Source organism: Phyllobates terribilis, unplaced genomic scaffold (genome assembly GCF_046119375.1).
Source record: "Phyllobates terribilis strain yellow unplaced genomic scaffold, ASM4611937v1 Scaffold_8__6_contigs__length_399053987, whole genome shotgun sequence".
NCBI classification, from domain to species: Eukaryota; Metazoa; Chordata; class Amphibia; order Anura; family Dendrobatidae; genus Phyllobates; species Phyllobates terribilis.
Window position 1 is genome coordinate 295,846,839 of NW_027362768.1, and position 243,793 is coordinate 296,090,631.

At 45.9% G+C, this 243,793-nt stretch overlaps 1 protein-coding gene across 10 annotated transcripts; it reads left to right on the forward strand.

Moving 5' to 3' along the window:
- The first annotated feature begins 85,804 nt into the window (after positions 1-85,804).
- LOC141157339 (inter-alpha-trypsin inhibitor heavy chain H3-like) lies at positions 85,805-234,552 on the forward strand. 10 transcript variants are annotated; one of them, XM_073644449.1, is made up of 25 exons: positions 85,805-85,949; positions 87,095-87,112; positions 87,831-87,997; positions 88,677-88,781; positions 90,266-90,428; positions 97,615-97,725; positions 98,060-98,185; positions 108,786-108,902; positions 124,287-124,455; positions 127,031-127,156; positions 153,567-153,748; positions 167,307-167,492; positions 168,220-168,359; positions 178,601-178,761; positions 179,340-179,378; positions 188,717-188,749; positions 192,402-192,431; positions 197,487-197,519; positions 199,038-199,064; positions 204,898-204,933; positions 209,364-209,477; positions 210,546-210,750; positions 211,655-211,827; positions 232,371-232,482; positions 234,084-234,552. In XM_073644449.1, exons 1-25 carry the CDS (start codon positions 85,857-85,859, stop codon positions 234,223-234,225), a joined length of 2,808 nt encoding a protein of 935 aa, XP_073500550.1. In that variant the 5' UTR covers positions 85,805-85,856; the 3' UTR covers positions 234,226-234,552. The 10 variants fall into 10 exon arrangements, with proteins under 10 accessions (XP_073500550.1, XP_073500551.1, XP_073500552.1 ...); XM_073644450.1 differs by lacking the exon at positions 87,095-87,112; XM_073644451.1 differs by lacking the exon at positions 197,487-197,519 and having other exon boundaries at positions 234,084-234,551.
- The last annotated feature ends 9,241 nt before the right edge of the window (positions 234,553-243,793 follow it).

Sequence of the window (243,793 nt, forward strand, 5' to 3'; positions counted from 1 at the left end):
ATCAAGGCCAAACATTTAGTTCAAGAAGGGGTTGTCCTAGTAGTGGACAACCCCTTTAACTGTGTGCATTTTGTCACTTGTCTATCTCCTTACATCATCACCTTATGTCTCTGGTATGTTCATCAGTTGATCAACCAGGAATCTCTTAAGCTATGTGAACACAGAGTTTTTTTAGACAATCAAAAATGACAAGTTTTCTAGTGGAGACCACTTCAGGAAACTTTCTGCTATGTGCACACCTATCCAAGATTGTTCAAATGAATGAACATTTGCATGTCTATGGAAAACCAACACTGCTGTGCACATGTTCAGTCTTTTGCTACTTCTTTTAACCACTTCAGGGTTGGAAAACTGTGAAATGATAAAAAGTTGTAACATGTTCCCTCTTCATGAGGGATATAGAAGATATAGTAAAAACATGGCATGAAAACGCATAAAAAAAGTGTATTTCATACAACATTTTTCCTTCCAACATACTGGGTTTTTGTGCAGAATAATCTTCTGCAAATATATTAAACATGTGCACATAGCCAAATAGGGTTCCTAGCTCATGGGGAGCAGGTGTAGAAATCACTCTGAGGCCATGGGTGCAACGTAAAAACACAAAGGTGTTAAAAATGGCACATGTTAATTGGGGGATTTTTACAGATTTTGCATTCAGGACCCATATCCCTGCAACTACATGTTTCTCGTAAAGAAAAAAAACACCATTTTTACTTTGACCAGAAATCTCAGTGTATTTAAATATTTGTGAAAGAGATACAGGCTGTTTGCACTCCATGTACAGGACTCAGACCTGTGTGCTTTTGTTCAGAAAGTGTTTCACAAGGTCAGGAAAATATTGTCAGGTTCAATGTAGCATGTAGTGTAGGGGTCAGATGAAGCACCCCTGCTGTTGCAAAACTACAATTCCCAGCATGTCGTGACAATCTACAGCTGGGAACTGCAGTTTCACAATTTGGGCCGTACCTGATATAGACAGATGGCCCATGGTCCATCAAAGGATTATATTTTCTGTTGTTAGGGTATGCTTAATACACCATGTGCACAATTATTAGGAAATTTGTATTTTTGATGATTCATTTGATTACTGAACAACTGCAGTGCTGTCGGTCAATCCAATAGATTAATAAACCTGAAACCTGAATATTTATGAAAGGAAAAGTGAGGTTTTGTCTTTCTTAGGGCTCATACCCATATGTGAGAAAAAAAACATTCGCTATCGGGACCAAAAAAATGGACGAGTGTCATGCGCTTTGCATGTGAGAGCCATGCGATTTTTTTCACCTAGCATCCGATTCACATCCGCTTGTCATGCGTATGTGATCTGATTGCAATGCGATTTTAACATGGGCTTTTACATAGGGGAATTGTCTAGGTCATTTACACAGTTTTCAAAGAAAATATTCTTCACTACATATATAAATATATATATATATGTAGCACCCCGAGGGCTCGGCTGCTACAGGGGTATTGCACCTCAAACCAGAGGTGTGGTATTCCACTCCCGGGTAAGGATGGAGTGTGGACTAGGGCTCGGTAGGCTGCATGCACCACACACACCCCATTTCCGAGGGACAGCTCAACGGTGCTCGCACTAGACAGAAGTGCAGGCACGACAGCATCTGTTCCTGGCTGGAGTGGGGAGGGGGAGGAAAACCCAGTGGTGTAGGAGCAGATAGGGGTGGGTCTCTGGGCATAGGTAGGAGCCCATTGGTTGCTAGTCACCTGGGCTCGGGTGTGAGAAGGAGGTATATAAGGTGGGCACCATCTTAGATCAGTGTGCAGTGCAGAGAAGAAGTCAAGAGTGAGAGGAGAAGACAGGAAGCAGAGCCCCTGCATGGGCTCTGCTCCGCAGGCAGGCCTTGTCAGGAGGCTGGAGCCTGAGAGAGAGAGAAAGGAGAATGAACAGAAAGGACAGTAAGAAAGGAAGCAAGGAACAGGAACACAGAGAAAGGCCCAGAGACACGAGTGAAGAAGGAACCCTAAGAACCCACGAGATAACGGGTGAAGGGTTGGCAGAGCAGGGTACCGGAACCCAAATTGGTGGAGGCGACTAATCCTCAGCCAAAACCGGAGGTTGTGACCACATCTTGGTGCGACCCCTCACTACATCCACCAGGAAAGCATACCACATAGGGTCAGGGAAACCGGAGAGAGGTTTCGCCGACAGAAGGCCCGAGGAAGCTGGACAAAGGTGGGTCACTGGTGGGGACGGCCAGAGCAAGGAAAGGAAGGGAGCCCTGTGCCACGCTCTGGAATTGCCTGGGAGTTGGTCGAGCCCCTTGCCTGGTGGACGCAGCACGGCTTGGGCAGTCACCGCCGGTACCGAGGTGACTAGGACCAGTAAAGAACTGTGAGTAAAGCATTGGAAACTGCAACCACAAAACTCTGTGTTTCATCGCCGCACCAGCACCATTAGTACTGGGACGCTCACACCATCACTACCATCATCTACTCTAGCTGCCCTGAGGCAATACTTCTCCCGTGGGGAGTTATCCCATTCTTGGCTGCGCATATAACATCAGCCTCAGCGGTCTGCAGCGCAGCGGCGGTCCCCACTGACCGCAATCCACGGGTGGCGTAGTCGGACACTTATTATAACACCAATAGACTGCCACTGGTTTGACCACCCTGGGCACGGACCGGGTCACCGCCACACGGAGACTACAACCCCCATCATCCTACAACAGGCCCGGTTCCGGGTTCCCCAGCACAGGCCCAGGGGGCGCGTCAACTTTGGCGTAGTCGGCAGGATCTTTACCAACCCGCCACAAGCGGGTATTGCGTGCCTGAAGAAGATTGTACATGTACCTTGAAAAGAAGTCTCCCGCCATTTCCAGAAGTTTCCCGCCGTCCGGAGTCGTTTCCCGCCATCCGGAGCCGATTCCCGCCATCGGACGCCATCTTGGGTCGTTTCCCGCCGTCTTCCCGCCATCCGCAGTCGTTTTCCCGCCATCGGGTGCCATCTTCGGGACGCCGCGCGGGAAGAAGAGGGGTGTGGACGCCGAAAGCGCGCGAGATCTGAAGCTCCGCCCCACGCACTGACGCTGCGTAAGGTACTGCAAGGGAGAGGGAGCGACGCTGATGTCACAGGAGCGTGACGCAAGGTCCTCAACCCCGACGATCGACTGCGGAGCCGCGGCCTACAGAGGAAGATCAACGCAAGGTAGGCCACGGTCCACCAGGGGGGAGGAGGACACCAGGAACGGAGAGCAAGATGGCGGACCGGCAGCAGACTAAGCTGCCCAGCATCGGCAGTGCCCCAGCCGTCGCGGGCCCCGACCAGCGCCAGGAGAAGACGCGTGATGCAGGAGCGGTCGCGGGAGCAGGTAAGAGGAGTCTCCCTGTCCCGGACGCTGCCAGCGTTAGCCAGCTCCCGGGCCCCCTGGTGGAGCCGCCAATCCTGGGCACTGCAGACACCGACCTGCTCCAGACCCCGCAACAAGCCCCACAGCCGAGCCCTCCAGCCCTGGGCACTGCCACCACCAGCCCGCGCCCAGGCCCAAAGTCGCACCCTCTGACCCCGGGCGTCATCAACAGCGGCCTTCTCCAGGCCCCGCCGCAAGGCCTGCTGCACAAGGGCGCAAAGGGACTGTATGCCCTCCATGCCCACCGTCTAACAGAGGAGGAGCTGCGATACCGCCCAGACATGGACTACCTTGAGGACCCGGACGGGTCTGAAGAGTACGAGGAAGGAGCATCAGGAGGACACCGTTACCAGTGAACGGTAAATGGAACTGTATATAGTTACCCGTAAGGGTATAGAAACTGTTACTGAGTGGAGTGTGGTCCCCGTTGGGACTGATATAGAACTTTGTAGAAGTTACCCCCTATATCCCTTATCTGGCTGGGGACTGAGAACAGCCATCCCTTTTTCCTAATCTGGCTGGGGACTGAGAGCAGCCATTCCCCTAAGAAGAAAGAACACCTGGTCGCAAGTTGCACGGCGGCCAGAACTCAAGAATGTGTTTTTAAAAAATAAAAAAAAAATGTTTTACTTAAGAATGTCTTATACTGAAAAAGTTTAATTTGCTGCTAAAAGAGCCTATAGTATTTTCCGTGTATGAAGAAAGTCTTATAATGTTTTATGAAAATGTTTTATACCAGTAACGTTAAAAAGAAAAGAGTACCTCCCATAAAGGGATGAGTTTTTGGTTAATGTCTTATATGCGAATGCATTCTAAAATTTTGTATGTTTTAAATTGTTTTGCTCTTCTCCAGCCCGAGGATGTGCTGTGATTTACCAGGGGGGAATGTAGCACCCCGAGGGCTCGGCTGCTACAGGGGTATTGCACCTCAAACCAGAGGTGTGGTATTCCACTCCCGGGTAAGGATGGAGTGTGGACTAGGGCTCGGTAGGCTGCATGCACCACACACACCCCATTTCCGAGGGACAGCTCAACGGTGCTCCCACTAGACAGAAGTGCAGGCACGACAGCATCTGTTCCTGGCTGGAGTGGGGAGGGGGAGGAAAACCCAGTGGTGTAGGAGCAGATAGGGGTGGGTCTCTGGGCATAGGTAGGAGCCCATTGGTTGCTAGTCACCTGGGCTCGGGTGTGAGAAGGAGGTATATAAGGTGGGCACCATCTTAGATCAGTGTGCAGTGCAGAGAAGAAGTCAAGAGTGAGAGGAGAAGACAGGAAGCAGAGCCCCTGCATGGGCTCTGCTCCGCAGGCAGGCCTTGTCAGGAGGCTGGAGCCTGAGAGAGAGAGAAAGGAGAATGAACAGAAAGGAGAGTAAGAAAGGAAGCAAGGAACAGGAACACAGAGAAAGTCCCAGAGACACGAGTGAAGAAGGAACCCTAAGAACCCACGAGATAACGGGTGAAGGGTTGGCAGAGCAGGGTACCGGAACCCAAATTGGTGGAGGCAACTAATCCTCAGCCAAAACCGGAGGTTGTGACCACATCTTGGTGCGACCCCTCACTACATCCACCAGGAAAGCATACCACATAGGGTCAGGGAAACCGGAGAGAGGTTTCGCCGACAGAAGGCCCGAGGAAGCTGGACAAAGGTGGGTCAATAGTGGGGACGGCCAGAGCAAGGAAAGGAAGGGAGCCCTGTGCCACGCTCTGGAATTGCCTGGGAGTTGGTCGAGCCCCTTGCCTGGTGGACGCAGCACGGCTTGGGCAGTCACCGCCGGTACCGAGGTGACTAGGACCAGTAAAGAACTGTGAGTAAAGCATTGGAAACTGCAACCACACAACTCTGTGTTTCATCGCCGCACCAGCACCATTAGTACTGGGACGCTCACACCATCACTACCATCATCTACTCTAGCTGCCCTGAGGCAATACTTCTCCCGTGGGGAGTTATCCCATTCTTGGCTGCGCATATAACATCAGCCTCAGCGGTCTGCAGCGCAGCGGCGGTCCCCACTGACCGCAATCCACGGGTGGCGTAGTCGGACACTTATTATAACACCAATAGACTGCCACTGGTTTGACCACCCTGGGCACGGACCGGGTCACCGCCACACGGAGACTACAACCCCCATCATCCTACAACAGGCCCGGTTCCGGGTTCCCCAGCACAGGCCCAGGGGGCGCGTCATATATATCTATATATACTGTATATGATACCTATATACATACACAAATTCAGAAATATATATACATAGATATAAATATGAGAGTGAGATATATATTCAGTGTTTTGCTTGTGTTGCTTACTATACATATAATTCATTGTTAAATAACCAGTAAAGGCTAAGTATACAGCTGAGAGCTGATATTAATAGCCTGGGAAGATCCATGGGTATTGCCCCCCATCCCAGGCTACAAACCTCTGCCCACAGCTGTCCGCTTACCCTCTGCTGGTGAATAAAACTACGGCAGGGCACCCCACACCATATTGAAAAAACAAACAAACTGTAATTTAACAATAAATTACATGTACAGTAAGCATCACAAACACTGTACTAATTATATATGTCACTGACATCTTTCTATCTATCTATTCTATGTATGTATAGCTATTCTCTTTATTCCACTCTATAATGTCGGGTACTGCGGTGATTTTACAGTACGCGGCTGATGTATTGTCGGGTTTTCAAGAAGACCGGTCGTGAAAATCAGACCGCACTTGCATGGTCCGAGTGCCGAGCTATTTTTTTCACACACCCATTGACTTGCATTGGCGAGTCACGTCCGAGATACGTGGCAATACGCAGTATGCTGTAATTTTTTTCTCAGCCCGATTTCGGTTGAGAAAAAATACCCATAGGAGATGTGCATCATAGAATAACATTGGTCAGAGTGCTATCAGATTTTTTATCAGATTACACTTTTCCGTTTTTCTTGCAGATGAGTATGAGCCCTTAGGAGACTACCTCTGTGTGCAGAATTACTGTTCAACTAAATAAATGTGTCATCTCAGTTATTCGTTTTCATCTGTTAAAGTGAGAATAATAACCAAACTGTCAGTTTCTTAATCTGCACCAATCACCTTTTTGGGCAGCACCAACCAGGGCCTCTCAGACACTGTTCAGAGAGGTGACTATTTTCCTTTACCGCAAATCTCCGGTGTAAGAAGGGCCCACAATTCCTCAATAGGGTTTAGGTCCAGTGAGGAAGGAGGAATTCTTTCTTCTTTGGGGAAAATCTTCACAGAAAAGTCAGCGTACCCACAAGAGAAATTGACATGTTGTGGATGTGAAACACGCACCGCAGGTCAGTTTACCCTCGTTACAAAGATGCTCAGTGGGCAGGAGATTTCTATAAATCCCATCCACTTAGCTGAAACTGTAAGACAATGTTTTTGACACACAGCTTCAAAAACTCACCAAAAACTCATTGTGGGAACACAGCCTTAAGGCCTTTACTGGCAAGTGAGCAGTGGAGACGTCGATGCTGCCCAGGAATATTGTCCTGCATAACAATCATGGTTTTCTTGAAAAATACAGACTTCTTCCTGTACCACTGCTTGAGGAAAGTGTCTTCTAAAAACTGGCAGCAAGTTTGGGAGTTGATTTTGTGTCCATCTTTAATCCAAAAGGTCCAACTATTTATTTATTTATTTTACTCGCTTATATAGCGCCATTAATTCCACTGCGCTTTACAGACATTATGGGCACTATCCCCATTGGGGCTCACAATCTAAATTCCGTATCAGTATGTCTTTGGAGCTAGCTAATCTTTAATAAACCCAGTGTAGCGTTGGCGTCTCTGCCTCCTGCCGGGCAGAGACGCCGATCCCCTCACCGCCGAGGTCCCAGTCTGGCATCCTCCGGCTCCCCTCCTGCGTCTGCCTGGGGTGCGCGCACCGTGCGCTGTTCCCCGGGCACTGTGCTTAGGGCGCGCGCGCTCCCTCTTAAAGGGGCCGCGCGCGCCGTTCTAAAGAATCCCCGGCCAATGGCCGGAGGACTTCCCCTATATAAGGCACCTCCTCCAAGTGCCCGCCAGCCTGTCTATCTGCCGTGCCCGCCATCCTTCCTATCAGTCGTGCCCGCCAGCCTGTCTATCAGCTGTGCCCACCTGCCTGTCTACCTGCCGTGCTCGCCTGCTTGCCTACCCGCATCACCTGTCTGTCTACCGGCCGTGCTCATCTGCTGTACCTGTCAGCTTCTGCCATCAGTCCCGTGGGAGTCGCCTGCTCTCACAAGGTCGGTCCCAGAGTGGCACCTGATTCTAAGCCACCGTGTGACCAGGGTCAGTCCGGGTGCGCACTTAGTTACGCCCCTCTGGTCCCTCCTTGTATCACAGCACAGAGGTTCCACTACCCAGATCCGTAACAGTTTACACAGGTCGTGGCTTCCAGGCTCCTTCGCTCTCGGACCTGTACCAAGAGGTCTCTCGCCAGAGATCCCAACAGGATACTATCCTGTCCTATCTGTGGACAGTCAATTCTCGCTTGGACGCGCTGTCCACCCCGACTGTGTCCGCCTCTAATCAAGCGGCACCCGATCCGGCGGCACCTCAACCCAGTGGCGCTGTGACATCCGGCTTAGGATCCTGGCTTTCTGCGCCTCCACGTTTTGGTGGTGACCCTGCCCTATGTCGGGGCTTCATAAATCAGTGCACGCTGCACTTTGAGCTCCTGGCACACCAGTTCATCTCCGACCGGGCCATGGTGGCATTCATCATGTCTCACCTCACCAGAGAGGCGTTGGCGTGGCTTAACCCTCTGTGGGAGAGAGGGGATCCTCTGGTGTCCGATCTCCAGGCATTCCTCACGGCTTTCTGGAAGGTTTTCGATGAGCCTGGACGAAAATCTTCTACTGCCTCCTCTCTTCTCCGACTCCTCCAAGGGAGTCTCTCTGTGGGACAGTATGCCGTGCGTTTCGGCACCGTCGCATCAGAACTGGCCTGGAACAATGAGGCTCTGGTGTCCACCTTTTGGGAGGGCCTTTCTGGACGGATCAAGAATGAGCTAGCCGATCGTGACATACTCCCCTCTCTGGACGACCTGGTGTCATTAGCTACCTGAATTGACATCCGTTTTCAGGAGCGGTCTAAGGAGATGACCCGGGAGAGAAGACCCCTGCGTCTCGCACCAACCTTCCAAATGCCAGTCTCGCAACCAGCATTCCCCCCGGTGTCTTCTCCAGAGTCTATGCAAATAGACCAAGTTAAGATGGTCAAGTCTCGCCAGAGATCCGCCGCGCCGAGGGGAGTTGCTTCTCTCTGAGACCATCTTGTTTGTCACTGAGCCTGTAACTCTTCAGGTGGGAATGCTACATTCGGAGAAGATCTCCTTTCACGTGCTGTCCGGTCTCTCTCATCCCCTCTTGCTTGGCCTGCCTTGGTTACAGAGACATGAGCCCGTCCTGAATTGGAGCTCGGGTGAGGTGCTCCGTTGGGGTCAGGAATGTCATAAGTCCTGTCTGGTTCCAGTTCGTCCTGCTCGACCTCCGTCTACTCCAGCTAACCTACCTGGCCTACCAGCACCCTACTGGTCATATGCGGATGACGCGCCCCCTGGGCCGTGGGGTACTCAGTAGCCGGGCCGGTCAATGCTGGGGGATGTCACAGTGGCGGTGACCCGGTCCATGACCCAGGGCGGTCAATAAAAGGGGTTTTAAAGAAAAGTGAATAGAGTTTCTATATATAATGTTCATGACGCCACCTGTGGTATGCGGCTATATGGGGCCGCCACTGCGGTGCAGATCCTCTGGAGCTGATGATGATGCAGCAGAGTTGGTTCAGCTCTCCACAGGCAGAGTTAAGCTCGAGGGCAGGAAATGGTGATGTTATAGATGTTGCTGTGCAGTGTAGTGCAGGTGATGGCGCAGATAATAATTCTAGGACACAACTTAATGGTGGTTTTCTCTTATCTTTACTAGTGTTGAGCCACCCCCGTAGTGTTCGAGTTCGGTTCGGTTCGTCGAACACCCGTGTGTTCGCCGAACTGTTCGTCGAACTGTTCGTCGAACACCTTCGAACACCGTTAAAACCAATGGCAGGCAAACAAAAACACATAGAAACACATAGAAAACACCTTCAAAGGTGTCCAAAAGCTGACAAACTGCTCAGAAGACACAACTAACACATGGAAAAGTGACAAGTACATATAGTCATGCGAAAAGAAAAGAGGTGGAGGAGTAAAAGGAGGGGGAGACACAGATATAGGCATGTCATGCCCTTCTAAAATCCAAAAAGTGAGAAGCCGACACGTTCAGTCCGCTCCTGCCCGTGCCACCTCCGTGTCGCCGGGTTTGTGCCAGAGCCGCGGTGAACCCTGACGGCCAGCCCCCCTCTCCCAATACTGGTGCCTGTCCGCTGGTGGGTCGAGCGAGCCCCCCTGTGGTGGAGGCAGCTCTAAGCTTTTTAATTTAAATTGTCTCTCTAATTTGAATGAATACACTTTAAATCCATTTACAAGGATCTATTGGAGGGCAAGTCTCATGCCAGCAGCCGCGTAATTCCAGCTCCAGTAGCGTCCACTAAAGCTGCTGCAGTTAAAAAGCTTTTATAAGGATCAAGCTCGGCTGTCCACCGCAAGGCATCCTACTGCCAGTCCCAGCCCCTATGCCTTGAGGTGCCTCCTGATGCTCTTCACTGAGTATCCCGTGGTCCCGAAGCATTTCCTTTGAAAAAATTAAGTGTCCAAACTACAGGTGGTGTAGCTTGCTTAACAGCCGGGATAATCCGCTGACTAGCAGACACTGCTACTAGGCACAAAGTATTTCCTGGGCTAGATGCAGTTAAAAATTTGTAATTAGATACTCTCGTTGGATGCTGAGAAAGCATTCCATAGAGTCTCCTGGCACGCCATATATTATTCTCTTAAAAAGCTTGGGGTAGGGGTCTAGGGGTCCCTTTTATAGCCAAAATCACGGACCTGTATCTCAATACGTCACCTAGGCTGAAGATAAATGGAACTGTAGCACCCTGAGGGCTCGGTTGCTATAGAGGTATTGCACCTCACCCAGAGGTGTGATATCTCACTCTCAGGTAAGGATGGAGTGTGGATCAGGACCCGACTCCTGCATGCATTACACCACATTGCCGTGGGGCAGGGCGACCAATATGCCCCTGAGATGGGCACGACAGTCCCTGTCTCTGGCTGGAGTGGGGGGAGGGAACACTGAGGAAAGGGAACCCTGTAGTGCAGGAGCAGGGAGGAAGCAGTTCCTGGGTGCATTGAGAAGGGAGTATAAAAGGTGGGCACCATCTTAGTTCAGTGCAGAGAAGTCTGAGCAGAAGTGGCAGGGAGCAGGAGCTCTGCATGAGCTCTGCTCCGGAGGCGGGCCTAGTAACAGAGGCCCAGGCCTGGAAGAGGGAGAAGGAAGGAAGAGGAGCGGAGAAGGCTCCAGGAACGAGGAACGAAGGGATCCCAGGGGTGCGGACGGGCGAGTCGCCATCGCACGCCCGAATCCACCTGCGTGGAGGGGTCAGGCCAAAGGGGGAGACCGGTCCCCGAAACTAGTGGAGGCAGGAAACGACCCTCAGCTAGAAACTGGAGGCTGTGACATTTTATGTGGCGCAGCCCCTCGCTACACCCGCTAGGAAGGCACCACATAGGGTCAGGGAAACTGGCGCCAAGTTTACCAAGAGGAGGCCTGAGGCAGTCGGACAGAAGGGTTGGTAAGAAAGGCAAGACAAAGGACACACAAAGGGGGTCCTGTGAAGCGCTCCAAAGTTATCTGGGAGTTGTCTGAGCCCCTCACCTGGTGAGCACAGTACGACGTGGGCAGCCGTTACCTGCAGACGTGGTCTGGATAATAAGAACTGTGAGTAAAGGCCCTGGACTGCATCACTGACTCCGTGTCGTTACTGCTGCTGCCCTGCACCATCACCCCCATCCTCCGCATACACTGCCCTGAGGCTATACTCCTCCCGTGGGGAGTTATGCTACGCTCTGCTGCACCCACAACACCAGCCTCAGCGGTCTGCCCTGCAGCGGCGGTTCACTCTGACCGCAATCCACGGGTGGCGTAGTCGGACATTTAAACATCAAAACCACATAAATAGTTCCGCCACTGTTTTGACCACCCTGAGCCACGGAACCGGGTCGCCGCCATGGAGACTACAACCACCAGCATCCACCAAAAAGGGTCCGGCTCCGGGTGTTCCAAGGCCCAGCGGGTGCATCAGAACATTTTCATCACCTTTCACAATCACCAATGGGACAAGGCAGGGATGTCCTCTGTCCCCTCTCTTATACATCCTAGTGACGGAGCACCTGCTCTCATCAATTCGCCATAACCCCAATATTAGGTGGATTGAGGTGGGAGGCACCGAGTACAAGTGCTCTCTATTTGCTGATGATGTCCTAGTATATATCACTCAATCACATATATCCATCCATGCTGTTATGGCTGAAATAGATCACTTTGTTACATGGTCAAATTTTAAAATCAATGCAGCGAAGTCTGAGGCCCTAGATGTCTCCCTCCCCAAATTCATACAGGATTCCATCCAGTCCAACTTTCCCTTTGTCTGGCCCTCACAGGGTATCAAATACTTAGGAATTCCTATTCATAGAGACCTCTCCCATCTATGTTATCTTAATTTTGGACCCTTTATTGAACAACTCCATACAGACCACGGATGGCAAGTTAGAACTGTAAGATTCACTTCGTGAACCACTGGTGTTTTGTGGAAAAGCACATGTACACTGTGTTCCAAATTATTATGCAAAACGTGTTTAGGAGTGATAAGGGAAGAATTTGTTTGTTTGTCAGTTAAACTCATTGATGGTGATGTGTGCCAGGGCTCTTTATATCACTGTAAGCAATTGCAGACACCTGTGCTAATTAGTTTGGCAGGTGTGTCCAATGAAAGGCAAGAGTACTTAAGAAGGCTGTCTCACATTATTAAGCAGCCTACATTTTCTGCCAAAATGGGAAAGAAAAAGGATGTGTCGGCTGCTGAGAAGCAACAAATTGTGGAGTGTTTAGGTCAAGGCATGACTACAATCAACATTGTGCGATGATCAGGATGAAGTGTCTTGGCAATCAAGAAGTATGTAGCTGATTCACAGTACACACATGTGCGTGCTGATAAGGGCAAATTGAGGACTCTTTCCTACAGACAATTACGTCAGGTTAAAAGAGCAGTGGCAAAAAAGCCTTGTCATAGCAGCAGACAAGTTTTTGAAGCTGCTGGTGCCTCCAACGTCCCCCGAACAACAAGATGCAGGGTCCTTCAGAGGTTTGCAGCTGTGCATACGCCATCCTATCGACCTCCTCTATCCACTTCACACAAGCAGAAACGGCTCCAGTGGGCCAAACATTACATGAAGACTGATTTCAAAACTGTTTTGTTCACGGATAAGTGCCGTGCAGCGCTCAATGGTCCAGATGGATGGAGTGGAGGATGGCTGGTTGATGGACACCCCACGCAAACACGGCTACAGCGCCAACAAGGAGGAGGTGGAGTAATGTTTTGGGCTAGAATCATGGGGAGAGAGATTGTCGGCCCCTTTAGGATCCCTGAAGGGGTAAAGATGAACTCCATAATGTATGTGGATTTTCTCAAACAGCACTTCCTGCTATGGTTCAAGAAGAAGAACCGTGTATTCCACAGCAAGATCATTTTTATGCATGACAATGCACCATCTCATGCTGCACATAACACATCTTCATCTCTGGCTGATATGGGCATAAAAGGGGACAAACTTATGGTGTGACCCCCATGCTCCCCTGACCTCTACCCCATTCAGAACCTCTGGAGCATCATCAAAAGGAGTGTCTATGATGGCGGGAGGCAGTTCACATCTAAGCAACAGCTCTGGGAGGGTATTCTGTCCTCATGCAAAACAATTGAAGCAGAAACCATCCAAAACCTGACAAATTCAATGGACGAGAGAGTTCATAAGCTCCTTTCGAACAAGTGGTCCTATGTGAAAATGTAACATCACCTAGAATAAAGTTTTGAGTTGAAAACTGTTTGATTTCAGTTTCTAATAACCTGCTAATGCTTATAATTTCAAAAATGACCATTTTTTTGGTCTTTATTAAAATGAAAAGGTTGATCGAAAAGTTTGGGGGATCTAAGAGTGTGGCAACCCAGTAGTCATGATTACTTCGAATTCTGACAATATGAGGGTCATGTTGCAGGTAGTGCAGCAAGAAGGCACTTATGTGTCTTGCGCATCTCGGAGCCCCAAAATTATTTTCCGGGCTAGATGCAGCTAAAAATTATTATTAATTTTAAATCTGGTGGAGCTTAGTATAGATGGCCTAAGAGGATCAGTGCTGCACACTGCTACAAAGCCCAAATTATTTTCCAGCCAAGATACAGATAAACATGATTAGTAATTTTAAATCTGGTGGAGCTTATTATAGATGGCCTAATAGAATCAGTGCTGCACACTGCTACAAAGCCCAAATTATTTTCCAGCCAAGATACAGATAAACATGATTAGTAATTTGAAAGCTTAAAACGGTTGGTGAGGTGATTTTAACCAATCATCAAGCTTTTACTCTCCCCAGGATGACACAGGGGTAGAAAAGTCGTTTCGGATCCATGATTTGTTCATCTTTATGAACGTGAGTCTGTCTACATTATCAGTGGAGAGCCGCGTGCGCTTATCTGTCAGCACACCACCAGCAGCGCTGAACACACGTTCAGACAGAACGCTGGCTGCGGGGCATGACAAGATCTCCAAGGCGTAAGTGGCTAGCTCCGGCCATTTATCCAGATTGGAAGCCCAAAAAGAGCAAGGGTCCAGTGACACAGTCATGGCTTCAATGTTTACTTGGAGATACTCCTGTACCATCGTCTCTAGGCGTTGACTATGTGTCAGACTTCTTGTCTCCTGTGGCCTTGCAAAGGATGGGCTAAAAAAGTGGTGAAATGATTCCGCAAAATTGATGTTACCAGCAGATACTGTGGTTCTGTTACGGTTTGAGCGCTGAACACTTGACGGTCCCACGGTTGGCAAGTTGGAACTGTGAGATTCACTACGTGCACCACTGGTGTTTTGTGGAAAAGCACATATAAGATTCTGCAACAGTCTCTGCTGATACTCCTGCATGCGTGCATCCCTTTCTATGGCAGGAATAATTTCTGCAAATTTACTTTTGTACCGGGGATCTAACAGTGTGGCAACCCAGTAGTCAGGATTATTTCTAATTCTCACAATTCGAGGGTCATGTTGCAGGTAGTGCAGCATGAAGGCACTCATGTGTGTTGCGCATCCAGGAGCACCAAGTCCCTGTTGTGTTGGTGGCGAGGTAACAATCATGCTTCCTTCCTCTGTCCTCTCCCCCTAACCTAGCACAACAGAAATGTGATCAAGGTCTCCCTCATCTGATGAGTCTTCCATCAGTCGTCCTCCACTTCTTCCTGGGCTCCTGCACCTTCCTCACTAGTTTGGCTGCTACCATGCGCCCTGGTAAAACCATCTCCCCCACCCTCACATGCCTGCCGCCTTGGTGCTGCCGACCGTCTGGACCTTGCAGATGTTAGCCCTTCCGCATACAACTCCTCCTCCTCTACTTCCTCCACCTCCTCTTGTGCCACCACCTGACTCTGAATTCTGTTTAACATGTGCTCCAGCATGTAAATCACCGGAATAGTCATGCTGATAATGGCATCGTCAGCACTAAACATCTTCGTCGCCATTTCAAAACTGTGCAGAAGGGTGCATAGGTCCCTGATCTGAGACCACTCCTCCAGCGTGATTTGCCCCACCTCTGGATCTCGTTGGCCCAGGCTATACGTCAGAACGTATTGCACCAGGGCTTGTCGGTGCTGCCACAGTCGCTGCAACATGTGCAGAGTTGAATTCCACCGGGTAGGCACATCGCATTTTAGCCGGTGAAGTGGCAGGCCCAACGACTTCTGTAGAGATGTAAGTCGCTGAGCTGCGGGATGCGAACGGCGGAAGTGAGCACACAGCGACCGTACCCTCTGCAGAAGGCCATCTAGTCTGGGATAGTGGGCTAAAAATTGCTGGACAACCAGGTTCAACACGTGAGCCATACAAGGCACGTGTGTGACATTGCCCCGGCGAAGGGCCGCACCCAGGTTTGCAGCATTGTCGCACACGGCCTTCCCTGGTTTCAGGTCCAGTGGAGACAACCATTCATGAAATTGGTTCTCCAGAGCTGACCACAACTCCTCAGCTGTGTGACTCACATTTCCCAGACATTTCAAAGTAAAAACCGCCTGATGACGTTGAGCCCTACTGCCAGCATAGTAAGGAGGTGTGCAGGATCCCTTCTGCGCAGTTACAAAGCTTGTGGCATGACCAGACAGGCTTTGGGTGCAGGTGGAAGACCGAGAGGAGGTTGAGGAGGCAGAAGCAGTGGAGGAACTTTGACATAAAGAGGATTGACGCACAACTCGTGGGGACGGCAAGACTTGGACAGCAGCCCCTTGTCCTGCTGTCACCATAGTTACCCAGTGCCCAGTCAGCGACATGTAACGCCCCTGTCCATGCCTACTCGTCCAAGTGTCTGTGGTGAAATGCACCCTGTCACACACAGAGTTTCTCAAAGAAGCGGTGATGTTGTGTGCGACATGCTGGTGGAGCGCAGGCACACCTTTCTTTGAGAAGTAGTGCCGACTGGGCATCTGGTACTGGGGCACTGCGACGGACATAAGGTCTCGAAAATCCTCTGTGTCCACCAGGCGGAAAGGCAGCATTTCTGTAGCCAAGAGCTTGCAGATGGTGAAATTCAACCTCTTAGCTTTCTCATGGCTAGGAGGAAATGGTCTTTTACTTGTCCACATCTGAGGGACCGAGGGCTGGCTATTGTGCTTAGACGGGGTTGATAAGGGTGTCCCCGGCAAACTGCCGGTCTGTGAGGAAGATGCAGGCGGACATGTTAGGTTGCCTTGATCCAAAGGTGGTGCTATCGATGTCGGACAGCGCTCAACACCAGCTGGTTTTACCACCTCCAAAGAAAATGATGACCTGCCAATCACGCTGGCTGTTGCGGGTAAAGTGGTGGCAGGTCTGCGCCCCAAAACAGGTGTGACTGCTGTCCCCCCAGTCACAGAGGATGAAGAGGCCGCGGATGCACAAGATATGGCAGAAGGTGGTTGGCCCGGCCGGCTAGGCCGCATTGTAGCACACTGAGCTTCCCACTGCAACTTATGCTTCATGTCCATGTGCCGGTTCATGCATGAAGTACTCAAACTATGTATTTTTTGGCCTCTACTTAGCTTTTGCTGACAAATGTTACAGATAACACGAGTTGGGTCATCTTTATCGATCTGAAAAAATGCCCAGGCTATGCTAGGCTTAGCACCCATGCGACCTGAAGAGCCACCACGACTTGTGGTGAGAGGCAGAGTTGTATTTGAGGATGCAGTTGTTGACGTGCTTCCAGTACTACGTCTCTGTCCAGGAAGGCGCAACCTGACCTCGTCGTCACTAGCATCTTCCTCCACCTCCTCTGCTGACCTCATCTCTTGGCTGACTGTGGGTTGACAGTAAGTGGGATCTCCAACCTCATCATCATCACCCTGTGCGTTATCACACCCGTCGTCCTCAGAGCCAACCTGTTCCTGCCCTGACAAAAAACTAAAGTTGTCGCTCCAATCAGGTATTTGAGTCTCATCATCGTCTTCCTCATTGTCTCCACCAACAGGAGTTACAGTTTGGGAATGAGGGTCTACATTATGGTCAGAACCTTCTGCGTCTGGTCCTGGATCCGACTCATAAAGATTCTGGGCATCAGTGCAGATCATTTCCTCGTCTGGATTCACAGAAGCGCTGGAGTCGACCTCTAATTCCCAGGCTATAGTATGAGTAAACAGCTCTGCAGACTCAACCACCTGTTCTACCTCATACTCAGACGGGCAGCTGGAGATTTGGGAGCTGTGAGGAAGCAAGTGCGATTGGGGTGACACCTTTGAGGACTGGAGTATTTGTGATGTTGAAGTTGATGTGGAGGAGAGCCCACTTAAAGGAGCACTTGATATCCGTTGAAGCACCTGCTGTTTTTGTGCCTCATCTGGAATTTGTAGCGATTGGCGTGGCCGTAAGAAAGGGATCTTATCACATTGTCCGCTAAAAGAAGTAGACATTTTAGTTTGGCTGGAAGACGGTCTTTCTTCTGCAGATGTTACTGTTGCTTTAACACCTACCCCACGGACACAACCTTTTTTCCCCTTCCCAACACGCCTATTCCCCTTTCCACCAGCAGCAGGCCTTTTTCCACTCATTTTGGTGGTTAACTAATTCACAACTCTGGAGTTGTTTGCACAAAAAAACAATGGATGGGAACCGAGCAGAGCTGAGTGGCCAAACTGTGGTATTAGGCCAAAACTATTGGCTGGGTTAGATGCAGAAAAATATTATATTCAATTTGCAACCTGATGGAGGTCAGTATAGATGGACTAATAGAACAAGTCCCACACACAGCTAGAAGGCCAAATATTTTTTCAGAGGTAGATGCAGATAAAAATTATTTTTAATTTGCAGCCTGATGGAGGTCAGTATAGATGGACTAATAGAGAAAGTCCCACACACTGCTAGAAGGCCAAATATTTTTTCAGAGCTAGATGCAGACAAAAAATTATTTTGAATTTGCAACCTGATGGAGGTCAGTATAGATGGACTAATAGAGAAAGTCCCACACACTGCTAGAAGGCCAAATATTTTTTCAGAGCTAGATGCAGACAAAAAATTATTTTTAATTTGCAACCTGATGGAGGTCAGTATAGATGGACTAATAGAGAAAGTCCCACACACTGCTAGAAGGCCAAATATTTTTTCAGAGCTAGATGCAGATAAAAATTATTTTTAATTTGCAACCTGATGGAGGTCAGTATAGATGGACTAATAGAGAAAGTCCCACACACTGCTAGAAGGCCAAATATTTTTTCAGAGCTAGATGCAGAAAAAAATTATATTCAGTTTGCAACCTGATGGAGGTCAGTATAGATGGACTAATAGAACAAGTCCCACACACAGCTAGAAGCCCAAATATTTTTTCAGAGGTAGATGAAGAAAAAAATTATATTCAGTTTGCAACCTGATGGAGGTCTGTATAGATGGATTAATAGAACAAGTCCCACACACAGCTAGAAGCCCAATAGTTTTTCAGAGGTAGATGCAGAAAAAAAATATATTCAGTTTGCAACCTGATGGAGGTCAGTATAGATGGACTAATAGAGAAAGTCCCACACACTGCTAGAAGGCCAAATATTTTTTCAGAGCTAGATGCAGACAAAAAATTATTTTGAATTTGCAACCTGATGGAGGTCAGTATAGATGGACTAATAGAGAAAGTCCCACACACTGCTAGAAGGCCAAATATTTTTTCAGAGCTAGATGCAGACAAAAAATTATTTTTAATTTGCAACCTGATGGAGGTCAGTATAGATGGACTAATAGAGAAAGTCCCACACACTGCTAGAAGGCCAAATATTTTTTCAGAGCTAGATGCAGATATAAATTATTTTTAATTTGCAACCTGATGGAGATCAGTATAGATCAGGGGTCTCAAACACGCGGCCCGCGGGCCGCATGCGGCCCCTGAGGTTGCTTTATGCGGCCCGCAGGCACAGACCCCTTGACGATCCCGACCTGGTCCAGGAGGAGCCGCCGACAGCAGCGCTGAATTGCCACACAGAGACTGTCTCCCAGCACTGCATTTCCAATGTCAGCCGCCGGCCAATCAGAGGCCAGCAGCTGATATCTGCGTGTCGGCGCAGCGAGTATGACGTCATTGCCATATGCAGATGTCAGCTGCTGGCCTCTGATTGGCCAGCGGCTGGCATTGGAAATGCAGTGCTGGGAGACAGTCTCTGTGTGGCAATTCAGCGCTGCTGTCGGCAGCTACTCCTGGACCAGGTCGGGATCGTCAAGGGGTCTGACTCTGTGGTGCCTGCGGGCCACATCTGCAGGAAGGCCGCCGAGGGAACGGAGGACAGGTGAGAATCATCTTTTTTTTTTTCTATTTTATGTGTGTGAAGAACAGCACAGGGGGCACATAGCCCCAAGAGGGGACCTGGATGGGGCACATAGCCACAGGATGGGGACCTGGATGGGGCACATAGCCACAAGAGGGGACCTGGATGGGGCACATAGCCACAAGATGGGGACCTGGATGGGGCACATAGCCACAAGATGGGGACCTGGATGGGGCACATAGCCACAAGATGGGGACCTGGATGGGGCACATAGCCACAGGATGGGGACCTGGATGGGGCACAGAGCCTCAAGATGTGGACCTAGATGGGGCACATAGCCACAGGATGGGGACCTGGATGGGGCACAGAGCCTCAAGATGTGGACCTGGATGGGGCACATAGCCTCAAGATGGGGACCTGGATGGGGCACAGAGCCACGAGATGGGGACCTGGATGGGGCACAGAGCCACAAGATGGGGACCAGGATGGGGCACAGAGCCACAAGATGGGGACCTGGATGGGGCACAGAGCCACAAGATGGGGACCTGGATGGGGCACAGAGCCACAAGATGAGGACCAGAGCCACAAGATGGGGACCTGGATGGGGAACATTGCCACAGGATGGGGACCTGGATGGGGCACATAGCCACAAGATGGGGACCTGGATGGGGCACATAGCCACAAGATGGGGACCTGGATGGGGCAGATAGCCACAGGATGGGGACCTGGATGGGGCACAGAGCCTCAAGATGTGGACCTGGATGGGGCACATAGCCACAGGATGGGGACCTGGATGGGGCACAGAGCCTCAAGATGTGGACCTGGATGGGGCACATAGCCTCAAGATGGGGACCTGGATGGGGCACATAGCCACAAGATGGGGACCTGGATGGGGCACAGAGCCACAAGATGGGGACCTGGATGGGGCACAGAGCCACAAGATGGGGACCTGGATGGGGCACAGAGCCACAAGATGGGGACCTGGATGGGGCACAGAGCCACAAGATGGGGACCTGGATGGGGCACAGAGCCACAAGATGGGGACCAGAGCCACAAGATGGGGACCTGGATGGGGAACATTGCCACAGGATGGGGACCTGGATGGGGCACATAGCCCCAAGATGGGGACCTGGATGAGGCACATTAGTACAAGATGGGCGCCAGGATGGGGAACGTTGCCACAGGATGGGGACCTGGATGGGGCACATAGCCACAGGATGGGGACCTGGATGGGGCACATTAGTACAAGATGGGGACTTGGATGGGGAACATTACTACAAGATGTTTTCCATTATTACTATATGATGCTAATTGTAAGACAATATTACTGTATGTGGCCAATTGGGGGAAATAAAATTGTAAAAAAAATAAAAAATAAAATAAAGCATGAAAAAATATTGGGCACTAAAAATGCTGCTTTATATGTAAACTAAAGTAAACACAAAAAAGTGCACGTTTATTATAGCCACATTCATAACGACCAAAGCCATAAAAAAATAAACACGGAAAAAATGTTCAAAAGGTGTATACAAAAAAAATGGTATCACTAAAAATGTCACATTGAACAAAGAATGCGGCCCCCCAAATTCAAATTTTTTCCATGTGCGGCCCATATACCCAGCCGAGTTTGAGACCCCTGGTATAGATGGACTAATAGAGAAAGTCCCACACACTGCTAGAAGGCCAAATATTTTTTCAGAGCTAGATGCAGAAAAAAATTATATTCAGTTTGCAACCTGATGGAGGTCAGTATAGATGGACTAATAGAACAAGTCCCACACACAGCTAGAAGGCCAAATATTTTTTCAGAGGTAGATGCAGATAAAAATTATTTTTAATTTGCAGCCTGATGGAGGTCAGTATAGATGGACTAATAGAGAAAGTCCCACACACTGCTAGAAGGCCAAATATTTTTTCAGAGCTAGATGCAGACAAAAAATTATTTTGAATTTGCAACCTGATGGAGGTCAGTATAGATGGACTAATAGAGAAAGTCCCACACACTGCTAGAAGGCCAAATATTTTTTCAGAGCTAGATGCAGACAAAAAATTATTTTTAATTTGCAACCTGATGGAGGTCAGTATAGATGGACTAATAGAGAAAGTCCCACACACTGCTAGAAGGCCAAATATTTTTTCAGAGCTAGATGCAGATATAAATTATTTTTAATTTGCAACCTGATGGAGGTCAGTATAGATGGACTAATAGAGAAAGTCCCACACACTGCTAGAAGGCCAAATATTTTTTCAGAGCTAGATGCAGAAAAAATTATATTCAGTTTGCAACCTGATGGAGGTCAGTATAGATGGACTAATAGAAAAAGTCCCACACACAGCTAGAAGGCCAAATATTTTTTCAGAGCTAGATGCAGGCAAAAAATTATTTTGAATTTGCAACCTGATGGAGGTCAGTATAGATGGACTAATAGAACAAGTCCCACACACAGCTAGAAGGCCAAATATTTTTTCAGAGGTAGATGCAGATAAAAATTATTTTTAATTTGCAACCTGATGGAGGTCAGTATAGATGGACTAATAGAGAAAGTCCCACACACTGCTAGAAGGCCAAATATTTTTTCAGAGCTAGATGCAGACAAAAAATTATTTTGAATTTGCAACCTGATGGAGGTCAGTATAGATGGACTAATAGAGAAAGTCCCACACACTGCTAGAAGGCCAAATATTTTTTCAGAGCTAGATGCAGACAAAAAATTATTTTGAATTTGCAACCTGATGGAGGTCAGTATAGATGGACTAATAGAGAAAGTCCCACACACTGCTAGAAGGCCAAATATTTTTTCAGAGCTAGATGCAGAAAAAAATTATATTCAGTTTGCAACCTGATGGAGGTCAGTATAGATGGACTAATAGAACAAGTCCCACACACAGCTAGAAGGCCAAATATTTTTTCAGAGGTAGATGCAGATAAAAATTATTTTTAATTTGCAGCCTGATGGAGGTCAGTATAGATGGACTAATAGAGAAAGTCCCACACACTGCTAGAAGGCCAAATATTTTTTCAGAGCTAGATGCAGACAAAAAATTATTTTGAATTTGCAACCTGATGGAGGTCAGTATAGATGGACTAATAGAGAAAGTCCCACACACTGCTAGAAGGCCAAATATTTTTTCAGAGCTAGATGCAGACAAAAAATTATTTTTAATTTGCAACCTGATGGAGGTCAGTATAGATGGACTAATAGAGAAAGTCCCACACACTGCTAGAAGGCCAAATATTTTTTCAGAGCTAGATGCAGATAAAAATTATTTTTAATTTGCAACCTGATGGAGGTCAGTATAGATGGACTAATAGAGAAAGTCCCACACACTGCTAGAAGGCCAAATATTTTTTCAGAGCTAGATGCAGAAAAAAATTATATTCAGTTTGCAACCTGATGGAGGTCAGTATAGATGGACTAATAGAACAAGTCCCACACACAGCTAGAAGGCCAAATATTTTTTCAGAGGTAGATGCAGATAAAAATTATTTTTAATTTGCAGCCTGATGGAGGTCAGTATAGATGGACTAATAGAGAAAGTCCCACACACTGCTATAAGGCCAAATATTTTTTCAGAGCTAGATGCAGACAAAAAATTATTTTGAATTTGCAACCTGATGGAGGTCAGTATAGATGGACTAATAGAGAAAGTCCCACACACTGCTAGAAGGCCAAATATTTTTTCAGAGCTAGATGCAGACAAAAAATTATTTTTAATTTGCAACCTGATGGAGGTCAGTATAGATGGACTAATAGAGAAAGTCCCACACACTGCTAGAAGGCCAAATATTATTTCAGAGATAGATGCAGATAAAAATTATTTTTAATTTGCAACCTGATGGAGGTCAGTATAGATGGACTAATAGAGAAAGTCCCACACACTGCTAGAAGGCCAAATATTTTTTCAGAGCTAGATGCAGAAAAAAATTATATTCAGTTTGCAACCTGATGGAGGTCAGTATAGATGGACTAATAGAACAAGTCCCACACACAGCTAGAAGGCCAAATATTTTTTCAGAGGTAGATGCAGATAAAAATTATTTTTAATTTGCAGCCTGATGGAGGTCAGTATAGATGGACTAATAGAGAAAGTCCCACACACTGCTAGAAGGCCAAATATTTTTTCAGAGCTAGATGCAGACAAAAAATTATTTTGAATTTGCAACCTGATGGAGGTCAGTATAGATGGACTAATAGAGAAAGTCCCACACACTGCTAGAAGGCCAAATATTTTTTCAGAGCTAGATGCAGATATAAATTATTTTTAATTTGCAACCTGATGGAGGTCAGTATAGATGGACTAATAGAGAAAGTCCCACACACTGCTAGAAGGCCAAATATTTTTTCAGAGCTAGATGCAGAAAAAAATTATATTCAGTTTGCAACCTGATGGAGGTCAGTATAGATGGACTAATAGAACAAGTCCCACACACAGCTAGAAGGCCAAATATTTTTTCAGAGGTAGATGCAGATAAAAATTATTTTTAATTTGCAGCCTGATGGAGGTCAGTATAGATGGACTAATAGAGAAAGTCCCACACACTGCTAGAAGGCCAAATATTTTTTCAGAGCTAGATGCAGACAAAAAATTATTTTTAATTTGCAACCTGATGGAGGTCAGTATAGATGGACTAATAGAGAAAGTCCCACACACTGCTAGAAGGCCAAATATTTTTTCAGAGCTAGATGCAGATATAAATTATTTTTAATTTGCAACCTGATGGAGGTCAGTATAGATGGACTAATAGAGAAAGTCCCACACACTGCTAGAAGGCCAAATATTTTTTCAGAGCTAGATGCAGAAAAAAATTATATTCAGTTTGCAACCTGATGGAGGTCAGTATAGATGGACTAATAGAACAAGTCCCACACACAGCTAGAAGGCCAAATATTTTTTCAGAGGTAGATGCAGATAAAAATTATTTTTAATTTGCAACCTGATGGAGGTCAGTATAGATGGACTAATAGAGAAAGTCCCACACACTGCTAGAAGGCCAAATATTTTTTCAGAGCTAGATGCAGACAAAAAATTATTTTGAATTTGCAACCTGATGGAGGTCAGTATAGATGGACTAATAGAGAAAGTCCCACACACTGCTAGAAGGCCAAATATTTTTTCAGAGCTAGATGCAGACAAAAAATTATTTTTAATTTGCAACCTGATGGAGGTCAGTATAGATGGACTAATAGAGAAAGTCCCACACACTGCTAGAAGGCCAAATATTTTTTCAGAGCTAGATGCAGAAAAAAATTATATTCAGTTTGCAACTTGATGGAGGTCAGTATAGATGGACTAATAGAACAAGTCCCACACACAGCTAGAAGGCCAAATATTTTTTCAGAGGTAGATGCAGATAAAAATTATTTTTAATTTGCAGCCTGATGGAGGTCAGTATAGATGGACTAATAGAGAAAGTCCCACACACTGCTAGAAGGCCAAATATTTTTTCAGAGCTAGATGCAGACAAAAAATTATTTTGAATTTGCAACCTGATGGAGGTCAGTATAGATGGACTAATAGAGAAAGTCCCACACACTGCTAGAAGGCCAAATATTTTTTCAGAGCTAGATGCAGACAAAAAATTATTTTTAATTTGCAACCTGATGGAGGTCAGTATAGATGGACTAATAGAGAAAGTCCCACACACTGCTAGAAGGCCAAATATTTTTTCAGAGCTAGATGCAGATAAAAATTATTTTTAATTTGCAACCTGATGGAGGTCAGTATAGATGGACTAATAGAGAAAGTCCCACACACTGCTAGAAGGCCAAATATTTTTTCAGAGCTAGATGCAGAAAAAAATTATATTCAGTTTGCAACCTGATGGAGGTCAGTATAGATGGACTAATAGAACAAGTCCCACACACAGCTAGAAGGCCAAATATTTTTTCAGAGGTAGATGTAGATAAAAATTATTTTAATTTGCAGCCTGATGGAGGTCAGTATAGATGGACTAATAGAGAAAGTCCCACACACTGCTAGAAGGCCAAATATTTTTTCAGAGCTAGATGCAGACAAAAAATTATTTTGAATTTGCAACCTGATGGAGGTCAGTATAGATGGACTAATAGAGAAAGTCCCACACACTGCTAGAAGGCCAAATATTTTTTCAGAGCTAGATGCAGACAAAAAATTATTTTTAATTTGCAACCTGATGGAGGTCAGTATAGATGGACTAATAGAGAAAGTCCCACACACTGCTAGAAGGCCAAATATTTTTTCAGAGCTAGATGCAGATAAAAATTATTTTTAATTTGCAACCTGATGGAGGTCAGTATAGATGGACTAATAGAGAAAGTCCCACACACTGCTAGAAGGACAAATATTTTTTCAGAGCTAGATGCAGAAAAAAATTATATTCAGTTTGCAACCTGATGGAGGTCAGTATAGATGGACTAATAGAACAAGTCCCACACACAGCTAGAAGGCCAAATATTTTTTCAGAGGTAGATGCAGATAAAAATTATTTTTAATTTGCAGCCTGATGGAGGTTAGCATAGATGGACTAATAGAGAAAGTCCCACACACTGCTATAAGGCCAAATATTTTTTCAGAGCTAGATGCAGACAAAAAATTATTTTGAATTTGCAACCTGATGGAGGTCAGTATAGATGGACTAATAGAGAAAGTCCCACACACTGCTAGAAGGCCAAATATTTTTTCAGAGCTAGATGCAGACAAAAAATTATTTTTAATTTGCAACCTGATGGAGGTCAGTATAGATGGACTAATAGAGAAAGTCCCACACACTGCTAGAAGGCCAAATATTTTTTCAGAGCTAGATGCAGATAAAAATTATTTTTAATTTGCAACCTGATGGAGGTCAGTATAGATGGACTAATAGAGAAAGTCCCACACACTGCTAGAAGGCCAAATATTTTTTCAGAGCTAGATGCAGAAAAAAATTATATTCAGTTTGCAACCTGATGGAGGTCAGTATAGATGGACTAATAGAACAAGTCCCACACACAGCTAGAAGCCCAAATATTTTTTCAGAGGTAGATGCAGATAAAAATTATTTTTAATTTGCAACCTGATGGAGGTCAGTATAGATGGACTAATAGAGAAAGTCCCACACACTGCTAGAAGGCCAAATATTTTTTCAGAGCTAGATGCAGACAAAAATTATTTTTAATTTGCAGCGTGATGGAGGTCAGTATAGATGGACTAATAGAACAAGTCCCGCACACTGCTAGAAAGCCAAATATTTTTTCAGAGCTAGATGCAGAAAAAAATTATATTCAGTTTGCAACCTGATGGAGGTCAGTATAGATGGACTAATAGAACAAGTCCCACACACTGCTAGAAGCCCAAATATTTTTTCTGAGCTAGATGCAGAAAAAAATTATATTCAATTTGCAACCTGATGGAGGTCAGTATAGATGGACTAATAGAGAAAGTCCCACACACTGCTAGAAGGCCAAATATTTTTTTAGAGCTAGATGCAGACAAAAAATTATTTTTAATTTGCAACCTGATGGAGGTCAGTATAGATGGACTAATAGAAAAAGTCCCACACACTGCTAGAAGGCCAAATATTTTTTCAGAGCTAGATGCAGATAAAAATTATTTTTAATTTGCAACCTGATGGAGGTCAGTATAGATGGACTAATAGAGAAAGTCCCACACACTGCTAGAAGGCCAAATATTTTTTCAGAGCTAGATGCAGAAAAAAATTATATTCAGTTTGCAACCTGATGGAGGTCAGTATAGATGGACTAATAGAACAAGTCCCACACACAGCTAGAAGCCCAAATATTTTTTCAGAGGTAGATGCAGATAAAAATTATTTTTAATTTGCAACCTGATGGAGGTCAGTATAGATGGACTAATAGAGAAAGTCCCACACACTGCTAGAAGGCCAAATATTTTTTCAGAGCTAGATGCAGACAAAAATTATTTTGAATTTGCAGCGTGATGGAGGTCAGTATAGATGGACTAATAGAACAAGTCCCGCACACTGCTAGAAGGCCAAATATTTTTTCAGAGCTAGATGCAGAAAAAAATTATATTCAGTTTGCAACCTGATGGAGGTCAGTATAGATGGACTAATAGAACAAGTCCCACACACTGCTAGAAGCCCTAATATTTTTTCAGAGCTAGATGCAGAAAAAAATTATATTCAATTTGCAACCTGATGGAGGTCAGTATAGATGGACTAATAGAATGATGCTATGCCCAAAAGATTTTACTTCACTAGGTGCAGTAAAAAAATTGGTATTCTATACACAGGTGGTATATCTTGCAACACAGATAGGCTACTCCACTGACTAACACACTCTGCAATAGGCCAAAAAGGATTAGCTTTGCTAGATTCAGCCAAATGCTGTGAAAAAAACTTGCACAGCACTGGCACAGACCTGCCTGGCAAAAACTGATAGGAACTGATGTAACCTAGTCCTGAAAAGGACTGCAATTACAATTAGTCTTTACTCCCACAATCTATCTATTTAAGAGCACAGACCTGCCTGATAAATGTCGTAGGAAATGCTGTAACCTAGTCCTTAAAAGGACTGCAATCACAACTATTCCCTACTCCCAAGCTATCTGTAGATTTGTGCGAAAATTGGCTTGAAATTAACAAGGTATAGCGCACACAGCAACAGCGGTGCCGTCTAACACGCAGCTGCAGCAGTGAGAAAATGGTGGCGACGGGGAAAATGGCTTGGTCTTATAGGGCAAGGACATGTGACATACACTGCCAATGACACTTGCCCTTGCTTGTGTGAAAAAAAGCACTTCGCTCCGTGTGTGCGCTGCTGATAGGCTGACAGATTGCACCTCCCCACTGTAAATGCGGGAAAGAGAAAAAAAAATGGAGATCTTCATTGTTCCTGCAGAGATCCATCCCCTGCCCCTCCCCCCACCCCGCTGTACACTCAAACTGCGTATTAACATTAATTTTCATCATTACTGAGAAAAAATCCGGTTATGATTTTGGTGCACGAACAGTTATCGAACATAACCTCGAACAGCCGAATTTTTCTCAAATCGTTCGTGTTCGCCGAACGGCTCGAACACCGCCCAAAACAGCTCGAATTTGAGATTGGCGAACAGTTCGAGTAGAACAACGCTCATCTCCAATCTTTACTTGCGGTGGTTAGGCAGACCGGGGCACGGGTACTAGCTGGTAGTAGAGTTCCGGGCGGCCTGGAAGCAAGTTGGGAATCCACCTCGCCAGGTGAAGTTGGAGGCTTTCCCTTTGCACTAATCTCTTTGGCCCTGCTGCTTATAGCTGTGCTGTGGCCCTCGTCCCTGAGTAAAACATCTTTGTGCTCACCCTTATGACAGACAGCTCGGGCCTTCCTGGAGTGTCGCTCCCACGTGACGGTGCTGGGCCCTATGTGCTGCTGAGCCTCCGGGCGTCTGATGGGGCCAGGAGACCTGCAGTCTCCTTCCCTCCGGTTTCTGCTGCTGGGCCTTCAGTGCCCCACAACCTCGGACTCCGGTGGTTTTTGGCCACGCCTGCGGTTTATTTTCAAGGCCACTTACTATTTTCAATATTGTCTTGACCACACCTAGTCCTGTGATCCGATTGTCCATAAATTTAACAACTATATATATCCAAGATTATTTAACGGTTACAACTATATATAATATACACTTTAGTTCCTTCAGCGGGCAGGGAGCTGACCTTTAGTACTCCGGGTCAATCTACGTAGTACATTTGTTATCACTGACCTACCCTGGTCTCTAGTGTCTACCGCTGGTGTGGTGGGCTCAGTGTGGACTACTCTACAGTTAGTCTGAGGTAACACTGGTAGACTTGGTAGTCTTCTACGAACTCTTTGACTCACCATGGGTATGACAGATTCACCGCTAGCAGAGGGTAGATTCTCCTGATCTGCTGCTGATGAAGCATCTGTTTCTGGGACCGATTGGTCATCCAGATGTTCTGGAGCCTCTGCAGCTTCCGTTGAGGCCGCTTGGAGAAAGATCAGGACAGGTACCATGATTGCTTGGTTCACCTGCGTCCAAGACCAGGGAAATTCTCCAAGGATTGTTTGGACCGTTTCTTCCACCTTTCCTGTTTGCTGGGGGTTGTCTTGGTCTTCTTCTTTGTGTTTCAACTGATCAGGGCATATCTTCAAGTGATCTATTGAGACTGCCGCTGAAGTTTCCCCTCCATCTTTACTGATGAGGCACACCTTGGTGTTATCGAATTTGAAGGTAAGACGGTGTATGGCTCAACCTCCCACTGGTCATCTAATTTGTGGACTCTTCCTTTTGAGTACTTGTTCTTGACAAGGGAACTGCAGGTGCATGCTGATTGTAAGTTTTCTCCTGCTTCTGTCTCGTCTGGGACAAACTTCTCTCCACACATTCTTGCACCTTGCGGTATTGTTGCTGCCGCTCTGTATCCCAATCTGCATCTGGTGATGTCGTCTCTGGTGTTAAAACTCCCATATCTAAGTCAATGGGATGTGGTTATATAGGTCCACCAAATCTTGTAACTCCTCTGGCCACAGGCTACGTTCTTCAAGGGGCAACGTCTTCAACAGGTCTATTACCACCTGGTTCATTTCCTCGCACAACCCGTTGGTCTGGGGATGATACGGCGTCGTCCTTATTTTCTTGCAGCCGTACAAGTTACAGAATTCCTGGAACACTTCTGCTTCGAAGGCTGGACCTTGGTCGGTAAGCACTCGTTCAGGGTAACCGTGCAGGCGACAAAAGTGTTTTTGAAATGCTTTGGCTGCCGTCTGAGCCATCTGATCTTTCACTGGCACTACTACCAGGAATCGGGAGTAGTGGTCTACTATGGTGAGAGCGTAAACATAGCCTGACCGGCTTGGGGCTAGCTTCACGTGGTCCAAGGCTACCAGTTCAAGTGGTTGTTTGGTGATTATCGGCTGCAGGGGAGCCCTCTGGCTATCGCGGTCTTTCCGTCTCAGGTTGCATGGACCACATTCTCGACACCATCTCTCGATTGCTTTCCTCATGCCAACCCAGTAGAATCGCTCACGTAGCAGGACTTCCAACTTCTTCCACCCGAAGTGTCCTGCTCCATCGTGGTACGCTTCTTAGACCATTGGCGCATCTCGCCTCGGGACTACCACCTGCCAGACCAGTTCGTGTGTCTGGGAGTTGATACTTCTTTGACACAGCTTTCCCTCGTAGATGAACAGCTTGCCCTTTCCTTCCACAACTGTTGGGTCTCCCGTGGAGCATCTGGATCAGGGTGCGAGTCAGCTTGTGTCAGCAACTCCTTTACCAGGTGGACAGCCGGGTCGCTATCCTGCATCTCTGCCCATCCATGGTGGGGCAATGGGTTGAGTGTGGCCTCTCTGTTGGCGGAGCACTTGTCCCTCACACAGTGGGAGCACTGGGTCACCCCGTGACGATGGAACGCGGGTAGCTCTATCTCCTCCAGCTCTTCCGAGTCTTCTCACCCATCTGGCAAGTTGGGCATCCTGGACAGCGCATCAGCATTTGTGTTTTTATGCCCCGCCCGATACTTGATGGTAAACTCGTAGTTAGACAGTCGGGCCATCCACACTGTTGGGGTCTACCTGTTTGATGGCCCGCAGTGCCTCCTGCAGGTTTAGAGCAGAGTCCCGTACACTGTCCTGCACCCTTTGTTTGCACCTGTAGAACTTCATCTTAATTTCTGCTGCGGTGCGGGTGTCAAAGATATCCTTCAACCGGGCCAGTATTTCCTTAACAGCGCCTTTGTACTTGCCAGGCCAGGACTTCACCTCTCTCTGGGCTGCACCGATTAGCTCGGGCCTTCCTGGAGTGTCGCTCCCTCATGGCGGTGCTGTGCCCTATGTGCTGCTGAGCCTCCGGGCGTCTGATTGGGCCTGGAGACCTGCAGTCTCCTGCCCTCCGGTTTCTGCTGCTGGGCCTTCAGTGCCCCACAACCTCGGACTCCGGAGTCCGGTTCTTCTACACTCCTCTCTAGGGTGAGCTACACTCCCCAGGTATTTCCTCTTCACTGTCCTGACTTCAACTCCTCTCACTAACTCTAACTAACCCCGCCTCCAGATTCCAGTTGCTAAGGGGAGGAGCTCCCCTTGCTGGTCTGGAGCCAGGAAAGTATTGCATGCTAGTATACCTGACTAGGGGACCCCTGCTTGTTTCCAGGCACGGCATCACCCCTTGTGAGGGGGGCAATGCCACTGTGGCAACCAGACCCCTGGGGTGCCCCACGCACGTCTTTGATAAAAAGGAGGCAGAGACACTACCACCTCATAGGCCGTATGATTGCCCCATCAACCTAATACCTGGTGCTACACCTCCTCGCGGGCGAATCTACCCCTTGTCGCTGGCCGAGACCGGTGCTATGTCTGAATACATAGAGGAGAATCTTGCTTGGGGATTTATCCAGAAATCCACCTCTCTGGCTGGAGCAGGATTCTTCTTCGTCAAGAAGAAAGATGGCTCTCTTCGTCCATGTATCGACTATAGGGGTCTAAACCAGATTACCATCAAAAATAAGTACCCCCTGCCTCTCATCTCGGAGCTGTTTGACCGCCTAAAAGGCGCAAAGATCTTCACTAAGCTCGATCTTCGTGGGGCTTACAATCTGGTCCGGATTCGCCAGGGAGACGAGTGGAAGACGGCATTCAACACTCGGGATGGTCACTACCAGTACTGCGTGATGCCCTTCGGTCTCTGTAATGCTACAGCCGCCTTCCAGGAGTTAGTAAACAACATCTTCCATGATCTCCTGTATTCCTGCGTAGTGGTGTACATGGGCGATATCTTGGTGTTCTCCCCTGATCTTCCCTCTCACCGGAGGGATGTTCGTCAGGTACTACTGCGGCTTCGGAAGAATCGCCTGTATGCTAAGTACGAGAAATGCCTCTTTGAGCAGACCTCCCTACCATTTCTGGGATATATCATCTCTGAGACCGGACTGCGGATGGATCCCGAGAAGGTGTCTGCCGTCTTAAAGTGGCCCCGACCTGAGGGGTTAAAGGCTATTCAGCGGTTTCAGGGATTCGCTAACTATTTCCGCCTCTTCATTCCTCATTTCTCCTCCCGGTCTGCTCCCATCTCTGCTGTTTTGCCAATAGTTTTTGACACTAAGGTTCGGATACGGCTTTAAAGAAGGCAACCCTTTGCGATATAACGCAATTTTATTTATAATAGTTGATTTAAAAGGTAAAATTCATAATTAAAGGAATAGTATGATATGATGATATTGCATACATTTTTGTAAATGTTATAATACAAAGGTTAAGTACATATATATATACAGTACAGACCAAAAGTTTGGACACACCTTCTCATTTAAAGATTTTTCAGTATTTTTATGACTATGAAAATTGTACATTCACACTGAAGGCATCAAAACTATGAATTAACACATGTGGAATTATATACTTAACAAAAAAGTGTGAACCAACTGAAAATATGTCTTATATTCTAGGTTCTTCAAAGTAGCCACCTTTTGCTTTGATGACTGCTTTGCACGCTCTTGGCATTCTCTTGATGAGCTTCAAGAGGTAGTCACCGGAAATGGTTTTCACTTCACAAGTGTGCCCAGTCAGGTTTAGCAAGTGGGATTTCTTGCCTTATAAATGGGGTTGGGACCATCAGTTGTGTTGTGTAGAAGTCTGGTAGATACACAGCTGATAGTCCTACTGAATAGACTGTTAGAATTTGTATTATGGCAAGAAAAGGGCAGCTAAGTAAAGAAAAACGAGTGGCCATCATTACTTTAAGAAATGAAGATCAGTCATTGTGAAAAATTTGGAAAACTTTGAATGTGTCCCCAAGTGCAGTTGCAAAAACCATCAAGTGCTACAAAGAAACTGGCTCACATGAGGACCGCCCCAGGAAAGGAAGACCAAGAGTCACCTCTGCTTCTGAGGATAAGTTTATCCAAGTCACCAGCCTCAGAAATTGCAGGTTAACAGCAGCTCAGATTAGAGACCAGGTCAATGCCACACAGAGTTCTAGCAGCAGACACATCTCTTCAACAACTGTTAAGAGGAGACTTTGTGCAGCAGGCCTTCATGGTAAAATAGCTGCTAGGAAACCACTGCTAAGGACAGGCAACAAGCAGAAGAGACTTGTTTGGGCTAAAGAACACAAGGAATGGACATTAGACCAGTGGAAATCTGTGCTTTGGTCTGATGAGTCCAAATTTGAGATCTTTGGTTCCAACCATGGTGTCTTTGTGCGACGCAGAAAAGGTGAACGGATGGACTCTACATGCCTGGTTCCCACCGTGAAGCATGGAGGAGGAGGTGTGATGGTGTGGGGGTGCTTTGCTGGTGACACTGTTGGGGATTTATTCAAAATTGAAGGCATTCTGAACCAGCATTGGTACCACAGCATCTTGCAGCGGCATGCTATTCCATCCGGTTTGCGTTTAGTTGGACCATCATTTATTTTTCAACAGGACAATGACCCCAAACACACCTCCAGGCTGTGTAAGGGCTATTTGATCAAGAGGGAGAGTGATGGGGTGCTATGCCAGATGACCTGGCCTCCACAGTCACCAGACCTGAACCCAATCGAGATGGTTTGGGTTGAGCTGGACCGCAGAGTGAAGGCAAAAGGGCCAACAAGTGCTAAGCATCTCTGGGAACTCCTTCAAGATTGTTGGAAGACCATTTCCGGTGACTACCTCGTGAAGCTCATCAAGAGAATGCCAAGAGTGTGCAAAGCAGTCATCAAAGCAAAAGGTGGCTACTTTGAAGAACCTAGAATATAAGACATATTTTCAGTTGTTTCACACTTTTTTGTTAAGTATATAATTCCACATGTGTTAATTCATAGTTTTGATGCCTTTAGTGTGAATGTATAATTTTCATAGTCAAGAAAATACAGAAAAATCTTTAAATGAGAAGGGGTGTCCAAACTTTTGGTCTGTACTGTATATATATATATATATATATATATATATATATATATATATACTCACTTCATCACCAAGGAGCTTTTAAACATCATCCGTCTGGAAGATCAGAGAAGCAATTTCACCAAGACAGAGAAACCCCTGGAAGTCTTCACAACACTGCATGGGCAGGTACATACAACACTACACATCAGTGCAGGTACAACTTATGGCTTCTTCGTCTAGGAGTTTATGAGCATCATCTGTCTAATTGACAGAGAACCCCTGAGAAGTCTACACAAGAAAGCTTCTGTCTGTATCATGATTTCAGCGACTTTTATAAGGGTTAGACAATGGAAGCATAAAACTGGTTAATGTTTATAAGTATGATTCGTCGATAATACCGAATTGGCCAGGTTCTGTAATCTCGAGAAGTTTACTTATAAACATTTTTTTAGACAATAGATCTGTGTATTTCTCATGGAACATAATGGTAAGTGTACACACATTATTTGAATCAGTATTTGGTTACAATAACACTATTTGTCAAAGCAAATATCACAGTGGTCACTTGTGTACAAATCAGGATAATGAATCTTTGAAACACACAACTTCATAGACCATAGAACAATTAACATTGTCTTACTGTATTAACACACAGCAAACACTTTGTGGATAGCATTCATCAAGGACAGTTCATGTGAAAGAACTAGTTTCTCAGTATCAGAGTATATCAATGATATTACACTGCTGTATATTGCAATATATTACACACTTGGTCTAATGACCACACTTTATCAAAGCATCTATCTATATAATCGTCTTATCCCGTCTGTCTGTCTGTCTGTCTGTCTGTCTGTCCAGGAAATCCCGCGTCGCTCATTGGTCCGGCAGCGGCCAATCAGCGCCGCGGGATTTCTGAAAAAAGATGGCGGCCGTTAGTGGCTCATCTGCGGGACGGAGCTCAGCAGCGATGCAGCCGGGAGATGAGCGCCGCGAGGCGCTCATCTCCCGGCTGGTGCCAGCAGAAGGACCTCGACCGCCGGACCCATCTGCGGGACGGAGATGCAGTCGGGAGATGATCGGCGCGAGGCGCTCATCTCCCGGCCGGTAGCAGTGGAAGGACCGCCGGCGTCGCTGACCTCCATGCTGAAGAGAGGACCAGGGAGCGGCGCTGCGGGTCGGGATACTTCTGCTGCGAGCGCCCGCTCATGTCCCGGGTTCTCGCAGCGGAAGTACCCGCACAGGCAGCGCCGCTCCCCGGTGCTCACCAAGACAATTCGATGATTGGTCGGGTCCAAAGACCGCGACCAATCACTGATCTTAGCACAAAAGTTAAACACCGCTGTGCTGATTGGTCGCGGACGCTGCCCGCGACCAATCACCGATTTTGGCGCCACATTTAAATATCGGCCGCGACCAATCAGCACAGCGGTGTTTAAATGTGGAGCCAAGATCGGTGATTGGTCGCGGCCGATATTTAAATTTGTCGACCGCTACCAATCAGCGATTTTGGCGCCAAATTTAAACACCGCTCTGCTCATTGGTCCTGGCCGCCGGCCGGCCGAGACCAATCAGTGAGATTGCCGCAAAATTTAAACAGCGCTCTGCTGATTGGTCGATTTTATCACCAAATTTAAACAAGCTCTCCGGTCCTCACTAACACAGTTCGCTGATTGGTCGCGGCCGCCACCCGTGACCAATCACCGATCTTGCCGCCAAATTTAAACACCGTTTTGCTGATTGCGCCCGGTCGGCCGCATACATATTCTAGAATACCCGATGCATTAGAATCGGGCCACCATCTAGTATAAACAATATGTTACAATATGTAGGCTATAAGATATCCATATTTTTATTAGCAATACACTCTGCTCTCACCCTTAAAGGAGCAAATCCCAGGGAATGGACTTCCGAGGCGGAAAATGTCTTTGTTTCTCTTAAGCAAGCCTTCTCCTCCGCTCCAGTACTACATCGCCCTGATTGCAATAAACAGTTTTTCCTGGAGCTTGATGCCTCTTCCTCTGGGGTCGGAGAAGTGATCACCCAGAAATCCTCGTCCGAGCGCAATTACTCCATAGGCGATCGAGAACTGCTGGCCATAGAATTAGCGCTGGAGGAGTGGCGCTACTTGCTTGAGAGGGCTCTGCACCTGGTGGTCATCTACACTGACCATAAAAACCTCGTTTACTTTCAGACCGCCCAAAGACTAAATCCGCGTCAGGCCAGATGGTCTTTGTTCTTTGCTTGTTTCTGCTTCTCTCTCTATTACCGCCCGGCAGACAAGAATATTAAAGCTGACTCTCTATCCCTCTCTTTTCTGTCTACCAACCAAGAGGAGGAGCCTCTGCACATCATTGACTCCTCCAGAATGACTGTTGCTCCGTTTGACCTGTCTCATCTACCTCCTGGTAAGACCTTTGTAGCGGCTCAGGATGGGAAGAGGGTCTTACTCTGGGGTCATTCGTCCAAACTGGCTGGTCATGCCGGTCAGAAGAAGACGCTTCTGCTCATTGCCCGACATTATTGGTGGCCCACCCTGCGCAAGGATGGTGCGGATTTTGTTGTGGCTTGTTCCTCTTGTGCCCGTAACAAGATACCTAGGCACCTTCCAGCTGGTCATCTTCTTCCTCTTCCCATGCCTTCTGCTCCTTGGCAACACATTGCTATGGACTTCCTCACTGATCTCCCGGTATTTTCCGGTTCTACCGTCATTTGGGTGGTCACTGACCGCTTCTCCAAGATGGCTCACTTCATCCCTCTGCCTGGTCTTTCGTCCGCACCTGTGCTGGCTAAGGACTTCATCCGTCACATCTTTCGTCTCCACGGCTTACCCCTCCACATTGTCTCGGACCGAGGAGTTCAGTTCACTTCTCGCTTCTGGAGAGCCACAAGCAAGCTGCTGTATGTCTCTTTGGACTTTTCTTCGGCCTATAATCCTCAGTCCAATGGTCAAGTGGAACGTATTAATCAGATCCTTGCGAGTTTTCTTCGCCACTTTGTCAGCGCTCATCATAGCAATTGGGTAGAACTCCTGCCTTGGGCCGAGTTTTCTTATAACAACCATGTGAGTGAGTCCTCTGCTAAGCCTCCGTTCTTTGTGGTTTACGGTCGACACCCCCGAATTCCGTTTGCCGTCTCCTCTTCAGTGGACAATCCTGCCGCGGAGTCTCTCGTCAGTGGATTTTCAGTGATTTGGGAAGACACTAGATCTGCACTTCTTCAGTCCTCCGAGCGAATGAAGAAGCATGCTGATAAGAGACATCTGTATCCGCCTCTATTTAGTCCGGGAGACAAGGTCTGGCTTTCCTCCAAATATGTCCGTCTCAAGATACCATCATACAATCTGGGCCCGCGGTTCATCGGTCCTTTCGAGATTCTGAACCAAATAAATCCAGTGTCGTACAAGCTGAAACTCCCTGCCTCCTTACGGATTCCCAATTCCTTTCACGTGTCTCTCCTCAAACCTGTTGTCCTTAATCCTTTCTCTGACGATCCAGGTACCACTCCAACTCTAGTCTCCGCTGAGGACGTCTTTGAGGTATAGAACATTTTGGCCATCAAGAGGGTAAGAGGAAAGACTTTCTTACTTGTGGATTGGAAGGGGTTTGGTCCTGAGGAGAGATCTTGGGAGCCCAGGGGGAACATTCATGCCCCTTGTCTTCTAGAAAAATTTCTTGCAGGCCTAAAGAAGAGGAGGTGTAAAGGGGGTGTACTGTAACGTCGGCGTCTCTGCCTCCTGCCGGGCAGAGACGCTGACCCCCTCACCGCCGCGGTCCCGGTCTGGCATACTCTGGCTCCCCTCCTGCGTCTGCCTGGGGTGCCCCGGGCACTGTGCTTAGGGTGCGCGCGCTCCCTCTTAAAGGGGCCGCGTGCGCGGTCCTAAAGAGTCCCCGGCCAATGGCCGGAGGACTTCCCCTATATAAGGCACCTCCTCCAAGTGCCTGCCATCCTTCCTATCAGCCATGCCCGCCAGCCTGTCTATCAGCCGTGCCCACCTGCCTGTCTACCTGCCGTGCCCACCAGCCTGTCTACCTGCCGTGCCCGCGTTCTTGCCTACCCGCATCACCTGTCTGTCTACCGGCCGTGCTCATCTGCTGTACCTGTCAGCTTCTGCCATCAGTCCCGTGGGAGTCGCCTGCCCACCAGCCTGTCTATCAGCCGTGCCCGCCAGCCTGTCTATCAGCCGTGCCCGCCTGCCTGTCTACCTGCCGTGCCCGTCTGCTTGCCTACCCGCATCACCTGTCTGTCTACCGCTGCTGTACCTGTCAACTTCTGCCATCAGTCCGGTGGGAGTCGCCTGCTCTCACAAGGTCAGTCCTAGAGTGGCACCTGGTTCACCTTCCCAGTCCCTCCTTGGTTCATGGAGTCGACTAAGCCGCCGTGTGACCAGGCTCGGTCCGGGTGGGCACTTAGTTACGCCCCTCTGGTCCCTCCTTGTATCACAGCACAGAGGTTCCACCACCCGAATCCGTAACATCCAGCTCATAGCAGTAGCCCACCTCTACCTTGTTGGTGTCTGAGTGAAAGTGGAGGTCTGTGCATGTTACTGATCCAGCTATGGGCCCATCCATCTGGTCGGTCAAGAGTCACTCTAATCTCATCAGTCTATAAAACCTTTGAAAAATCTGTCTTCAGATACTTTTTGGCCCAGTCTTCATATTTTATCTTCAGTGTCTTCTTCAGTGGTGGTCGGGTTTCAGCCTTCCTTACCCTGGCCATGTCTCTGAGCACTGAACACCTTGTACTTCTGGGCCTCCAGGGAAGTTGCAGTTCTGGAATATGACAGCACTGGAGGATAATGGCTTCTTGGTAGCTTTATGTTTGATTATTCTCAAATCTTTGGCAGTTAATGTGCGTCTTCTTGCATGTCTTTGCAACGTGTTGACTTTTTACAACAAAATCTTTGATGATTCTGTAATCATTCCCCAATATCTGAGCAACTTTAAAATTGTTGCATTTCTCTGTAAGACTTAACAATTTTTGACTTTTCAGTTAACCCTTTAAGGACTGAGCCACTTTGTACATTAATGACCAAGCCTCATTTTTAAAATGCGACCAGTGTCACTATATAAGGTAATAACTCTGGAACGCTTCAACGTATCCCAGTGATTCAGAGAATGTTTTTTGTGACATATTGTACTTCATTTTAGAGATAAATTTTGGTCGATATGATTTGTATTTATTTTTGAAAATATTGAAAATTTGTCGAAATTCGAAAATTTTGCAATTTCAAAATTTTAATTTTTATGCCCTTAAATCAGAGAGTTGTAGCACACAGAATAGTTAATAAATAACATTTCCCATATGTTTACTTTACATTAGCATCATTTTTTAAACAATTTCTTATTGTTAGGAAGTTAGAAAGGTTAAAAGGTTATCAACAATTTTCCATTTTTTCCAACAAAATTTACAAAATCATTTTTTTTAGGGACCACATCACATTTGAAGTGACTTTGAGGGGCCTATATGACAGAACATATCCAAAAGTGACACCATTTTAAAAACTACACCACTCAAGGTGCATCACAGGAATTAAAACAAGGTGGAAGGAAAAAAATTAACATTTTACTTTTTCCCACAAAAATGTTTCTTTAGCCCCAAACTTTTCATTTTTATAAGAATAATAGGAGAAAATGGACCTTACAATTTGTTGTGCAATTTCTCCTGAGTACGCTGATACCCCATACCATATGTGGGGTAAAACTGTTGTTTCGGCGCACGGCAGGGTTCAGAAGGGAAGGAGTGCCATTAGACTTTTGGAACCCAAAATTGGCTGAAATAGATAGCGGACGTCATCTCGCATTTGGAGAGCGGCCAAGGTTCCAGAACAGCAGAAATTAACCCATGTTGGAAACTACACCTCTCAAAGAATTCCTCTAGGAGTGTAGTGAGCATTTTAAACCCACAGGTATTTCACAGAATTGTATTACATTGGGCTGTGAAAATGAAAAGTTATTTTTTTTTTTTTTTACTAAAATGTTGCTTTAGCCCCAAGTTTTTAATTTTCAAAAGGGATAATAGGAAAAAAAGAATCACAAAATTTGTTATTCTCCTGAGTACACTGATACCCCACATACCCCATATATAGTCGGAAACTACTTTGAGGCACAGCTCAACAAAGCTCAGAAGGGAAGAAGCGCCATATTAGAGTTCAGATTTCGCTGAAATGGTTTGCTGGTGCCATGTCACATTGGTAGAGCTTCTGAGGTGCCAGAACAGCAGAAATCCCCCATAAATGACCCCATTTTGCAAACTACACCTCTTAACCGCTTCCAGACCGCCCACTGTACATAAATGTCGGCACTGCCTGGACTCTGTGCAGCGCCGGCGTTTATGAATGGTCAGTGGTCCCGCAGCCCTCAGGACCCCCAGGGTCCTGCAAGCTCTGCGGGTGCGGTGCAGAGTGACAGCTCTGACGGGGGACATCATCGGGACCTGATTGGAGCAGGTCCCAATGATGTTAACCCTTTGCTATCTTCTATATGCCGCGATCTATAGTGATCGCGGCATTTAGAAGATAGTGAGAGGAGAGGGGGTCGTCCACTTACCTCTCCGACGGCCCCCCGATGTGTGACAGGACCTGCCGTTGTCATGGCAGCCGGAGGTCACATGACCGCCTACGGATCTGCCATTTATGGTGTCCTGCTAGACTCAGCCTGCAGCTGAAGTCTAGCAGGAGACACTAACTGTGAAACTGTCAGCAAAGTTCTTATGCAATGCAATACATGTCTATTGCATTGCATGAGAACAGTGATTAGGAAAATAAAAATTAATGTCCCATACAGGACTAAGTAAAAATGTAAAAAAAAGTCTAAAAAATGTTTTCAAACTGTTAAAAAAAAAAATCACAAAATAAATAAAAATAAATAAATAAAATATTAAACCAATAAATCCGTATATTTATGCAAAAACAAAAAAAGTACACATATTTGGTATCCTCGCATCCGAAACAACCCGATCTATAAAACTGTCACACTAATTAACTCCTTCTGTGCACACCGTAAAAAATAAAAATAAAAAACGGAGCAAAAAACTATGCTTTTTCATCATATCGCCAAACAAAAAGTGGAAAAAAATGTGATCAAAAAGCAAAATGGAAATAAAAATGGTACCGCTGAAAACGTCATCTTGTTCCGCAAAAAAAATCCGCCATACAGCTCCATCAGCCGAAAAATAAAAAAAGTTATAGCTCTCAGAATAAAGCGATGCAAAAAAAATATTTTTTCTATAAAATTGTTTTATTGTGTAAAAGCACCAAAACATAAAAAAAATATAGTAAGTGTAGTATTGCTGTAAGCATACTGACCCGACGAATAATGCTGCCTTATCACATTTACCACACGCAGAACGGCATAAAAAAAACTCAAAAAACAATTCCTGAATTGTTGTTTTTTGTTAATTTTACCTCCCAAAAAACAGAATAGAAAGCAATCAAAAATGTCACGTACCCAAAAATAGTACCAATAAAAATGTCAACTCGTCCCGCAAAAAACAAGCCGTCACATGACTGTCGGCCGAAATATGGAAAAATTATAGCTCTCAAAATATGGTGATGCAAAAACTAGATTTTGCAAAAAAAAGCATCTTTTAGTGTGTGACAGCTGTCAGTCATAAAAACCCGATATAAGTCTGGTATCTCTGTAATCGCACCGACCCGAAGAATAAAGTAATCTCATCACTTATACCGCACGAGGAACGGCGTAAAAATAAATAAAACCAATTCTTCACCTGCTACTGATTTGTTTATTATGTCTCCCAAAGATCGCAGTAAGGCTCTGCTCACATTTATCCTGCGCTCTGCGCTGAGCACTTACACCAGAGTTTCCATGTAAATCTCTGAAATACATGATTCAGACGGAACCCATGACGGAAGATTCCCTGTAATGAGGCAGATATAGGCCACTGTGGATGCCGTCTGGCCTGTGATCCCACGGTGTCAGTTTTTTTAGGCGTGCATAAAAGTGCGGTTTGCCACAGTTTTGTGCACTTCTGAAAAAAAGGACACCGCTAAATAGAGGCCAGACGGAGTCCAGAGTAACTCTGCTGCCTCATTACAGTGAATGGATCCCGCAGGGGTTTCATCTGAATTACATCACTTGGAAATTTAGATGGAAACCCCGATGTAAGTGCTCAGCCTAGAGCGCCGGATAAATGTTACGTAAAATGTTCCCAATAAAAGCTTCAACTCAGTCCTCAAAAAAAGCTAGTCCCCACTCAGGTCCGTTATCTGTTAAAAATATAAGGGACTTCCAAGTTACTGGTAGCAGAAAGGCTCTGGAAAAGCGAAATGGCCCTTGCCCCCCAAAAGAAATTCAGAAAATTTTGTGCTCCCAAATCCAAATGCCTATTGTACAATAATTTGTTCTCCAATTGTCAAATAGCACTCCGTCCCCCCCAGATCTCGCCGTATGGCTGAGCGGTACGATACAGCCACATATGGGGTATTGCCACTTTTAGAAGAAATTGTGTGACACATTTCGGCACCATTTTTACCCATTGCCCTGTGTGAAAATGTAAAATCTGAGGGTAAAACATTTTTTGTGGTAAAAATATAATTATGCTTTTTTCACTGCCCAATGGAATAAATTTAAAAATTAAAAAATACTCACTACTTCCCTAGATGAATTCCTTGAGAGGTGTAGTTTACAAAATGGGGTCACTTGTGGGGGTTTCTGCTGTTTTGGCATGTCAGCGACTCTTCAAATGTGACATGGTGTCTGCAACCTATCCCAGCCAACATAGCGCTCCTTTCTCTTCCGAACCCTGCCGTACACCAAAGCAGTGGTTTTTCCCCACATATGGGGTATCAGCGTGTTCAGGAGAAATTGTCCAACAAATTTCATGGTGCAATTTCTCCTGTTTCCCTTATGATAATGCAAAATTAGGGTTTGAAAAACATTTTTTGTGGGAAAAATGTGAAAATTTTATTTTTACGGCTCAATATTATAAACTTCTGTGAAACACCTGGGGGTGCAAGGTGCTCACAACATATCTAGATAAGTTCACTAAGGGGTCTAGTTTCCAAAATGGTGTAACTTGTGGGGGGTTTCCACTGTTTAGGCACATCAGAAGCTCTCCAAACGCAACATGGCGTCCCCTAATTACTCAAACAAATTTTACATTCAAAAAGTCTAATGGCGCTCCTTCCCTTCCGAATCCTGCAGTTTGCCCAAACAGTGGTTTTCCCTCACATATGGGGTATCAGCGCGCTCATGATAAATTGCACTACAAATTGTGCAGTCCATTTTTTCCTGTTATCCTTGAGAAAATAAAAAAATTGGGTCTAAAGTAAAATTTTTGTGAAAAAAAGTTAAATGTTCATTGTTTTCTTCCACATTCCAAAAATTCCAGTGAAACACCAGAAAGGTTAATAAATTTTTTGAATGTGGTTTTGAGCACCTTGAGGGGTGCAGTTTTTAGAATGGTGTCACTTTTCGGTATTTTCTGTCATAAAGTCCCCTCAAAGTCACTTCAAATAAGATGTTTTTGTAAATTTTGTTGGAAAAATGAGAAATCGCTGGTGAAATTTTAACTCTTATAGCTTCCTAACAAAAAAAAATTTTGGTTCCAAAATTGTGCTGATGTAAAGTAGATATGTGGGAAATGTTATTTATTAACTAGGCAAAATCAGGCTCTGGCGCGAAGTGGTTAATGAAATCATCTAAGGGTGCAGTGAGCATATTGACACCACATATGTTTCACAAAATTTTATACCATTGAGGAGTGAAGAAAAAAAATTACATTTTTACCACTATAATATTGTTTTAACCCCAGATTTTACATTTTCACAAGGGGAAATAGGTAACAAACATGTGTCGAAACTGTCTAACAGCCGCAAGACATGCAGCCCCGGCGACTCGAACATAGTTTTCAAGCAAGCCGAAGATACTTGGTAAGCACCTGAGCATGCTTGGTTAAAGAGTTAACCGAGCATGTTCACTCATCACTAATGACCACATAGTTTGTTACACAATTTTTCATGAATGTGGCGTGGCAATAGCCCATATGTGGCTGTACAGTACTGTTTGGGCACATGGAGAGACTCAGTAAGGAAAGAGTGACATTTGACTCTTGGAGAACAAATTTTCATAGAATAGTTTGCGGACTCCATATACAGAGCCCCTAAGTGCCAGAATAGCAGAACGCCTCAATTGACCCCAATTTGGAAATTACTCCCCTCTGGGAATTCATCTACAGGTATAGTGATGATTTTTCTAGCAATGGATGTTGAAAATGCAAATATGCCATTGTAGTGCACATACATTGTGCCTAGCACGCGCTATTGGAGAACCCGGGATTTCTTTTGGTGGGAGCCATGTCATTTTTCCAGAGCATTTGTGCTACCAGTAATGTGGACACCCCCTTTATTTCTGTTAAAAGATGATGAACCTGAGTGAGGATTTATTATATTTTGAGAGCTATAATTTTTCCATATTTCAGCCAACAGAGTCATGTGAGGGCTTGTTTTTTTGCGGGACGAGTTGACGTGCTTATTGGTAGTATTTTGGACACATTACTTATTTTGATCTCTTTCTATTCTGATTTTTGGGAGGCAGAATGAACAAAAAACAGCAATTCAGAGATTGTATTTTTTTTTTATTTATGCCATTCACTATGTGGTAAAATTGATAAGGCAGCTTTATTCTTCTGGTCAGTACGATTACAGCGATACCACATTTATATAATTTTTTATGTTTTGTCACTTCTACACAATAAAGACAATTTTATAGACAAAATATTCTTTTTGCATCACTTTAATCTGAGAGCTGTATCTTTTTAATTTTTCTGCTGATGGAGCTTGTTTTTTGCGGAACAACATAACGTTTTCAGCTATATAATTTTTATTTACATTGGTCTATTTGATTCCTCTTTTTTCCAGCTGTATGAGGAAAAATTATAGTTTTTGGCTACTTTTTTATGGTGTTCACTGTAGGGGTTAACTAATGGGACAGTTTTATAGATCGGATCGTTCTGGACATGATGATACCAAATATGTGTACTCTTTTTTGTTTATTTTTGTTTTTACATACATATGTGTGTTTTTTATGTGTTTTATTTTGTTTTATTTTTACAAATTTTTTTACCTTTTTACTTAGTCCCTCTATGGGACTCTAACTTTCATTAGTCTGGTCACTGGTCTCATTCATTGCAATGCACCACTACTGCAATGAATGAGACCTGTGATATTACACAAGCAGATCGCCTGTTACGAAATACCTATGGCTGGGTCTAACAGGCCACCATACCTGGCACACCAGGATGTCCTTGTTTGACCTCCCAGTGCCATGATAACCATTGGTTACCCGTGATTTTGTCACGGGGGTGTCGATGGAGGTGAGAGAGGGAGCCCCCTCCCTCTCACAACCTTCCAAATTCCATGATTGCTATTGTGGCATTTGGAGGGTTAATCAGCCAAGGGTGGTGCTGACACAGTCCCTGGCTGTTACTGCAGGAGCTCGGCTGTCAGCTGCGCCGAGCTCCCGGCGGTGATCGTGTGAGAAGTGCTGAATTATTATTTCAGTTCTTCCCGGTGATTACATGCTGTGATCGGTCTGTCAGAGCTGGATAACCTTGCGAAGAATCTCGTCCTGTTTGACCATGGGTAAATATTTTAAGATAATTTTCTTTATGTCATTAAATTGTGCGCTGTATGGTGTAGAAAAAGTGACACAAGATAGAGAATTAGATTCAAGATTCTTTTACGCATATGTTACACGAACGCCTCTCGATTCAGATGGGGAGAGACGGGTTTCATGAATTCTTTGGAATCCTGGGGGAACCGTTACTCAGGGCAATATATTCAATTGCTAACCAGACACATCTGACAAGAGTCTTTTTCAACAGTTTAGCAGTCGAATTTAATCTGAAGCACAGCCAGTGCAATTCAGGGATATTACAGCAACAATCTTCATTACAGTACAGTCTGAGTTTCTTGAGCAACTGACTCCAGTAATAATACAGTAGTTTCTTCACAAGGCACAGTATTACAGTCTCTTCGGTAGCATAATTCAGCATAGATTAGATCTCTTAGCAGCACACTTCTATGCATACACAACCATAGGCTTTTCCTTCAAAAGGACACAATAGTACACAGCATTCTTTATCCGGCATGGAGATGGAGGGGGGAAGGGTTTGATGAGGGAGATGATACCTGTGACACAATTCCTTCTAGTCCTTATCTTCCTGCCCGATAATACTCTGCACTGTTTGTTCAGGGAGTTTATCTGACCTGTGTTTAGTTTCTCTCCTGATCTGAATCCTGTTCAGTTGCCTTCTGTCAGATCCAAATAGCACACCACCTTTCTCTTCGGCTTCAGCCAGACTACAATAACAAGTTCCCCACAATCCCCCTGGGGCTCTGCTAAAACACTCCTTGTATCCTGTGACTGTGTTAACCCCTCTAGTTGCTTGATGCGTCTGAAGCACAACACTTCCTGTCTCCTGTGCTTATGTTATCTGTAACAGTTGCTGGATGCTTTTGAAGCAAGAGCACTACTTCTGCATGTCACACATACAATAAGCTGTTTCTAGATTTGTTGCTAATTCTATTGAATGCATATTTAATTTTTTGATTATGATAACCTCTAGCTCTGAGTCTGTCTCCAATGACATTACCCTCCGAAAGGAAAAAAGTGTCACTGGAGCATATTTGCCTGGCATGTGTGAATTCCCTGAGGAGGATAGCCTCAATCGTGTGTCTGGGGGCTTTAAATAGCTTACTCAGTATACTCCACTATATCCTATGACTAAGGACGCTTGGACTCCAAAAACGCATCTGGTTTTTATACACTTTTTGGACTCCATGTTTTTAATGAATCTTCAATAAAGCATGAAATATTTTTTATTCATTGTTGGACGGATGTGCCGCTTATTTTCCTTTCCGCAAATCTTTGGCTGAATTTCACCAGCAGGACCGGCACCCGACAAGCAGTTTTTCAACTTCAGCATTAGAAGACATAGCTCATAATCCCCCCTCTCTCTTATCTGAGTTTGTGTTGTATGGAGCTCCGCTGTGTGAACTTATCATTGCTATATGGTTGAAACTGATAAAATATTTAATTTATTGTCTCTCACTGGTGTTAACCTTTAAGTCAACTTGGATCTTTTCTGAACTGATACATCATAGATGCACGGCTTGCTTAACGGGCACAGGTATTCAATGATTGCACAGACTCTAATTCAGTTTCCACTGAACTCAAAGAGTTAATGCACCATCTTGAAAAAATCTCCTTTCAGGAGTTACGGACATTGTGGGATCACAACACTTGAAAAATCTTGAAAAAAAGATAATCCCTCGAGGGTTACATCTGAAAAAAATCCCCACATATATTTTCTCTGACGAGTTCCTTGTCAAGTGAAATGCAATACTATCTCAATGCTCACTTGATTTAATGACCCTAATCATATCTCAGGAAGAATTAAAATTAAACCAGTTAAAAATAGACATTGATAAAACTCATATTGCTGTTTCCAAATTGAATAATTATCCTGAATTTAAGGTTTTGAATAAAAAACTGCTAGAAAACCTGAATCTACTTGAAGATTCCATAATGAAAACCAAAAAGTCCAAATTCAGTAGAGACACCTTGGACTACAGCAAAGACAAAGTCTACAACTGGAATTCACAAAATCCTGAAGGATTTTACAATAAGTCTATTCTGAAACGCCGCCATAATAATCAATCTCGTAGATTGTGAGCCCTCGCGGGCAGGGTCCTCGCTCCGCCTGTACCAGTCGCTGTCACATTGTGTTCAAGATTATTGAAATTGTTCTTGTATTATACCCCCTTTTTCACATGTAAAGCGCCATGGAATAAATGGCGCTATAATAATAAATAATAATAATAATCTCAGGAGTATATACGGAGAAATACAGTATCCTTCTCCTCTTCTGATTGTGACACCACAGACCATGATTTTGACTCTGCCAAATCTGGACAGGACATCAAATCACATTCCAGCTCCACTCAAAAAAAACGCCAGAGGAGGAGGAGGGGGGAGGGAGAGAAGAGCAAAGAGAGGAATTAAATTGGAAATATTACTACACGAGGAATGCATGGAGAAACAATCGATTCTAAACTCACAAAGTGTAGTAATCCTCACTCCCACAATCTCGACATCGACGTAAATAGATGTACTAGGAAAAGGTCTGAACTTTGTCCCAACCCAGGATTTCAATTTGTTCAATACCATCAAAGATGTGGATAAATTCACTAGACTTTTAACAATTAAAAGACATTTTTTCTCTGATGTTAAAAGTGTAACATCGGCGTCTCTGCCTCCTGCCCGGCAGAGACGCCGTCCCCCTTACCGCCGCGGTCCTGCTCCAGCGTCTTCTGGCCTCCCTGCAGCTGCTTCTGGTGCACGCAGCCTCCCCGGCTCTGTGCTTAGGGCACGCGCGCGCGCGCTCCCTCCCTCTTAAAGGGGCCGCGCGCCGTCCTAAAAAGTCCCCGGCTGCTCGAGGGGACTCTGCACCCGGTGGTCATCTATACTGACCACAAAAACTTGGCTTACCTTCAGAACGCCCAAAGACTCAATCCGCATCAGGCCCGGTGGTATTTGTTCTTCGCCCGCTTTAACTTTACCCTACATTACCGCCCGGTGGACAAGAACATTAAAGCAGACGCCTTGTCCTGATCCTTTCTGTCCTCCAATCAAGAGGAGGAGCCTATGCATATCATCGATCCCTCCAAAGTGATGAATGTGGCCCCCTTGGATCTGTCTAGTCTCCCACCCGGTAAGACGTTTGTAGCAGTTCCGGATCATAAGAAGGTTCTTCACTGGGGTCATTCATCCAAATTAGCCGGCCATGCTGGCCAGAAGAAGACCTTCCTGCTCATTACCCAGCATCACTGGTGGCCTACCCTGCGCCAGGATATGGTAGACTTCATCATGGCCTGTTCGTCCTGTGCCAGCAACAAGGTTCCCAGACATCTTCCTGCCGGCTGTCTCCTGCCTCTTCCCGTACCTGCTGCCCCATGGCAACACATTGCTATAGACTTTATTACGGATCTCCCTGTTTCTGCCGGTTGTACGGTCATTTGGGTGGTCGCTGACCGTTTTTCTAAAATGGCCCACTTTATCTCTCTGCCTGGTCTCCCGTCTGCATCTGCACTGGCTAAGGACTTCATCCATCGCATCTTTCGTCTCCACGGCCTACCCCTTCACATTGTGTCTGATCGAGGAGTCCAGTTCACTTCGCGCTTCTGGAGAGCTACGTGTAAGCTGCTGGATGTCACCCTGGATTTCTCCTCCGTTTATCATCCATAGTCCAATGGCCAAGTGGAGCGTATCAACCAGATCCTTACCAGCTACCTCTGGAAATTTGTCAACGCTCACCATACCGATTGGGTGGAGCTCCTACCATGGGCCGAGTTCTCCTACAACAACCATGAGAGCAAATCTTCTTCCAAGTCCCCGTTCTTTGTGGTCTACGGTCAACATCCCCGGATTCCGTTTCCCGTCTCCGCTTCGGTGGACAACCCGGCCGCGGAGTCTCTGGTCAGCGAATTTTCCACTATTTGGGAGGACACTAGATCCGCACTTCTTCAATCCTCTGAGCGGATGAAGAAGCATGCTGATAAGAGACGTCTGGATCCACCTCAATTCCGTCCAGGAGACAAGGTTTGGCTCTCCTCCAAACATGTTCGTCTCAAAATACCCTCCTATAAGTTGAGTCCACGGTTCATCGGTCCGTTTGAAGTCCTCAAGCAAATCAACCCAGTAGCCTACAAATTAAAACTCTCGGCCACCTTACGGATTCCCAACTCCTTCCACGTATCTCTCCTCAAACCAGTTGTGCTTAATTATTTTTCCGACAATTCAGGTACCTCCCTAGCTCCGGTCTCCGCTGAGGACGTCTATGAGGTAGAGAACATTCTGGCCACCAAGAAGGTAAGAGGAAAAACCTTTTTTCTGGTGGATTGGAAGGGGTTTGGCCCAGAGGAGAGAACTTGGGAACCCAGGGAGAACATCCACGCCCCGATTCCCCGATACTGTAGCATCAGTGTCTCTGCCTCCTGCCCGGCAGAGACGAACGTCCCCTTTACCGCCGTAGTCCTGCTCCGGCGTCTTCTGGCCTCCCTGCAGCTGCTGCTGGTGCACGCAGCCTTCCCGGCTCTGTGCTTATGGCACGCCCGAGCGCGCTCTCCCTCCCTCTTAAAGGGGCCGCGCGCGCCGTCCTAAACAGTCCCCGGCCAATGGCCGGAGGACTTCCCCTATAAAAGGCACCCCTCTCAAGTCCCGCTGCTAGCCTGAGTACAAGTCCAGCCCGCCAGCCTGACTACAAGTCCAGCCCGCCAGCCTGACTACAAGTCCAGTCCGTCTGCTTGTCTACTCTCCAGCCCGACAGTCTGTCTACAGTTCAGTCCGCCAGTCTGTCTATGGGCTCTGTCCACCAGCTTACCTGGAAGCACCTGCCCGTTACCTGCCGTGCCTACCTGCCAGCCTACCTGGAGGCTCCTGCCTGTTACCTGCCGTGCCTGCCAGCCCGCTTACCTAGAAGCACCTGCCTGTTACCTGCCGTGCCTGCCAGCCCGCTTACCTAGAAGCACCTGCCTGTTACCTGCCGTGCCTACCAGCCAACCTACCTGGAGGCTCCTGCCCATTACCTGCCGTGCCTGCCAGCCCGCTTACCTAGAAGCACCTGTCTGTTACCAGCCGTGCCTACCAGCCCACCTACCTGGAGGCTCCTGCTTGTTACCTGCCGTGCCTGCCAGTCCGTCTGCCCGGATCACCTGTCAGCCTGCCTGCCGTGCTCATCTGCTGTACCGGTCAGTCCCTGCCTTCTGACCCGTGGGAGTCACCTGCTGTCATGCAAGGTCGGACCCCAGAGTAGCACCTGGTCCCTCTGCTCGGTCCTTCCCTGGTCACGGACTCGATTGAGCTGCCGTACGACCTTGGTCGGTCCGAGTTGATACCTAGTTACGCCCCTCTGGTCCGTAACAGAAAGTGACACAACCACAAGACATACTAAGCCGACAGTTTTACCTAATGCACAGAGCTCCTTATCATGTAGTGAACAAAAAGCCATCATCACGTTAGAAAATTTACAAAGGGAAAGTGTTTTCACCTCACAAATTACAGATAAGGATGTGAATATTGTTCAAAAAAATCCATCATACTATCCAATACAATCTAGAGCTCCGGCTACGGCTTGATACTTTTCAAACCCTGGTACCACCCCTAGTAAAAATTATGAAATCACCAGGCTCGGTGGATGTTCATTCAGTTGTTTAATGTTGTTGAAAAAAAGCAGATCACAGACATGGCACAAAACTAAAGTCATTTCAAATGGCAACTTTAGGGCTTTAAGAAACACTAAAAGAAATCAAGATTAAAAATGTGGTACTCAGTAAGGGAAATTTTTTTCAGACAAGCAGAGGGAAAAAATTATGGAATCACTCAATTCTGAGGAAAAAATTATGGAATCACCCTGTAAATTTTAATTTCCAAAACTAACACCTGCATCAAATTAGATCTGCTTGTTAGTCTGCATCTAAAAAGGAGTGATCACACCTTGGAGAGCTGTTGCACCAAGTCAACTGACATGAATCATGGCTCCAACACGAGAGATGTCAATTGAAACAAAGGAGAGGATTATCAAACTCTTAAAAGAAGGTAAATCATCACGCAATGTTGCAAAAGATGTTGGTTGTTCACAGTCAGCTGTGTCTAAAATCTGGACCAAATACAAACAAAGTGGGAAGGTTGTTAAAGGCAAACATACTGGTAGACCATGGAAGACATCAAAGCGTCAAGACCAGAAACTTAAAACAATATGTCTCCAAAACAGGAAATGCACAACAAAACAAATGAGGAATGAATGGGAGGAAGCTGGAGTCAATGTCTGTGACCGAACTGTAAGAAACCGCCTAAAGTAAATGGGATTTACATACAGAAAAGCTAAACATAAGCCATCATTAACACCTAAACACAAAAAAACAAGGTTACAATGGGCTAAGGAAAAGCAATCGTGGACTGTGGATGACTGGATGAAAGTCATATTCATTGATGAATCGCGAATCTGCATTGGGCAAGGTGATGATGCCGGAACTTTTGTTTGGGGTGCCGTTCCAATGAGATTTATAAAGATGACTGCATTAAGATAACATGCAAATTTCCACAGTCATTGATGATGTGGGGCTGCATGTCAGGTAAAGGTACTGGTGAGATTGCTGTCATTACATCTTCAATAAATGCCCAAGTTTACATTGATATTTTGGACAGTTTTCTTATCCCATCAATTGAAAGGATGTTTGGGGATGATGACATCATTTTTCAAGATGATAATGCATCTTGCCATAGAGCAAAAACTGTGAAAACATTCCTTGAAAGAAGACACATAACATCAATGTCATGGCCTGCAAATAGTCCGGATCTGAATCCAATTGAAAATCTTTGGTGGAAGTTGAAGAAAATGGTCCATGACAAGGCTCCAACCTGCAAAGCTGATCTGGCAAAAACAATCAGAGAAAGTTGGAGCCAGATTGATGAAGAGTACTGTTTGTCATTCATTAAGTCCATGCCTCAGAGACTGCAAGCTGTTATTAAAGCCAGAGGTGGTGCAACAAAATACTAGTGATGTATTGGAGTGTTCTTTTGTGTGTTTGTTTTTCATGATTCCATAATTTTTTCCTCAGAATTGAGTGATTCCATAATTTTTTCCCTCTGCTTGATCTGAAAAAAATTACCCTTACTGAGTACCACATTTTTAATATTGATTTCTTTTAGTGTTTCTTAAAGCCCTAAAGTTGCCATTTGAAATTACTTTAGTTTTGTGCCATGTCTGTGATCTGCTTTTTTTTCAACAACATTAAACAACTGAATGAACATCCTCCGAGCCCGGTGATTCCATAACTTTTGCCAGGGGTTGTAGAAAGAGATCTAAAGTTGTTGTATGAGCAAACTAAAAGGCAGAAAACTCACAAAAATCTGAACATTCACCAATTTAAGGCTATGCAAGAGCTCCAACAAAGCTTAGATCTTACCATACGTCAGTCTGATAAGGGGACGTGTGGTCGTGCTTGATACAATGTTGTATGTGGATTCAGTATTTGAAATTCTGAGTGATACAAACACATACAGACCCCTTTCTTGTGACCCTACCTTCACTTCCAAGGTCAACCTTTCTAACTGCTTGGATGACGGGGTGACCTTGGGAGTTTTGAATTCTAAAATACATAAATGACTATTGCCAGATCACCAAGTAATCTCTATTTTTCATGGACTCCCCAAAATCCATAAAAATATTTTTCCACCTCCCTTACGCCCTATCATCTCAGGCATTGATTCTTTAAATTAAACTTGAGCCATTGAGTGGGTGAACATCTACAGCCTCTGATGTGTAGAGTTCCTGGTTTTTAATGAATCTTCAATAAAGCATGAAATAATTTTTATTCATTGTTAGACGGATGTGCCACTTATTTTCCTTGCCTCAAAGCATTTAGAGAGCGTTGTCCCTGCATCCCTGCCCGTGTCGGTCAGTTGTCAGTGACTGCGGTCGGCACGAAGCTGTTACTGTGTGTTTTCACACAGTGACATCTTAAAGTCATGATGGAACGATATAATGCGGGAACTGACACCTGTTCATGACATACTATGCCAGTCCTTGGTCATTAATGAGTAAAATGTCTTTTTTTGCTAATTTTTCCTAAAGAAAACAAGTTGCCTAATAATTCTTCACAGGCAGCAGGAATCAGAGCCAGGTTGGACGATTGCAGCCAGGCATGTTTTTTTCTGAAACACCACATTGTTTTAGAGAAAATATAGTTTGAAGGTCCGGCTGGGAACAATAGGCAGAGACAAGACAAGTCCGACAACACCGACCAGCCAGCTTCCGCCCATTCTTCTACAGTTGATTGACAGATCTCTCCCTATGTACACAAATGGGAGAGACCTGTCAATCATCTGGAGGATTCAGGGAAAACCCAGACAGGGTCAATGTTAGACTTGTCTTGTTTCTCCCTATATACCCCGACCGGCACTTTAAGCCATGTTTTATCTGCATTAACGGAGCGTTTCAGATAAGAACGTACCTGGCTGCAATCATGGGTTGGCCAGTAGCAATCAGCTGACAGGTTCCCTCTAAAACGAAAAGCAAGACAGTTATAAAGGTTGGTCTACCATAAGAGTAAGATAGGTGATAACTGTCTGATTGCTGGGGTTCCGATCTCTGAGACCTCCCACCAATTTGAAATCCTCTGTTTGGAGCAATAGTCTTGCATGTGCACTGCTGCTCCATTTATTGTCTGTGGGATGTAAAGTGGTAGCCTTGGAAATAAAAAAAATCTGTATATATATATATATATATATATATATATATATATATATATATACAGTCATATGAAAAAGTTTGGGCACCCCTATTAATCTTAAGCTTAATGTTTTATAAAAATTGGTGTTTTTGCAACAGCTATTTCAGTTTGATATATGTAATAACTGTTGGACACAGTAATGTTTCTGCCTTGAAATGAGGTTTATTGTACTAACAGAAAATGTGCAATCTGCATTCAAACAAAATTTGAAAGGTGCATAAGTATGGGCACCCTTATCATTTTCTTGTTTTAAATACTCCTACCTACTTTTTACTGACTTACTAAAGCACTTTTTTTGGTTTTGTAACCTCATGGAGCTTTGAACTTTATAGCCAGGTGTATGCAATCATGAGAAAAGCTACTTAAAGTGGCCACTTGCAAGTTGTTCTCCTGTTTGAATCTCCTCTGAAGAGTGGCATCATGTGCTCCTCAAAACAACTGTCAAATGATCTGAAAACAAAGATTATTCAACATAGTTGTTCAGGGGAAGCATACAAAAAGCTGTCTCAGAGATTTAACCGGTCAGTTTCCACTGTGAGGAACATAGTAAGGAAATGGAAGAACACAGGGACAGTTCTTGTTAAGGCCAGAAGTGGCAGGCCAAGAAAAACATCAGAAAGGCAGAGAAGAAGAATGGTGAGATCAGTCAAGGACAATCCTCAGACCACCTCCAGAGAGCTGCAGCATCAACTTGCTGCAGATGGTGTCACTGTGCATCGGTCAACTCTACAAGGCACTTTGCACAAGGAGAAGCTGTATGGGAGAGTGATGCGAAAGAAGCCGTTTCTGCAAGCACGCCACAAACAGAGTTGGCTGAGGTATGCAAAAGCACATTTGGAGAAGCCAATTTCTTTTTGGAAGAAGGTCCTGTGGACTGATGAAATCAAGATTGAGTTATTTGGTCATACAAAAAGGCGTTATGCATGGTGGCAAAAAAACACAGCATTCCAAGAAAAACACTTGCTACCCACAGTAAAATTTGGTGGAGGTTCCATCATGCTTTGGGGCTGTGTGGTCAATGCTGGCACTGGGAATCTTGTTAAAGTTGAGGGACGCATGGATTCCACTCAGTATCAGCAGATTCTTGACAATAGTGTTCAAGAATCAGTGATAAATATGAAGTTACAAAGTGGATGGATCTTTCAGCAAGACAATGATCCAAAACACCGCTCCAAATCTACTCAGGCATTCATGCAGAGGAACAACTACAATGTTCTGGAATGGCCATCCCAGTCCCCAGACCTGAATATCATTGAACATCTGTGGGATCATTTGAAGAGGGCTGTCCATGCTCGGCGACCATCAAACTTAACTGAACTGGAATTGTTTTGTAAAGAGGAATGGTCAAAAATACCTTCATCCAGGATCCAGGAACTCATTAAAAGCTACAGGAAGCGACTAGAGGCTGTTATTTTTTCAAAAGGAGGATCTACTAACTATTAATGTCACTTTTCTGGTGAGGTGCCCATACTTATGCACCTGTCAAATTTTGTTTGAATGCAGATTGCACATTTTCTGTTAGTACAATGAACCTCATTTCAAGGCAGAAACATTACTGTGTCCAACAGTTATTACATATATCAAACTAAAATAGCTGTTGCAAAAACACCAATTTTTATAGAACATTAAGCTTAAGATTAATAGGGGTGCCCAAACTTTTTCATATGACTGTATATATATATATATATATATATATATATATATATAAAATGAAAAATTAACCAAATTAGTGGTCAAAGTACTTAAAGGCATTATCCAGACAGGCAAAATTGTTTAGAAAATATTCTAGAATGGTTTAAAATAACAAAAGAAAGTATATTGAGGATTTTACTGGTCCTTCACCACTCCGATTGCAATGCTTCCAAGGTCCCTCGAAAGTCTTGACTTTTTGATCAGGCTTTGACATCCCTGATACCAACCAGACTTGTGATCACTGCAGCAGCGGCGGATATACCATTGGTGCAACCTATACAGCGCACAGGGGCCTAAAATGTAAGGAGGTCTGCTTCCATGTTCAAACAAGATGGAATTGTGCAATATGATTGAAATATGAATAAAGAGAAAATTTCAGCTCACACCTGAGATGTAATCCCAGTCCGTCATGGAGCACGGCGTCCTCGCTGCTGCACAGCACCTGGGTCAATGAGGAAGTGAAGATGGATCCAGCTCAACACACTGGGACATTAATTAAAATTCAGCAATCTTTATTGGCAAATCCTTTTAAAAACTTGTAGAAAAGATAAAAAATAGACATCTCAGACGACGAAGCATATATTATGGGGTGGTGTGTATAAAATATTTTCACTCGAAAAGCGTATGGCAAAATATTTTATACACACCACCCCATAATATATGCTTTGCCATCTGAAATGTCCATTTTTTGTCTTTTCTACAAGTTTTTAAAAGGATTTGCCAATAAAGATTGTTGAACTTTAATTAATTGCCCGGTGTGTTGAGCTGGATCCATCTTCACTTCCCCAATATGATTGAACTGCAAATGGCCCATATACTGTTCTTGCACAGGGGCCCTTTACTGTCTGTGTCTACTCCTGCACTGCAGATAACTTTCATCTGTACTGGTCAGGTTCAGTGATTTCGAGCAGCAGACATATGTCCCTAAATTGAGACTGGAGGAATTTGTGACATACAGAATCCCTGGAGATCAGTAAGAACAAAAGAAAGACCATACTCAACTTTCTTTTATCTGTGTATAAGAGAAATTTTTTATTATTATTATTATTATAGGGGCATGATGAACTGTCAGTATTGTGAATGACAGTCAGCTGTCCAATCTGGTCAGGCCTGTGGGGTTTCTGTGCTCTTAGTTCTTATATTCTGATCTTTGTTGCCCGACTTTGGATTTGCCTTTGACCATCCGTTTACTTAGCCCCTTTGTCTTGATCTGCTACCTTCTTGGAATTTTGACGCCAGATTGTGACCTGTCTACGCCTTTGTCTCACCCCTCTGTCTATGATGTACCCTACTGGCTTAGGAGACCTCGGACTCCTTGACTTTCCCGACTCACGGCTTGAGGGCGGGTTGGACAGTTGTTTAAAAAATGTCCTGTGAGACCACAGTATAGGCAGAGTCCATGATCTTGAACTATGAGTGTTGGAATCGTGACACATTAAAATTGTATTAAAAAGAGCACTCAAAAAACAAACATAGTTGTAGACCAGGTCGATACAGAAGGGTACATATGCCTAAGAGAGTACGATTTCAAGGATACTAGCACAGGGAGGGAAGAAGGGGAAAGAAAATAAATACCCTAAATGTCCCTTAGTTATCCCTGCTTTTCTGTGGAGGGTGGCACCCGAAAAGAAAGACATGGCGCTCCCGCTTTACATAGAGAAGCCCTATGAAACCCTTTTACGTAACCTGCCTAGTCAAAGAGACATCAAACACCCAAGCAGTGGAAGAGCAGCAATGGCAATAATACGCATTCTCCTAAAATTGCCAGCAAAGGGGGAACCCAATGCCAAGGATGTACAAATAATCCATTACCATCGATAGTCCAACACAAGATTATGTGTACTGTATATACAGGTACAGTACAGACCAAAAGTTTGGACACACCTTCTCATTTAAAGATTTTTCTGTATTTTCATTACTTTGAAAATTGTACATTCACACTGAAGCCATCAAAACTATGAATTAACACATGTGGAATTACAGTGCCTACAAGTAGTATTCAATCCCCTGCAGATTTAGCTGGTTGACACATGCGGAATTAACTTGGCATTGTGACATTTGTACTGTAGATCAGCCTGGAAGTGGGAAATGCACTGCAGCAAATTTTTTTTTTTTTTTTTTAAAAACGTTAAAAGTTAATTCAGAGTGTCATTTATTATTCAGCCCCTCAAACCACAAGAATTCTGTTTGGTCCCCCAAAAGTATTAAGAAGTAGTTCAGGCACCAAGAATAATGAGCTTCACATGTGTGGATTAAAGATCTCTTTTGCCAGCCTTTTCTGACTATTTAAGACCCTCCCCAAACTTGTGAACAGCACTCAGACATGGTCAACATGGGAAAGACAAAGGAGCATTCCAAGGCCATCAGAGACAAGATCATGGAGGGTCACAAGGCTGGCAAGGGGTACAAAACCCTTTCCAAGGAGTTGGGCCTACCTGTCTCCACTGTTGGGAGCATCATCCGTAAGTGGAAGGCTTATGGAACTACTGTTAGCCTTCCACGGCCAGGACAGCCTTTGAAAGTGTCCTCCCGTGCCGAGGCCAGGCTTGTCCGAAGAGTCAAGGCTAACCCAAGGACAACAAGGAAGGAGCTCCGGGAAGATCTCATGGCAGTGGGGACATTGGTTTCAGTCAATACCATAAGTAACGTACTCCACCGCAATGGTCTCCGTTCCAGACGAGCCCGTAAGGTACCTTTACTTTCAAAGCGTCATGTCAAGGCTCGTCTACAGTTTGCTCATGATCACTTGGAGGACTCTGAGACAGACTGGTTCAAGGTTCTATGGTCTGATGAGAACAAGATCGAGATCTTTGGTGCCAACCACACACGTGACGTTTGGAGACTGGATGGCACTGCATACGACCCCAAGAATACCATCCCTACAGTCAAGCATGGTGGTGGCAGCATCATGCTGTGGGGCTGTTTCTCTGCCAAGGGGCCTGGCCATCTGGTCCGCATCCATGGGAAGATGGATAGCACGGCCTACCTGGAGATTTTGGCCAAGAACCTCCGCTCCTCCATCAAGGATCTTAAGATGGGTCGTAATTTCATCTTCCAACAAGACAACGACCCAAAGCACACAGCCAAGAAAACCAAGGCCTGGTTCAAGAGGGAAAAAGTCAAGGTGTTGAAGTGGCCTAGTCAGTCTCCTGACCTTAACCCAATTGAAAACTTGTGGAAGGAGCTCAAGAATAAAGTCCACATGAGACACCCAAAGAACCTAGATAACTTGGAGATCTGCATGGAGGAGTGGGCCAAGATAACTCCACAGACCTGTGCCGGCCTGATCAGGTCTTATAAAAGACGATTATTAGCTGTAATTGCAAACAAGGGTTATTCCACAAAATATTAAACATAGGGGTTGTATAATAATTGACCCACACTTTTATGTTTAAAATGTAATAAAATTCAACTGAGCAACATAACTTTTTGGTTTGTAAGATTTATGCTTCTGTTCATAAAACCTACTCTTGTTTGCAGTTTGAAGGCTCTAACTTATTTGCATCTTATCAAACCAGCTAAATCTGCAGGGGGTTGAATACTACTTGTAGGCACTGTATATACTTAACAAAAAAGTGTGAAACAACTGAAAATATGTCTTATATTCTAGGTTCTTCAAAGTAGCCACCTTTTGGTTTGATGACTGCTTTGCACACTCTTGGCATTCTCTTGATGAGCTTCAAGAGGTAGTCACCGGAAATGGTCTTCCAACAATCTTGAAGGTGTTCCCAGAGGTGCTTAGCACTTGGCCCTTTTGCCTTCACTCTGCGGTCGAGCTCACCCCAAACCATCTCGATTGGGTTCAGGTCTGGTGACTGTGGAGGCCAGGTCATCTGACGTCGCACCCCATCACTCTCCTTCTTGGTCAAATAGCCCTTACACAGCCTGGAGGTGTGTTTGGGGTCATTGTCCTGTTGAAAAATAAATGATGGTCCAACTAAATGCAAACCGGATGGAATAGCATGCCGCTGCAAGATGCTGTGGTAGCCATGCTGGCTCAGTATGCCTTCAATTTTGAATAAATCCCCAACAGTGTCACCAGCAAAGCACACCCACACCATCACACCTCCTCCTCCATGCTTCACGGTGGGAACCAGGCATGTAGAGTCCATCCGTTCACCTTTTCTGCGTCGCACAAAGACACAGTGGTTGGAACGAAAGATCTCAAATTTGGACTCATCAGACCAAAGCACAGATTTCCACTGGTCTAATGTCCATTCCTTATGTTCTTTAGCCCAAACAAGTCTCTTCTGCTTGTTGCCTGTCCTTATCAGTGGTTTCCTAGCAGCTATTTTACCATGAAGGCCTGCTGCACAAAGTCTCCTCGTAACAGTTGTTGTAGAGATGTGTCTGCTGCTAGAACTCTGTGTGGCATTGACCTGGTCCCTAATCTGAGCTGCTGTTAACCTGCGATTTCTGAGGCTGGTGACTCGGATAAACTTATCCTCAGAAGCAGAGGTGACTCTTGGTCTTCCTTTCCTGGGGCGGTCCTCATGTGAGCCAGTTTCTTTGTAGCGCTTGATGGTTTTTGCAACTGCACTTGGGGATACATTGAAAGTTTGCCCAATTTTTCGACTGACTGACCTTCATTTCTTAAAGTAATGATGGCCACTCATTTTTCTTTACTTAGCTGCTTTTTTCTTGCCATAATACAAATTCTAACAGTCTATTCAGTAGGACTATCAGCTGTGTATCCACCTGACTTCTGCACAACACAACTGATGGTCCCAACCCCATTTATAAGGCAAGAAATCCCACTTATTAAACCTGACAGGGCACACCTGTGAAGTGAAAACCATTTCCGGTGACTACCTCTTGAAGCTCATCAAGAGAATGCCAAGAGTGTGCAAAGCAGTCATCAAAGCAAAAGGTGGCTACTTTGAAGAACCTAGAATATAAGACATATTTTCAGTTGTTTCACACTTTTTTGCTAAGTATATAATTCCACATGTGTTAATTCATAGTTTTGATGCCTTCAGTGTGAATATACAATTTTCAAAGTCATGAAAATACAGAAAAATCTTTAAATGAGAAGGTGTGTCCAAACTTTTGGTCTGTACTGCATATGGAACCAAGATACATCTAATATATGTCCACATACTACCTAGCATCTGCATGGATAGCCACAAAGGTACATATTAAAGATGAAAGTATTGTCCCACGTCTGACAATTAGAGAAATAAGTTACCGTAATCAATATATAATTTGTCGTAGAAAAAACAGAAAAAATAACAAAGTAGGAGTATATACTTAGCTAAATGGTGTTTTCCTCGGGGTCCAATGTTCCTTGTTCTAATGCATTTCCCCATTACTGGTACCAGGGGTTCATCAGGGGATCATGTATTCAATCAGTCGGAGGAAGGAGAGGTGCTATCTTTGACCGCTCAAACTGTGGCCGCAAGGAAAATTAAGATAGAGCACTGCATGCCTCCTGGATAATTCTCATGTGGGGTTAATGATAAAATTAAGCAGCATTCACCATTATATTTAACTTTATGGAAGTTTTTAGATTGTTTATACTTAATAATAATTATATTAATTTATTATTAATTGGTGGAAGTAAGTGCAATTTTGGAAATAATGGTATTGTAACTCGACACTGTTCACTTGAATGTGATGGCAATGCCAGACAGGGTGTTGTTGTTTTATTTTTTGTTCTTTTAAAATAGACATTTTTGTTTACTTCTCAGGGTGAGACCCACATACAGTAATCATCAGCAATTTTACTAAGTAGTGATTGAAAGGAAAATGTTCATAATCTATGTGTTAGAGACAGACAGCATATAGCATTGTGGGATCAATGATCTTGGTGACAGGTCAGGAAGGGTTTATCAGCAATGCAAACAGCAAAGGTTCTGCAGAATGATTTACTCTTTACTTCTTGAGAACCAGGACTGCAAGTGTGCACGTGCGATTAGGAGAGGGACAACATTTAATACACAGCCACAACTACACTCTAATGGCGGAGATGAGAGGAACCTCTTATATTTTCTGTTTAACCTTTTTAATACCACAGTCTACACTAATTGCTGCATTTAAATGAGAGAATGAGGCAGGATCAGGTCCACCTTGGTATGAGCAGACAGCCCGGGGTCCCTTGAGAATGGTCATTATACAGTGTACATGTCACGCAAGGTGAGTGTACAACAATGGGAAGAGGGTGAAGGGAGCCCAACAACTAGGGAAAGGGGGAGTGGAGACCCCTAGGCAGATCTAATATCACCCTGACTATCCTATCAGCCCTATATAGGTTCCGCACATATCGCAGAGCAGGAAACCTAATCCCTGAGTGTCCGTAGAGCTAGGTCCTAGGTAGGGAGGGGACGGGGTGAATTGCTAGTCAGACCCCACTGAGATTAAAGACAACACGGTAAACAAACAAAGAGGATAAACTTATCTTGAGAAAACACCAGAGAGATAAAGCCAACTGTCCTCCAAGGGAAGTTCAAGAAGATGCTAGCTGACTACTAGTACTTCAGGCATGGACAGAGGAACATAGAACTATCCCCGGCAACTCTCTGGATACAATGAGAGTTTTTAACTACCAAGCAAGTGTGTGTCAATTAGCAGCAGGAGGTGGAGGTCACTGCTGGGTCCTAAAGTGAGCAGGATATCACTACACTACAGAGATGAGAGGATCAAGAAGGCGGCTGCAGAGTCAAGCGCAGTGACCTTCTACAGCCGGATCCAGAACGACTGTCTGTCACACTCAATACACCTGTGACATTAAATCCCTATACTGTGTATGTCCACTAGCAATGAAACATGCTAAAAGCTGATGAAGGGGTGCTGGGTGTTGGACCCTCACATATATGATATTGATGACTTATCCTAAGGATACGTCATAAACAGTGTATGTACACAGGACAGCACAGCTCCCTACACTGTGTAACGGCCATTTTTGGGTACTGATGCTCAATTCTATTTGACATTAGTGGGTGCTGAGCTGCAGTACCCAATATGGGCACTACACAGTGTATAGAGCAGTAGTGTTCTGGCTCTTTATACTGTGTACTTTCAGGGGCTGTACTTATTATTATTTCATCACCTTGCAATAATATTACCTATTATCATGTCAATGTAATCATGCCACAATCCCACTAAAACCTCAGGGTTTAGAGAAAACTCTGTGCTATGAAGGTCATGATTAGTCATGAGCGAACATTTCAATGTTCGGTTCGGAAAAGTTTGCAGAACAAATTGATATTCGCCGAATATTCGTCAAACATTTCCGAATCCCATAGGAGTCAATGGGGGGACCAAAAAAATGCATATACAACACCTAGAAATGGGATCAAAAGCTGCCTAAACACATCAAATTAGGTGTAGACACCAGGGAAGTGCCATCAATTGACCCAGAGTACAAGTACTATAATTATTATTACTGTGACAGCGACATTTATTCAGCTGCGCTTTATATGTCAAAAGGGGTCACCGACTGGTAAAACAGGAAAGAGGACCCTGCCTGCGAGGGCGCACTGTCACGGACGTGGTTTGTGGAACTACTGTGCCACGGACCCCGGACAGCCTGGAAGGGCGTGACTAATTGAGTACCGGACTGTTCACTAGAGCCTCTGATGGTGAGATTAGACTTGGCTCCTGATGAACCCCAGGTGCCACTCCAGGACAGACCAATGGACACACAGCAGCTGGACCCAGTAGGACAGACTAGATGGTGCAGCAGGCAGAGTCTGTATCAGAGTGCAGCAGGTAGAGTCTGTATCAGAGTGCAGCAGGCAGAGTCTGTATCAGGAGTGCAGCAGGCGGAGTCTGTATCAGGAGTGCAGCAGGCAGAGTCTGTATCAGGAGTGCAGCAGGCAGAGTCTGTATCAGGAGTGCAGCAGGCAGAGTCTGTATCAGGAGTGCAGCAGGCAGAGTCTGTATCAGGAGTGCAACAGGTAGAGTCTGTATCAGGAGTGCAACAGGCAGAGTCTGTATCAGGAGTGCAGCAGGCAGAGTCTGTATCAAAGTGCAGCAAGAAGAGTCTGTATCAGAGTGCAGCAGGCAGAATCTGTATCAGGAGTGCAGCAGGCAGAATGTGTATCAGAATGCAGCTGGCAGATTCTGTATCAGAGTGCAGCAGGCAGAGTCTGTATCAGGAATGCAGCAGTTAGAGTCTGTATCAGAAGTGGAGCAGGCAGAGTCTGTATCAGGAGTGCAGCAGGAAGAGTCTGTATCAGAGTGCAGCAGGCAGAATCTGTATCAGAGTGCAGCTGGCAGAGTCTGTATCAGAGTGCAGCAGGCAGAGTCTGTATCAGGAGTGCAGCAGGCGGAGTCTGTATCAGGAGTGCAGCAGGCAGAGTCTGTATCAGGAGTGCAGCAGGCAGAGTCTGTATCAGGAGTGCAGCAGGCAGAGTCTGTATCAGGAGTGCAGCAGGCAGAGTCTGTATCAGGAGTGCAACAGGTAGAGTCTGTATCAGGAGTGCAACAGGCAGAGTCTGTATCAGGAGTGCAGCAGGCAGAGTCTGTATCAAAGTGCAGCAAGAAGAGTCTGTATCAGAGTGCAGCAGGCAGAATCTGTATCAGGAGTGCAGCAGGCAGAATGTGTATCAGAATGCAGCTGGCAGATTCTGTATCAGAGTGCAGCAGGCAGAGTCTGTATCAGGAATGCAGCAGTTAGAGTCTGTATCAGAAGTGCAGCAGGCAGAGTCTGTATCAGGAGTGCAGCAGGAAGAGTCTATCAGAGTGCAGCAGGCAGAATCTGTATCAGAGTGCAGCTGGCAGAGTCTGTATCAGAGTGCAGCAGGCAGAGTCTGTATCAGAGTGCAGCAGGCAGAGTCTGTATCAGAGTGCAGCAGGCAGAGTCTGTATCAGAGTTCACCATGCAGAGTCTGTATCAGGAGTGCCGCAGGCAGAGTCTGTATCAGAGTGCAGCAGGCAGAACCTGTATCAGGAGTGCAGCAGGCACAACCTGTATCAGGAGTGCAGCAGGCAGAGTCTGTATCAGGAGTGCAGCAGGCAGAGTCTGTATCAGCGTGCAGCAGGCAGAATCTGTATCAGGAGTGCAGCAAGCAGAGTCTGTATCAGGAGTGCAACAGGCAGAGTCTGTATCAGGAGTGCAGCAGGCAGAGTCTGTATCAGCGTGCAGCAGGCAGAATCTGTATCAGGAGTGCAGCAGGCAGAGTCGGTATCAGAGTGCAGCAAGAAGAGTCTGTATCAGAGTGCAGCAGGCAGAATCTGTATCAGAATGCAGCAGGCAGAATGTGTATCAGAGTGCAGCAGGCAGAATGTGTATCAGAATGCAGCTGGCAGAGTCTGTATCGGGAGTGCAGCAGGCAGAGTCTGTATCAGAGTGCAGCAGGCAGAATTTGTATCAGGAGTGCAGCACGCAGAGTCTTTATCAGGAGTGCAGCAGGCAGAGTCTGTATCAGGAGTGCAGCAGGCAGAGTCTGTATCAGGAGTGCAGCAGGCCGAGTCTGTATCACAGTGCAGCAGGCAGAGTCTGTATCAGGAAATAAAATAAATTTTATTGATGCAAATCATTAAAAACAAACAAAATTCCAATGGCAACAAATATATTGGTGTTGGGCCAAGTAAGGCACCACAGATAGGCATCCACATGAGGAGGGAGCATACAAATAAAGGCACAGACAATCAAGAAGAGTATAACAAAGTATCCACTCATAGATTAGTATATACTTCCTATGTGTGGACCATAAAATAGGTGCTAAAGTGCACAGTGCATTGTACAATTTCATAAAAGAAACATCCCACACCTAAATACATAAGCAAATATGCTACCACTACTCACATGTGTAGGTCAGTCTATGGTGCCGCCGCCCCTACGTGAGTTTCGGCCCTGTACATTCTTCCGGGGATGTGGCATCATAAGAATTGGTGTCCCTTAAGTATTACATACTGCCCAATAGAAAAACCCCATACAAAAACATCCCTACATATATTCTCCAACTCTCCCAGTGATAGGTGCGTGACACGCACGTACCTAAACCCCAACACTCACATCTGGGTATGTCCAGTCAGAGCGCAATACCGGCCATTAAGTCACATGGGCGGAATACCGCCCACTAAGTCATATGAGCGGGAGTCCCACAACGTTACAGATCCGCCCACTGGGAAATACCGTCATCGGCGCCAGAGCCATGCGCACCAGTGCAATAAGCCTCCCATGTACTGCACGTGCACTATAGAATCCCAATGACGCCAAAAGATCGCATCACCATCGAAATTAGAACGCACAAAAGGGTGCCGAACATCTCACAGGTAAAGCGTATGTTCTGTAACGATGAAAACTGAACATAGCGCCCCTATAATTCACATAGGCAGGAGTATCCAAACAAAAACGGAACTGGTCAGCGGGATGACCTTCAACAATATCCAAAAAAAAATGTAAAAAATAAACATAAAGAAATATACACTTTAGAAATCCTTAGTACACAAACTTGAAGTGTGTACAGGGTATACAAAAGATAAATCTAGTGAAGAAAAAGCAGAGAAAAAAGCAACAATAAAGAGAAAAGAAAGAAGAAAAAAGGAAAAAACATTATGTATAAGGACCTGAGGATAAACAGTCATGGGGCAACTCCAATCAGAAGATGAAATAAAAACACAGATTCTACAAGTATGCACCGGCGGAGAGACACTCTAATAATCTTTTAGTTAGGAGGACCCCCAAGTCATAAATAGACATATACTTAAATAACCCAATAATTGGGTAAAATATTACTACAAACACTCCCATCCATAATGGCATGGTACCTTTGCCAGAGCGGAGAGGGGTGAAAAAGTATGAAAGTATGAATTATAGGGGCGCTATGTGTAGTTTTCATCGTTACAGAACAGGCGCTTTACCTGTGAGATGTTTTGCATCCTTTTGTGCATTCTAAGTTCGATGGTGATGCGATCTTTTGGTGTCATTGGGATTATATAGTGCACGCGCAGTACATGGGAGGCTTATTGCACTGGTGCGCATGGCTCTGGCGCCGATGACGGTATTTCCCGGTGGGCGGATCTGTGACGTTGTGGGACTCCCGCTCACATGACTTAGTGGGCGGTATTCCGCCCATGTGACTTAGTGGGCGGTATTGTGCTCTGACTGGACGTACCCAGATGTGAGTGTTGGGGTTTAGGTGCGTGTGTGTCACGCACCTATCACTGGGAGTGTTGGAGAATATATGTAGGGATGTTTTTGTATGGGGTTTTTCTATTGGGCAGTATGTTATACTTAAGGGACACCTATTCTTATGATGCCACACCCCCGGAAGAAGGCACAGGGCCGAAACGCGCGTAGGGGTGGCAGCACCATAGACTGACCTACACATGTGAGTAGTGGTAGCATATTTGCATATGTATTTAGGTGTGGGATGTTTCTTTTATGAAATTGTACAATGCACTGTGCACTTTAGCACCTATTTTATGGTCCAGACATAGGAAGTATATACTAATCTATGAGTGGATACTTTGCTATACCCCTCGTGATTGTCTGTACCTTTATTTGTATGCTCCTTCCTCATGTGGATGCCTATCTGTGGTGCCTTACTTGGCCCACCTCTAATATATTTGTTGCCATTGGAATTTTGTGTGTTTTTAATGATTTTCATCAATGAAATTTATTTTATTTTCAGATATTGTTCGCTATACGTTTTTTTCCCCTTCTGATTTGTCTTTTGATTGACGTTGAACAGTGTAATTTTGTCCTGATTTATAGAATTGTATATGTATACGATCCTGGTGGTCAATCTCTTTGTCTGTATCAGGAGTGCAGCAGGCAGAGTCTGTATCAGGAGTGCAGCAAGCAGAGTCTGTATCAGGAGTGCAGCAAGCAGAGTCTGTATCAGGAGTGCAGCAGGCAGAGTCTGTATCAGGAGTGCAGCGGGCAGAGTCTGTATCAGGAGTGCAGCAGGCAGAGTTTGTATCAGGAGTGCAGCAGGCAGAGTTTGCATCAGAGTGCAGCAGGCAGAGTCTGTATCAGAGTGCAGCAGGCAGAGTCTGTATCAGGAGTGCAGCAGGCAGAGTCTGTATCAGGAGTTCAGCAGGCAGAGTCTGTATCAGAGTGCAGCCGGAAGAGTCTGTATCAGAGTGCAGCAGGCAGAATCTGTATCAGGATTGCAGCAGGTAGAGTGTATCAGGATTGCAGCAGGCAGAGTCTGTATCAGAGTGCAGCAGGCAGAGTCTGTATCAGGAGTGCAGCAGGCAGAGTCTGTATCAGAGTGCAGCAGGTAGAGTCTGTATCAGAGTGCAGCACGCAGAGTCTGTATCAGGAGTGCAGCAGGCAGAGTCTGTATCAGGAGTGCAGCAGGAAGAGTCTGTATCAGAGTGCAGCAGGTGGAATCTGTATCAGGATTGCAGCAGGCAGAGTCTGTATAAGAGTGCAGCAGGCAGAGTCTGTATCAGAGTGCAGCAGGCAGAGTCTGTATCAGAGTGCAGCAGGCAGAGTCTGTATCAGGAGTGCAGCAGGCAGAGTCTGTATCAGGAGTGCAGCAGGCAGAGTCTGTATCAGAGTGCAGCTGGTAGAGTCTGTATCAGAGTGCAGCACGCAGAGTCTGTATCAGGAGTGCAGCAGGCAGAGTCTGTATCAGAGTGCAGCAGGAAGAGTCTGTATCAGAGTGCAGCAGGTAGAATCTGTATCAGGATTGCAGCAGGCAGAGTCTGTATCAGAGTGCAGCAGGCAGAGTCTGTATCAGAGTGCAGCAGGCAGAGTCTGTATCAGGAGTGCAGCAGGCAGAGTCTGTATCAGGAGTTCAGCAGGCAGAGTCTGTATCAGAGTGCAGCCGGAAGAGTCTGTATCAGAGTGCAGCAGGCAGAATCTGTATCAGGATTGCAGCAGGTAGAGTGTATCAGGATTGCAGCAGGCAGAGTCTGTATCAGAGTGCAGCAGGCAGAGTCTGTATCAGGAGTGCAGCAGGCAGAGTCTGTATCAGAGTGCAGCAGGTAGAGTCTGTATCAGAGTGCAGCACGCAGAGTCTGTATCAGGAGTGCAGCAGGCAGAGTCTGTATCAGGAGTGCAGCAGGAAGAGTCTGTATCAGAGTGCAGCAGGTGGAATCTGTATCAGGATTGCAGCAGGCAGAGTCTGTATCAGAGTGCAGCAGGCAGAGTCTGTATCAGAGTGCAGCAGGCAGAGTCTGTATCAGGAGTGCAGCAGGCAGAGTCTGTATCAGGAGTGCAGCAGGCAGAGTCTGTATCAGGAGTGCAGCTGGCAGAGTCTGTATCAGGAGTGCAGCAGGCAGAGTCTGTATCAGGAGTGCAGCAGGCAGAGTCTGTATCAGAGTGCAGCTGGTAGAGTCTGTATCAGAGTGCAGCACGCAGAGTCTGTATCAGGAGTGCAGCAGGCAGAGTCTGTATCAGAGTGCAGCAGGAAGAGTCTGTATCAGAGTGCAGCAGGTAGAATCTGTATCAGGATTGCAGCAGGCAGAGTCTGTATCAGAGTGCAGCAGGCAGAGTCTGTATCAGAGTGCAGCAGGCAGAGTCTGTATCAGGAGTGCAGCAGGCAGAGTCTGTATCAGAGTGCAGCAGGCAGAGTCTGTATCAGGAGTGCAGCAGGCAGAGTCTGTATCAGAGTGCAGCAGGCAGAGTCTGTATCAGGAGTGCAGCAGGCAGAGTCTGTATCAGGAGTGCAGCAGGCAGAGTCTGTATCAGGAGTGGAGCAGGCAGAGTCTGTATCAGGAGTGCAGCAGGCAGAGTCTGTATCAGGAGTTCAGCAGGCAGAGTCTGTATCAGAGTGCAGCAGGCAGAGTCTGTATCATAGTGCAGCAGGCAGAGTCTGTATCAGGAGTGCAGCAGGCAGAGTCTGTATCAGGAATGCAGCAGGCAGAGTCTCTATCAGGAGTGCAGCAAGGATTGGTACACAACCTTACACAACTTAGACTGCTCAACAGGAAGGTTCCACTACAGCCAACCCAATATATGGAGACCCAATCAGGATTCCCCTCATTTAAAAAAATTAGTGGCAGACGCCAGCAAAGTGGCATCAATTTCACTACTGTAGAAATAGTGTAAATAAGACCCACACCTGTTCCAGTACAGCCAACCCAGGAGATGGAGGCCTAACCAGGAGTGTTCACATTGCCCTAAATGAGGGCCTAACACCACCGAAGTGGCATCAATGTCATCAGACTACAAGTAGTTTAACACAGACCCATACCTGTCCCACTACAGCCAACCCAGGAGATGCAGACTCAATCGGAAGTATTTACATTTAAAAAAATAGGGCCTAAGACCACCATTTAAGTGGCCAACAGATTGGAGATGGTGGAGTTCAACTTCTTAGCTTTGTCATTTGTAGGATGAAACAATCTTTTACGTGACCACAACAGTGGGATTGAGGGCTGGCTGCAGTTCTGAGAGAGGGCAGAGTACGGTGACATGCACAAACCGATAGACCGTGAGTGAGGTGCAGGCGGAGATGCTATGGTGGATTGAGAAACGTGTGGTATGCTCAGAGAAACAAACACAGCAGGCATGTCCGCTTCACTTACAGCTGACTGGATGTCACTCAGCCTAAATTCAGCGGGTATACAGCTGGTTCTGTTGGACACCTGTGTGACACAACTTGGCATGGTAACAGAGGAGGAGGAAGAAGCAGCAAAGGTGTTTGATGGGGCAGCTGATGATTGTTTATTGAAAATCAATTTAGAGTTTATCATGTTTGTGTACCCGTTTGGGGAGAATAATATCTGCACCAAATGCTCAATTTCACTACAGTATAACTATAGAAATGCATGGAGACCAAAACCTCTTTCACTACAGTCAACCCAATGGATGGAGACCCATTTAGGATTCCCCACATTTCCAAAAATTAGCGGCAGACACCAGCAAAGTGTAATCAATTCCACTACAGTAGAAATAGTGTAAATGAGACCCACATCTCTTTCAGTACAGACAACCCAAGAGATGGAGACTTAACCAGGAGTGTTCACATTGCCCTAAATGAGGGCCTAACAAACACCACCGAAGTGGCATCAATTTCACTAGAGTATAAGTATTGCAAAGGAGGCCAAAACCAGTTCCTCTACAGCCAACCCAATAGATGGAGACCCAACCATGATTCTCCACATTTCAAAAAATTAGTGGCAGGCGCAAGCAATGTCTAATCAATTTCACTACAGTAGAAATAGTGTAAATAAGACCCACACCTGTTCCAGTACAGCCAACCCAGGAGATGGAGACCTAACCAGGCTTGTTAACATTGCCCTAAATGAGGGTTTAACACCACCGAAAAGCATCAATGTCATCAGACTACAAGTAGTTTAACGCAGACCCAAACCTGTCCCACTACAGCCCACCCAATGGATGGAGACACAATCAGAATTGTCCACATTTCCCAAAATTAGGGCCTAAAACCTGCAGCAGCAGCAAGAGCAGGCACAGAAGCCATATCACAGACTGCAATTTCAAGAGATCAATCCAGCACACTCAAAACGACAACATCGCCTACTCTGTACAGTCTGCAATTGGGGTGCAAAAGTCCTTGGAGATCCATGACTTGTTCATCTTGATGAAAGTTAGGTGGTCCACACTTTCAGGGGACAGCCAGGTGCGCTTATCGGTGAAGACACCACCAGGAGCGCTGAAGACACGTTCAGAGAAAACGCTGGCTGCCAGGCATGATAAAACCTCCAAGGCGTGAGAGGCGAGCTCAGGCCATTCATCCATTTTTGAAGACCAAAATGTAAATGTTTTTCAGTGGGGAGGGCGTGCAGGCCGCCGACCATGTGCAGTGCTGGCTCCGCTATATAGATGACGTCTTTATAATTTGGCAGGGCACAGAAATCCAATTGGATGCACATATGCAATTGCAGACAGATGTCCATCAGAAGTCCACCTCGGTTAATTCTTTGCTTCATGCCCACTCAGGGCACCCAAACTCCACTATCAAGGGCATCCCAGTAGGGCAATTTATAAGAATAAGGACGCATTTATTCCTTGGACTCAGGGTTTGAAGCCCAATCAGATGACCTAAGGGAGAGGTTCCAGGCTACGGGATATAGTAATCGATGTATAAAGAGAGAATATATCAGGGCAAAAAGGAGTGAGAGATACAGCCTACTACCCCCCACCCGTAGAAATCAAGACAAACATGAAGTGGTATGTTTCATTTCAACATTTAATGGGGAGTGGGATACTATGAGGGAACATGCCGGAAGAAAAACTGGAATATCCTAAAGACAGAACCTACCTTATCCAAATATATCTCTAAATTCCCCCTAATGACACCAAGTAGGAGCAAAAACTTCAAAGATTTATTAACGCAAAGTCATTATATTCCCATACACACAAACCCTTTCGGGACACGTGGACCACCACTTGGATGTTTTCCATGCAAGAACAACATCTTTCTCCACAACTGATTGGAGCAAAATATACAAAATAAGACATCATATCATCTGTAGCACTACACAGGTAATTTACTATGCTACATGCAGCTGTCCAAAAATATATATTGGCTTAACATCACACCAACTAAAAATGCGTACACGTGAACATGTACGGGACATAATTTCGGCTGAAGCAACAACAGACCCTACACAACTAAAAACAATACCCGGACACTATAGAAAATTTCATCAAAGCAACCCTAAATGTTTTAGGGTCAGGGGCATTGAACATATACAGTGTGGCATTAGAGGAGGAGACATTAAACGCCTTTTGGCACAAAAGGAATGCCTGTGGATCACCTTTTTGGGAACAATGGTACCACATGGCCTGAATGAGTCCCTGGGATTTTCCTCGTATTTGTAATACCTTGGTGTTTTGATCCATTCCCATAGCTGATCCTTTCAATTATACATTGGTCTTAACAGTTTTTGGGTTAGCTGCTTTTTAAATTGTTTTTAATTTATTCATTGCATCTTTTCTAACTACATTTATTCTTTATTCAAGATCCCTAATAGCAATATTTACCGTATATAAGGATTTGGGAAGATCCATACGTGGCGCCCCTGCTGCGCATGAGTGCCACAGATCCTAGAGGGGTGCATGAACGGATTTCTCCACAAGAGGCCCCCACAGCATACACACACCTCCACCTTCCACCTCAGACCACCAGAGGGAGCCCGATAGGGATATAAATAGGGAAGGTGGAGCTAGGCAGTCAGTAGTTCCTCTGGAGAGTTCAGCAAGTACAGGTTTGAATACAGAGTCGAGCTCAGTCTAGAGAACACAGCTAGTAATTCAGCAGTGGAGCACGAGGCTCCTGCAAACTAGACTCAGGGAGCTCAGTTAGAGCCCAAGGCGTGCCGACGCCATAAGAGCGGTGAAGCGCGGCAAGCTGCCGCTAGTGTGTATAGCCTAGTGAGGGCCTCGAGAGAGGCCGAAGGCTAGAGGAGTGAGTAGCATTGGGGGCAGAGGAGCTGTACAAGCTCACCCCAGAAAACTTATACCGGACAACGTGTCCGCGTCTACGGGGCCGTATATCTCCTGTAGAGACAACAGGAGACCCCTGGAAGACTTCAGGTCCCAGGATCACCCAAGAGCTGATACGTACCAGAGCCAGGAGTCACGGAGGTCCCGCAAGCTGGGAGCGTGTACTCCAAGAGAAGGCCCTACCACAAAGTCAGCCGGTGCAGGACAGAGACAAAGTTAGGCCTAGCTCCAGGCAGGTCAGAAACTTACTACACAAAGGCAAGAAACAGGAGGCCCTATACCCGCTCACTGGGGAGAATCCTGATATGCACCCTTCACCCTACAGTGCTCCGGAATGTGCCTGAACTTCCATCAGTAAAAGGTACTGAAGTGAACTGTGTGTTTGCCCATCCTTCTTAAGACCCAGCTGGGTCCCCTCTGTCCTGCATCCCTACATCCACGATGCCCTGAGGCCTAGCTCCACCTGTGGGAAGCTATACCACCCAAGCTGCCTTAACACCGGCCTCAGTGGGCTGCCGCAGTGCTGGTGATCCTCACCAGACACCACAGGTGGCGTCACAAACTTTCACATAATTATCCACCCTTTTAAAGAGAGGCCCAGGGTACGGGCCCGGGAGCCGACTACCGCGACATCCCCCAAAACCAACAACAAGGCCCGGGCGCCGAGTCCTCCCCATCCCCTGGGCGCGTCACATATACCTGGGTATTCCATTCTGCATTTGTCCTGGGCTAAAATAAATAAGAATACAACATGGTGGATATAGCCGCAACTACAAGAGATTAATTGTATAATGTATCTAATTATGTCTTCTGATCTTTATTATTTGCATCAAGAATGTAATGTAGTGTAAAATGTGTGATACAACATAAATGCCATTATGCACTTGTCACTTTAGAACCATCATATATTAACTTACTTGGCATGTACACCCATGATGCGTAACAGATATAATTGGCTCTCTGTTTTAGCACAATTGCACTTTATATTTATGTTGTCAAGTGGTAATTGTATTTGACATGTATAATGATACTGTTCCCCATATACAGTTGGCCTCTTATTTTAGCATATCTGCACCTTATTTCTTTCTTCCAACTTGCAATCAGAAGTAGCAAGTCCTTACACATCTGTGATAGGAGAGATTGAATGACACAAGATAGCAAATTACCATTAGAACAGTCAGCTACAAAGTGGTGTGCATGTGTCCTCCCGGCTGTCACTCGCTGCGCCCTGCCCTCTATCTGCGATGTCCTGCCGCACTTGCGTGGTTGCAGCCTGGCGCCGTCTGCGCCACGTGACTGCGACAGGCTGTGATGGGTGGCTGGATGGCTGCAACTGCGGGGTGGGAACACGCAAGCACCCAGTGCTTTAATCCCATTGGACTATTCAGATCACATGATCGGAAGGTCCTAGCAGACTTAAGGAAACCAAAAATACATTTTGGCAACACCCCCTGAGGAAGCACACGAGCAAAAGCGTGTGTTCAAAAAAAGCATATAACAGCTGCATCTAACTGATACCCGATGGGCCCGTACTAGCCCATATACTGGGTTTCAATACTGCTTGACTTCATTAGTTATGTTTGTATGTATGTACTTAAATATGCAATGTTTTAATATTATTGAATAAAGTGCTATTTTTTAATTCTCTCAACTCAGTGTCCTCCATATTGACAAAATGTAAAAGGGTCCAAACCCTCCCTGATGGTATTGATATTGAACTCTAGATACTCCTGCACCATCCTCTCCAGTCGTTCACCATGTGTCAGACTTGTACTCTGTTGTGCTGGTGCACGAGCTGGTGCAAAAAATGTGTGAAAGGACTACCAGAAATTGCTTCTTCCACTTACTCTGCTGCTGCTGCTAATGTTTTGGCATTGACGAACTGAAAGACTACAGCACACTGTGTGCCTCAGTGTTATCTTGGGGAAAACCTCTATTAAAGTTGCTTAAAAGCTTGTTTCGATACTCCAACATAAGCGGGTCCCTTTCCAGGGCGGGAAGCATCTGTCAAAATTGACTCTTATAACGTGGATCTAACAGAGTGGCCACCCAGTAGTCAGCATTATTTTGAATCCTAACTATACAGGGATCATGTTGCAGATAGTGCATCAAGAAGGCACTCATATGTCGGGCTCTTCCAGGAGGTCCAAAGCCAGGCTTTATTGTGGGCTGCGTAACACTGATGCTTGTTTCCTCCATCCCCTCCTGCCAACCACGTTCAAATGTGAGGGGATGATTTTTCTCTTCATACTCTGACAGCTGCTCTCCCAGCACCTCTTCCTCCTCCATTAGTTCCTCAGCTCTTGCACCTTCACTAACAGTTACCTGGTATCACCAAAGCCCCTCGAACGCTGTAATCCACAGTCTAGAAATTTGAGACATTGGTATCCCTTTCGCATCCTCCTCTTCTTCTGGGGCCACCACCTCCTGCCGCAGGTTATTCAAAGTTTGCTCCAGCATGTATATGACCGGAATAGTGATGCTGATGACGGCATCGTCAGCACTAACCAGTTTAGTAGCCATTTCAAAACCGTGCACAAGAGTGCAGAGGTCGTTAATCTGTTCCCACTCCGCAAACGTGATATGCCCCAAGTCCGTACTGCGTTGCCCCCAAGCTATATGTCATGACATACTGCGACAGAGCTCGTTGCTGCTGGCACAGTCGCTGCAACATGTGCAGAGTGGAATTCCACCACGTCGGCACATCGCAGATCAACCTGTTAACTGGCACTGACAAAGACCTCTATATCGATGTAAGTCGATGACATGAGGGGTGCGAACGGCGGAAGTGAGCACACAGCTTCCGTACTTTGTGAAGCAGCTTATCCAGGCCAGGATAGTTGCGGAGAAATCGCTGTACCAACAGGTTGAGGACGTGAGCCATGCAAGGCACTTGTGCGAGCTTGCCTCGACCTAGGGCCGCTAACAGGTTTGCACCGTTATCGCACACGGTCTTCCCTGACTCTAGGTTCAGCGGAGACAGCCATTGCTCAAACTGAGCCTGAAGAGCTGCCCACAACTCTTCATCTGTATGACTGCGATCTCCAAGGCATATTAATTTGAAGACTGCCTGATTAGTGTGAGCCCTGACTGCGCAGTATGGAGGTGGTGTGTATTCGCTCCACACCCTTGGAATGCGTGTTAAGGCAGAGATTGAGTGCACAGGTGGGGGCCCTAGAGGAGGTGGAGGACGCAGAAGCAGCGGAGGAAGTGGGAAATACAGAGGTTTCTTCTGCAAGTCTTAGGGATTCCAAGATTTGTGGAGCAGCCCCTTCCCCGCCTGCCTTCACAGCCACCAGAATCATCTAGTGCCCAGTCAGTGAGATGTAATGCCCTTGGCCATGCTTACTCGTCCAGGTGTCTGTGGTGAAATGCACCCTGGCACACGTAGATTTAGACAAGGAACGGGTGATGTTGTCTGCGACATGCTGGTGTAGCGCAGGCACAGCTTTCTTAGAGAATTAATGGCTACTGGGCAACTGGTACTGGGGGACCGTGATGGCCACCAGTTTTCGGAAACCGTCTGTATCTACCAGGCAGAAAGGCAGCATTTCCGTGGCCAACAGATTGGAAATGGTGGAGTTCAACCTCTTAGCTTTGTCATGCGTAGGATGAAACAATCTTTTACGTGACCACAACTGCGAGACCGAGGGCTGGCTAAGGTGCTGAGAGAGGGTGAAGTATGATGAACCGGAAAAACTGGTGGAGCGTGAGTGAGGTGCAGATGTTACGGTGGATTCAGTAACATGCGGTGTGCTCGGTGAAACAAACACAGCAGGCGTGTCCGCTTCCATTACAGCTGACGGACTGTCATTCAGCCTGACTGGAGCGGGTAAAGAACCGGAGTTTCTGCGATGGGAGACCTCCGTGACAATACTTGGCACGGTAACAGAGGAGGAGGAAGAAGCAGCGGATGCGTTTGATGGGGCAGCTGATAGTTGTTGAGGTGCGCTGGTCCGCATTTCAGCACGGTAAGATTCCCAGTGTAAAGAATGTTGTTTGAGCATGTGAACGTTCTTGCCTGTAGTAGTCAGATGATTGCAGTTTTTCCCTCTACTGAGTTTTTTATCACAATGTTTGCAGATATCGTGAGTTGGCTCATGCTTTGCAGTGACAAAAAAGGCCCATGCTAGGCAACCCTTGCTGACCCTGCGAGCTGCAGACCCATGACCGCTGCTGGCCACAGGTTGTGGCTAAGGATGCAATGCTCCTCGTGCTTGAATCACTCCGTGTCTGCGCCATAGGGCAAAATGTAACTTCCTCGTCTTCCTCCTCCACCTCCTCAGATGAGCTACTTGGCTGCGTGACTCTGGGTTCACACCAAATAGGATCTTCAACCTCGTCATCATCCAATATGTTATCCCATTCTTCGCCCTCAGAGTGACCCCTCTCCTCTTGTTGCCCTGACAGCACAGTACAGTCCGCATGAGCCTCAGGTATCTGAGTCTCATCGGGATCACCTCCCTCCCCTGCGGTTAACGTTTGGTGACAAGGGTCATGAACATGGTCGGACCCTACTTCGTCCTGCCCCGAATCCAAGCTAAAAAAAATTTGGGCATCGGTGCAGATGCTTTCCTCCCTTTGACTCTGTGACTGTTTGGAGTACACTTCTGATGCGCATGGTGTAGAATGGGTGAAGAGTTCTACAGACTCGCCCATCTGTGGTTCACTACAGTCAGTTGGGCAGTTGTGACGCAGGAGGAAGCATGGGTAATTGGGGTGCCACCTCTGTGGACTGTACTGTGTGTGATGTTGAGGTGGAGGAAGAAGAGGAGAGGGCATTGGAAGCAGAGCTTGCCATCCACTGGAGCACCTGCTCTTTCTGGGCCTTATCAACAAGGCGTATTGCTGTGCAGCTGCCAAAGGAACAGAGTGCAGTAGGCTGTCCACTAACATAAGGTGTCAGTTGTCTTTGGATAGGACCTGTTTATGTTGGTTCACTAGTGCTTTCACTAACATTACCACGTACCCCACGTACACCTTGAACACCAAGCCTATTCCCCCTTCCACCATGCCATCTCTTTCTCACACTCATGTTGGTCAGATACAGTGGTAGGAGAACGCAATTAACTGAAGAAAAATATGTTTTTTTTCCTGTGCAATAGCTCAGCACATACCTGAATTTCAGCAACACTAAATGACAAGGTAAGATATTGCCTGCCGTATAACGTTACTAACAGACAAAATAAATTTGTTAGTGTGCATGGAGCCGATAAAACCTACGAGATATTCTCCAAACAATTTTAAACTGAGATGTCCCCTGCTGTATTAATTTAGGAACAGAAGAAATTTTTTTTTAATGTGGATGAGGCCAGTATGACATAGAATACATGCTCCAAAATATTTCAAACTCAGATCTAGCCAGCTATATCACTTTACTCAGAGCAAAAAATATTTTTGGGTTACTCTGCATAAGCTCTGCGTCCAGCTGACTTTGACCGTCACTGACGTAGTATCTGGCTTATAGTACTGTATGACTTTTGGCACAGGAAAAAATATTTTATGGACTGGGCGTAGCAAGAGAAAAAATTTATTTTTTTACTCTGAAACCACCTGAAGTTCAACTCCACTAAAATAGTATCTGACACTAAAAAAAACACAGCTTTCAATATCACAATAGCAACAGAAAAAAAAAACAGATTTTGTGCTCTGCAATAAGAAGCTCTGCAGACTGTGCAGAACACAATTTCAACCCCACTAAAGGAAAAGGTGCACTACGCTTGTGACGCGCCCCCTGGGCCAGTGCAGTAGGGGATACCCGGAGCCGGATCTCGATGGGGGTAGTAGTCCTTGTGGCGGTGACCCGGTCTGTGCCCAGGGTGTCAAACTAAGTGGCAGTCTATGGCAGTAGATGTTTAACTTGATTGTCGACTACGCCACCCGTTGAGTGCGGCTTTGAAGCCGCCGCTGCAGAGCAGTCCACTGAGGCCGGTGGTATATGTGCAGCAGTGATGGCATAACCCCCAACGGGAGGGGTATGGCCTCAGGGCAGCAGGTGTAGATGATGGGGGTTGTGATGATGCAGAAAGAAGATTCAGAGTCAGGAGATGCAGTTCAGGGTTTTTACTTACTGGTGTTCTTTTGGTCACTCTGGCCTTGAGTGACCACCCGAGCCGTGCTGCGTCCACCAGGTCCTGGACTCGGCCAACCCCCAGGCAATTCCGGAGCGTGGTCCTGAGCTCCTTTCTGACTCTCCCTTCCTCTGGCCGTTCCCACCAGGGTTCCACTTTTGGCCGGCTCCCTCGGGTCTCTTAGTGGTCAAGCCTCCTCTGGGCTCCCTGACCCTATGCTCGGTGTGCCTTTCTAGTGGATTTGGTGAGGGTCGTGGCAGATCCTGACCACGACCTCCGGTTCCTGGCTAAGGTTGGTTTTGGCCTCTGCCAGCTTGGGATCCGGTACCCTTGTCCGCCAACCCTTCACCCTTTTGTCTTTATTCTGGGATCTTGGGGTTCCCTTCTTGTCTCCTCTCTGGGTCCTTCTTTTCTCCTCTCTCCCACTGCAGGCTCTGCTCTGGAGCTGGGCCCAGCCGGAGCCACAGCTCCCTGTCAGCCCTCCTGGCTGAGCTCCTCTGCTCTGCTTCTCAGGCTAAAAAGACCCTGTCCTAAGATGGTGCCCACCATATATACTCCCTCTATGTGTGAGCCCAGGTGACTAGCACCCAATGAGCTCCTAGCTTTACCCAGACTACTCCCCCTATCTGCCCCTACACTACTGGGATGTTCCACCCCCCTCCCACTCCAGCCAGGGACAGACGCTGTCGTACCTGCACATATACTGGTGGGAGTACCGTTGATCTGTCCCCCGGAAATGGGATGTATGTAGTGCATGCAGCCTACTGAGCTCAGTTCCACACTCCATCCTTACCCGGGAGTGGAATACCACACCTCTGGAGTGAGGTGCAATACCCCTGTAGCAGCCGAATCCTCAGGGTGCTACATTCCCCCCTGGTAAATCACAGCATGTCCTCGGGCTGTAAAAGAGCAAAAACATAAAACATACAATTTTTTTTCCAAAACATCATAAACATATAAAACACTATATATATATCAGCAGCATAATACTCTTCATATAAAACATTTTTGACCTCTGGCCACTTGTGCAAATTGTGACCAGGTAAGTGCCACAGTCTCTGGTAGAAAAAAAACAGTTTCCTATAAAACCGGTAGGGGGCACTTTAGGAAGCGCAACTATATACAAGGGATATGGCCGCTCTCAGTCCTCGGCCAGTGGGATTAGGGATGGCTGCTCACAGTCCTCAGCCTGTGGGGAGATGGGACACACTGGATCAGTTCACTGGTCCCAACGGGGACTATAATGGTAACAGTTATTGTACCTTCACGGGTAACTATTTTACAGTTCCATTTACCGTACTTTAGTAGCGGCGTCCTCCTGATGCTTCCTCCCTGTATTCTTCAGACCCGTCCGGGTCCTCTTGAGTGAACCCGATGAGGTCTCCTCCTGCGGGGTCCCACTCAAACTGCGCCTCCTCTAACGAGAGCGGGGTCATCTTGACGGGCGCCGGAGCCGGGATCAGGGGCTCATCCAGAGGTCTTTCTTTCCGGAGTCGGGGATGGTGGAACTCCGGTGGCCACACAAAGGGCTGCCCATCCGGGCAAGTGTGCTGGGCAAACAAGTCCTCACCCAGGTGCGGCACAGTGGAAGTTGAGGGCGCGGTGGTGGCGGCGCCCGGGTTCACCAGGCCTTGCGACCAGGCCTGGGGCACCCTGAATGTAAAGGGCACCGTGAAGACGGCGGCGCCCGGGGTTACCTGGCCCAGTGACCAGGCCGGTGGCTCAATGGAGGTAGAGGGCGCTGTTGGCACTGCGGCGCCCGGGGGCACTCGGCCTTGCGACCAGGCCGGTGGCGTCTCCTGCTTGGCCGTGCTCTGGATCGAGGCGCGTGACGTCACAGGGGGCGTGGCCGCGGCTCCGGCCGCTTGAGGCCTAGCTTGGAGCGATGACGCAGCGGCTACGGGAACGGTGAGTGGGGCTTCGGGCTCTGCGACGGGGAGCTGGGGCAGGTTTACGGCTTCTGGGCACGGGATATTGTCGTCCCCATTACCTGCCTTCATCTCTTCAGCTCTCTCCGCGGCGTCGTCTCCGGCCGTCGTCCCTCCTTCGCCGTCCTCAGAGGTGGACTTGCTCCTCGCTGCGGGTGGCATGCTTCGCTGGCAGGCTCCAGCCTGCAGGGCCATCTCTCGGGTCCACTCCGCCAGTGTTTCTCGCTGCACCCGGGCCATCCTTCGTGCGAGGCCCTCCAGCGCGGTCTGTGCACGCTCCCGATCTCCGGGGAGCTGCGCCAGGATGTCCAGCAGGCCTTCTGGAGTTGTCGCTTGCAACAGGCTCCTGACCACTGGGTCGGTGCTGCCTGCCTCTCCCTCCATCTCCGGGTACGGCTCCTCCAGACTCCTCTCCAGACTCCTCCAGGCTGCTCCCATCTTCTCTCTTTTGTTCTGTCTCCGCCCACATTGAGGGCGGTCCTGGGGCAACTTGGTGATTAACAGCTCCAGGGGCAGACCCCCCACGCTGATGGACATCTCAATCATTGCAGTCTCTGCTGGTGGGGGCGGTCTTCGTTTTTGGCGCCATTCTTGGTCCTGGCCCACGATGGGAGGTGGCCTCTTGCCACCCTCTGGCACGCCCATAATGGCGTCCGCTCTGCCAGGGCGGGAAATCTTCTGAAATTGCGGGAACCGCTTCCCAGTGGCGGGAAACTCTGTGGATGGCGGGAAAAGACCGCAGACGGCGGACAAATGGCGGGAAACGATCCGAGATGGCGTCCGATGGCGGGGACCCTCCGGAATTGGCGGGAGACTTCTTTTTGAGGTAAATGTGAACTTTTCTTCAGGCACGCAGTACCCGGTGGTTGCGGGCACGTTATCCTGCCGACTACGCCAAAAGTTGACGCGCCCCCTGGGCCAGTGCAGTAGGGGATACCCGGAGCCGGATCTCGATGGGGGTAGTAGTCCTTGTGGCGGTGACCCGGTCCGTGCCCAGGGTGTCAAACTAAGTGGCAGTCTATGGCAGTAGATGTTTAACTTGATTGTCGACTACGCCACCCGTTGAGTGCGGCTTTGAAGCCGCCGCTGCAGAGCAGTCCACTGAGGCCGGTGGTATATGTGCAGCAGTGATGGTATAACCCCCAACGGGAGGGGTATGGCCTCAGGGCAGCAGGTGTAGATGATGGGGGTTGTGATGATGCAGAAAGAAGATTCAGAGTCAGGAGATGCAGTTCAGGGTTTTTACTTACTGGTGTTCTTTTGGTCACTCTGGCCTTGAGTGACCACCCGAGCCGTGCTGCGTCCACCAGGTCCTGGACTCGGCCAACCCCCAGGCAATTCCGGAGCGTGGTCCTGAGCTCCTTTCTGACTCTCCCTTCCTCTGGCCGTTCCCACCAGGGTTCCACTTTTGGCCGGCTCCCTCGGGTCTCTTAGTGGTCAAGCCTCCTCTGGGCTCCCTGACCCTATGCTCGGTGTGCCTTTCTAGTGGATTTGGTGAGGGTCGTGGCAGATCCTGACCACGACCTCCGGTTCCTGGCTAAGGTTGGTTTTGGCCTCTGCCAGCTTGGGATCCGGTACCCTTGTCCGCCAACCCTTCACCCTTTTGTCTTTATTCTGGGATCTTGGGGTTCCCTTCTTGTCTCCTCTCTGGGTCCTTCTTTTCTCCTCTCTCCCACTGCAGGCTCTGCTCTGGAGCTGGGCCCAGCCGGAGCCACAGCTCCCTGTCAGCCCTCCTGGCTGAGCTCCTCTGCTCTGCTTCTCAGGCTAAAAAGACCCTGTCCTAAGATGGTGCCCACCATATATACTCCCTCTATGTGTGAGCCCAGGTGACTAGCACCCAATGAGCTCCTAGCTTTACCCAGACTACTCCCCCTATCTGCCCCTACACTACTGGGATGTTCCACCCCCTCCCACTCCAGCCAGGGACAGACACTGTCGTACCTGCACATATACTGGTGGGAGTACCGTTGATCTGTCCCCCGGAAATGGGATGTATGTAGTGCATGCAGCCTACTGAGCTCAGTTCCACACTCCATCCTTACCCGGGAGTGGAATACCACACCTCTGTAGTGAGGTGCAATACCCCTGTAGCAGCCGAATCCTCAGGGTGCTACACTTGCTTGATCACATTAGCAAGTGCAAAAAAAGATTCAAGGTATACTGAGACATGGAGCCCTATACCAGCGGTGCACAGCACTATTGTATGGCATGGGCCCTCTGTTTCTGTCAGAATCTCAGTACTTGCACAAGAACACCAAAAATGTGCTGTACCAGCGTTTGCAGAGGTACACAGGCCTGGAATTATCTACACTATCTGACTACCACAGAAGCGCCCATCTATCTAGCTAATATCTCTCATTACACAGGAGAACAATGAGCTGCGTCTGTCTCCAGCAGTGACATGGATATAATGGTGCTGAGGGAACATGGCCGCTTTTTATATTGCGAGGACATGTGATTTCTGCAGCCAATTGCAGAAGCTCTTATGTCTAGACAGTGTAGATGCTTCCTGCGCTATGATTGGCTGGCCGCGCTTTCCTCAGTTAAAGTTACCGCCTACAGGAAAAAAAAAACAAAAAAACAGTGCGCCGCTGATCTGACCTGTTCTAAACTCTCCACAGCCCCCACACTCACCTGGCACATGTCACTGCTCATCATACACTTGCACTATGCTAACAAAACTGTTCAAAATGCTGTAGTTGCCCTGCATTCTCAGTCCCACGCAAATTTGTTGAACTTTTCCGATTTTAAGAAAATTTGTTCGTCTTTGTGATCACGAATCCGAATGTGCCATATTCGTGCCGAATTTGAAACTTTCGAACATTCGCCAAACAAATTCGCTCAACACTAGTCATGAAAAACCCCCCTGATCATGATACTGTACATGAGGTGGAGAGCATGATGACTGGTATCAGTATGTAAATAGTCTGGGACCTGAAAAAGTTCTCAGGACTGTCTTTTGTATAAGCCTATTGAAGCATACCAATGGTATGTGATCGGAATGATCCACGGAGAATCGACTTTGAGTCAAATTTCCTGACATTTTCAGGTCCCCAACAAGTCAAGCCGTTTGCGATTCAACTATCACTGCAAGTATAAAATATGAAGACCAGCTAAGCAGCACCATTTTATGCTTTTAAAGTGTAGGGATAGGAGGTCAGAGCGCAGCTCATTCTACATAGGAACGGAAAAAGGCTAAAACTAGATTGTGTTGTACTAGTGCCATACTGCTGAAACACATTGAAAATGGGAGCAGTAGTCAGTTTGTGAATAATAAGAGTCACGTGAGATAGTCAGTGAGACTGTGAGTTCATTGATCTGTGATATACTGCAGTAACAGCAACTGAATAACATTTTTTAAATTTTCATACACAGCAATTGTAAACCAGGAGGGCAGTTTAATACCCTACGTCCTAATTTTGCTACTAAAGAAGAATCCTGAAACTTAGACTTGTGTGTCACAGGCAGGGAAGACTTTTTTTTTTAAATACAAATCACAAATCTTCCGAATGTAGAAATTTAAAATCAACAGTCTACCTCACAATGTATTGGTGTTATTCACATTTTCATTATTTTTGCTCACTTCATTGTTGTAATAGTCCAATATTAGACCTTTACACGCCACTCGAATGCAGCTGTTGGTACCCTTCGTTTTCACTTAGCCTGATACGTTAAGATCACTTTGACATTATTAAGGCTGTGTTTGAATTAAAAAGCTTAAAAGGGATTCAGCACTGTCTTTAGAGATTTTAGGAGGTCTTCACCTATTTTCAGGGATGTTGATCATCTCTAATAAATATGTCATTATGCCATTATATTGTAAAAAGAAAACAAAAATGTTAATTCATGTCTCTATATGATAAAAAATGTAGGTATTGCTAAAAAAATTTTTTATTAAAAAAAATCTATTTTTTAAATAAAATAGATTTTATTAAAATAATAATAAAAAAAACACGCACATATATTCTAACATAAACTCCACATATTTGATATCCCATATACAATATATATTTACTTAATATAGGACAGAGTTGAACAATATAAAAAAATAAACAAAAAGCACGGTAGCACCTAAGGATAGGTTATCAATATTAATATCCTAAGGCCAGATAACCCCTTTAAGCATACTACTTAATGTGACCCTTCCTTTTTCCTTTATTTTTTCGTGTCTTTTTCTTTTCTTTACTCCCTCTGTCATTCTATTTCTTTCATTTTTCCCGTTTACTAGGATGATTTTGTTCACACCCTTGTTAAGCGTCTGGCAAACTCCTCTTTGTATTTTCCTTATTCATGTTTCACTCCTATCATTTTTAGCATTCTCCTAAATATATACTGTTAGATACAGATCAATACCTCTGTGTAGATTTGACAGGATGATAATGTGCTGACTTTACCTTGCTGTTACTTATTAACATGGTTTCTCACTTAGTTTGATAAAAGTTTGGTTTCTGTAAAACAAAATACATTTGCAAAATGGGTCGCCTTCTGCTGAGCTTTACTTTGCTAATTTATGGCTTATCCCCAATAAACGGCGACTTTGTGATTGAAGGAATAAGAAATATACAGGTTTGTATATACAATGTGTTGTATAATTGATTGGTTATATTTAAGAAAATACTATTATATATTGACCATTAGGTTAAGGCATTTCCTGCACATCATATTGGATTAATTTTAGCCCATTCCTCCCTACAAAACAGCTTCAACTGTATTCTGTTAGTAGGTCTTTTTCCATGAACTGCTCGCATCAGGTCCTTCCACAACATTTCTATAGGAATAAGGTCAGAGCTATGACTTAGACATTCCAAAACTTTACTTTTATTCTTCTTTAACCATTATTTTGGAGAACAACTTGTGTGCTTTGAGTCATTGCCTTGCTGTCTGACCAACGTTCCCTTGAGATTCAGCTCATGGACAGATGTCCTGACATTATACTTTAGAATTTACTGGTATAATTGAGAAATCATTGCATCAGTGATGGCTGCCAACCTTGACCAGATACAGCAAAAACAGGTCCAACAATGATATTACCACCACTGTGTTTCACAGATGGTATGATGTTTTTATGTTGTATTCGAGTATTTGATGTTTCAGATTTTTTGTATCATTTCTGCACCTATTAGGTAAAATTAAATTAAGCTGTTTTGATACTTCCTAGTATATGGCTTTGACAAAAGTTTATTGATAGATTTCATGGGTTTTTAGTGTATTTTCACAGCAGCCATACAAATTTAAAAATTAGCACGAAATAAAAAGGTCCATATCTTTGAAACCATATGGCCTATTTAAAAAAAAGAGAGAAAAAAATAGTCAGGGAAGCAGCAGGAATAAAATAAGGCCAAAAACTGGATACTTTTGACCTGGAGATAGGTTCTCAATACTTTCATCTCTTTCCTTTGTTCATCACTTTGCCAGGGATTTATCTTTTGCAATGTAGTAGCTTCTTATATCTAAACCTTAATAAATAATAATATTAATAATAATAAATATCTTTAAATATAAAAGCAGGACAATAAGTTCAGTCATGTTTTTCGTAATATCCTGCCCTGTATTTCTAATATGCATTGTGGCAGTGAAAAGTTTTAGTATTTTAAATGCTTCAGTTTAAATTTTTTGTAAATTATGATTGTCTTCAAATCTTTACGGGTGATGCATGGCCCTAAATGAAGTATTTTGCACAATTACTTTTTTTTATTCTTTTTGCTTTACAGAGAAGAAGCATTGGAAAGGTAGGATCTTTTAACACATCAACAATGCGTAGTTTCCATTCTTACTTTCTTAGTGTCCTGTGTCGTCTATAAAGATATCTCGAAACTGGTAATTCACTTTATGTAATCTGTACTAAAAATAATCTTAGGTGTGTTGATTCCTTTATTTTTTGGGGGGAGGGTTCTTCTCCAAACAATATTCTTTCCTGACCATTCTATATGGTGTGCAGAAGGATACAATTTACTTTTTTAGGGCTCATTCAGACATTTGTTTTTTTAACGTACGCAAAAAACGGTACGAGTCTCATCAGTGTTTTGGATCCGAGTTTCATCATTGTTTGGTCCATGTGTCAGTTTTTACCATCAGTGTTTCATCAGTGATCTTCACGTATAGAAAAAAAAAAAAATTACAAAAGTTTCTTCTATACTTTGCAATGTTAATTATAGACAGCACACAGACTGTATACTGATGCCATTCATGTGTTGTTCGTGATTTTCACGGGCCCATAGACTTCGATTGGTACTTTTGATCTGTGATTTCTGAAAAAAACCAGACATGTGAACAGCCCTTTAGACTATGGTATGGTAGGGTATGTGTTCTATCCGTGAAAATCATTCATAGAACACGGACGTCTGAATGAGCTTTATAGTAACAGATTAAATAGGTCAGAAATTTCTATACAATAATTTATGGATACAATAATAACTTAGGCACATCCATACATTTTGTGCTCTTCAGCCGGTGAATGATATAGAAGTCTACAGTGTAATTATCAGCAGCCAGGTGACATCTCGCTTTGCCCATAATGTCATCACAAGCAGAGCTGTCAATCGAGCTGACAAATCAAAAGAAGCCATCTTTAATGTGGATCTGCCAAAAACAGCCTTTATTACAAATTTCAGCATGTAAGTTCAACATTTTTCATTTTTTTTCTTTCCTATGAAAATGTAAATTGTATAATTTACTTAGGGTAGGTAATTGTCAATGATTAGGTGTCAAGCATCTGTCTTCTTGTTCTCTTTCTTCTTGTTCTTCTTCTTATTGTTCTTATTGTTCCCATTCTTCTTTTTGATCTTCTAGTTCTCATTCTTGTTCTTCTTGTTCTTCTTCTTGATCTTCTTGTTCTAATTCTTGTTCTTCTCCTTGTTCTTCTTCCTGTTCTTCATCTTGTTCTTTTTTTTTGTTCTTCTCCTTGTTCTTCTTCTTGTTCATCTCCTTGTTCTTCTTCTTGTTCTTCTCCTTGTTCTTCTTCTTGTTCTTATTCTTCCCTGGAATTTGAGACTTCCAGAACACATGGTAATGTTACCAATATGTTTCTGATAATTCACTTTTTTATTCTTGAGACCTGTTTTGGAAAAATGTTTGCCTCTTTGTTGAAAATAGAAAGTAGGAAACTTCTTGCTTTGTGCTTGACATTGATAGGTGAGGATCGCAATAAGATCCCCATTGATTTGACACATCAATGTCTTTTATCAGTGGCCCTTTCGGAGATGGTGTTAATAGAAACTAGTTTAAAAGTTGTATACTTTATCTAATAATCAGCATCCCATACATGTAGATACTAATTGGAATTGGGTGTTACAGGATAATTGATGGAGTAACATATCCGGGAGAAATTAAAGAAAAGGAAGCTGCTAAGAAACAGTATGAAAAAGCCGTATCCAGGGGCCAAACAGCCGGACTGGTCAGGTAAATGCTAATCATCATGTCAAGGGGAAAGCAAAAGATTAATGACTCAAAATAAGGGTTACATACAATATGGTTTGGACCATCAAAAAGTTTTGTGTTTGATATTTTAATAAGTTTGTCTTTGAAGTATGGGAGGAAACAGTAGAACCCAGAGAAAACCAAAGCAAACATGGGGAGAACATACAAACTCCTGGCAGATGATGTCCTTGGTGGGATTTTAACCCAGGACCCCAGCACTACAAAGCAATAGTGTTAACCACTGAGCCACCGAGCTAGCCCTAGTCAACATATCCAAATTGTTTATTAGATCAAAGAGTTAATTGGCTTGACATAGGGATAAAATGCTATAACATACACAAGAAAGACTAATGTGAAATTATAGAAAGTGCCTGGCTGTCATTTTTGCTGCTATAAGTTTAGGTTTAGTTTTACAAGTATGCAGTGACAGGTTAAATGCAGAAAAGGCAAAAGTGTTTTTCACAAGACTTTATATTATTTTACATTGGTTTCTATTACAACGCTTTAAAGGATTTGTACCAAGTTTACACGTTATCCCCAATCCATAGGTTTGGCGATAACTTCCTGATCAATGGAGATTCCCACAAATCCTGAGAATGAGGCTGCACAAAATCCCGTCTAAATGTAGTTGAGGTCCAACATGTTTTACTCAGCTTTATTCATTCTCTAGTGGCGTGCCACAGATAGTTGATCACTGTACTCAGTGAACTATGGCTGTCCGGTGAAGAATGAAGTCGAGGTGCGCATACTTGACTTCTCCATCTAGATGGAGCTCTGCAGAGCCACGTTCTCAGGATCAATGAGGGTCCCAGTGGTCAGACCCCCCCAGAGATCAGGAAGTTATCCTTTGTCCTATGGATAGAGGATAACTTCTAAACTTAGTCAAACTCTTTAAAAATAGTACAAGTTACAGCTATAATCAGATATAAGCAAGTGGTTCCCAAATAATTGTTAGACTTTGGAAAACCCAAGCCAACTGGAGACCTCACCAAGGAATACTAACCCTTCTCCAAATGTACATTCTGTTTCCAGACTATGGTGGTTGTGTCCTTCATTGTGAAGTCACCTCATCAGGGTGATTGACCACCATGGCCAGGTGACCATATAATCAGTAAACCTCCACAAGAAATGGAGAAAATAGACAATGAAGATATTTGCAGAGCCTCGTTGATAATGGAGCACAGTACCAATATTGGTGGTGTGTAATTACAGTGTAGTGTGCTTCATATTCCTGAAGACAATGTATGGGGAGTGACTGAGGAATTTGATACAGTTCCAGAACTATACTAGTTTATAGCTGTTGTTGTTCATCATCGCCAACTCTTTTCTGCTCGGTAGTCATAATTTTTTATGATATGCACGAGTTATGTTATTTTGAAAATATATATTGGAAATCATACTACAGGTAATGTTTCATATACTGTGCACGTCATACTAATATAAACTAATGATCGCTGCTTTTACAGGGCCTCTGGCAGGAAGACTGAGAAATTCACTGTGTCAGTTAATGTGGCTCCAGAAAGTAAAGTAACATTTGAGTTGGTCTATGAAGAAATGCTGAAACGTCACCTTGGAAAATATGAAATGTTCATCAAAGTTCAGCCAAAAACTCTTATCAGAAAATATGAGGTACAGTTCCTGCAGTAACATTTTAACATGAAATAAATATATACACTGTATATGTATATTATTTTTTTAACTAGTTAAGGACCAAGCACTTCAAATCAGTGGTGGACACAGATAGAAAGGGGCCCCGTGTAAATAACAGTATATGAGCCGTTTGCTTTATAATAGTCCTGATTATGAGAGAAGCTGCTTGCTTATTTGGAGGTGATAGTGGGCCCCCTTACTTCTTGGGCCCCTGTGCATCTGCACAAATGATATGTCTGCCCCTGCTGTAAATATATGGCATTAAAAAAAAGAAAGTTTAGTCACTCTTTATAAATTATCTTTGTAAATATATAGTGTGGGTTTACAATCTCATTTTATCCTCAACCCCCTGAGGAAGCCTGTGAGGCGAAACTTGTTGATGATTTTAGTCAGCACTAGTGAAGCCAGTGTATATCCTAGTAAATAGAGATTCAGTTTGAGCCGTTTCCAATCCATGAACTGCAGCCATGGTGGATATAGCATGGCCTTGAATATGAATCAGATTGTTCAATGAACTATATAGTTCATAGAGATTATAATTGTTAGAGAAATAACACAGGTATACTGGTGTGTTTTTAATCTACTTACCATTTTTTTAAAATAAGAAATAATAAAAGTCATATTTTAATGCATCCCTCAATTAGGGTTTATTTACCCTCTGGATAAATTGGTAAAATGAATTTTTCATCCCTATAGGGGTGAATACACTCATTGGTTGAATTGGTTTACAATCTCTACTTGTGCCAGCAGGAACAGATCCAGACAGCCAGATATCCTTAAACACAAAAATGCATTATTTATGTTGTCTCGTTTAAAGAATACACAGCAATTAATAAGTATTGGACGCAATGATCACGTGATTTCTGGTTGAACTCATTGCATGGGAGGGCTACTGGCTCATCATAACAGAGAACATTTTTCGTCAACTTCCAAGTCCAGTCCTTTACTCCACTCAAACTGAAGCTTCTGAAGTTTGGAATTTCCATTAACAATGAATGGAGCAGCAGTTTGCTTGATCAACCACTGCTCCATTCTTCAGGGACTTGGTTCTCAGAATTGGTGGGAGTCCCAGCGGTTGAACCCCCATGGATGCCTTTAACATTACACATGGAGATCTTAGGCTTGTTTGTATCTTCTCAACCATGGAAACCAATTTCATGAAGTTTCCAATGCACAATTTGTGCTCTAATTTCTGTTTCAAAATCATTTTGGACCTTTTGTAAGTAATGCAACAGAGGATAGACAATTTTTATTCGTCATTTGCTTCAGTAATCTGTTCATATGTTCTACTGCTTTGTGATGGAGCTGTTGTTATTTGTAGACACTTCACTTCACAAAAAATGTCAGATTTAACAGACCAGAAATTTCACAAATTAACTTGTGGCAAAGATGTAATCCGAGGACTATAGAAATTGCTTTAGTATGACCCATATAGCTACCTGTACATGTCTACGGAGATTTCCTGCAGCAACTTGCAATACATTGTGCCCAAAAATAGTGAAAACTGTCAAAACCACCCACTTTACATAACATAATGTGTAAATGGCAAAGGCCTACACCAGTGGCGGCAGACCACGCCACTGCTATGGGGCCCGTGACCGCGGGGGGCCCGTGAGCCGAGGGGCCCCAAGCAGCGTGAGGACGAGTTGTATAGGTGAGTATTGGTGGATAGTGGTGGGGGGAGGGAGGTTGCGGCAGAGCGGAGCACACACAGTAGCCGCTGAAGCCGCTATCACGTGTGCCCGCTGCTAAAGGGACATGAATATTCCCTCTTCTCCACTCCCATGGGTGTGGAGAAGAGGGAATATTCATTCTCTTTAGTATTGGACACGGAGGAGCACTGAGTCGCAGCTCCTGTTGACAGTGCCTGCTACTAAAGAGAATGCATATTCACGCTTCTCCACACCCATAGTCCTGGCGTGGAGAGGAGTGAATATACCTGCAGCAGCAGCAGCTCACCTCGGGATCTGAGAATGCGCATTGCTCAGATGCCGACATGAGCTGCAGCAGACAGGACGCAGCGCCGGAGGAGAGGTGAGGAAGGAAGGTGAGTATTAGTGTTTATTTTTTTTGTGTGTGCAGTGATTGGGGGATCAGGGGGCCATATATACCAGGATGGGGGTTTGGGGGGGCCACACATACCAAGATTGGGGGATTGAGGGGACCACATATACCAGGATTGGGGGATCAAGGGGGCCACGCATACCAGGATTGGAGGATTGAGGGGACCACATATACCAGGATTGGGGGATTGAGGGGACCACATATACCAGGATTGGGGGATTGAGGGGGCCACGCATACCAGGATTGGGGGATTGAGGAGGTCACGCATGCCAGGATTGGGGGATTGAGGAGGCCACGCATACCAGGATTGGGGGATTGAGGAAGCCACACATACCAGGATTGGGGGATTGAGGAGGTCACACATACCAGGATTGGGGGATTGAGGAGGCCACACATGCCAGGATTGGGGGATTGGGGAGACCACACATACCAGGATTAGGTGATTGAGGAGGCCACATATACCAGGATTGGGGGATTGAGGAGGCCACACATACCAGAATTGGGGGATTGAGGAGACCACACATACCAGGATTGGGGAATTGAGGAGACCATACATACCAGGATTGGGGGATTGAGGAGGCCACACATACCAGGATTGAGGGATTGAGGAGGCCACACATACCAGGATTGGGGGATTGAGGAGGCCACACATACCAGGATTGGGGGATTGAGGAGGCCACACATACCAGGATTGGGGTATTGAGGAGACCACACATACCAGGATTGGGGGATTGAGGAGGTCACACATACCAGGATTGGGGGATTGAGGAGGCCACACATGCCAGGATTGGGGGATTGGGGAGACCACACATACCAGGATTAGGTGATTGAGGAGGCCACATATACCAGTATTGGGGGATTGAGGAGGCCACACATACCAGGATTGGGGGATTGAGGAGGCCACACATACCAGGATTGGGGGATTGAGGAGGCCACACATACCAGGATTGGAGGATTGAGGAGACCACACATACCAGGATAGGGGGATTGAGGAGATCACACATACCAGGATTGGGGGATTGAGGAGACCACACATACCAGGATTGGGGGATTGAGGAGGCCACACATACCAGGATTGAGGAGGCCACACATACCAGGATTGGGAGATTGAGGAGGCCACACATACCAGTGTTGGGGGATGAGGGGTGCCATACGTACCAGGATTGCGGGAATGAGGGGTGCCATACGTACCAGGATTGGGAAATTTACTATTAGCTGCTGCATTTCCCACCCTAGGCTTACACTCGAGTCAATACGTTTTTCCAGTTTTTTTGTAGTAAAATTAGGGGCCTCGGCTTATACTTGGGTCGGCTTATTTAAAATATACAGTATTTTAAAAATCAGTGAGTATGTGGTGCCCATAATACTGCAGGACTGTGGGGTGCATTATACTATATGGGGGCTGCATTTTACCCTATGGGGTGTGTAATATACTGTATGGAGGACTGTGGGGAGTGAATTATATTCTATGGAGGACCATGGGAAGTTCATTATACTATATGGAGGATTATGGGGGGCGCATTATACTATATGGAGGATTATGGGGGCGCATTATAATATATGAAGGATTATCAGTGGTGTATTAGCCTTCCATATAGTATATGTGGGGCCATTATAATATTTTGAGGGCTATGTGGGGGGCCATTATACTGTTTGGAGGGCTAGTGCAGGCCATTATACTGTATGTAAGCCCATTATAGTGTATGGAGGGCTCTGTGGGGGTCACAGTTGGGGGATCATACTGTGTTGGTGTCACCATACTTTGCCTTGGGAGTTGAAGTGGGGTACTGTAGGGTCATTATACTGTGCATGTGGAGGCTAATGTGGAGGAATGCACCATGGGGGTATCATACTGTGACACTGTGTTTGGGGGGCACTTTTGTTGGCATCATACTTTATGGGGAAATGAAAGAGGGATCTAGGACTTTAGCAGGAGGAAAATTACTATGTAAAGGCTGGAAAGTTGTGAGATCTGCTCTTCTGTGACACAGACAAATATTTATTTATTTATTTGGGGGGGGGGCCCAATTAGAGCTTCTGCTATGGGGTCCCATTTTTTCTACGTACGCCCCTGGCCCACACTGCTACTTTCAGGCTTGATATTGAGAGCTCTTCCCCTACCTTTCTAACAACTATTCTGTCCACAATATGCTTGGACGAATTATGTTGTAGAACACAAAAAGTACAGAATACGTCAGTGAAACTCGGTCTGAGTTTCATCATTGTTTTTGAACAGACTTTCATCAGAGTTTTGTCAGTGTCTCATTATTTTTTCTCTAATGAGAAAAATATAAAAGTTTATCCACCTTCTCCTATTTATCAGTCTGTTAAAAACGGACAGCACTTGAATGGCATCCAAGCGTTGTTAAGTTTTTTCATGGACCTGTAGACGTTGATCCTCTAGTAGTGGGGAAGGACGGTAGCCTTCCTTTGGCACTGAAAAGTTAAAAGAGAATGTTCCCATAGTTAGATCTCTCTGAGCTGTCGTTAGGTCCAGTTAAGGGGTTAGCTGTGATGATCCAGCCAGTAGAGTAGAGGGGGAACTTAGTGCCATGATCAAACATAAAATGTGTATAAAGGTTGTCCCTGATATATTTCCTTGTGGGGTTGTAGTACTTTTAATCGGCCGCAAGATGCCACTGTCGGGCGCAGCTGTTAGTGAGAGCCTGCTACCAGAATGACAGTGAGGAATTAACTGCCGCAGGGGGTGGGGCATCCTAAGTAACGTCTGGAGAATTTTCCAGAAAGTGGCAGTTGGAGTCCTGTCAGAGTTGTGACATACTGTATATACTCCTCTCCCTCAAGTAAAATTCTAATTATGGTTAAGAACTTTGTGTCCTCTGAATTTATTGCTGCCCTGGTCCCAGAAGAGAAATGCCTGGAGACAGCCGCGATCGGATGGTTTGAAGTAAGTGAAGAATGTCACATACCCAGCCACACATCAGAGGGAGGACACAAATTGTCTGTAGGGTGTCAAAGCGAGCAGGGGCTACAACTCACCCACGACTACCTCGCTGGGGCACCTTACATTCCGACACTCAGATTAACAAAACACATGTCTCTTGCCATTTTGCATGGACCACTCAGTCCACAAAAAATCACAGACATGTGAACAATTCCATAGACTATCCCAGGTATAAGATCTATCTGTGAAAAACATGCATAGCACTCATACACGAAAAACTGACATGTGCATGAACCCTTAGGGTACGTGCACACAATCCAGAGCCGCTGCGGGTTTGGACGCTGCAGACTTATGCAGCGTCAAACCCACAGTGGCCAGATATTACAGCATAGTGGATGGGATTTGTAGAATTCCCATGTCCACTATACGTCTGCGGCTCACCCGTGGAAACTGACATGCGGCGCGTCTTTCCAGACCGCAGCATGTCAGTTTCTCAGATGATTCCGAATGCGGGCTTTCCCCATAGACCTAACCTCTATGAGGAAAGTCCGCATGTGAAAAAAAAAAATGGTGCCGCTCACTTGCATACATGAGCGAAAGCCACCGACGGCTCTTCCGCAGCATCTGGGCCACAGGCCTGGACGCATCATGGGCACATACCTTAAGGTCTCTATGTGCTGCTGACTTGTAGTTCCAGGCAGTTGTCTTTAAACAGTTGGCGGAGCACTGCTGTTCAGCTCTGCAACTGGTTCCATCTGGCCAGTGCTGGAGATGAGAACAGCTGATCAATGGGGGTGCTGGGTGTCGGACCTCCACAGTTCTGATATTGATGAAGTCCTCAATATTAAAGTAGTGAAAAACCCCTTTAATCCATGATGGCTTCCTTCCGGCTGGCTTTATCTCCCTTTCTGGCAGTGGTGGCATCATAACCATTATCAATTACCCGCATCACCCCTCCATCCCAATAACCCTCCACTGGTAGAAGGATCAACACCCTCTGCCCCACTCAATATACCCTTCTCCACTTGAAGCAATATGGTCTCCCATGTCCATTCCATTGATAGCAGCGCAGGTGATGCTGTAAATGTTAGGGAGAGCGTACACAGAGCTCTCCGGGCTCCTCTCTCACCTCTCCTATAGTTCTCTCAGTCTTCAGATTGTCTCAGTGCAGGACCTATGTTCATGTGATCATTATATCATCATCGGTCCTTCAACCTGTCTAGCCACTGAGACTGTATGGAAAATGCAGAACTGGCGTTATCAGCCACAGACTGATCAGCCTACTGGCAGGGCAAATTACCAAATTACCTACATGTGGCCTCAGCCACAGTTTGCTCCACTCCCATGAGAACTGCTCTAAATAACCCCTGGTCCATGAAACCATCTACTGCTGACAACTTAAAGGGAATCTGTAACCAGTTTTTTCCACCTAACCTGAGAGCAACATAATATAGAGACAGAGACCCGGATTCCAGCGACGTGTCATTTACTGGGCTGCTTGCTGTAGTTTTGATAAAGAGTTTTACCAGCAAGAGGTTATCACTAGAGGATTAGTAAACCTGCTGCCATGTAGTCCTCCATATTTATGATTTTTTTATAACCCTGCACCCATCAATGATTGGCAGCTTTCTGCCTCTGCACAGTGTACACAAAAAGCTGCCAATCAGTGGTGTGGGCGGAGTTATACAGGGCTCAGCATTCAGAGAACTGGTAGATCTGCAGCCGATAAAATAATGATTTTCTCAAAACTGAAGCAAGCAGCCCAGTAAGTGATACATCGCTGAAATCAAGATCTCTGCCCCTACATCATGCTGCTCTCAGATGGGGCAACAAAAACCTGGTGATCAATTCCCTTTAATATCATAGTGCAATCCAACTTGACATGTACACGTTTCTACATACAATAGGTCGGGGCATAGTACATCTTTTGCTCTATAGTTTAAAGAAGAATGAGCATGTTGCTACTTTAAACCGCTTTGAGGTTTCTGAACCCTGAAGCAGTTAAAAATGTGGCATAAATTAGAATTTGTGCAGATTAACGCAGCGTTTTACCAACCAGCACTCTGCTTTTTGCAGCAGAAAAATCTGCTGCAAATACTAAATGTGTGCACACACCCTACAGATTTGTGGCTTTGATGGAACCCAGTTCAAACAAATACACTTTAAACCACTAATTCTTTATTCTTTGCATTTCAGATTGAAGTAAACATACATGAACCTCAAGGTATCAGCTTTCTGGATGCCCAAGCGTCTTTTCTAACAAATAATCTGCAACCTAAGGTTGAAAAATCTTTCTCTGGGGAAAAGGTAATCATTTATACCTAACAGCAAAAGTCGTGAAATGCATGTTGGATGGATGCAAATCTCAGATGTAAAGTACTGAGCCTGCTTAGATAATATACTGTGTATGGTTATATATGTCTGTATATAGTATAAGTATAGATGCTTGTTTTGTTAAAAAGCTTAGAGAATAGCATGATCTCTAACTAGAAGTCTCTGTGTTGGGCGTTCAGGTCCACTGCATCTGGGAGGATACTGTAGAAACTGAGATTATCATTCAGCTAATCATACAGTATGTGTTGTTATATAGTCAACATAGAATCCCTATATAATTTTGGCTTTATGTCTTTGGTGTCTTCAGGGTCATGTCTCTTTTAAACCCACCATAGATCAGCAGCGCTCATGTGCCAACTGTACAACCACTTTACTGGATGGAGATTTTACGGTTACCTATGATGTTAACAGAGAAACTCCTGGAAATATACAGGTGAGGTGTAATAATTCAAACTCACCCAAGGGCAAATTTGGATTATTAAAAGTTGTAATACCAAGTTTATATCTTGTTCCCTATCTATCGGATAGGGGTTGACTTTTTGATTTCTGAGAGTCCGACCACTTGGACTCCCGTCGATTCAGAGTACTGGGCTCTGAAGATAGCACTCGGCTATCTTTGGAAGTCCACTGGAGAATGAATTTAGCAGAGGTACCTGTTCTTGTGGGTCTGTGGGTATCCCAATGGTCAGACCCCCTTGATCAATAAGTCAAGGGCAGACATACCATTGGTGCAGTCGAACAGGGACCCAGGGAGATAAGAGAGCACATTTCCACCTCCAAAGCAGGTGGAATTGTGCATTAGAATGAGCTATTGGACTGCAAAGGGCCCATATATTGCTCTTGCACAGGGGCTATTCTGACTCCATAACTAGGCTACGAGTGTGGGGCTCTTGAGACAGCGTTTCTATGGATGTCTGTATAGAACCAGTACTCACACAAAGGAACTTCATCAGATAGCTTAACTCGACTGCAGAGGCACGTATGAAAATTCCAGAAGAACTTTATTCTCAAGCTGCATTCTTGTAGTATGCACAATAGTAACAGCAAAAACTGCAACAACTTCAGTAGACGAAAAGACAATTCTGAACTAGAGATTCACAGAGATGAACCTCAGATGAAGGTGGATGATGAGCACTGACACAGGAGGAAGAAGACTTATATCAGTGCTACAGGGAGAGAGATGGAACAAACTTCTAAAAGGGGCAATCCTGATTTCATAGGAGTGTAACAACAATAATACAATGATAATACACTACTGTATGATTCCCAAGTCATCGGACATGACAGGGGCCCTCTTATTTCTGTGTCCGCCCCTGCAGTAAGTTAGCCCTATTCTATCAATAGGGACTAACCTATTAACTTGGTACAATGTATATTTTAGTATGAACTATTATTTTGAAAAGCTGAAATATTTCTTTAAGATTTAGGGTATGTTCACACATTTACTTTTTACAGCCTTTTTTTTATGCACGTTTTTAATGCTTTTTTATGCATTCAATTGAATGGGTAAAAAATGTAGCAAAAACCCTGAAAGAATTGACATGCTGAGAGTTTAAGAAGACGCATCGCAGCTCCAAAAATGCAAGAAAAAAATGCAGTAAAAAAGCCTGTAGAATGTACAAAAAGAGCTGTATAATCCCCTGGGCAGCAAACTTTCCCTAGTGGTGACTGCAGGCAAACAGCATGTTAGCAGGGAAACTTTTTATAGCGGGACAACCATTTTAAAGAAAATGCAAAGAATTTAATTGAACATTCCTAAAAAATAAGATTCCAAATGCAAGTAATTTAAAAAAATGTAACCCTCCCATTTAAAATATAATAATAATTTACAATTTGTGCATTTAGTATGCAAGTGACCCAACTTCCTGGCGAGGAGTTCCAGGCATGCCGAGTGTCTTATCACAACCCTCATCTTTTAGGCCATGTCTTGTTTTAGATACAGGAAATAGTGATGAGCGAGTATGTTTTGTTAACCCTTTCGCCGAGTATGCTCGGGCGAGCACCGAGTATTTACAGCTGCTCGGTGTTATGTTTGAATCACTCCCGTGTGCATGATTTGCGACGGTTTGACAGCTTTAATACATGTGAGGAATGTGTAAGAAATAGACATTCCTCACATGTATTAAAGCTGTCAAACAGTCACAAATCTTGCACACGGGAGTGATTCAAACATAACACCGAGCAGCTGTAACTACTCGGTGCTCGCCCGAGCATACTCGGCGAAAGGGTTAACAGAAAAATACTCGCTCATCACTAATAAGAAACCATCAGGTAGCCACGATCACAATGCAGGAGTGCGATGAGCTGAAAGGTATTAATACCTAGTGGATGGTGCAAATTAAATATGGCAGTTTTCCATAGCTTTGTCATTTTATTGTCCAATATATTGTGCACAATTAGTGCCACTGGAGACACACACTCCTTAACTTGTTAAAGAGGGTACTCCTTTTGAAATATTTTTAGTTCAAATGGGACTTGTGCCATCTACATTGGCAGAGCTGCTGAGCTCAGTGATTTTCCGCATTGCTGTTGACATGATGTCGCCGCTGCAGCCGATCAATACAAACCGTGGCAGAGGCGGAGAGGCTAGAAAGGCTAAGTAAAGCTAAGTTTATTATTTTACAGGTCCTTGAGCCTATGGGCTAAAAATATTTCAAACAGGAGAACCAATTTATGTGTGTTGACCAAGGTTTGGTAGTGCCATACTGTATATGTGGAAATAGACTGCTGCATGCTCCAGTTGCTTTTGCATTGGAATTCTGTATAAGGCAGGTCCAGAGACCAATGTAAGACCTCGGGCTTCCATACCAAACATCAGCAACCTACAACTGCTTTGCGGTAGTGGGTGTCCTCCCTTTGTCAACCACTTAGATGCTGCTGTTGCTATTTGTTTTATACAAATTTCTTTCTATTATGCCTCCCAGAGTCGTAGCTAGGGGTTTGGTTCAGGGAGGGCGAAACTTCTGAGTGGGCACCTAACCAGGTAACCCTGATTACAGCTATGGTGACGCACCCAGATAGTAGATGTAGTAAAACCTCAGTGTTATGTTCTGCTACCAAAGCTAAGGAAAGAGAGGAGATCTGTCCCTACTATAAGACTCAGCTGAATCCCTACGATGTAACAGGGAACCTGATCCTGCGATCAGACCTGCTAAAGTCCTAATCTAGTCTGTACGAAGACCTATAGATGTGGGGAGGGAATCCCTACAAGTACTAAGGACTGGGAGGAATATGGGACACCTCCTAACAGAAATAGTAGCAGACAGACGAACAAACAAAATAGATAGAACATAGAGGTCCGTAGACCAAGCAAACTAACAGAGTTAGATACAGAGCACAGGCTAGCTAGAAAGTAGATATACAATGAAGTCCAGCAAAGCCAGAAGGGCGGAGCAGGATTAAATAGGCCAACAAAGTCATGTGACCAGCAAAGGAAAAAAAACCTAACAGCAAGGTTCTAACAGTACCCCCCCTTCTAAGAGGATCCTCCGGATCCCCTAGGACCAGGCTTATCAGGAAATCTCCTGTGAAACGCTCTGATAAGTCTGGACGCGGAAACATCATCTGACCTCACCCAAGAGTTATCCTCGGGTCCGAAACCTTTCCAGGCCACAAGATACTGCAAACTACCTCTATACCGTCTAGAGTCAAGGATGCGAGAAATTTCATATTCCCCGTCCTCCACCACCGGAGGAACAGAGGCAGAGGCGTCACCATCCGACACAACAGCTTTTTTTAACAGAGAGACATGAAAGACCGGATTAATTCTCCAGGAGGTAGGAACCTCCAACCTAACAGCAGATTGGTTGACAACCTGAAGCACCTTAAAGGGCCCTACAAACTTGGGACCCAATTTCTTAGAAGGAATCCTCAACCGCAGATTCCTAGAGGACAACCAAACCATGTCACCAACAGCGAACAAAACCTCCTGTCGTTTCCTATCAAAGTAGTCTTTAGATTTTCTGTTGGCCTCCTGAAGATTACCACGCACATCCGTCCAAACTCTTTCCAAATCACCGGAAAAATTCTCCTCCTCAGGCACGGCAGATCCCAACTTGGAGAACGACCCAAACGACGGATGTCTCCCAGAACAACAAAAAAAAGGCGAACAACCAGCAGAAGAAGATGTATGATTGTTCAGAGCAAATTCGGCAAGTGGCAGAAACTCAGACCACCCCTCTTGATTGTCTGCCACAAAACAACGCAAGAACTGCTCAACATCCTGGTTTTTCCTTTCTGTCTGGCCATTAGATTCAGGATGATATCCGGACGAAAACGACAAATGAATTCCCAACCTGTCACAAAAGGCACGCCAAAAACGAGCCACGAACTGAGGACCCCTATCAGAAACAATGTCAGTAGGAACGCCATGAAGTCTGACAATTTCCTTGACAAAGGCCTTAGCGAGAGTTTTAGCGCAGGGCAGTTTGACGAAGGGAACCAAGTGACACATCTTGCTAAAACGGTCCACGACCACCCAGATGACAGTAAAACCCTCAGAGGGGGGAAGGTCAGTTATAAAGTCCATAGCCAAATGTGTCCAAGGAGCACTGGGGACCTCCAAAGGACAAAGCAACCCCGCAGCAGGAGTATGTGAGGACTTAGATCTAGCACATATAGTACATTGGCGCACCCACTTAATGACTTCCTTCTGCCATCCAGGCCACCAAAAACTGCGACCCACCAGTCTCTTGGTCTCAGAGATTCCGGGATGACCTGCCAACCGAGATTCGTGACACTCAACAAACAAATCTCTCCTAAAGGTCCCAGGCACAAACAACCTCCCATGAGGAGTGTTAGATGGGGCATTCTCCTGAGCTTTAAGAATCTCATCTTCCAAAACGGAGTCTAAAGCAGCTATCACAACACCTTCTTGTAAAATGTTTTCCTCTTTCTCAGCACCGACTATGGGAGAAAAACTGCGAGATAAGGCATCCGCCTTAACATTCTTAGTACCAGGGATGTAAGTAACGGAGAAATTAAACCGCGAGAAAAACAGTGCCCACCTAGCCTGACGGGCATTCAGGCGCTTGGCAGCATCAAGATATATCAGATTTTTATGATCCGTAAGAACCTGAACGGGAAATTCCGCACCTTCCAAGAAGTGGCGCCAGTGTTCAAATGCGAGTTTAATAGCCAATAATTCCCGATTACCAATATCGTAATTCAGTTCAGTCTCCGAAAATTTTTTTGAAAAAAAGGCACAGGGATGTAATCCATCCCCGTTATCCTGAGACAATACTGCGCCAACCCCCACAGAGGAAGCATCAACCTCAACCAAAAACGGCCTAGTAACATCAGGCTGCATAAGGATGGGAGCAGAGGTGAACCTCTCCTTGAGATACACAAAAGCTTCAATGGCCTCAGAAGACCACTGAACCGCATCAGCACCTTTCCTGGTGAGATCAGTCAGAGGTTTGACAATACTAGAAAAATTTTTTATGAATTTTCTGTAGTAATTGGCGAAACCCAAAAACCTCTGTATCGATTTCAAACCAATAGGCCTAGGCCATTCCTGCACAGCCTGAACCTTAACCGGATCCATCTCAAAACCTTTGCTGGAGATAATGTAGCCCAAAAAACTAATTCTCTGTACAGCGAACTCACATTTCTCCAGCTTAGCAAAAAGCGAATTGTCCATTAATAACTGTAATACCTCACGCACGCTCCGCCAATGAGACTCCAGATCTGGCGAATAAATCAAAATGTCATCCAAATACACAACCACATTTTTACCGATCAAAGGTCTAAGGATGTCATTAATCAGATTCTGAAAAAATGCAGGAGCATTAGTAAGACCAAAAGGCATAACCAGATTCTCAAAATGACCCACAGGAGTGTTAAAAGCAGTCTTCCATTCATCACCCTCCTTCATGCGCAACAGATTGTATGCCCCCTTAAGGTCAATTTTAGAGAACCACTTGGCCCCCAATAACTGGTTAAACAGATCAGGAATCAATGGCAGTGGGTAAGGATTGCGTACCGTAATTTTGTTAATCTCACGAAAATCCAGACAAGGACGTAAACCGCCGTCCTTTTTTTTTTACAAAAAAAAATCCAACCGCCACAGGAGACTTAGAGGGCCTAATGTGACCGGCGGCCAAACTTGTCTGTATGTATTCCTCCAAAGCCTTCCTCTCAGGAATAGTAAGGTTAAATAAACGACTTTTAGGAAGAGTCGCTCCAGGGACAAATTCAATAGAACAATCATAGTCTCTATGGGGAGGCAAAACCTGCGATTCCTTCTCAGAAAAAACTCTCCAAAAATCCTGAATAGGAACAGGCAATTCTCCCCTATCCAAAGCTGCAATACGCCCATTACAACACTTGTCATAACATTTATGGCTCCAGGATTTAATTTCACTGGTAGGCCAATCCAGTACAGGATTGTGAAATTTTAACCAGGGCAAACCCAATATTACTGGAGAAGGCAAGTTATTCAACACTACCAAATCCAATTTCTCATGGTGAACACCATTAATAGTGAGAGGAAATTCACTGACCTTGAGAGTAATATTCTTCAAAGGAGAGCCATCCACAGAAACCACAGCAATGGGGGATGATAAAGGTTCAGGTTTTAAATTGAGTTTTTCCACGAATCCCCCATCAATTACATTCAGTGTAGACCCGCAATCAACAAACACCCGAAATTCCATTAATTTTTCCTGAGCAATCGTGGAAGCAGCCAAAAATATACCCTTGGAATTTAAACAGGCAATACGGGCGTGACTGACCATTTTTTTTTCTTTCTTCATCCGAAGCTCACAGCCTTTAATCAAATGACCAGATTTTCCGCAATAGTAGCACAAGCCTTCCGAAAAACGACGGTCTTTTTCTTGAGAGCGAGGTGCCACCGATCCAATCTCCATCGGTTCACCACTGTTAGTACACACATTATCATAACCAGAAACTGACATAGCAGAGGATTTGCTCTCATTAACCCTAGCACGCAGTCTTCTATCCACCCGTATAGCTAATTGCATAGCCTGTTGCAAATCCTCAGGTGTAGGATAAGCAATTAGCAGGTCTTTAACCCTTTCACTGAGCCCAGCAAGAAATAGACTTTTCAGAGCAGAATCGTTCCACCCTGTTTGAGTGGACCAACGACGAAAATGTGTACAATATTTTTCCACATTACCCGATCCTTGTTTTAGACGTCTCAACTCAGTCTCAGCTGATGCGACACGGTCAGGATCATCATATAATAGTCCCAAAGCAGAAAAAAAACTATCCACTGATCTGAAGCATGAATCACTAGGTTGCAAAGAAAAGGCCCACTCCTGAGGCTCTTTGCGCAAAAGTGACATTATGAACCCTACGCGCTGGGATTCATCCCCAGAGGACTTAGGTCTCAAACGAAAATACAATAAGCAAGCATTTTTAAATGAAAAAAATTCTCGGTGTTCACCAAAAAATAAATCCGGCAAACATACCTTAGGCTCCAAGAAATGTGCTCCAGGACAGTTACTCACGTGCTGACGGAGCTCGGCCACCTCCAGAGAGAGTCCCTGCAGGCGATGAGCCAAATCCTGAACCGACACCATGATGGAACAGAAAAATCTTTCCTTAGAGAATTTGCAGGCTGGACTTACTGTTATGTTCTGCTACCAAAGCTAAGGAAAGAGAGGAGATCTGTCCCTACTATAAGACTCAGCTGAATCCCTACGATGTAACAGGGAACCTGATCCTGCGATCAGACCTGCTAAAGTCCTAATCTAGTCTGTACGAAGACCTATAGATGTGGGGAGGGAATCCCTACAAGTACTAAGGACTGGGAGGAATATGGGACACCTCCTAACAGAAATAGTAGCAGACAGACGAACAAACAAAATAGATAGAACATAGAGGTCCGTAGACCAAGCAAACTAACAGAGTTAGATACAGAGCACAGGCTAGCTAGAAAGTAGTTATACAATGAAGTCCAGCAAAGCCAGAAGGGCGGAGCAGGATTAAATAGGCCAACAAAGTCATGTGACCAGCAAAGGAAAAAAAACCTAACAGCAAGGTTCTAACACTCAGCAGATGATGGTGCTGTTACTAAAAATAATCTCTATACAAAGACCAGCACTGATACTACCGCCATATGGTGACATATATTGATAGATGCCAGGTCTGCAGAACATATAAGAGATTACAGCACGGTTATATATTGTAACTTACAGCTGACGTTCTTTCTGATTAAATTGTTCATTTTTCCCATCTTTTCCATCTGGCCCACACCGACACAACAACTCCTCATTCCAGGACTCAGTCTTAGATCTGCAGAGATCACAACAAAGACACATTTGACTCCTTACATTTCAGGCCTCGTCCCCATCTATTCCCAACCTGCACAAACCCCTCATCCTGCTGACACACCAATACTGAGCTGCTGCTGTATGTGTCCCTATTACAGCACCTGCTGTGTGACCTCTAGATGGTAAAACAAACCTCTAGAATATAGTAATGCCATGTGCAAGTGTCCTAGAAAACAGTGCCACATCTTGCCCCCTAGAAAGTAATAATGCCCTCTGTGTGCCCCTCTGACAGTCACAATAACCTGAGTTCCCCTATAATAATAACTGCCCACTTAACATTAAAAAATATCTTGAGTCTCCCCCCATGTACAGCTCCCCTCTACACCGTATGATGCTCTCCTATAAACAGTATAATGCTCCCCCAACGTATAGTACCCCACACATTATACTTACCCCTTAGTAGCCTCCAAACTGATGGCTGCAACATTGTATGATGGCCCCACACTGCACAAAGACCCCACATTATCTTCCACACTGTATGATGCCCCCACACTGTGCAAAGACCCCACATTATCTCCCACACTGTATGATGGCCCCCACATTATCTCCCACACTGTATGAAAGCCACCACACTGTGCAAACACCCCACATTATCTCCCACATTGTATGATGGCCCCCACACTGTGCAAAGACCCCACATTATCTCCCACACTGTATGACCCTAACTGTAATCCCCACACTGTATAAATAGCCTACATATAGTATAATGCACCAGATAGTCCTTCATATAGTATAATCCCCTCATAGGCAGAGTCCGTAGCATAATCCCCCCCATAGGCAGTCTGTAGCATAATCCCCCCCCCAATCTACTCCCCCCCATAGGCAGTCTGTAGCATAATCTCCCCCCCATAGGCAGTTTGTAGTATAATCTCCTCCCCCCATAGGCAGTCTGTAGCATAATCTCCCCCCATAGGCAGTTTGTAGTATAATCCCCCCCCCATAGGCAGTCTGTAGTATAATCTCCCCCCCTATAAGTAAAGTATGTAGCATAATATCCCCCCCCAATAGGAAAAATAAATAAATAAACACAGTACTTACCTCTCCTCCTCGTTCCCTTGCTGCTCCGGGCGCCCGGCCCGCACACATCTTCAGCACAGCGGCCGGGAGCCAGGTGATGACGCCATTGATGTCAGAAGCAGAGGGGGGACAGATGGGAGAGGGAGCGTCGCGCTCCTTCTCTCATCAGTTAACTTGCGGCAGTGACGGGCGGGGGAGCCTGATGCTGGCACCGGGGCCCCCCCTCCTGCTCAAGGGCCGCATATCGGCCGCCGGGGAGTGCAGGAACATCCAGTCTCCCTGCTCTGCCCGGAATTTAACTGTAAAGGCGTGCTGTGCATGCCGATACAGTTAGAGTAGCGTAGCTCTGGGTGGGCCCCCTCAGAACGCGGGGCCCGGGGCGACCGCCCCCCCCCACCTGGTAGCTACGCTACTGATGCCTCCCTTACCCTAAATTTTGCATCTAAAAAGATGCCCAAAATTACAATCAATAATTTCACAACTATTAGGAGGCTTTGTCGCAAGTTCAGTCATTTCCACCAGAAATCAAACAAACTTGATAATAGTCAATGGAGTCCATATGCCACTGTTTATGTCCATCATGGGACGATCCTTTTTTTTTCCATGAGTTATTTTTTCTTTCCCTTTAATGGAACATAGATGAATCCAGCCTTACAATTTGAACAAGACCTAAAAGTTTATAAAACACTAGAAAAAATGTACAAATGCCAATGTAAAATAATCTGCGGTTGCCTATCAGGCTATATGCCCATGATGCAGAAATGAAGCAGAAATTTTCCTGAGCATTTCTGCATCTCCTTGGCAGAAAAAACGCATGCGGATTTTACATGCGTTTTTTAAGCGTTTTTGCATGCATTTCCACATGTGTTTTTTCAAGCTCTTTTCCAAGCGATTTTGAGCATCACTTGAAAAAGTGCTTGACAAGTTGGTCACACAATATAACTCCATGCAACTGGCATGGATTTATATTGTGTGACAAACTTATGCTGCTTTAAATGCAGAATCAATAGTAAAAAAAAAAAGAATTAAAACGTAAAAAATACAAAAAAAACATTATACTTACCCCTCCGGTGTCCCCCGATCTCCTCTCTGGTGGCGTCCTCTGTCCTCGGCATCCCGCTGTGTTCTGAAAGGACCTGCACTGACGTCATTTACCATTGACCATCACATGACTAAATGACGTCAGCGCAGGTCCTTTCAGAACACGATGGGACGCCGAGGACAGAGGACGCTACCAGAGAGGAGGCCGGGGGCCGCCAGAGAGGTAAGTATAATGTTTTTTTTTATTTTTTACGTTTTAATTATTTTTTTACTAATGGTACCCAGGTCTGGAGGAGAGTCTCCTCTTCTCCAGACCCGGGTACCATCCGCGCATTGAACAGCATAACATCTACATGCATACATGTATACATGCGGATGTTATGCCGTTCAGTGCAAGTCAATGGCGGCAATTTCGCCGCGTTTACGCACAAGAAATGGTAGTGCTGTGGATTTTTCCGCAATGATAATCCGCAGCGGAAATTTCTGCAGCATGTGCACAGAACATGAGGATTATCATTGGGAAACATGGCAGACAACTTAACATGCGTTTTTAATGTGTTTTCACGGCGGAAATGGTGCCGCGGAAACGCATTAAATACTCATTGTGGGCACGCAGCCTTAGTGTAGATTCACCTTTGGTAAAAAAAAAATAATAATTTTCCTTTATTTGCATTTCAGGTTGTGAATGGATATTTTGTTCACTTTTTTGCTCCTCCTAAATTGACTTGTGTTCCAAAAAATGTAGTTTATGTCATAGACAGAAGTGGATCAATGTGGGGTAGAAAAATGCAGCAGGTAAGATATTCTATACATAATTTTGTATTGTATGCATTGCAATAGCTTTCTATTTTTTGCTTTACATTTCCTTCTCTGTATATCTGTTACCAGTGACAATAACTGGTGCTGTGACCATATTAAACAGTTTCAAATCCACCTTGAAGGACACAAAATATACTATATCTCCAAGAAAAATAATGTATTTCCAAGAGCCCTTTTACTAAAAGCGCTTATTGACACTTGAGTATTTAAACACAGATCTAATATGGATTACTTCTGATTTTGTCTCCATATTATTTTAATATTTGTTACATATTGTGCTCTGAATTGTCTGTTTTTTGTTCAGATTTTCAATCAATTTGTTTTTACTTTTTTTTATAATATTGCAGAAATATACAGCATAGAAAGTTGAACAACACTTACATGTGAATTATGCTCAATTCATTTATTTATATGGGCTAAGAACACCCATAAGACTATATTGAAACTTGTTCCATATTAAAAATAGAAAATATTTAAAAACATTAAGTGTGAACGAAACCTTTTAAGTATATTGATAGTGAAAAAATGGAATTCATATGAATCCTTAATATGGAAGTGTGGATGACCTCAAAAATTACAAAAAGAATATTTTAAATGTAAAAAGATAATGTCCTATTTGTGCATAGATAGCTACAGAAAATGCACTCATGACAATTTTATACAGTAGTGATGAGCGAACATATTCTGTTAACCCTTTCGGCGAGCATGCTTGGGTACTCGCTGAGTATCTTCAGCGTGCTCGGGTGTTATGTTTTAGTCACTCTGTGCTCATGATTTGCGACTGTTTTAGGCTATGTGCCCACGATGCAGAAATGAAGCAGAAAATTTCTGCAGCATTTCTGCATCTCCCTGGCAGAAAAAACGCATGCAGATTGTGCATGCGTTTTTCCTGCAGAATACATGCGGATCCACATGCGGATTCACATGCGTTTCCGCATGCAGATTGACAAGCGCTTTCCATGCGATAGCATCACTTGGAAAGTGCTTGACAACTAGGTCACACTGTATAAATCCATGCAAACAGCATGGATTCATACAGTGTGAACCGTAAAAATTAAAACAAATAAAGCTATACTCACCCCGGAGGCCCCGGGCGTGGCTGCAGCGCTGCTTCCTGGCTGGTTCCCGGCTGCCGGCATATCGCGAGACAGAGCGGTGAAGGGCCTGCGGTCACATGACTGTGACGTCACCGCAGGTCCTCAAGCGATGCCGGCATTCAGAGAGAAGCCGCCGGACAGGTGAATATAAACTTTATTTGTTATTTTATTCTTTTTTTACAGGTAGAATGGTACCCAGGGCTGGATGAGAGTCTCCTCTCCTCCAGAACTGGGTACCATCCGCACATAGAGACGCATAGAAGCCGCTTGTAAAAATGTACAGTCGCGGTTTCTATGCGTCTCAATGCAAGTCAATGGCGGGAGTTCCGCTGCGCTTCCACAAAATTAAATGACATGCTGCCGATTTTTGTATGCAGCATAAACGCTGCGGAAAAATCCGCAGCATGTGCATAGAACATGCGGAATCCCTTTGGGGACCATGGGGTGCGGATTACCTAGCGTTTCACAAGCATTTCCGCTGCGGAAATTCCGCAGCATAAACGCTTGAAAAACGCTACGTGGGCACTCAGCCTTACAGCTTTAATACATGTGAGGAATGCCTAAGAAACAGGCATGAGCACGGGGTGACTAAAACATAACACCGTATGCTCGCCGAAAGGGTTAACAGAACATACTCGCTCATCACTACTTTCTATATCAATTCCTAAAACCTGTTTACTCCTATGGAATAAAAATCTATCCAAGGTTACGAGTTGATCACACAGGCGCACAGTTTGTTAGAATTCGGAGCTTTGATATACATCCTGAAAAGACCCCCATACTGATAGGGGCTGATATGATGGGTGGATTCTCTAAGCCAGGGGACCTCAAACTACGGCCCGCGGGCCACATGCGGCCCGCGGAGGATTTTTATCCGGCCCGCCGAGCTGTGGGCGGAGGAGAGCGGTGTCAGCGCCCGCTCCCTCCCGCTTGCTCAGGGCCCCGGCAGCCAGATACTTACCTCTCCCCGTGCCTCTGCAGATCCGCTGTCTTCCTGCTGTGTGCTCCCTGTGACGTCTCAGGTCAGAGGGTGCGGTGACGTCTTTACACCGCGCCCTCCCCTGAGCCATCATAGGCAGCGTAGAGCGGGAAGATGCCGGCGACGCTGGAGTCCGGACCCGAGCAGCGGCAGCAGGTGAGAAGTGAGGTGAGTATTTTTTTATTTTTTTTTAATGTATGGAGGCATGGGGCATAATATTAGGAGTGACATCCTGCATGGGGCATAATATGGGGGGGGTGACATCATGCATGGGGCATTATATGGGGGAGTGACATGCTGCATGGGGCATTATAAAGAGAGGGGGGTGATATCCTGCATGGTGCATTATAACGACAGGGGAGTGATATCCTGCATGGGGCATTATATGGGGGGGTGACATCCTGAATGGGGCATTATAACGACAGGGGAGTGATATCCTGCATGGGGCATTATATGGGGGGGTGACATCCTGAATGGGGCATTATATGGGGGGGTGACATGCTGCATGGGGCATTATATGGGGGGTGACATCCAGCATGGGGCATTATATGGGGGGGTGACATCCTGAATGGGGCATTATAAAGACAGGGGAGTGATATCCTGCATGGGGCATTATATAGGGGGGTGACATTCTGCATGGGGCATTATATGTCGGGGTGACATCCTGCATGGGGCATTATATGGGGGGTGACATCCTGCATGGGGCATTATAAAGACAGGGGAGTGATATCTTGCATGGGGCATTATATGGTGGGAGAAAGGGACATCCTGCAAGGGGCATTATATGGGGGGTGACATCCTGCATGGGGCATTATAAGGGGGGAACAGCCTGCATAGAGCATTATGAGGGGGAAACAGCCTGCCTATTGGGGACATTTACCTGCCCATTGAGGACCTATGCTGCCTATTGGGGACATTTACCTGCCTATTGGGGACCTACGCTGCCTATTGGGGACATTTACCTGCCTATTGAGGGCCTATGCTGCCTATTGGGGACATTTACCTGCCCATTGAGGACCTATGCTGCCTATTGGGGACATTTACCTGCCTATTGGGGACCTATGCTGCCCATTGGGGACATTTACCTGCCTACTGGGGACATTTACCTGCCTATTGGGAACCTATGCTGCCTATTGGGGACATTTACCTGCCCATTGAGGACCTATGCTGCCTATTGGGGACATTTACCTGCCTATTGGGGACCTATGCTGCCTATTGGGGACATTTACCTGCCTATTGGGGACATTTACCTGCCTATTGGGGACCTATGCTGCCTATTGAAATACCGGTTGATTTAACTTTACTTGTTCTTCATTTTAAATATTGTATTTGTTCCTGTATTGTTTTTTTTACTTCAAAATAAGATATGTGCAGTGTGCATAGGAATTTGTTCATAGTTTTTTTTAAAAAATTATATTCCGGCCCTCCAATGGTCTTAGGGACCGTGAACTGGCCCCCTGTTTAAAAGTTTGAGGATCCCTGCTCTAAGCTATAGGTCAGGGTGAAAAACGGATGGAAGGCGATGGCACATTGGGCAGGATTTCTGGATGACACTTGGATCATCGAGGACCAGGATATCAGGCAGACAAGCGGAGCAGGAAACACCAGGAGACACAGAACTGGGAGTGCAAATATACAAAGGATGTGTAGTCCAGGACTTGAAGCAAACAAATGGTTAAAACCAGAGTTTTATGCCATCAGCAGACAGATGGTCCTTGGTAAGGACATAACAGTGATGAACAGGCAGAATGAATACTTGCGTGTAGAGAAGACATACACTGTTGCAGCAATGTTTGTAGTGTGAACAACACCAGAGAAGAGTTCATTATGCTTGCAGCGGATGAAGAGTTAACTGCATGTCTAGGCCAGGAAGTAAATGCAGATACAGTTAGGTCCATATATATTTGGACAGAGACAACATTTTTCTAATTTTGGTTCTAGACATTACCACAATGAATTTTAAACAAAACAATTCAGATGCAGTTGAAGTTCAGACTTTCAGCTTTCATTTGAGGGTATCCACATTAAAATTGGATGAAGGGTTTAGGAGTTTCAGCTCCTTAACACGTGCCACCCTGTTTTTAAAGGGACCAAAAGTAATTGGACAAATTAAATAATTGTAAATAAAATGTTCATTTTTAGTACTTGGTTGAAAACCCTTTGTTTGCAATGACTGCCTGAAGTCTTGAACTCATGGACATCACCAGACGCTGTGTTTCCTCCTTTTTGATGCTCTGCCAGGCCTTCACTGCGGTGGTTTTCAGTTGCTGTTTGTTTGTGGGCCTTTCTGTCTGAAGTTTAGTCTTTAACAAGTGAAATGCATGCTCAATTGGGTTGAGATCAGGTGACTGACTTGGCCATTCAAGAATATTCCACTTCTTTGCTTTAATAAACTCCTGGGTTGCTTTGGCTTTATGTTTTGGGTCATTGTCCATCTGTAGGGATGGCAGCCATAGGAGAAGGACGGTTATACAGAGAACTGCTAGATCTGCAACAGACAAAACAGTGATTTTATCAAAATGACCTCATGCAGACAAGTAAGTGACACATCGCTGGAATTAAGGTCTTTCTCCCTACATTATGGTGCTCCCAGGTTACATAGCAAAATGCTGGGGACAGATTGTTTTTAACTGTGTGATTGCCCCACAAAGTGTATGTGTTACAATACATACTACAGATTTTTTGGACACTTTTTTATTATTCAAATCTGACGTATGTACACAGCACACTAATGCTGTGGCCTGTTGTCGCTGTTTTTTTTGGCGTGTACCAGGCATTTTTGGTTGATCCTTTTTGGAAAATTGGGAATTGTGTTAAAAAATACAAAAGAGAAGTAAAAAAGTACTGACATTTGACTGTGTGACTGCCTCACAAGGTATTACCTGTATTATTTATTAATTCAAGTTTTTTTTTTTTATCCTATCTTATTACATATTTAAATTAGCCCATTGGGCCATATGCTTTTTACTGCTCTTACATATTATATCAGTATGTGCAATTTGTGATTATGTGTTTATTTTATTCTAACATCTATTAATTAAAATGTAATTTGTTTGTGGAACAACCCTTTAAGTTTGTTTCCATATGAAAAGGTTCATCGTTATATTTGATAAGGAAAAACGTCCTCAATTGTAGACATTTTTCTTTAATAGATATCAAGGTTGGCCCGTGACTTTGTCCAAGTTTTTATTTTGGCTCTCTCTGTATTTGAGTTTGACATCCCTGGTGTAGAGGATTGTAACTGTCACTTAATATTCAAAATCAATCAGTATCGCTATAAAAAGTCTCTGTTCAGACCAGGCCTAATTGACAATTGGGTGTTACCATTCCCTGTGGGAATAGGATATGTCCTTATGCAATCTGTTACCCTCAGCAATGATTTAGGTACTGTGTAGGGACACAAGGCAATGGTAACACCCAGTTGTCAACTTAGGCATAGTACTCACCCAAAAATTTCAAAATAACAGCACAGTCCAGGGTTGTAAAAAAATATGCTCCAGTAATATTTGTATTTTAGTAGGAATACTAGTATTTTATTCGCACAGACATAGCAAGTGAGCAGTTTGGCACGATACACCATTATTTTGCTAGGGTTGCTTTTTAGTCCCAGTCTGGCCCTGTTGGCTTCTAGGATCTAACTTCTTGTAGTTGATTCACGTTTAACTTATTGTAATAATGATATGTCCTGCACATTGATAATTTTGCAAAAATAGTATGTGCGCACAGCCTGTTTAGATGGATGAATATCCTTTTAGTAACCATTTAGTGGGGCACAACATACTCAGGACCTATCCATGATTTGAGTAGTTCATCAATATCACTTTGGTGGGGGGTCGATACCTGACAACTCCACTAATCAGCAGTTATTTGCTCCTGCAGCCACTGGAAGTAAACACTTTGGATGGAGCTACAAAGGGAAGCTCCATTTAATGTGCAGTGGCCGCAGTTGGGTACTGTAGAACAACTTCTAATCTTTTGAATGGGAGCCGTTGTGCATTACTCGGCAGTGGCAGCAACACATTGAATGGAGCTTCCCTTTGCAGCTCCGTCCAAAGTGTTTAGAGCCAAACAGCTGTTTGGTGGAGGTGTTAGGTGTTGGACCTCCACCGATTTGATATTCTAGACCGATCTTAAAGATAGGTCATCGATATGTTGTGCTGTGCCTGAACATCTCCTTTAATGTATAGATATACTTAGATATAGAATTTAATAAAGGGTTTTTCTATACCTGATACTTTACCAATTATCAGTTTGCTCCTAACATTGCGGGGTCCCCTGCCAGTCCCTGTATTTTCTGTCGTGGCAATGACTGGCATGTGACTGGGGCCATTGATTAGCTGCAGAGCCCAAATATCCATATTATTTTATTATAGACCATATTGCATGTCTTTTTATAACAGTGGTGAAAACTCCCTTTAAAGAGAATCTGTCAGTAAGATCACAGATATGAAGGTATCATTCCTATGACCTACATGTCCATATAATGGCTTAGGAGGGTTGACCCTACTGACAGATTCCCTTTAAAAAGGACAAGTCATCAGGTTCATGCTACTGCTCAAACCATAGACAACATGAATCTGCGCAGTTACAAGCAGGTATGTTTCACTATGAAATTCTTCATTGTTTTAGAAAATACATACTTTGAAAAGCTAGCCAGGGACTACAGGTGCATCTCACTAAATTAGAATATCATCAAAAAGTTAATTTATTTCAGTACTTCAATACAAAAAGTGAAACTCATATATTATATAGAGTCATTACAAACAGAGTGATCTATTTCAAGTGTTTATTTCTGTTAATGTTGATGATTATGTCTTACAGCCAATGAAAACACAAAAGTCACTATCTCAATAAATTAGAATACTTTATAACAACAGCTTGAAAAATGATTTTAAAATCCGAAATGTTGGCCTACTGAAAAGTATGTTCAGTAAATGTACTCAATACTTGGTCGGGGCTCCTATTGCATCAACTACTGCATCAATGTGGCGTGGCACGGAGGCGATCAGCCTGTGGCACTGCTGAGGTGTTATGGAAGCCCAGGTTGCTTTGATAGCAGCCTTCAGCTCGTCTGCATTGTTGGGTCTGATGTCTCATCTTCCTCTTGACAATAGAGAATCTATGGGGTTAAGGTCAGGCGAGTTTGCTGGCCAATCAAGCACAGTGATACTGTTGTTTTTAAACCAGGTATTGGTACTTTTGGCCGTGTGGACAGGTGCCAAGTCCTGCTGGAGAATGAAATTTCCATCTCCAAAATGCTTGTCGGCAGAGGGAAGCATGAAGTGCTCTACAATTTCCTGGTAGACGGCTGCGCTGACTTTGTTCTTGATAAAACACAGTGGACCTACACCAGCAGATGACATGGCTCCCCAAACCATCACTGATTGTGGAAACTTCACACTAGACCTCAAGCAACTTGGATTGTGTGCATCTCTACTCTTCCTCCAGACTCTGGGACCTTGATTTCCAAATGAAATGCAAAATTTATGCATTTACATAGTGTTAATGACTGCCTTCTGGACATCTGTCAAGTCAGCAGTCTTCCCCATGATTTTGGAGCCTACTGAAACAGACTAAGTGACCTTTTTTAAACACTTAGAAAGCCTTTGCAGGTGTTTTTTGTTATTTATTCTTATTTACTGAGATAATGACTGTAACATACCTGGCGGCGTCCTGGCATAGTGGTCCATCTCCCACTGTGCAAGAGCGCGCACTTGATCTCCAATCCAGAATGTCTCTCTGGCTTCCCTCCATGCTGTCTGTTTGCTTCTGTTTCTGCTGCTTAAGGGCGGCGCCCGATCACTTCCTGCTTTTTGTACCTGCTGCAGGCACACCCCTTGTGCGTCCTCAGCCTATTGCTGTCTGTCACCTGGTATTTAAACCAGCTGCTCCAATTAACCCATGCCTGAGCATTGTGTTTCATTCAGTGTGCTCTTTCACTCTGAATGTGCCAGGTCCCCTTCTGTGTTTGCTTGCCTGTCCTTCCTGGAGGCTGTATTTCCAGGCCTGTCTGAACACGCTCCTTGCCTGTTCGTTCTGCCTTCTAGGGGCCGCATACCTAAACCCGCTCCTGTATTTAGTCTGTCCTGTCTGAACACGCTCCTAGCCTGTTCCTCCCGCCTTCTAGGGGCTGCATACCTAGACACGCTCCTGTATCTTGCTACTGTGTCTGTTCTTGTCTGTATACTCTTCTAGCCTGTTTCCTGTGTTTCTCTATGTCCGTACCTTTCCTTTTTCTGCAGAGTCTGAACTCGTACCTAACTCCTGCTCGTTGTCACTGTACTTCCGTTTGTGAGTTTGTGGTCCACTCGCTACTTCACTGCAAGTACCCTGTGGGTATCTGGTTCTGCCTTTCCCTTCCTGTCTGTTCCGTGTGTACAGAGCCCTGTCCCCCCTGCTCTGCCTTGCTCACCGCTCCGGCGGTTCTAGCTTGCTCTGCCTTGCTCACCGCTCCGGCGGTTCTAGCCTGCTCTGCCTTTGCTCACCACTCCGGCGGTTCTAGCCTGCTCTGCCTTTGCTCACCGCTCTGGCGGTTCTAGCCTGCTCTGCCTTTGCTCACCGCTCCGGCGGTTCTAGCCTGCTCTGCCTTTGCTCACCGCTCCGGTGGTTCTAGCCTGCTCTGCCTTTGCTCACCGCTTCGGCGGTTCTAGCCTGCTCTGCCTTTGCTCACCGCTCTGGCGGTTCTAGCCTGCTCTGCCTTTGCTCACCGCTCCGGCGGTTCTAGCCTGCTCTGCCTTTACTCACTGCTCCGGCTGTCTCGCTCCGCTCTGACCCTTTGCTCACTGCGCCGGCAGTCTTGCTCCGCTCTGACTCTTTGCTCACTGCTCCAGCAGTCTCGCTCCGCTCTGACCCTTTGCTCACTGCTCCGGCAGTCTTGCTCCGCTCTGACCCTTTGCTCACTGCTCTGGCAGTCTTGCTCCGCTCTGACCCTTTGCTCACTGCTCCGGCAGTCTTGCTCCGCTCTGACCCTTTGCTCACTGCTCCGGCAGTCTTGCTCCGCTCTGACCCTTTGCTCACTGCTCCGACAGTCTTGCTCCGCTCTGACCCTTTGCTCACTGCTCCGGCAGTCTTGCTCCGCTCTGACCCTTTGCTCACTGCTCCGGCAGTCTTGCTCCGCTCTGACCCTTTGCTCACTGCTCTGGCAGTCTCACTCCGCTCTGACCCTTTGCTCACTGCTCCGGCAGTCTCGCTCCGCTCTGACCCTTTGCTCACTGCTCCGGCAGTCTCGCTCCGCTCTGACCCTTTGCTAACTGCTCCGGCAGTCTCGCTCCGCTCTGACCCTTTGCTCACTGCCCCGGCAGTCTCGCTCCGCTCTGACCCTTTGCTCACTGCTCCGGCAGTCTCGCTTTGCTCACCGCTCCGGCAGTCTCGCTCTGCTCTGACTACTCTTGCTCACCGCTCCAGGTGGCCTTGTCCTGATCTACTCTTGCTCACCGCTCCAGGCGGCCTCGTCCTGCTCTACTCTTGCTCACTGCTCCAGGCGGCCTCGTCCTGCTCTACTCTCGTTCACCACTCCAGGCGGCCTCGTCCTGCTCTACTCTCGCTCACCGCTCCAGGCGGCCTCGTCCTGCTCTACTCTCGCTCACCGCTCCAGGCGGCCTCGTCCTGCTCTACTCTCGCTCACCGCTCCAGGCGGCCTCGTCCTGCTCTACTCTCGCTCACCGCTCCAGGCGGCCTCGTCCTGCTCTACTCTCGCTCACCGCTCCATGCGGCCTCGTCCTGCTCTACTCTCGCTCACCGCTCCAGGCGGCCTCGTCCTGCTCTACTCTCGCTCACCGCTCTAGGCGGTCTCGTCTTGCCCTGCTCTCGCTCACCACTCTGGGCGGCCTTACTCTGCTGTGTTTGTCCGCCACATCTGTGGTTCTGTTCCTGAGTCCCAGTGTGTACTGGGTCCTATCCCGCCTGTGTTCCTACCTGCTAGTGCCTCCTTGTCTGCACTCTAGCCGTGCTTGCCTGTACCCCCCTGCCTGCATACCCGCCTGCCTGCATACCAGTCGTGCCTGCCTATACCCACCAGTCTGTGTGCCAGCCTAACCTGTCTGTTCCTGTATTCCCCTGTGTGGGTCAACAGCCGTGTCCGGGGTCTGTCCTGGAGTAGCACCTGGTCCCTCTGCTCTGTTCCTCCTTGGTGCACTGGCGTCGTATGCCGTCGTGCGACTCTGGTCGGATCGGGTGAATACCTAGTTACGCCCCTCCAGGCATTCACTCTCCGGCACGGTCCAGTGGAATCACACGCACACGCCGCTCAGCCCGGGCGTGTGCATTACAGCATGCTCAGGCCATGGTTCCCATTGAGCCCCACGGCCTTCGCTCTCTGAGACGTTTTCCAGCGAATACGTGCATTAAAAATATATAAAAAAAAAAATATATATATATTTTTTTTTCTTTAGCTGAGTTCCAGGCGAATTACGCACCCGTCCAGATGGATCTTTCTACACTCGTTCCTGCGGATCCGCCACGGTACTATGGGGATCCAAGACAGAGTCGTGCATTTGTGGAGCAATGCATGCTACACTTCAAGTTCTACACTCTTTGTTTTCCCACCGATCGGGCTAAGGTGGGATTCATGATGTCTTACCTAGCGGGTGATGCCTTGAAATGGATCACCCCCCTATGGGACGCACAGGATTCTATCGTCCTGGACATAATGGCCTTCCTGGTGGCCTTTCTAATGGTCTTCGATGATCCTAACCCGGAGGCTCCTGCTGAAGCTTCACTTCCCAATATCCCGGAGCAGCCCCGATGGGTAATGTGTGTGGGTAGCGCACTAGTCCTCCTGCCCGAAGAGACTACTGCCCATCGAGAATCCACACCGGAGGACCCCCTGTTGCCTCCTGAATCCCCCGGGATACCACTTGATGACAATTGGAGAGAGACTTCGTTATACTCTGCACCTGATACCTCGCCCGCTTCATCCAGTGAGTCCGACCTAGTGTTCTCTGAAGCAGAGGTTACCCATGAGTCTCTTCACCCCTCCGACATGACGGAGGACCTCCAGTTGTCTCCTGAGCCCTTCGGGGTGCTACCTGGTAGCGAAAGGACAGAGACTCTCCTATACTCTGTACCTGATACGTCGCTCGCTTCGTCCAGTGAGTCCAACCTAGTGTACTCCGAAGCAGAGGTTACTCCCGAGTCTCTACACCCCTCCGACCAGGGGGACGACCTCCAGTTGTCTCCAGAACCCTTCGGGGTGCCACCTGGTGGTGAATGGACAGAGATTTTCCTATATCCTGGATCTGATACCTCGCTCGCTTTGCCTAGTGAGTCTAACCTAGTGTACTCCGAAGCAGAGGTTATTCCCGAGTCTCTACACCCCTCCGACCAGGCGGAGGACCTCCAGTTGTCTCCAGAACCCTTCGGGGTGCCACCTGGTGGTGAATGGACAGATACTTTCCTATACTCGGCACCCGATACCTCGCCTGCTTCGTCCAGTGAGTCTGACCTAGTGTTTTCTGAAGCAGAGGTTACCCCCGAGTCTCTTCACTCCTCTGACCTGGCAGAGGACCTCCAGGTGTCTCCTGAACCCTTCGGGGTGCTACTTGATAGCGAATGGACAGAGACTCTCCTATACTCGGTACCTGATACCTCGCCTGCTTCATCTAGTGAGTCTGAACAAGTGTACTCCGAAGCGGAGGTTACCCCCGAGTCTCTGCCTCCCTCCAACCCGGCGGAGGACTTCCAGTTGTCTTCTGTACCCTCTGGGGTGCCACCTGAAAATATGTGGAGAGAGACTTCCTTGTGTGCTGTTCCTGGTACTCCACCCGTTTCGTCTGTTGCTGAGGATGGCTGGATAGGAGGTAGCATCCTAGCTAACCAGATGAGACCAGTTTTTCCTGTGGACAGTGGAAGTGATCTCCTTGAAGTGAAGGATTGGCCCTCGAATTCCCTGCGGAAGATTCTGGCAGGCCTGAAGAAGAGGGGGCGTAAGGGGGGGGGGTACTGTAACATACCTGGCGGCGTCCTTGCATAGTGGTCCATCTCCCACTGTGCAAGAGCGCGCACTTGATCTCCAATCCAGAATGTCTCTCTGGCTTCCCTCCATGCTGTCAGTTTGCTTCTGTTTCTGCTGCTTAAGGGCGGCGCCCGATCACTTCCTGCTTTTTGTACCTGCTGCAGGCACACCCCTTGTGCGTCCTCAGCCTATTGCTGTCTGTCACCTGGTATTTAAACCAGCTGCTCCAATTAACCCATGCCTGAGCATTGTGTTTCATTCAGTGTGCTCTTTCACTCTGAATGTGCCAGGTCCCCTTCTGTGTTTGCTTGCCTGCCCTTCCTGGAGGCTGTATTTCCAGGCCTGTCTGAACACGCTCCTTGCCTGTTCGTTCCGCCTTCTAGGGGCCGCATACCTAAACCCGCTCCTGTATCTTGTCTGTCCTGTCTGAACACGCTCCTAGCTTGTTCTTCCCGCCTTCTAGGGGCTGCATGCCTAGACACGCTCCTGTATCTTGCTACTGTGTCTGTTCTTGTCTGTATACTCTTCTAGCCTGTTTCCTGTGTTTCTCTATGTCCGTACCTTTCCTTTTTTCTGCAGAGTCTGAACTCGTACCTAACTCCTGCTCGTTGTCACTGTACTTCCGTTTGTGAGTTTGTGGTCCACTCGCTACTTCACTGCAAGTACCCTGTGGGTATCTGGTCCTGCCTTTCCCTTCCTGTCTGTTCAATGTGTACAGAGCCCTGTCCCCCCTGCTCTGCCTGGCTCACCGCTCCGGCGGTTCTAGCCTGCTCTGCCTTGCTCACCGCTCCGGCGGTTCTAGCCTGCTCTGCCTTTGCTCACCGCTCCGGCGGTTCTAGCCTGCTCTGCCTTTGCTCACCGCTCCGGCGTTCTAGCCTGCTCTGCCTTTGCTCACCGCTCCAGCGGTTCTAGCCTGCTCTGCCTTTGCTCACCGCTCCGGTGGTTCTAGCCTGCTCTGCCTTTGCTCACCGCTCTGGCGGTTCTAGCCTGCTCTGCCTTTGCTCACCGCTCCGGCGGTTCTAGCCTGCTCTGCCTTTGCTCACTGCTCCGGCTGTCTCGCTCCGCTCTGACCCTTTGCTCACTGCTCCGGCTGTCTCGCTCCGCTCTGACCCTTTGCTCACTGCTCCGGCAGTCTCGCTCCGCTCTGACCCTTTGCTCACTGCTCCGGCAGTCTCGCTCTGCTCTGACCCTTTGCTCACCGCTCCGGCAGTCTCGCTCTGCTCTGACTACTCTTGCTCACCGCTCCAGGCGGCTTTGTCCTGCTCTACTCTTGCTCACCGCTCCAGGCGGCCTCGTCCTGCTCTACTCTTGCTCACCGCTCCAGGCGGCCTCGTCCTGCTCTACTCTCGTTCACCGCTCCAGGCGGCCTCGTCCTGCTCTACTCTCGTTCACCGCTCCAGGTGGCCTTGTCCTGCTCTACTTTCGCTCACCACTCCAGGCGGCCTCGTCCTGCTCTACTCTTGCTCACCGCTCCAGGCGGCCTCGTCCTGCTCTACTCTCGTTCACCGCTCCAGGCGGCCTCGTCCTGCTCTACTCTCGCTCACCGCTCCAGGCAGCCTCGTCCTGCTCTACTCTCGCTCACCACTCCAGGCGGCCTCGTCCTGCTCTACTCTCGCTCACCGCTCCAGGTGGCCTCGTCTTGCCCTACTCTCGCTCACCGCTCCAGGCGGCCTCATCCTGCTCTACTCTCGCTCACCGCTCTAGGCGGTCTCGTCTTGCCCAGCTCTCGCTCACCACTCTGGGCGGCCTTACTCTGCTGTGTTTGTCCGCCACATCTGTGGTTCTGTTCCTGAGTCCCAGTGTGTACTGGGTCCTATCCCGCCTGTGTTCCTACCTGCTAGTGCCTCCTTGTCTGCACTCTAGCCGTGCTTGCCTGTACCCCCCTGCCTGCATACCCACCTGCCTGCATACCAGTCGTGCCTGCCTATACCCACCAGTCTGTGTGCCAGCCTAACCTGTCTGTTCCTGTATTCCCCTGTGTGGGTCAACAGCCGTGTCCGGGGTCTGTCCTCGAGTAGCACCTGGTCCCTCTGCTCGGTTCCTCCTTGGTGCACTGGCGTCGTATGCCGTCGTGCGACCCTGGTCGGTTCGGGTGAATACCTAGTTACGCCCCTCCAGGCATTCACTCTCCGGCACGGTCCAGTGGAATCATACGCACACGCCGCTCAGCCCGGGCGTGTGCATTACAATGACTTTTGTGTTTTCATTGGCTGTAAGCCATAATCATCAACATTAACAGAAATACGTAATCATCAACATTAACAGAAATAAACACTTGAAATAGATCACTCTGTTTGTAATGACTCTATATAATATATGAGTTTCACTTTTTGTATTGAAGAACTGAAATAAATTAACTTTTTTATGAAATTGAAATTTTGTGAGATGCACCTGTATATGTTTGGTGTCTACATTGGGAGAGTCCTTTCAGTTAACTGGAGTGGAGCAGGGAAAAGACAACTGACAGGTCTCTACCTATTTGTGGACATAGGGAGAGAGATGTCAGTCTAGAAGAGTGGGCAGGGAAAAGCTACTTGGGACCTGCATCTTGGACTAAGCATGTGCCATCAAAATTCCAGATTACCAACTTTTTGCAATTTTCCTGGGTGCTGTTCACATCTTAGTCTCTGTTATCAAGGTAATGCATCTCTGCAAGCAAGTTACCAGTTTGCCAATGCACTATGCTGTGGTTTACCATATCCCTGCTACAAGTTCCTTAATGGATACACAATGTTTTTGCTATTAACCATATCCCTCCTGCAAGTTCCAAACTGCATGTCCTGAGAAGCTCTGAAGAGAGACAAAAGCACACACAAAATAGGGCAATACCGTCTGGCAAGGGGTAGGTATAATCAATGGTAGCACTCACTTAAAGGTGTTGTGTGCAGGTACAACACCTATAAATGCATCAAAAGCCGCTGCTGCTGCTGCATGTCCTGATTCTCTCTGATCCATGTGCTGAGCTTTTCCACTCCATCATTGTCTCTGGTCCGCGCTGCTCTCCCTGACCTATGGCTTAGAGAATCCACCTCGCCAGGTGAGGACATAACACCCAGGTGGCTTTTCAAAATATGTACCGTAATTAATTTCATAATTTCAGTGTAAAACATACAGTACCTGGCTGCTTTCCCGCAGTCAGACTATGATTCATGCTGTGCGTGATTTGGACAGTATGAATCTATTTTCACATGTATCTGTTGGCACTATATAAAAATATGTAATCAGCAATAATTTTTCATACAGAGTTGTTTTTAATTTTAGGCCAGAAAATATGTCTCTTTTTCTGAAAGTAATACATTGTACATCTACTTAACAAATTTATCTGTACACAGACAAAAGATGCCCTTCTCCAGATTCTGAAAGATACTTCAGAGCATGATCACTTCAATTTCATACTGTTTGACAATAATATTATTCAGTGGAAGGATTCTTTAGTCAAAGCAACTCCAAAAAATCTAGAAGAAGCTAGAAAATTTGTCCAAACTATTTTTCCCAATGGCTGTAAGTACTTTTTAATGTTACCAAAAATGTATTCATGGGGTTTTCAGAAGGATATATGTCATTCTGTTTCTGGAAATATTTGTCTTTTTTTCAGTTTTTGGCATTTCAGTAATCATCTTCAGTAATCATCTCTCCACTGCCCCATAAAAACAAAGATGACAAATTGCAACTTTGTGTTTTTTTTAAATCTTTGCAAATATAGTTTGTAAAGAGCATCTATTTTACAGAAGCAGGGACGAGGCTTACTTAAATAAGACTTGGCTGTGTCATTAAGGTACATCCAGTCATGTATTATTTTTGGCATTTACAAATGGCCCAACAAAGTTCAAAGTGATCCTTGAGTGGGCTCAGGTCCATAAGGTTCTTTACTTTCAGTTTGTAGATAATGATATGCTCGTGCTTCGGGGCGGCCTGCGGGGGGGCGCTCTATCTGGTGCTCTGCTTACATATTCATCAGTATGCTCTTATGACAGCTCACTGTGCCTTCACTGACTTGCCTACTATTTTACCTAGGCCAGCACTACTAGATGCATTATGTAAAATAGGAGGCAGGTCAGTGAAGGCATAGTGAGCTGTCATAAGAGCATACAGATGAATATGTAAGCAGAGCACCAGATACAGCCCACCCCCGCACCCCCAGAGCTGCCAGGGAGCACGGGCATATCATTATCTCCAAACTGAAAGTAAAGATTACACAAGAACCACAGGACGGATTTCATCAACCAAGGTATCATTTTAATGAGTGTAATGTCACCCACCTGACAGTGTATGTCGTTTACTGAGCACAATAGTGGTGACAAGTGCGCTTTAAAGACTACCTGTTACCACGTCAAAAGTGGCTGTTTTTTTGTCCTTATTTTATTCCCGTTGCTGCCACAAGTGTTCCTTAGTTATGGTCCTTTTTACTTAGCGCTTAATGTGCTAATTTTTATGGTCTTTAGAAGGGGACATTGCTTAAAGGCCTCTCTGGGCGCGTTAGTAGGCTGCACTGCATAATTACTATTGATGAGCGAGTGTGCCTCATTAACCCTTTCGTGCTTGGCGACATGGTTAATGAGGCATACTCGCTCATCACTAATAATTACCCTTTGAGCAACACCTCCATTGTAAAGACTGCTTTTTGTTTGATTTATTTCAAACCGTCATACAATTCCAGAGATAGGGGCCTTGTTATTTAGTGGTGCTTTTATCATCTTTACCAAGGAGGTGTTGCTCACAGTTAATAATGCCGAGCAGCCTAAAGACATGTCCCCAGAGGATCCTGTGAGCCACGCCCCTGTAGACTGTGTACTGAGGAGGTCTCTCTCAGAATACAGAGGGCGGAGGACAAAAGATACTAGCAGACAATTTGTTGGGGAACACCTTTTTACTAAGAACAGAAACTGGGTTGCCCCAGCAATGCAAGAAAGAAACACAAATAAACTTCACATACCTAGCTCAGGACAGCTAGGACCCCTGTGCTGCACAACTGACAGGACCAGGATGTACTAACAAAAGAACTATAATTTGCCTACCCAGTGGTTCCACCTAATCCGGTAACCGAGTGTTACCCAGAGCAATGATGCAATCAGATAGATGCACAAGGCGGCCCATGCAGTGATGCAGTGCAACAGTTCCCCAACCTAACAACTCTCTACGTTTACAATACTGTTATTCTAACTATACACAAGCTCACTACTAGGGGAAGTCTCTAGCTAAGGTTCACCCAAACCTGCCTACAACCAATATCTCTAATTGATAACCTATGTTTTGTGCCAAACTCTTCCTGCTATTTGCGTGCATGCATCCACCGGTATCCCTGTGGTGGGGCCTGAGCTCAGGACTTACCGTCCGGTAATTGTTCTCTGAAGAAGCTGTATGATCGTCCGACCGGTCACTTAGCTGGGAAACTGAGGAGAGGGTCCTGACCTTGACACAGGAGCACAGTTTTCAGTCTGTCAGGTCAGACTAGCAGAAGGCCCTTCACGTTACTCAGATGCTTTGGGGGGGAATCTAACTCTGCATCCAACTGTAGTCGTCCCCCCAAAGTGATTCTTTCTCTTTGGCCAGAGACACAGGCAAGGCTTCACCTTCACTCAAAGTTCTGTTATGCTCCCAGCACGCTGCACACACAGAGCTCTTAGGATGCAGCACCACAATCTCCTTCCTCTCCTCTCTACTTGCTTTTGCAGACTCACACACCATCAAGTTCACCATAGAGTCACTTTTAGAGGCAACAGAGACCTCTTGTGGCCGGAGGCTGATACCGCAGCAATGTACACACATCTCCCTTTCACACCCCCTTGGTAAAAAACAGAAGAATTAGCACTAAATAATAAAGCCTATATCTCTGGAACTATATGGTTGATTTAAAATACAACAACAACACAGAATATTTAGAGGAGTAGTGAGAATGAAATAATAGCAAAATTGGCCACTTATGATCTGGTGACAGGCCCCATTTAAGTCAAATTATTTGACAGGTACAGTATTCTCTTATATTTACAATTTCATTTTAGTAAGTTTTGTGCTCTACTGTAAACAATAATTACATACATTAAACATAAAAAACTATTAAAATATTGTTTTATCATAGGGACGAACATCAATGACCCTGTGCTGAAGGCTGTTGAGTTATTAAATAAAGCACATGAGGCTAAAACTGTTCCTGAGAGAAGTGTTTCCTTAATCGTCCTCCTCACAGATGGTGAAGCCAATGCAGGTAGGTAAAACAATTTAGATGGTTTTGTATGTTTTCTAAAAAAACACTCCAATACAAACATTATTTTTGGTTTATATTAGTTTACTTACATATTGTTACTCACTTGTCATGGCTCCAGTACCGGGCTTGGCTTCTTCCTTCCCCTATGGCCTGCTTACTCTGTGCTTCCGCACATTGGGCTTCTATAATAACTCACCTCTGATGTTATTGACGCGCCCCCTGGGCCGTGGGGTACCCGGTGCCGGGCCGGTAGATGCTGGGGGTTGTAGTCACAGTGGCGGTGACCCGGTCCGTGACCCAGGGCGGTCAATCCAAGAGGTTATTTATATATAGGTTTTTATAATGTCCGACTACGCCACCTGTGAAGTGCGGCTAAAGGGGCCGCCGCTGCAGATCAGTCCACTGAAGCTGATGGTTTGGCAGCAAGGGCAGTATAACTCCCCAAAGGAAGAGTGTAGCTTCAGGGCAGTGTGTGGATGATGGTGGTTGTGCAGGTTGTGCTGGGCGCTGTAGTGCAGTGAGGGATGGCGCAGCAAGGAACACAGAGACAAGATAGTGCAGTCCCAGGGTCTTTACTCCCAGTTATTGCAGTCCAGTTTACAGAGCTCAATGTAATTGCCCACGTCGTTCTGTGCTTACTCAGTGAGGGGCTCAGTCCACCCTCAGGTATTTCCAGATCACTTAACAGGACCCCTTTCTGTGTGCCTTCCTCAGCTGTCTTCCTGCGCTGGCTCTCACCCTCCTGCCCTGCGCCTCACAGTCAGTGTCCCAAGCCGGTGGCCTCGGGTCTTGGCGGGCGACCTGCAGTCCCCTGGGCCCTATGTGGCCACCTTTTCGGCGATTGTTAACTGTGGTAGTGGGCAACTGCACCCTGAAAGTACAGCCACCTTCGGTTGCTAGTTGGACTTAAAGTATCCGTGCTAGTTAAGGGGCCGGTCCCCTCTGCGGCTTGATCCTTCCACTGTCTTGTAGATTCGGGCATACGGGTGGCCTCCAGCACTACCCGTACCCTTAGGATCCCCTCGTTCCTCCTGGAGCCTTTCCTGCTCCCCTTCTCTTCCCAGACTTGGGCCTCACTGTCCAGGCCCGCCTCTGGAGCAGAGCTCATGCAGAGCCTCTGCTCCTGTCACTTCTCCTCCTCTGACTGAACTCACTGATCTAAGATGGTTTTTCTTTTTATATCTCCCTGTCATGTGCTCCCCTAAGCTGCTTTCTCCACCCACATCCACTACATGTCCCCTCCCGTCAGCTAGGAACACGGTACTGTGCTCTCCCTTAGGAGCAATCTCACCCTATCCCCGCTGCAGGATGTGTTGGATGTAAGTGTTGAGGTCCTGAGCCATACTCTTTCCTTACCTGAGAGTGAGATACCACACCTCTGAGTGAGATGCAGTACCTCTGTGGCGACCGAACCCTCAGGGGCGCCACATTATCATCCAAGAACTTTTAAGACGTCTCAGAAGGTTCTGCGCCGGCTAAGTGTTCAGCTAGTTAGTGAACACTGCCACCACATTCTTTTCTGGAGTCTAGTCACACTTCCCTCTTGGCTGTGCTACTGTAGCGTCGGCGTCCCTGCCTCCTGCTAGGCAGGGACGCTGTTCCCCTCACCTCTCCGCTCTGTGCCCGGCGTCTTCCTCCCGCTCTGCTGGCAGCGCGCGCTGCTTCCCGGCCACGGTGCTTAGGGCGCGCGCGCGCTCCCCCCCTCTTAAAGGGGCCGCGCGCGCCGTCCTAAGGAGTCCCCGGCCAATGGTCGGAGGACTTCACCATATATAAGGCACCTCCTCCAAAATGGAGGTGCCCGAGCAATGTTGTTGCAAAGCCTTCACTCTGCTTCAGCCCTCAGGTCCTGTTTCCATTTACCTGCCAGTCACCTGCCAGATTCCTGCCTGTTACCTGCCAGTCTCCTGACAGATTCCTGCCTGTTACCTGCCAGTCACCTGCCAGATTCCTGCTTGATACCTGCCAGATATCCGTTTACCTGCTTGCAAGCCTGCGGTCCAACGGTCTGCCTTCCGACACCTGTCAGTCTGTCTTTGGACCAGCCTGCCCGCTCACCTGGGAGCGCTCGTCTGCTACCTGCCTGCTAGCCTACCTGGAGGCTCCGCCGTCACTTGCCGTGACCACCTGCTTGTCCAGAGACTCTTGTCTGCTCACCTGGGAGCGCTCATCTGCTACCTGCCTGCTAGCCTACCTGGAGGCTCCGCCGTCACTTGCCGTGACCACCTGCCTGTCCAGAGACTCCTGTCTGCTCACCTGGGAGCGCTCATCTGCTACCTGCCTGCTAGCCTACTTGGAGGCTCCGCCGTCACTTGCCGTGACCACCTGCCTGTCCAGAGACTCTCGCCTGCTCACCTAGGAGCGCTCACCTGCTACCTGCCTGCTAGCCTACCTGGAGGCTCTGCCGTCACTAGCCGTGACCACCTGCCTGTCCAGAGACTGTCCCTGTCACTTGCCGTGAGTACCCGTCCTTCTACCCAGAGACTGTCCCTGTCACTTGCCGTGACTACCTGCCCTTCTACCCAGAGACTGTCCCTGTCACTTGCCGTGATTACCTGCCCTTCTACCCAGAGACTGTCCCTGTCACTTGCCGTGATTACCTGCCCGTCTTCCCTGGGAGCCACCCGCTTCCTTACAAGGACCGCCCCCTTGTATAGTTGCTCAGAGGTTCCGCCTCCCAGACCCGTTACAGTTTGCTCGGGCCATGGAATCCGGTGGCACCCAAGCTCCCTCGCTCTCGGACCTATGTCATGAACTGTCCCGTCAGAGGTCCCAACAGGAGTCCATCCTGAGTCACCTGCGGAGTGTCAACTCTCGCCTGGACACTCTGTCTGCTCCACCTGCAACCACCGCTAGTGTCATGACTCGCAACCCGGCAGCGCCGCTGCCCACCAATACCATGGTATCCTGTCCAGGACCCCGGTTTTCTGCACCTCCTCGTTTCGGAGGTAACTCCGCTCAAGCTCGGGGCTTCATAAACCAGTGCACCCTGCACTTTGAACTCTTGTCCCACCAGTTTATCTCCGACCGGTCCAAAATAGCCTTTATCATGTCCCACCTCACGGGGGAGGCTCTGGCTTGGCTAAATCCTCTGTGGGAGAGAGGAGATACCCTGGTGTCCGACCTGCCAGCCTTTCTCACGGCTTTCCGGAAAGTCTTCGACGAACCCGGACGGAAGACTTTATCCGCATCGTCTCTGCTACGCCTCCGTCAAGGAGATCTCACCGTGGGCCAATATGCCATATGGTTCCGTACCCTTGCGTCGGAGCTGGCCTGGGATAACGACGCTCTGGTGTCTGTCTTCTGGGAGGGTCTGTCCGGCCGTATTAAAGATGAACTCGCCGGTCGGGACATTCCTACCACTCTCGACGACTTAATAACACTTGCCACCCGGATTGACATCCGATTCCAGGAGCGCGCCAGAGAGGTTACCCGTGAGATGAGGTTTCCACGTCTAGCCCCCACCTTCCAGAAACCCGTCACTCCCTCCGTTACTCCCCAGGCACACTCACCTGAGCCTATGCAGGTCGACCAGACCAAGATGGTCAAAACCCGTCAAGACTTACGCCGTGCCGAGGGGAGCTGCTTCTACTGTGGCAGTAAGGACCACCGGATCCGTTCCTGCCCAGAGAGGTTGGGAAACGCCTGTGTCTAGGATCGCTCAGAGAGGTCGCCCTAGACAAAAGTAAACCCTCTCCATCTCTGCTGCTGTCAGTCTCTATCACCTGCGGAGAGAACCGCTATTTCGAATTGGCTCAACTTGACTCAGGAGCTGCTGGAAATCTCATTTCTCAGTCTCTGGTAGAGAAATACCGCATTCCCACCAAACCTCTGGCCGTACCTTTATCTGTCGCCGCCGTGGATGGGGGCCTCTTACCACATCCCATCCAACTCATCACCGAATCCATAACTCTGTAGGTGGGAATGCTGCATTCTGAGAGCATCTCCTTTCATGTTCTGCCTGGACTCTCTCACGCACTCTTGTTAGGCCTACCTTGGCTCCAGAAACATGCACCCGTGCTTGACTGGCAGACCGGAGAAGTCCTTCGCTGGGGACAGGACTGCCATAGGACTTGTATAGTTCCCGTTCATCCTGCTCGTCCTTCTCCTACCCCAGTCAGTCTACCCGGTCTACCGGTTCCCTATTGGTCTTATGCGGATGTCTTCAATAAAAAAGAAGCAGAGACATTACCCCCTCATAGACCATACGATTGTCCAATCGACCTGATTCCCGGCTCTACTCCTCCCCGTGGGCGTATCTACCCTTTGTCCGCAGCGGAGACCCGGTCCATGTCAGAGTATATTGAGGAGAATCTGGCCCGGGGATTTATCCGGAAATCTACCTCCCCGGCGGGAGCAGGCTTCTTCTTCGTCAAAAAGAAGGACGGCTCACTCCGTCCATGTATAGATTATAGAGGCCTTAACCAGATTACAGTGAAGAATAAATACCCCCTCCCGCTCATTCCTGAATTATTTGACCGCCTGAGGGGGGCTAGAATCTTCACCAAACTGGATCTCCGTGGGGCGTATAACCTGGTCCGTATCCGTCAGGGTGATGAGTGGAAGACGGCATTCAACACCCGGGACCGCCACTATGAGTACCTTGTAATGCCCTTCGGTCTCTGTAACGCTCCTGCCGTCTTTCAAGAGTTGGTCAATGACATCTTTCGTGACCTTCTCTACTCCTGCGTGGTGGTGTACCTGGACGACATCTTGGTCTTCTCTCCGGACCTTCCTACTCACCGGAGGGATGTTCATCAGGTCCTACTCAGGCTCAGGCAGAACCACCTCTATGCTAAATATGAGAAGTGCATCTTTGAGCAGACCTCTCTTCCATTTCTGGGCTACATAATCTCTCAGACCGGCCTACAAATGGATCCTGAGAAACTGTCTGCCATCCAGAAGTGGCCCCGACCAGAGGGGTTGAAGGCTATTCAGCGCTTCCTGGGCTTCGCCAACTATTACCGCCTCTTCATACCGCACTTCTCTTCCCGGACTGCCCCTATCTCTGCGCTCACCCATAAGGGTACTAATCCCAGAAGATGGCCGCCCGAAGCTGAGGAGGCCTTTCTTTCCTTAAAACAGGCCTTCTCCTCCGCCCCTGTGCTGCATCGTCCGGACGGCAACAAACAATTCTTCCTAGAAGTTGACGCTTCCTCCTCCGGAGCCGGGGCAGTACTTACCCAAAAGTCATCTTCCGGGAGAATGGTAACCTGCGGTTTTTTCTCCAAACTCTTCTCCTCTTCTGAGCGCAACTATTCTATTGGAGACCGTGAATTGTTAGCCATTAAGCTGGCACTGGAGGAGTGGCGTTACCTGCTCGAGGGGGCTCTTCACTCGGTAATAATTTACACGGACCACAAGAACTTGGCTTACCTTCAGAGCGCCCAGAGACTTAACCCGCGCCAAGCCCGGTGGTCCTTGTTTTTTGCCCGCTTTGATTTTGTTCTTCATTTTCGCCCGGCAGACAAAAACATCAAAGCTGACGCCTTGTCCCGATCCTTCCTGGTGTCTGATCTAGAGGAGGAACCTAAGCACATCATTGATCCCGCCAGAGTAATGCAAGTGGCTCCCGTGAATCTAAATCGTCTCCCTCCCGGTAAGACGTTTGTAACTGTACCTGATCGGAAGAAGGTCCTACACTGGGGTCATTCGTCTAAGCTAGCTGGCCACGCCGGTCAGAAAAAGACCCTCCAGCTCATTACCCGGCATTACTGGTGGCCTACCCTGCACAAGGATGTAATAGACTTTGTTTCTGCCTGTGTGTCCTGCGCCCGCAACAAAGTTCCGAGACACCTGCCTGCCGGTCGCCTTCTTCCTCTTCCAGTACCTGCTGCCCCGTGGCAGCATATTGCTATGGACTTTATAACGGATCTTCCTGTCTCTGCCGGTTGTACGGTCATTTGGGTGGTCGCTGATCGCTTCTCCAAGATGGCGCACTTCATTCCCCTGCCGGGTCTCCCGTCTGCACCCGAACTGGCTAAAGACTTTATCCGCCACATCTTCCGTCTCCATGGCCTGCCCCTCTACATCGTGTCAGATCGTGGGGTTCAGTTCACCTCACGCTTCTGGAGAGCCACATGTAAGTTGCTTGACGTCACTCTGGACTTCTCCTCCGCTTACCATCCACAGTCCAATGGTCAAGTGGAGCGGATCAATCAGAACCTGACCAGTTACCTCCGGCACTTCGTTAATGCCCACCATTCGGACTGGGTGGATCTCCTACCATGGGTCGAGTTCTCTTACAATAATCACGAGAGCGAATCTTCCTCCAAATCCCCGTTTTTTGTAGTCTTCGGTCAGCATCCTCGGATCCCATTTCCCGTCTCCACCTCGGTTGACAATCCGGCTGCGGAATCTCTCGCTCGCGAATTCTCCTCCATTTGGGAGAGTACCCGATCTGCACTCCTTCAGTCGTCCGAACGGATGAAAAAACACGCTGACAAGAAACGCCTGGATCCTCCACAATTCCGTCCTGGAGATAAAGTCTGGCTCTCGTCCAAATATGTCCGGCTCAAGATTCCCTCCTACAAGTTAGGGCCTCGGTTCATCGGCCCACTGGAAGTTATCAAACAGATCAACCCGGTGGCCTATAAATTAAAACTCCCGGCCAACTTACGGATCCCTAACTCCTTCCATGTATCTCTCCTCAAACCCGTGGTACTTAACTCTTTTTCCAAGTCTACAGGTACGCCTCCTGCTTCGGTTTCCGCTGAGAACGAGTTTGAGGTAGAGAACATTCTGGCCACCAAAAGGGTAAGAGGAAAAACTTTTTTTCCGGTAGATTGGAAGGGGTTTGGTCCTGAGGAGAGAACGTGGGAGCCCCGGGAGAACATCCATGCCCCTCTCATCCTTGATAAATTTCTCTCTGGCCTAAAAAAGGGGGGGCCTAAAGGGGGGGGTACTGTAGCGTCGGCGTCCCTGCCTCCTGCTAGGCAGGGACGCTGTTCCCCTCACCTCTCCGCTCTGTGCCCGGCGTCTTCCTCCCGCTCTGCTGGCAGCACGCGCTGCTTCCCGGCCACGGTGCTTAGGGCGCGCGCGCGCTCCCCCTCTCTTAAAGGGGCCGCGCGCGCCATCCTAAGGAGTCCCCGGCCAATGGCCGGAGGACTTCACCATATATAAGGCACCTCCTCCAAAATGGAGGTGCCCGAGCAATGTTGTTGCAAAGCCTTCACTCTGCTTCAGCCCTCAGGTCCTGTTTCCAGTTACCTGCCAGATTCCTGCCTGTTACCTGCCAGTCTCCTGACAGATTCCTGCCTGTTACCTGCCAGTCACCTGCCAGATTCCTGCCTGTTACCTGCCAGTCACCTGCCAGATTCCTGCTTGATACCTGCCAGATATCCGTTTACCTGCTTGCAAGCCTGCGGTCCGACGGTCTGCCTTCCGACACCTGTCAGTCTGTCTATGGACCAGCCTGCCCGCTCACCTGGGAGCGCTCGTCTGCTACCTGCCTGCTAGCCTACCTGGAGGCTCCGCCGTCACTTGCCGTGACCACCTGCCTGTCCAGAGACTCTTGTCTGCTCACCTGGGAGCGCTCATCTGCTACCTGCCTGCTAGCCTACCTGGAGGCTCCGCTGTCACTTGCCGTGACCACCTGCCTGTCCAGAGACTCCTGTCTGCTCACCTGGGAGCGCCCATCTGCTACCTGCCTGCTAGCCTACCTGGAGGCTCCGCCATCACTTGCCGTGACCACCTGCCTGTCCAGAGACTCTCGCCTGCTCACCTAGGAGCGCTCACCTGCTACCTGCCTGCTAACCTACCTGGAGGCTCTGCCGTCACTAGCCGTGACCACCTGCCTGTCCAGAGACTGTCCCTGTCACTTGCCGTGAGTACCCGTCCTTCTATCCAGAGACTGTCCCTGTCACTTGCCGTGACTACCTGCCCTTCTACCCAGAGACTGTTCCTGTCACTTGCCGTGATTACCTGCCCGTCTTCCCTGGGAGCCACCCGCTTCCTTACAAGGACCGCCCCCTTGTATAGTTGCTCAGAGGTTCCGCCTCCCAGACCCGTTACAGCTACAATGTGGTACCTGATTTTCTAGTCAGCTGTCACTCAGTGCTATCCACACATCCAGCTCTCCTACATCTTTCCCTACAGTTGGCTCCCTCTGTTCTAGTGCGTGTTGTGTTTGTATAGTAACTAGGCTCGCAAATTTAATGTCATCATCAAAGGCCATTAAAGTCTGAAAGCACATGGTGGTTGTGTGCTCTTGCTAGCTGAATACTCAGGTGGCACTCTGGACTGCTCAGCAGTAATGAGTGCTGTTCGCACTTCAGGCTCTCCTACAACTAAGTGTCTGATTGTTTACTCAGCACTGCTGTTTCTGAGTACTTTACACACATCCAGCTCTAATACAACTCAGCTTTGCTGTTCCTGAGTTCTGCACATGACTCACCCCCTGGGCCAGTGCTGTAGTGCGGCGCGCGTGCGCGCGGGGGATACCCGGAGCCGGATCCGATGGGGGTAGTAGTCTTCGTGTGGCGGTGACCCGGTCCGCGCCCAGGGTGGTCAAACTAAGTGGCGGTTATTGGTATGATGGTATTAGTGTCCGACTACGCCACCCGTTGAATGCGGTTATGAAACCGCCGCTGCAGGGCAGACCGCTGAGGCCGGTGGTATAGGTGTGCAGCAATGTTGATATAACCCCCAACGGGAGAGGTATGGCCTCAGGGCAGCGGATGTGGATGATGTTGGGAGTGATGGTGTGGATGTCCCAGCACTAACGGTGCGACAAGGAAGCACGGAAACGCGAGGGTACAGTTCAGGGCCTTTACTGATGGTACAAGGCAAATTCCCCCGGGAGTACTGGCTAGTAGTTGGGGCCTGGTTAGTCTGCGAGTAAGCCGGAGTTCCCCTGGCCAGGTGGAGTTGTAGGCCTTCCCGTTAGTCTGTACCCTTCCTGGCTACCCTGCTTTCGGCGGTTACAAGTAGCCCACGTCCCTGGGTATACCGTGTGGTGCTCACCCGTATGGCTGGTGACCTGGGGCCTCCTGTTAGCCTCCGCTCTGGGATAGCGGTGCTGGTCCCTTCGTTGTGACTGAGCCTCCGGGCTTTTATGGCCAGAGGACCTGGAATCCCCTGCCGGATGGATTCTGCTGCTGGGTATATCTTAGTCCCCACAGCCTCGGACTCCTGTGTCCGGTTTTTGTACCTTCTCCCAGGGCGAGCTCTGCACAGCTCCAGCCCCTGGCGCTTCTCCTTGGCTCCTACAGAGCTCCTGAGGTCTATCTGTCCCTGTTCCTGCGTGTCCAGACCAGACTCCGTCTCTGTCTGGAACTCCTCTCTCTAACCCTGCTTCAGCCCCAGTTTATATAGGGGAAGTTCTTCCCCTCCCAGGACTGGGCAGGAGGTGTGGCATGCTTAGGATTCCTGCCCAGGAGACCTCCCACCTGCTCACAGACGTAATACTGCTATTACTGTGGAAACCAGACCCCTGGGGTGCCACATTCCCCCCTAGTGAAATTTAGTACTCCCGGACTAAACATAACAGGGTATAAACAATAACAATTAAATACATGAGATGGTCACGGCGTGTCCGTAACCGGGAAGCAATAAAGGTGTCCATTTCACCAAAGAACAGGGAGCCGTAACCAGGTAGGGGTCTGTCCTGCCCCGAGTCTTTAACAGTCTGTAGTCCATTCCTGGGTTACGCTCCAAACATATTTACAACAGAGTTCCGGTTACTCACTGTCCATAACCTGTCAGTCCATATAAAGAAACCTGTAACTGAAAAACATAATTAGCAACGGCTACAACAAAACAGGTAAACATAAAATAGTTAAAGCAACTAGCCAACTTAGATTCTCCAACGTACGGGCATCTGGCCTCTGGTAACCCTAGTGGACCTACGGAGCTCACTAACTGGTCCTGCACTACAGGGTGTAGGAGGTGTTATGGGCAGGCTGGGCAGCTTTCTGCGCACTCTTTGGCTCACTAGGGGCACGGCAGGCTCACTACTTGCAGAGGGTTGATCCTCTTGTACTGCTGGTGTGGACTCTTCTGCCTCTTGGGCCGGCTGCTCTTCCAGCTCTACTGGTTCCTCTGTAGGCACTTGCGGGGCTGGCTGGAGAAAGGTGAGGACGGGTACCACGACAGCACCGTTTACTTGTGTCCAAGACCGGGGGAAGTCTCCGAGTACAGTCCTGATCATTTCTTCCCTTTCCTCTGCGGGTCGAGGGTTTTCTTGATCTTCTTCTTCAGGGCTTTGCAGCTGCTCGGGACACTTCTTCAGGTGGTCTCTGGAGACAACGGCTGTGGTTTCTCCTCCATCCTTACTGATCACGCAAATCTTTGGGCTCTCATGGCTTGATGACAGTACGATGTACGGGTCCTTCTCCCACTGGTCGTCCAACTTGTGGAGCCGTCTTTTCCTCTTCAAGACCTGCTCTCCAGGTACCAGAGGAACAGCGGGAGCATACTGATTATAAGCCCTCTCTTGCCTTTCTCTAGCTTGAGACAGACTTCGCTCCACGCTCTCCTGCACTTTCCGATACTGCTGCTGCCGCCCTGTATCCCAGTCTGCCTCTGGCGAGGTGTCCTCGGGCGTCAGGACTCCCATATCCAGGTCGATAGGCAGCTTACCAGGTCTCGCTCTCATTAGGTAAGCCGGGGTACAGTTGGTAGAACCTACAGGGATGTGGTTGTATAGGTCCACCAGATCAGGCAGCTTCTCAGGCCACATACTGCGTTCTTCCAGGGGCAATGTTTTCAGGAGGTCTATCACCACCTGGTTCATCTTCTCGCAGAGTCCATTAGTTTGTGGGTGATAGGGCGTTGTTCTTATCTTCGTGCAGCCATACAGGTTGCAGAACTCCTGGAAGACTTCCGCTTCGAAGGCTGGCCCTTGGTCTGTCAGCACTTGGTCCGGGTACCCGTGTGGACGGCAGAAGTGCTGCTGGAAGGCTCTAGCTGCTGTTTGAGCCGTTAAGTCCTTGACCGGGACCACCACCAGGAACCGGGAGTAATGATCTACGATTGTGAGGGCGTAGACATACCCAGATCTGCTTGGAGCCAGTTTCACATGGTCCAGGGCTACCAGTTCCAGTGGCTGTCGGGTGATGATGGGCTGCAAGGGAGTCTTCTGGCTGGCACGGTCCTTCCTTCTTAGGTGGCACGGTCCACAGTCTCTGCACCACCTCTCGATGGCTCCTCTCATGCCCACCCAGTAGAACCGTTCACGCAATAAGAACTCCAGCTTCTTCCACCCGAAATGTCCTGCTCCGTTGTGGTACGCCTCCAGAATCATAGCCGTGTCTCGTCTGGGGACCACTACCTGCCAGGTCAACTCATGCGTTCGAGAGTTAACCATTCTCCGGCACAACTTCTCCCTGTAGAGGAACAGCCTACTTTTCTCCTTCCACAGTTGCTTAGTCTCCTCTGGGGCGTCTGGGTCCAGACTGGCATCGGCTTGGGTCAGCATTTCCTTCACCAGGCGGACTGCAGGATCACTGTCTTGCGTCTCCGCCCAGTTGTAGTGGGGCAAGGGATTGAACGTCGCGGAGCGCCTGTCCTTCACACGGTTGGAATACAGGGTAATCCCATGACGGTGGAACGCAGGGAGCTCAACTTCTTCCAGATCTTCTGGATCTTCCCCTACGTCCGGTAAGTTCGGCATTCTAGACAGGGCATCCGCGTTGGCATTTGAGCGTCCTGCCCGGTATTTGATGGTGAATTCAAAGTTGGACAGGCGAGCCATCCATCTCTGTTCCAGAGCACCGAGCCTTGCAGTGTCCAGGTGTGTCAACGGGTTGTTATCCGTGTACACGATGAATTTGGAGGAGGCAAGGTAATGCTTGAAACGTTCGGTCACTGCCCACACTACTGCCAGGAACTCCAGCTTGAATGAGCTATAATTCTCAGGGTTCCTCTCGGTGGGTCGTAGCTTTCGGCTAGCGTAAGCGATTACCCGTTCTTTTCCTTGCTGGATCTGGGACAGCACGGCTCCTAGCCCGATGTTACTTGCGTCCGTGTGGAGGATAAAGGGCTGGCTGTAGTCTGGATATGCCAGGATTTCTTCCCCCGTGAGGGCCATCTTCAGCTGGCAAAAGGACTCCTCTTTCAGCTTTTCCCACCTGAAGGGCGGCTTCTGGTTTTTGGCTTTTCGAGATTGACCTATCAGGAGGTCCTGCATAGGGGCTGCCATTTTGGTGAAACCGGGAATGAATCTTCGGTAGTAGCCTACCAACCCGAGGAACTGCCGCACTTCCTTTATGCTGGAGGGTCTTGGCCAGTCCTTAATCACGGTGATCTTATCAGGGTCAGGAGCCACTCCGTCAGCACTCACCACGTGTCCCAGGTATTGCACCTTTGGTTTCAGGAGGTGACACTTGGAGGGTTTCACCTTTAGGCCGTAGTTTGCCAGAGCTTCGAACACTTCTGCCAGGTGTTTCAGGTGGTCCTCGTAGGTCTTGGAATAGACGATGACATCGTCCAGGTATAACAGGACCGTCTCGAAGTTCCGGTGTCCCAGACAGCATTCCATCAACCGTTGGAAGGTTCCTGGTGCGTTGCAGAGCCCGAACGGTATACAGTTAAATTCGCTGAGACCCATCGGGGTGGTGAATGCGGTCTTCTCCCGGTCTGCCTCTGCTACAGGAACCTGCCAGTACCCACTAGTGAGATCCAAAGTAGAGAAGAAGTTAGCAGATTTTAATGCAGCTAAGGACTCTTCTATCCTTGGTAACGGGTACGCATCTTTGTGTGTGATACGGTTGACCTTCCTGTAGTCTACACACATTCTCATAGTGTTGTCTTTCTTTTTCACTAAGACTAGTGGAGCTGCCCAGGGGCTACAGCTGTCCCTGATTACCCCAGCCTCCTTCATGTCTCTAAGCATCCCCTTGGCGTGTTGGTAGTGTGCAGGGGGTACGGGTCGGTATCTCTCCTTTATGGGAGGATGGTCTCCCGTGAGGATGTGGTGTTCTACCCCCTTTACTCGCCCGAAGTCTAACGGGTGTTTACTAAACACTCTCTCGTACTCTTGAACCACCCGATTGACTCCTTGTTTCTGGTGTGAGGGAGTGGAGTCAGTACCCAGATGTAGTTGCTGACACCAGTCCTCCATTGGTTTCTTAGAGCCGTTACCTTCCTCTGGTTGAGATGGAGGCAAGGGTTCCACGGCCTGTACAGAATTCTGGTTTATGGTGAACAATTTAGCTAGCGTGGCATACCGGGGCAGGTGTAATTCTCTCTCACCGATATTTATGATGCGAACAGGCACCCTCCCATGGCGTACATCGACCACCCCCCGTGCTGTCAAAATGGTGGGCCTACTGTCTGAGTAGACGGGTTCTACCATTGCTTGGTAGTCTCTACCTCTTAGACCAATAGCTGCCCGGCACCAAATCATCATCTCACTTTTTGGGGGCATGGCAATAGGGAACGGGTCACACATTCTCACGCTACCTATCTCACCACCAGATAGTTCCACCTGTTGCCGCTTCATCAGTGCCCGGATCTCTTTTTGGAGCACACGCTGCTGGCCAGAACTGGCGTTCTTGGCAACCTGCTGTAAAATGAGAATCACCTCTGCAAGACAATTTTCAATTACATTGGTTCCCAGGGTGATTCTAGGGTGACTCTCATGACGGTCGATGTCCGCTATAATCAGTCCTTGTGCCGCTAGTTCGACTTTACCGATTTTAATGGTCACCTCCTTGAATCCCACCTGCGGCACGGGCTGACCATTGCTGGCGATGATACTCAGGTCGTCGTCTGGGTAGCGGGTTATGTCCGAATCATTCCAGTACTGCTTGAAGAGCACGTACGGGATGGTGGTGACCTGTGACCCAGTGTCTAGTAGGGCACTCATAGGAATGCCATCCAGTACCACAGGCAAGACTGGACGTCCCCCTACGTATTTATCACGCCAGTTTGATGGGCCTGATGGTCTTATGCCTGGGGGTTGGCCCTCTACCCCCAGGTTGTGCGCGTTTAAATGACAGTACCTTGCCACATGTCCGGGTTGATTGCAGTGGCGGCAAATAGGTCGTCCGTCCTCGTTGTATCGATCGCTGGGTCTTCCTCTGGCCGGTGGGGTCCTCCTTGGTCGGCGCCACGGGATGTCCTCCGGTCCGGATGCCAGCTCGATCTTCCCTGCCATAGAAACCTGTAAAGACTGCACAGTTCGGGTTAGCGCGGCAACGCTTTTAGTTAGCTCTTGGACCTGATGGTGCAGGTCTGTAGCCGGGTCACTGTTTAAAGCCTGCGCATCAGCTCCCACAGGCCCTGCAGACAAGGGCGCCGTCTCCTGGTGATAAGTGATAGCAGGGCGCCTGTGGGTCACAGCGCCACCTGGTGCCGGTTCTCGGAGCACCCGGATGGCTCTGTCCTTGAACTGTGCAAAGTCCAGGTCAGGGTCCTGTAAGGCCATTGCCCGCAACTGGGTTCGGTGGGCATTGCACAGTAGACCCTCAATGAATTGTTCAGTCAACAGCTTATCTTCATTTCCCACGCTGTCAGGGTCTGCCTGCTTAATGGCTCTCAGGGCCTCTTGTAGGTTTAGAGCATAGTCTCTTATACTCTCATGTGCCCGTTGTTTGCACCCATAAAATCTTAGTTTTATTTCGGCTGAGGTGCGGGTGTCAAATGTGTCTTTCAGCCGGGTTAGTATGTCTCTGACAGTCCTCTTCCTCCCAGGTGGCCAGGACTTTACCTCCCTTTGGGCTGCCCCGATTAATTGGGCCACCAGGATGCTCACTTTTTGCGCCTCCGTGAGGGGATACACCTAGAAGAGGCTATCCAGCCTTTCTCTGAAGTCATTTAGGGTATGTGACTCCCCTGAGTACTGGGGTAGCCAGGCTGCCCCCGGGATATAGGGCATGGTGAAAGGCATGACCGCAGCAGCGGTGGCGCTGGCGGCGGTTGTGGCGGTGAAGCTCTCCTCCGTATCCGACATCCTCCTCCCCCCTAGTGGACCGTGGCCTACCTTGCGATGATCCTCTTCCCTAGGCCGCGGCTCCGCAGTGGATCGTCAGGGTTGAGGACCTTCCGTCGCGCTCCTGTGACGTCGGCGTCTGCTGGGCTCCTTCCAGGACCTAACGCAACGTCCAGACGTGAGGCGGGGCTTCAGTTCTCGCGGGCTTTCGGAGTCCACGCCCCTCTTCTTCCCGCGCGGCGTCCCGAAGATGGCGTCCGAAGGCGGGAAGCAGCTGCGGATGGCGGGAAGAAGGCAGAAGACGGCGGGAAACGGTCCAAGATGGCGTCTGATGGCGGGAATCGGCTCCGGATGGCGGGAAACGACTCCGGACGGCGGGAAACTTCACCACAGGTAAGTATAAAAGTCTCTTTTTTCAGGCACGCAGTACCCGGTGGTTGCGGGCACGTAATCCTGCCGACTACGCCAAAGTTGACTCACCCCCTGGGCCAGTGCTGTAGTGCGGCGCGCGGGCGCGCGGGGGATACCCGGAGCCGGATCCGATGGGGGTAGTAGTCTTCGTGTGGCGGTGACCCGGTCCGCGCCCAGGGTGGTCAAACTAAGTGGCGGTTATTGGTATGATGGTATTAGTGTCCGACTACGCCACCCGTTGAATGCGGTTATGAAACCGCCGCTGCAGGGCAGACCGCTGAGGCCGGTGGTATAGATGTGCAGCAATGTTGATATAACCCCCAACGGGAGAGGTATGGCCTCAGGGCAGCGGATGTGGATGATGTTGGGAGTGATGGTGTGGATGTCCCAGCACTAACGGTGCGACAAGGAAGCATGGAAACGCGAGGGTACAGTTCAGGGCCTTTACTGATGGTACAAGGCAAATTCCCCCGGGAGTACTGGCTAGTAGTTGGGGCCTGGTTAGTCTGCGAGTAAGCCGGAGTTCCCCTGGCCAGGTGGAGTTGTAGGCCTTCCCGTTAGTCTGTACCCTTCCTGGCTACCCTGCTTTCGGCGGTTACAAGTAGCCCACGTCCCTGGGTATACCGTGTGGTGCTCACCCGTATGGCTGGTGACCTGGGGCCTCCTGTTAGCCTCCGCTCTGGGATGGCGGTGCTGGTCCCTTCGTTGTGACTGAGCCTCCGGGCTTTTATGGCCAGAGGACCTGGAATCCCCTGCCGGATGGATTCTGCTGCTGGGTATATCTTAGTCCCCACAGCCTCGGACTCCTGTGTCCGGTTTTTGTACCTTCTCCCAGGGCGAGCTCTGCACAGCTCCAGCCCCTGGCGCTTCTCCTTGGCTCCTACAGAGCTCCTGAGGTCTATCTGTCCCTGTTCCTGCGTGTCCAGACCAGACTCCGTCTCTGTCTGGAACTCCTCTCTCTAACCCTGCTTCAGCCCCAGTTTATATAGGGGAAGTTCTTCCCCTCCCAGGACTGGGCAGGAGGTGTGGCATGCTTAGGATTCCTGCCCAGGAGACCTCCCACCTGCTCACAGACGTAATACTGCTATTACTGTGGAAACCAGACCCCTGGGGTGCCACACACACACATCCAGCTCTGCTACAATACCTGACAATCAACTCAGCACTGCTGTTATCCTGAGTGCTGTACACACCTCCAGCTCGACTACAACCAGGTGCCTGACTAACAACTCAGCTTGCTCTTCCAGAGTGCTGTACACACTTCCACTAAACTACAATCAGGTACCTTACTACCAGCTCAGAAATGTTGTTCTTCAGTGCAGTGTACTCATGCAGCTCAGCTACAACCATGTGCTTAACTACCAATTGTCTTCACTGTTCCATGTGCCATCCGGTTTGCCTAGCTTCGCTGTATCAACACCTACAGTTCAAGTGCATTAGTATTGTGACTTGTGGTGGTGGCAAAGATAGCGCCAGCACCTGGCTTTCATATTGGAGACTGTGATTGTGTCATGGAAAGGTGAGGAAGGGGGCAATGGAGTGAAAGAGGGAGCTCTCTCAACCCTCTAAATTGCACAGTCACTGCTGACTACTGACTGTATCATCTACATGATTACACAATCAGGGAGAGTGAGTGCAACTGCCCTGTCTGTTTCTGCAAACATTTGTCTGCCCGTTAAATTAAACCCTCACATTGATCTCACCAGGCACGGCTTCTGTGCCTGTACAATCGTCAAGCTGCAGCATTATAACCATTTGCAGAACTGGCTAGTCTGCACTTATCACTAAGGTTAGTCCTTCCTTGGACAACTTTTGGTAGGTATATGGGGTACCTCACAAGCCTTCCATTTTGCGAGAAACATTGACTCATCTGTCAAGTCATCACAATTTGGCCCTTGAGAGACTCAACCTAATCCTTAATTTGGCCCTTGTTAAAGTCAGCCAAATTTTTTCACTTTCCTGTTTTTCTTCTTTGAACATATCAACTATATGTACTTACTGGCCGCTTGCTGCCTAATTTGTCCCAATCCTTGTTACGAATCAATCTTATTCAGTTTGCCTAGCTAAGGTTTGCTGGTAATGACCAGAGCACAAGACTTTGTGTACATGATGGTACAGCTGTCGAAGATTATTATACTCAGGTGTAAGAGTAACCAATCCCCAAACAGGGGATAATGATCATAATTTTCATATGTTGGTTGAAACACTGTTCAAGGGGTTGGCCGCTAGATGTACAGCCCCTTTTTGAATGAAGTAGTTCCCCTTGTAAAATAAAAATAACAAATACTCGCCTCCTCACCAGCACCGTTCCATTTATATTGACATTGAGTGTATCAAAGGCCGTGTGACATTGTTATGCCATGTGTCTGCTATTGGGCTGATGTGCTCTTACTTTTTCCACTTCTCTGAAGTTTATCCAAGGGAAGTGAGAGCACAGCAACCCAATTGAAGTCACTGATTGCCTGCAGGGCTCACATGGCATACCAATGCTACACGATACCCAGCACTGACATTCCTGGACCGGCACCGGTGGGAGACTTAATTATCTATTATTGTTTGTTTTTTTGTTTTTTTTACAAGGGGGATTGCTTAGTTTAAAAAGGAGTTGTCCAGATAGTTGACAACCCTGTTAGCTGCAACAGAAAAAGCTGATGTTTCAGCTGAAACAGAAACAGGACGAATAGACGCCTTAAACTTGCGTGAGGAACAGCTGAAATCTTCTACAAAAGTGGAAGACAGTTCAATGTCACAGATAATACATCATGGCAAGACCGAGCACAGCAACAAGACACAAGGTAGTTATACTGCATTAGCAAGATCTCTCTTAGGTGCCAGGCAAAGATTTCCAAGCAAACCGGGGTTTCAAGATATGCTGGTTTGATGAATCACCAAAATTTAAGTAACGTTGAGGACCGTAGATGCAGTGGTCAACCACGGAAATTCGGGCCTTGATGTGATGCTATGGAAACCAAGAGACATAACCTCAACATCATTGAGTCGGTGGGTAAAAGGATACTGTAGAGTAATATGTTGATCAGTCTGACATTTTAAGTAACTGGGCGGTCCGAAAGTAGTTAAACAGTAAATACCCTATAAGTAGTGGGTTAGGTTGAGACACACAGTAGCTGTACAGATATTATGGGTTTTGAATCTTAGTCTCAAACTTTTTGAATGTTTTGTGAGCCCAAGGGTATGCTCCAGCTTTCTTGAATGAAGTCCATTCCAGAGCACATGATTGAATACATATGATCTCTTCATCAAAGACAAGATGATAATAGAAGGAGAGACAAACAGAATGAGAAAACGACCTTTGTGACCTACAGTGGGTAATTTACAGATGTATTGATGTTACAGATCTATTGTCACTAAATACTTATCTATTTTGTACCAGACTTGAAAGAGATAATGGAAATTGATGTACTTGCAGTATCTTGGTGACCGCCAACCCTGGGATCTATGCTGGCATAGTTTTTTTTAGTAATCAGAAAAAGAAACAGCACACTCGCCAATCACATATCTGCAGAATGGGTATAGAATTCAGAATTTTTGTAGACATGGAGAGAAAGTGTAAACCATCTTATTTGTTATATTCTGGCTTTTACAAGTATGACAACAATAAATGCTTTCCCATCTAAACACAGGCAAATAGTTTTTCTATAAATTTTAATACCACCTTTCTTATATACGTACATTGCTACAGGCTCAGGCATGTTGCACCCCCTGAAAGTGCATTTGAGAAGATTCTTGAGTGATTCAAGTAACCCTAATGACGTCCACATTTCTGGTATCCTGTCGTTTCACACAACAAGATGGTGTAGATACATCAAGTTTAATCTGTTTGTGGTATAGACAAGGTGCACTGCTCGGAGAGAGGGTGACCACAAACAGAAGGTTTTGAATCCAGAGTACTATGGGATAGTTTTGAAAGCCAAGGTCTAAATGCATGACACAATCAAATTCATACCGTACATATTAAAGTAGTGTGCTCATCTTCTTCCTTCAGGAACATTCTACTTCTCTGCCTCCTGGCTTTCTACTTGCCGGGGGAGTGGTGTGGCCCTGAAGATTGACAGTTTGGAACAGGGGCATGTGTTCTCCGATGTTGCTAGCTGAGACCGCTTTGCCTCTATAGCATTGGAGGAGCACAGGGGCACTGAAACTGTTTGGATCCAAAGAGTGTCACGCAATGTAGTAAAGACAAAGTGCGACATGAAGGGATAAGGAGAAGGGAGCCCAGACACTATGGAAGGGTGAAGTGGAGACCTCCTAGGCTGATCTGCAATCACCCTTTTTCCCCCTACCGACCCTATATTGGTTCCTCACCAGTCGCTGCACAGGAACCTATCCCTGTATTTCCCTAGCGCTTGGCCCTGGATAGGGAAGGGGGGATGCGCACTAATCAATCCCCACTGACAACTAAAGACAGCAAGGGGAGACAGACACGGGGGAAGTAGCTTAGCTTGAGTCGACTTCAGAGAGATGGCACACACGTCCTCTTAGCACCGGAGAGGAAGTAAGATCTGTACTTGCTCCAAGCCTTCACAAAGGAGCATGTGAATATCACCGGCACCTCTGTGTAGCAACCAAGAATATTTAAACACCCAAGCCTGATTGTCAATTAGAGCTGGAGGGAGATAGCCCCTGGGTCCTAGAGTGAGACAGCTAAAAAGATGTCTGTAATGCCAAACGAAGGGATCTCCTGCAACCAACCGCAGGGCGACTGTCTGTTACATCTGGCATACCCGTTACAACGAGTCAGCAAGCTTCAGAGGAGGTTGCAAGCTTTAAAGCAAATAACTTGCAAGCACGCTCTCCTTGTGTAAGGTGCCAGTGGGTGGTAGCTGTGGTCGAGCTGCTGATCCAAGTCGCCCTGGCACTTTACAGGAAAATTGTGTCCCAGACCCAGTGTGCTGTCATGTGTCAGGTGCATCACACTCACTTGTAGGCCACAGGCCTCAGCCGTCTTCACGTCTTCAATTACCGGAGCCACCACACACAGATCAGGGGACACCCAGTTCATTTTAACACACAGAAGTTTACTCGACAGCTCAAATTCATCAGATTGTTACATGAAGTGTCGGGCATAGCACCCTCAGTTTCTTGTTTCCGTAATTCAGTACATTTTCAGCTTTTCTTTCCACTTTACCTGGACTATCCTTACCCCGTTCACTATTCCTGTCAGCCCCCTGGGATTCCCAGTCCAGTTCTGCAGTATTACCGAGATCCATTACCTTTTCCACACACAGTTCCACGTCCATCTTCCTCTGTACAGAAGGGGTTGAGGTTCTCTCCATAGCACCTGTATCGAGCCTTGAGCTCCAGACATTGCAGGAATGTCCGCAGGGAATTTGGTAAGGCCTCATACTGCGCAGAACAATATGTACTCCTCCTGCTATCAGCCCACTGCACCTTCAACTTGACCTTGTCACACTGTTCAAGGAACTCTAACTAACTCTATCCAGGAAGTACAGTCCTATCACTAAGTCCCCCCCGCCTCTGGGCTAGTCACAACACTTATCTATATCTGTCCCTGCAGCCTGTTGTTGGGCAGATTTCCCTTACAAATACTATGCATCTTATAACACTATGCACTACATTACTATATACAGTACTAAGCATACTACACTTACAATGCCTCTGACTTCTGTCCTAATTCCTAATCTAATGCTTACCCTATACTTATTCTGCACTACTCACATTATGCATAACCTTTACATTACCTAATACATTTTAAAACTGCAGGACATAGTTTACATGATGCTATTGTTGTCTTCAGGGGCAGGAACGTGACAATACAGTCCACACCCTGGCTTAGGAAACTGGCCACGTCTGATAGACTTTAGAGGTGGCCCGTAACCTCGAAACTAGCAGTAAACTATAGAATTAATAATTCCTCCCAGAGTATTTTTAATAAGAACTAAATTGCAAAGTTGCTTGTTTTTCCATTTTGCTTTTTTGTGATATTTTTTTGGGCATAGCCTATGAACAATGATGTTAATGTGAATGTATATACAGTAGGCATCTTTTGTGGCGATTTTAGCAGCTCAGGGTAGTATACTATTAAAAAGGTGGCTGGGACTAAAATATTGATTTCAAATCAATCGGGGTCTGATACCTGGAATAGACAATGTATGGAGTGGAACACTGCAGCTTCGTACATTGCTTAGTGGTGGCTCCTGAGTACTGCAGATAATCTCCTACGCATTTGAACAGGGAATAAGTCCAGAAACTGGGAGTTGCCACTAAGCAATATATGCTGCGGTGTGCCACTCCATAGTCGTTTTATTTCTGACCATGGCAGAAGCAGATAACAGCTAATTGGTGGTGCTGCTGGTTTTCGGACTCCTAATGAACAGCTATTGGTAACTTACCTAATGGAAAGGCTCAGCATTGGTACAAGAAAAAAACCCATTAGGGCCATATACCCAGATCAAGAAGAATCAAAGATGGATAAGGAGAATGAGGTATAATCATTTAATTTGCTCATATAATAAGATGTTTTGAGTTGTGTACCCCTTCTTCAGACTGCTTGGACACACTTAGGCAAGTATTTATACATAAAAGTGATGCAAAAGCCTCAAAATGGCATATTTGCTTTTGAATGTACAACCCCAATTCCAAAAAAGTTGGGACTATGTGCAAAATTAAAAGAAAACAAGAATGCAATTGTGACGCTGAGTCACTACTCACGGACAAGCCGTGAGACAGAGTAGTCAGGAGGTCCGAGGTCAGATACCAGGAGGGCTTGTAGTACAGGGGGGCAATACAAATGCATGGTCAAGTAACAGTCTGGGGTCAAATGCCAGGAGGGAACGTCAAGATAAGAGGATAAGAGAAACGGATAGTCAGAGGCCAAGTCCAGGCTCAGGTACCTGAGATCAAAGAGCATCAACAGCAAAAGAGATAGCACAAATGAATAGTCATGTCAAATCCAAAGTCTGGCAACAAGATCAGGGAATCAGACACAGAGCTAAGCACGCACATCACAGAACAAAGTTACAGCTGACAATGGTCTGCTCATAGCTAGCCGGCTAAATAACTAACAACTAATTAAGAATGGGAGGTATCTGGAAGAATGTCCACAGGCTAAGCCAGATTGAGCAACAGGACTGTCAATCAAAATGCTGACAGTCCAGCATGCCCCAAAATCAGATTGGATTGTTGGGCTTTGAGTCACAATACTGACAGTCCAGTACACTCTAGATCCTACGGACTGGTCTGTAACACAGCGTTCCTAGGCCACAGTAAATGATGAAACCATGACAGCAATGATTTGGAAATCTCTTATTTTTTATTTATTTTAATGGCCTTCAACTCGATCTCGAGCCATGGCGACTTGATGGATGAACAATCTGCAAGAAGATCGAACTTGTGCAAGCTATCAGGTTGTTGGTCTTCCTCTTCGTCTTGATCCTTCTATTCTTCCAAACATGATTTCCTTCTCCAGTGATTGCTCTCTTCGTATGATGTGTCCAAAGTAGGCAAGTTGTAGCTTACTTCAATTGACATGTCTGGCTTGATTTGTTCCAAAATTGATTTATTTGTTCTTCTTGCCATCCATGGTATTGATAACATCCTTCTCCAGCATCACATTTCAAAGGCGTCAATTCTTCTTCTGTCTTGTTTCTTTATCATCCATGTTTTGCATTGATATGTTACTACAGAAAAAAACATACTATGTACGCAGGGGTGGATTAAGAGTAGCAAGGGCCCCGGGCAGTTTAGAAGGTGCAGCCCCCCCCCCCACACACACACACATGATGTATAACATATCACATTATCCCCTATGATAGATCATGTGATAGTTGACGTGAAATTAATTTGGCACAATATTAATATATTAATTATAATATTTTTTTTTAAACTGTGTGCCCACTATGCGTTTTTTAAGCGTTTACGCAGCGGCAATTCCGCTGCAGAAATGCTTAAAAAATGCTTGGTAGAAGGTCTGCCCTGTTCCCCAATGATAATCCGCATGTGCTTTGCACATGCTGCGGAAATTTCCGCTGCGGATTATCATTGCGGAAAAATTCACAGCACTACCAATTATTTTGTGGAAGCGCTGCGTTTTCACCGCCATTGACTTGCATTGGAACGCATGGAATCCGCATCACTGCATCTGTACATGCAGAATCCATGCGTTTCAATGTACGGATGGTACCCGGGTCTGGTGAAGAGGAGACTCTCCTCCGGACCCGGGTACCATAGAACCTGTAAAAAAAAGAATAACATAAAAAATAAATATTATACTTACCTTCTGATGGTCCCCGGTGTCTTTATCCGATGCGTCCTGGCTTGCCGGCAGCTCGCGGTAGACTAAAGGACCTGTGGTGACGTCATTTAGTCATGTGACGGGTCACGCGACCGCTGACGTCGGCAGGCCATCAGAAGGTAAGTATACATTTATTTTTTACCATTATTTTACGGTCACACTATATAAATCCATGCCGGTTGCATGGATTTATATAGTGTGACCAAGTTGTCAAGTACTTTTCCAAGTGATGCTAAAATCGCTTGGAAAGCACTTGACAACCCGCATGCGGAAATGCATGTGAAGAACGCTTCACATCCGCTTGTCCCTGGCAGGAAAAACGCATGTACAATCCGCATGCATTTTTTCTGCCAGGGAGAGCAGAAATGCTCAAAACAAATCTGGAGCATTTCTGCATCGTGGAAACATAGCCTTACATTAATTGCATGGCTTAATATTGAGCATACGTAGCCATCTATACACAGCAGGAGGCCGCACGTAGCCATCTATACACAACAGAAGGCCGCACGTAGCCATCTATACACAGCAGGAGGCCGCACATAGCCATCTATACACAGCAGGAGGCCGCACGTAGCCATCTATTCACAGCAGGAGGCTGCATGTAGCCATCTATATACAGCGGGAGGCCGCACGTAGCCATGTATACACAGCAGGAGGCCGCATGTAGCCATCTATACATAGCAGGAGGCCGCACGTAGCCATCTATACACAGCAGGGGGGCGCATGTAGCCATCTATACACAGCAGGGGGGCGCACGTAGCCATCTATACACAGCAGGAGGCCGCATGGCGCCATTATACACAGCAGAAGGCCGCACGACGCCATCTATACACAGCGGAAGGCCGCACGCAGTCACGCACACACACAAACATATACAGACATATACATACACGCATAAACACATTTGAAACACAAAAATACATATAAACAGACATCACACAATGATATCTGCCTGCACACACACACTCACTCACTCAATCACACACACACTCATACACACTCTCACACACACACACTGTCACACACACTCACCATCCCCCGGCTCGGCTCCAGTCCTCCAGCTCCTCTCCGGTGCAGCAGTGCAGCGCACACTGCGTGACGTCACACTAGCAGACAAGGCCGTGTCTCCTAGCAGTGACGCGGCCGGGCCAGCACACAGGGAAGTTAACAGGTGCAGTGCTAGCCCGGCCGAAGAAGAAGTAGCGGCCGTGCGCCACTGCTGGGGGAGCGGTCCGGGGGCCACCCCGCCTCTGACTGCCGGTATGTGCCACAGCTCTGCACATATTATAATGAGGGCAATCTGGCCATGGACCCCCCGGAGCCCCAGTCCCCCCTGGAGCCTTAGGGCCCCGGGCGGTAGCCCAGATTGCCCTCATTATAATCCACCTATGTATGTACAAGCTGTGTCTTCATTGCCAGTGAAATGTTCCTCGATTTGAAGACCTTGTCCAGTGACTTCAGTGTTAATTTGCCCATAACTATTCTCCTATTGAATTCCGGTGTCATTGTCGCATTGTTGAGCGATCATTGAAGTAGGTGGAAGTCCTGTACAACTTCCAGTTCACCGCCGTTCATCTCAAATGTGTCCCAATCATACCTGTCAGTAGTCAATATCTTTGTCTTCTTTGTATTGAGTAGCAGTCCCATGTTCGAGCTTTCTATCTTGACACGCCGTAATATGTCCTTCATCTACACTTGTTGCTATCAATGTTATATCTTCTGCATATTTTAGATTGTTGATAATTCGTCCAGCAATTTTGATTCCTTTTTCTGTTCGGCAAGGCCAGCCTTCCTGAAAATATTTTCTGCATATAAATTGAAGAGAAATGGTGACAGGATGCAGCCTTGTCTGACTCTTCGCTCTACTTTGAACCATGCAGCGTCGCCGTGTTTCGTTCGGACTGTTGCTTCTTGGTCCATGTAAAGGTTCCTAATGAGGCTGATAAGATGGTTCGACACACCCATATCCTTCATGGCATTCCAAAGTTTCAGTTGATCAACACAGTCAAAGGCTTTGCTGTAGTCGATGAAGAAAAAAATAGATGTCTTTGTTGTATTCTTTGGCCTTTTCCATTGTTAGCAATCACATATCTTGTTCCTCTGCCTTTTCTGAATCCTGCTAGTTCCTCTGGCAGCTCTTAGTACCACTTACTTTTCCAACCTTTTTTTCTAACTCTGTACCAACTTTTTTGTGTTACTGCCTTCAATTTTTGAATGCGTTAGTTTTTTCAACTGAAATGGAAAATGTCTAACTTTCCACCTCTGATCTGTTTTCTATGTTTAGCTGTGAATAAAACACGGCTATAAGAGATTTCCAAATCATTACATTCTTGTTTTCATTAAAGTTTATACAGTGTCCCGACTTTTTTGTAATTGGGGTAAATAAATAACATAACTAAAGCTATAAAAGTTGCAAATATTACATATCCTATGGCGTATGTTCTAAAAATGACTATACAACTATTCTAAACAAAATAAATAATATACATTATATACTGGTTATGAAATGAGGCTCGTATTCAGATGTACTGTTTTTACTGTTTTGAGGAATTAAAGTAAAGTATAATACAGGAATCTTTTTCTTACTAGATGCTGTGTTCCCTTTTTCCACTTTCATCTCTTCTATCCACACAGGAAATCTATGCACGTTGGGTCCCTGATACAATGATTAGCGTTTTTTTCTTTTCTGCGGCCCTAAAAAAAATATTAATACCAGTGACAAGATTGATGTAATCTACTGCAAGAGTGCCAGTTTTGACACTTTATGTTTACTCTTTGCTTTCATTGAAAAACATAATTTCTTTTGAAATACAGATGAAAATGTTGAAAATTTTGAATGTTTTATTTACTCTTAGGTGAATCGAACCCTTCAAAAATCCAAGAGAATGTAAGGAAAGCTATTCAAGGGAAATACACCTTGTACAGTCTTGGTTTTGGCCATGGTGTTGATTTTCCTTTTCTGGAAAAGTTAGCATTAGAAAATTCAGGAATCGCTCGTCGCATATATGAAGACTCAGATGCAGACTTACAGTTACAGGTAATGTTTCAAAGTCTTTAACTCTTATGTTTGTATAATACATAGCAATTTAGATTTATCTTTTGATTTCTTTATGATCAGAGTGTTTTGGTTCTGATGCCTTATATCAGTTTTGTGCATGTATTGGTTTAAAGGGGCCGTCTACTAATGATTGTTTAAAAAACAAGGCAAGAAAAAAAAAATGTACTGTATATTTTTACCTTTCCAATCTCAACACTACTTTTCTGATGCTGTCCATGTCTCTTATTTACAGAAGGAGAGGTTATGGTGGCACTCTGGTAGTTAATTATCTGGTGGTGTGAGGGATACACACACTCACCTATGAAGCAGGAGGCAGCACCAAATTCTTACCTATTTGGGAGTTGAGCAGGTTAAGTGTAATCTATATTGCTAGAGAGTGTTGCCCTGTGAAGCAAGGTGATAACATAGCAAGTATGGAGATACCTTTATTAGAAGTCTTCAAATCACAAACCGGTTTTCGGCTCTTGACCGATGCTTTCGGAACTTCATCCTCTGGATGGGACAGGCACGTGACCGCTGCAACCAAGCAGTAGCTACAATTGCCAATTCCAAAAGAGAAAACAATTTGGCCCAAATTCACAAAGAAATTTTCAACAATATCCTAGCATAAAACTTCTTGAAATGTTTCCTGATTTTTTGTGCAATTCAAAATTGCTCTAAAATGTTGTAACTTTTTATATAAGTCCTGACCAGTTCCTCTAAAGTGGGTGTAGCTGGGGTATGATGAGACAAGGCCAACTCATCATAATTCTTTGCACCAGAAATGTGTGCCAGCCCCTGGCTAGAGTAACATTTCTGTCGGGGGAGCATGACAGTTCTAAAAGGCATCTTCTTCCAACTCTTTTTTCATTAGGAATGGCATGCGAAACACCAGTGTTACTGAATCGCGGCCATTGAAAAGTTGTGGCCAAAAGATTTGAGACTAACACAAATTTTCGTTTTCTTAAGGTTTGCTGCTTGAGTTTTTAGAGTAGCAATATGCATTAAAGGGGTTGTCCCTTTTCAATCAATGTTCTGCCGCAGCTTCAGTTTGTTAAATAATAACAAACCACATTGTACTCAAAATCCCCTAGTTCAACACTGAATCTCTGGTGCTGCTCCCAGTGTCCAGTATTGGCTGCAGAGCTGATGTCACGTTGAAAGTACAGTAGCCAATAAGTGAGTCTAGCGCATCAACTTGGAACATCTTCAGAGCCGCTGAGCTCACTGATTGGCTGCCATGCTATTGATGCGAGGTCAGTGCTGCAGCTAATGTCAGGTCAGATACCAGGAAGAGCACCAGAGACTCAGCGTTGGACCCGGAAACGTAAGTACATTGTGGTTTGTTATTTTTTAACAAACTGCAGTGAGGGCCGAACATTATCTGAAAGGGGAAAATCCCCTTAACTGTAGATTGTTATGAAGAGTGATTAGATGTATTTCAAAAAATTGCAAAGTCATTCCTTGCCATGAAAATTAACTTAATCGCAAAAAAACATTTCCACTGAATTTCAGCCCTTCTGCAAAATGACCTGCTTACAAAATCTTCTTGTTAGATAAGGAAAAAGTTTTAACAAGGACAAGGCAACTTATATCACTCTGATTGAACTGAATGGCTGTCGTTTAGTAACATTGGTCAGTTGATGTAAATGCATCTTTAATAGTGATGGGCGAGCGTGCTCGGATATAGTCCGGTTTTGATCCTAGTCACAGATTATACACATTACTCAGAATAAGTAGAGAAACTTCGGCACTCCAAATGTGATGCAAATAAAATTTATTGAAACCCCATATGGCAAAGCAGATGTCAAAAAGACCAACGTTTCGACCCCAAGGGGTCTTTATCAAGATATATCTATACAAAAAAACAATCAAAATAAGAAAACAATTTATAAGAAAAACAACATAAAAAAACAAAAAAACATGCCTGGGGCAAGATGGACCTTCAGCATACCATGGTATAATAATATTAAATGGCAGTCATGAAGATCTGATGATGCAATACATGTAGAGGAGCAGTATCAAAGTATGCAGCATCAAAGTATGCAACATCAAAGTATGAAACATCAAAATGTACAGTAGACGGAGTTTAAAGGAGAGCCCTCAGCGGGGGGGGGGGGGGGTATCCCTCAATATTCAGACATAATAAGGACAGCATATTGGTAGGGTCAGTGAAGTTCTCTAATAATAATAAACCTATGGTCATTTTCCCAGGAGGAATAGAGGGGGAAGTATAGTGATGGCTTAGAACAGGGTGTTGACAGACATAACACAGGGAAACAGCCAAATCTGCCAAATTTGTGCCACAGAGACAAACATACCTGCTGTTAGTGGGGTGCCTTCAGGATCGATGGTGCGGTGTATAATGCCGGTGTCAGGTGGAGCTAGGAACCCTCCTTAAATACCCTATGTTGCGGTGCGCCAATGGTGCTTCCGGTGTGAGTGTGGAACATCCGGTGGCTGGCCTGCACATGCGCAGGTTTGAAAACATTTCCCCGTGTTAGGGAGGAGAGAATGCGGGGGTCAGGGAGTGAAAGGAGAGGGAAGGAAGGCTAAGTAAACTGTAATTAAGCCAGAGTGATCCAACGCAGATGAAAGTTCTTATAATGTGAAGCACCATGCGCTGTGCATGAAACCACAGATGAAGGTTCTTATAATGTAAAGCACCATATGCTGTGCATGAAATGGGGAACTCTAATGAGTAATCTGTAAGAAAAGGAAAGGGGAGAGCCAAATAAATATACAGCAATAAACAGAATACATAATATTTAAGACACATAATATTCAGGTGTTCACAGACAGACATTCACAGACATCAATGTTGTGTTAGAATTGATGTTGTTTTACTTTTCAACCATCTTTTTGTGGTTTGCTGGCTTCTAGTCTTTTCCTCTGGTGCTGGGTGTCTTGGTCACGTAATCTCCTCACTCTTTGTTACTCAGCACCTGTCTCCCATTCCTCGCTGGACATCAGTGTTGTTACTCTTGTGCTCTGGCTAAGTTGCCTTGTTAGTTCTTTGTGCTTGGTACAATTGGTATCCTGGGACTTCTTGTTCCACCAGTTTTGTTTCCTTTTATCTTAGTTTCTGAAACTAACTTATCTTTTAGGAGGTCACCTGTTTTTGCTCCCAGTCCTTAGATCTTTTAGGGACACCCTTTCCCCTTCCTTCAGGTCTTCGTTTGAGTTAAGTGCTCGATCTTCAGTGGGGCTATTCACAAGGAATAGGGCACCCATCCCAGCGTAGGGTTAAAGCTGAGTCTCAGTGCAGGGACAGCTTCTCCCTCCTATTCCTTCGTTCTTAGTTGCAGAACATAACATGTTATACCTCATATACCCTATTAAGACCCATAGGGAATAAGGATACACGTTCCTTTAGCCTTTTGACCTGATTGCCTCCTCTCCTGCCCTGAAGGATCTGGTCAATTTCTTGATATTTCAACTGGGACATGGTATGGGCCATAGCGCTAAAATGGGCTGGGATTGGTAGCATAGTGCTGATTTTGGATTTATGCTGCGATATGCGCTCTCGGATATGCTGGGTGGCCTCCGCAACATATCCGAGACCGCACGGACACTTGATAAAATACACCACATAGGATGAATCACACGTAAAGAACCCCTTTATTGGGTAGCCTTTGCCAGATCGCTTTCGAGTGATCCAGTGTCTGTTAGCGCAATGAGTGTGTCCAAGAAATGAATGGAATGTCCGTCTTGGTGTTTGGTAAAGGTCAGGTTAGGAACTCGGGTGTTAAGATCCTGGAAGAAAACTGATAATTCTTCGTTCGTGCTCACAAAAATCCGAAAAATATCCCCAATAAAGCATTTCCAATGCTAAGCACATTTCTGAAAAAGGGCATGGGTGTACACAAATTTATCCTCGAAGTTCGCCATAAAAATGTTGGCGTAGGTTTATTATTATTAGTGAACTTCACTGACCCTACCAATATGCTGTCCTTATTATGTCTGAACATTGAGGGATACCCTCACCCGCTGAGGGCTCTCCTTTAAACTCCGTCTACTGTATATTTTGATGTTACATACTTTGATACTGCTCTTCTACATGTATTGCATCATCAGATCTTTATGACTGACGTTTGAGATTTATATTATTATACCATGGTATGCTCAAGGTCCATCTTTCCCCAGCCATGTTTTTTCATTTTTTATGTTGTTTTTCTTATGAATTGTTTTCTGATTTTGATTATTTTTTTATATAGACATACCTTGATAAAGACCCCTTGGGGTCGAAACGTTGGTCTTCTTGACATCTGCTTTGCCATATGGGGTTTCAATAAATTTTATTTGCATCACATTTGGAGTGCTGAAGTTTCTCTACTTATTCTGGATATTATTACTTCAGAGCACCCGACATCAAACAGTTGAGCGACCCTTCTCTCTTTTATACACATTACTCAACCATTCAAAACTATGGGTGAGTTAAAAACTTTGACAAAACACTTATTTGGCTCTCAGTAGGTGAGGTGGATTCTCCAAGCCCATGGTCTGGGTGGACACACCAGCCATGGCCGTCGGTACCGCAGGCAGCTGAAGCACGTGGGAAATAGGTAGCTGAGATACAAGAAACCGCAGGCAGAAGATGTCCTGAAGACAGCAGACAGGTTGCAGAGTTACTGGAAGCCGCAGACAGGTAGCTGAAGTACTGAAAGCCGCAGGCCGCCAGGAGTTGTCCTGGAGACCACATACAGATTGCACAGGTACTGAAAGTCGCAGGCAGAGAGGTAGCTGAAGAACTGGACGTCGCAGGCAGCCAAGAGATGTTTTGGAGACTGCAGACAGGTTGCAGAGATACAGAAAGCCACAGGCAGACAGGTAGCTGAAGAACTAAAAGCTGCAGGCAGCCAGGAGACAACCTGAAGACCGCCGACAGGTTGCACAAAAAAATGAAAAGCCTTACAAACAATGAAGTCTCAATACTAAGACACAGGTGTGTGTCTTGGTAGGCCTTATATAGGCCTAGGTAGAAAATCACATGGGAGCATGCAAGGCCACGTGCAAAGCCTGATGTGGAGCACAAGACACTTCAGCGGACCGGGGCAAAGGGAGCAGAGCTGTGCTGTTTTTCATGTTTGCTTGATAGAAGAAGATTCAGAAATCTTCATCAGTTATTTTTGCATGCAAGAAAACCGATGGACACACTGGCCAAACACAGATGAAAATCTGGTCCAGTACACTAATAGAAATTGATCAGTATTTCACATACACACAAAAAAATGGACATCTGAATGAGACTTATAACTGCTTTTGCTAAAATCTTCCTCCTCTGTATATACTCTGAATACTATTAAAAATCATAATTCTTTTTCAGCACATTGTTCTGTGTAGTCAGCACATGTGCTGCCGCGAACAATGATACTTTATGTGCTCAGTATGAACGTATTACTAATTGCTCTGTGCGTATTATCGATCACTCTTTGGTCAACCTGTGTATGGGGGTCTTTACAGTACAGCTCTCAAAGCTCTCACACCCCCTAAAGAAGCAACACACGTGAAATGTGCATTGGGGCGTTAGGCTGGTATGCTGCTTGGACACAAGTAATGGGTATTTACCCTTTATAATTTACAAATGGAGTTTCTGTATATTATTGTATAGCCAGTATTGAATTGGATTTTTATGTATGTCTTTTTTTTCTCTGCATTTGGCATGGAACTGACGCGTCCCCTTGGCCGTGGGGTACTTGGTGCCGGGCCGGTCGGTGCAGGGGATGTCACGGTGGCAGTGACCCGGTCCGTGACCCAAGGCGGTCAATAAAAGGGGATTATAGTTTTTATAGTTTAATGTTTGTGACGCCACATGCGGTATGCGGCTATATGGAGCCGCCGATGCGGTGCAGATCCTCTGGAGCTGATGGTGATGCAGCAGAGTTGGGACAGCTCTCCACAGGCAGAGCTCAGCTCCAGGGCAGGAAATGGTGATGTTATAGATGTTGCTGTGCAGTGTAGTGCAGGGGATGGCGCAGTTAATAATCAGTCCACAACTCAATGGTGGTTTCCTCTTATCTTTACTTGCGGTGGTTAGGCAGACCGGGGCACGGGTACTAGCTGGTAGTAGAGGTCTGGGCAGCCTGGAAGCAAGTTGGGAATCCACCTCACCAGGTGAAGTTGGAGGCCTTCCCTTTGCGCTAATCTCTTTGGCCCTGCTGCTTATAGCTGTGCTGTGGCCCTCGTCCCTGAGCAAAACGTCTTTGTGCTCACCCGTATGGCAGGCAGCTCGGGCCTTCCTGGAGTGTCGCTCCCACGTGGCGGTGCTGGGCCATAGGTGCTGCTGAGCCTCCGGGCGTCTGATGGGGCCAGGAGACCTGCAGTCTTCTGCCCTCCGGTTTCTGCTGCTGGGCCTTCAGTGCCCCACAACCTGGGACTCCGGTGTCCGGTTCTTCTACGCTCCTCTCTGGGGTGAGCTGCAGTGCAGCTCCACTCCCCAGGTCTTTCCTCTTTGCTGTCCTGACTTCAACTCCTTTCACTAACTCTAACTAACCCCGCCTCCAGATTTCAGTTGCTAAGGGGAGGAGCTCCCCTTGCTGGTCTGGAGCCAGGAAAGTGTTGCATGCTAGTATACCTGACTAGGGGACCCCTGCTTGCTTCCAGGCATGGCATCACCTCTTGTGAGGGAGGCAATGCCACTGTGGCAACCGGACCCCTGGGGTGCCACATTCCCCCCTAGTTAAATTCAGTACTCCCGGACTGAGGATACCTTTTTGAATTAACAATTCACATTATAAATAGTTTACAAAGTTAAAAATGACAAAAAACCCAACCAAAAACTTATAGCAGTCACTGCGGCGCTTAGTCTTTATGCCACAATTCGGGGATTGTCTTTTACCGGATAATTGAAATTTGGCTGGTGGGAACCGCATCAACCCACTTTGTGTATCGTCTCTGGGCGTGGCTTCAGGGCACTCTGTCATTGGGCCTGGTCTTCGGCCACGCCTGCGGTTTATTTTCAAGGCCACTTACTATTTTCAATATTGTCCTGACCATACCTAGTCCTGTGGTCCGATTGTCCATAAATTTAACAACTATATATATCCAAGATTATTTAACGGTTACAACTATATATAATATACACTTTAGTTCCTCCAGCAGGCAGTTAGCTGACCTTTAGTACTTCAGGTCGATCTACGTAGTACATTTGTAGTCACTGACCTACCCTGGTCCCTAGTGTCTACCCCTGGTGTGGTGGGTTCAGTGTGAACTACACTATGGGAAGTCTGAGGTAACACCAGTAGGCTGGGAAATCTCCTACGAATTCTTTGGCTCACCCTGGGTACGACAGGTTCACTGCTAGCAGAGGTAAATTTTCCTGATCTGCTGCTGATGAAGCATCTGTCTCTGGGGCCGAATGGTCTCTCTGCTGTTCTGGAGCCTCTGCAGCTTCCAGTGAGGCCACTTGGAGAAAGGTCAGGACTGATACCACAATTGCTCTGTTCACCTGCGTCGAAGACCGGGGAAATGCTCCAAGGACTGTCTGGACCGTTTCCTCCACTTTTTCTATGGGCTGAGGGCTGTCTTGGTCTTCTTCTTTGTGTTTCAACTGTTCAGGGCATATCTTCCGGTGGTCTTTTGAGACTGCCGCTGAAGTTTTTCCTCCATCTTTACTGATGAGGCACACCTTGGTGTTATCGAAATTTGAAGGTAAGACGGTGTATGACTCAACCTCCCACTGGCCATCTAATTTATGGACTTTTCTCTTCCTCTTAAGTACCTGTTCTCCAGGTGATAAGGGAACTGCAGGTGCGTGCTGATTGTAAGTTTTCTCCTGCTTCTGTTTCGCCTGGGACAAACTTCTCTCCACACATTCTTGCACCTTGCGGTATTGTTGCTGCCGCTCTGTATCCCAATCTGCATCTGGTGATGTCATCTCTGGTGTTAAAACTCCCATGTCTAAGTCAATGGGATGTGGTTATATAGGTTCACCAAATCTGGTAACTTCTCTGGCCACAGGCTACGTTCTTCAAGGGCAACGTCTTCAACAGGTCTATTACCACCTGGTTCATTTTCTCGCACAATTCGTTGGTTTGGGGATGATACGGCGTCGTTCTTATTTTATTGCAGCCTTACAAGTTACAGAATTCCTGGAACACTTCTGCTTCAAAGGCTGGACCTTGGTTGGTCAGCGCTCGTTCAGGGTAACCGTGCGGGCGACAAAAGTGTTGTTGAAACGCTTTGGCTGCCGTCTGAGCCGTCTGATCTTTCATTGGCACTACTACCAAGAACCTGGAGTAGTGGTCTACTATGGTGAGAGCGTAGACATAGCCTGACCGGCTTGGGGCTAGCTTCACGTGGTCCAAGGCTACCAGTTCAAGTGGTTGTTTGGTGATTATGAGCTGCAGGGGAACCCTCTGGCTGTCACGGTCTTTCCCTCTCAGGTTGCATGGACCACATTCTCGACACCATCTCTCGATTGCTTTCCTCATGCCAACCCAGTAGAATCGCTCACGTAGCAGGACTTCCAACTTCTTCCACCCGAAGTGTCCTGCTCCATCGTGGTACGCTGCTAAGAGCATTGGGGCATCCTGCCTCGGGACTACCACCTGCTAAACCAGTTTGTGTGTCCAGGAGTTGATACTTCTTCGACACAGCTTTCCCTCGTAGATGAACAGTTTGCCCTTCTCCTTCCACAACTATTGGGCCTCCTGTGGAGCATCTGGATCAGGGTGCGAGTCAGCTTGTGTCAGCAACTCCTTTACCAGGCGGACAGCCAGGTCGCTATCCTGCATCTCTGCCCATCCATGGTGGGGCAATGGGTTGAACGTGGCCTCTCTGTTGGTGGAGCACTTGTCCCTCACACAGTGGGAGCACTGGGTGACCCCGTGACGATGGAAAGCGGTTAGCTCTATCTCCTCTAGATAGCGCTACCTGTTGTCTTTTCATCAGGGCTCTGATTTCCTTCTGCAGAACTTGCTGCTGACTGGAACTGTCAGTCTCTGCGACCTGTTGCAACAAAAGAATAATTTCCCCAAGACAATTCTCTATCACATTGGTGCCTATAGTTATCATAGGATGACTTTCTCAGCGATCAATATCAACAATAATCATTCCTTGTGATTGCAATTCTACTCGGCCAACTTTTATGGTCACCTCTTTATACCCCACCTGAGGCAAGGGCTGACCATTGCTGGCACAGATGCTAAGATGTTCATCTGGACTGCGGGTAATGTCTGAATCAGTCCAGTATCATTTGAAAAGGATATATGGCATCGTTGTCATCTGGGAACCAGTGTCCAGCATTGCGTTCATCGGGATGCCATCAAGCATGACGGGTAGGACCAGTCGTCCTCCCACATACTTGTCTCACCAGCTTTGTGGGCCTGGTCGTCTTACTCCTGGGGGTTAGCCCTCTGCCCCAGGGGTTGCTCGTTTTAAATCGCAGAATCTTGCGAAGTGCCCCGCCTTTTGACAGCGGCGGCAGATGGGTTGTCCGTCCTGGTCGTAGTGATCGCTGTTCCTCCCTCTGGTCGGTGGAATCCTTCTCTGGACTGGAAGCCAGCTGGATTCTTTCCTTTGGAGACACTTGCATGGCCTGCCTGGTTTTGGTTAGTGTAGCCACACTTTTGGGGATTATAGTTTTTATAGTTTAATGTTCGTGACGCCACCTGTGGTATGTGGCTATATGGAGCCGCCGATGCGGTGCAGATCCTCTGGAGCTGATGGTGACGCAGCAGAGTTGGGACAGCTCTCCACAGGCAGAGCTCAGCTCCAGGGCAGGAAATGGTGATGTTATAGATGTTGCCGTGCAGTGTAGTGCAGGGGATGGTGCAGATAATAACCAGTCCACAACTCGATGGCGGTTTCCTCTTATCTTTACTTGCGGTGGTTAGGCAGACCGGGGCACGGGTACTAGCTGGTAGTAGAGGTCCGGGCAGCCTGGAAGCAAGTTGGGAATCCACCTCGCCAGGTGAAGTTGGAGGCCTTCCCTTTGCGCTAATCTCTTTGGCCCTGCTGCTCATAGCTGTGCTGTGGCCCTCATCCCTGAGCAAAACGTCTTTGTGCTCACCCGTATTGCAGGCAGCTCGGGCCTTCCTGGAGTGTCGCTCCCACGTGACGGTGCTGAGCCCTATGTGCTGCTGAGCCTCCGGGCGTCTGATGGGGCCAGGAGACCTGCAGTCTTCTGCCCTATGGTTTCTGCTGCTGGGCCTTCAGTGCCCCACAACCTTGGACTCCGGTCTCCGGTTCTTCTACACTCCTCTCTGGGGTGAGCTGCCATGCAGCTGCACTCCCCAGGTCTTTCCTCTTCGCTGTCCTAACTTCAACTCCTCTCACTAACTCTAACTAACCCCTCCTCCAGATTTCAGTTGCTAAGGGGAGGAGCTACCCTTGCTAGTCTGGAGCCCGGAAAGTGTTGCATGCTAGTATACCTGACTAGGGGACCCCTGCTTGCTTCCAGGTATGGCATCACCTCTTGTGAGGGAGGCAATGCCACTGTGGCAACCGGACCCCAGGGGTGCCACAGAACCACTTATCAATTGCTAAACAATATAGCTGTATAATGTGTGGATATAGCCCTCATTGCAGTTTTGTCTAGTACCATAATTAATAATTATTGTCACTTGATGATACTCCCTTTGTACACATATGACACTGTTGTTCTTGGCAGTATCTCCAGCCTCCTTTCTGGAATCTTTCACTGAATCAGCAAGTGTGCCCACTTGCTTTTCTATTTACCATATTTCTCTCCCCTTTTTAATGAAATGTTAATGAAATAGTAGCATGGACTCTTGGTTCTCCATTTTTTCATGATTATTTGAGTTGCTATAAATTGATGGTTACAAAGATTTCTTGATTAATATGTTAAACTGGAATATTTTGGAGAAACTATCAAAGTTCTGTCTTGTAAGAAGCAGAACACGTTTGTGTCTATTTGATTACCAGGACAGTTTAAAAATGAAGGTTTTCTCTGAACTACTGCAAACTGAGATGTTTTAAACTAAAAGTTGATACAGAATTGGAAGTTTGTAAAACTTTTTATCATTCAGTGAACAGACTTATTTGTTGAAACGGTATTACCCCTATTGATGGAATCTAATCTAGACAGAGAATAGAAAAAGTATAGAGTTGGTGACCCTGTCAGCTGGCCAAAGAATATACACAAAAATCTGTCATCTTAAACTAAACCTTTTTTTAATTTGAGTATCAGGCAAAGTTATAAAATATGCATAGTCATAAAATATATTATAAAAATAGATATTGCTCCAAGAGCGCTGAGATTAGTGACATCTGAAGATGTGCCCAATCTGGAGACAACAGCAAGAAAAATGTCATATAATTGTAAAGAGGGGTAGCGGAGTAGTGCTTCACAAATAAAAACCATCAAGGGTATGGTATACTGTTTGGTTTAAAATCACCACCGCTTGCGGCTGCATAGATAGTTTGTGTAGTGCTGAGATTAGTTTATACTGATACAGCCATATGTAGTGTCATTCGTTGTCTTGAAAAGACCCCACGAGTACAGGAACTTTCCTGTCTGACTACCAGGGTTTAGAGTAGAGAAACTTAGAGAGAAGTCCCGTACATTGAATACTGGCATGCAATGTATGAACTTCCTTAGCAGCAAATAAAAGGAGCTTCTAAAGGAGCATGAACTGGATGTGATGGTGATGTTGATGGGTATGGACCCACTGTGCCATGGGCTGGGCTCACTCTGAAGGGGCGTGACTAAGTGACTACCTGGTTTTCACTAGACCCTCTGGTAGTGAGGATAGGCTTGGCAGCAGGTTGTTACTAGGTGTCACTCCAGGGCAGTCCCCAGACCTGCAGCAGCTGAGCCACGGGTCAAAGCAGGATAGTGAAGCACAGAGGGGCGAAGACAGAAGCATAGTCAGACGGTCAGTAGTCGGGGCAGGCAGCACTAGTTCACAAAACTAAGCCGAGGTAAGGAGTGGAGAGGTCAGACAAACTGGAGAGATGAAACAAAAGCAGTAAACTGAATGCTGGAGACGGACAAGAACAGGAACCTAAGTTCGGGCAGGGAACAGCAGGAGGAGCCTAATATATCCCCTGCTGGTAGGGGATAGGCTGTGGAAACCAAACCCTGCAGAACACAGCAAGGTTAAATTCTTTCAGGATCTGGCCACGCTTCCATATAGCTAGGTGGAGACAGCAGTTATATGTAGTAGAGTTGGAAATGCTGTATGAGGTACTCAGTGTGGTGGAATGACACAGGAGAGAGCAGAGCGGCAAACACAGTGAGTAGCACGGCGCTAGGAACTCGTGCGAATTACCACAGTGACACTGGGCAGCTGAAATATCACAGCACGATAGTGTTTGGGAGAAAAGGAGACAAAATAAGGTAATGAAGTAAATTCCAAGATTTCATAACTTTTCAATGCCTGGAGGACAATTAAATAAAAATAATGTTTTTGTTACTTGTTGGTTTCATAAATGTTAAATAAATATATATTCATTTAGTATATAAACAAACAGCAAAAAAATACGCAGGAGGCTAGTTCAGCGACCACACCAGCAGCCGGGTCCGCCATACCAGAGCCCTGCATATTTCTTCCTACATGCCGACCCTTCTTCTGATTAGTAGGCCTAGTGGTGCGTCACCATTTTGGCATGATGCATGCATTTCTTCATGCTCAACCAACTAATCAGAAGAAGCGCAAGTGGGAGGAATTTTACAGGTCTTTAGTCCAGTGGCCAAGGAGTAATGACGTGGCTACTGGACCGGGGTGCTGCAAATCTAATATACATTATATACATACAGTATGTCTCTCAATATGCCATGTGGTGTGCGGAAGTTACCACTCTGCCATAGTGACAAAGAAAATAAAGAAAAGAAAGTTTGTGATGCCAGGCTGCACTTTATTAATCTCTGCTTCCTGGTAGTGTGATGTAATGTGGTGCTCTCCAAATAGTCCAGAAAATAGGGGGCCAGAGGGGCTGTTGATAACTTTTACTTTTGCACGAATACTCAACTACAGCAAGATAAACGATGATTTGAACAGAGATTCAATTCCAATGCAGCAATCACAGCTACTTTCCAGTATAATAATGCAGATATAATGGTGCAGAGATTTCTGAGCTTCAACTTCTGCTTATATGCACAGTCCTTATCACACAGCTGTCTGAAGCTGAGGCTGTGATTTCTCATATACAGGAGCTATATGGCCGCTCTCCTACCTGCTTCTTCAGCTCCTCTAGGAGGACACACTGGTAGACAAAATGTCTCCTCCTCCTTCACTGCTGGGCCCAGGACTCTGTTATGTGGTTTAACCCTGTGACCTTATGGCCATATATGGAAAGCAGGGCTGCTTTGTTAACTCTTAACAACCTCCTAATGGCAGAACATAATAAGTCCATCACTCTGTGCATATATAAACCACTTCTATGTACTGAATCCTTATGTACATTATCTGCAAAGGGAAATGTTAACATTGTGCAAACATAATGAGGTAGCTGGCAGCTCTTCAACATCTTAAAGGAACATACACAACAACTTTGGGGCGTTACACATATATACACACACATTTATCTCTTTACATACATATGAGTGTTTATATACATGCTGATTGTTTCATTTCTTTTTTTTGCACTTTAGGGCTTTTATAATGAAATTGCAAATCCAACATTGATTAACATAGAAATGCAGTATCCTGAGAACGCCATCGCTGACCTCACTGAGAACAACTTCAAACATTACTTTGAAGGGAGTGAAATTGTCGTTGCCGGACGGGTAACAGATAATGACCTGAACTCATTTATTGTGGATGTAAAGGCAGAAGGTGTAAGTGCAGATTATGTGTGTAGTTGTGGGATTTTTACCAGGTTTGGATTTTCTATTTGACTTGAGAGGCACCGGTCATGTAATGGCTGGTTAGGCAGTGGGAGTTTATGAAGTGGTCTATGGTCATTAGTTACATCAATACAATATACTATATTGATGTAGCACTGACTGAATACTGCACTAAGGGACCCTGACCATTCATGGAAGACAAGGTTAGCTTTTCATTTGAATTCCTGACATGTAATATTACAATTCTTCTGTGGTTTCCGAAGTTGTACTCATAATAAGAGGCAGATCATGAGACCATCTTCAATTTAAAAAAGGGCTGTCTCCATAAAACCACACTCCTGCCATATGATTTTGTACCTTTTTTTGATATACCATTTGCAAGCCATAAGAAACTACTCTGGGAACCCCACCTAGGTTTAAAGCTCTGCTCCAGGTTTGAAGGTCATGGGCAATGGTTCTGTACTCCACTTTGACCATGAACCTCATTTGTATCGACTTTGGTTATATAAAATTATTATTATTATTATTAGCAGCAATAATAATAACAACAACAATAATAATATTATTAATAAATCAATAAATATTATCCCAGCCACCAGGTAGTCTAGAGGCATTACAATTAAAAATGATTAATATGCAAAGCCCCCTTTATTTCTTACTGACTGCCCTAAAAATATACCGTATTTTGATGAGTGATTTAATGCTGTATTTTGCATAGGCGGATGAATCCAAGAAATACTCTGAAAATGTTCAGCTCCCTAGCGAGGACGACGTGAGCAAAAAGCAGCAATACATCTTTGGTGACTTTACAGAGCGACTCTGGGCATATCTCACCATACAGCAGCTACTGGAAAAACGGTATGTGAAAAGGGTGGCTTTACCCTATAAAGGTTTTTGGGGACAACACCTTCAATTGTATAATGGGGGCTAATATTTGTGTATAAGAATCTCTCCAAATTCCTTACAGGGAAAAAAAAAATAAAATAATAATATATATATATATATATATATATATATATATATATATATACAGTGTATATACAGTTAGGTCCATATATATTTGAGGGTATCCACATTAAAATTGGATGAAGGGTTTAGGAGTTTCAGCTCCTTAACATGTGCCACCCTGTTTTTAAAGGGACCAAAAGTAATTGGACAGATTAAATAATTATAAATAAAATGTTCATTTCTAGTACTTGGTTGAAAACCCTTTGTCGGCAACCACTGCCTGAAGTCTTGAACTCATGGACATCACCAGACGCTGTGTTTCCTCCTTTTTGATGCTCTGCCTGGCCTTTACTGAGGTGGTTTTGAGTTGCTGTTTGTTTGTGGGCCTTTCTGTCTGAAGTTTAGTCTTTAACAAGTGAAATGCATGCTCAATTGGGTTGAGATCAGGTTACTGACTTGGCCATTCGAGAATATTCCACTTCTTTGCTTTAATAAACTCCTGGGTTGCTTTGGCTTTATGTTTTGGGTCATTGTCCATCTGTAGTATGAAACGACGACCAATCAGTTTGGCTGCATTCGGTTGGATCTGAGCACACAGTATGGCTCTGAATACATCAGAATTCATTCGGCTGCTTCTGTCCTGTGTCACATCATCAATAAACACTAGTGACCCAGTGCCACTGGCAGCCATGCATGCCCAAGCCATCACACTGCCTCCGCTGTGTTTTACAGATGATGTGGTATGCTTTGGATCATGAGCTGTACCACGCCTTCGCCATACTTTTCTCTTTCCATTATTCTGGTAGACGTTGATCTTGGTTTCATCTGTCCAAAGAATGTTCTTCCAGAACTGTGCTGGCTTTTATAGATGTTTTTTAGCAAAGTCCAGTCTAGGCTTTTTGTTCTTGATGCTTATGAGTGGCTTGCACCGTGCTGTGAACCCTCTGTATTTACTTTCATGCAGTCTTCTCTTTATGGTAGATTTGGATATTGATACGCCTACCTCCTGGAGAGTGTTGTTCACTTGGTTGGCTATTGTGAAGGGGTTTCTCTTCACCATGGAGATTATTCTGCGATCATCCACCACTGTTGTCTTCCGTGGGCGCCCAGGTCTTTTTGCATTGATGAGTTCACCAGTGCTTTCTTTCTTTCTCAGGATGTACCAAACTGTAGATTTTGCCACTCTAATATTGTAGCAATTTCTCGGATGGGTTTTTTCTGTTTTTGCAGCTTAAGGATGGCTTGTTTCAGCTGCATGGAGAGCTCCTTTGACCGCATGTTTACTTCACAGCAAAACCTTCCAAATGCAAGTACCACACCTCAAATCAACTCCAGGCCTTTTATCTGCTTAATTGAGAATGACATAACGAAGGGATTGCCCACACCTGTCCATGAAATAGCCTTGGAGTCAATTGTCCAATTACTTTTGGTCCCTTTAAAAACAGGGTGGCACATGTTAAGGAGCTGAAACTCCTAAACCCTTCATCCAATTTTAATGTGGATACCCTCAAATGAAAGCTGAAAGTCTGAACCTCAACTGCATCTGAATTGTTTCTACTAATTTATATCAGGTTCATTATCGTTATAAGGGTCATTATATGGATTTAAATAATTATTCTCTTCAATGTCCTTGCTTATATTCTTCACATACCACTGCTAGAATTGAAAGGATATCTGTCTTTTTGGGCAACTTTTCATACTAATCTGTCATGTGTATATGAGTAATAACACAACTTATGGCCATTTTATAACTTGGACCCTGCATTTTTTAACAGTTTTCCCCTATGTATGCTTTATCTCTTGTTTTAAATGTTTTTTGGGGCACGAAAAAAAGAAAAAAAAGATCTGGCTGTCTTTGTAATGAGACCCATAAAGCCCTGTCACCCCTATTTTCATTTTTTTTCGCTCTACTTTAGCCTATTGTAGCCATTTTTGTGGTTTGTTATTATTTTTATCCTGAACTTCCTACCATCTCTCCCTCTGTGCCTCTAGATTTCATGTTCCAACAGACAAAGTTGTATCTGTCCCACAGCTCACATACTCCCAATCCTCAGTTCCCACCAACTCCACCTACAAAGCATTATCCTGAGACTCCTATACAGTCTCAAGATTGATGAATTACCGCACACACAGTTTTCCTTCCTAACACAAACCCGCCTACTTCAACTAACATGAGCTGTTCTGACACTCTGCTGCAGTTTTTTAATTTTTATTTATTTTACTCACATATATACCGCCATTAATTCCACAGCGCTTTTCAGACAATATTGACACTGTCCCCATTGAGGCTCACAATCTACATTCCCTATCAGTATGTCTTTGGAATGTGGGAGGAAACTGGAGAAAACCCACGCAAACACGGGGAGAACATACAATGGCGAGATGTTGTCCTTGGTGGGATTTGAACCCAGGACCCCAGCACTGCAAGGCTGCAGTGCTAACGACTGAGCCACCGTGCTGCCCCCAGTTAATAATGTTACACACAATACTGTTCCAGGTGGTAAAACTGGCATCACAGAGGATTAGTGAATAGTAAGGGAGCAATGAGCCTAGAATGCCCAGCAGCATCTCCTCTGGGCAAAGTCACAATTTGATAGGAGTAATAGCTCTGGAGCCTGCACACTGCCTCTACAGCTTCTGCTCTCTCATACCTGTGCACATCCATAGTCAATTACAACTTGATGAGGATCACAGGCCACGCCCTCCATGACATCACTGTCCAGAGCACAGAGCAGAGCTGCTGAGACATTCAAAGCACAGAAGAAAATCTCTGTACTCCACTATGAATGGACTGTAGCAGGAATTAAGGCGCTTGAGGTCACATCACCACATGTGATAGCTCAGGAACAGGGCAAAATTTTAACAGCAGATAAATTATGAAATTTCTTCATTTCTGATGAAGTTTGCAATGCTTTAATCTGTCTGCCTGGAAAACCTATTTAAGTTATCTCAAAGCTAATTGGTAGATACTAATTACTATGTCTCCCATACACTGCACAAAAGGGATTCCTGTTCTCCTTTATCTATGTAGCACACGTTGATAAGCAGCAGCAGTATGGAGGGCATTATACAGAAGCATGGAGGACATTATACAACAGTACTGAGCATTGCAGATTTGAATCCATCACTGGGGTGAGGCAGTATATTTACTAGAAAATTACAGCCCCATCTTTCTGACTTTCTCTCAGCTTCTCACTCCTTCTTTACCCTCCTCTCTTCACAAATTTCAACAGGCAGCTGCAACCTGATCCTTCAGTGAAATGGCAGTCTAGGTTCAGATTGATTTTAGTTGTTTTTCATGTTGAATGCTGAGTTCAGGAGGTGGGGTGAGGGTGGATGGTGTGTAAGGGGTTGAAATAATGGTTTATGTGGAAAAAAGCATCATATAAAATATATAATAAAGTCTTTTATATTTGCTATTACAATTTATGCTAAGTTTTTTGAAACAACAGTGACATTTCAAAAGAGTTTGGCTGCTTTATTCAGTACACTATCCATTGTTTTCTGCCTGTACTATGGGGCTAATGTTAACCTATAAATGAATTTACTTTGTCAGATAAACTATGCAGGTATTGTTAAAATGCAACGCGCACTATTTTCATACATTTTCCTGTTGAAAAACATCTATTAATGTAATAGATGGAGAATAATTAAAGAGGAATGCTTCACATGCCAAAAATATGTGATGTTTTTTTACTTGGTGTAAATGCCACTGTTCTTCTGAACATGGCATTGTTTTTCTTCTTTCCCTGATCTCCATTTCTCAGATATTTCCATCTTTTCACTGTATATAAATCTAGTCTTTTAAGTCATGCGGGCGTGGTCCTCAAGAAGATGACCAGAAAGAAGAATTGAGAACCACACCCACTTGACTAAAAAGACTAGATTTACATATTGGGAGTCATTTCACAGAAATGGAGAAGCATAGGAAAAAAGAAAAACAACTCCAGATTCACTACGGATTTCAGATCTCCGTCATATAAATTATAGTGTAGATTTTTCTACTGAATTCAAGCAAAGCTTTAAAATTAATAAATTTGTACCAAAACCCTATCTCTAAAAACTCTACTTTGCTCCTCCTGCTCAATAACATCTTAACTGCAAATGAGACATGATATTTAAAGGGGGTTAATACTCATTTAAATTTAAATATTCCATAGGGTTGGTTGGTGAAAAACAAAACAAAATGAGCTTTCCTCACTGACCTCTGCCCCAGTGCTGCTCAGGAGTAGTGTTGAGCCACCCCCGTAGTGTTCGGGTTCGGTTCGGTTCGTCGAACACCGGGATGTTCGAGGAACTGTTCGTCGAACTGTTCGTCGAACACCTTAGAACACCGTCGAACACCGTTAAAACCAATGGCAGGCAAACAAAAACACATAGAAACACATAGAAAACACCTGCAAAGGTGTCCAAAAGCTGACAAACTGCTCAGAAGACACTCTCTTTAAAAAAGCCGGCCGGCAAATTCAGCAGCGGCATACACCGGTACCCGACAATTTAGACAAGAAGGAATAGAGCTTCACACATAGATTAGATAGATAGAAACATGTCAGTCACATATATAAGAAGCACAGTGACAGTGTTGGTTACTGCACTTGTCATTTAGTGTAAAGGATTTATTAAAAAAAATATTAGTGTTTTCATGCACCGTCTCTTTAAAAAAGCCGGCCGGCAATTCAGCATCTGTACCCCACAATTTAGAACAGAAAGAATAGAGCTTCACACATAGATTAGATAGATAGAAACATGTCAGTCACATATATAATAAGTACAGTGACAGTGTTGCTTACTGTACTTGTCATTTAGTGTAAAGGATTTATTTAAAAAAATAATAGTGTTTTCATGCACTGTCTCTTTAAAAAAGCCGGCCGGCAATTCAGCAGCGGTACCCGACAATTTAGAACAGAAAGATAGAGCATCACACATAGATTAGATAGATAGAAACATGTCAGTCACATATATATGAAGTACAGTGATAGTGTTGGTTACTGTACTTGTCATTTAGTATTAAAATAAAGGATTTATTATTAAAAAAATTGGCGTGGGGTTCCCCTTAATTTTAGGCTCTAGCGGAGGTTAAGCAGACGGCTGGGGCAGATGTTTGAAGCCTGGGAAGGGGGTAATACTCACGGAGCTTCCCAGGCTACTAATATCAGCCCCCAGCTGAATACATAGCCTTTACTAGCTATTAAAATGGGGGACCCCCCAAAAAAAATGACGTGGGGTCCCCCCTAATGTAATAGCTAGCAAAGGCTAGGCAGACAGCTGGGGGCTGATATTAATAGCCCAGGAAGGGTGCCATGAATATTGGCCCCCTCCCAGGCTAGAAACACCAGCCGTCAGCCGCCCCAGAAATGGCGCATTCATAGGATGCGCCAATTCTGGCACTTAGCCTCGCTCTTCCACGCTGCCCTGGTGCGGTGGCAGGGGGTAATAGGGTTGGGGTTGATGTCAGCTTATAATGCCAGCTGACATCAAGCCCAGGTTAGTAATGGAGAGGCGTCTATAAGACACCCCCATTACTAACCCCATAGTCAAAGTTAAAAAAAACACAAACACCCAGAATAAAGTCCTTTAATTGAAATAAAGACACAATCCTTTATTGTTCTAAATTAAACCATACTTACCATCACGCCCATTCCAGCTGAAGCCAACGATCTCCTGCAATAAAAGAAAAATAATAAAGCAACCTCATCCTTACCTTTCCATGGTTCCCAGGACAGCTTCAGCTCTGCTACATCGAGATGACAGGCTGGACCGCAGCAGAACGCCGCCATCCAGCCTGTCATCCCGCAGACACTGAGAAGCGCAGGCTTGCTTGCGCTGCTCAGCGTCTCTCTGTGACGACATCCAGATGAGCCGAGTTCATGTCCAATGAACTCGGCTCACCTCATGCACGTCACTGACAGCGTGGGAAAATTCTCACGCTGAAGCGCTGATTGCAGGAGAATTTTCCCACGCTGTCAGTGACGTGCAGGAGGTGAGCTGAGTTCATTGGACATGAGCTCACCTCATGCACATCACTGACAGCGTGGGAGAATTCTCCTGCACTCAGCACTTCAGCGTGAGAATTTTCCCACGCTGTCAGTGACGTGCATGAGGTGAGCCGAGTTCATTGGACATGACCTCGGCTCATCTGGATGCCGTCACAGCGAGACAGTGAGGAGCGCAAGCATGCCTGCGCTTCTCAGTGTCTGCGGGATGACAGACTGGATGGCAGCGTTCTGCTGCGGTCCAGCCAGTCATCTCGATGTAGCAGAGCTGAAGCTGTCGTGGGAACCATGGAAAGGTAAGGATGAGGTTGGTTTATTATTTTTCTTTTATTGCAGGAGATCGTTGGCTTCAGCTGGAATGGGTGTGATGGTAAGTATGGTTTAATTTAGAACAATAAAGAATTGTGTCTTTATTTCAATTAAAGGACTTTATTCTGGGTGTTGTGTTTTTTTTAAATACTTTACTAGAAATTCATGGCGGTCATGTCTAATACTGGCGTGACCCCATGAATTTTGGGCTTGGGGCCAGCTGATAATACCAAGCTGGCCCTAACCCCTTTATTACCCAGTGAGCCACCGCACCAGGGCCCTGGATGAGTTGGGTACAGCGCCAGAAGATGGCGCTTCTATGAACACGCCATTTTCCGGGGTGGCTGCGGACTGCAATTTGCAGCGGGGGGGGCCCAGAAAGCTTGGGCCTCCCTGCGCTGCAGATTCCAGCCCCCAGCTGCCTAGTTGTACCTGGCTGGACACAAAAATAGGGCGAAGCCCCACGTACTTTTTTTTTAATTATTTCATGAAATTCATGAAATAATTAAGAAAAAAAGGCCTTCCCTATATTGTTGTGTCCGGCCAGGTACAAATAGGCAGCTGGTGGTTGGGGGCAGCCCGTTCCTGCCTGCTGTACCTGGCTGGACACAAATATAGTGCGAAGCCCCACTTCAATTTTTTTTAATTATTTCATGAAATTCATGAAATAATTAAGAAAAAAAGGGCTTCCCTATATTGTTGTGTCCGGCCAGGTACAAATAGGCAGCTGGTGGATGGGGGCAGCCCGTTCCTGCCTGCTGTACCTGGCTGGACACAAATATAGGGCGAAGCCCCACATCAATTTTTTTTTAATTATTTCATGAATTTCCTGAAATAATTTAAAAAAAATTGACGTGGGGCTTCGCACTATATTTGTGTCCAGCCAGGTACAGCAGGCAGGAACGGGCTGCCCCCAACCACCAGCTGCCTATTTGTACCTGGCCGGACACAACAATATAGGGAAGCCCTTTTTTTCTTAATTATTTCATGAAATAATTTAAAGAAAATTGACGTGGGGCTTCGCCCTGTTTTTGTGTCCAGCCAGGTACAACTAGGCAGCTGGGGGCTGGAATCCGCAGCGCAGGGAGGCCCAAGCTTTCTGGGCCACCCCCGCTGCAAATTGCAGTCCGCAGCCACCCCGGAAAATGGCGCGTTCATAGAAGCGCCATCTTCTGGCGCTGTACCCAACTCATCCAGGGCCCTGATGCGGTGGCTCACTGGGTAATAAAGGGGTTAGGGCCAGCTTGGCATTATCAGCTGGCCCTAAGCCCGAAATTCATGGGGTCACGCCAATATTAGACATGACCACCATGAATTTCTAGTAAAGTATTTAAAAAAAACACAACACCCAGAATAAAGTCCTTTAATTGAAATAAACACACAATTCTTTATTGTTCTAAATTAAACCATACTTACCATCACGCCCATTCCAGTTGAAGCCAACGATCTCCTGAAATAAAAGAAAAATAATAAAGCAACATCATCCTTACCTTTCCATGGTTCCCATGACAGCTTCAGCTCTGCTACATCGAGATGACAGGCTGGACCGCAGCAGAACGCTGCCATCCAGCCTGTCATCCCGCAGACACTGAGAAGCGCAGGCTTGCTTGCGCTCCACAGTGTCTCTCTGTGAGGGCATCCAGATGAGCCGAGTTAATGTCCAATGAACTCGGCTCACCTCATGCACGTCACTGACAGCGTGGGAAAATTCTCCTGCACTCAGCGCTTCAGCGTGGGAGAATTCTCACACTGAAGCGCTGAGTGCAGGAGAATTCTCCCACGCTGTCAGTGACGTGCAGGAGGTGAGCTGAGTTCATTGGACATGAGCTCACCTTATGCACGTCACTGACAGCGTGGGAGAATTCTCCTGCACTCACCGCTTCAGCGTGAGAATTTTCCCACGCTGTCAGTGACGTGCATGAGGTGAGCCGAGTTCATTGGACATGAACTCGGCTCATCTGGATGTCGTCACAGAGAGACGCTGAGCAGCGCAAGCAAGCCTGCGCTTCTCAGTGTCTGCGGGATGAGAGGCTGGATGGCAGCGTTCTGCTGCGGTCCAGCCTGTCATCTCGATGTAGCAGAGCTGAAGCTGTCGTGGGAACCATGGAAAGGTAAGGATGAGGTTGCTTTATTATTTTTCTTTTATTGCAGGAGATCGTTGGCTTCAGCTGGAATGGGCGTGATGGTAAGTATGGTTTAATTTAGAACAATAAAGGATTGTGTCTTTATTTCAATTAAAGGACTTTATTCTGGGTGTTTGTGTTTTTTTTAACTTTGACTATGGGGTTAGTAATGGGGGTGTCTTATAGACGCCTCTCCATTACTAACCTGGGCTTGATGTCAGCTGGCATTATAAGCTGACATCAACCCCAACCCTATTACCCCCTGCCACCGCACCAGGGCAGCGTGGAAGAGCGAGGCTAAGTGCCAGAATTGGCGCATCCTATGAATGCGCCATTTCTGGGGCGGCTGACGGCTGGTGTTTCTAGCCTGGGAGGGGGCCAATATTCATGGCTCCCTTCCTGGGCTATTAATATCAGCCCCCCAGCTGTCTGCCTAGCCTTTGCTAGCTATTAAATTAGGGGGGACCCCACGTCATTTTTTTTGGGGGGTCCCCCATTTTAATAGCTAGTAAAGGCTATGTATTCAGCTGGGGGCTGATATTAGTAGCCTGGGAAGCTCCGTGGGTATTACCCCCTTCCCAGGCTTCAAACATCTGCCCCAGTCGTCTGCTTAACCTCCGCTAGAGCCTAAAATTAAGGGGAACCCCACGCCAATTTTTTTTAATAATAAATCCTTTATTTTAATACTAAATGACAAGTACAGTAACCAACACTATCACTGTACTTCATATATATGTGACTGACATGTTTCTATCTATCTAATCTATGTGTGAAGCTCTATTCTTTCTGTTATAAATTGTCGGGTACCGCTGCTGAATTGCCGGCCGGCTTTTTTAAAGAGACAGTGCATGAAAACACTATTATTTTTTTTGATAAATCCTTTACGCTAAATGACAAGTACAGTAAGCAGCACTTTCACTGTACTTCGTATATATGTGGCTGACATGTTTATATCTATCTAATCTATGTGTGGATGCTCTATTCTTTCGGTTCTAAATTGTCGGGTACAGGTGTATGCCGCTGCTGAATTGCCGGCTTTTCATGTTTCACTGTTGGCACTGTTCCCATCGATTTGGGCAATCACTGTAATGCCACAACCACCATAGCTGTGGCATTACAGTGAGTGGCAGACAATCCCTGCATGATTGGTGCTCTAAATAGCGCCAGACATGCAGGACACGCTTTTGGTGCACGAACAGTTATCGAACATAACCTCGAACAGCCGAATTTTTTGCAAATCATTCGGGTTCGTCGAACAACTCGAACACCGCCCAAAACAGCTCGAATTTGAGATTGGCGAACAGTTCTAGTCGAACACCGCTCATCTCTACTCAGGAGTCATAAGACCACTAAACCCGGTGATTGGCTGTAGAAATTATATAGGGTGTAGTCATTATATCATTGCTAATGTCATGTCATGCCAATAAAAAGAGGAGGTAGTGGTGGAGATGCAGTATGGGAATAAAATCATTGATCAGCTCATTTTGTTCATTTTAAACTGGACAATCCTTTAGAAAATTTACATTTAAAAGAGGAAAACGTCTTTAATAATATGACAGGTTATCTTTGATTTGTATTATTTATTAATATACAATGCCATTAATAGTATTGTACAATATATGGTACATGGTGAACTATGTGATTATATATTTCTACTGTAGAGCTTATTATTTGTTTAAATATTGAAACTATTTTTATTTTATTTCTTAAAATTATTCCATTTTAGACTTTATGCGGACCCATCCGAAAAAGCAAACCTAACGGCGCAGGCGCTTGAGCTGTCCCTGAAGTTTAAGTTTGTGACTCCATTAACATCGATGGTAGTTACAAAGCCAGAAGAAAAAGAGAAGGAAGAAGAAATGTTAATCGCTAATAAACTTGTGGATGGTAGGAACTTTTTTTTCTAGAATATAGAAAAAATAACCAGAATATTGCAAATAAATTTGGAGTTCTTCAGTGTGTGAACCAGAAGAAACGTCACTTTGAAGAGTCCACAACTTGATATTTTGTGTAATATGACTCACGCATAGGATCTCTGTCTTTGTCTGACACAGATGCGCTGCAGAGTGAGCCGTCAGTCAGTGTTTTGGGGCGTGCTTACAACCACTACTCACAGTATAGTAAGTGGTGCTGTGAGAAGTGACTGTAAGCACTCCCTGCACACACTCCCTATAAGCACTCCCTATGACTGAAAGCCAGCAGCTCCCAGGAAGAAAGAAGTTCATTTTCTCACAGTAGCCGCACTTTCAGTAAGATGACCAAGCAGCATTGTAACACTATTTGCTTGCAGATTTATCCTGTATCTGCAGATAAATAGTGTTTACAGAGGTGACAGGCTTTCTTTAAGTTATTTGTCAACTGTTCAATAGCATACCTGCTAAATTGGGATGTCAGTGAGATATACTTCAAGCATTTTTACATTATGTATAATCTAATCTGTACTTTTTACTTTGCCTTTTTTACAGGACAAGACCAATTCTTTTCCAATCCAGCTGCAATTCAGTGTAAGTTATAATATGACATTTATGAATAGTTATTACACAAAAGCACTGACCAGCCAAGACTGAATGTGAACCAGGTCATGCATATTACAGTAGTATAATACAATACATTACTGTAATTGTCTGACATCATCCTAATCCAAAATCATTTGAAAAGAATCTATAACTACTGCCTGCAATTTTGCTGCTTCATTTGACCTCACATCAGTCAGCATGACATCGGCAGAGACGCGCTGAAGCAGAGCAGAGCGAAAGAAAAGATGGTCTGTCGGTGTAACGTCACCGAAAGCTGCAGAATCGCTGGCAGGAGCCCTCTGTGACTGCTGTGAGTCAGCAGAGATCAGAACAGGCAGGTAGTTAGCAACTAACCTGTCTAAGTTTTTAGCCCCCTAAGAAAAAATACAAAACTCTGGATAAAAAAATTACTGGCAACTCTCAATAGACTGCTGGGAGTTTAAATAAGGTGTGGTGTTTCACAGGTCACAGTATGGAACTAATTACACCTGCTGATACACTGGTCAACAGCAGCACACACAGACATATTTAAGATAACACCACAAACCTCCTCAAGACAAACACATCTTGCTTAGATGGTACCTATGACTGCCAGCAAGGGCAGAAAGAGATGGATGGCTTTCCTGCGCTGCTTTCAGTATCCCACAAAGGATAATAGAGAATCAATAAGATAAAAACATTTGTTTATTCTGTGGTGTGGATACATGCGTTTCGAGGTACTCCAACCTCGTCCTCAGGAAACAACAATACTATCAAAGCATCATTTTATTCAGTTTCCTATGCTCTACATGCCCATACGGATGGCTCAGGAGGGTTGATTCTACTGACAGATTCCCTTTAACTTATGTATGACAACTAGTTTCTCTTTAGGGTGGAGGCTCACTCTTCAGGTTCTGTTGCAGAAATTGCTGAAAATGAGTTCTCTTTATCTTAGTGGGTCTGTTTCGAGATGAATGGGACACTTGCAGAAATTTCAGTAAAAACATTTCTAGTATGTGAATCCACTAGAGATAAGCAAATTTTTAGAAAATGAAATTTGTCTGATTTGCCAAAGTTTTTTAAGTGGTGAACCGAAAGTACTGCAAAGCCCCCAATTGCCCTGAGAAACATGAATTACACTATTCTCTTTTCCTCATAGCCTAATCTTTTTTACTTATGTGCTGTCACACAATTTCTGTATAGCTTCTTCACTCACTCTCTTGTGGCTTTCTCTCCCTATCTTTATGGCTAAGCTGTGACCAGGGGCGTACATAGAAATCATGGGGCCCCATAGCAGAAGATCTAATTGGGCCCCCCCACCAAAAAAAATAAATATTTGTCTGTGTCACAGAAGAGCAGATCTCACAACTTTCCTGCCTTTACTTACTAATTTTCCTCCTGCTGAAGTCCTAGATCCCTCTTTCATTGCCCAATAAAGTATGATGCCAACAAAAGTGCCCCCCAAACACAGTATGATACCCCCATGGTGAATTCCTCCACATGCGCAGTATAATGACCCTACTGTACCCCACCTCAACTCCCAAGGCACAGTATGGTGACCCCAACACAGTATGATCCCCCAAATGTGACCCCCACAGAGCCCTCCATACACTATAATGGGCCTACATACAGTGTAATGGCCCACACTAGCCCTCTAAACAGTATGATGGACCCCACACTAGCCCTCCAAACAGTATGATGGACCCCACACAAACCTTCACACCGTATAATTGCTTTTATACAGTATAATGGCCCCACATAGCCTTCCATATAGTATAATATGCCACCGATAATCCTCTATATATTATAATGCGCCCCCATAATCCTCCATATAGTATAATTCGCCCCCATAATCCTCACTTCCTATGGTCCTCCATAGAATATAATGCACTCCCCATAATCCTCCATACAGTATATTTCACACCCCATAGAGTAAAATGCAGCTCCCATATAGTATAATGCACCCCACAGTCCTACAGTATTATGGGCACCACATACTCAATGATTTTTAAAATACCGTATATTTTAAATAAACCAACCTGAGTATAAACTGAAGCTCCTAATTTTACCATAAAAAACTGGGAAAATCTACTGACTCGAGTATAAGCCTAGGTTGGGAAATGCAGCAGCTACTGGTAAATTTCCTAATCCTGGTACGTATGGCACCCCTCATCCCCCAATCCCGGTACGTATGGCACCCCTCATCCCCCAATCCTGGTATGTGTGGCCTCCTCAATCCCCCAATCCTGGTATGTGTGGCCTCCTCAATCCCCCAATCCTGGTATGTGTGGCCTCCTCAATCCCCCAATCCTGGTATGTGTGACCTCCTCAGTCCACCCAATCCTGGTATGTGTGACCTCCTCAATCCCCCAATCCTGGTATGTATGGCCTCCTCAATCCCCCAATCCTGGTATGTGTGGCCTCCTCAATCCCCCAATCCTGGTATGTGTGGCCTCCTCAATCCCCCAATCCTGGTATGTGTGGCCTCCTCAATCCACCCAATCCTGGTATGTGTGGCCTCCTCAATCCCCCAATCCTGGTATGTGTGGCCTCCTCAATCCCCAATCCTGGTATGTGTGGCCTCCTCAATCCCCCAATCCTGGTATGTGTGGCCTTCTCAATCCCCCAATCCTGGTATGTGTGGCCTCCTCAATCCACTAATCCTGGTATGTGTGGCCTCCTCAATCCACAAATCCTGGTATGTGTGGCCTCCTCAATCCACGAATCCTGGTATGTGTGGCCTCCTCAATCCCCCAATCCTGGTATGTGTGGCCTCCTCAATCCCTGAATTCTGGTGTGTGTGGCCTCCTCAATCCCCCAATCCTGGTATGTGTGGACTCCTCAATCCCCCAATCCTGGTATGTGTGGCCTCCTCAATCCCCCAATCCTGGTATGTGTGGCCTCCTCAATGCCCCAATCCTGGTATGTGTGGCCTCCTCAATGCCCCAATCCTGGTATGTGTGGCCTCCTCTATCCCCCAATCCTGGTATGTGTTGCCTCCTCAATCCCCCAATCCTGGTATGTGTGGCCTCTTCAATCCACCCAATCCTGGTATGTGTGGCCTCCTCAATCCCCCAATCCTGGTATGTGTGGCCTCTTCAATCCCCCAATCCTGGTATGTGTGGCCTCCTCAATCCCCCAATCTTGGTATGTGTGGCCTTCTCAATCCCCCAATCCTGGTATGCGTGGCCTCCTCAATCCCCCAATCCTGGTATGCGTGGCCCCCTCAATCCCCCAATCACTGCACACACAAAAATAATAAACACTAATACTCACCTTCTTTCCTCACCCCTGCTCCAGCGCTGCGTCCTGTCTGATCAGCAGTGCGCGCTCTCATATGCCGAGGTGAGCTGCTGCCGGCATATTCACTCCTCTCCACGCCAGGACCATGGGAGTGGAGAAGAGTGAATATGCATTCTCTTTAGCAGCGGGCACTGACAGCAGGAGCCGCGGCTCAGCACTCCTCTATGCCCGCTGCTAAAGAGAATGAATATTCCCTCTTCTCCACACCCATGGGAGTGGAGAAGAGGGAATATTCATGTTGCTTTAGCAGCGGGCACACGCAGTAGTCTGCAGCAGCGGTTACTGCATGTGCCCCTCTCCTCCACCGCCGCAACCTCCCTCCCCCCACCACTATCCACCAATACAATTTGTCCCCCCCGCTGCTTGGGGCCCCCCAGCTCACAGGCCCCATAGGAGTGGCGTGGCCTGCCACCATTGGCTGTGACATACTCTGACTATTCAAATTTACCACAAATGGCAGCTGTATTTCCTGCTCCTGCTTTCATTCAGGCTATGATAATCCATCCTAATTGGCTGTGCTGACCGTCTGAGGTCTTTTGATCTTTCACTGGCTGATGCAATCTTCTACAGTATGTAGAATGGCAGTGGGCATTTTAGACAATTTGTAAGATGCGAATTGCAACTTGTTTGAATTCACTGGGTTCAACAAATTCAATTAAATTTAAATCAAGTCTGTCATCTTTTTATCATCAACACTTATAGAAGGTAGGTAGTTATTGGTGCATGAGTTGTATTTGGGTACAAAAAGGATTCAGGTTAGCACTCTGACAAAAATCATCATATGAAATGTTGTTTTCACAAATTCTCAAAAGTGCTCTCAGAAGTTCATTCTATATTCAGAATATAAGTAATGTTAGAAATGGGTATCTTTCTAATTCTATTTCTATTAGTATTCCCTCTAAGGGAACAGAGTAGAGATGAACGAATTGGCTTGAGACCAATGAAATTTTCTTGACTTTTATGACCGCCATTTTGCTGGATTATACAGTGTTCGGAAGGGTTTAAATTTTAATTATACTTACCTATGTGTCATTTTCCTCTGTGCCAAGCCCTGACCTGGCTGTCTTCTTTGGTCCAGTGTTGTCTCTTCCTGGCATCTTTGGGGACTAGTCCGAACCCTAGTCTGCACTGGAGGTGCTTTAGATGCCTGGCACTGGAAGAAGAGATTACACTGGACGGAAGAAGAGATTCGACCGAAGAAGCCAACTGGACAGATTTGGGGCAGCTAGAGAGGTGAAAGATATTTTTTTCTATTTATTTCTTTTTTTAACTTTTAGTTTTGTGCTCTGGGGTCTAGAAAATCCTCAGAGCATACTAATGCATACTCGATTAGCATCAAATATATTCCATGAGAATCAAATTTCCTGGCCTAATTGAAGCAAAGCAATCAAATTCTAATTTCTGCAGATTTGTTCTTGAAAACAACGGTAAATGTACAACTTCTAATTGTATTAATTCACTAGTGACCAGAGTTTCTCGTTGTATTTATTAGTTATTCTTTAGGCCACACAAAAAAAATGATTTGGCCCACAGGTGACAGGAGAACATCTCCATACTCTTCCATAGATCAAGCGAATGAAAAGTTGGTAGGATCAATACAGTATGTTCTGTGCCAAGAAGAGAAAGATGATGGCCAGGACCTGTAGTTGTGAAGGGGAAAGACGGCAAGTCAACCAGACTTTGTTTCTCTACAGTTTAGCTCTGTATATATACAGTGGTGGCCAAAAGTATTGGCACCCCTGCAATTCTGTCAGATAATACTCAGTTTCTTCCTGAAAATGATTGCAATCACAAATTCTTTGGTATTATTATCTTCATTTAATTTGTCTTCAATGAAAAAACACAAAAGAGAATGAAGCAAAAATCAAATCATTGATCATTTCACACAAAACTCCAAAAATGGGCCAGACAAAAGTATTGGCACCCTCAGCCTAATACTTGGTTGCACAACCTTTAGCCAAAATAACTGCAAACAACCGCTTCCGGTAACCATCAATGAGTTTCTTACAATGCTCTGCTGGAACTGTAGACCATTCTTCTTTGGCAAACTGCTCCAGGTCCCTGATATTTGAAGGGTGCCTTCTCCAAACTGCCATTTTGAGATCTCTCCACAGGTGTTCTATGGGATTCAGGTCTGGACTCATTGCTGGCCACCTTAGAAGTCTCCAGTGCTTTCTCTCAAACCATTTTATAGTGCTTTTGGAAGTGTGTTTTGGGTCATTGTCCTGCTGGAAGACCCATGACCTCTGAGGGAGACCCAGCTTTCTCACACTGGGCCCTACATTATGCTGCAAAATTTGTTGGTAGTCTTCAGACTTCATAATGCCATGCACACGGTCAAGCCGTCCAGTGCCAGAGGCAGCAAAGCAACCCCAAAACATCAGGGAACCTCCGCCATGTTTGACTGTAGGGACCGTGTTCTTTTCTTTGCATGCCTCTTTTTTTTTTCCTGTACACTCTATGTTGATGCTTTTTCCCAAAAAGCTCTACTTTTGTCTCATCTGACCAGAGAACATTCTTCCAAAACGTTTTAGGCTTTCTCAGGTAAGTTTTGGCAAACTCCAGCCTGGCTTTTTTATGTCTCGGGGTAAGAAGTGGGGTCTTCCTGGGTATCCTACCATACAGTCCCTTTTCATTCAGACGCCGACGGATAGTACGGGTTGACACTGTTGTACCCTCGGACTGCAGGGCAGCTTAAACTTGTTTGGATGTTAGTCGAGGTTCTTTATCCACCATCCGCACAATCTTGCGTTGAAATCTCTCGTCAATTTTTCTTTTCCGTCCACATCTAGGGAGGTTAGCCACAGTGCCATGGGCTTTAAACTTCTTGATGACACTGCGCACGGAAGACACGGGAACATTCAGGTCTTTGGAGATGGACTTGTAGCCTTGAGATTGCTCATGCTTCCTCACAATTTGGTTTCTCAAGTCCTCAGACAGTTCTTTGGTCTTCTTTCTTTTCTCCATGCTCAATGTGGTACACACAAGGACACAGGACAGAGGTTGAGTCAACTTTAATCCATGTTATCTGGCTGCAAGTGTGATTTAGTTATTGCCAACACCAGTTAGGTGCCACAGGTAAGTTACAGGTGCTGTTAATTACACGAATTAGAGAAGCGTCACATGATTTTTCAAACAGTGCCAATACTTTTGTCCACCCCCTTTTTTAGGTTTGGTGTGGAATTATATCCAATTTGGCTTTAGGACAATTCTTTTTATGTTTTTTCATTGAAGACAAATTAAATGAAGATAATAATACCAAAGAATTTGTGATTGCAATCATTTTCAGGAAGAAACTGAGTATTATCTGACAGAATTGCAGGGGTGCCAATACTTTTGGCCACCACTGTATTTTGAATATAAATTACAATTCGAATCCCTTGTCAATAAAGACCAAAACTGATTTGAATGACAGCTTGTCAAAAAATATGTATGACACAGAAGATATTTTGTCTGGATTTCCTGTTTCGACATGCATATATGTTGAACATCTCAGCATACTGCAGAATTCATCTGTATTAGCGCATGGGAACATATCACACATGCATTGTTATCTATTGTCCTTAAAAGGCATGAAGTTCCATCTTTTAGTAAGGCTACATTCTCGGATAGCACACCGACCCATTGAATTTCATTGATCCTTATAAACATGAGTTTTTTTTAAACAATGATTTTTTTGATTTTCACTTATTTATATATATTTCAAACATGTGTATAAAGACTTTACAGAGTTTTTCAATATCCTTCGTCTTACCCAACTAACAATACAAAGTCTTCATATAATAGTATGCTTTAACATTTCGTAACATCCCTCAACTACCCACCCTTACCCCTACATGCAGAAATCACAATAAGTGACATTAGCTAATTTTTTCTATGTTGTCCTTGCCTTCCCTTCTCTTAGTGTAATATTGCTTAAAACACTCATTATAGCAATGGCTCAATTCCCCTCCTCATTTTTTCCCCCTTTTCCCTCTTAACTATTGACCCGTGATCAACCCCCATCATTTCTCTTTGTATGTCAGTCCATTATCTTTAGTCTTCCCAAAGCGCCCCCTATATCCTCCAACAGATACCAGCTAGTAATCTTGAATGGCCTCATGATTTCCGCAAGCTCTTCCTTTGTATAATACCCCATCAAAAAGCTTTTCCATTTTGCCATGAGGTCATTTATACTTTTTTCTTTATTACGCTCTGCTTTCAACCATTCCAAATGAAACAGCTATTTTGCCTGATTTATTATAGCTTTCCGATCTGGGGTGGACTCATTTAACCAAAGCTTTAATACGCTTTTTTTTGTTATCATACATACTGAATGAAAAAGCGGGGTCGAATTTTGGTTATTTGTGTGTTTCCTCTGTGAGGCCTTCCCATCTACCTCTGTGTCGTAGTGAAAAAGAAAAGGCAGAGGGTGCAGAGCAACATTTCCAATACCCATATCCTCTAACATAGCTTTATATTTGCCCAGATTACTTGTATTTTTGGGCAGCTCCATAGACCGTGTAACAAATCCGAGTTTTTAAGCTTACATTTTGGGCATTGTGTCAGACGGTCTCTCATTTTACTAGATGGTGGTATATTGAATGCCAATATAGCTTTGTGTATAATCCTATAATGCGTATCCCTCCATACTTCACTTAAAATGTATTTTCGTTCGCTCTTCCAACCTACCAATATTTTTTCCCCTACATCTTCTCCCTCTATCTGTCTTGCTCATGCTTTAAGTGGTTGTGTCTTATCCTTATTTACACATACATCTTTTAACCCTCTATACAATACAGATATATTTTTTAGATCCAAGCCCTCAAACAACAATTTATCCATCAAATTTTTCCTTGTTTCTTCTTTTATTTTCTTTAATTTTGACATAACCAGCCCCCTAATTTGCCCATATAGCAAAAATTGGCTATCACTTAATTTGTATTTTGTCATGATCTCCTTCCAGGACAACCACCTCTCCTCCGCTTCCTGTAGCAAATTTGCTATTTTATGTACTCCTTTCAATCTCCATTCACCAAATAGTTTGTTATTTTCTAACTGCCAAAATACAGGATTATTCCATAGGGGTAGGTCTTTCGATATTCTCCATGATAGTTTTAACTTTCTTCTAAGTTCCTTCCGTCTTTAGTGTGTCATCCATTTTACATGGATCTCCATAGATTTTAATGTCCAGGTCTGATCCGCAAAACAGATGAGAACACAAATTGCTCTGACTGTCATGAAATGGAAACACAAATCTGTTTTTAAAACTGATGTTTATTACCGGATGTAAGGGGATATAACTTGGCTTGCCTCTCACGCCATATAATAGATTGGTTCAAAAATACTAATAGGTATTCAGATATAACAGTAGAAAAATCTTACGCTTATCCTTGGAATTTAGTCTCTCTGCTGCACACGCCACAAAACTTGATGCCAATAAAAATTAAGAATTCAATAATATACCGCGATACAATAGCCACGTGGAAGGAACTAAGAAGAAAGTTAAAGCTATCATAGAGAATATCGAAAGACCTACCCCTATGGAATAATCCTGTATTTTGGCAGTTAGAAAAGAACAAACTATTTGGTGAATGGAGATTGAAAGGAGTACATAAAATTCATCCCTGTTCTAAGCTTTTGCCCTGTCTCCCCTACATACAGACCCCCTGCTGGAGGCTGTCCACTACCTTTTCATTGATGACTTAAGGATAGGTCATCAAAGTCTGATCGGCCGGGGTCCGACACCCGGCACCCCATACAATCAGCTGTTATCGGTGTCGGCGGTGACCGGAAATACTAACTTGCGGAGCTGGCCGTCTTCTCGTAGTGGTCGCAGCAGGCTACTACACATCTGCCTCCTATTGATTTGAATAGGAGGCAGATGTGCAGTACCAAGCCTCAGCCACTACCAGAAGACAAAGCTGCTCCGCAAGTGAGTATTTACGGCCGGCGGCCGCTGCTGCAGACTCTGATAGCAGCTGATCGGCAGATCAGACATTGATGACCTATCGTAAAGCTACGCTATAAGAGGCAGTTCTATATTAATTTACTTTTTTCTCTAGATTCCACAAATGCGTATCCACATCCAACTTTTGGTATGTATTTAAAGGATTTGTTCACAACTAAGACATTCATGATCTATATTTCGGATAGTTTATTAATATAAGATCAATGATGGCCGATCATCCAAAACCCCAATCAATCAGCTGTTTTCAGGGCCCATGGCCACTGGAATACTGCAGCTCAGGTCCTGTTCATGTGAATAGAAGCTGAGTTGTAGGTCCGAGAACAGCCATTACACAGTCTACAAAGCTGTGGTATTCCAGCTCTATACACTGTATCTCTGGTATCTCAAGACCTGAAAACAGCAGATTGTTGGTGCTGCCGGATCCCATTGACCTCATATTGATGTTCTGTTCTAAGAATAAGTGATATACAGTATATCTTAGTTAGGGACAACCCTTTTAAGCGTAGTCTCTTAATGGAGTTATCCGCTGGTTTTATTTATTTATAAAATGGATCATACCGTTTCCTAATAAAGAGGTGCTTACAATTTGTGAACCTTTCAGAATTTTTCATATTTCTGCAGATATGTGACCTAAAACTACCCCAAATTATCACACAAGTCCAAAAAGTAGATATAAAGTTCCAAATCAAACAAATGACTTGAAAATATTAGATTTATTTATTTTTTAAATTAGAAAAAGAAGCCAATATCACATGTTTGTGAGCGGTAAAAGTATGTGAACCTTTGCTTTCAGTACCTTGTGCAGCAATAACTGCTTCTAAACATTTTTGGTAATTATTGATTAGTCCTCCTCATCGGCTTGGAGGAATTTTAGCCCATAACGCCCTACAAAACAGCTTTGACTCTGTTAGGCTGTGTGCCCACGATGCGTTTTTTAAGCGCTTCCGCAGCGGCAAAAACGCTGCAGAAACGCTTAAAAAACGCATGGTAGAAGGCCTGCCATGTTCCCCAATGATAATCCGCATGTGCTGTGCACATGCTGTGGAAATTTCCGCTGCGGATTATCATTGCGGAAAAAAACGCCGCCATTGACTTGCATTAGAACGCATGCATTCAGCTTCACTGTATATGTAGATGCGCATTCCATGCGTTCTAATGTGCGGATGGTACCCAAGTCTAGAGAAGAGGAGACTCTCCTCCGGACCCGGGTACCATAGAACCTGTAAAAAAAAGAATAAAATAAAAAATAAATATACACTTACCTTCTGGCAGCCCCCGCTGCGCTCCTCCTCGCATGCCGGCAGTTTGCGATGGACTGAAGGACCTGCGCTGACGTCATAGTCATGTGATGGGTCACGCGACGCTCACGTCGGCAGGTCCTTCAGTGTACCACTGCCGGCAAGGGATAACGGTGGGAAGCAAGACACCGGAGGCCATCAGAGGGTAAGTATATATTTATTTTTTTATTTTTTACCATTCTTTCGGTCACAGTATATAAATCCATGCCGTTTGCATGGATTTATATAGTGTGACCAAGTTGACAAGAACTTTCCAAGTGATGCTAAAATCGCTTGGAAAGCGCTTGTCAACCCGCATGCGGAAATGCAAGTGAAGAACGCTTCACATCCGCATGTCCCTGGCAGGAAAAATGCATGTACAATCCGCATGTACAATCCGCATGTACAATCCGCATGTACAATCCGCATGCGTTTTTTTCTGCCAGGGAGATGCAGAAACGCTCAGGAAAAAATCCTGAGCATTTCTGCATCATGGGCACATAGCCTTATGCTGGAACTGCACACGTCAGGTCCTTCCGCAACATTTTACACTTTAACATGACACAATGTGAGAGAGGCCTTTGCTTAGGGGTTACATTTGGTTTCTTTGTGACCTCGTGGACTATTATATGCCTTGCTCATGGAGTGATATTTGAAGGTTGACCACTCCTGGGGAGTTTCCTCCATTTGTACACAATCTTTAAGACTGTGATAGATCCTTGTTCTTTAAAAAAAAACAGGTCGCCCACTCACACCTGATTGTCATCCCATTGATTGATAAAAACACCATACTCTAATTTTACCTTCAAAATACCTTCTAATCTGAATGGTCACATACTTTTTCCACTCACAAACATGTAGTATTGGATAATTTTTCTCATTTAAAGATGACAAAGTGTTATATTTTTCACTCATTTGTTTGATTTGTTTTATTCTTATCTACTTTTAGGCATTGTGTGAAGATTTAATGCAATTTAAGTAGTGATGAGTGAGCATGCTCGTTTACGCGAGATTTACGAGCATGCTCGGGTGTTTTCCGAGTATCTTCGGTGTGCTCGAATGTTATGTTAGAGTCACTCCGTGTGCATGATTTGCGACTGTTTGACATCTTTAATACATGTGAGGAATGCCTGTTTGTTATGCATTCCTCATTGAGCTGATTGCTACTGGTCGCACATGCTCAGTCACTCTCCCCACACTGTACAGCTGAGTTAGCAACTTGATTTTTATTTTTTTTTGGACAGCTTCTAAAAAAAATCATGGATAGCCAACAATTTTTGTGGACACATTGGAAAACCATAGTGAATCATTGGGATTTTAAATGATATGTCTACAACTTGTGTGACACTTGAAGTAACAGTTCAACCCCTTATCCGAATCATGACTTTACATACCTAGTGCTCTCCATTCTGCTGCTACCTTCCTTGTGGCCATTCCCCTCTTTTTCAAAATAGCTGCTGCAGAATGATGCTTCGGCTATGTGCCCACTTTGCGGACCTGAAGCATATTTTTTACGCTTCTCCCTGGCGGGAAAATCGCATGCGGATATTACATGCGGTTTTCCCGCCAGGTAGAAGCGTTTGTGAGGCGTCTTTGCATGCATTTCCGCATGCGGGTTATCAAGCACTTCTCCAAGCTTCACTTGGAAAAGTGCTTGACAACTTGTTCAGAATGGTAAAAAATAAAAAAATAAACTTTATACTCACCTTCTGATGCATTGTCTGCCCCGTCCGGAGGCTTGAGCGGCTCACGCTGTTTTGTGCAGGACCTGCGGTGACGTCATTGAGTCATGTGGTGGGTCACATGACTCAATGACGTGGCAGGTCCTTCAGACAACAGCGCGACGGAGGGAAAACATCAGAAGATAAGTATAAACTTTATTTTATTCTTTTTTTTACAGGTTATTTGGTACCCAGGTCTGGATGAGAGTCTCCTCTCCTCCAGACTTGGGTACCATCCGCACATTGATTCCGCTGCGCTTCCGCAAAATTAATGAACATGCTGCGGATTTTTGACCGCAGCATATACGCTGCGGAAAAATCCGCAGCATGGGCATTGACATTGCGGAATGCCATTGGGGACCATGGGGTGCGGATATACATGCGTTTTTCAAGCGTTTACGCTGCGGAAATTCCGCAGCATATACGCTTGAAAAACGCTACGTGGGCACACAGCCTTCGCGCTGTGCAAAGCCTGATACAACATGCTTTCCCTGCCTTTTCTCTTCCACGTCATTGATTTTGGTCCATCCCACACTAATAGAAAGGCAGGGTAGTTAAGATTTTCCGTAGAGCTCCTCATGCACCTGCAGATACCATTTTGGAGAAGAGGAGAACAAGCTGCTCACCTGCCAGAGCGAAGCAGCAGCAGAATGGAGGGCACCAAGTATTGTTTCTATATTTATTAAGTGAGTGTGTAGGTTATCCAACACTCATTCAAGGCAGAAGCTTTACTATAAGAAGCAGTTTTCTATTAATGTTTTTTTTTTGTATTTTTCTCTAGATCACTCAAATTTATATCATCCATCTTTTGGTATGTATTTTTTAAAGTGGTTGTTCATGACTAAGAAATTGATGACTTATCAGACCTTTGGTACTCCCACCTATCAGCTGTTTTCATTTTTTTTTCCACAGCTATATGCATATTACAGTGCTCTACACTCTCTACATTCTTGGGTACTGCAGATCCGCTCCTATTGACTGGGGCACAGCCCTCTTCTTTTTAACATATTTATTAATGACCTAGTAAGGGGCATACAGAGTAGAATATCAATATTTGCAGATGATGCTAAACTTTGCAGTGTAATCAATACAGAGGAGGATAATGATAACACATATATATCCTCCTCTGTGATAATTATAATTTTATATTTTTGAGGGATTTATGTAAACTGGAGGCTTGGACTGAGAAATGGCAATTGAAGATTATTATAGATAAATATACTGTAAGGTCATGAACTTGACTCGAGAAAAGACTCACTTAGAATACTGTGTACAATGTTGCGTTTCAGTGTATAAGATGGAAAAAACTGAACTACTGTGGAGCGGGTGCAGAGTAGAGCGACCAAGGTTATTAAGGGAGTGGGTGGACTGCAATATCAAGATAGGTTATCAAACTTGGGGCTATTCAGTTTGAAAACACAAAGGCTTAGTAGCAATTATTACATAATTATTAATTATTGCAATGTACAAATATATGAGGGAACAGTACAGAGATCTGTATAATTAGTTTTTTTACACCTAGGTTTGAGACGGTGACAAGGGGCGTCCTGTACGTCTACAGCAGTGCTCCCCAACTCCTGTCCTTAAGAACCGCCAACAGATCATATTTTCAGGTTTTCCTTAGTATTACCCAGGAGATAATTCCATCACCTGTGCAATATGATGGAAATTCTGAAAACGTGATCTAGGTGGCTCTTAAGGACTGGAGTTGGGGGGCACTGCTGTAGGGGAAAGAAGAATTATTCATAATCAAAGATGGCAATTCTTTACTAAAAGAGCAATGAGTGTCATGAAGCATCTGCTCCTGTGTTGCTTTGTCTCTCTGTGCTCTGTTTATTAATCTATTGTTGCCTGACCACAGACCTCTTTCTGACCATCCGTTTACCTAGCTCCTTTGCTCTGATCCGCTATCTTCCTTATATTGTGACCTAGGGCCGTGACCTGACTTCGTCTTTGTCTTTCCCATTTAGTTTACTATGTGCTCTCTTGGTATCTGAGCCCGGAACATTTGACTACCCTGCCTCACGGCTTGTCCATGAGTAGTGAGTAGCGTCACAGTGAAACTATGGAACTCACTGCCACATGATGTTGTAATGGGCGATTCACTAAAAATGTTCAATTAGGGCCTAGGCGACTTTCCTGAACCATATAATATTCCAGGTTATGGGTACTAGATTCTGTGATGAAACGTTGATCCAGGAATCTAGTCTGATTGCCGTATGTGGAGTCGGGAAGGAATTTTTCCCCTAATATGGAGCTATTAGCATCTGTCTCGTGTTTTTTTTTTAACTTCCTCTGAATCAACATGTTTGGCTATAGGTTGAACTAGATGGACTTATGTCTACCTTCAACCTTAAAAACTAAGAAACTGTGTAACTTTGGTTGTCCAACTTCTGGCTTGTTGCAGGACCTGAAAACAGCTGATTGGTGGGAATGCTTAGTGTTGGGTTCACGCTAATATGATATTGATGATCTATCCAAATAATATGTGATAACAATTTTAGTCATGAACAACCCCTATTAGCTTATTCTCTTAAAGGGATTATTTTATTTTTTTTCATAAAATGGGAAATGATAGTTTTCTGATCTACATGTATTTACAATTCTGCTTGCATCTTTCGCATATTGATGTAGTAGACTCTTATCTAAAACTAAAAAAGTGATAGCCCACAGATTAGTCCATAGTAATGCATTCCATGGACTAACTGAATGGACTAGTCAATTCACTCACTACTTACACGTTTTCTGTAAAGTATAACTATCATTGTTTGGGCGCAGTCAGACAGCCGTATAAGGCTGTCTGCGCACGATCAGGATTTGAAGCAGAAATTTCCTGAGCATTTCTGTATCTCCTTGGCAGGAAAAATGCTGCGGAAAAAACGTGCGGTTTTGCCACGATTTTGCCATGTTTTGGATGCGTTTTTTTATGCGGTATTTGAATAGTTTTTTTGAAGCGTTTTTGTATATTAATGAATGCTTTTTGGAGCTAAATAAAGTTATTTGGTGGGACATTGCTTAAACCCTTGGATTACCTTCAGAACTTGGTGAGTATATTGGTTAATTTAAATGATTAAAGAATGTGTCTGTTGTATTTCAAATGTTTGCTCTGTCTGTGTGTTTATTTAACTCTTTACTTTACTTTACTTTACTTTAATTAGGTTTGGTCATGAAAATGTCTGACTGACACCTTGTCATAACCAAATAAAAGAGCTAGGTGTCAGCTGATCCCATACACCCAATCTTCATTACCATTCATGTAATTTATGCGGCAACTGTGAGCTGCTATTTTAGCCTAGGAAGGTGCCATTTGCAAACATGGTCCCTGGCTATAATTATCAGCTCACAGCTATTTCATTAGCCCCTACATCCCCCCGATCAGCACTCAGCAGCGCTTTGGACGCAGCATATTTTTTCTGCGTTCAAAACGCAGTGTTTTAATGCCGCACTTTTGTTGTCGGTACATGTGAATCCAACACATATAATGACACTTCAATCGGTCAAAATCTGCACTGGAGACTAGCGTGTCCGCTACAGAAATTGACATGCTGCGGGTGAGTTTGGGTACGTGGCCACGATCAGGAGCCACTGCAGGTTTGACGCTGCGTGTTTATACAGTGTGAAACACGCAGCATCCATATGTTGCAGTATAGTGGATGGGATCTCTAGAAATCCCATGTCCACTATGCGTGCATCAGAGGCTGCGAATCACCCGTGGACACTGACATGCGGCGCGTCTTTCAGGACCGCTAGAATGTATTGAATGCGGTAAATCCGCATGGTTCAGTGAACGCATGTGGATTTTCCTGCGTTCAATAGAATGCAACATTTTGGACGCAGCAAAAATATGCCTCCAAAGCGCTGCTACGTCTGGATCGTGGGCACAGAGCCAAAGATTTTTTTAAAAAAAGGCGTGGGCTCCCGCATCATTTTTATAACCAGCAGAGGGAAAGCCGATTGCTGGGAGCTAATATTAGTAGCCGGGGAAGTGGCCATTAGCCAACAATGTTCCCTGGCTATTAATATCAGCCCACAGCTGTTTGTTTAGCCTTTACTGGCTAGATTACAGGGGGACCCCAGAAAATTTTTTACATAGGGTCCCCCTATAAAATCTAACCAGAAAAGGCTAAACAGACAGCTGCGGGCTTATATTAATAGCCAGAGTAGGGGCCATGAATACTAGCCCATTCCACGGCTATTAATATCACCCCTCAGCAGTCCCAGAAATGGCGCATCCATAAGATGCGCCAAGTCTGGCGCTTAGCCTCCGCTCTTCCCACTGCCCTGTAGTGATGGCGAGTGGGGTAATGGGGTTGGGTTTCACTGGTAGCTGACGTGAAGCCCAGGTTAGTAATGGAGGGCGTCTATAAGACGCCCCCATTACTGACCGCGTAGTAAAATGGTCGCCGCTTTTTCAATAAAAGACACGGCCAGAATAAAGTATTTTAATTAAATAAAAAACACACAGTTCTACAATTTTTTTATTACCCTCTGTCTGCGAAGCCATCGATCTTCTGAAAAAAACATAAAATAACAAACAACCATATCCCTCACCTGTCCGCCATCAACAGCGCAGTCCACGTACCGCCAACGATTGTCTGTGTCACTTCTACAGCAGTGACATTACCAATCACTGATGTCACTGCTGAAGAAGACAGCACTGTATACTGACAAGGGTGTAAAATCACTCCTATCAGTATACATTCTGCTGCAGGAGGTCACAGTGGTTCATCAGCTGAAGATCAGCTGATCAGCCCCGGTGAGCTCACCACCATGGGAACGTTCTTGAGAATGTTCCCATGGTGAGGTCACGTGAGCAATCAGCTGATCGCTCACTTGGCCGCAGGTCCTGGCAGCACAGTATACTGCTGGGAGCGAGCGTGCTCCCAGTAGTATACCACCGGCCGTCAGGAGGAGAGGATCGCCGGGGATCACGAGGACACCAGGGGCTGCCGGACAGATGAGTATAAAGGTTTTTTTTTATTTTTACTTTTTTTTCTTCTTTTAACCGCTTGGTAGCCGGCTTGGCTGAGGAGAACTGCTGCTGACCCCAGCCACGCCGCTCTCATTGTTATCAGCGGTAGCGGCGGTCGGATGAGAGGAGTTGTAGTCCTCCTCTCCCGACCCGGGTACCACCCGCACCACGTTTCCGCCACGGATTCATGCCTATTGCCTTTAGTTGAAATGCACCAAATCCCCATGTATAGATATTATACCTTCAGTTTTGCTGCGGTTCAATTCAAGTCAATGGGTGGGAATTTGTGGCGGAAACGCCCGAACAATGGTCATGCTGTGTTTTTTCCCGCAATGGTAATCCTGAGTGGAAATTTCCGCATCATATGCACAGCACATCAGGATTACCATGGCTATAGCTGGCAGACCTATTAACAAGTGTTTTTACAGCGTTTCCGCAATGACACATCATTGTAATCAGGCTCTCTTTCCCTACATAATGGTGCCCTCAGATTACATAGCAAAAACCTGCTGACAGATTCCCTTTAAAATGACTGCAAAATATGAAAAAACATCATGAAATCTGACGGCATCCACGGCTCTTCTTTTGATTAGCCAGCTTGGCATGCATGACAACATCATTGACGCACATTGCGCCAGGCCCACTAATCAAAATATGCGGATGCTGGCAGGTCGGAGGCAGTAATCCCTCTTCCATGCAGCGGTCACAGACCACAGTCTTGTCTGATGGAATGGGACGAGTGAATCAATTCACACCAACTCTAGTTGACTACACATGGGAAATGTATAGTCACATTTAGGTGCAGGGTGGAAAGTTTCTTTAATAACCGATGCTCATTAAAGGCAGAAGCTTCACTACTAGGCAGTTTTATATTAACTTACTTTCTTTTCCTAGATTACACAGATGTGTATCCACATCCAACTTTTGGTATGTATTCTTTAAAGGATTTGTCCACAACTAAGACATTGATTATCTATAGTTAGGCTAGGGTCACATGAATGTAGAATCTCTCATCTGAGAATCGAGTTGATTATGCTATTCATACTCTGATCAGAGTTTGATCAGAGTGAGATCAGTGTGCTCTGATTCCCTCAGATGAGTAGAAGTTGGGAAAATTCTCCATCTTCTCCATTCCGTCAGTCCTTGTAAATCGGATGGCACTCAGATGTCATCCGATGTTTTCCATGGACTCATTGAATTGTATGGCCGAGTGCGATCTGAATATCGAATCAAGCTTGGGCTTGATGCAATTTTTTTTCATGCGAACCGGCTCTGTCCAGTGAAAACAAATCGGATATGTGCACTGCCCCATAGAATAACATTGGTCCAAGTGCAATCCAATGTTTTGTTGGATCGCACTTGGAACAAAAATACGACCATGTGCACGAGCCCTAAGTATAGGTCATCAATATGAGGTCAATGACGGTTGATCATCCAGCACCCCCCAATGATCAACTGTTTTCAGGTCCTACAGCCACTGAAATTAAAGTGCACAGACAGTGTACTACAGCTCTGTAGACTGTAATGGCCATTCTTGGGCACTGCAGCTCCGCTCCTATTCATGTGAATGGCAGCTGAACTGTGGGGCCCAATAATGGCCTCTACACATTGTACGAAGCTGTCGTATTCCAGCTCCACACACTGTGAATTTCAGGCATCTGGGGGACCTGAAAACAGCTGATTGGTGGGATGTTCTATCTTAAGGATAGGTGATAGATCTTAATCATGGACAATTCCTTTAAGCCACAGGCAACCCTTTAAACTGAATTGCTTAAAGGTTATGTGGTTTTTGTTATAATTTAATAATAAAATGAGAATCATACAGTTTTGTAACGCACCAATGCTTTACTAATATCTGAAAAATCTTAAAGGGGTTGACCCACAATTACATATTACATGCACTCTATAGATCATATGAAAGAAATGCTTCCAGTTTACGTGCTGTTAAAAAGGTGCAGAGAAGAGTTACATGATATGGCGCCACCTGGCTTCAGGGTGTACAGAATTGAGCAGGTCCAACTGATGAGCTGATTTCTGCTGGTCACACATGCTCAGTCTCTCCCCACAGTCTGGTCTGGACATAGTGATTTTCTGTTCACTGCAGAGTGTTAAAGGGAAGTAGCAAACTGAGCTCAAAAGCTTTTTCTTTTGGTTGCTCTGCAGTGAATAGAGAATCACACTGCAGAGACCTGACTGAGGGGAGATTGACTGAGCAGGTGAGACTTGAAGTTAAAGCTACCCTCCAACCCTGAACCAAAATGTGAGGAGAATGAGCCGCTGACCTTCTCGAGCAGAATAGATGGCAAATTGTATGATTCCTATATATGGGAAGTAAGTTACGATTGGAGGGTCAATTCAGTAGCCAGCAATCATTAAAGGCAGAAGATTTACTATAAAAAAAAGTTTTATTTTAATGTGCTGTTTATTTATTTCCTTTCTCTCTAGATTACAATTTGTATCATCCAACTTTTGGTATGTATTCTCTAAAGGGGTTGTCCATGACTATGCTATTGTTCACATATCGGACATCTGGCACCCCTCACCAATCTGTTGTTTCTACAGCCACAGCTCTGTACATAGTATAGTGGCCGTTCTCAGGTACTGCAGCTCAGCTTCTGTTGAGTGTTGTACGGAACTGTGGTCTTCCGATTCAGCAGACCTAAAAACAGCTGATGGGTTTTGGGATTCTGGTGTTTGGTGTCTACTAATCTGATATGGGATCCCCCACTAATCTGATAGGTGACCAAATTTTTAGTCATGAACAATCCCTTTTAGTTTAATCGCTTAGTCGGAATTATCTTTATTTATAAAATGGGATATCGTAGTTTTCTAATAAACATTTATTTTCTTTGATCTTTTATCTGGGGACAATGTCTCATTTTTTTTGCATATGCACCTATAGCTGAACATGTTCGTTAACTCTCAATTTTATAGGTCTTCCAGTCTGTCTGATATAAACCACACTACAGGGGCTGTTCAACATATATATTACATTGTGGGTAATCAGGGCTGCCACCAGGAATTTCGGGGTCCCATACTGGCAAAATATTCGGGCCCCCTTGAGACTCCGCCCAGGCTCCACCCCAGCTCCACCTCCACCCCTCGAACCTTCCACAGTCCCACTGCCCACTCTTGGAAAAACTGTACTTTCTGCACCACATCCTCACGAATCACACATTAACAGTTCCCATCGAACACCATATCACATATATATCCATCAGCTTTTGTTTTGGCCAAAAGATTTTTTAAGCCGCCACCAGGACAAGGTAGACTCTTCTGGCCAGGCTCTATTCTACTCTAACCTATTAAAAATTTCTTATAATACCCAATACTCTTTTTAGGTATATTTTTATTTATTTTTATTTGAGGGAATGTGTCACATACATTTTTTAAAATGACCAATAATATCATATACAAGGGGCACATACCGTCACACCATGACCAGACCACATATTACCACCACATAGAGACCAAATAATACCACATACAAGGAACAAATACCACCACAGCATGACCAGACCACATATTACCACCACAGTGACCGATTAATACTACAAGCAAGGGACAAATACTGCCACACCATGACCAGATCACATATTACCACCACATAGTGACCGAATAATACCACATACAAGGGACAAATACCGTCACACCATGACCGGATCACATATTACCACCACATAGTGACTGAATACTACAATACTGATCATTAATAAAGAAGCATAATACTAATATTACCATAAGTGCCATTATATACAGGAGCGCTGAACATAGTATACAGTGTATAGTGTCAGTGTACAGATATCACACTGACTCACTCTAGTTGAAGTTTTCGCTTTTCTTGTTCTTACAGTGCAGACCGCCATCACTTCTTCCAGACAGGACTCGTCTCTGCATAAAATAACAGTTATCTAGAGCACCGCTTCCAGAGTACATTACTCAATTTTTCCCCAACTTCTACACTACACCAGATGAAGAAAAAAGGTCGACATAATGCCGCCTTGCACAGTAATAGGACCCCCCTCATTGAAAACAGTATCCTCAAAAATGAAATGCATCACAGTAGTAATAATGTCCTTAAATTAGCCCCTACAGTAATAATGTTCCACATCCTGCCCCCATGTCTCCATCCTGCCCCCATGTTCTCCATAATTAACCCCTACAGTAATAATGTTCCACATCCTGGCCCCATGTCTCTATCATGCCCCCAATGTCTCTATCCTGCCCCCAATGTCTCCATCCTGCCCCCATGCCTCCATTAGTCTCCAATCTGCCTCCATGTCTCCATTCTGCCCCATGTCTCCATTCTGCACCAATGTCTCCATCCTGCCCCCAATGTCTCCATCTTGCCCCTTTTGTCTCCATCTTGCCCCCATTGTCTCCATTCTGGCCCCAATGTCCCCATTCTGCCCCAATGTCTCCATTCTGCCCCCAAAGTCCCCATTCTGCCCCCAATGTCTCCATTCTGCCCTCAATGTCTCCATCCTGTCCCCATGTCTCCATCCTGCCCTCAATGTCTCCATCCTGCCCCCAATGTCTCCATTCTGCCCCATGTCTTTATTTGTCTCGATTCTGCCCCCATGTCTCCATTTTTCTCCATTCTGACCCATTGTCTCCACCCTGCCCCCATTTGTTTCCATCCTGCCCCCATGTCTCCATTTCTCTCCATTCTGCCCCATTATCTCCATCCTGCCCCCATGCCTCCAGTTGTCTCCATTCTGCCGCCATTGCCTTCATCTTACCCACATTTGTGTCCATTCTGCCCCCAATGTCTCCATCCTGCCCCTAATGTCTCCATCCTGCCCCCATTGTCTCCATTCTGGCCCCAATGTCCCCATTCTGCCCCAATGTCTCCATTCTGCCCCCAAAGTCCCCATTCTGCCCCCAATGTCTCCATTCTGCCCTCAATGTCTCCATCCTGTCCCCATGTCTCCATCCTGCCCTCAATGTCTCCATCCTGCCCCCAATGTCTCCATTCTGCCCCATGTCTTTATTTGTCTCGATTCTGCCCCCATGTCTCCATTTTTCTCCATTCTGACCCATTGTCTCCACCCTGCCCCCATTTGTTTCCATCCTGCCCCCATGTCTCCATTTCTCTCCATTCTGCCCCATTATCTCCATCCTGCCCCCATGCCTCCAGTTGTCTCCATTCTGCCGCCATTGCCTTCATCTTACCCACATTTGTGTCCATTCTGCCCCCAATGTCTCCATCCTGCCCCTAATGTCTCCATCCTGCCCCCAATGTCTCCATCCCGTCCCCATTGTTTCCATTCTGGCCCCAATGTCCCCATTCTGCCCCCCATGTCTCTCAATCGTGTCCCATGTCTCAGTTTGTCTCTTTTCTGCCTCCAATGTCTCCATCCTGCCCCCATGTCTCCATCCTGCCCCCATGTCTCCATCCTGCTCCCAATGTCTCCATCCTGCCACCATTGTCTCCATTCTGGCCCCAATGTCTCCATTCTGCCACCAATGTTTCTCCATTATGCCACCCATGTCTCTCAATCCTGTCTCCATGTCTCTCCATTCTGCCCCATGTTTCCATTCTGCCCCCAATGTCTCTCCATTCTGCCCCCCATGTTTCTCCATCCTGTCTCCATGTCTCTCCATTCTGACCCATGTTTCCATTCTGCCCCAATGTCTCTTCATCCTGCCCTCATGTCTCCATCTTGCCCCCATAGGGCAGCTTTACAAAAAAAAATGTTTTTTTAAAAAAAGGTTCTCCGTACCTTGCAGAGCTCCAGCGCCCGGCTCTCCCATCACCTGAAGCACGGTCGCCGGCGTATGACAGTGACGTCATACGCCAGCGATGTGCGCACTGACTTTAGCTGCGAGCCTGTGATTGGCTGGTGACTGATAACTATTGCCGTGCGGGAAGCTTCCTGCTCAGCAATAGATTTAAAGGGAACGTGCGTCAAAATTGCAAAAAAAGTTCAATTCTACAATTGTTTTTGGAAGTTTTTTATGTACTATGTTCACTATATGGTAAAACTAACCTGGCAATATGATTCTCCAGGTCATTACGAGTACCCGAATACCAAGCATGTATATATTTTTTTTATTTAAGTGGTGAAAAAAAAATTCAGAAATTTGTAAAAAAAAAAAAAATAATAATAATTTGCTTGTGTTCCCATTCCCGAAACTCGTAATGTTTTCCATTTTCAGGATATAGGGCTGTGTGAGGGCTTATTTTTTGCACCCTGAGCTGACGTTTCTACTGATACCATTTTGGGGTAGATACGATGTTTTGATCGCATCTTACTGCATTTTACTGCAATGTTGCGGCTGCCAAAAACACCTTAATTCTGGCATTTCAATTTTTCTTCTTGCTATGCCGTTTACTGAATTTACTTTTACGAATGCAGCGATACCAAATGTGTATATATTTTTAAATTGCTTTATTTTTTATGGGGAAAAAGGGGGTGATATGAACTTTTAATTTATTTATTTTTTTTTATATTTTTAAAAAACATTTTTTTCCCTTTCTACCGTATTTAATAGTCCACTTAGGGAACTTGAATCCGCAGCCATCTAATTGCTTGTGCTATACATAGCTGTCCATTAGCACGGTTATGTATATGGGAAATTACGGTCTCCAATGAACACCAGCTACAGGGTGGCTTTCACAAGAATACCGTAATAACATGCATGGGGGTCTTCAGCAGATCCCTGGCTGTCATGGAAATCCATCAGTGCCGAACGATCACATCACACCAATGGGATTATAGAATGACGCACCCCCCTGCCTGCACGCATTAAATGCTGCTGTCAGAGATTGACAGCGGCATTTCACAGGTTAAGAGCCGCAGGCAGATGATAGCTCAATAATTAATCCATCAACCGCCGGCAAAGATATGGGCTCGCTTGCGAGAACCCACCAAAGTTTGGGAGTCAACATAACAGTACGTCATATGTTGTTAAGGGGTTAAGCACGTTCCAATATTTGGCAATAGTTCTCTTTATTAAACCTGTATGGAAATCATAGGTAGAAAAACATAATTCTGTTCTCTTATTTTACTGTTTATTTTTAACAATCCTCAGTTCCTCTTTATCACGTAAACCAACTTCTTTAGTGATTTTAGATATTTTATTTTACACGATACCCCCTTTTCTTAAATTTAGGTTTTCTCTTTGATGGCTTTTCCTTTTAATCTTCATGAATTCTGGCTGGAATCTATGCTCAGTGAACTTGTTTCTTCCGTTGCTTTTTCTTTTCTCTGAAAAATGTGATAGGTTTCCTTTCAGTGAAGTGACGTTCCATTCTTGGGTAACAGTGCCTTAATTATTGATCAAAAAAGGTGCAAACAAACTGTTGCTATCTTCATACCATCATCAATCAGCCTAACTGCTATTGACAGTTGTTAATAATGGGTTATGTATGTCTTGTATGCATCTTTAACAGAAAAATACCACCTCCAGACCTGTTTGGTTTTATGATTAAACGTTTTGTGCAAATAATTTACATACAGTAATGTACTGACTGTAGTTGAAATGCATCTGCTGGTGTGATGACTTGTTCGTGTTATCACCCCTTCCCTGTAGTAGGCTGTGAAACGAGACCTACCTCTTATTTTTCTTAATTCCTCTATTCCAAGCTCTCCTCCTTTATGTCTGTCTATGAAGGGATCATGTTTCACATGCTAGGTAGCAGTTAATGCAGAGTCAGTAAGCAACATAAAAACATAGCTGTCAGAGTAATGAATCAAGCTTACATATTTTAACAGAGGAGAATGTAGGCTGCTGTAAAAAAGGCAATGTCTATGAGAGGAGAACAGACTCATGGAAACTGTAGTCCTTCACATTTGTAATCCTACCCATAGCAGGTGCTCGCAGCATCAAAACAAAGGTGCTGTGCAGAACTGCGCAGGATAATGAAAAGAACGATAAATACTTCTAAGCTTTGGTGGCATAATTATTTTTACATTACATGAATAGGCACAGTTCTATATTTTTTATTTTATCAACTCGGAAAATCCTTTAACCATACGATACCTTCTAATAACATCACTGGATATTACATTTCTTTGGCAGTTCCCAAAATAAGTTAGGCAAACCTCTCCACAGTTTTTGGACCTCCCATATATATGAATGGAGAGAGCTCTGCATGCACATCCACCTTTCCATTAACAGCGACTGGGATAGAGTTGGGCCCCAGAGATGGGATGACCATCTTTTAGACATTTATTGCATATGCAATAAATATCCAACATGGGAATAACCGAATAATAGCTTTGGCTCATCAAAGGTTGAGCTTCACTACTGTGTAAGGAATAGGTTTATATTAATGAGCTTTTCTCTTCCTCCCCAGCCTACCCAAGTTATTATCAATCCTCTCCAAATTTTGGTAAGTAATTATTGCAATTAAAAAAAACTAACATAGTCATATTGCAACTTTATTAAACACAGGATGTTCCATATTATCACTGGTTATATTTTCTTCAATAAGTAAAGGCAGAAATTATCTTATTCTCTTTCTGCCTTCCTGATCCCTTTGCACATATGGCTTATATGTAGAGATAATCAACTCCATCATTGGTCCTGGTGATCATGTGATCACCTAGATACTGGTAACGTAACTTTATGGCTAGGTGTAAATAGCCCTGATGTTACTTGTCTGTTTTCCTTGATAACAGGGGCTGCAAATGCAAATCAGATAGTATATTATTTTTAATTAAAGGGAACTTGTTGTCAGATTCATGTTGCACAAGCCACAGGCTAGATTTTGGGTAAGCGATTGCGTCCAGGTAGGTTTTACTCTGAAATGCGGTGGCATGACCAGTCCAAGATGTGTCCCAGACACGTTCCACTCCACCAATTAGCTGATAGGGAGAGCTATGACCAAAGTCCTATGGGCTCCAGTGAAAATTCGGACTTCTGACATGGTCTCCAACATGCTGGAAAAATCATTGTTCTTCACCAAATTCCTCCTGGCTGATGGGAGAAGTTGTTCTTGGAGGATGTTTAGATCCAGGGCCGGCTCCAGGTTTTTGTGGGCCCTGGGCAAAAGAGTCCCAGTGGGCCCCTTTAACACATACCACGATTCATGATGCACAGATACAGCAGAGAAATATTTATATATATATATATATATATATATATATATATATATATATATATATATATATATATATATATAGTACAATGCCAAAGATTTCACTTCTTACATTACATGAGTGATATCTATTGTAAATTCTACAATAGCTCAGAAACCAGCGAATCGCTCCATAAAGGATACTGGCCCCCATATAACACTCCATACGGGATACTGGCCCCCATATAACGCTCCATACAGGATATTGGCCCCCATATAACGCTCCGTACAGGATACTGGCCCCCATATAACGATCCATACAGAATACTGGCCCCCATACAATGAACCATACAGAATACTGGCCCCCATATAACGCTCCATGCAGGCTGTGCCCCCACATAATGCTCCATGCAGGCTGTTCCCCCCACATAATGCCCCACACAGGCTGTTCCCCCCACATAACGCCCCACACAGGCTGTTCCCCCCATATAATGTCCCGTCCCATGCAGGATGTCAGCTCCCCTTATAATGCCCCATGCAGGATGTCACCCCCCCTAATAATGCCCCATGCAGGATGTCACCCCCCCTTATAATGCCCCATGCAGGATGTCACACCCCCCCTCCCTTATAATGCCCCATGCAGGATGTCACTCCCCCCCCCATATAATGCCCCATGCAGGATGTCACCCCCCCTAATAATGCCCCATGCAGGATGTTGTGACACTCACAGCCCTACCCTGGGAGATGGGGATACTCAGAGCCTGGTCTGATGTTTGGTGGGTTGTAGCCGTGGCCTGGACCCATTCCGTGCCCTGGGCCGTCACATTAAAAGGATGTAATGGGCTGACAGGGTTAGTGTTCATCGAGTGGTGAAATTGACTACGCCACCTGTGGTGTCTGGTGATGGCCACCAGCGCTGCGGCAGTCCTCTGAGGCGGGATGTAGTGGCAGCAGGAGATGGTGCTACTCCCCACAGGCGGAGCAGGGTCTCAGGGCAGAGAGACGGATGGAGGGAGTTGTAGTGGAGGAGTTCTGGTGCTGTGCTGTGCGGTGCAGAAATAAAGAGACTGGAGGCCATAGGGGTAGACTTCCAGGGTTTTTACTCACGGTAGAGCATGCAGCTGCAAGGCTTCTCCCTGCTCCTCGCGGGGCTCTGCGGCCACCAGGACCGGGGGTCCGACAACCTCCGAGTAATTCAGTTGCTTTAATCAGGACCCCGCACCAAAGTGTTCCTAGACTTCAAATTAAGTCCTCTCCTATCCGTGTGTGTAGAAAGGCCGGGTCTCCCTCTGGACTATGCACAGGACAAGGGTACGGGTGGCGACTCCGCTCCGTTACCCGGTGGGATCCACTGAGCCCCTGGGCTTCTCCGACTGAGACATAGAGTAACAAAGTCTGATATCGGGGGCTGGTACCCCTCTTGCAGCAGGAATCCCTCTGACTAGGCCAGAGTAGTGAGGACAGGTGGCGTATACCCTCCGTCTGCATCCCCCTGGGATCCTTTTGCGGTGGAGCTAGACTCCTCTGCTCCAGGCCTTCTTGAGTAGGGACCTTGACCGGGTAGAGACAACCGTTAACTCTTGCCCGCTCCTCGACTCAAGGCCAGAGTACGAGGACCGTGTCCCCATCAACTGCAGGTTCACACAGAAAGCCACGTTCAGTGATGAAGATCACAATCAAAAGACCATAAGCCCAAGATGGCTGTTTATTAAATATCAATTATTAAGTGTAACCTACATGTGCGTCCTCCACCCTCATCCACTACATGGTTCCCTCTATCTTTTGGTTCCCCCATCTCCACTTATCCTGAAAGGGGCAGCACTGTAGTGCCTATTAGCCCCCTCTGCAGGTGGGAGAAGTGTAGTGTTGGATGCAGAGGTGTGGTCCTGACAGTTGCACCATCCTTACCTCAAAGGAGAGATACCACACCCCATTAAAGAGGTGCAGTATCCCTGTGGCGATCGAACCCTCAGGGGCGCCACAATGTCACCCCACCCTTATAATGCCCCATGCAGGATGTCACTCCCCCCCATATAATGCCCCAGGCAGGATGTCACCCCCCTCCCTTATAATGCCCCATACAGGATGTCACCCCCCCACCTCCCTTATAATGCCCCATGCAGGATGTCACACACCCCTCCCTTATAATGCCCCATGCAGCATATCACACACGCCCCCCCTCCCTTATAATGCCCCATGCAGGATGTCACTCGTCCCCCCCATATAATGCCCCATGCAGGATGTCACCCCCCCTAATAATGCCCCATGCAGGATGTCACCACCCCTTATAATGCCCCATGCAGGATTTCACCCCCCCTCCCTTATAATGCCCCATGCAGGATGTCACTCCCCCCCCATATAATGCCTCATGCAGGATGTCACTCCCCCCCCATATAATGCCCCATGCAGGATGTCACACACCCCCACCTTATAATGCCCCATGCAGGATGTCACACCCACCCACCTCCCTTATAATGCCCCATGCAGGATGTCACCCCCCCACCTCCCTTATAATGCCCCATGCAGGATGTCACCCCCCCTCCCTTATAATGCCCCATGCAGGATGTCACACACGCCCCCTCCCTTATAATGCCCCATGCAGGATGTCAGTTGCCCCCCCCCATATAATGCCCCATGCAGGATGTCACTTGCCCCCCCCCATATAATGCCCCATGCAGGATGTCACACCCCCACCTCCCTTATAATGCCCCATGCAAGATGTCACCCCCCCACCCTTATAATGCCCCATGCAGGATGTCACACCCCCCCCCACTTATAATGCCCCATGCAGGATGTCACAGCCCCCCTCTTTTATAATTCCCCATGCAGAATGTCACACCCCACCATATAATGCCCCATGCAGGATGTCACCCCCCCCCTCATTTATAATTCCCCCTGCAGGATGTCACACACCCCCACCCCACCATATAATGCCCCATGCCTCCATACAATAAAAAAAAAAATCAAATACTCACCTCACTTCTCACCTGCTGCCGCTGCTCCGGACTCCTCACGCACGCCGGTGTCTTCCCGCTCTGCGCTGTGACAGCTCAGGAGAGAGCGCGGTATAAAGACGTCACCACGCCCTCTGACCTGAGACATCACTGCTGCAGCCGCGGAATAGATCGGAGCTGCTGCGGAGGCACGGGGAGAGGTAAGTATTGTGCCGGCTGCCGGGGTCCTGAGCAAGCGGGGGGGAGCGGGCGCTGACACCGCTCTCCTCCTCTCACGGGTCCCATAGCGCGGCGGGGTGCCCGATGGTGAGTGGGCCTCCCTGCCTGCTCAGGGCCCCGGGACTTGCCCGGGTGCGCCGGGTGCTAACGCCGGACCTGTTTAGATCCCATACTTTATTCATGGCAGTGATCTTAGGCAACCTTGTGAGTCAGCCCTCTCCAAGGATGAAACCATGTTAAAATAGCGTTTTTTTCCACCCCCCCAAACAAACAACAAAAGTTTATTGTTATTTTAAATGGACTCCAAAGAGGTTACATGAAAAAATATTACTTGTTTTTTAAAATTCAAGGCCTTAAAAGGTAACATTGATTTTTACATTGACAGAAAAATACAAAAGTTATGGTTCTTTATATGGCCGTATGCATGCAGTCATCTGATAAGATCTCATGATCATATTGTCCATGTGCTCTAGTACAGTGTGCACGTCTCTGCCTATAATACGGTCTATCTCCCAACAATGACTTATATACATGGATTTTCAATTCTTATGTAATTATTTGTATTCACAGTGGATTCTGACCCTCATTTTGTGATAAATGTTCCTGAGAAGAGTGATGCACTGTGCTTCAATATTCAGGAGAAGCCGGGTGTGATTCTGAATCTTATCGAAGATAGACAGCTAGGTAATATTTAGGTACACCCTTGTAGATATGTCCTTCCTTTTTTATATTTCCTCTGGGCTCAATATATCCAAAAATGAGTGGCACAAGGTGACCACCCTTGGAAAAAAAAAGTTTTTGAGTCACTCTCAGGACTTGGTTATGCTATATGTGTCTGTGTGAGAATGGGTTAATTTATATTATGAGAAATGTTGGACACATCTGCATGTCTCCAGAATGTATAATGCTCCATATTCCTTAAAGGGGTTTTCTACTTTTAGAAAAATGGTCCCCAAACATTTGCTGACATATAAAATAATAAAGCCAGGTACTAAGTCCCGGTCCAGTGCCGGCTCCCCGTGGCTGATCTGGTCTCTGTGTTTTGGTTGCAGTGGTGACATCACAATTACAGCTTTCACCACCGCTGCAGCCAATCACTGAGCTGATGTAAACTGTTTTTTTTTCACCAGAGAGGAAAAAAAAGTTTTTAGCCCCTCTTCAATATAATAAATCCAAAAAGTGTCCTTGCTTCTATGAAAACTGACTTATTACTCTTTCTGTTGTATCAGTGGAGACTCCCACCCACTCAGAGTAAAGGACCCATCATCACCTCATATTTTTGTTCCTGGCTCCGATGAGCAAAAAGTTACTCTTTGGTATTCCAGGAAAAAATCCAACCCCAGAGTAACTTGTTCCACTTTTTTTCCAAAACCTTCTGTAAATCGTACAGATAGTGATAAAGTGGCCCTTGGCATGCTACTCAGGTGCATTTGGTTGTCATTAAAGGTGTTTTCCAACTGCACTCACTGATTACCCATCAATAAGATCTGCCATATATGAAAGAACAGACCTTCATGATTCCAAAAAACAGTCATGCCCTGGAGCATAGGAGGCAAAAAAAAGATCCATTTGGCCCTGATGAGAAAACCAATATTATTAAAGTTGGTGGTCCTACTAGAGATTTTGCATTGGGACCCCGAAGCTTCAAGATACAGCCATTTCCAGGTTCCCCATAATGTGGTGATTATACAATTATTAGTTTATCAGTGTTGCTAAAAACAAAAAAATGATAAAGCCTATATTTTTTTCTAGGTATTGCAGTCAATGGGGAACTTATCGGAAATAAGAAAACTGACAATAATGTCATATCAAATGAAACTTATTTTGGAAGAATTGGGATTGTAAACACAGCATTGAAGATAAGAATTGAGGTGACCAATGAGAAAGTCACAGTCCTAAACCATAAAGACAAAAAAACCTTCTTATGGCAGAAAACAGCTTCTGTAAGCGAGGAAGGGTAAGAAACTTCTAATTCTGTACTATTCCTATAAACTGTCCCATGCAGGTTCATGCCTCAACGCTTAGGATCCTATGCATAGACATCTTAGGAGCACAGCAAAAACTAAGAGAAAAAGAGGATTTATACATCTTGTCACCAAGGACAATGTTAGCAGTGAAAATGTTAGATTTTAAACATTGAAGAGGTTAAACCCTACTATACAACTTATACTTAATGGGACTAGGATGGTTTAAGAAAAAAAAGGTGTACTCATTCAGTGGACTAACGCTTTTTCTCTGCATTTGCTAATGTGTCCCCCCTACCAGTCTGCTGGTATCAACATATGTCATATATAAACTCTGGGCCGTACTGCTAGGCGTCCTCTCCCAGGACCCATCTCCGATAAATCACACTGTCTCTCAGTCAGTCTTCCTCGTTTATGCCCTGGATCATGGTTTCTCCTTCTCCCGTTCTGCGCAGGAACATTCACGTCATGCGGTGCCGCTCACATTAGACCTTAGGTATTTATTCTACACACGCTGAGCCTTTTAAGACACTTACTGTCAAGCAGTTCACAATACCAACATCATTAAGGCACATCACAGTTCACATTGCATATCATAACATTAAACTCGTTCTTCAAGGGGGAATGTGGGCAGTATGTCCATCTCCTTACACTCCTTCCCTACATCCTTCTCTCCCTCTCTTTCCCTTCCTGTCTACCTCTCTCCCTCCCTTACCCCATATGTTGTCTCTCCCTTACTACCCTCTCCCATTTTTTGTACCAAATAGCAGAAATTATGCCAATCATACATTTCAGGTCATTGAAGAAGTAGAGTATAAGTATAGTAAATAGTAAATAAATCTGAAATGTAGTGCATATGGTACAGAATCTGTTATTTTTCTATGTGTTCTCTTCCAGGTTTAATCTGGAAGTAAAAAAGGGCAGTAATGTGACCTTTTCATTCGGAGAAGGAGCAACATTTGTTATTATTCTGCATGAAGTATGGAAAGGTCATCCTGTACACAGGGATTTCTTAGGTTTTTACACATTGGATGAACATGCATTTTCTGAAGGAGTCCATGGACTGCTAGGTAACCATTATTTCTGTTTATATACACAGTAACTTTCATTTATTATTATAGTGTTTATGTGCACTTTTTATGGACAGGACAAAAATGTACTCTGCTTCAACTTAATTCTTGATTTCTGAACAATTTGCACCTCTCATAGGCAGGGCAGTTTTCACAAACTTGTACAAGTCAACCTTATATTGTAAAATAAAAGAAGACAAAAAGCATGTTATATTCCCATACTGATTGTAAGATGGCTGCCGCACAGGTCCTTGAGGGGAGATATGTATCAACGAGGTTGGTAGCTTCAGTGATGAAAACCCGGGAAAGCATGGTCCAGCTCACGTAGTGCTGAGAGGGCTAAGAGTGTGTTTTACGAGCAGTCATAACAGATAAGAGGAAATGGCTGCTCACATATCCCCATCCCAGGGCGTGGTTTTGGTAAATAAAATGGAGACCGAGTGTCTCATTCAGTGTCTGTGGCTGGAGGTGTGGAGACCTCCAGCGTGTTTGTGCTAAAGGACACTGACCGTGAGCGGGCGAACCCGTACTACTGTATGGACTGTTTATTTTCCGTTTTGTTACTCTGTGCCGAACAAGGCTGTGTTTTGTTTTGCTTATGTGGAGCAGTTTATGAAGTTATAATAAACCTGCCTTGGACATTTTAAAGGAACTGCTTCCTGTGCCTACCTCAAAAGCAGTGGAGTGAGAAAAACCCTACAATTGGTGCTAGAAGCATGGGCACGAATACCAAGGGGCAATGTTACAGCTACAGAAAACCGTTTTTGTCCTGGGTTAAGGCCGCCAGCCAGCAACGGACGTTCGGCAGCATGGAGATGCTGATAAAGCAACTGGTGCAGGCTAGTCTCCAGCAGCATCAGCAGCAGCAACAGCAGTGGCAACAGCAGCAGCAGGCGCAGCAGCATCAACAGCCGCAGTGGCAACAGCAGTAGCACAAGCAGCAGATGGAGCTCCTAGCCGAGGTGATCTGTGGCAGGGCAACCTCCACACTCCCAAGTCCAGATGACGATTCACACTTCAGGAAAACTGTAAGAAGAGCCTTATAAAAGATGACCCCGGGTGATGACGTTGAGGTGTCCCTGATTGTATTTGAAAGGCGATGAGAAAGTTGTGCAAGACCCTGCAAATCACGCAACTCAGGACCTTAGTTTACCACCCACAGACACATGGCTTGGTAGAGAAGTTTAACAAAACCTTGAAGGCCATGTTGAAGAAGGTCGTAGAGAAAGATGGCCGGGACTGGGACTGTCTACTTCCTTACCTTCTATTCTCAATCAGAGAAGTCCCACAGACCTCTACTGGGTTCTCCCCTTTTGAGCTGTTGTATGGCCGACACCCCTGCGGACTTCTGGACTTAGCAAAGGAGACCTGGGAAGCTGAGTCTACACCCTACAGCAGTGTAATCAAACATGTGGCCTAGATGCAAGAGAGGATTGCAGAGGTGATGCCCATTGTGAAAGAACACCCCCTCATAGAACAAGAGGCACAGTCGAGGGTGTACAATAGGTCGGCGAGGGTGAGACACTTCAACCCTAGGGATCGCCTACTGGTGCTGGTACCTACGGTGGAGAGCAAATTCCTGGCTAAATGTCAGGGCCCCTATGAAGTAGTGGAAAAGTTTGGCGATGTCAACTATAAAGTCCATCAACCTTGGAGAAGGAAGCCCTGCCAGGTGTATCACATAAACCTGATTAAGCCATGGCGAGATAGGGAGCCCGTGGAAGCTCCGTGTTTGTTGGCGAAGTCTGAAGCCAACATGGGAGAGGTCAAGGTGGCAGAGTTGCTGTCACGTGCCCAAAAGCAGCAGTGCCAAGAGTTGCTACAGTGGAACAGGGACCTGTTCTCGGATCTACCGGGGTGTACTCAGATCATAGGGCATGAGGTGCTTACGGAGCCTCATGTCCAAGTAAACATGAAGCCATATTGGATCCCTGAAGCCCGCCGAGAGGTAATCTCGAAAGAGGTGAAGCGTATGCTGAGTCTGGTAGTCATTAAAGAGTCCAAGAGTGGCTGGTCCAGTCCCATAGTCTTAGAGCCGAAACCAGATGGAGAATGGCGGTTTTTCAATGACTATAGGAAACTGAATGAGGACTCTAAGTTTGATTCGTACCCAATGCCCAGGGTAGATGAACTAATTGAAAGGCTAGGGCCGGCCAGGTACATTTCCACCCTTGACCTCACAAAAGGGTATTGGCAAATTTCTATGTCCCAAGATGCCAATGAAAAGAGGGCCATTTCAACGCCAGATGTGTGCTTCTAGTACACAAAGATGCCTTTTGGGTTGCAAGGAGCTTTAGCTACCTTCCAGAAAGCCATAGACAGGAACCTAGCTCCCCACAAGAAGTATGCAGCTGCCTACCTGGATAATATCATGATCTAAAGTCAGGATTGGGGAAGCCATCTGAGCAAAGTCCAGGCGATATTTGATGCTCTATGGAAGGCGGAGTTTTCCATCAACCCGAAGAAATGTGCCATGGGCATTGATGAAGCCAAATATTTGGGCTATGTCGTAGGCAGAGGTGAGATAAAGCCCCAAATAAACCAAGTTGAACCGATCCAGGGTTGGGCACAACATTTCTCAAAACAGAACTGTGTTTTCTCCGTCACATGGATCACTTATATGTTGTCACAAAATACTGCCATTTTTGGCCTCTATTCCAATTTTTTTTCACTGTGTCAGCGAAGTTTTTGACACCGGTTTGCTGTTCAAACTAGATACCTACAGGCCAGGTATTTAAAACTCTGTTTTCTCCATCACACGGACCACATATACGTTGTTAGAAAATACTGCCATTTCTGGCCTCCGTTAAAAATTTGCTTCAGTGTGTCAGTGAAGCAATTCACACCAGTTTGCTGCTCAAGCTAGTCACCTACAGGCCAGGTATTTAAAACTCTGTTTTCTCCTTCACACGGATCACATATACGTTGTCAGAAAATACTGCCATTTCTGGCCTCCGTTAAAAATTTCCTTCAGTGTGTCAGTGACGCAATTCACACCAGTTTACTGTTCAAACTAGTTACCTACAGGCCAGGTATTTAAAACTCTGTTTTCTCCTTCACACGGATCACATATACGTTGTCAGAAAATACTGCCATTTCTGCCAGCCTCCTTACCTTAACGTGCCAGAGCTGGTGTGTCACTCTCCATAAGGAGAAACGTCACCCCTTAGACCTCAGTCCAGAGCCTCTCACCTAGCCAAATCAATTCTCATACTTTGCACTGACGAGGGCCAACAGCCCGAAACACAGTGTCTGCAAATTAAGATTTTGATTTGGCTTTTATCCTAAGTCATATTGCACGACTCGTTAAAGGGTTGATTGTGACTTGTAGGATTGCTGCTTCCAATAGGTGGCGCTGTAGAGTACAAGGCCTCTTTTTCTATGTAGAGGCGATTTGCATATTACCTCCATTAAAATTTTCCTTCAGTGTGTCAGTGAAGCAATTCACACCAGTTTGCTGTTCAAACTAGTTACCTACAGGCTAGGTATTTAAAACTCTGTTTTCTCCGTCACATGGATCACATATACTTTGTCAGAAAATACTGCCATTTCTGTCCTCCATTAAAAATTTCCTTCAGCGTGTCAGTGAAGCAATTCACACCAGTTTGCTGTTCAAACTAGTTACCTACAGGCTAGGTATTTAAAACTCTGATTTCTCCGTCACACGGATCACGTATACTTTGTCAGAAAATACTGCCAATTCTGGCCTCCATTTAAAATTTCCTTCAGCGTGTAAGTGAAGCAATTCACACCAGTTTGCTATTCAAACTAGTTACCTACAGGCCAGGTACTTAAAACTCTGTTTTCTCCGTCACATGGATCACATATATGTTATCAGAAAATACTGCCATTTCTAGCCTCCATTAAAAATTTCTTTCAGTGTGTCAGTGAAGCAATTGACACCAGTTTGCTGTTCAAACTAGTTACCTATAGGCCAGGTATTTAAAACCACTATTGAACGCAGAGCAGTGTCAAAAGGTTGTTGGTTGGATAGCGGATAATGCTTCCAGTCACTTAGCCGCCACCACCACCCTGTCTTCCACACGGTCAAGTCTCAGTAACCGTGAGTCTGGACCGCATATTCCTCACCCTGATCCTCCTTCCTCCTACCATGCCGAGTACCCTGAGACAACTGATCCCACACGTGGACACTCTGAAGAGCTGTTCACTTTTCCATTTATAGATTCGGGCCTCTCTCCCGGTCCACTTGAAGCGGGGCAAGAGGAGATTGCGTGTAGCGATGCCCAAATATTTGAGCAGCCACGGTCACACGAAGGCAATGGTGGGAAAGTGTCACAAGAGGTGGACGATGATGAGACCCAATTGCCAGAAAGTCAGGAGGAGGACCAGGGTGCGGAAGTGGAAGACGAGGTGGTGGATGATATAGTAACTGACCCAACCTGGCAGGAGGACAGGCAGAGCGAGGACAGCAGCACACAGGGGGAGGGAGGCAGAGCAGTCCAACAGGCAGGAAGAAGCAGTGTGGTGGCTGCAGACAGAAGGCAGGCAACTGTTCCCCGTAACACCAACACGAAGAAAGTTGCCAGTACAACTGTTAGGTCTTCCTGAGTCTGGTTGTTTTTTAAAGACTCTGTCAATAACCCCAAGAAGGCCATTTGCACCACCTTCCAGGCCAGCATCAGCAGGGGTGGCAAAACGACCAGCCTGACCACCACCAGCATGATCAGACACATGGTAGCAAAGCACCCGACTTTGTGGGCCGAACCCCAGGGTCCAGGAACAGTGTCTGCAGGCGGCACCATTGCTTCTTCCGCTGTTGTGCATGCAAGCCAATCCCCTGTCCATGGTGCATGCGAAAATGCCTCCTGCTCTGCACCTGTCGTTGCGCACTCTCAAGTAGCAGCATCAGGAAGCAAGTCCATGTCCTTGTCCCAGCGCAGCGTTCAGTTGTCCATACCCCAGTCCTTGGAATGCAAGCGCAAATATGAAGCCAACGCCCCACAGGCCACACTACTAAATTTTCACACTTCATGACTGCTTGCGCTCGAAATTTTGCCTTTTAGGCTCATCGAGACGGAAGCATTCCGCAACTCAAATCCTACCCGGAGCTGCCGGATCTGCTTGTTAAAGTACGCCGCCTGTGTGCCCATTTTAGAAAGTCAGCTACAGCTTCCGCCGCCCTTGCCGTGTTTCAGCAGCGTTTGCAGCTTCCAGCTCACAGACTGGTGTGTGATGTCCCCACTCTTTGGAACGCTACACTGCAGATGTTGGGAAGGATTTGTGAGCAGAAGAGGGCAGTTGTTGAGTACCAGCATCAACAAGGCTGTCGGTATTCAGTTCAGACTCCACACATAAGACCTCAGGAGTGGACAGACGTGTACCATCCTCCAAAACTTTGAGGACTCCACCAAGATGGTGAGCGGTTATGATGCCATAATTAGCGTCACCATCCCACTTCTCTGTCTTCTGAAATGCTCTCTGCTCACAATCAAAGAGGATGCATTGCAGGCGGAGCACGATGAGATGGAGCAAGAAACCATACAGAGTGATTACACACAGCCCAGCCTCATCTCATCCCAATGTGAATTTGGTGACAATGAGGAAGAGGAGGAGGAGGAGGAAGGACAGGAGCTAGTTTCATGCGCTATAGACGGTACTACCTGCATAACTGTCATACCGTCTGTTCTGCGTGGATGGCCAGAGGACAGAGAGGAGGAGGAGGAGGAGGAGAGCATGGTCAGTCATCCTCTTGGTGAGGACACGGAAGTCTTGCTTGTTAGTAGTCTGGCACACATGGCTGAGTTTATGTTACTCTGCCTTTCCCATGACCCTCGCGTTCTCAAAATTTTGGGTGACAGTCATTACTGGTTGGTGACACTTCTAGATCTACGCTACAAGGAGAACTTTATATCTCGTATTCCTGAGGCGGACAGGTCTACAAAAATGGGGCTGTACCAGAAGGCCCTTGTTGCGGAGCTATTAAAAAAATTCCCATCTGAAAACGCTGGCGGCAGAGGGCACACTTCATTGGACAACCAAAGAGTACAGGCGAGAGAGACACAACTTCAATCCAGCAGAGGCAGGGGAACACTGTCAAAGTTCTGGGAGAGTTTTCTCAGCCCCTCGCATCGCACAGGCCCTGAGGCACGAGGTACTCTTACAAGGAGTGCAAAGTTTGGGAAGATGCTGAGGGAGTACCTTGCCGACCGTACCAACGTCCTCCGTGATTCCTCTGTGCCTTATAATTATTGGGTATCCAAGCTGGATACATGGAATGAACTGGCTCTCTATGCCTTGGAGGTCCTGGCCTGCCATGCCGCCAATGTTTTATCAGAGCTGGTTTTTAGTGCCGCTGGTGAAATTATAACTGATAAGCGCATCCGCCTGTCAACTGAAAATGCTGACAGGCTGACTCTTATAAAAATGAACAAGGGCTGGATTGGGCCAGACTTCTCAACACCACCGAATGATAGCAGCTTAACATAAACTCAAATCCAGTGTCTTTTCTTGGGAGGTGTATTCCCATGCACCTTTTAACACCCAGACATGGGTATACGCTTCCTGATTTTGGCTATCTGCTCTTGTCCTCCTCCTTCTCCTCATCCTCCACCAGCATATCACTTGGGTGACCGTGGTCCGTGATGCAACACCCACATAATTTTTTATAGGGTGTTTATGATGCCCGTAAAAATTTTTTTTATACAGTATGTTCATGCATACCCCCCAGGTGTAAATGTTTGTCAGACTATACACTTAGTACATGGGCATTACAAGTATAGGAGGCCCGCTCCTTTCTAATGGGAACATTTTTTTATGAGGTCTTCCTCCACGTCTCTTCCAAGGGGCATGGGAGTGCCTCCAAATTTTTGGCAACCCTTGCATTCACTGCATAGGCCAACACTATGGGAGACCCACTTCCTAATAATGGGAACATTGTTTTGAGGAGGCCCTCTGACCTCTGTCTCTTCCAAGGGGCATTGAAGTGCCTCCCATTTTTTGGCAGCCCTTGCATTTACTGCATAGGCAAACACTATGGGAGACTCTCTCCTTTCTAATGGGAATTTGTCGTTACTGTGGCCCTGTTCTATGTGTCTTTAATTTCTGAGTGGGGTTTTTCCTAAATTTGGTCAGTCGTTAGACTCACTGCATACCCTATAACTGTATAGCAGACTCTCTCCTTTCTAATGGGAATTTGTCGTTACTGTGGCCCTGCTCTGTGTCTTTAATTTCTTAGTGGGGTTTTTCCTAAATTTGGTCAGCCGTTGGACTCACTGCATATCCTGTAACTGCATAGCAGGCTCTCTCCTTTCTAATGGGAATTTGTCGTTACTGTGGCCCTGTTCTATGTGTCTTTAATTTCTTAGTGGGGTTTTTCCTAAATTTGGTCAGCCGTTGGACTCACTGCATACCCTATAACTGTATAGCAGACCCTCTCCTTTCTAATGGGAATTTGTCGTTACTGTGGCCCTGTTCTATGTGTCTTTAATTTCTTAGTGGGGCTTTTCCTAAATTTGGTCAGCCGTTGGACTCACTGCATACCCTATAACTGTATAGCAGACTCTCTCCCTTCTAAGGGGAACATGTCGTACTTGTTACTGTGGCCCTGCTCTATGTGTCTTTAAATTCTTAGTGGGGTTTTTCTTAAATTTGGTCAGCCTTTGGACTCACTGCATACCCTATAACTGTATAGCAGGCTCTCTCCTTTCTAATGGGAACATGTCGTACTCGTTACTGTGGCCCTGCTCTATGTGTCTTTCAGAGTCCCTCCATCATCAGTGAAACAGGATGTGTCTGATGAGGTGTCACACACCACATTGCCAGATAAGGTTCTAAAATGTTAAAATGACATTTCCCGGTGAATGCATTTGCCTTAAAAAATAACGTAAAAAAACCAAAATAGTAGGATCTTTCTATAGTATAAAAACAGAGTCGCCAATGTAACCTCAACGTAATCACATTGTTCAGCTCCTGCACCTCCTTCTCCATCTCCGAAATGACCACATCAGTCACAAGCTGAAAGCACTGCAGCACTGCCATGGCCAAGCGGCAACAGGCTGTGCTGAAGATAACATGCTTAATGTTTAGGTGACAAACTGCCCAGCGCTGCAGAGTTGTTGAAAGCTGTAACACAGCAGCTTGATCTGTGGCTCTCACCGCTGAACATACAGCCAGGCATGGTCGTGTGTGACAATGGGCGGAACCTGGTGACGGAGAAATGACAGCCGGAGTAGATACGGTTTCCCTCTATGCCAGTCCTTTCACCGAGCTAAAGAATACGGTTGTGGTGAAATACAACTCCCACATGAGAAGCTGTTTCAGATGAAAAACATTGTGCCCACCAGAGGATTTGATTCTGAGGGCTCACCTTTCTTCCCTTCTCAAGAGCCCCATAGCAGCTGCAAAGTTAGCACTGTAATGAACTCTCCTGATGTAGAAGCCAGGGCACACCAGAGGATTCTCTGGTGGGACTGTCTAACCCTGCCGAGAAGCAGTGCTGGCTAAGAAAAGTGTGTGGGAAGGTTCCCAGACACTCTATGGCTGCTTTTTTACTGAGGTGGAAACCCACGCAAACATGGGGAGAACATACAAAGTCCTTGCAGATGTTGTCCTTGCTGGGATTTGAACCCAGGATCCCAGCGTTGCGAGGCTCCAGTCCTAACCACTGATCCAAAGTGCTACCGTTCACCCATTAACAAGCTGGAGAAACTTGCACCTACTGCCACTCTATCTTCAGCTCCTTTGCTAGAAACTAATGTATTTGGGCAGCCACTCAGTCTACCAAATAAAATTCCTGAGAAGGAAATTGGGGATGGCTTTGGTACTGTTACTGGGGGCAGTGCTAATACCATGGCGTCGTACCATAGTTTACTGAAAATATTCCAGACTGGTAGGAGGCAAGCAAATTCCCACAGAAAAGTACCAGCAGTAATGTTCAGGGACCCACGCTTGTAGAAGGAGGAGTCAACACCGGGAGAAATAGTGAGGGCTGGGGACAGAGTATGGACACGAGGCATGAGGCATGAGGTTGTGAAAAGCTTCCGCCTCCACGAGCCTAAAAGGCCACAGTTCAACTGCAAGCAGCTGCCCAGAAATCTGGCAGTTTAGTATTGCAGCCTGTGGGTGGGTGCCTGGCTGCATACTTGCGCTTGCATTCCAAGTAACAGAAAACTAAGCAGATGGTGGCCTCTATCATCATCATGGCCTCACCTCGGCACTATGAACTCTCCTGAAGGAGAAGCCAGGGCCCATCGGAGGAGCTCCGGTTTTCTGGTGGGTCCGTCCAACCCTGCCGAGAAGCAGCCCTGGCTAAGAAAAGTGTGGGGGAAGGTTCCCGGACACTCTATGGCTGTTTTTATAATGTGGATCGGACGTGCTTATGCATGTTATTTTTCAAACCGGATTGCAGATCAGGCTATTTCCCAACTCTGTAGTCATGAAATTAAATGCGCAAAGAAAGATGTTTGTATGTCAAAGCACCACCGAGAGGTGCGAGTTGATGTTGGACGGGCTGCCATTGCTTCTGCAAAAGCTGCTTTAGAGGACTTCCTGGGAGAAATGACACCCAGAGTAGATACAGTTTCCCTCTATGCCAGTCCTTTCACCGAGCTAAAGAATATGGCTGTGGTGAAATACAACTTTCAGCAAAAAAAGCTGTGGACTGGCTCCGCACCGTCCCTGGCCGCATTCACCTGTCCACGTGTTTGTAGTTAGGCGGTCCTTCCCAGTAAGTGCTCTGGGAAGGGCACGGGTAATGTGATGGGACCCGTGCTTGTGGAAGGTGCAGACGACACTGGGAGAAACAGTGGCGGCTGGGGACCGAGTATGGACACCCGGCCGCCGCCGGCATGAGGTTATGAAAAGCTTCCGCCTCCACGAGCCTAAAAGGCCACATTTCAAGTGAAAGCAGCTTTAGAGGACTTCCTGGGAGAAATGACAACTGGGTAGATATGGTTTCCCAAGTCCTTTCACCAAGCTAAAGAATATGGCTGTGGTGAAATACAACTCAGCAAAAAAAGCTGTGGACTGGCTCCATACTGTCCCTGGCCACATTCACCTGTCCACATGTTTGTGGTTAGGCGGTCCTTCCCAGTAAGTGCACTGGGGAGGGCACGGGTAATGTTGTGAGACCCGTGCTTGTGGAAGGCGGAGACGACACCGGGACAAATAGTGGCGACTGGGGACCGAGTATGAATACCCGGTCGTCGCCGCCATAAGATTGTGGACAGCTTCTGCCTCCACAAGCCTAAAAGGCCACATTTCAAGTGAAAGCAGCTTTAAAGGACTTCCTGGGAGAAATGACAGCTGGGTAGATATGGTTTCCCAAGTCCTTTCACCAAGCTAAAGAATATGGCTGTGGTGAAATACAACTCAGCAAAAAAAAGCTGTAGACTAGCTCCATACCGTCCCTGGCCACATTCACCTGTCCACGTGTTTGTGGTTAGGTGGTCCTTCCCAGTAAGTGCACTGGGGAGGGCACGGGTAATGTGGGACCCGTGCTTGTGGAAGGTGGAGACAAAACCGGGACAAATAGTGGCATCTGGGGACCGAGTATGGATACCCGGTCGCCGCCGCCATAAGATTGTGGACAACTTCCGCCTCCACGAGCCTAAAAGGCCACATTTCAAGTGCAAGCAGCTGTCAAAAATCTGGCAGTATAGTATTGCAGCCTGTGGGTTGGTGGGTGGCTGGCTGCATACTCGCACTTGCATTCCAATGAATGGGGTAGGGACAACTGAACACTGCACCGGGACAAGGACGTGGATGGTGATTGTTGCAAGCCTGCAACGACAGGTGCATGGTGGGAGGCATGCTCCAAGGATCACTTATGATGGGCACACTTTTAGGCAGTGACCTGGCATTCAGAGATGCTTCCAGAGGTCTTCCCCATGCTGTTCCCATGTCTTTTCAGCACTGTAAGCATGTGTCTGATGATGTGTCACACACCACATGGCCAGATAAGGTTGTAAAATGTTAAAATGACATTTCCTGGTGAATGCATTTGTCTTGGTTGGAAGCAATGCAAAAGTGCAAAAACGCATCAAAAACGCTACGTGTGAACATAGCCAACGGTGTAGAGGAGTATTTTTGTTTTTGGTTATTTATTTTGCCTTATATACAAGTCATTACCCTGGAAAGGATGTTCCTTAACATATTTACCAGGAAAATCCACTTTGGTTTAGTTTTTGTATGTTTTATTGTGAGTCCGTAAAAGTGGCATAATACTCTGACAACATTGTTGACAGCAGTGATCTAGGAGTCAGAGATGCTTCCAGGGGTCTTCCCCATGCTGTTCCCATGTCATTTGAGCACTGTTCCCAACGATTTTGGCGATTTTTAGGCCCTCTGCAGACCGCCGGGGCAAGCCGCTGTAAGGGGGAAGACCGGGGTGTAAGTACTTTCAGAACAAGGGATCCGGAACTGCCGGGGCCGTGCCTCTGGTTGCAGGGGGAAGACAGAGTGGGAGCACAGGAGTCAGGTGACTGGGAAGCTGGGGGTGTGTCCAGAGCCAGAGCTCAGGGGTCAGGTGACCGGGGAGCTGGAAACGTGTCTAGGAAGAGGGAGAAAAAGGAGTTTTGCGCGGGAAAGCAGGCAGTTGACAGTGGAAGTCAAGCCCGACTAGAGGTGTTATGGACTAGGGGCTCAGCAGGTCAAACCGGAGACCGCCCGCTGCCGCCAGAAGACGGAGAATTGTTTAGGCGGAGAAGCCAGAAGAAAACAACACCAGCATCAGCCGGCATCTGCCTTGTTGGGAACAAGAGTCAGCTAAGTGTAAAACTGCTGATTACAACCGTGTCGACTATGCTACATCTAGCCAAACTGTGAATTGTCGTTTATAGTCTGTTACCTGCTGCTCCCCTTGTTGTCCCTATATTTCCTCATATTTCCCCTGTTACTCCCTGCGTGGAGATTGACCCTGTTACAGTAAATCCCCCTTGTTTATTAACCTTGTACTGTCTGCTCTGTGTTTCTGTGTCACTGCATCTAAACTACCTGTGTTACACCGCCTGAAAAATGCTCGAGTTTCCCATAGACTTACATCGGGCTCGTTGCTCGGGTCGAGCACCCGAGTATTCCAATGTGCTCGACCCGAGCAACAAGCACCCAAGCATTTTAGTGCTCGCTCATCACTAAACAGGATCTATCATGAGAATAAATCCGCGTTTCTGGAGTACACAACACCCATAGCCATAGAAATATGACTAAGGGTGTAATGTACGCCAGAAACACGTAAGGTTTTATCCTTATGTCGGGTCCTCCTGTTTTTAAGTAAATTTCTAATAAAAAAATTAATATTATGGATGGAGATCCCGGAAAATCCTATTTTATTCTTTGGTTCCACAATAGATGAGCTTCACCAGCAGGAATTGGCACCCATTTATCAACATTCCGGTGTATCCAAAACAATATTGGCACAATAAGCTTTTTTATTTATTTTTTCGATCACCTAATAGTCAACTTACTTTGTGCTATAAATTTGCGCCAAAAGTTTAATGCATATCTCAGGGCAAGGCGTCACACGATAAGCAACACCTCTTTCCAATAAAGCCTCGACCTTTTCCCACAAAGCCACAACTCCTGTTTAGAGGATGTGCTGAAAGTGTTAAAAAAATAATAAATCTGGTGCAAGACATATGTCAGTTTGTCTTTGGAACAAATTGCCAGTAAATCTCTCCCTCTGTGAAAATGACACCCAGTTCTTCACACTGACAACATTATTATTTATTAAAAATGCTGCAAAATACATTTCTTAAGAATTAAAGGTCAAAATATTCATACTTCAGGTTTTAACAATTAATGTTACTCTATGGATCCATTTTTTTTATTTTTATTTTTAATTATTATTATAGCGCCATTAATTCCATGGCGCTTTACATGTTTAAAAGGGAGTATATATAGCAAACAACAAGTACAATAATTTTTACAAAAACGAATGGGCGACTGGTACAGGAGGAGAGAGGACCCTGCCTGCGAGGGCTCACAATGTACAAAGGATGGGTGAGGATACAGTAGGTGAGGGTAGAGCTGGTCATGCAGCAGCATGGTGGAGCGAGGGTTACTGCAGGTTGTAGGCTTGTCGGAAGAGCTGGGTCTTCAGGTTCCTTTTGAAGGTTTCCACGGTAGGCGAGAGTCTGATATGTTGGGGTAGAGAGTTACAGAGTAGGGGGTATGCACGGGAGAAATCTTGTATGCGATTGTGGGAAGAGGAGATAAGAGGGGAGTAGTGAAGGACATCTTGTGAGGATTGGAGGTTGCGTGCAGGTAAGTACCGGGAGACTAGGTAACAGATGTATGGAGGAGACAGGTTGTGGATTGCTTTATATGCCATGGTTTGGGTTTTGAACTGGAGTCTCTGGGCAATGGGGAGCCAGTGAAGGGATTGACAGAGGGGAGAGGCTGGGGAATAGCGGGGAGACAGGTGGATTAGTCGGGCCGCAAAGTTTAGGATAGATTGGAGGGGTGCGAGAGTGTTAGAAGGGAGGCCAGAGAGCAGGAGGTTGCAGTAGTCGACGCAAGAGATAATGAGGGCATGCACTAGGGTTTTAGCAGATTCATGGTTGAGGAATATGCGGATCCAGGAAATATTTTTGAGCTGGAGTTGGCAGTAAGTGGAAAGGGATTGGATATGAGGTTTAAAGGAGAGATCAGAGTCAAGAGTTATCCCGAGGCAGCGAGCTTGCGGTACTGGGGAGAGTGGACAGCCATTGACTTTGATGGATAGGTCAGATGGGGGGGTTGAGCGAGATGGGGGAAAGATGATGAATTCAATTTTATCCATATTAAGTTTTAGGAATTTAGCAGAGAAGAAAGATGAAATAGCGGACAGGCAGTGTTGGAGCGGGACTGGGGAGAGTAGACAGCCATTGACTTTGATGGATAGGTCAGATGGGGGTGTTTTGAGCGAGATGGGGGAAAGATGATGAATTCAATTTTACCCATATTAAGTTTTAGAAATTTAGCAGAGAAGAAAGATGAAATAGCGGACAGGCAGTGTTGGATTATGGTTAGTAAGGAGGTGATATCAGGTCTAGAGAGGTAGATCTGTGTGTCATCAGCATAGAGGTGATACTGAAATCCGTGAGACTCTATGAGCTGTCCCAGGCTGAAGGTGTAGATGGAGAAGAGTAGAGGTCCTAGAACTGAGCCTTGGGGGACACCGACAGATAGGGGGTGAGATAAGGAGGTGGTGTGTAAGTGGGAGACACTGCATGTCTGGTCTGTTAGGTATGAGGAGATCCAAGATAGGGCCAAGTCGGTGATGCCGAGAGATGAGAGAGTCTGTAGTAAGAGGGAATGGTCTACTGTGTCAAAGGCAGATGACAGGTCCAGAAGGAGAAGGACAGAGTAGTGTCGCTTGGATTTGGCAGTCAGTAGGTCGTTGGTGACTTTAGTCAGGGCAGTTTCAGTAGAATGGTGCGGTCGGAAGCCAGATTGGAGGTGGTCAAAGAGGGAGCAGAAGGAAAGGCGGGAGGACAGCTCAAGATGGACGTGTTTTTCCAGTAGTTTTGAGGCATACGGGAGAAGTGATATGGGGCGATAGTTAGACAGAGAGATGGTCAATGGATGGCTCTTTGAGGATGGGTGTGATCGAGGCATGTTTGAAGCATGAGGAGAAGACACCAGTTGTTAATGATAGGTTGAAGAGGTGGGTTAGGGTTGGAATGAAGATGTTGGGCCGGTACACAGGAGAAGGGCTTCCTCGCAGCGTCCGGCCAGGCCCTTTCCTGCTGGTCAATAATTGTCAGCATTTAGGTTCCGTTCTAGGGATTCTAAGTGTGGTTTCTGCGTTTCTGCTCATGTGCCGCTAAGCCACGCCCCCTTGCGGTCATGTGCAGCTAAGCCACGCCCCTTTGGTCTTGTGCCACGAAGCCACGCCCCCACTGCAGTCATGTGCCTCTAAGCCACGCCCCCTGCTGTCTGGTACAGCGTGGTTGGTTGTCCTGGGGGGCTGGGTTGTCTCTAGTGTATTTAAGGGCTCCGTGGGCTCTGCCCCAGTGCCTAGTCTATCTCTTTCTAACCTGGGGTGAGGTCTCTGGCAGTAAATGCAGTGTGTGAGAGTCGTTGCCAAGGGTTCCTGCTGAAAGCTCCCTAGTCATCCTAGCCATCAATTAGGGCTAGGGGAATGCTGTGAGCAGCACGCTCTACTGTGTCGGTTCACCAGTTGGTGTCCACACCACGGAGGCGTCCTTGATACCGATCCAGTATTCCAGGGTCCGCCATTGTATGTGTGGTCACACTGCCGCTTTTACACCCATGTGTTGGGAGCTGCAGAGATTCTCCTCCTCTTTAGGAACTTAGGTTCCGGGCCTTTACTCTGCCATCTAGTGCTCAGGCGTTTCATGCTGCCAAATCTTTCCTGCTCTGCACAGCGGTGTCTTGCAGTGCAGAAGTTTATTAGTTTCATTTCTGGAGTGTTGTTAACTCCCAGCATTGTACCTTGTTTAGTTACTACTAGTGTGTGCACTTAACACACTAGTTCATTTCTTTCTCTGTGCTTAGCTGAACATTCCTCTGGGACTCAGCTGCTGCAGCTCCTCTGCAGTCCGGTGGACCCCGATGTGTCCTTTAAGTTTTATTTTATTTTATTAAAGGACATGCCAGCATAACAGAAGACTGCAGTAAAATTTGGGATGAGGTGAGACAGGATTGGGTCAAGTTCACAGGTGGTGAGATGTGACTTTGAGAGTAAAGAGGAAAGTTGATCTTCTGTGATGGCGGAGAAGCTTTTGGAGGAGGAAAGTTGAGTAGATATGAGGAGGGACTGTGGGGACTTATGGCAAAAGCTTTGTCTGATTGCCTCATTCTACAAGCAGATTGATACCAAGTCTTCAGCTGAGATGAATGGAGAGGGAGGGGGTGCTGGGGGACGGAGGAGAGAATTAAAATTACTGAATAGCTGTTTAGGTTTGTGAGACAGGGAGGATATGAGAGATGAAAAGTATGTTTGTTTTGCTGCAGTGAGTGTGGACCTGAAAGTAGTGAGGGCTTGTTTGAATGCGATGAAATGCTCGTTGAAGTGGGACCTTTTCCATCTCCGCTCAGCAACCCTGAAAGCCTGTCGCAGTTCTTTAGTCAGGCTGGTGTGCCAGGGTTGCCTGTTGATTGTGCAAGCTTTGGTATGTATGAGGGGGGAGACCGATTCAAGAGCTGCAGCTGTTGTGGTGTTATATAAGATGGCAGCAGCATCTGCATTGTGTAGGGAATTTATGTCTGTAAGAGGGAGGAGGGATTCAGAGAGTGAGTGTAGATTGAGGTGTTTGAGATTTCTGCAAGGGTGTGCAAGTTTCTGGATGGGGGATTGTGGACCTGGACAGGAGAGGGGAGAGAATGTGAGAAAGTTGTTGTCGGAAAGCGGGAGAGGACAGTTAGAGAGGTTGGATAGGGAACAGAGGCGGGTGGAGATGAGGTCCAGTGTGTGTCCATCTTTGTGAGTGGCTGCGGAAGACCATTGAGCAAGGCCGAAGGAGGAAGTGAGGGATAGAAGCTTGGAGACAGATGAATGGGAAGAGTCAATGGGGATGTTGAAGTTGCCCATGATGATAGTGAGGATGTCAGCGAAAGAAAGTGAAGTAGCCAGATGGTGAAGTGGTCTAAGAAGGTGGTGGCTTGCCCTGGGGGGACCTGTAGATGACAGCCCGTTGGAGGGGGAGTAAATGCACACGCAGTGCACTTCAAAAGAGGGTAGAGTAATGGAGGGTGGCAGTGGGATATGTGAGAAGGAGCAGTTGTCTGACATGAGAAAGCCAACTCCTCCACCATGCTTGCTACTGGGGCGGGGGGGTGTGGGAAAGGTGGAGTCCGCCATGCGAAAGTGCAGCTGGAGAGGCTGTGTCAGAGTGGGCGAGCCAGGTTTTGGTGATGGCGAGGAAGGAAAGTTTGTTAGTGATGAAAAGATCATGGATGTAGGAAAGTTTGTTGCAGACGGAGCGAGCATTCCATAGAGCTCCTGTTAGTGGGACTGGGGAAGCGGGGGCTGGACAGATGGGTATAAGGTTAGAGAGGTTTCGGAAATGTGTGCTAGATCTAGGATGAGAGGTAGAAGTGACTGTGGGGAAGTAGGGGAGGGGGAGATTTGGAGAGATATCGCCAGCAGTGAGGAGGAGCAGAGAAATTGTTAGCAGGTGGGAGCAGTAGAGGGCATGAGGTGGCTAAATTGTTTCCATATTCTTTTTTTTATTTGTATGTTTTATTGAGTGCTTTAACTTTTATTGTATAAGGGGCAGGAATACCCCTGTGTGGCCCAGCGGGAACCCTCGACACTGGGGTTCTTTATTAGATACCAAGGTGACAAAAGGTGCTCCCTTCCTCTGGTTACACCCTTGGGTGCTAAAGTATGTATTCATTAGAGCATCAAAGGAGTTAAGCAGTTAGCATTACCAAAAACTATATTTTAAGATATGTGATGTTAGCACATATTGTATTTGTATATAGTTGTGCTCAAAAGTTTACATACCCCGGGAGATTTTTTCCTTTCTTGGCCTTGTTTCAGTGAATATGAATGATAACAAAAAAAGTTTTTCTGCACTTATGGTTATTGGTTGGGTGAAGCCATTTATTGTCAAACTATTATGTTTTCTCTTTTTGAATCTTAATGACAACCAAAAACATCCAAATGACCCTGATCAAAAGTTCACATACCCTGGTGGTTTTGGCCATGCACAGAATTTGACACAAATGGGTTTGAATGGCTACTAAAGGTAACATCCTCGCCTGTGACCTGTTTGCTTGTAATCAGTGTGTGTGCATAAAAGCTGAGTAAGTTTCTGGGATCCAGACAGACTCTTGCATCCTTCATCCAGCCACTGACGTTTCTGGATTGTGAGTCATGGGGAAAGCAAAAGAATTGTCAACGGATCTACAGGAAAAGGTAGTTGAACTGAAGGGATACAAAAAAAAATCAAAGGAATTGATAATGCCAGTCAGCAGCATTCAAACTGTGATTAACAAATGGAAAATCAGGGGCTCTGTAAAAACCAAACCACGGTCAGGTAGACCAACAAAATTTCGGCCACAACTGCCAAGAAAATTGTTTGGGATGCAAAGAAAAACCGACAAATAACATCAGTTGAAATTCAGGACTCTTTGAAAACTAGCAGTGTGGCTGTTTCAAGATGCACAATAAAGAAGCACTTGAAGAAAAATGGGCTGTATGGTCGAGTCGCCAGAGGAAAGCCATTACCGTGCAAATGCCACAAAGTATCTCGCCTACAATATGCCAAACAGCACAGAGACAAGCCTCAAAACTTCTGGAACAAGGTAATTTGGAGTGATGAGCCCAAAATTGAACTTTTTGGCCACAACCATAAACGTTACATTTGGAGAGTGGTCAACAAGGCCTATGATGAAAGGAACACCATTCCTACAGTGAAGCACGGAGGTGGATCGCTGATGTTTTGGGAATGTGTGAGCACAGGCACAGGAAACTTGGTAAAAGGTGAAGGAAAGATGAATGCAGCACGTTATCAGCAAATACTGGAGGTAAATTTGCACCCATCAGCCTGGATGCTGCGCATGGGACGTACTTGGATGTTCCAACATGACAATGATCCAAAACACAAGGCCAAGTCGACCTGTCATTGGCTACAGCAGAACAAAGTGAAGGTTCTGGAGTGACCATCTAAGTTTCCTGACCTCAATATCATTGAGCCACTCTGGGGAGATCTCAAGCACGCAGTTTATGCTAGACAGCCCAGGAATTTACAGGAACTGGAGGCTTTTTGCCAAGAAGAATGGGCAGCTTTACCATCTGAGCAAATAAATAGCCTCATCCACAACTACCACAAAAGACTTCCATCTGTCATTGATGTTAGAGGGGGCAATACACGGTATTAAGAACTGGGGTATGTGAACTTTTGATCAGGGTCATTTGGATGTTTTTGGTTGTCATTAAGATATAAAAAGAGAAAACACAGTAGTTTGACAATAAATGGCTTCACCCAACCAATAACCATGAGTGGAGAAAAAGTTTTTTTGTAATAATTCATATTCTCTGAAACAAGGCCAAGAAAGGAAAAATTCTGCTGGGGTATGTCAACTTTTGAGCACAACTGTAAATAGGTATAATTAAATGGTGCCAAGCATCTACTTACTGTGTCCAATGGTTCCAGCTCCTGGGCAGACTATCTCCCTCTCCCTGATATAATTTTTCAGCAGTTTCCTGTGTTGAAGTTCTTCTGGAGCTCAGCGCTCTATCATATATGCTGAGATACTGATCTCCCAGGAGGAGCTTCAATACAGGAAACGGCAATGGTCAGCCTTTGAATTAGAAGACCTTTCTTTGATGTCACATTTTACATTTGGAATGCCTAAAAAACCTCTCTCTGAGCACCATCAAGATCCGCAATATTAAGTCCCATTTTGACACTAGCAGTAGAAGTAAGTATACCAGAGATTGTTTGTTTGTTTACCTAACTGTTTCTTATGATTTCATTTCTAAACCACTCCACCTGAGTTCTTTTGGACCCATATTTTGCACTGTCTATCTATAACTAGTACACCACAAGGAGGTTTATACTGTATATAGCTGTGACCTGCCGATCTGAAACGACTAATTCCATACTGCCTTTCAATTGTCTGTGGCGAAAAAAGTAAGATCTCTGTTAGTGTCTAAACACTGTCAGGCCTTCCTCAAAGCTTTTTAAAATAAATCCAGAATGTCCTGCTAGATTCATTTTTTCTATTGTTTTTTAATTGAAAACCTGAAACATTTTATAAAAATACAGACAATATAAACTCCAAATTGCTCTACTTTACCTGTACAAACAAAATTCCCCACATTCAGAACATATTACTTACTGGGCAGTGCTACGGTTAGAGAACTACCATATATAACAGAAAAAAAGCTACATAATGCATTCACGGAAAACCTCAATATGACAAATGATAAATCTGTAGCAGAGCCACCCATCTGATTTTCCCTCTATTCCAAAATACATAAGACATCTGGTAAGCCCCACAGAGGACAAAGAGGATGGTTATTCCGCCCTATATTTTCTGCCCCCAAATGGAAGGTCAACAATCCCGATGGAACCTAGTTAACTCTGGAAGTTGTCGATCCATAATGCTCACAATTTCTCAAATTTTGCAATGTCACCTCAATTTGCATACACCCCTTCTCCAGAGTTGAAATAAATTCTTGTAAAGTCAGATTACAGATGCATGGTCTGTGCTCTCCTCCATCAACCAAGGCTACTCACATAGCCAGTATTCTCTAGCTAGTAGAACCACGTACAAGCCAGCACTCGTAGTAGTCCATAAAATATGAAGTTTATTGTTCAAATTAAAAACATGAGTGGCAAAGAGCAGCAACAAAAATGATTAATGTTTTAATCTGAACAATAAACTTAATTATTTATGCTGGCTTCTACGTGGATCTACCTATATTACTACAGAGGGCTTTTTGCCGTGCACCAGACAGGTGAACTGATGGCCTACTTTTTTTGTTACTATTCTGTTGCTAGTCTTTGGCTAGGAAAAAAGTTCATATTTACAATATGTCTACCATTTTAGGATTTTAATGTGATCCATTGTTATGTGTTTTATTATTCGTAAATAAAATCTTTATCTTTGTTTCAATTTTCAAGGACAATTTTTTCATGGAATCAATTATGAAATTTCCAATGTTCATAAAACTGATAATCCTGACAAACCGGATGCAACGATGAAAGTGAAGAACAAGTTGCTGACTGTGACAAGGTAAGGAACATTTAACTTGTGTATAATTACATCCAAATAGTAGGTCAAGATCTACTGGTAAATCTCTAACAGGACCTAAGCGTATCATGGATGCCTTAGGGTACATTTACACTTGCCGATAATCGGGAACAAGCCTAGGAAAACACTCTATCATTGAGTGAAGCCATCTTTTAGCTTTCTTAAAAACCATTGTTCTTGTCACAACGTGATCCTCTTTATACACGACATAGGCTGCTATGAACAATGATGTTTTGTGCATACCACAGTTTGTTGAGCACAGAATGATCATTAATAATATCATTCTGTGTGCGTAGAATATCATTGTTCTCAGTAGCTTGTGTTCTATTTGGACAGGATCTTGAGATGACGAATTTTTAAGCAAGCTAAAAGATCATTTCATTTAACGAATGAGCGTGATAACTTCAAAAGGTGGGAATAACATTTTAACTGTAATCTGGCACTGATCCTAAGGCTGCAGACGATTGTTTAAAAATATCGTCAGAGTTTTCTGTATGATTTGTCATCTTATTTTCATTCATGTGCCATCCACGTGTCTGTTTTTTACATCATCCATGTAACACCCGTATGACGTCTGCATGAAATCTATTTTCATACATCTACATTAAATAATGTACATGATCAAATACAATTTGCAAGGTTTATAATAGAAATGTATCCGTAAAAATCAGATGCCACACAGATATTCTGTGTGGGATCTAATTTTTTTTTACGCACCCATAGACTTGCATGCGTGAGTCTCATTCAAGACGTGGAAGATACTAGGACATGCTGTGTATTTTTTCTTTTCAACAGTTGAACAGAGCAAAAAATCTGAACAGCCCTATTTAATAAAGTGGGTCAGTGTGCTGTCTGCATGCTATCCGATCAAAAATCAGACAGCACACGTCCAATTTATGCGCTCATCTGAATGAGCCCTAAGGGCTAGTTATCCACTACTGTCTTTAGGCATAAGCTTGTGCCTAGTAGAGTTTGTCAGCCCAAACTGATGGTATAAACTAAGCACATAGTCTTGGAGACTTTACAAAAAATTGCAACTTTAGTGTTCTAATCATTGCCTCCATTTTTCAGAAAATGAAGTTTAATCACCATTGTTAATTAGGGTGCTTGGCGCACTCTTGGTTTGCTCAGTGCACTTATTTTGCATGCCCCATTTCTGCTGATGATTGATGGCACTGGCTTGCCTGCAGACAGTGTTCAATCCAGACATAACAGTGCTGTCAATCACCAGTGATGTGTCGGGGAAATGTTAAACCAGTGGGCAGAACAGTGCACTGAGTCTCCTGGACACGCCAACCATGCACTGAGCAGCCATATTTGATTCATCTTCAATTTCTGCAGAACTGAAGCAGCCATTCAAATTACTAAAGGTGTGATTTTTACAAGGGACATTTCTCCCGGGAAGCTTGGTTTATACTGTCTGTTTCAGTTGACAGGCAGGCTCCCTTTAATAGTAGTTCAGTTCTGGGACAGGGAGGCATAAGGTATAAATGAATAGCAGTATATTTAATTTCATACTTTAATTCTGGCTTAATTTATATATTATACGTTTATTGATTTATTATTGTTGTGTTTTATTTCAGGGGTGTACAAAAAGACTACAGAAAAGACCACAAGAATGGCAATAAAGTTCCTTGCTGGTTTGTGCATTTCAATGGAGAAGGCCTGATTGATGGAACTCATGCCGATTACATTGTACCTGATATTTTCAGTATTGCTTATTAGAAGTGATTCACTGGAAGATTTAGTATCTAATAGTACAGTGCTCCCTTTTTATTAATCAATGATATTGTGAGCCGCTATAATGAGAGCTTTGTCCTAGTAAGTGTGTCCCCCCAGGTGAATTAAACTTTTGAAGTCAGAGTTGACCTTCCCATTGGGAGTAAATCTGCAGGGGTACCTGATGGTTTTGATTCTAGAGTCCATCTGTCTTTATTTAATCCAGAAACAAATGCATTTGGCTGCACATTTCATACTAAATTGGAAAAACAACAACATACTCTGTTTTTTACTTTTCTCTATACCAAAGCCCTAATTTGTTGCTAATTTTAAACAGACAATATCACTTTTGTTATTTTACAGTGGTTAAAACAAAATATTGAAAAATATTATTTTTTGTCCATTTTTATTTTTCGATTGCAGATTTTATTTCCTATTGCCAAATCCCAAATACGGGGTGCAGTCATCCTGCTGAAACACACAGCAGCTGCAGAGAGAATATAACTTAATTTTCTCTCTGTAGCCGCATTTCCACTTAGCCTGCCGAACATGTTTAAAAAGAACCTGTCATGTCAGGCTAATCAGTGTATACAATAAACAAGGATAGAGAATATATATAATGATATAATGTATCATTAATCTGGCTAACAAAACAAATCCTTATAAAACAATTATATTATTGATATATCTTAAAACAAACATCAAAACAGAAAAACACAGGGGAAAAGACAGAAAAGCTAAAAGCTCCACTGCAAATTATGGGTATAAATCTCCATTTGGGAAAAAAATAGACAAAGAAACAAGATACTAGAACAGATAAAAGTGCTTCTCACTAAATTAGAATATCATCAAAAAGTTTCAGTTGTTCAATACAAAAAGTGTAAGTCATCTATAATATAAGGCGGGATGCGTGTCTCTGTCTGAAGCCTCGATAGACTGTGCATGCGTGACGCGGAGTCTGGCTCCAAAGAGAAGCACGCATCCAGCCGTTACAGGTAAGAGGAAGTGTATGGCGCCGGAGATCGCGCGGTATTCATAGACACTGAACGCATACTGCGATCTCCGGCGCCATACTTACATACTTACCTGACCGGGAGGAGCGTTGCCGCGGCACCTCTCTTCGCTGGAGACCGGGGGCGGAGTGAAGGCGTTGGACCGGCGCGTGCGCATTGCGCTATCCGGCGCCACTTTACTGAAGACACATTTACAGTGTGTCTTCAGAAAAATGGCGCCGGACAGCATGGTGCTCCGGCGCCGCACTCCTCCCCCGGCCTCCGGCAGAGAGGACCCAGCAGCACTGGAGTACAGAGAAAAAGGTGAGTATAACTGTTTATTTTTTTTGTATGTGTGTACAGTGTGAAAGGGATGAGGGGGCCACACATAACATGATTGTGGGTTGAGGGGACCATGCATATATCAGGATTGGGGGGGTGAGGGGTACGACACATACCAGGATTGGGGGGTGAGGGGTACCACACATAGCAGGATTGGGGGTGAGGGTACCACACATACCAGGACTGGGGGGTGAGGGGTACCACGCATACCAGGATTGGGGGATGAGGGGTACCACGCATACCAGGATTGGGGGGTGAGGGGTACCACGCATGCCGGGATTGGGGGGTGAGGGGTACCACGCATACCAGGATTGGGGGTGAGGGGTACCACACATACCGGGATTGGGGGGTGAGGGGTACCACGCATACCGGGATTGGGGGGTGAGGGGTGCCACACATACCAGGATTGGGGGGTCAGGGGTGCCACGCATACCGGAATTGGGGGGTGAGGGGTGCCACGCATACCGGGATTGGGGGGTGAGGGGTGCCACGCATACCGGGATTGGGGGTGAGGGGTGCCACATATACCGGGATTGGGGGGTGAGGGGTGCCACGTATACCGGGATTGGGGGTGAGGGGTGCCACGCATACCGGGATTGGGGGGTGAGGGGTGCGACGCATGCCGGGATTGGGGGGTGAAGGGTGCCACGCATGCCGGGATTGGGGGGTGAGGGGTGCCACGCATGCCGGGATTGGGGGGTGAGGGGTGCCACGCATACCGGGATTGGGGGTGAGGGGTGCCACGCATGCCGGGATTGGGGGGTGAGGGGTGCCACGCATGCCGGGATTGGGGATGAGGGATGGAGTGCCACGCATACCAGGATAGGGATGATGGGTGCCACGCATACCGGGATGAGGGGTGAGGGGTGCCACGCATACCGGGGTGAGGGGTGCCACGCATACCGGTGTGAGGGGTGCCAAGCATAACGGGATGAGGGGTGCCACGCATACCGGGATTGGGGGTGAGGGGTGCCACGCTTACGGGGATGAGGGGTGCCAAGCATAACAGGATTGGGGGTGACGGGTGGCACGCATACCGGGATTGGGGGTGAGGGGTGCCACGCTTACCGGGATTGGGGCCGAGGGGTGCCACGCATACCGGGATTAGGGATGAGGGATGAGGTGCCATGCATACCAGGATGAGGGATACCATACACACCAGGATAAGGATGAGAGGGGCCACGCATACCGGGATTGGGGGTGAGGGGTGCCACGCATACCGGGATTGGGGGTGAGGGGTGCCACGCATACCGGGATGAGGGGTGCCACGCATACCGGGATTGGGGGTGAGGGGTGCCACGGATACCGGGATTGGGAGTGAGGGATAGGGTGCCATGCATAACAGGATGAGGGATACCATACACACCAGGATAGGGATGAGGGCTGCCACGTATACCAGGATTGGGGGTGAGGGGTGCCACGCATACCAGGATTGGGGGTGAGGGGTGCCATGCATACCAGGATTGGGGGTGAGGGGTGCCACGCATACCAGGATTGGATTGTGGGGACAGGATGGGGGTAGTACCAATACAAGGAGGGGGGCAGCACATATCAGCATGGGAGACCATATACCAATAAAAATGCTCGCCACCCGGGCGTAGAACGGGTTCAATAGCTAGTATATTATATAGAGTCTTTACAAACAGAGTGATGTATTTCAAGTCTTTATTTCTGTTAATGTTGAGGATTATGGCTTACAGCCAATGAAAACACAAAAGTCATTATCTCAGTAAATTAGAATAATTAACAAAAAACACCTGCAAAGGCTTCCTAAGCATTTAAAAAGGTCCCTTAGCCTGTTTCAGTAGTCTCCACAATCATGGGGAAGACTGCTGACTTGACAGATGTCCAGAAGGCAGTCATTGACACACTCCACAAGGAGGGTAAGCCATAAAAGGTCATTGCTAAAGAAGCTGGCTGTTCACAGAGTACTGTATCCAAGCATATTAATGGAAAGTTGAGTGGAAGGAAAAAGTGTGGTAGGAAAAGGTGCACAAGCAACCGGGATAGCCGCAGCCTTGAAAGGATTGTTGAGAAAAATCCATTAAAAAATTTGGGGGAGATTCACAAGGAGTGGACTGATGCTGGAGTTATTGCTTCAAGAGCTACCACACACAGCTGTATCCAGCTGTGTTGACACTGGCGTTCCTGGGGCTCACGTGAGGTTGTTATGTCACGCAATCCCTGCACCCAATGACCGCTGGCGTCAGTGTCCCCGCCTTCGGATGTATAAGTAATTAAAAAGAAGTCAGGCTTGCGGCTGGATGCTCATATCATCTTGATTGAAGGCGGGGACCAAGGCCGGCGTCAGCACCCGGCGCACCCGGGCAAGTGTCGGGGCCCAGAGCAGGCAGGGGGGCCCACTGGCGGTCGCGCACCCCGCTGGGCTATGGGCAGAGGAAAGCGGTGTCAGCGCCCGCCCTTCTCCCCCGCTTGCTCAGGGCCCTGGCAGCCGGATACTTACCTCTCCCTGTGCCTCCGCAGATCCGCCGTCTTCCTGCTCTGTGCTCCCTGTGACATCTCGGGTCAGAGGGCGCGGTGACGTCTTTCCATCGCGCTCTCCCCCTGAGCCGTCACAGGGAGCGCAGAGCTGGAAGACGCCGCCGACGCTGGAGTCCGGACCCGAGCAGCTGCAGCAGATGAGGAGGAGGGAGGTGAGTATTTGATTTATTTTTTTTTTTAATGTATGGAGGCATGGGGCATAATATGGGGGGGTGACATCCTGCATGGGGCATTATAAAGAGAGGGGCGGGTGACATCCTGCATGGGGCATTATAAAGAGAGGGGCGGGTGACATCCTGCATGGGGCATTATAAAGAGAGGGGCGGGTGACATCCTGCATGGGGCATTATAAAGAGAGGGGGGGTGACATCCTGCATGAGGCATTATAAAGAGAGGGGGCGTGACATCCTGAATGGGGCATTATAGAGAGAGGGGGTGACAGCCTGCATGGGGCATTATAGAGAGAGGGGGTGACATCCTGCATGGGGCATTATAGAGAGAGGGGGATTGACATCGTGCATGCGGCATTATAAAGAGAGGGGGGGTAACATCCTGCATGGGGCATTATAAAGAGAGGGGGGGTGACATCCTGCATGGGGCATTATAAAGAGAGGGGGTGACATCCTGCATGGGGCCTTATAAAGAGGGGGGGATACATCCTGCATGGGGCATTATAAATAGAGGGGGTGACATCCTGCATGGGGCATTATAAAGAGAGGGGGTGACATCCTGCATGGGTCATTATTATAAAGAGAGGGGGTGACATCCTGCATGGGGCATTATAAAGAGGGGGTGACATCCTGCATGGGGCATTATAAAGAGAGGGGGGTGACATCCTGCATGGGCCATTATAAAGAGGAGGGGTGACAGCCTGCATGGGGCAATATAAGGGGGGGGGACAGCCTGCATGGGGCATTATAAGGGGGGGGCGGACAGCCTGCATAGTGCATTATGTGGGGGGGAACAGCCTGCATGGAGCATTATAAGGGGGGGGGATAGCCTGTATGGGGCATTATGTGGGGGGTAACAGCTTGCATGGAGCATTATAAGGGGGGGGGGCAGCCTGTATGGGGCATTATGGGGGGGGTAACAGCCTGTATGGAGCGTTATAAGGGGACCAGTATCCTGTATGGAGCGTTATATGGGGGCCAGTATCCTGTATGGAGCTTTATAAGGGGACCAGTATCCTGTATGGAGCGTTATATGGGAGCCAGTATTCTGTATGGAGCCTTATATGGGGGCCAGTATTCCGTATGGAGCCTTATATGGGGGCCAGTATTCCGTATGGAGCCTTATATGGGGGCCAGTATTCCGTATGGGGCCTTATATGGGGGCCAGTATTCCGTATGGGGCCTTATATGGGGGCCAGTATTCCGTATGGGGCCTTATATGGGGGCCAGTATTCCGTATGGGGTCTTATATGGGGGCCAGTATTCCATATTGGGGGCCAGTATTCCTTTATGGAGCCTTATATGGGGGTCAGTATTCCGTATGGGGCCTTATATGGGGGCCAATATTCCGTATGGGGCCTTATATGTGGGCCAGCCCTCGGTCCCGAAGTTGTGGTCACGTAAAAGACTGTTTCCTCCTACACATAACAAAGCTAAGAAATTGAACTCCACCATTTCTAATCTGTTCGCCATGGAAATGGTGGTGTCAGGCCCTAATTTTTTAGAATTTGAAGACTCCTGATTGGGTTTCTATCTGCTGGATTGGCTGTAGAGGAAGCATTGTCGGTCCTCTTTATACTAGTTCTATTTTACTGAAATTGATGCCACTTCGGTGGTGTCAGGCCCTAATTTAGGGAAATATGAACACTCTTGGTTGGGTCTTCATCTGCTGGATTGGCTGTAGTGGAAGAGTTGTCAGTTCCCATTATAATAGTTATACTCTATTGAAATTAATTCTTTGGTGCAGATATTGTTCTCCTCACAGGGGTACACATGATAAAATAGAATTTTTTTTTCTTAATAGCGTGGTATATAAAGCGGGCTACATGTCATATTTTAATTCTTTGGTACAGATATTGTTCTCATCACAGGGGTACACGTGATGAAATAGAAATTTGTTTTCTTAGTACCGTGGTATTTAAAGCAGAATACATCTCATCTTTTAATTCTTTGGTACAGATATTGTTCTCCTCACAGGGGTACACATGATAAAATAGAAATTGTTTTTCTTAGTACCGTGGTATATAAAGCAGACTACATGTCATCTTTTAATTCTTTGGTACTGATATTGTTCTCCTCACAGGGGTACACATGATAAAATAGAAATTGGTTTTCTTAGTACCGTGGTATATAAAGCAGGCTACATGTCATCTTTTAATTCTTTGGTACAGATATTGTTCTCTATACAGGGGTACTCATTAGTGGTGAGCGAGCACTAAATGTGCTCAACTTAGTGGTTCAGTGGTTTCTCAAAACCTACCCAGATCTGCTAGAGCTGCTTGTGAAAGAACGCCCATTTCAGAAAGTCAGCTACAGCTATGCCACCTTGGCAGTGCTTCAGCAGCGTTTGCAGCTTCCAGCTCACTGACTGGTGCGCAATGTGACCACACGTTGGAAATCAACGTTGCAAATGTTGGGAAGGATTTGTGAGCAGCAGAGGGCAGTTGTTGAGTACCAGCTTCAACACGCCCATTGGAATTCAGGTCAGCCTCTGCATATAGGAGCTGATGAGTGGGCATGGATGTCTGACATCTATGCTATCCTCTAAAACTTTGAGAACTCCACCAAGATGGTGAGTGGCGCTGACGCCATAATTAGCATCACCATCCCACTTCTCTGTCTACTAAAACGCTCGCTACTCACAATTAACGAGGAGGCATTGCAGGTGGAGCAAGGAACTATACATGGTGATGCTACACAGCCCAGCCTCATCTCATCTCAACGTGGATTGAGTGATAATGATGAGGATGAGGAGGAGAACATGGACAGTTGTCCTCTTGGTGAGGACAAGGAAGTCTTGGCTGTCTTGGAAGTTTTGATACCCCTGTTTTAGTCTGTGGGAAAGCTGTATGAGTTTCGCTTAATGATTACCTTCAGTGGCCTAAACCATGGCTTTGCTTATGCAAGTTATTTCTCAAAACGCATGTCAGATCAGGTCATTGACCAGCTCTGTAGTTATGAAATTCAAGGCGTAAAGAAAGATCTTTGTGTGTGACTAAGCACCACCGAGAAGTGTGAGTTGATGTTGGACGGGCTGCCATTGCTTATGAAACACACTGCATTAGAGGATTTCCTGGGAGAAATGACCTCCGGAGTAGATACGTTTCCCTCAATGCCAGTCCTTTCACTGAGCTACAGAATATGGCTGTGGTGAAACACAACTGTCACCGAGAAGCAGTGTTAGACTGAAGAGCATTGGGCCCACTAGAGGATTTGATTCTGAGGGCCCACCTTTCTCCCCCACTCAAGAGCCCTATAGCTGCCCTATAGCAGCTTAAAGTTTGCACTGTGAACTCTCCTGAAGGAGAAACCAGGGCCCACCGGAGGATTCTCTGGTTCTCTGGTGGGCCCGTGCAACCCTGCCGAGAAGGCGCCCTGGCAAAGAAAAGTCTGTCTGAAAGTTCCCGGACACTGTATGGCTGCTTTTTTTACTGTGGACTGGCTCCAACAATCTATAACACTTAAGAGCAATCTGGCACCTTGGCAAAGCTCAATTCTGTTCTTGTTCTGATATTTAACAATAACAATAAGGGCATGCTGGAGAAACTTGCACCTACTGCCACTCAGTGTCTTCATCTCCTTTGTGAGAGACTAATGTTTTGGCAGCCACTTAGTCTACCAAATAAAATTCCTGAGAAGGAAATTGTGGATGGCTTCTCTTCTGGTACTGGGTGATAATACCAAACCGAGGAGTGCCATAATTCACTGGAAATGTTCCAGGCTGGTTGGAGACGAGTTCATTCCCACAGAAAAGTGTCAACACACAGATGCAATGGGAGATAGAGGGGGAAGGGGGGCCCTAGCAGCAGGGAACAAGGTAAGGGACACCTCCTGACACCAACCTGTATCTGTCCCTAAACTCCCCTATCGTACCTGGATGGGTCCATCCCCCTGTGTGCAATCACATGCCTAAGCCCTTGATGGCCCTGGACTTAACCTGGCTAGTGCTCAAGCTAGCGAGACACAATAGGACAACACAAGGAAGGGAAGACAAACAATGGGAAAATAACAACATAAAATACACTTTTCTCTCCAACAGAAAACTTTACCACTGCAATAGCACCAAACACCACATCTTCTCCAGAGACTGGCTCCTTCAAAGAGGTCAGCATAGAATGAACTATAACTGGTGGTCAGCTGATGGATCATGTGGCTATTTAAAGGGACGTGGGTGTGGCATCAACCAACATCAGCTGACCGCCAACAAAAGGCTGCCAGCAAGAGACTAACATTAACCTTTGCTGGACCAAAAGGAAAAAACTACATTTAAATTACAGCATAACCAGAGCTGCCACAAATCTCCAAGTTATTCGTGACAACCAGCAAGCTAAGGAGTTGGTGGCCTTTATCATCATGAAGGAGTTAGCTTGTTGTCTAGTAGTCTGGTTTTTATACTAAAGATTCTGCTTATTTTTATAGTTTTTAGTGAGTGCACAGAGACCGTGGTTTCTGCAGCAGCGCATCCAGGCCTGGGTAGTGGCGGAGAAATTGCTGTATTATCAGGTTGAGGATGCGAGCCATGCAAGGCTCCGTAGGGCCGCCACCAGGTTAGCACCGTTATCGCACATGGCCTTCCCTGGCTCTAGGTTCAATGGAGAGACAGCCATTGGTCAAACTCGGCATGGATAGCTATCCACAACTCTTGATCTGTATGACTGCAATATCCAAGGCATATTAATTTAAACACTGCCTGATTGTGGTGAGCCCCGGCTGCGCAGTACGGAGGTGGGGGGGATTCTATCTGCACTGTTGGAACGTGTATTTCATCAAGGCAGAGGTTGAGGGCGCATGTGGAGGCCCTAGAGGAGGTGGAGGAGGCAGAAGCACTGGAGGAAGTGTTAGATACAGAGGTTTGTCCCGCAAGCCTTAGGGATTCCAACACTTGCTGTCTAGTGACACCTTGGTGTCTAACAGTGGTTTAGTTCTCCATCCCCTGGTGTGTAGTAGTTTACTTCACCAACTCTAGATTTTTAGCAGTTTAGTTTTCCAACCCCTGTTGTCTGAGTTTAGTTCTCCATGTTCTGGTGTATATTTGTTTCGTTCTCCAACCCTAGCTGTTTAGTAGTTTAGTTTTCCAACCCCTGTTGTCTGAGTTTAGTTCTCAATGTTCTGGTATGTATTTGTTTTGTTCTCCAACCCATCCATGCCCACACCCAGGGGTTAACGTCTGGTGACGAGGGTCAGGATTGTGCTCGGACCCTACTTCGTCTGGCCCCGGGTCAACTTAAAAAAATTTTGGGCATCGCTGCACATGCTTTGCCCCTCTTGAGTCTGTGAAGCTTTGTATCAGACCTATGATGCCCCAGAATAGAATCTTTTGAACAGCTCTGCAGACTCGCCCATCTGTGGTTCCCCACAGTCAGCTGGGCAGTTGGAGAGTTGTGACGCGGGGGAAAACAAGGGTAATTGGGGTGCCACCTCTGAGGACTGTACCGTGTGTGATGTTAAGGTGGAGGAAGAGAGTAGAGGCCACTTGATGCAGCACTTGTCATCTACTAGAGCACATGTTCTTTCTGGCTCTCATATGCAAAGTGTGCTGCTATCTTGGACTCACAGACTTGGCCCTAT

Bases quoted from the DNA above. Each gene is read 5' to 3' on its own strand.
- LOC141157339 (XM_073644449.1), top strand. From the start codon at position 85,857: ATGGGTCGCCTTCTGCTGAGCTTTACTTTGCTAATTTATGGCTTATCC. The intron at 88,782-90,265 runs GTAAATGCTAAT...CTGCTTTTACAG, and splicing joins CAAACAGCCGGACTGGTCAG to GGCCTCTGGCAGGAAGACTG. The intron at 108,903-124,286 runs GTAAGATATTCT...ATCTGTACACAG, and splicing joins GGGGTAGAAAAATGCAGCAG to ACAAAAGATGCCCTTCTCCA.